Source organism: Prinia subflava, chromosome 9, assembly GCF_021018805.1.
Source record: "Prinia subflava isolate CZ2003 ecotype Zambia chromosome 9, Cam_Psub_1.2, whole genome shotgun sequence".
Lineage (NCBI taxonomy): Eukaryota > Metazoa > Chordata > Aves > Passeriformes > Cisticolidae > Prinia > Prinia subflava.
Genome location: NC_086255.1, coordinates 31825001 through 32070089, shown reverse-complemented (window position 1 = coordinate 32070089; position 245089 = coordinate 31825001). Strand labels below are relative to the sequence as shown.

General features: G+C 48.9%; 5 protein-coding genes and 1 long non-coding RNA gene across 17 annotated transcripts in view; 3 read left to right on the top strand and 3 right to left on the bottom strand.

Annotated features, from left to right (window-relative positions):
• Window positions 1–33425: 33425 nt before the first annotated feature.
• On the bottom strand, window positions 33426–82507 carry PTEN (phosphatase and tensin homolog). 2 transcript variants are annotated; one of them, XM_063406156.1, is made up of 9 exons: window positions 82015–82507; window positions 66031–66115; window positions 61700–61744; window positions 56958–57001; window positions 53567–53832; window positions 48114–48255; window positions 45435–45601; window positions 38300–38524; window positions 33426–37028 (listed from the first exon to the last, which is right to left on the bottom strand). In XM_063406156.1, exons 1-9 carry the CDS (start codon window positions 82091–82093, stop codon window positions 36843–36845), a joined length of 1239 nt encoding a protein of 412 aa, XP_063262226.1. In that variant the 5' UTR covers window positions 82094–82507; the 3' UTR covers window positions 33426–36842. The 2 variants fall into 2 exon arrangements, with proteins under 2 accessions (XP_063262226.1, XP_063262227.1); XM_063406157.1 differs by having other exon boundaries at window positions 53567–53805.
• Window positions 82508–82818: 311 nt separating this feature from the next.
• Window positions 82819–85066, top strand: LOC134554955 (uncharacterized). Its single transcript, XR_010081351.1, has 3 exons — window positions 82819–83238; window positions 84309–84537; window positions 84623–85066. It is a non-coding gene; the product is annotated as an uncharacterized LOC134554955 (long non-coding RNA).
• Window positions 85067–85445: 379 nt separating this feature from the next.
• Window positions 85446–99720, top strand: ATAD1 (ATPase family AAA domain containing 1). 3 transcript variants are annotated; one of them, XM_063406161.1, is made up of 10 exons: window positions 85446–85639; window positions 87334–87508; window positions 88704–88802; window positions 89036–89156; window positions 90995–91195; window positions 91790–91896; window positions 93618–93707; window positions 95204–95254; window positions 97288–97394; window positions 98286–99720. In XM_063406161.1, the coding sequence occupies exons 2-10, from the start codon at window positions 87347–87349 to the stop codon at window positions 98404–98406; spliced, it is 1059 nt and encodes a 352-aa protein (XP_063262231.1). In that variant the 5' UTR covers window positions 85446–85639; window positions 87334–87346; the 3' UTR covers window positions 98407–99720. The 3 variants fall into 3 exon arrangements, with proteins under 3 accessions (XP_063262231.1, XP_063262229.1, XP_063262230.1); XM_063406159.1 differs by having other exon boundaries at window positions 85451–85639; window positions 97288–97424; XM_063406160.1 differs by lacking the exon at window positions 85446–85639 and adding an exon at window positions 85765–86021 and having other exon boundaries at window positions 97288–97424.
• Window positions 99721–101618: 1898 nt separating this feature from the next.
• Window positions 101619–129819, bottom strand: PAPSS2 (3'-phosphoadenosine 5'-phosphosulfate synthase 2). Its single transcript, XM_063406155.1, has 12 exons — window positions 129697–129819; window positions 115621–115726; window positions 113986–114221; window positions 113139–113277; window positions 112756–112874; window positions 112523–112636; window positions 111731–111842; window positions 108300–108505; window positions 107487–107622; window positions 105303–105571; window positions 104046–104275; window positions 101619–103747 (listed from the first exon to the last, which is right to left on the bottom strand). Exons 1-12 carry the CDS (start codon window positions 129715–129717, stop codon window positions 103606–103608), a joined length of 1830 nt encoding a protein of 609 aa, XP_063262225.1. The 5' UTR covers window positions 129718–129819; the 3' UTR covers window positions 101619–103605.
• Window positions 129820–139700: 9881 nt separating this feature from the next.
• Window positions 139701–156096, bottom strand: MINPP1 (multiple inositol-polyphosphate phosphatase 1). The gene is made up of 5 exons (XM_063406154.1): window positions 155378–156096; window positions 154395–154583; window positions 153410–153507; window positions 152356–152489; window positions 139701–143361 (listed from the first exon to the last, which is right to left on the bottom strand). Exons 1-5 carry the CDS (start codon window positions 155916–155918, stop codon window positions 142962–142964), a joined length of 1362 nt encoding a protein of 453 aa, XP_063262224.1. The 5' UTR covers window positions 155919–156096; the 3' UTR covers window positions 139701–142961.
• Window positions 156097–177851: 21755 nt separating this feature from the next.
• The window catches only part of SGMS1 (sphingomyelin synthase 1), an 89200-nt gene continuing 21962 nt past the window's right edge, over window positions 177852–245089 (top strand). Inside the window, exons 1-3 of one of the 9 annotated variants that reach the window (XM_063406144.1) lie at window positions 177852–177998; window positions 202319–202434; window positions 232170–232422. The gene's annotated coding sequence lies outside the window, so the exon portion shown is untranslated. Of the gene's footprint in view, window positions 177999–202318; window positions 202435–215165; window positions 215400–223690; window positions 223844–232037; window positions 232423–233753; window positions 233845–245089 lie in introns of those variants that run through there. The other 8 variants (XM_063406149.1, XM_063406146.1, XM_063406147.1 and 5 more) reach the window with 8 other exon arrangements.

Here is a 245089-nt window from a genome sequence, read left to right as displayed (position 1 = left end):
TCCTTTCCTTTACTGGTAATTCCTCACGGCATTCTGGCTTTTTTTGGGTGCTCCCGAGCACTGGACTGGTTCTTTCCAGAGACCATCCGTCAGAATGCCGGGATGTCATTCTGGAGTGCTGACAGCAGTCAGAGCCAGTGCCTCACTGGTGGAATTTGGGTTATTTTCCCTTTGTGAATCACTTTGCACCCAGTTAACAAATGGAGCATCCATAGGTTTAAGAGGAGAAGTTGGAGAGCTCAGGCCAGCTCACTTCATGGATGTGAATTTTGCACTGGGAATTAAGCCCTGGGGATGAGGTGGGAGACCAGCCCCAGGAAGGAGGGAGGAAGGGATGCATGTGGAAAGGAGCAACACTCTTGTGCCATCCCTTACTCCACCCGTGTCTCCATGGACACAGGTTAAAGTCTCACTGCAATGCTCCTTTGGTGAGCAGCAGGAGGGCAGTTTATAGCCCAAATCTGAGTGTTCCTGTGTTTGTCCCTTGGAGAAAGTTTCTGAAAGAATTGCAAAGGGGAAATAATCATGGAATCTCAGAATGGTTTGGGTTGGAAGGGAACTTAAATCCCATCTCATTCCACCCCCTGCCATGGGCAGGGACACCTTCCACTGTCCCAGGCTGCTCCAAGCCCCAAAGTCCAGCCTGGCCTTGGGCACTGCCAGGGATCCAGGGACAGCCACAGCTGCTCTGGGCACCCTGTGCCAGGGCCTGCCCACCCTGCCAGGGAACAATTCCTGCCCAATATCCCATCCATCCCTCATCCCTGACAGTGGGAAGCCATTCATTCCCTGTGTCCTGGCACTCCAGGCCTTTGTTAAAAGTCCGTCTCCATCTTTCCCATCAGCTCCTTCAGGATGCAGTGAGGTCACTTGGGAGCTTCTCCTCTCCAGGCTGAACACCCCCAGCTCTCCCAGCCTTTCCTCCCAGCAGAGCTGCTCCATCCCTCTGCTCATCCTGGTGCCTCCCCCGGCCTCTCTGCAGCAGCTCCAGGTCCCTCCTGTGCTGGCCCCAGGGCTGGGGCAGCTCTGCAGGTGGGCTCTCACCTGAGCACAAGGGCAGAGGGGCAGAATCCCCCCTCCCCTGCTGCCCACGCTGGGGCTCAGCCCAGGGCACGGGGGGGTTCTGGGTCCCAGCTCTCACCCCCAGCACCCCCAGGTCCTTCTCCCAGGGCTGCTCCACCTGCTCAGCCCCAGCCTGGATCGATCCTGGGGGTTGCCCTGACCTAGGTGCAGCACCAGCACCTGAAAGCTCATGAAACATCCTCTGTTTTAATGCCAAACTTTCCTCTGGCAGGTCAGTGTTACTTCCACTGCAGCCCAAAGGCAAGGACTCACTCTGAAATTAGTGATTTTACTTCCATTGTGCCATTATTCTGCCATTTCACCAGCCTTGGGGTGCCCTGCAGGCTGTGGTTGGTGCTGTCCTGTGCTCAGGGAGCTGAGAGGAGCAGAACCTCCCCAGGGCTGCCTCTGCCCCCCTGTGAAAACTCCCTCCTGAGACTGATTATCAAAATCGAGCTCATGACGCAGGTGTGTTTGAGAAACCCTTTCAAGTGATCAGGGGTGGGGAAAAGCAACAATCAGGGCCTGCTAGATCAGCAAGCTCTGACCTTGCCTGCAAGGTGAGCGGGCCACAGAGAGGAATCAGGTCTGTGGCACAACTTTTAGCAGAAAACTGCTCCACTTTGGCACGAAAAATGACTCTGTAAAACTAAACTAATGAGCAATGGAAACTAAACTTCAGATTTTTGGGTTCTCACACTTCATGAAATGTACCTGGGGTGGGGAGTAATGGTTTGTGAGAATGAAGAAATTCATTTGAGAATGAAGAAATGCTTCCCAGCAGCCTCCATGCTTGTCACGGAGGATTTTCGATATCAGTTATTGAAACACAGCAAGGGCAGGTGCAGCTTCCCCAGGAGCCTGGGGGGTTGCAGGAGAAGCTGATACCATTTTCTAGCCTTCTCTGCAGAAGCTGATACAATTTTCTAGCCTGGCACCATCAGCCACGGGAGGTTTTTTCCATAATTGATAGATGGGTCTTACAGACTGGACCACCGGTTTGCTCTGCAGGCTGTACCTGTTTCCTTCACCTGGGTTTTCTTCTGCTGATGCTAAAGAGGACTCTGGCTCTAAATCAATGGATTTATGGCCATGGAGTCTTCCTGAGAGGATTTTTTAATCTTCTCTCTTTAGATGTGGTATCTGTGCTTTGAGCCATTCACATCATCAGGACAGGCACTGATGGTGGGACAGTGTCTACACTCATTCTCTATTAAGTAATTTTTAATTGAAAGCAATTCATTTTGGGTGTTTCCAGGGTAGAAACCAGACCTACCTTGACTTATAACAGAATAATACTCAACAATTCACCAACCCAGATAAGCGGTGTGAAAACAGAAAATAAATAAAGGGATATTTGGAGAGGTGGCAAGGGCAACCCTCAGATCACAGGATCAAGACCACCTCAGTTTGTGCCATAAATCTCCATCCCTGGGTGGAACTGGGCTTGATTTTGGAAAACAAAAGTGCCTTCCCCAGCAGCTGGTCTGGGTTTATTCTTCTATCAAACAGTCATTTTTAATTCAAAAAAACCCTGAGCCTTTTTTCTCTCTTACAGGATCCATGACTGCCTCATACGGTCGAGAAAATGGAGATTCCTCCTCACCATGAACACCACGTGTGATTTTTGCTTGTTGTACCTGTGAGCTGAGGCTGGCACTCTGTGAGCCCCTGGAAATCAGGCACTCCCCTCTTCCCAGCCTCTCCAAGAACCTCAGCCCTCTGACTCACAGTGAAGGGGAGGAAGGGAAAAAAGGGAATGGAAAGAACACAAAGCTCGTGGTGCTTTATTTCTCCTGGATCTAGCAAAAGGGAAAGAGAACTTTGAGGCTGAAGACAATAGACATCTAATAGTGATGCTAAAGTGCTATTTCTCCTTGGATTTTTCTGTTCCTTCTTTTCAGCAAGCAGGAGTCTGTGGTTTTGGTTCAAGCCACTGTTGGGAGGAGCTCCGAAAGCCAAACAACTGAAGGTAGAAATAAAAGCCAGAGGTGAAGCTTTCTTTGGAAACCAAAGAAATCTCTCTAGATTTCAGATCTCAAAAATTTGCCAGAGCCAAAAGCACAAGAGGCAGGTTGCTCTCTGCAAGGCTGTGTCCACAAATAGCCCAAACACACACCTCTCTGAAAGGAAAGAAGATCAGTAAAAGATCATCTCGTTCTAAACCCCTGCTGGGAACAGGAACCTCTTCCAATAAATTGTCCAACCTGGCCTTGGACACTTCCAGGGATCCAGGGGTAGCCACAGCTTCTCTGGGCAACCTGTGCCAGGGCCTCAGCATCCCCACAGGGAAGGATTTTTTTCTAATTTCAACTCTAAACCTCCTCTCTTTCCCTGTGAAGCAGCTTCCCCTTGTCCTATTACTACACATTCTTGTAAATAGTATTTCTCCTGCTGTGTAGTCTCTCCTCCAGAGACCCCAAACCATGAGCTGCTGATCCTTCAGGTGTAAATTGGCTTGGCACAAATCCCTGGTGCAGGCAGGCTACTCTTCCATCAGCTCCAAGAAAATGCCCAAGCATCACCACTCTGCTGCTAGGGAATTTAGGATCCAAGAGTCCAAATCTAGCAAGCAAATGAAGGCTGGAGCTCAGATCCTTCTCTGAGTTGGAGAATTCACACTCTCCATCCCATAACACCTGAACCGTCCTCCCCGTGGCTTCCCGAGGGTTCCAGGGGGACAAGCTGTCGTGCCAGCCCTTGGATCTCCAGCATCCAGGTGGCACAGCCCGATCCAGGGGAGCTGTGCCAGCTGCAGGCTGTGCACAGGGCTGGCAGCACCACCCCCAGACATGGAGGAAAGCTCCTGAGCATCAGCCAAGGAGAGATTCCAAGCTGCTCCTCCTCCACCGCCTGGAACCCTTCGACACTGGGGAAGGTGACTCGCCCTCCCTGAGCCAAAATTGGAAAGGATTAGTGCACTTTTCATCCCCCAGAAGGAACAGGAGGCTGTTTTACCTCTGGAAAATGAGCTGTAGTCACTGACTGCTTCCTAGGGGATGCCTTGCCCAGAAGTCTGTGCAAGTGGTTTTTGGTTGGGATCCCCATCCCCACCCTGAAGGATTTCCCAAATGCAGAGAGCCAGCACAGCAATCCTACCCCAAGCACTTTCAGGAGGGGACACTTTGTCAGGAAACACGGTGCTGAGGAAGCTGACAGCTTGTCCTGGGCTCTCCACAGCTCCCAAGAGAGGGGCTGCTGACAGCCCAGGCCCTGGAGAAGCAGCTGGCACAGGCGCCACAGCAGCAGCCCCTGCTCCCAAGGGCATCTCCGGAGCTCATTTCCTTGCTCCTTATTCAGCCACGCCTTTGTGCCACTCTGGGATCACAGGTGAGGGTGGGGTTGGAAGCCAGGTCAAAGTTCAGTGACAAAATGACCTTTGCAGGCAGAAGGGAGGTCGCAGTTCCAGCAGCACACCCAGGAATGGGGCTGGCAGTGAATATTTTCCCCTTTCCATAGCTTGTTCTCTGCCCACAGCTTTTATCGGTGGTTTTGGTGGTTTTTTTAGACATCAGCTGTTTCAAAGCCTGACACTGAAGAATTTCCCCCCAGTTTAAAAGCTACCTCTAAATGCAGAAAGCTGAAATTTGGCAGGGGAATTGAGAGAAGTTCCTTGAAACAGCTTCCTTTGAAACATTTGGGAGTTCAAAGTTCCACGTGAAGGTTTCACAGCACATTTTGCACCTTTTTTGTTTTAAGAAGCCCATGAACGACCTGCCCAGGAAGATTTCTCAGCACATTATCCGTGCTGAGGTTTGTGGGTGTTTCTCACCCTTTGGGCAGAGAAAGCCAGCCTTGCCAAATTTCCCTGGAAAGCTCTGTGACCACACACAAGAACCTGCACCAAGGAGGTTTCCAGTGACATTTTAAATCTCATTTAAATCTCATTGTCCACAGCAGCACCAACAGGAGAAGGTACAAGCTCCTAAATTCCCATGAATGGGGAAATCCTCAAAAAAGAAGCTCTAACCAACAGTCCTGAGAGATCACAGCAGCCCAGCTGCAAAGAAGAGAAGGTCTGGGGTCTTTTCTGCCTTGGGTTGGGGTTGGTTTAGTGCTGGGTTTTCGACTTGCCTGTAGACCTTGTGTAATCAAAAATAGAACTGTAAATTCATCATCTGCTTTGTTCTGTGCAAGTAATTCTCTATTCACAGCTCACCCTCATCCTGCAGAGCAACTCACATGCTCTGGTTTGTTACGCCAGCCTAGTCTAATTCCAGAGATCACAAAAATAATATTCCAAGTCTAATCCCAAAGAAAGGATTACCAGGGATCAAATCCATTATTTCAAAATAAATCCCTTTTATGTCTTTTTTTTTCTCATCAGCGATCAAAGCAAGTGGATTTCAGCTCTAAAATGCTGCTGCTGTACAGCAGAAGAGATCCTTGCTCAAGGCTTAACATTTACTTGCTTTTTTTTTTTCCCTCCTTTTTTTTGCACAGTATCAAAGGAGATTTATTTTTTCCCCCTTGCCAAAAATAAAGTCTGGTCTAGATTCTCAGCTGCAGCTGAGAGCACTGGGAAAGAAAGTAGCTACAGCCCAATTTTTGCAGCTTCCTCATCTTGAAGGACAGTTTCTAATCTTCTCAAATTGTCAGCAGCCCATCAGGGCTGTTTCTTCCTTTGAGAATCCAAGCTGAGGAGAGAAGCTCTGGCTGTAGTGAGGGGAGATTTAGAGGCCACCAAAGGGTTTTTTTCCCCCTCTAAACACAAGGGCAGGTTCAGCTCAGCAGCTGCAGTGTTTTTGTCATTGCTGTTGCCCCAGTTGCTGTGTGAAGCTCCGAGATGACACGGGAGCCTTCAGCATCCCACTGCCCAGGGCTGGGACGCTGCAGCTCTGATCCCTCACCTCCCTGTTTGCCATAAAACACAGCCAGAGCCACCAGCCACTGCATTCCAGACCTAGAGCAGCCACCTGCTCCCCCTGCATCACATCCCACCCTTTTGGAAGACAAAAGCAACCCTAAACCAGTGTCAGGCTGTGCCATGTATAAATAGCATAAACTGGGCAAGGCAGCTTGTGCCTCCCTATGGCTGGGAGGTCGTGGCTCCTCCAGTGGCTGGACCATATTTTCAGTCTTAATCCCAGTCTGTTGGAATTAGCTCTGCTAAAGCCAGCAGAATGATCCAGGTCAGATCAATTATGATGAAAAATTCAATTATGGCTGTGCCATATGCAGCACTATAAAAAGGACTGGGCTGTGCATATGGCTGGAGAAACAAACAGCACAAATGCCCCCACACTGTGATGCCCTTTAGTCTTTCAGCACTTTCTACATGGGCCACGATGAGAGGAGGAAAAGTGCAATCACTTGTCCTTTAAAAAAATTACCAGCCTTCAAATGTCCCTCTCCACCACCCTCCAAAAGACCAGGAGTCATCTCCTCGTGGAGGTTGCTCAGAACTCTGAGAGCCTTTGAGGAGGTGGAGTTGGTCGGGCTTGTGGCATGAAAATTTCCACCAAAAATTATAGAATCATTAAGATTGGAAAAGAGCTTTAAGATTTTGCAGGCCAACCATCAACCCTGAACCACCAGCATTATAAAAAAAGCCAGATTTTCCAAACATTTCCTATTTTAAAAATCTGCCCTGTTTCCCTAGGGATGCATCAAGTCCAGGTCTGGACACAGCCTAAGGACACTTGAGGACACAGCCTAAGAAGAAGAGTGCTGCCTGTGCTGGAGATAAATCCCTTTTCCCAGGAATGTGGGCAAATTTCTGCCCATCTCTGGGGTGGCAGAAATGAGGCAGTGCTGCAGCAAAGCCTGCTGATTAATGCATCAGTCCTGCAAAGTCCAGCAGAATGGAGAACCTCCCACTCCACGCTTCGGAGTCACAGGAGCCTCTCAAGATGAAAAAAAAAAATTAAAAAAAAAGGGAAGAGGAGGAAGATCTTGGTAAAGAGGAGGAAGTACTAGGATGGCAAGTAACACGTGCTTGTGATTTATAAACATACACACACAACTGAGGTGCATGCTCAAAAATGAGTTTTGCAGAGAGGGGAGCATAATAAAAAAAGAGCTTGGAGACCACTGACCAGGAGGAATTGCCACTCCCAGCTGGAATTTCAGCCCAAAAAGCTCAGGGAAATCGGCTGCCTCAGCAGAGCAGAGCCCCTCAGCACGCCTGCAAAGCTGAGGGGAGGCTTTGGTGCCAGCCATAGGCTGCTTCCAGGGAGAAACAGCGTGTCCCAGAATTCCCTTTCAGCCTCTAATGGAATAACCACCGGCGCTGCAGCACGCAGCAAAAGCCTCGGAGAAGTTGCCATCAACTCGTCACAAAAAACAACGGTAAAAAAAGCCCTGGGTGGATTGACCAGTGTTCAAAAATACATCCAAAGGATGCTCTTGCACGTCAGCCTGCTCTGGCACGCTCCTTCTGCACAGGCTTCCAGATGGTCCATCATTTTAGCCCTTCCTTTATTTTAAGAGGACAGCCTGAGGCACAGCAGGACCATATCACTGCTTTATTTCAGAGCAGGGAAAATGAAAGTTCTCCCAGCAAAAAAAAGAAATTATTTTTTCTAAAAATAATGACAAGACAAATAATTCTCAGATTTCCTTTTATTCTTATTATTCTTCTCTGCACTAGGCTACAGTTTTCAGAGAGCCCAGCTCAGCAGAGATTTAAAGGAGCCTCTTGGTGGTTGATAGTCCCTGTTTTGGAGTCACTGATTCACAGATTAATTTATTTTTCAAGTTTAAGTCATGCACTCCATGGTGGACAACTTCAAGTGCAACAGAAGGAAGCCTACAGTCTACAGATCTATTTACTAGACAGTTTTTAAGGTTTTCCAAGTTTTAACCTGTTAAAATTATTTCACACCCTCTTTCATTAAAAAAAAAATTAATTTCTGAGGGTCTGCTGTGGAACCAGTTGAGTTCAGGAGGCAAACCTTAAATCTTGATAATTATGTACTGTTTAAGTGTGATAATATAGCAGGTTGGGGAAAACCCAACCTTGCATCTCTGGGAGCTTCAGGGCTGTGAATTGAACAAGCTGTTTTCCTGCCACCATGTCCTAAAAAAAGGAGGGGAAAATCATCGAGAACAGCAAGCACATACAGTAGGAATCCAATGGCTTTTTACCAATTCCCTCTTTTCTCTTTCAGAAGCCTGCTTGATGGGAAATCAGCAGAGGGAAGGGAAGGATCCCCCAGTGATGCCACCAGGTCCTGGCTGTGGCTGTGGTGTGGCTCTTCCATGTGCTATGGCTCCCTCCAAAAATGAGTGCCTCCAGCACACACCCAACGAGTCCTACACTCCCCAAATTAAAGAATCTCTTGGTTTAGGAACCCAGGTTGAGGCCTGTTCTCATCTGATTCTCCTTTGTGCCTCCTGGCTCTCCACTGAGAGCTCATCCTCGGGAGATGCCAAGGGGAGCAATCCGTGTCAATGAGAAACACAAAGCCACTCAGCCTCCAAAAAGACCCCTGGATGGGAGTCAAACAATACAAGGTTTGAGAATTATTTTAGACTAAATTCTTCCTCAGGACATGATCTCCAAGGGTGAAAGCTCAGCCCCACCGAGGCCAAGAGCAAAACTCCTGCAGACCTCAGCAGGACCTGGCTCCCACCCAAAGCAAACTTTTCAAGTCTCAGTCAAGCTCTTCAGCTGCAGATGTTCATTTCTATTATTTCTGCAGCCTTTCTGTCTCACCAAAAGGATCCTTCCGCAGTGGCCATCCAAAAGCCGTTGACAAGACAGAAGAAATTTAATTTGCAGCTGAAAAAGAAGTCTATAAATTTCTTTCTTCTTGTTGTTGTTTTTCTTGCTTCCCCAATTAAGATCAGTGCGTCTGTGACATGGTCTCCAAGCTGGTGGTGTCAGCCTGGCTGGTGGAGGAGTCTGACATCCCTCAAACCCTTTGGGGACTGGGATTATGCCCTGTTCTATTCCTGCACAGCCCCTCACCCTACAGGACCCTGCGTCTGCCGCGGGAGCCTTCCAGGGACCATGGTAAAAGCAATTATAGGCACAAGCATTTTGATTTCAGCCTTGTTGCCTCTGCCTGTGCCAGCATTGTTTGTCATTCCCAGCAGACCCACGGCATTTTTCTCCTCCCAGGGAAGAGCTCTGTGACAATGATGTTGGAAGTGCCGCTGCCTTTGGAGCCACGGTAATGAGTAAAACACGAAGCCTCCACTTCACAACGAGTTCTGGGACTTCTGATGGTTTGTTTTAAAGCTCCTGGAAACCAGAAGCTGCACCAGTCCCCATTCTTGCTGTCAGAAGGAGACATCCACGTGGCCACAGGGGATGGCTCAAAACCACGGCTCTGAGCGTGCCAAAATGCTGGAAAACAAAGAGCAGCCCGTGCTGGACTAGTTTTGTTCTTGGAGATCACCCTGGTCACCCTGTGGCTGGCAGGGGTGAAGATCCATCTCACACCAGCCCATGATCTCATGAGCAGAGGTGACCATGGCCTCTGCCCACGGACAGACACCTCCTGCACCCAAGAAACCAACGCCAATCACCACAACCAACCTCTCATCCCTCTGCTCCCGGTGTTAAAATTCCAAGAGGTTTTGTCACAAGAGGAATTCCACACCCCAAATGCCACAGGTTCAGACCACAGCTCTTTACCAGAACCCCCAAATTTTCTCTGTATGCTGGCACTTATGGAATCATTCTCAGCAACCAGGAACACAATAGGCTTTGGGAGGAAAGAAAATAAAGCAGGCCTTGCTTCCACCTTCGTCTCCTCTCCACATTTTTTGTGCAATGGGAGAAGGACCGCGCCCTCCTCGTTCCTATAGATGCCAAGTTGGTGACTTGCCACGTTATTGGAGCCCACAAACCTCGGGCTTCGTCCAAGGAAGGAAGTCAGGCTCCGGCAGAGGCAGCTGCATTGAACTTGCTCAAACATGCAGATTTCCAGAGCTCTCTGCTCCCACAGCCCAAAGGACATTGCGACACCATCCCGAGAGCCTGGCATGCCAAAGCAGGAGATGATGGCCAGCTTAGATCCAAGCCACTACAAGGAGGTGGGAATCTCAGACCCTGGGACATGCAGGGCTGCAGGAACCTGTAGAAATTCCTAAGATTTCCCCGCAAGACACAGGGGAATCTTGAGCTTTCTTGTTGTTTTCTTCACTCGCATTTTTCAAGAAAAGGCTGGCAGAGGTGGGATTGTTCAGCTGGGAGAAGCTTTGGGGTGACTTCCAGGGCTTGAAGGAGCTACAGGAAGCATTGAGAAAGTCTCTTTACATGGGCCTGGAGTGCCAGGCAAAGGGGGAATGGCTTCCCACTGCCAGAGGGCAGGGTGAGATGGTGAGGAAGACCTGGCACAGGGTGCCCAGAGCAGCTGTGGCTGCCCCTGGATCCCTGGAAGGGTCCAAGGCCAGGCTGGACAGGGCTTGGAGCAGCCTGGGACAGTGGAAGGTGTCCCAGCTCATGGCAGGAAGAGGCACTGGATGGGCTTTAAGGTCCCTTCCCACTCAAACCATCTTGGGATTCTTTGATTCTAAAAACTACAGGAACCTCATCCAGCTGTTCCCAAACCCTTCTGGTCCTCCAAGAGAGATGTGAGCAGGAGACAACAGAGCAAGCCTGAAGACAGAGCTCTCACAGACATCAGTAAGTTCCTGTAAGATGGCCTGGATGCACAAGCTCAGTTCCTGTTTTGGAAGGGTTTTCACAGCAATTTGACACATTAAATAAAATCTTTGGTGGCACTCAAACACACATCAGGAAATGTTCTGTTTGCTGGATGTGTTGGTCATCTTGGCTTTCCCAGCTTTAGAATCACAGAATATCCCAAGTTGGCAGGGATCCACAGGCATCAGGATCCAGCTCCTGTCCTTGCCCAGACACCACAACAGCCCCACCTTGTGCATCCCTGGCAGCGCTGTCCAAGCACTCCTGGAGCTCTGGCAGCCTCGGGGCTGTGCCCATTCCCTGGGCAGTGCCAGCACCCTCTGGGGGAAGAGCCTTTCCTTGATCTCCAGCCTAAACCTCTCCTGACACAGCTCCAGCCATTCCCTGGGTCCTGTCCCTGGTTGCTGAGAGCTGAGGAACTTCTGGGAATAATCTGCTGCAAGCTGCTTTGCCTGAGAGAGAGTTTCACAGGCAGTGACTTCTCCAGCACCCTTGAAGAACCAGCCCTGAGAGACAGGCAAGATTTCTCCCTCCTCCCTCTCTCCTCACCTCAGATCAACCCCGTGCAAGGAGTCTCTAGCTCTGCAGTCATCTGTGAGTCACCCGTGGCACCTACACACATGCAGCCACCTGAAGCAGGCTCCAGCAGAGCCGGGCTTTGTGCTGCAGTGAGGACTCAGCGTTCCCTGGGCTGCGCCTCTCCCTCCCCTGGCAGCTGCTGCCAAGGCTGTTCCCTCTGCTGTGGACACCAGAGAACACCGAGAGAAGAGCAGACCCCAAACCTCCATCCAACAAAAAGGAAAGGAGGGAGGAGGGGAAGGTAAAAATTAACAAGTGTACGAAATAAATATAAATCACAGAATCCCTGAGGCTGGAAAATCCCTCCCAGCCCAGGCAGTCCCAGCTGTGCCCGATGCCCACCTTGTCCCCAGCCCAGAGCACTCAGTGCCACCTCCAGCCCTTCCTTGGACACCTCCAGCCATGGGCACTGCAACCCTCCCTGGGCAGCCCCTGCCAAGGCCTGAGCACCCTTTCCATGCACAAATTCCTGCTGCTGGCCAAGCTGAGCCTCCCCTGGCCCAGCCTGAGGCCGTTTGCCCTTGTCCTGTCCCTGTTCCCTGCGAGCACAGCCCGACCCCCCCTGGCTGTCCCCTCCTGTCAGGAGCTGTGCAGAGCCACAAGGTCCCCCTGAGCCTCGTTTTCTCCAGGCTCAGCCCTTTCCCAGCTCCCTCAGCCTCTCCTGGGGCTCCAGCCCCTTCCCCAGCTCCCTCAGATGCTCCTCATCACACCTATGCTCCAGACCCTCCAGCTTCAGCATGGTTGGATGGGATATTGGGCAGGAATTGTTCCCTGGCAGGGTGGGCAGGCCCTGGCACAGGGTGCCCAGAGCAGCTGTGGCTGTCCCTGGATCCCTGGCAGTGCCTAAGGCCAGGTTGGACTTTGGGGCTTGGAACATCCTGGGACAGTGGAAGGTGTCCCTGCCCATGTTAGGAGGTGGAATGGGATGATCTTTAAGGTCTCTTCCCACCCAAACCATCCTGGGATTCCATGGTTCCACCTCAGCTCAGCTCAGAAGCAGGGGATGTGTGTGCTGTACCAAACCCCAGATGCCCTGACAGACGCTTGCTCAAGACCACAAAATGAGCTTGAGAAATTACAACAAGGGGGATATGCAAGATAATATCAGCCAGAGTTGGGATTTCTCTGGAAGGAACATCCATTTTCTCTTCCTACAACCAAAAAAAAAAAAAAAAAGGAAATCCAAGAACTGCGGGAACAGAAGGGTTATTTATGAAACATTCCTGATGAGGAGGATAAGAGGAGTTCATAAATCTCCAGAGAAGGCAACAGACCAACCCATCTGCAAAACAAGTGCCCAGGAGACCTGTGAGGATTGAGAATGGCCTTAGGCTAACAAACTCTCACACCAAAACAACCCACTGAATTCTGGTAAGAAGATCCACCCTGTTGGAAATCATCTATGCTTTTTCTTAACAATTTTATCATTTCTGGTATTTTTGATGATTTTTTCACAATAAAATGTTGTTCCTGGAAAATTTTATGTTAGAACTGAAGCTTTTCACAGAAGCCTGTAGGAACAAGCAGCTTAGAAGCCTTCTGGGATGACACTTAAATTCTTCCTATTATTCAGCCTCTGGTTCTGGACCCAAATTTTCCACCTTCAGATTTGTACTTGATCTGGGAAATTTTCTCTCTGGGATCTCTTCTCTTCTTCTCAGACTGAGATCCCCCCTCTTGAAGCCTGTGGTTGCATTTAAATTATTGGGCTTGGCAAGGTAAAATGACCCGGTGGTAGAGACATTTCCCTTTTCAGGATTTCCAAATTGTGAGGCCTCTGATCACCAAAGGGAAAGTTCCCAAAACATTTTGGCTGTGATCCTGCTTCCAGTTTCACTTCCAAGCTTGTGGCCCCACTCTACAGTCCCTTAGGCTCCGCTATCCTCTGCAAAGCGCCGACAATCCCGCCAGGCTCTGAACATTCTCCTTGGGAAACCACTTACACCGAATTGTTTGGTCACTGGTCATCTGCATAGCTTGGAGCACGCTTTTCCCTGAGCCACTACCAGTCAGTGATTCCTTTTCACCCAGCCCAGGTTATAAATTGTGTTTCTGGTCCCAGCCCTGTACCTTTGTGGTTTTTCTCGTTGTGGCATTTGCCTGTTGTGCGTCAAAGGCAGCAGCGCTGCGCCCTGAACATCTTCAGCAAAGGTTTGACGAGCTCTTATTTCCACATTTTTTTGGCCAGGGTACAAATTCTGGTTTGTGGTTTCAGATTAGGTCTCCAGCATGTGACATGAGCAGGCAACACCCACACTGCTCTCCAAGCAAAGTATTGATGCTGAACCATGGAAATCCCGGGATGGTTTGGGTTGGGAGGGAACTTCAACTCACCCAGTGCCCCCCTGCCATGGCAGGGACACCTTCCACTGTCCCAGGCTGCTCCAAGCTCTGTCCAGCCTGGCCTTGGGCACTGCCAGGGATGCAGGGGCAGCCACAGCTGCTCTGGGCACCCTGTGTCAGGCCCTTCTCACACAGCACATCTGTGATAAATTATTGCAAATTTGGTACAACTGTTAAACACAGAAGGCAGTGAAGTCCATCAGTAGCTCTCATCAGTGCACACACTTCAACACTCTGTTAGATCACAACCTTAACCTGTATCTTTGTGGCCATCTATTCTTTTGAGATTGCAATCAAGCAAAACGGAAGAATTGCGTGCTCTAACTAACCCGTGTTTAATCTGGAAATCACTTTGCTTTTACAGTGTGCAAGAACTGTAACTGTCCCAAAAACGAGCTGGGTCCACAGTGGAGCATCTGCTCTGCTCTCTGGATTGGGGGGGTTCAGTAGAAGACCACACTGTCAGCCTTGGAGCAGCTGGTGACAGCATCAAGCAGCTCCTCTCTCTCTCTCTCTCTCTCTCTCCATGTGCTGCCCAAGACAAGGCAACATCAGCTCTGCATTAGAAGATTCTCCCCATGCTCAGCTGGAGCTGAAGTTGTCCTGCCTGGTGGCTCTCTGCAGCTTCCACAGCGTGCTCATCCTGGCCTAGACAACAGGCATTTCCCTAAATCCACAGGCAAACAACACCTTTCCCTACAAATCCTTAATCCAACCTGGCCAAGGAGCAGCAAATTTCAGCCTGGGATCCCCAAGAAGGACTTGGGCAACCTCCCCATCATCACAGTCTGCTCCTGGCAGAGCAGCAGAGCAGCTGTGGCATTTTCTACCCAAGCAGTGAGGGGGACAGAGACCCCCTTGGTCTCTGCATGGCCTGTGCCAGGACCCTGGGGTCTGTGCCCACCTTTTCTCCGTGGACAGCTCCAGGTCTGTGTCTGTTCTCCGTGTTCACCAAGAGGTGGAAGTGGATCCCCCTGACCCTGCAGGACTCCAATTAAAAGATACCTCCAAATTAGGGTCTCCCCAATTAGGGAGGTTTGCCTCAGTGTGCTCAGATGAGACTTCCCACATCCTGATGTCTGCACAGGCAAAGCTGGGGGGGTTCTTTCACAGGATGCCAAGCACAGCCTAGACTTGCACCCTCCAAGCCCTCACAGTGGAATGATGGGCAAGATTATTCCCTGAGAATTATCAAAAACATTGAGCTAATATTTTTTCTTCTTTTTTTTTTTTCTCTCCTCAGTAAGTGATCTTGAAAGAAGCACTTGCCTACCACAGGTATTTCCCCGTGGAGATTAGACAAATGAAACAAATGAGTTCAAGAAACAAACCTGCTTCAGAAACAAACCCTGTCACTGCTTCGTATTTTTTGATCAAAAGGTTTTGTTTGCCTTGCCCCCTCCAAAAACAAACCACCAGAAAATTCCTGTGTCACACAGAGCTGTTTTTCAGAGCCTGTTGGCTGTTTTACTCAGCCTAGGAATTAACAGCATGCTGTTACTATAGGTTTGCACATAGGGCTGAGGCAGCAAAACACACCTTTTTTGAAAAAAAAAATTATAACTAGAAGCTTAGGCTGCCACTGAACATTGAAGTTGCAAAAGTTTCAGTTATGCAAGCACACATTTCCTGGGTGTGAACATCTGACAGGCAGTAAATGAGGTGGAGAAGGAAGTTAATAAAAGAGCACAACCAGCACAGTTGGAAAGTAAGTGGATTTGAAACTTTCTAAATAAAATCAGTCATTCAAAGCTCCGTGCTTGCAGTCAGCCCACGAGGCTTCTCGACTCCACAGCTGTGAACAAATGCTTGCAAGCACCTCTGCAAGGCATGGCCAAGGGGGAGAAAAAAGACACTAACAGGTTCCTTGGATTTTGTGGAGGAGAAATGGGTGCTGCAGACAGGATTTCCTTCTGTCCCTTTCAAAACACTGTGCCTGTTACCTGAAAATTTAAACCCACAAACATTTACTCTTCCCTTGGAAGAAAACCCTGGGCTGCTCTCCCTCCTCCCAATTCTCCACAGTGCCAAAACCAAACCAGAGGGATGAGTCCTTTTAGATTTTAGTGAGCAGGGAAATAATTCTGCAGCCAGACCATGATTTATTATAAATTTTCTGAATATTTTGTGATTTTATTGTGTGCCTGTAGCTCTTCATGATTTTTCATCCCTTATCACTGCTGTGTGTGAAAGGCAAACCTTTGCTTTGCCCCAGATTCCACCCGAGAAAAAAGATTTCAGTTTGTTGGTTCAAGTATCAAACCACACTGGAGCTCTGAGTGCCTCCATTTGATCCCTGTTATCAAATTCAGCAAAAAAACCCTCACAAATCTCCATGGCCAAACTCGCTGAAGAAAAAGTGACAACAAACCAAGTAACAGGAACTCCCCATCCAAAAATAGCCACATGTCCATCATTAGTGGTTTGGTTGCTCGTAGGGAATCACAGTTCAACAAGGTCATGCTCTGTCACTCCACGAGCCAGATTTGATTTCTCAAAGGGAGACCAGATTTAGGCAGTAATTTTAAGCTCCTTGTGGAATCTAAACCACAAATTGAAGTGTTGACAGTGGTGCTTCTTGGTTTGTTATTACCTGGGAGCATTAAGCACTGACTGCAAAAGAGGGATGTTCCCTGTGTAGGGGGGAATCCCTTGGATGGGTTTCCAAGCAGAGAGGGATCTCCATCCTCAGGGATGCCAGGACTCACCTGGATGTGGCCCCCAGCTGTCGCTTTTACCTTCTGTTTCTGCCAGAGTCGAGATTAAATGCTGAGACGCATTTCTTGTTTGGACTCAGAGGTTTATTAATTCTTATTTAGATTACAAACTGTGAGTTCTACAGCACTTCTAGCTAATCAAGTAGAAATGGCCCCTATCTCTCTCTCTACAAGGCTTTTGAAGGATGAATTTTCCAGTTAAGAAATGACACCTAAATTACTTTTAATCCAATAACCAACCACCTGTGGCCCTCAATGCAGGCTCTTCTACCCAATTACAAAATACCACCCAAACCCATGAAGAATAAGGTGAAAAAGAAGGACTAACCTCTGCCCTAAAACCTCCACCTTGCTTTATATATATATTACTATATACTAAAGCCTTAAACTCTAAGTTTTCCACCATGTGATATCACACACTTCTATTCAAACTACACAACCGTAATCCCAGTGCTATCATTCAATTTTGGAACCCTTCTCCAAGACCTCAAGCTCTGTCCAGCCTGGCCTTGGACACTTCCAGGGATCCAGGGGCAGCTACAGCTTCTCTGGGCACCCTGTGCCAGGGCTTCCCCACACACAACACTTGTGATAAATTACTGCAAATTCAGTACAACTGTTAAACTGTCAAATGTGTTTTCTTGGGGGTCAGTGCCTGTCAACACAGAAAATCTGAAATTCTCAGTGCCCGGGGTTCCAACACCCAGCAACCTGCTGGAGATGCAAGGTCAGTGTTAGGGGCCTCCAAGGGGGCCTCCCCACCCAATCTTTCCCACCATCAAACTTTACCCAGGCTGATGCCTTGGCAGATCCTGTTGGGTTTTTTTTTTCCCTCAGAACACTCTACAAGGTCTTGGTCTACCCAAAAGAGCCAATTTAGTGTTCATTTAAAGATGATGTGAGGGTGGGATGTGGCCTAAACCAACCCCATGTGGAAGTTCAGCTGAGGGCACCCATCCCACCACAGGGGCTCTTCCCTTCTCCCTGCCCAGGGCTGATCCACAGCCCCAGTGGCACTGAGGAGGTGGCAGGAGGTGGCTGGACACCAAACCTGGAGAGGTTTCTCCAGGGGTTTTCCAGCCAAGGAGGGGTCTGTGGCAGCAGAAGCTGCGGCCTGTGCCTTACCCCAGGCCCTGATGGAGCCATGGTCTTCAGCAGATGTTTGGTCCTGCCTGGCATGCCTTGTTTTCCTTGCCTTCTTTGTTTTTTTTTTTTCTTTTCCATTTTCTTTTCCTTTTTATTTCAGGACTAGCATCTGGTTGGCTTGCTCCCAAGGCTGTTATTCAGCTCCACAGCTCAGTGGTAGCTGACAAACCCGGTGGCCCCAGCAGCACCTACCCCAAAATCCCAAGTTACTCACTCCCCTTTTCTGAGAACTGTCTTGATTTTATTCATGGACAACCACTTATTTATACGACCACTTGCATCAAGTTTTTCTTTTTCTTTTTCTTTTTTCCCTCTTGATTTCCAGAGGACTTTTTGCCAAAGTGAGGTAAAATGGAAGCAACAACAACCACCACGAGCTGTGCAACGGCATGGCCGAGTGTCTTGGGTTATGTAACAAAAACAAAAGTGTATTCTATTTCATCTGTAGAAAGCAGCTGGGGATGGTTTCTTTTTCCTTTATCTCTTGTAACTCCAGGGGGGAGGAGGGTGGACACCTTCTGACAACAGCCCAGCTGTTAAACCAGGTGGGGCAGTGTTTGTGATCTCTGTCACCACTGCCCACCCTCGGGGATATCTTCTGTTCATGGGCCATTGAGGCTCACAGTGACTGACACATTCCATCATCCATTGGGAGATGCTGCACCCAGTGGGGAGGAGCCAACCATTCCTACCCAGATAAACACTGAGATGTAGGAACACCAGGGAGCCTGTTTTCCTCTGGATTCCCTAAGGAAGACCAGACCCATCTCACCAGCACTGGACCCTTTTTCTATAGGATCATCTCTCCTCCAACAGAACCACATCTGTCACTCCAGGAGGATTTATTTGGACTGCTTCCAACACCCTGCCCAACAGGGTGTCAGGTCGTATCTCTGACTCTGTCAGGGTTTTCTAGGACTTTTGTTTGTTTGCTTGCTTGTTTGTTTTTTTTATTACTGCATTTGTGTTATTTAATATTCGTAGTAAAGAACTGTTACTCCTATTCCCATATTTTTGCCTGAAAGCTCCTAATTGCAAAATTGTAATGATTTGGAGGGAGGGGTTTTTTGCATTCTGCATTCCAAGGGAAACTCCAGTTTTCCCTGATAGATACCTGTTTTTCCAAACCAAGACACCAAGGACACAACCTCAGCACCGTGACCAAGCAGCATTTCTGCCATGGGATTGGGAGCATCACTGGGAAAAACTCAGCAGCACAAAGAAAGTCCATGATGACACGATAACCTTGCTGGCAAGGCTTTTCTCCCCTAGAGCAGCTCATACCACCAAAATTTTTAATACTTTTTCTCTGTTTTTTAAATAAGCACATGACCAAGACAACCCAGAGCAGACCCTGGCTGTGGGACTCACATCCTGAGACTATTTACAGTTCAAGGCATGGCCAGACCCAGCAGCCAATTTCCAGGCTATTAACGTGTGCCTCGCACACATTTAGGTGTGCCACATTCAGTCTGTCCTGAAGAATGGAAATAAGACCTTGAGAGGTGCCAAACATCTCATCCGCACGAGATTCAGTGGTTAAAACCTGCCAGCCCTGGGCAGAAAGGGCTGAACTAGGTGTTTTCCTGGGATTTCCCACCATGTGGGATTAATATTTCCCCTCATTGCTGCCAGGTCTTGGATCAGCCTGCATCTTGAGTTGTCTTCCTGCAGCCTCTCTGGGAGCTTCCACCATCCCTCTCCAAAAGCTCCTCAGCCTTCTTCAAAGCTGCCAGGAGCTCCTTATCCAGAAGCCAGAGGTGTTATTTTGGCTGTTTTCCGTTCAGGTGGTGACATGGGAGGGCATTCCAGTGTTTGCCCACCAGCCTCTCGCCCACAGCTCCCCAAAGGAGATTTATTTCTGACTTCAAGAACCTCCAACGCCTTCCTGGCCAGTTTATGCCACAGAATGGTTTGGGTTGGAAGGGACTTTAAAGCCCATCCAGTGCCACCCCTGCCATGGTCAGGGACACCTCCCACTGTCCCAGGCTGCTCCAAGCACTGCCCAGCCTGGCCTTGGGCACTGCCAGGGATCCAGGGGCAGCCACAGCTGCTCTGGGCAGCCTCTGCCAGGTCCCTCCACCCTCCCAGGGAAGGATTTCTTCCCAATATCCCAATGTAGTTTCTCTCCTAAGCTCTAACCCCTCTGACACCCAGTGCTCCCTGTTTTTATTTCCGTCTCCTGCAGACTGTTTCCAGCCTTGCTGTGGTTTCCACTTTGAAGGGAAGTCAAACCCTCTTGTCTTCTCCTCCACACCAACCCAGCTTTTTCTGCCAGCACAGTCTTCCTGACCAGGCCTTGGACCATCCACTGAAATGTCCTTGAGCAGTTCCCCATGAGCTGGGACCAAAGAGCAGCTAATTCCTCCAGCAATGCCCACATCCATTTGGTGCCGAGCCCTTGTTCAATGGATTTCATTTGCACCAGGAGACTTTCCGAGGTGGAGTTACTGTCTATAACATTTAGCAATTCCAAGAATATTTTATAATTCTGACAGCTTGCATCACCCTGGAGCCTGCCATGGTAAACATGCTCTCCCCTCTCCCTCTCCTGCAGATGGCAATTTAGGCAGTCGGGGAGGTTTCATGTTTGTTCTCGAGTGTGAGCCAAACTCCATTATTCCCTTTTTTTTTTAAATTTTCCTGGAAGGACATTGACCTCCCTCTCCACGTTTCAGTGGTTTGGTGACAGACACTATTTGCAAGGAGCAGAATCCTGGAGGCCAGGTGCCATTCTAGGCAGGGCTTTGAATTTGGCAGTCGGACATCCCAGGAAAGCCTTCCCACCTGATCGCAATAATGCCACTGGAAAGCACAGGCTTGCAGCACTGGCACCGTGTAGCTTCACAGCTGGCATGGCATTGGGTAAAGTCAGAATAGAGACCCCCAGCAGGCTCTTCTGACCTAAATTATTCTCTGATTCTAAGCCACATCCTCTCCTGCACTGGATACTTCACCAGATTACTCCTTCTTGTTCTCTCCCCTCAAGGGGGATGAGCCAAAATTCCTCCATAGTTTAAAAACCATCTGAACACAACTGGTTTTCTAGACATTTAAGGGGTCACATCTGTGGCACTGGGTGAAAAAATATTTTTGAAGGTGCCAGGGGTTGTTTACATAAAAAACAACCACAGTTAGACTTTAACAACTTCTTTCTCTTTCCAGGAAGACAAGAGTTTCATAAATGCTGACAGACATTGGTTTTCCATGGCAGGACAAACCAGTGAAGATTCCTTCTAAATACAAATAGCACAACAAAGAGAGTCCATAATTAATGGTAACAAAAAACAGGTAATGGTAACAAAATTAATGGCAATAAAAAATTGAAGACTGCAGAAGCAGCAGTGGTGACTTCTGCGAGGTGATCAGCTCCCAGGGGTTTCATCTTCCTGTTGTTTCTCCCCCTCACCCTGCAGTGCAGTGGCTGGAGCCCATCCAGAGCCATCCATAGCAGGTCCAGGGACACTTGGAAGAGCAGCATCGATTTTCACCCCCGAAAGAAGTGTCTGTTCCAAGAGCAACCCTTTACCTGGCAGCACAGAAAGACACCACATTCCTCCCCAAACCTTTGCCTGATCATGCCTTTGGCTACTGCACCCAACCCAAGAGCTGGCTCAGGATCACTTTGTTTCTCTAGTGTAATTAACATCAGCACCATGGCCCGGCTCTGGCCCACGACAAACGAGGTGTGAGGATTTATGGCTCCAGCTGGGCTCTGCATCCCCCAGCCAGACAGGGGGATCCTGGCTCCTCCAGGGGGGATTTGTGGGTCACTGAAGTGGCTCCAGGGAAGTTAAGTCACTGCTCAGCAACTTCAGGTGCTAACAGCTGCTGGAGCAAAATGGGAAGAAAGTGTGAAGAGAATGGGATTTGAAGAGCCAGATGTGCAGGGGCATTAAATGAGTTCCACTCAGAAGGTGATCCCAAATTCAGAGGGAGCAAAGAGTTCCCCAGGCTCCTGCCAGGGCTAGGATTCCATGCTGTGCTTTCACACACAAACCCTCCATGTTCTGCCACCACAGCCTCATCCAGGCTGTGCTTCCAGCTCGGGAAAGGAAATTGTCCTTAATCCATGGCAGCCACAGCGTGGGCTGGGGGCCAGGAGAGGAGAGGCACTGATGGGCAGAGCAGATGTTGCTCCAGTGGCTGCAGAAGGCAGGTCCAGGGCCAGGGGTGAGCAGGAGAGGTGCTGATCCAAGTGGGAAAGAGAGAGGCTCGGGAGGTGCCACAGGGTGGGATTTGTCCTCCAGCCTCGCCTCAGGATGCAGTTCCAGGAGAAAGGCACCGAGGCTGCTGGTGCTCCCCAGGGATGGGGACACACCTCAGTCCTGTGGACCCCTGGGAACCCAGGGCCTCCTGCCACTGGGAACTGGGAAAACTTCAGCAGAGACCCCAAAATCCACGGCCCCCGCTGGCCTGCCCCATGCTTCCAGCTCAGCTTGGGTGGGACATTTTCCTAAAAGCTCCCACAAAGCCCAGAGAGGAAGAGCAAGGAGCAATGGGAAAGCCCAGATATCTCCCACTCTTCCAAGATGGAGCAAGTCATGGCTTTCACTGTGTGACCTACAGATGTGTATTCCCTGATTTTAGGTACAAAGCACTGAGCTAAAGGAGGCGGGAAGCTGGAAACCCCCTTGGATTTCTTTGCTTTGTTTGTTTTGCTTTCTACAGCCACCAAAATAATTTCATCTTTCTTTTAAAATCCATACCCAGACATTGGCCTTGCTTAAGATAAACTCAGTGTGGGCTATGACTGAGGGGAGCAACCTGGGACAGTGGAAGGGGTCCCTGCCCACGGCAGGGGCTGGAATGGGAAGAGCTTTAAGGTCCCTTCCAACCCAAACCATTCCGTGACTGTATGATTTTATGATTTAATAAAAGAAAAGGTAACAAACTCCACAAAACTCAAGTCATAAGAATGAAGATCAAGCAAAAGACAAGAAAGGAGAATGAAGGTTACAGCTGCAGTGAAGGAAAACTTTGGAAGAGCTGTTTCTTTTCCATAGCAGAGCAGCACATTGACAATCAACCATTAATGACCACAGCAAAAGAGTTCAGCTGGTCACCTCTCCCCAGAGAGGGTGGACCAACAGGGTCAAAGCCTCTGCTTTTGGGCTTTATGGAGCTTCCTCACCAAGAAGAGACAGCCTGAGCCTCTGCACTGCAATGACTTCACTTTAAAATATCCTGGGAAGTCATTTAGATGTGAACAAGCCATGGAAAATGTTAGCCTGCTGGAGGACTTGGGAGAAAGACAACTAAAAACAGAAGTGAGAAACGGGGAAATTTCAGACTGTGGCTGCAACACCCCAGCATCAAGGGATTTTTTTTTTTTTTTAAATATTATTATTACTACTTAAAAAAGAATTTTACAAGCCACAGTCAATAAGGCCATTTCATTTCCCCAAGTCCCCGTGAAAGCGAGTTTGAGCTCCCAGGAGAGAAAAAAAGCAGCCATGCCATGACACACAGAGGAATTCTGGTAGGGGCAGCGTGGACTTTCAGGAGCACGAACTAAACCCTGCTCTTGCTGCTCGAGCTGCCTCCGAAGCAGCTGTTAAAACACGCTGGGAGATATCAAAGCAGCTCTAATTAACTTCCTGCTTCAGCCCTACTTCAAAGTATTTCTGAGAGTTCTCAAAGCAGAGCTTGTGCAGGGCAGTTTCTGAAGGAGGGCGGTTTGGGGCTCGTTCACCGCAGGCTCCTAACGCGCTTGAGATTCTCCAGTTGCTGGTTTTGTTTAAAAAGTGGCTCAGAAAAGGCTCCATCCATAAACCACTTTAACACACGGCATCATATATCACAGGGGGGGAACCAGCAAAACACCAAATCTGTCAAATCCTTCCTTAAGCCATCACCTACTGAAGGATGATCCAGTCTGGTCCTTCCCAGTAACGTTACCTCAGAATTCCAACTCTGTTTTACCTGCAAAGCTCAAAGCAATTTGGGGTTTGGACCAATTAGAGTCTCAGAATCCCAGGATGGCATGTGTTGGAAAGCACCCTAAGGACCCAAACTTCCACCCCCTTCCCACCCACACCATCCACCATCCCAGGCTGCTCCAAGCCCTGTCCAGCCTGGCCTTGGACACTGCCAGGGATCCAGGGGCAGCCACAGCTCCTTGCAGGCCTTTGCTCACCCAGGGCCACCTCAGGCTCTGGAAAGATGCTGAGTTTTGATCCAATCTCATTTCCCCCCGCCCAGTCTTGAGACATATGCTCCTGTGTTTATTTACCCGTTTGTTTTGATCTTTTTTTTTCTGCTCCAAGAGACATTTTCCCACATATCCACGTCTGCCTCCACTCTGACACGCCAGGATCCCCATCACCATCCACTTAAACTGCGTGGAGAGCAGTAATAGATTCCTCCTGTCCCTGCCTGAAGCTCTGCCTGGCTCCGGCCCCATCCCACACCACGCAGACCTATACAAACCCTTGCCATGCTTTGTTTGAATCATTTTATTCCCAGGAAAATAAAAAAAAAGTTGTCACAGCCAAAAATAGAACATTTTTCCGCTCTGAAGAACAAGCAGCAGCATTCCTGGGAATTCAGACAAATAGAATTGGTCGGGAGAAGTCTCACAGACACCAGCGACATCCCAGAGCTGCTCTGGAGTCCCGCCAAGCGGGAAAGTGTTTGGGATCCCTCTGCCTCCCCTTCTGTGGGATGAAATCAGAAGTGATGAGCCTGTTCCTACATCGTGCTCCATGACAAAGGGTGGCTGCTCTCCACAGGGACTTGTTAATTTATTTATTTATTTTTTTCATTTTAAAGAGAAAAAGCCTCCTGACTAACATGTGATGCTGTTTAGGGCACAAAACTTCACTAAGCACAACCAAAAACACTGATATTTTTACCAAAATAAAACCACCATTTTTGATTTCCTGTTAAAATATCTACAGTATTTCACCTGACTGTATGCAATACAAATTATCTACAATAGTGATTCTATATATAATAGTGAATAAAATTGTATATCATTATGAAACCATGTTCAATGGTTTGTGGAGAGGAGACTTTGAGGGAAATTTTCAGAGAGCTTAAAATACTCAATTTGATCATTGCAGGTCCCTTCCAACTGAAAATATTCCGTTCCAGTCACAAATCACCCAATTTGAATTTCCCTAGGAGTTGCTCTCAGTTTAATTGAATTTCTTTAGCAACATGAGCTTGGGTTACATCAAGGCAAATGGGGAGCTTTGTTTTCAGAGACATCTGCAGTGTTTTGGGAGCCTTTGGGCTCCTTTCTGAGAGTGAGAGGAAGGGCAAATCCCAAATTTCACCGGCCCTCAGCTACACTGAAATCCCTCCAGGCAGACTGGGTTCTCAGGACCTGCACTGGAGACTTCATGAACAGAATGTGGAAAACCTCTGACACGATTTACACTCGTTGGGCACAGCACCACAAGCACATGGCACAAATACCACACTTTTGAAACAGCAAAATCCCCCCCTGGCAGCTGGGGGGGTAAAGGGGCACAGCCTCTAACCCAGGCAAGGCGTGGGGGAGAGCTCCCACCTTTGAGCTCTGCCACATCCCCAGGGCAGGAGCAAGCTTGGAAACCACATCCGCTAACAGGAGGCCTCCGTGTGGGTCAAGCAGACGTGCCTGGATAAGCCCCTGTGATTTCCAGCAGCATCAGGTCCCCTCAGGCCACTCTGCAGGATTTAATTCCTGAATAATCTCCTGCCTCATCAGCTCCCAGCCCTTGGGCTGGAGACAGCGCTCTGCCTGCCTGCACACTCTGGTCCCTCCTCATCTCAGCTGAATTTGGAATGAAGAGTGTACTACCCGCCTTCTTTGGGAGGTCAAAATGCCTCCTGAAAAGATCTCCATTTACTGGGGGAGAAAAAAAAATCCTATTCTATTCAATAGATTTGTGGGCAGATCTTCCAGCACAGCCTGCAAGCTCACTGCTCTTATACTGAACAGGTGAGGAATCTTTACTGCTCAGGATTTATTTTTCTTTTAATGGGGGAAAATATCACTGATTTGGCATCAGTTTCTCATGGGAAAACATCCATTTGAACAGGGTTTTCTGTGCAAGCAGGGTCACTGACAGTGTGGCACAGGGACAGGAGGCCAGGAGGGAGAGGGAGAAAAAATCAGCTCAGGCCACTTCTTTAGGGTCTAACTCATTAAATTATTAACAACGATGTGCTACCAGGAATCCAGCTAAATCAGGAAAGCAGGGAAACCAGCAAAGGGGAAGATGGGAAGGTGGAGAGGACAGCAGCCCTCAGGAGCACACACCCGTGGTGGGAGAGCAGCAGGAGTGGGATGTGGCTTCGTTTTTGGGTCTTTGCTTCGCTTTTGGGCACATCCAGAAGGACAAAGCCTGTGCTCAGCAGGCATGTCCATGGAGGAGAGAGCCAGGCTGTTGGCATTTCCTGTGGATTTAGGATTTGCTATGGATCAGCGCAGGTTTGAGGTGCACAGCTACTGGATTCAACCTCAAGCTTTGGCTCCTGCCAGGAAAGCCCTGGGATGGAAGCCAGGTGTCTGCCAGGCTGAAATGGTCCAATATCAGCAGATTTTGCCTTGGGAAAAGAGAGAAAAAAAACCTTTCAAAAGATGCTGTAGCTCAACCTGAGGATGCGGCTCCAGCTGGGGGAGGCTGAGGGGGTCAGATCAGAGGAGTACAGCTGATTACAACCCCAGAGGGATAAACATCGACACAAGGAGAGTGAGAGCAGCACACGTGGCACCGAGTGGCTCTGCTTTTATCTGTTTGTGCTACAAAGGCTAAAGGAAAACAGGCTCTGAGAGACCACAGCTCGACCTGCGCCGAGCACGGCGGGGCCGAGGCACAAATCAGAGCAGGGACCACATCAGCTCGTGGTGAAAGACCACAGATCAGATAAAAAGTCAGCTTTTGGCAGCAATTGGAACAGAAAGCCAGAAAAGCTGCAGCCCTGGTGAGACCGAGTGTCCAGAGACTGTAGCCTGTGCACACCCTGTTTGCCAGAGCACTGGGCACCTCTAGGGACATGGAGAATAAAATCCTCACCGGGGCTTGGCTTGGCAGCTGAGAGCAGAGCACAAACATCACAAACCTGTATCAGACACCCCTGCCAGGGCTGGGGGAAAAAACCCTTCCCCAGCCACCTGCACTGTGCCACAGCCAAACCTCGGTCCTGAGCGAGTAAAGGGAATAAAAGCCTGGGTCACCTCACAAATGCAGCAGAGAGGGAGAAAACAGGTGAGGTAAAAGATCATTAAGAGGCATCAGGACGGATAAAGCAGCTCATGAATTCAAAATGCTCGTTCAAGAGCACCCGTCTCCCAATTAAATTACTTCAAAAAAAGGAAACACGTGCTGGAGATGCTGGAGATAGAAAGTGCTGACTTGGATCTCGTGATTTTAAATTCAACGCGCAGGGCAGAGAGGAGGAGCGCCTCAGCAGTGAGTGCTGGGACACGCACAGTGACACGGGCACCTGTGGCCAGGGCCCACACAGGGTAAAAAACCAGGTGGAAACCCCTGGGAGAGCCATCCCCGCCTGTGCCACCACCAAACCTCAAGTCACAAGGACGGTGACGCCAAACCCAGGGGCCTCTTGGGGAATGCAAAGCACCCACGGGTCCAGCGGCCACAGCTGCGCCACCAGGGACTGGGGGGAAACAGCCTGGCTCCTGACAGGAGCAGGATTCTGCCAGGGCAGAACATCTGGAGGTGCCCTCCCTCTGGAATTACTGCATTCAGGCTTGGAGACTTCAGCTGGAGGAGATGGAGGAGGAGGAGACAGAGATGGAGACAGGGAAGGGGAAGAGGAAGGGGAAGGGGAGGGGGAAGGGGAAAGGGGAAGGGGAAGGAGAAGGAGAAGGAGAAGGAGAAGGAGAAGGAGAAGGAGAAGGAGAAGGAGAAGGAGAAGGAGAAGGAGAAGGAGAAGGAGAAGGAGAAGGAGAAGGAGAAGGAGAAGGAGAAGGAGAAGGAGAAGGAGAAGGAGAAGGAGAAGGAGAAGGAGAAGGAGAAGGAGAAGGAGAAGGAGAAGGAGAAGGAGAAGGAGAAGGAGAAGGAGAAGGAGAAGGAGGAGAAGGATTGTCCTTCCACTGCCTGGTGAGGGGCTGGTCTCAGATGTGCATCCCCTGTTCTTACTCATCCCTGAACAGTCCCTTCCAGCCACAGGACACGCATTTTGGTGAGCCAGGGGCCCAGACTCTTGTGCAGTTGCACAGTTGTGCATTCAAACGGTTGCTCTTACACTTTAACGCTTTACAGCGAGACACTGAGCTAAACAAAACCACAAAACCAACCACCCAAAAGGAAGTAGTCAGCAGTGGGTCATTCAATTCTTTTCTTTCAGATTTTCCTTCAGACATTCAGCTCCTTTTACCTCCCTCACATCTCCTTGCCCAGACTCTTCACCTCTCCTCTTGCCTTCCCTTCTTCCCTGCAGTTAAGCCAAGCTTGCTTTTTCTTGGAAAAGTCAGAAGGCATTAATCAAACGCTCTATTGTGCAACTCTTTCCATCACTGAGCTGCATCTGGTCCCTGAGGTCTCTTAATTCTTCATTAAGGAAGTGCTCCATGTGGAAGGAGGCGAGAGAGGGCTTGGACAGCACTTCACAGGCTCTGCCGTGCTTGGTTCTGCATGGCTGGGAATGCATCCCTGCAGCCCTGCAAACAGATGTGCAAAGGAGCCCAGCACCCAGGGGTTTGTCAAAAGGAAGAGACACAAGCAGGGCCCCTCCTGGGTCACCTCACGGGCAGGGTGGTGGAGAGGAGCCACCCCGAGGTGCAGGTACAGAGCACCAAACCCAGAGCACAGAGGGCTCTGAGCGCTGCTCCGGGGCTGAAACCACGCAGGACCAACGCAGCTCCTGTGCAGCTGCTGCAGGAAGTGGGCTGCCCTGTGAACGGCTCAGATGCTGATGGACTGGGCACAGAGCTCCATCCCAAAAAGCTTTGTCAGAAAAATGCACCTTTCAAAGGGAAGGTGAGTATTGAAGGGAGCACATGGGGTCACGGCCACCAACCTGTGCCAAGAGCACGCCGTGAGCACCTTGGCAGGAACTCCTAATGGAGGACTTGGGCAGCACTTCTTGACCAGCTCATGCCACAGCATCTGGATGAGGGTGCAGGTACTGCCACAGGGCCCCCAGCTGCTCTCAGGGGGTTGTCTTGTACCCTCAAATGATTTCCTTTCCCAGCCATGCTGCATAACTCAGCCCCTCTTTGGTGGTGGCAGTGACTCCAGGGCACATCCACCTCCTCCTGCTGCATCTCCCCTCCTCTCTGCCAAGGCCACCTCAGGGGGTGCCTGGGACTGTGTCCACCCATCCACCTCCTGCTGTTGTGACCATGTTGCCAAATCCCTAAAAAACAACCCCTACCACCCCAGAGGGGCCTGAAATGCTGCCCTTGCCTTGCTCTGAACTGAAGTGATCAAAACTTCCTACTCCCAAGGTTTTTGGTTTTTTTTTTGCTGTGAGGACAGGGAAGAAGAGGGATGAGGATGGATGGAGGGGGAAAACCTCTGCAAAGCACAGAGACCCGAGCAAGCTCCTGATCACAGGCTGGGACCTTCACCAAGGACGCACAGGATGCAACATGAACAATGGGCTGGCTTAGGGTAATTCATACTTCCACCTTCAGCACCCAGCTGCCTTCCAGATATTGGTCAGGAGATGCTCTGCCAAAACTCATTTTTTTGTCCAACAGGTGTGAACTTTTGTCCTTCATCCTGTGTGAATGTCAGAGTTTGGCAGATCTGATCATACTCCTCTACCATAAACTCTCCAGGTCTTACTCTCAGGGAATGAAGTTTGTCAGAGGGAGCTGACAAAGAGATGAAGGTGGCAAATTATGCTCCTTCCAGGATCTTTCCTCTGTGCTTCAACCTTCAGGGGAAGCCAGAGCACTCCCTGGAGTGCTGCAGCACAGACCCCACCCCCAGAAAAGGACAGAGGCATTGGGTGCCATCCTTTCTCCTGCTTCAAGGCACAAACACGAGAGCTGGGAGTTCTTGTGCAAAGCTTTTCCTTCCTTTCAACACAAAAGAGACAAAAGCCAAGAGGATGGACAAGCTGGGGTAAAAACAATGCCAACCTTCCTATCTGGCTTTTTATCATTGCTCTGTGCTCCTCAGCTCAGTGGTTCCCAGCTGCTTCCAGCCCTTTCCCAGGGGCTGCACCTTCTCCAGGAAGCCCCCAGCCCTCCCCACACGCTCAGCTGCAGGTTGGTTTGAAGGGTGCCCACCTGTGAGTGAGGGCTGAGAACCACTGAACCTTCAGACACTCATAAAACATGGACCAGAGCTGCTTTTCTGCACATTCAGGTCTCAGGGAAAAGCCATGTCCTTCTCAAGTGCTGATATTCAGGGAAGGGGAGTCACTCCTTTTTGTGCTGGTGAGTGGATGGTATCAGTCTCCTCTCACTGCTGCGTGATCTTTACCATCCTCCAACGCAAATTCCAACGTTTTCCTGAGCTGGTTGCAGTCCCAACTCCAGTCTGGAGCTGTCAGCCCTCCTGTTTCCATAGTTTCAAACACTTTTTAAAGCAAAGGATCCCCAAGCCAACCTCTTGAACGCATCTCCCGCCCTCCAGATGCCTCTCAGACACCTCTCATCAGCTCTTTCATCCCGTCCTTGCAAAGCCCCAGCAAATCTCTATAAACATGTGCCATCACCCCTTTCCTCACAAGTTCCATGCCTCCACCCACGAGGTTTCACTCTCCCATTACCAAATCCTGCTTTACATTAAAGCCTTTGCCGCCTTCTCCTCCAAACTCATTAATTTCCATTTAAAGGCTCATTCCTGCACATTTCCATGACTGAACCCCTCCAGTTTCCTTCTGCCATTTTCCTCCTGCCACAGGAGGATGGGGCAGCCCTGATCTCTCTGTCCAGGCTGCTGGAATTCCTCAATCCAGCATTTCCCAGCTGCCTTCAGCCTCTTCCAGACCCCACACAACCTTATTTTGTGAAAGGCCAAATAACACCAGTAGGGCCTGAAGCAGCCTGAATTATACAAAGGGTAATTTAGAGCACAAAGCTCAGCCTCTGAAATATCACCTTTTATCAGCTTAAAACCCCTCTGTGAACAGGAAATCATGAAAGCAAAGTGCCACCTACTTCAGGGCTTAGGGATGGGAGACAAAGTAAATTACCAAGCACAGGAGCCCTCAAAAATTAAAATAAACCCCACTAAGCTCATTTTAAAAAATATTTCTTTAGCCAGTACAGCAACATATGCAGCTGGGAAGTGTAGCCCAGCAGTTCATTAGCAAGTTTTTTATTCAGGTTGCTCATCACCAGTCCAGTCCATGTGCTCATGGTTCCCATTAGGATAAACACACCCAGGTTTGTGCAGAGCACCAAGGCAAACACATCTGCTGAACCTGCACAACCCTGACGTTCCTCAGAGCTGTTCTTTCTCTTTTTTTTTTTTAAAAAAAAGCAACTTAAAAGCGTTTCTCCTTGCTATGCTTTCAGAATAAAGCTTGGTAGACAAAAAGAAAGAAAAAGAAAGAAAAAGAAAGAAAGCAAGAAAAAAAACCACCAAAAAAACCCCACAACAACAAAAAAACCCCAAAAAAACCACCAAAACAAACAAACAAAAAAAACCCCCAAAAAAAAAAAAAACCTCAAACAAACAAAAACAACTAAACAAAGAAACAAATAAAAAACACCCTTAAAAAACCCAGGCAGAAAATAATTACCTGTCCTATATTGCAACACAGAGCAGTGGCTGAAAAGCTTGAGAGCACAGAAGATAAGTGGAAAATGAGAAGAAACACATGGAAAAAGAATGAAATGCCATAAAAAGCCCAACCAGGAAAAGTCTCAAAGAACAGGGAGCAAAAGGCAAAGAAATAAGTAATGGTTTTTATTTTAGCAGGCCCATCAGTTCAAAATAAAGGGATTTTCTCATCTGCCTACTATGGGATTGTATTAAAAAAAAAAAAAAAGTCAGAATTCCCAGGGGCAGATGTGGAAAGTTGGGGTTTGAGAAGATACCAAAGAATGAGGGTGACAAGAAGCCAAAGAAGCAATTCACACCCTGGTTTTGAGAAGACACTGAGCAGACTCCTTATTTGAGCTCCCTCTCTTTGCATCAGTAGGAATTTTTTGATCCATAGGAATGGTTTGTTGGGCTTCTTTTTTTCAGTCCAGCTCCCACTGCACCCAGGGAATCTGGTCAGACTGACACAAACACCATCACTGGCAGGCACCATCACTCATTTCAGAACCAACCAACTGCAGAAAAAAATAGCTTCAGATTCTCCTACCTGTATCTTTCCTTTTGAAAAGAGTGCCATTTATAACTCTGCTGCAGCTTGAAAAGAAGACACAATTAATTATTAACCACCCCTCCGTGGCTGCCTGGAAAGGGACCTGAACAAACTGAGCTGCTGCTCCCTGCTGATGCCAGGGGCTGGGAAAGCTCTCCTGGAGTTGGAGAGGACATGGGAACCACAGGGATTGTCCTCTGTGCACCTCCTGGGCAAGCTCTGTCACCACATCGGTCACTAGGGAGGAAAAAATGAGCATTTTTGCCTAGAAAACACCTTTAGCTGCTGGAGGCTGAGCCATGGGACTTTCAGTCAACAGGACAAGAGTGTAAAAGTCAAATATAATCCTCTGTCCACAGCGCTTCTCACTGGCCTCCAGAGCAGGATCCCTTCACAGAGAGAGCTCTCTGCATTTATAGAATTTTCTCATCATGTTGAACCCTGTTCAGACTGCTCTCCTCTGAGCTCCCCAGCTTTCCTCTGCATCTTCCCACCCTGCTTTCATTTTTTTGGATGCCAGCCAAGCTCACCCAGCGAAAGGAAGATGCATTACCTGCATGGCCAGCTGGGGTGGCACCAGGTGTAAACCCTTACCTGTGCCCCTCACCTGGCGGGGTCAGACCTCCCCGACCATCTCTGCAACCCACAGAGCACCAAAACCTCCCCTGGCCAAACAGAACTGCAGTTTCTGGAGATGCTCAGCCAAGTGTGGGCCAGGCTGGCCTCACCAGTGGCGGGAAGGAAGGAGTAACAAGAGCTACCTGAAGTCACCAAATTTGGGGTGAGCACCCCGGCTCCTCCCACCCCTATCACATTCCTGCAGGCCCAGGGGTGACCCTGGGAACAGGGAACAGCACCTGGGATTGAAGTGCCACTTGAAAATCCGGCTTGAAAACAGCCAAGCAAGCAGAAGAACCCCAGAATCACCTACTTGAACTGTCCTGAGAGAGGACTTGGTGATCTCACAGGGCCTTTCCAACCTTAACAATCCTATCATTCTACAGGGAAAAATGCATCTCGTCAATGTAGAGCTACTCTAGCAAAAGAATTCTCAGGTGGGACTCACATCTCATTATGCACCAGATGCAACATTAACCTATTTATAAGGTGCATTTTGAATAAAGTTCTCTTGGAGACTAAACAGAGAATCCCAGAATGGTTTGGGTGGGAAGGGACTTCAAAGCCATCCAGTGCTATAGACAGGGACACCTTCCACTATCCCAGGTTACCTCAAGCTCTGTCCAGCCTGGCCTTGGACACTTCCAGGGATCCAGGGACAGCCACAGCTGCCCTGGGCACCCTGTGCCAGGGCCTGCCCACCCTGCCAGGGAAGGATTTCTTCCCAGTATCCCATCCATCCCTGATCCCTGGCAGTGGGAGCCACTTCCCTCTCCTGGCACTCCAAGCCCTCGGCATTAGTCTGTCCCCATCTTTCCTGCAGCTCCTCAGGCGCTGGGACAGACCTGCCCAGGTGGCCTGATGGCCCAGGAGGTGCCCCTGCCCCTCACCAGGACAACAAAGGGAGGGCTTGACATCCCTGCACACGTCTGGACTTCCACTGTTGCCCTGGTCAAACCTCTGGAACACACCAGCCTTTGGAGCTGCAGCTCCCTTCAAACCCTGGACGCACAAGGAGCACCCTTGGCTCCAAGCACCGCACTCCAGATTCCACAGCTTCCCAAGCACAACGTCTCAGCTGTTAGCCGAGCTCAGAGCACTGCAATAAAACACCCACACGGTGACAAGAATGAGACTTTAATCAGTTTTAAGTGGAGTTTTAACACTAAGAGATAAAGGGTTGTTAAACACAATAACAAACGGACATCTGATTTGTATGAGGCATTATCCTGTACATGTCATACTTGGTTTTTGTGTATTCTCAGTTACACACAGAGCCACTGTTGCACAGCACAATAGTATTTGAAGAGGCTGAATCAGAGTAAGGCTGCTTAACAGACTGATTTTTTTTTTTTCTTTTAGTATCTATATATATATATGCTATATGAAAACAGACTGGAAATTTGAACTGGCAGAGAAAGGCAGCTCTGCCAAAACGCTGCAGTTGGAGCCCCTTTTAGTGCACAGTCCCACCCCATCCATCTGCATGCACGACACTTTCCAACAGTATTGAGAAGGTAAACGAGGCACTTCGTGGCAACCACAGGCATCGTTAACATATTGCACACATTTGCTAGGACTAAACATGGAACTTGCACACCAGCATCCTCTTTTTGGATTATTTGAAGGGTTTGTTTTTTTTGTTTTAAATCTGGAAAGCTGATTTTGATGCTGCATGTAAACTCCAGTTTACAATGTGTGCCCCGGGGAGGAATCTGGAGGCTGATTTGCACAGCTGCCCTGGAGGAGCTGTGGCAAAGATTTTGACTGGGGCTGCCCAAGCCCAGGGGATGCTTCAGGGCCTTACAGTTAAGCTCTTACCAAAGTGATGCCTTCAAGTAGTTTCAGACATGTAAGCTCTTGCACATCCCAACAGGCTGAAGCGTACAGTCCGGAAACTCAAGGAAAGATTACCTACAGAATGCAGCTCAAGCTAATTATGAATACTGTCATAAATAAAGTTTTAATAAGGACTCAAAAACCTTTCAGTCATAGCAATTCTTGTCAACTTCTATGGGGGTGGTAACTGAAATAAAGTATAGGAGAGTATGTATAATATATATTTATATATATAATATATATATATAATGCCATTTTTCCATTTCCAATGACTACACCATAAAATGTAAGCAAGGCTTCTCAAAGACGTCGAAACGTTAAAAAAAAAAAAAAGAAAAAAAAATTAAAAAACAAAAATCGAAACCCTCATTCCAACCTTCACATTCCAAAGGAAAAATAACAGTGCAAAAGCCCATCCTTGCGTCCTGATTCCCGATGCGGCGTCACCGACTGGAACTGCACCATCCAATCCTGATTATCCAAAGTGGGACACGCAGCAGTGCCAAGATCCCAGTACTGTCCAAGCAGGGACAGTTTGGTTTATTAAGCCAACACAACTTTCAACTGTTATAAACCAGACAGGGTGAAACACGATTGGAAGGGTAAGAGTTAAAATTCCTGTTCCCAAGGGAAAACCACCTCCTGCTCGTCACAATGAGCACTGAACCTTGATCCATTAAAGTCTAATTAAACCTGTAAGTCAGAAGGTATTACCAGCTTTGTTAGGAGTTAGAATCATGAATCTGAGGAGCAGAATTGACCAACAGAAACCAGATAAGAAAAATGTTTTTAAAAGCCCTTTACACCTTGGTTTAGCAATTGTAATTAGTGGAAGTCCTGCCTTGTGTGGTTCAAATCCCAACCATTAATGCTGCTGTACAGGGCTCTGACAGATCCCATTCATAATTCTGGCTGAGAACACAGCTCATGAACTTCCATGTCAGCACCAAGAAGTTAATTAAGGGGGGGATGTGTGTACTGCATCCTAAAAAAAGCATCAATTTGGGGTCAGCTGTTCATGGCTCACTTAGAGGGGCCCGTTTTGGCAGAGACTTCACATCTGGATGGGCCAGCAGCTGGACTCCTGAGTCACCTCAGGCTGGGCATGACATTCGTCCACCAGAAGCCACCTTTGAGCCCTACCCTGTGGCCCTAGGAACAAATAATCCAACACTGCCACTTGGTCTAGAAAAACCATTTGTTGGGTGGTTTGAGGGGTTGTTTTTTATAGTAATGTATTTGGGACAAGTTCTGCTTTTTAATCTTCATTTACAGCGTTGAGAATTTACTGCAACACTGGTTTCCTGTCTCTGGTGTGTAATGTCCGTTTTTTAAACATTGCAGGTAATGAGTATTCAAGTAAAACTCCCTAACAGTTAATGACTTTGTTTTTTTAAAAAAAAAAGTGTGCAAAACTGCAAAACTCATTGTAATAGAATGTGTAAGGTCAAAGGGGTGGAACGGCTGACAGAGGTTTGATTGAATAAATGCATCAGAAGTCTTCCAAACAAACACTAGCCTGGAGAATCTCCAATGATATTTCCTGTGCACCATTACAAAATCTTTTTATATTCATGAGAGGGGAAAAAAAAAGCTTGCAAGGCAGCACATGAAGTATTCACAGCAGGAATATGATTGAAAAACTACTAATATAAATGTAGGATGTTGACTGATGTTTTTGCACTAAGAGCATCTGACTTTTAGCACTGGCCTTGATTACACAGGAGATGGAGCAGCCATTACAATTCAGAAAAAAATCCCAATAAATCATTGTCAATTTTTATAACCATTTGTTTCAAGCTCTTACTTTAGTTGATAGCCTCCACATTTGTATGGTTAAGTCATTGTTGCTGTGTTTCCTTTTGTTTTTTTGTTTTGTTTCTTGTGACCCCAATTCCTTGTCTCCCTTCATTGCGCGGGTCTCGTGGGTGTCGTGAAGGTTCATTCCTGTACCCCTAGACAGAATCACTCCCTCTAGCTGCCTTTTCTAGCACCATTACACTTAAAAAAAATGAAAAATGCACAAACAACAAGCAGTGACGGCGGCGACTCCTCACCCATTGTCCCGGATGAATTAGGGCAGCATGCTGAGGAAAGGTGCATGGAACAGCCGGATATGGTACACAGGCCACGCTCCTTTCCGAGCATCACCTTCCAGCCCCATCCAAAAAACATGCATTAGAATGTAGGAAAAACCTTCTAGAAACATCTCTTAGCCAACTGCAGACTTTTCTGTTGCCACACAAGTGCAAAAAAAGGGGCAGGATGTGAACCTGTAAATTTTTTTTTTTTTTTTTCAGTTTTTGAAACTTCGTTTGGTGACAGAACACAAAAGGAAAAATTCCTACGCATACACATTAGGTCTGTCTCCACTTTTATAAAACTGGAATAAAATGGGAAAGTGCCATGTTTATAGTTCCTAATTGAAGTTTTAATGTCCTTTGACACAAAAAGGTATATACATATAAGAGCTACGTAACCTTTCTTTTTCCCCCCCGACTGGACAAGTGTCAAACCCTGTAGATTTATAGGGCAAAACGAGATTGGTCAGGAAAGAATTGTTCCTATAATTGGTAATCTGACACCATGTCCTTTTGCCATTTAGAAAGGTCCTTTTTTTTTCAGTTTATTCAAGTTTGTCTCTCTTCATGGTTGGTTTTTTTTGTATGGTTTTTTTTTATCTCTGATAAAAAAAATATTCAGACTTTTGTAATCTGCGTATGCTGATCTTCATCAAAAGGTTCATTCTCTGGATCAGAGTCAGTGGTGTCAGAGTATCTATAATGATCAGGTTCATTGTCACTAACATCTGGTGTTACAGAAGTTGAACTGCTAGCCTCTGGGTTTGATGGCTCTTCTACTGTTTTTGTGAAAAATAGCTTCACCTGGGGAAGGAAAAAAGAACATTTAAAAAGGGAATCCGGACTTCAACTGAGCACAGGCAACAAAGCAAATTTTAACAGCAGAGGTCCTTTGCTACCCTGAATCCCACCCGTGCTCCTCTCCCCAGAGAAAGGTTTGCAGCCTCTCAGCACCACCCCTGGCCAAGCTACAGGAATTGTGTCTGGCTGAGTGCTCGGATGCTCCTGAGCTGCAGCAGCAGGACATCCCAGCACACCAGGCCATGCTACCACCCTACTGCCTTCCACAACTCCCAGAGCAGCAGGACATTACAGCAAGAGTGCACAGGGATGAATAAAACACCCTCCAATGGGTGACTCGGGTGTGGGAAGTCTGAGCCAAACAAAACTCCAAGCAGCTGTGACCATTACCTTCAAATGAGCACTGGCTGATCTTTTACAGTGAAGTTAGAAAATGCTGGAATTCTTACAAATGCCTTTTGCATGTTTAAAACACTGCTGGCAATGGCTCATATTCCCCAAAGCTGAACTGCCAGGGTAAGGTATTCCCAGAATCACAAGACAGCTGGGGTTGAAGAGACCTCTGGAGATGGTCCAGTGCAACCCCCTGCCCAGGCACAGGAGCACTTCCAGGTGGGCTTGGAATGTCTCCAGAGAGGGAGACTCCACATCCTCCCCAGGCAGCCCTTCCAGGGCTCTGCCACCCCCATGGAAAGAGGTTCCTCCTCGTGTTGAGGTGGAACTTGTGTTTTATTTTATGGCCTTTGCTTCTCATTCTGTCACTGACACCACTGAACAGAGCCTGGCACCCTCCTCTGCCACCCCCTGGAGATGTCTGTGTGCACTGATGGACCACCCTCCCCTTCTCCAGACTGACCAGGCCCAGCTCTTGCAGCCTCTCCTCATCAGGGAGATGCTCCAGACCCCAAACCCTCCTTGTGGCCCCCTCTGCTTTCCACAGAACAGGCACTGCTGCAGATCAGCTCACGAGTTCAGTGTGCCAGCCTGGGACTCAGGCAATGCAGCTGGAGCAGGGAAGATGCCACCTGGGCACCCTCACCTCTGACGGCTTTGATAAACACCTGGAACAACCTGAAGACTTCAGCCCCAGCCTCTCAACATCCATCAGCTCCCCAAAAAGCAGATAAAAGTACAAAGCTCCAAGCCTTGCTAGGTGATGGCAATACCAACACATGAACTCAGCTTCTATACAGCACTTTCACATGGTCCCTCCAAAGGCAAGACAAACAAACCATGCAGCTTTTCAGCTTTGTTCACACATAAAATATACTGACCTTGAAGTTTGGAGAGAAATATCTGTTGGCTTTGTCTTTATTTGCTTTGTCTAGATCGTTTTTTGTTAATGTAAGGATTAAATATTCCTTATCATTATCTGAGCGCTCTGTACTGAAAATACCATCGAGTTCCTGATCAGCAACTAGACTTCCATTTTCTACTTTGTCTGAATTTTCATCCAGTCCTATGAAGAATGTATTTACCCAAAAGTGAAACATTTTGTCCTGGGGGAGGAAGAACACAGAAAACAAGCTTGCTTTAGTATTCACTAATGGCACGTTAATTAGACTGCTATCAACATCTGGTCAAAACCAGATCTGCAATATCAGGCAAAACTTGGTTGGACAACAGTATGTCATTTGTTACATTGCATGCAAAGACATTTTCACCACATCTCCTGGACAACACACAAAAATCTGCATTCATTAAGCTCAATTTTAACCAATTAAGCTTTTAGAAGTCATTCATGGAGAGCTCTGCTTAAAACTATCATACCTGCAATAAAAGCAGATGATAATAAATTCAATAAATTAAAACTTGCAATCACAAGGCATAAATAGATTTTTTTTGCTCACACCTTGCCAAGCAATCCCTAAACCCAACAGACAACCTGTGTGAACCAGCTGAGGTGAGCAACACTGAATCTCCCCTGTAACAGAAAGCTTTTCTTACTTCTATACAGAAACAGCCACAACTGAGCAAAACCACAAGCCCACTCCCACAGTGAAGGATTCACGGGTGCTTTGCTGAGATGCTTGCACCCACTCAGAGCTTTGCTGAGCAGCACGAAGGCAGGCAGAGCCAGGGCCTGCTGTCCTGCCACACAGCAGGAAGTTTTTAGGAGAAGCCAAGGCACTGGCAGCTGAAGGATGTTCAGCTTAAGCAGAACCTGACAGATGAGCATCAGCAGTTTGATTCTCCACTCTGCCACAGCTCCAGCTGTGCCAAGAGGCAGCACATCCCTGTGCCAGAGATCCTGTGGGCTCTGGAGAAGCAGCTCTGTGCCAGCCCAGAGCTGTGTTTCCAAGGCCAGCTCAGTCCTGACTGCACACCAAACCCCTCTCCATCTGACACTGAGCTACATCCACTTGCTCTTTACACATGAAATCTTCTGTTTTGACTCTGATGTGGCTTTTCAGGCCCAAGATCCAAGATGCACATGGCCAATTCTTCCCACAATGGTCAGTATTCCTGCATTGCTGCTCAAGCTGCAAGGAAAGTAACCCACTCCAGAACCTAACATTCCTTGGGATTACACAGGACCAGAACACAAACTCACTCCTTTGGCGCTAAGTTACATATTTTGATTTACCAAGGAGATCTAATTCCAATTTCTTACTGGAAAATCTATGTCCTGCCCTATCTTCCTCTTCATCTCTGCTGGTAAGGAAGCTGGGGGGAAGTCAGAGATGGAACAGAAGTGGTTCCAGCATGTGTGACACGAGCAGGCCTCCTGCTGAAGGCAGTTTGACACCAGCAAAATACCACAGCGTTCTCCTGAGCCAATGAAAGATGGCAGGGAAGAGCTGGACTACTTCTTCACTCACACTCATCCTCCTCACAAATTTATTCAAACAAGATACTGCGAATTCACAAGTGTCCCTCTCTGCCAAAGGTCAGCAGACTGATTTTCAGTATTTTAGGTAAAGCCTACAAAACCACTTCCAGCTTGTCTCCAATTTTGTAAGCACCTGAGAGACACCAAGACAGAAGTTAAAAATCCAGCCAGGAACACTTCTGGCAGTTGAGTTCCCCACTTCACCAGGTGCCTCTCTCAGCACTTCAGAAAATCAAGTTCATCTAGCAAATGAGTGGTTTGAGGAGTCTAACAGACGATTCCCACTGCCACTGAGTCCCTTCAAGCCATCTCACCCCTGAAGAAGCCTTGTTGGAGGCCATGCATGGAAGGCAGCAGCTGGCAGGTTCCTGCCAGGCCCTGCTCATACATTTCACACCCTCCCCTTTCCACAAGAACCACCTTAGAAATGCCCTGCCTGGGGGTGGGAGTTGAGGATGAATATCCTGGGTTCAACTGCTGATGTCTCTCCCAGAGGAAGAGGCAGCAGACAAAATCCCTGTTTGCCAACCCCATGTACCCTGATCCAGGCTGCTCCTCACCCACACAGTGAGTCCCTCAGAAGGGACTCCAAGGAGGTGACATGTTCATTCCTGCTCAAACCAAAGGACCTGCTCAGGTGAAAACAGACACAAGCAGCAGCCTTCCTGCTGAAAAGCCCTCTGGTGCTGGTCCCCAGGGCCACCCGTGTCACCTCCAGGAGGGGAGGACACGCTGCAGGGGAGGGATGGATGGAGAATGGCTCCTGGCACCAGCAGGAAGGCAGTGCCAGAGGAAAAGAGGCCACTGGATGGAATCAATGCCAGCAGAAGCACAAGGCACAGTTTTGTCATGCCTCACCTTCAGCTCCCTGAGTGGAGAACCAGGAGGGTTCAGCTGGCACTTTTTGGGCTGGGAGGACTCAGCTTCACTGACAGGGGCTGACAGACAACAAACCTCTCACTAGACAGCTTTTCATCTGTGCTCCTTGGGATAAATTTGCAGAGGTCTTCAGGGACTCAAACTAAACAATACAACTCAGCTGAGCTGGTCATTTCTCCTTTTATCTCCCTCCAGCTTTTTAAAGCATCAAGTTATTTTCTTTTCCTTCCCACTACACAACTTCATCAGCCTAATAAACTGAGTTCATGGGTCTTGGAACATGGCATGGCCACTTAAACTGAGGGAAGACTTGGTCATATTTTTTCAAATTAGCTCTTAAGGCTGATGACTGTGTCCCTGTTTTCACTGAAGAGCAAATCCATTATTCAAAGTGAAGATTCAGCTAAAGTGTCAGGATCCAAGATATTTCATGAGAGACAAGGAAGAAAGATGATGTAATATGGGCCAAAGATAGGAATTTTAAAAATCAAGGCATGAACTGAACTCAGGCTTTATATAGCAAATCAAAATACCAGACCAAGTGCTCACATAACACAAGTTAATGAATAGATTTCTGAAAAAAAAAAAAGTATTAGAGACTGTTTTTCAATGTGTTTTGCTTCACTTCCAGTTACATCACAGACATCTGTCTTAAAAAAAAAATAAACCACAGATGTACTTCTTCCCATAACCAAATCTGTGCCATAAATCTCCAGTGCAGATTCAGATGAGCAGAGCCTGATTTAATCCCACAATTCTGACAAACAGTGCTTGTCCCTACCTCGTGCAGTTTCTCAGACTGACAGAAAAACATTCTCCACTCTAGAGCTGGTCTCTAGCTGCAGACTGAGATCCAAACCCAAGATTTAAGCCATCAATCAGGAGTTCCCATGTCCTCCTGAGAGCTCAACTTTTGCAGAGAGATCCACAGGCACTCGGAGGCACTGAGCAGCACTCGCTGAGGGTTTGGAGATGCTCTCCAAGAATGGAGATCGTGGTTCAGCCTGTTCCCTAGGCCTGCCTGATGGAACTTCCTGTACCATTTTCAGATCAACACTGACTCTTCTGACATTTTCAGAGTTCATTCCTCAGCGTTTGCTTAACAGCAACTGCCCAAAGTCTTGTTGAACTCTGCAGCAGAACTTATCTCTAGACTTGAGAGATGAAATGCAACTGCTCAAACAATGCTGTCAGCCCTCCTACGCTGGAGTCTGGGGATAAAACACCACTGACTCTCACAAATTAAACCCACATCAACATTTCCCTCTCATCTGTACTGGGAGGACTCCCAAAAAAAAGGTCTCCTTCACCCCCAGGCTCTGGAGGCAGGCAGATGAGGAGATTTCTGTATTATTTTTAAACAGACTCCCATTGAACCGAGTGATCTAAGGATACTCTGAAATACTTTCAGATTATCATGTCAACATCAATAACCGGAAGAAAAAGGCTTTGCAGAGATCCATGGAAGCAAAACTAGAGTGACTACAGCAGCAATCTGAGATGGAAGAACAGTCAAGCTACAACAAAAAGCCATGCTCAAAAAAAATTCCCCTAAATTACTAACTCCTACCCATCAGAAATTCATACACAGTCACGGCACTTGAGCCTCAAGCCATTTTGTTCTCATGTGGGCATGCATTTCATTCTTGAAAGGAAGTAGCTACAGCTCACTGAAGAAATAGTCTGAGAATAAAGTAAACAACTTGATTAGACTAGAAAAGACCAAGAGCTGGGGACTTCCTAACTGATGCCAGGTGGCAGAAACTATGGAAGGGATGAAACTTTTCCAAGGCTGTCAGCCCTGTACCAACACCCCAGTGGCACCAATGATCCTGTGGCTGAAGTGAGCTCCCAAAAGCCACTGAATTAGCTTAAATTAACTTTTGTCATTAAAAGAAAGGACATATGGCTGCTTTAAATCTCACACTGACTCTGAAACGTTAGGTGTTTGAAGTCATTTGGTCATTCAGGTTTGGTCTGGTTTATGGATAGTAATTTTATCCAAAATGAGCCTGAGCAAAATTGAGGAGGGCCATCCCTACAGAGAGCTCTGCAGATAATGCTGTTCTTCAAAGGACTGGGAAATTTGGAAGCAAGGACAGATGAGGGAATCTGGGGCACTTCAGCTAAGATCAGAGTTATCAAACACCAAACCAGAGCCAAGGGCAAAGAAGTTGTCTTCATCTCCAGAGATGAGACACAGCCATTCTCCAGCCTGAGGCTCAGAATGGATCAGGAATTACACTTTTAATTGATCTTATTAGGTTTTTTGTTATGCTAAAGTTAAAATGCAGACTGGTCAATATGTGATGTCTTTAAGACTTGTTTAGCTACCTATAATCTGCAAACAGAAAACCTGGGAAGAACAAGAACCAGTGACAGGCAACAGACTTATAATTCCACTTTTCATAAACCTGATTAATAAATCAGAATTTCTGAAAGATAAGATGCTGTTATTCCTAATTTTGCAGCTCCTCATGAATTAGGGGATCATTGCATAAAGGGATCTTTAAAACACAAGTGACCCCAGTGGAGGGCCTTTGCTTTTGGGGTTTCAGGTAAAAGCTGTGCAGAGAAGTTGATGCAGAAAAGGAACAGGCACAGATGTGAAACACCAGGACAGAGAAATGTGTTCACTTTGAGCCAAGGCAGGTTCTTCTGGCACCACTATTCCCCTTTGCTCTGTTGTCACCTTATTCACTTCAGCCTGTCCAAGGACCAAGTGGAAGGATCACCTCCTGCATTTGCAGCAGAGCTAAGAGAAGAGATCTTACCAGAACTGTGGAACAGCTCACACCTATCTTCCTCTGTCCTCCATTCATACTGAAAGCTGAAGCAGTAAGACACTTGATTCAACAGATATTTCAGAGAGATTATCAAAGTGGTTTTTTTACTGGGTGATGAAGGGGCAGTTTCCATCTCAGAAAAGTTGGCAGATGTGAAAAGAACCACCTTCACCATTTCTTTGGCTCTACCAGGCCAAAAACACTGAGAAACTGAGCACCTCTGTACTGTCTGTAATCCACAGAACCCAAATAGTTCAGGTATTTGATAAGAATAGACAAAAAGGCCAAAAAAATATCATCCAGCTACTCAGAAACTACAATGATTCTTGAGAAATGAAACCACAATCTGACACTGTGAAATGAAACTCCAGCTCAGTAATCCTCCTGCTGTGGCTCTGCACTTCTACACACTCCTGAAGACCCAATTCATCCTGCAGAAACTGTGTGCTCATGAGAGGCTCTCATTCTGCTGTCTCTGGATCTCAGTGCTCTCTCCAGGGGTAAAACAAATACAGGAGTTTATTCCTGGGGCTGCAGAGCCAAGATCCTGCAGCTGACCTGCACACTGGTGTTTCAGGGATGAGCAGGGCAGCACAGCACTTCCCATCAGGTCTGTCTGCAATCCCTGTGTCACTGGAGATGGCAAAGTAACAGCAAACTCACAGTCCAGACAGGAGAGAGCAGAAAAGCAGAAAGGACCTTGTCTCAGATGCTGGGGTTTTGCATCATCTCCTCCCTGCATCCCTCATGTTCAGCCCACAGTACTCATCTGGGTGCTCCTTTAAAAGACTCTTCTCTAAACCGGCTGCTGCATGTCAATAATCTCAGCTTGGAAGTAGAATTTCTACTTTTCAATTGCTTTTACAGTCTCTGTACTGCATGTAACTACATGAAAACATCCAGTCAAACAGGCAGAGAAGGAAAACAGGGCCACCAAGGAACTGTCCAGAAACCTTTGCAGACACCAGCACATGAATTAAACTCGTTCACACAAGCAAGTCCACACAACAGCGTGCATGTGTTCACACACAGCTGGCAGGTTGTGCACAGCTCTAAGTGGTGCTACCTCACCATTTCTCAGTCTCCTGAGCCACTTTGGCATTTCTTTTATGAAATCACTCACTGAATGCTCTTACATTTTCTAACCTCCATTCAACAGGGAGTAACTACTGATGAGGAGTTTTAAGTAGTAAATACCAAGGCAGCCTTTAATCAGCACAGTCTCATCCTCACCTTTCACTCTGGTAGATCCAAAGTGGCTCCACAAGCACCAAAACCAAAGAAACTCAAGGTTTCAGCTTTAAGAACTGCCTGACTTTGGTTTCAAACTAAATCCTAGATTAATTTTTTTTTTCCACAACTGAGACCCTAATAAAATCCTCAGCTCTGAGGGAATTCTCTAAACCTCTCCTGTCAAGGCACTGCAGCTGGGAGCAGAGAGGTGGTGGAAGAGATTGCAGAGATACTTTTACAAAGTGCGTGGGAACTCAATTATCTCAGAAATTCAGCTAAATTTGACAGATGGGTACAAATCAGCCAACAGCACAGACAGGATCTTCTGTGCCTGCTCAAACCTCAGGAAAATTTAGTGGAGAAAACAGCTGGAGTTAACTTGCTCAGTATGCAAGTCTATTTTTAGAAGCTGAATGTTTCTTCCTCAATTAGATTATTCACTACTACCCAAGCAACTGCAATACAGACCCAGGATCATTTTTATCCAACCTTTGTACTTAATCTCACCAACTCCCAAACATCCAGCTTTCATTTTGTGGTCGATTGGCTCCTTGGGAAAACCAGACATCAAAGAATTAAATGCCGTGATTACACATCCCTGAAAAATAACCAACATCCCAACCCCCAGCACCAGGGGCTGGCCCGACGATGTTTTCCAGAAAAAGCAAGGAAACCAACCTTTTTCAACATCTTGTTCTGTTTGTGGAAAAATTCCACTTTGATATCACCGCATACCGGCAAAGGCTGAGGGAATTCAAAGTACATGTACTTGTCTTCACGTCGTGAGGGTCCTGAAGGGGAGGTGAATATCTTTACCTTTAGCTGGTACACCACAAACTGAGGATCTGTGTGACAAAACAGAGTGTCACTTGGTGAGAAAAGCCTCCAAAGTGTCAAAAAGCACAACGCTGGTAGCAGAAACAAAACTGTGAGCTGTGATATTTTCCAAGTTAACTAAATTTCTATTGAGGGTTTAACACCACAGGGGATCAAACTTTGCCAGATGCTACTGGAAACAACCTTAGAGATTTCTGTCCTTCATGGCAACACTGTCAGGCCACCAGGGAATTATTTCTTTTTAATATAAAGACTGTAAAATGTGACCACTACTTGACTATTCCTTGCATTTTCGCCCTTCTCTGTAATATACAGACTGAAGCGAGAAGTTTTATTCTGTCTCACCTCTTCTTCCAGTTGTAGAGTGGCTGCTTATGTCAGCACAAACTAACTCTACTCTTCCAAACAAGTAAAGACAAGGAAAAAACTGAACTTTAATACTGAAAACCAACCAGCACCACCAGAGCCTAAGATGGCCCTGTAAATCACCAGCACCAGAGAAGTACCAGCCGTGGCATAACTTACCCAATTAAATCTGCAGGGGTAACACTGAAATGAAAATGGGGTTTTGGTCCAGTTTAGGAAGAGTGACTTTGGAAATGGTCAGGTCAGGCATCCCTGCAGAGCTGTGGAAGTGCCTACTGAACACACCCACACTGTCCTGCTGAAGGGCCCAGTGAGGAAACTCTTACTGGCTGGCTCAGAGAGTGCCCAGGATGGGTTGGGGTGGAAGGGAACTTAGAGACCATCCAGAGCCACCCCTGCCATGGGCAGGGACACCTTCCACTGTCCCAGTCTGCTCCAAGCCCTGTCCAGCCTGGCCTTGGGCACTGCCAGGGACCCAGGGGCAGCCACAGCTGTGCCAGGGCCTGCCCACCCTGCCAGGGAACAATTCCTTCTCTATCTCTCACCTAAATTTCCCCTCTGGCAGTGCCAAGCCATTCCCCCTGTCCTATCACCACAGCTCCTGTTGCAGGGTCCCTCTCCAGCTTCCCCGCAGCTCCTTCAGACCGTGGAAGGTGCTGTGAAGTCTCTGCACAGATTTCTCTTTCTGCCCTTATCTCCCTCGAATCCCCAGAGCTGTGAAACTCTGTCACCCCCTCATTCTGCCCTAGAGGCTGGACTCTGCTCTGTCAGTGACTTCAAAGCAGCAGAATGACAACAAGGAAGGCAGATTGAAAGTTATCACTTTGGTTAAATTACTGCCATCACAGCTGACAACACTACTAAAGACACAACACAGATCATCAATTTCACATTCTGAAAAATCACTGAGAACTCCACAGAAACTTAAAATACTGCAGCATACAACTGCTGAGCTTGATAGTTAATTTATCTTCTCAGGTGCTTGGCCAATCTGTTGTCTATCCCACTATCCTCCTGTGTAAACACCAGCCCAGCAGCCTCCCATGGACACGCAAGTCAGCACTCACTCGAGCACTTCAGACTCACAAGTACAGCACAGTTCATCCAAAACATTAAATAAGTGGTAATTGCAGAAATCTGTAACCTCCACACCTCTTCCCTAAGGCAGAAGGGTTTTGGCAGAGCCTCCTCCCTCCCTCCTCCTGTACAGCCTGACAAGCTGCTCCATTGTTCCTTGTGTGTGTTACACGTTCAGGTACTGTCTCACAACAATATTTAACAGGGCAATTTTAATCAAAGCCACAGGAGGCACTGGAATTAATTACACATTGCTGTAATCCCCATAGCAAAACCATTAGATTTTTTCCACCAACAAAAAGCGAGCACGCAACACAAGGCAGTCCCTGCCCTGTAACACAGCCCACAGGACAGAGCAGAATTTGTTCTTGTATTTCAAAGCTTCACGAAATCTGCTGTTCTTCACTGACACAGTGTCTCAGCAGATGAGATTAATCATTCACAGGTGTATTAATGCTTTAGAAACCTCCACATACAGAAAAGTTTATTCCAGAGTTAATTAGGTATTTACCCAGTTGAACTGATTCATTTATTTTTTTTGAACATCATGGGAAGGATGATGTTGCTGCATCGGAAGCCAACACGCCATTAGGCAAATGTTTTTCAGCAATTCATGTTTCCCAAGAGTTGCTGTGTTAAAAAAAAAAAGGAGGCTTTTCATAAAAGTAAGGAGCAAATATCCAAATATATACAGAATGGTGGAGTCCCCATCCCTGGAGGAGTCCAAGGAAGGAGTGGATGTGGCACTCAGTGCTCTGGGGTGGGTGACAAGGTGGGGACTGGTCACAGGCTGGACTCAGTCTGGAGGTCTTTTCCAGCCTCAGTGGTTCTACATACAGAATCACTTATCTTCAAACCATTACAAGACTTGCCAACTTAAAACTGGAGTAAAAAATCAGGAGTCCTTCACAGACTACACCTGGGAGGATCCCAGCAGACAGAACCCACTAAGGCAGCAGATTTTGGATTGTGATGTGTCTACATGAGACTTTCTCCAATCTGTGCAGCTCTTGGTGCCACCAACCCATCCAAAACGCCACCAGGTTCCCCTAGAGGTGAAGGGGTGCTGGTACTTACTGCAAGTTCCGCTGCTGAACATGGGAATTGTTTCAAACATCATCTTGTGGAACAGCAGTGCCACTGGTCTGTAATCCAGGTGGTTCTTTAACAGGTAGCTATAGTAGTACACATAGCGTCTCTGACTGGGAATCGTCACTCCCTAAACAGAGGGAAAACAAGGGTCAGAAAGCTTGGATCAGCACCACTGACAGCCCCAGAGGAACAGGTCACTCACTGCTGAGCAGCCCCAGCACACACAGCAGGGCACTGCTGTGCCAGGTGCTTCAGCACACCTCAGGGGATGGAGCACCTCTCCCATCAGGAAAGGCTGAGGAAATTGGGATTATCCAGCCTGGAGGAGGGAAGCTTTAGGGGGACCTAACTGTGGCCTTCCAGTGCCTGGAGGGGCTGACAATAAACACGGAGAAGGAACCTGGAGTGACAAGGACATGGGGAATGGCTTCCCACTGCCAGAGGGCAGGGCTGGATGGGATATTGGGCAGGAATTGTTCCCTGGCAGGGTGGGCAGGCCCTGGCACAGGGTGCCCAGAGCAGCTGTGGCTGTCCCTGGATCCCTGGCAGTGCCCAAGGCCAGGCTGGACAGGGCCTGAAGCAGCCTGGGACAGTGGAAGGTGTCCCTGCCCATGGCAGGAGGGCTGGAACTACCCCCTAAGGTCCCTTCTGACCCAAACCCTTCTGTGATTCTGTGCTCTCCAAACATCCATCTCCAGCAATGAAACAAAGAATGCAGATTTTTCCCATTTCTTAAAAATAAACACCGCAGACACCCTGAGGGTCATGTCAAAAACAGTCTCATGCTGCTGCTTTTTTGGGGATGGAGAGCATCAAATGTTTAACAAGAGGTGCCTTGAACGTACTCTAAGGCACCACTACATTTAGGATCCTAAAACCTACCACTACAAGAATTACATTTTGACAGCACTTTAAGTCAAAAGACTAATGTTTGCAAATACCACTGTACTCAAGACTGATGCTGCCTTCTCTTTACAAAACATCCTGGAATATTTTTCCCAAAACTGTGGAAAGTTTCATTTCCACATTTTTGTGCCCAACAGCCCAAAGTGTTCAAACTCTGAGGTAAACATTTGCTTTGAGAGCATAAAACCTAAGAATGTTTTTATTACTGATTTTACATCAGCTCAAAGCTTCAAATAAGGGAACAGTTTTGAGCCAACACTTTCAAGTAAAATTGATAAAGATGAAAAATAGTTTCGTTCCCAGAAAATGCATTACATGGTCTAGAACAACCTGTTACTGCAGACATGCAACAGTATCAGTAGGAATCTTTCTGATTAAAACTGAAGGTGGAATTGGAATCAACTGGAGATAAAAATTTTTCATACACGAGTCTGTGAGCATTTGGTGACAAAACCTAGATCTCATATTTCTAGAAATTTTTAGTTTCACCTCACAACAGCCAGGAGCTAAGAGCAGCCAGAGTGCTTTTAATTTAGTAAATCTCTATTCTGCACACATGAAAATAGTCACTTCCTGCCATTTAAAAAAAAGAAGTTGATGATTATGTCTCCTTATCACTCGAGCTGCTTCTAAATTACACAAAAGCCCTTTCCCTGCAGCACTTGCACAATGACCTTCCCAAGCAGCCTTGCACACTGGCCGTGGTTTTGGCTCAGATGTCCCCGGTGCTTATCACACCCACCCCTTAAGGGAGCTCTCCAGTTCTCTTTCCTGGGATCTGAGAGTCAGGACTGAGCCAAGCCCAGGCTCAGGGCAGGCCAGCAGTGCTTGCCAGGGCTGCCAGGCAGGAGGGAAGCACAGAGGTGAGGAGAACACTTCCTTCCCTGCCCAGGGCCTGCTCCTGCCATAGTGGATGTGTCCTATGGAAAAAGCCCAGGAGACCTGGCCAGGACAAGCAAGGGAACACTGACAGTCAATCCCACAGCAAAGCCAGTTCTTGTCCAACAGGGCAGTTTTAGCCCTGCAGCCACAGTCTGACTCCCTGGAGACAGCCCTTGGATCCTGAGACCCTAAAAGCAGTCCCACTGAAGCAGAACTCAGAGTTCTCCATTTCCAAAGGTCTGAATTCCAAGCAGAATGCTTTCATAACAAACTAACAATATTCCAAGGAGTGCAATCAACCACCAGTCACTTTTACTCCACAAGAACAAGGAGAGGGAAGTACTTCAAGCTTGTATTTCCCATCTATCACCATCACCATTTTTAAAGGGATGTGAGATAAGCTCCTCTGGTCCCTATGCCAGAACTTCCCAGGGATCCCAAACACTGTCAGGTGCTGCTCCTGGTTCTCCTCTCAACCTAGCACAGGCAGGACTATGAAGAACAAATATTTTGGAAACCATATTCCCACGTTCCCTTTGGGAACACACCCTACTGTGAGAGTGAGGCTGCAGCCTCAGAACAGGCCTAGGGCATCAGGTTTAGCACCTGAGCATGTCCAGCAAACAGGCAGCCCAGGTGAGGAGCTCTGACATCACACATGGGATCTCTGCCCTGCTCACAGGGTCATTCGGAGGCTTCCTACACAAAGCAAGTGGTTTTCACCTCCTGTTCAGTTATAGCAACACCACAGAAACACAGCATGGTCTGGGGGCTGGAAAGGACTTAAATCCCATCCAGTGCTACCCCTGCCATGAGCAGGGACACCTTCCACTGTCCCAGGCTGCTCCAAGCCCTGTCCAACCTGGCTTTGGACACTGCCAGGGATCCAGGGGCAGCTACAGCTGCTCTGGGCACTCCCAACCCTCACAGGGAAGAATTTCTTCCCAATATCCCATCTAATCCTACTCTGTCAGCAGGAAGCCAGTCCCCTTGTCCCGTCCCTCCAAGTATTTGTAAAGAGTCTTTTCTCCATCTTTCTTCTCAGCTCCTTCAGGTACTGGAAGGCCACAATTTGGTCACCCCAAGGCTTCTCTTCTCCAGGCTAAACAACTCCAGTTCTCTCAGCCTTTCCCCATGAGAACTCTTAGGAGCCATCCTTGACAATAAAACTGTATGATGCCAAAGAATGCTCCTGGAGTGGATCATCTCCAGCTTGCATAGCTGATCCCTCTCCACTGAGCTTCCTTCCAAGCCTAATCCTCACCACAAAACCCTTCAAGGCAGAAGCAGGAATAAATCAATGAGGACCTTCTCCAGCTGCAGGAAGGTAAGCTGCCAGTGTTTGTCACCACAGGAGTGTGTGGCATAAACGAATCACTTCAAACAGTGGAAGCAGCAGCTTCTTTAGAGGACTTCTTGGGGGGTCACTTCTTCCCCAGCTCTGACAACAGACAAGTACAATTCCTCATCCCATTTGAGAAAACAGTTTGTCTCCTTTGGTTCAAAAGGAAAATAAAAACGACTCCTGTTCTTCAGTGGTGGAGACCGACAGACACAACCATGCAGCCCACACTTCCTAATCTTCACCACTCCCTTCTTCTGAGTTCCCCCCACCACAATGAGTTTCAGAAGCCAAAAGAGGCAGCTTGTAGAGGAAACAGAACACCCCACGAGAGGGTTTGGTCACAGCCAGCCTGGGCTCTGCCATGTCTTGTTGCCCAGCACAAGAACAGCCTGTGCAGCAACTCTTGAGCCTCACCTACAACAACTCTCACTTGATGGTGCAAAGGCCTCCTGGAGCTGCTTCTCCCAGCAGGCACTTGGGAAAAGCTGGCTCCAGAAGTACTCAGGGCTGTGCTCTTGACCAATTAGTCATACTTCCTCTTGCAATTAGACTCACACTTCCTGCCAGCACAGCCAGAACCCTCGCAGCAGCCTCTGCCCTGAGCACTAAAGGCAGCAGTGATTGGAGCTGGGCTGCCCTCAGCAGCTACAGCTGCAAAGTGGGCACCTTGTCCTCGCTCCAAACCAAGAAAATCTGGTCCCTATTAAAGCCAGTTCTCCTTTATCAAATCCATGTTGGCCCAAAAAGAAAGAAAAAAGGCATTTGCTCGTCCCTTTGTGCAAACAACTCTTTTGATGCCTCATTGACTTTGAATTGAGGAAGTCAGTTATACAAAGGTGTGGTGAAATATCAAATCAGAGAGCAGCACTTCACATATAACGCTGAAATATGGGCCACAAGGGAAGAAAAGGCTCCAGAAACCTGCACTGGAATACCTGTTTATAAACACTACTGAAGGGTTATGTGAATCACATGCTGCCCACTGGCCACATCAAGATAACCATGCTAAAGTGGAGCTGGGAAGGGAAAAAAGTCAACTCTTGCAGTAGAGACACTGAAACCAAAACAAGTTGCTGGTTACAGACAATATTTACAGTTAAGTAAACAAGGCTCTCACTTCTCCTGTTTACTGAGCTCTCCCTCCCCTCCAAAGTGCCCAAGGTACCTCTGGGGTACTGATAAATACCCAACTTGCAGAAATACAACTTTATTTTCGCAAAAGGGAAACTGAGGCACAGCATTTCACTGCATGTTTGTTCAGTTCTGTCATTTTCGTGCTGCTTTATCCAGCTCTGGAGATAACCCTTACTCTGTTTATTCAGCACACTGCTCAGTCCTAGTCTCTCTCATGCACTTTTACCAAAAGCCACAGAGTTTTGACAGGAAACCTTGACCTTGTCTCCACTCCAGCATTACACCACAACCAGCTCAGCAGTACATGGAATATCAGCTCCCCCTCGGCAGCAGAACAAACTGAGGAATTTTTGCTCCTTCCAATGAATTAACAGCCAAAATTCTAAAATTCCTTATGTGACACTTCTGCTATCAAGAGCCCTCAGACAGGAAGCTCTTCTTATTAGAGAACAACACATTGTGAAATTACTACCTGGTGTAAATACTCCTGGAAAAGGGAGAGCTTTGTGCTTGAAGAGGTTGAAACTGGCTTGCAGGGATGATCCCCCTGGGATGCTCAACCAACTCACTCAGGGAAATAATGGAAGACGAGCAGGGAAACTTGCTAAAATGACCTTAAAAGTCACACCTTATCATTTTTTGGAGAAGATTTCAAATAAGGAGGTTGAATTCTCATTAATGAGGCCTAATCCTGCCAGAAAGGTTCTTAACTACTCTTTACTGACAAGATCCAACAATAAGGGCCTTCCAGTTGGGATATTCCCCTATGCATCTCCAAACTCCACCACAGCTGAGGGAACCTAAGGAGATGAACACCTCATCCATTCAGACAAAATCAGCTGGAACAATCCTCTCATTTGGGCTGAAAATGCTGAATGAGAGAGTTCACTGCCTCTCTGATGCACCACACAGCAGAACAGTGCTGAAAAAGCCATTTAACATCAACTGTCCAGGTCCTCTTGAACAGGACAAGTTAAAACCAGGCTGGTTCAGTGTTGTGACTAAAGGCTACTGCTGCTTAGGAAAGCTTTTCCATTTCCACCTCCACTGATCCAATCCTCTTGGAGCTAAATCAGACATCACAACTTAAAGGGTTTGAGCATCAAATGGATCTCAAGGAGGAAAAGCAGCAAGTTACAGGCAGAGGGACAGAAGAACAGCAACAGCTCACCTTCTTGTCTCTGGTCCTTACTTCCCCATAGAAATCTAGGGCTTCTTGGGCCCTTAAAAACTTGCCTCGATGCAACAAATATGCACAAATCATTACACCAGTTCGTCCCTTTCCAGCTTTACAGTGGATTGCTGCCACATGATTGTCATCTTCACTTAGCCACTGGTCAAGATCTTCACAGAAAGGTTTGATGAGCTCCAACTGTGGTGGGTTGTGGTCTTCAAAAGGGTACTGTGCAACTGCAGGGAGAAGGAGTTCATCAGAACCTCAAAAGGCAAAGCAAGCTCAGGTCACCTTTGGGACAAGCAAGTAAAAATTCACTTAGTCAATAACCCCCACCCCATCTTACATGTTGATATGTGTTTTTAATTCCAGTATTATTCAGTGTATCATAAGCACTGCAGACATTTTTCCATTGATCTGTAAGCAGGCATCCTGCTCCAGGGGGCAACTATTTCACTTCTCTGCTGAAGTGAGTGACACAGGCTCTGTAACATGAATTTTCCAGAATTTAAGAGTGTGCTGTCACACAGAATAACCTTGTGAAAAGCCATTACTCCAGCAATAATTAAACTACCTGCTGAGAGAGAACAAGGCCAGACCTCAGTCACTGAGCAGACAACAGGAACTTTGCTGAAAAATTACTCAGAATCGGAAAATTACTCTCAGAATCTGCTCCAAGGCCCTGTGAAACAAAAATCTGCCATTTCCATATTTCAAAAATGGTGATTGGGAGAGAAGTCTCAGGAAAGGCAGTGACAATACTTATGGGGTTTAGAGTCAAAGCACTGAACAAGGCTGTCCTTTCTGATACGGGTGTATCCACAGACACTTTTCCATCTAGGGATGAAAAGAATTTCAAGCGATGCAGGAAATGCAAGAAAACTCAAGAGACCAAAAAATCAGCACTAAGCAGAGAGAAGCACCCAAACTTCTCCTACCTCAGATCAGATGAGGGACAATATCACCCTGACCAGCAGAATGACACAGTGTTCTGATTTCAGCAGAACAGCACTTGATGGAGAGCACCCCAATTCCCCACCGACAGCCCTGGGATCTGATAAACACAACTCTGGTCCACTTCAAAATTCTCAGCTAGAAACACCATTTCCTTTTCTGGGCTAAAAATGAATACATTTCATTTTTTTGGCAAGTGCCTGTATTGGTTTCGTAAGCACCACTCAGTAGTCACACACGCAAGGCTCCTTTTGATGAATCCCTGAGGATTCCAAGAGCACAAGTGAGGGATGAAGTTATGGAACTGCTGAAGGACTGCAGGACAAGTCCACAGCCTTTTGGAGGGATCAACAAGTTTATTTACTCACACTACAGACCCTTCATATCCCAGAACAAATGGGGAAGCTGATCTTTGCTGAAGAGGCAACACATGTACACAAACATGAACACACAAACTCTTCCACATGGAAGATCCAAAGGCTCCCCAAATGATCCCTAAAGTTTTATATGAACCTAAAGATGGAATTTATTTAGAAATCTCTAAGAAAAGAAGCTGCAAAAATGCTGCAAGTTGGTCTGTATAGCTTGGAGTCTATCACAACTACAGCCAGCAAGGTTTCCATGAAAAGGAAGTAAAGAAGTCTTGAAAGAACAGCCTGAAAACTCTCAAGTAGTCACACGATGCTGAAGATGCTCTCCAAGATTTGGAATCCAAGGCAAACCTCAGGGCACTTTCTTCAAAGCTGGAGTGAGAAGATGAAATGGGTGCCTGGGATGGTGTGCAGTGATTAAGAGGAAGGAGACATTAAGCTGCACAGTCTTGAGCAGGGCCTTGAGAAGGTGCAGCTCCTCCGTGGATTTTGATTCCTTACAATGGAACACACAGCTTGGAGAATAATCCTGCTTGTTCTCTCCAAGCCCCTACACCTTGCAAGAAGAATCCCATAGCACACAGAAGAGTTAAAAAAAAAAAAAGCAACCAGAAAGTCTGTGGCAAAGCAGAAGACAATTCCAGCATGGAAGGATTTCAGAAACTGGAAAAACCATGGGCACAAAGCTACTTCCCAAAGAAGATGAAGAGCTTTCAGTTTGGGGTTTAATGCAATGCAAGATCATCCTGGATGAATAATGAACTATTCTGGTGTTTCATGCTCAGTACAAATCAGAAGTTCCCTTTGCAGTCAGTTCACTTTAGGAGATTTTCAAGTAGAACTTTTGTTCCTCTGCTAAGGGAAGTCCTGAGTCACCAATTTGGTTATCTGAGGTTAACTAATTCAGGGATGAAAATGAAAAAATGCAGCATGTCTTGTGCAGAGGAGCTGTGAAAGGTGCTGTCATAAACAGCATTTGAGGCTGGGATTGACAGCAAAGGGAGCCGAGCACCCCCGTACCAAAAAGCAGAAATTAAAGCAAACATATGTTCTGGCCATATTAGAACATGTCCTCTTCTCTTCTTCCCAGAGCACTGCTCAAGCAGATCCTAAAATACTTTTTTCTGGCTGGTGAGTATGGAGTGAGGTTTCAGGGCACTGTCATTCAACATTGTAAGAGCAAATCAGAAGCGCCGACGACTTCAGCAAGGCAATTTCAGTCCTTCTATATTCAGAACTTAGAGGAGCCAAGTACATTTTGATCACGTTCTAAACCATCCTCATAACTAGATGGATGGTTTAAAATAATAATAATGAAAAACAGAAGTTGAGCCATTGCTATGATGCAGAATAAGACCAAAATGTGTTCATCTCCTACGATTCCGTAGGCGCAAGGATTCCTCATCTACCCTCATCTGAAATGTAGAAACTTCTGAGCAAGAAATGCTCCTCTGCCCAAAGAAGAAAGGTAAATCTGCATATATTTATTTATTACCTGGGGAGGTAATACTGACCGGACAGCTACATCAGTATCCACTCACAAGGACCTGGTCAAAAGGCACCCCTGAAAGATTCCTCACTGCTTTTGGTAGCTCTGCAGAGTGTCTAAGACACAACTCATCTCTAAGAGACATCACATGGGAAATAATCTTTTTTTTTTTAGCATCTGAAGGTTCTGCCAGATCTTCCAAAAGTTGCTTTATACACATAGTGATAGTGGCTTAAGTGTTCTCCATTTTCACCCTTCATAAAAACCAGACTCCTCTGAGCCTCACACGTGAGTTGTACAAGGAATTTGTACTTCACTGAACTGAAACTTCTGTGTAACCCATTCTGCAGAATTTTTTTGCAGCTGTAGACTTTTTATTAGATCTTGATCTTTAACTGTCAGGAACGCACTTTTTTGAAAGCACCAAGAATATAGCAAGTTTTTCCAATGACTCAAAGCAATCTGACATCACTCCTTGTGCCCAAATCTCCTACATGACTATTCATCAGCTCCTCCTTTAGGCCTTCATTCACTGAGGTTTAAAGAGAACACACATTAGGCAGCAAAAACGTACCTCTGCAGTTAAATTTGGCGGTGTCATAATGTCTTTCAGCACATCTGAAAAAGAAAAATAGACAAGAGTTCAAGACAAGTCTCTGAGGCACTCCCAGCATCTGTCACACCCTGGAAAATCATGCATGCCCATCACCTTTATGATTTAAAATTAGAGGCTACACACAGAAAAAACTGTTGTGCAGCAGACTGCTCACTAAAATGTGAACTATGTTACTGAAAGGCAAATACCCTCTGGTAATTGTAGTCCGTGGCTGTGTTTTACACAGTGTGACTCAATTCAGGCAAGTATTACCTTCTGACCCTGTGCATGAGCAGCTCCAGCACTGGAGCAGCTTTCTGCTGCCAAAGACAAGGAGAGCAGACAGCTGTGACCTTCATCCAGGGGATCCTGAGCTCAGAGCACAGGCCAGGGTGCCTCAGCAGCAGCGTGGGTGCTCACAGGGATGGGGATCACAAGGACATGGCAGGAGCCCCACTGAATATTAGCACAGAGATCACTTGTATCAAGCAGAGTGTGACACTGCTCTGCCACCTGGCATTGATCCCCGAATTTAAGTGAACCCTGAAGGCCACTCTCCCCCTCAGAGTGGGAAATGGCACATCTCTGAAGGCTCTGGAGCTGCATCAGCCTCTCCCCACTCAAAGAGACCCTCTCCAGCTAGACAGGAGCACAGCAAACCACGCTGGATTTGCCTTGCTCAGGGATAAACACCAGTGATGAGACAGAAACCACCCCTCAGCTGGGCTCTAAATCAGCCACACCAGCAAACCAAGGAACAATCAAATCTTGGGGTAAGGGGAAAGAAGGCAAGAGTGGATACCCTCCAGAATTTTCCTTGGAGCTGCTCCCTGCAGGGAAGATGATGTGAGTGGAAGTGCAGTTCAGAAAGGAAAACAGAGAATAATCCTGCCTTGAATCCTGCCAAGACCAGCTTGGATGGGGACCTGAGCAACCTGATCTAGTGAATGGCATCCCTGCCCATGGCAGGGGGTTGGAACAAGATCATGTTTAAGGTCCTTCCAACCCAAACCATCCTGGGATTCTATGAAAGAGGACACCAGGCTGGAACACAACTGCTGGAGTCATTTCAGTAGACAAATCACACCTAGATCTTTGGTTCTCATTACAGCCTGTGTCTTCATAGGATTCCAACTCCCACACCAGTTTCAGGACTGCTATGAACTCATCTCTGCTTACCAGGTATGTTATGACTGCAGCCTCTGGAGCCCTATGGAGCTTAGCTGATGCTTTCAGACACGCAGACTTTTGGGCTGCTCCTCGTGTGACTGTAACTGGAGCCTCCCAGAGCTGCCCTGAGCTCTGCCCATGACACAGGCACAGGCAGGTCTGCTGGGGCTGCACATGCTCCCAGTGCTTCCCTTCCCCTGAATTCCAGAGCCTTCTCAGCCCTGCCCTCTGCTAGGGAAAAGCCTGGCAGCTTTCACAGCTCCAGTCACATTGCTGACACCTCCTGTGGGTCAGAAGTGACCGGGTTAAGCTGGCAGAGGGCACTCACAAAAAGATTATCTGCACTTGAGCCTTTGAGCAGAGAGGCTGGATGTACAGCCAAGGCGGATGGAGCAGCCAGCAGCACAGAACTCTGGAAGCTGCTGGGAAGCAAAGCAGTTAACACACAGCATCTCATCCAGGAAAGCTTCCTGCTTCCTTCGAAAGAAACACCCAGCTCAAATGGGGAGTAAGAGATTAAAGTCTTCAAACATTCAAAAAATCCACAAGCGGGCAGAAAACCTATCAAATTTGGAACTTTGAGAGAGTATCATTGAGTAGAATACCATGAGGGGTAAAAAAATTGTTTTGTTGATACCAAAGATACAAACTGAGTGCAGCACATGCTCATGTCCCTCTCTCAGCCCTCTTCTGGGAGCTGAACACAACCAGTGCAGAGCTCCTGGCTCAGCTGCACTACATTTGTGTGTATTTCTAGCAGAAATGCCACCAAAGCACACTTTGGGGATACTTGGAGGGCTTAATGTTTCAAGTGCATTTGGGGTGGGGTTTTTAAACACTACTGTAACTCAAATAGCATCAGATCTCCAGATGAAACCTGAATATTTTTTGGCATTTTGGGGGTTAAGGAAGGGGTTGGCTGTTCTTAGAATCCTCCTTAGGATTAAAGTGAGTTTAAAGTGATAAAAGCAAAGTGCTGCCAGCCAGGCACCCTCCTGAGCAGTCATGGTCGCACTGCTGCCAGGACTGGGGGCTTCCTCTGCCAGAGCCCAGTCCCAGGGACACAGCAAGCACAGAAAATCCTGATTTTCATCACAGCTCCTTCCTTGAACCACCTGCCTGCAGGACAGTTCAAGGAAACCCACTGCAGAAGATGGAGATGATTACAACAGGGCAGGTGACAATCCGTCAGCATGGGAAGTTAGGAGAGCCAAGTGGAAGAACAGATTTAAATTAAAGAGAATGATGAAGAAATAGCAAAGGGTTAAAGGCAAACAGGAGAGGAGCAACACAAGGAGGAAAATTAAACTGCTCAAACTGCTGGGAAGTTAAAAGCCAAGATGTGACGATGGGGCACAACTGACATAGTTTCAGAAAAATCTCTAAATCCTTTCAGGTGAAACTGCTCAATATACACATTATTATCAACTTCATGGAACAGCTACCTTAAGAGAACTCAAATCCCATGACAGATTTTGAAATAATTCTGACTATAATCATGTAACTCCTCTGAACTCCCACCTCCTCCTTTGAAACACAGACAATAGATCACTATTTACAAAGGATCAGCTTAATCTGAAGAAATGGAGTTCTCTGGAATACCTGATGGATGCAATTCCTTCCCATCTCCTGACCAAACATTGCCACAATGCACCTGATGGCATTTTATGTGTATAAATTTTGCCTACACAAGCATTAAGATCTCTCCAGACAGTTTTATCCTCCAAGATTTTTCATCTGAGGATGAATAAAGTAATTCTAGAAAGATTCATTTACGCTTGTTTTGCAGTTAACAACAAGAAAATCAATTTTTATATTGAGAACCCGAAGACAAAAACCTTTGGCACACCTGGACAAGTTTTTTCCACAGCTGAAAGCACAGAGAGCAGCAACAGATACATCAAATGCATTTGTCTCATCACTGCTCTTCTCACTTACAAATTTCAAAGCTGTTCCTGTGCAGGGTTGGCGGACTGAGTTGTGCTTTTTTACAGTAAAATGAGGCAGCTGGCAGACAGCAAAGTGGAAACCTAGCAAGGAGCTCCTCAGGGAGGTGGGACTTGAAAAGATGCTCATCAGTCTTCCCAAAATCCTCCTTTCTGACAGATTTATTCTGGTTGTTACCTCTGGAGCTACACTGAACAAGGGGCTGAGCAAAGCCAGAGCGTGTCAGGGACACCACAGGCACCTTCCCAGCAGGTGACAGCTGCAGGAGATGCAGTTCAGCTGCCCTGGCTCTGCTTTGCTCCTCACAACAAGTAGAGGCTGCCAGCAGGCTTGGGGGGGCTGATGAACCAGGGTGGTTTGATTTGAAATGATCCAGATCTCCAGAGCTGAGCTCCAGAAGACTCCAAATGAAAAGAGGCAGGAATCATCTCCTCTACCTGCACCTCCATGCCAAGGAGCCATCTGGGAGGCACTGGCCTTTCCACCCAGGAATTTTAGCCATCTATTAAAAGGATGACACTCTGGAAAGCTCCTAAGCTGGAAAATGTAATTTTGTTACTGAACTCTATGAAAGGTGACCAATGTCTCTTCTTTTTAAGTATCTTTTTCTGCCCCACAACTTCAATGACCACTGTAAGGCACCTCAGCTCCCACTCTCACTTCTCTGCAATATCAGGGAACAGCTGATTGATGCCCAATCCTTTAGCTAACCTAGAGTCAGATTTAAATCCTTGTTTTTAAATATTTGTTTAAATGACTGACAGATTACAATGTCATGCATTGCCTGGATTTTAGTACTACAGTAATTTTTCTATGAATTGTAGATATTTTAAAACATATTCATTTAAAAAACTAATTAAGCTGTAGCAGTTCAGAGAATCAACTTAGAATTTTAGGAAAAAAATGAGGGGTAGGAAAACCATGACTCTTGGACATCACCAAATCTTTTGTACAAATGAAAGTAGCCTAAGCTAACAAATAAATTAAATGAAGGAACAGCAACAACAAAGAAAACCTCACCAAACCAAACCAAACAACAACAACAACCAAAAAAAGCCACTGAAACCAGAAAATTCCTGTAACAGTTACAGCTTTCCACAGAACCAAGTTTTCAGAGGAAAACATTACACTCAGAGAAGTCAGAAACCACCACCAGTTGCTCCAACAGCTTTTTCAAAGTAATAAACAGGGACAGACAAGAAGAGGGAGGAAGCAAACAGAGCCTGGGTACCAGTGCAGTTTGATTAAAAAAAAATAGAGAAAAAAACAGGAAAATATTCATTTGGCAAATGGACATTAATACATGAACAGAAAGCCTGCTGTGAATTACTTTTCACTTTTTAATCACATGGCCCAAGCTCCAGATGGGCTGGATGCCAAGTCATTTAAAAGCGTTCAAGTAACATGAATACACACCAGCATTTCATTTAACCTCACTCAGCTCCACTAAATGAAGTACCAGTGCTCTCAATCAGGCTTAATTGTTTTAAGAAATGTGCAAAACATCTCCAGCTCTGCTTCAGGACAGCAACAAGCCACTTGCACTCCTCAGCTATTTTTAGAAGTCATTATTTTGGAGAATGCATCTTTAAGAGCATACTTACAGATTGTATATCTTGTAATGGTTTTTATGCTTTGAATCCAAAAACCTTCAAGAGAAAAAAAAGTCTGCATTAATATACATTGAATAATACTGATCTTAATTTGCAGCATCCTTAAAAAACCACCCAGCATGTGCAGTTCTGCATTCCCACTCCCAGCCCTGCAGTGCCCCAAAAATCAAGGAGACAGCATGTTGGAAACCTCACTCATCCAAATAATCCAACAGCATGGATAACACCACCAACGCAACTAAGGGAACCAAGATCTGACCTGAAACTGAAATATTTACTGCACATGGACTCATTTCCTGACTCCTAAAACACCTGCAGATCATTGTAAGAGGCTGAGGAAGGCTTGGTTATTTTCAAACAGAAAGCACTGATTACACCAGGTATCTCTAAACAATTCCTATTTAATCACTTATGCAAAGTGTTTTGCCACAAGGAAGAAAAGCAGTTAAAGTTACTCTTGTGTTCCAGTCAGAAGCACTCACTTTAATCCCAGGGGTTTTATTATTTGCCACTGAAGTCTGTCCCCAGTGATATCCTGGGCTTTGGAAGGAGGACCACTACACTTTTTCACACTCATTTCATTTCCATGCTCACTTTGGAACTCAAACTTCCCATACAAGCCTCAGCAAGCCAAACTGCGAGCATGATTCATCACAATTGCTGTGATTATATATGATGTGTCACCTGGCAATGTGCAAGAAGAAATAACATGCAAATGTTTACACTTAACATCATCAACAGTGTGTATCTGCACATCAGCCAGAAGGAATTTAATTAGCCATGACAGAACATGCTGTTCGAATTGAAAAGAAACACTAGCTGCTAAAATCCTGGAAAGCTCAAGCAAAAACAAGCTCTGGTTATCAGTCATAATATTCCAGAAGAACCTAGAACAGCTCTGTGGTTAAAGGCCTGCACTAAAATGGGAGCAGATGTGAGCGCTCCTTGTGCAGCGCCGAGTGGGAAACTCTGAGCGCATCGGCGAAAAAAATTCCATGATTCCCACTGGTGCCCCCTCTGGCAGCCCTGGAGAGCCTTGGGAAGATGCTGGACACGGATTTGTTTCAGGAGATGTTCCTGTTTGTTAACACACACCAGAGAGCGAGGAGAGCTGGCTCTGCTTTTCCAGGAATAGCCACACAGCGGAGTGTAAGCTTCCAGGCAAGGATTGTTTTAAGGACAAAATTCCATCCAAAACCTCTCCAAATGTCAGTCACAGGAGACAGGCAGCAGTGCAGGTTGTACTTCTCATCCTGCACTAGCCTGGAATTTGTCAGGGTAGCAGCTATTCAGAAAAAGCCCACTGCTGGATCCTGGCTCAATACCAACTGCTCGGGAGCTTGAGCACCTTGGATTTCTGCATAAAAAGCACTTGGAAACAAACTCCCCAATAAAAAGATGACTGAAGCAGCATGCAACATGCAGAATCCTGCATGATCACATTTTATTCTTGTTTAAAAAGAGAAGGCAACAAATATAATAATGGTTGAGCATCCAGTTCCCTGAAGCCACTTAATTTACATCTCTGCTTATCTTAATTTGGTTGATGATGCTTTTAGGTGATCACTGCTCCTTTTGATCAGTGTTTATGGATAGTTTAATAATTATATAGGCATTCCAGTACTAAAATCCAATTTACACATATCTACCTACTCAACCACTAAAATGTATTTTCCTTCATCCAGAAGTTACTGAAATCAAAGCTGTAAATGGAAGAGGGCCTTCAAAGACTCCTGCCTATCAATATTTATTTATATTATTCCCATGTTAGATTAGATATAGGGAAGAAATTCTTGGGAAGGAGTTGTTCCCTGGCAGGGTGGGCAGGCCCTGGCACAGGGTGCCCAGAGCAGCTGTGGCTGCCCCTGGATCCCTGGCAGTGCCCAAGGCCAGGCTGGACAGGACTTGGAACAGCCTGGGACAGTGGAAGGTGTCCCTGCCCATGGCAGGGGTGGAAGGAGATAATCTTCAGATATCTTCCAACCTAAACCATTCTGTGATTTATCCAAAGTCCAGCCTTTGACCCTATCCCACAGTTTTTAAAGGTGGAGTTTATCAGGGACTGGATATTCCCTCCATTTCATGAAAAGGTGCCTCTGACTGCTGGGAAAGAAAGCTGGCTGGAGTCTGTGGGTTGGAAGGGACCTTAAAGCCCATCCAGTTCCATCCCTGCCATGTCAGGGACACCTTCCACTGTCCCAGGCTGCTCCAAGCCCCATCCAACCTGGCCTTGGGCACTGCCAGGGATCCAGGGGCAGCCCCAACCTCTCCAAGCAATGTTTCCTTTCCTGTGTGAATTAGAGAACACAACTTCTCCCTCTGTTACCAATGCCCCCCCACACTCTCTCTCTCCAGGAGTGTTTCCTGCCTGCTGCACTGACCCTCACTGATGTGCCCAGCTCTGGAGAGGCGAGGACTCCTCACCAAGGCAGCAGAGAATGCAGGCACTGCACTTCCCCCAGCCAGCTCAGCTCCAGCTCTGACACTCTCGGTGCTATTTGTGGATGGTGATTTTCATCATGACGGTGGAACATGCAAAACCAAGCCCCTGGAGCCCAGCTGAGTGCAGCTGTGCAGGGAGCCCCTGCCTCCAGAGCCTGACTGTCAGGTGAGGGTGGGAGATGAGTCCTCCCAGGCTGGGAACCCAGGAGAGCTCAGCTCACTTCCGTACCAAGCTGGATGCCATCCCCACAGGAGCTCCTGCAGCCCTAGCTCTGCCTGCCAACAGCTGCAGAATCATGGAATCCCAGAAGACTTTGGGAGGGGAAAGATCTTAAAACCCATCCAGTGCCACCCTGCCATGTCTCCAGCCCCATCAGCAACTCAGTGGCCTCCTCTGGACTTGCTCCAAGAGTTCTATACCTTTCCTATGTTGGAGACAGCAGAATTCCAGGTGGGCTCTCACCTGAGCACAGGGGCAGAATCCCCCCTGCCCTGCTGCCCACGCTGGGGCTCAGCCCAGGGCACGGGGGGGTTCTGGGTCCCAGCTCTCACCCCCAGCACCCCCAGGTCCTTCTCCCAGGGCTGCTCCAGCTGCTCAGCCCCAGCCTGGATCTATCCTGGGGTTTTCCTGACCCAGGTGTAGCACCAGCACTTCCCTCTGCTGGGCTCCACGGGGTTGGTGCAGGCTCAGCCCTCACTGTCCAGGTGCCTCTGGAGCCATTCCCTCCCTGCAGCGCGTGACTGCGCACACAGCTCCGTGTCACCACGTGCCAGGGTGCCTCGGTGCCACTGTCAGTGCCACCCCCAGAGCTGCTGAGCAGCACCAGCCCCTCAGAGACCCTGCCTGTCACTGGTGTGTCCACAGCAACCACGAGCTGCTGCCCACTGCAGCCATCCAGCCAGAGCTGCACCCCCTGAGTGCTCCATGCATGACATCCGTGTCTCCCCAGCTCAGACACACGGGTGCCATGTGGGAACGCTCTGCACATTTATCAGACACTCCCTGTGGCACCTCACAGCTGGGAGAAGCATCTCCCTGCCCAGACACACCCTCTGCCTTCCCTGAAAACCTTCCTGCATGACCCCCACCCCAAAGGATGAGTCTCACGGAGCTACTGAGCTCATGACTTCAAATTATCTCTAAAAAAAAAATCACAACTTTTAATCCTAAAATCACAAACTTTCGGCAGCTTCTACCAAGTGTTTAGTTTTTAATGCCACACTCCCCAGGTAGGGTTTTAACTAAATGAATTACACCAGTGTTCCTACACTGCCCACCTCTTCTTCAATTGTAGCCAGCAGTTCAGAATAAGGACTTTATTTGAAATTAAAAATGACAACCTATAGGGAATTTTTACCAGCAATAGCAGATTTTAGGTTATCTTTCTCCTTGTCCGTAATTATTCAACATAACCAAATGTAAAAGCCTTTACTTAAAGTCACCTATATTTACTACTTGAAATCAAAATTTACTTATCACACATTTCATTTATTGACTGAAGGAAGGGTAAGGGCAAACTTATCCAAAAAATACCATCAGTTACCTGAGGAAACTCTTGACACTGAAGGGAGGCATGGATTGATGTCTTTCTATAAGCAAATAACCTTTTTTTACTCCAACACAACTTATTGAAGTCAATTTTTCACACTAAAAAAGCAGTTTATATGCATTTGAAATGAAATCAGAACAACAGCCTGGCCATTTTTTGTTGTTTCCAACATTTTTCAGGAAAGCTATTAAGGTAACATCTCCAAGATGCAAAAAATCTCAGCATTTCTACAAGTCAGAACACACAGCCTTTGCTCAGCAGGACATAAATAAGTGTAGAAAAGATTATTCAAAGTTTTGTAAGTTAAGGAAAAGAAAAATAAAGCCTTACCTTACTACATCATCAATGTTGTTCCGGTACACTCCTTCAAGCCTCTCCGCAGGAAAGCCCATAGCAATTATGTTTGGATAAATATCTGAATATGCAAGTCATGGAAATCTTTATAAAGCATGTGATTGACTACAAAAGCATTCAATGGATATTAATCAAATGTGTAGCTGAACCCAAATCAGAGTATACCTCAACAGATTACATGCAATAGGTGGGAATGTGCAGATCTGAAAAGGATTATATACCTTGCTTATCAAAAAACTCCCAACAATTTCCTAATTCTGAACAAATATTCTCATTTCTTATTCTGAACTACCTGCAATTCACTTGCCAAATGCAACCCAGGATAAAACAATTCAAGAAAAGTACCTCTTAGCCAAACAAATCAATGCTACGGAAAAAGGGCAAATAAGAAAATTTTAAGTTTACATTTAGAGTTGATGTAGTAAAGAACTCACAACTGCTAGAAAATTACTGGTATTTATTTTCCCTGTGGTGAAATGATATATGGATTTCTTTTTCAACACAGTTCCAGAAAAGAAAGTCCTCCCAAGTTTAAAACATTATTAGAAATGATAATGCAGTGAAAAAGCTCAGCTGAAAAGCGAACCAGAAATGAAAGCAGCAGCTCGAAACAGCCCATACCCTGCCACATTAACATACTCCTCCTCAAACTAATTTTAGAAGGAGCAAGAACAAAGCATGATATGTTTGAAGTTGGCCCTGCTTTAAAAAGGGGGGCTGGAGGAGGTGATTTCCAGAGGGCCCTCTCAACCTAAATTATACCACCCTTTTAAGACTCACTTTTATTTTCGTGGTCAAAATATACCAAAGCTCCAAAGAATAATCACATCAGAATGGGAGACACTGCATTGGTTTCCAAGATATTAAAATTCCAGTTACTTGTGCACGAAGAAAAGCCTCAAGTAGGACACAAACTACTTTACTCCACCCTTGCAAAATTTCCACAAGTCCTCAGAGCAGAGCAGCACGGACCAAGTTCTGCATTGACACCATTAACTGCAAGGCTTCAGAAAAACATTAGGAACTGAATACACGGAAATAATGTTTTGTACTCTTGAAGAAAAAAAAATTAACATTTACTGTGTTGTAATCCAAGTATTAATAGACATTGGTCTGCCTGGGCCATTCAACACATCATTTGCACAGACAAAGAGAAAAATATGAAAAAGCCTTGGAGTAAGCCAAATAAATATTTGTGGCTGCTTTAAATACAGACACTGAAACAGGTTTGTATCTGGTCTCCAGTTTATTCGGTACTTGCCCAACCACTAAAAAACACATATTGGGGAAAAAAAACCCCTCCAACACTAAAAAGTGTTTAACTTACAGAGCTTGGGATAACCTCAAATCACAAACTTTGAACTTCCCTCTGATCTACTTTACTCAGCAAGCAGTTCACACCTCTTGAATTAACAAAAGGTGCTATATAATTAGCAACGTCTTCACCATTTTATCAGTTATTCCTTGCCATAAGCAGAAGAAACTGGTTCTATATGATATTAACAGTGAAATACCTGGCTAATACACCCCAACATCCTCCTTCCCAATTTCAGCCTGATTCCTCCCTAGCCCCAGTTCCAGCATTTACCCTCCAAAGCCCATCCTCATGCATCCTGCCCTGAGCAGCAGGGCTACACAAAATTATCATATAAATTACCATAGCAAAATAATCCAGTACATCAGTCTGCCTTCCACAGCATTTCTCGTAGAAGACAAGCCCTCATGCTGGCAACAGGGGAAAACAATTTCATTTTGACACATCAAAACAAATCTCAGTTTCAGCTACAGTATCACCCATGGGACAGATGCCCAAACTTCACCGAACTGTGAGCGCCTTGCTCACATTTCTATTTGTAATCATGAGCTTTCCTATATTTTTTCAGGCACTGCAGCCTGTGGTTGATGTTCAGACGCTTCTCCTCTCTGAGGGGCTGAGACAGGAGATACTTTCCAGGATTCCCAGCTGGTGCAAGATGGGAGCGAGGCAGACACACCCCCCCAGCCAAGGGAACAGAACATCTTAGCAGCGTTCCCAGCCTGCTCACACACTGCTCCAAACACCAAAGCTTCCAAACACGCAGGCACAGGGAGATAAAAAGTTCCAAACGAAGCGAGGCACTCCCAGGCTGCTGGAAGCGCGATTCCCGCCTGGCTCCCGGCTCTCCCTGCTCCCTCCCTCGCTCAAGGGCACCACGAGGGTGCAGGCACAGCTCACAGCCACGGCTGCCCCCAGACCCTAATGGCTCACAGCCACGGCTGCCCCCAGACCCTAATGGCTCACAGCCACGGCTGCCCCCAGACCCTAATGGCTCACAGCCACGGCTGCCCCCAGACCCTAATGGCTCACAGCCACGGCTGCCCCCAGACCCTAATGGCTCACAGCCACGGCTGCCCCCAGACCCTAATGGCTCACAGCCACGGCTGCCCCCAAACCCTAATGGCTCACAGCCACGGCTGCCCCCAGACCCTAATGGCTCACAGCATCCAGCAGGCTCGGGAAAGCTCTCTAGGACGAGGAGTGCAGCCTCTGACTGATCACCACCTTGTCAGCCAGGAATCACTGGGAATGCTTAAGCTGATCCATGCATTGCCCCTGGCAGTGCCCCAGGCCAGGCTGGACAGGGCTTGGAGCAGCCTGGGATGGGGGAAGGTGTCCCTGCCCATGGCACAGGGTGCCACTGGATAGGTTTTAAGGTCTCTTAAACCATTCTGTGATTCTGTGACCATTACAATTATTTTTACTTTTTAAATCAAAAATGGGAATTGCAAAAGGTGTTCCCTAATATGCCAGTAAGGAAAGACAATGAAAACATACTTCAAATGGGATGTGTGTGGGGGGAGGGAAGAATATGAATCTATTTACTGAGGCCACCTTGATGTGAGGAAGACCAACTTCCCTGGAGGGTACCAGAGCCCTGGAACACTGCCTGGGGTGGGTGTGGAGTCTCTCTCTCTCTCTGGATTCATTCCAAGCTCACCTGGAAGTGCTCCTGTGTCACCTGCTCCAGGTGACCCTGCCTGGAGAGGGAGCTGGACTGGATCATCTCCAGAGATCCCATCCAACCCCAACTATTCTGTGAACCTAAAAGTGTTTTGTGTGCTCTGGGGCTTTGCAACATGACAACATAAAAACCCAAGTGTTGCTCAAAATTAAATATCCAACAGTGAGCCTAACGGGGAGGAAAGGTTGTTTTTAGGAAAACATGATTATTTTTTTTAAACAGGCAAGCCAATGTGTCCCCCACCTAAATATAACAGTCCCGAAGCACCTCAGTGATTATCTCAAAGCATTAGACTGGAATGCAGCTCACAGCCACTGCTGACTCACCCTGGTGTCTGCACAGGGCTGGTGCCAAAGGACACGGCCCCAGCGCCGCCCTTCCAGGCACCAGGCTCCATCTGCTCCCAGGGCAGGCACACAGCGCTGATGACAAACCCATTCTTACTCCTGAGAAACACAACCTGGGGTCTTCTCAATCCGTGCTCCTGACAGCACAGTGAAGAGAGCAGAACCATCAGATATCCCGAGCTGGCAGGAACCCACAGGGATCATCCAGTCCAACCCTGGCCCTGCACAGACACCCCAACAATCCCACCCTGTGCACCCCTGAGAGCACTGTCCAAATGCTCCTGGAGCTCCGGCAGCCTCGAAGCTCTTATGGTGGTTCAAATAACTACAGAATGCCTTTGCCTTAGGGAGCACTAAGATGGAAGAACAGAATTGAAGTGGTGCTGCTATTTGCACAGATGAATTAAATCTCTGAGCAGAAATAGAAGTTTCATCACTTAAATGGAAAAGTTGTCATAAAGCCAACTTCTTCCACCAATTCTGTGAAAAGATACCCCAAGATCTGCAGCAAGTGAAGTTCCTGCATCCCTCCCAGCCTGTTTTTATCCCCATGCTGGGGAATGAAACTCCTGTTCAAAGACAGGGACAGCCCCTGATCACTGCAAGGACCAGTTCAGGAGTAACCATCCACTGAGCATCACCTTCAGCAGGCTCTGCTCTCACCAGCCACGCTCACCAGTTCACAGACACCCCTTTTCACACCTCACTTCATTTAACATCGATTTCCAAAGCTGAAATTAAGATATTCACTACCAAGATGAGATTTCTTACACAGGAGCTTGGGAAGCTGGGCTTCCATTCAAAGGAAGAACTCTGAGTCACCATGAAATTGGTAATCATACCACTAATTTTAGAAATCTGGGAGAACTGATCATTTAAAATGTGCAACAAACTCATTATCGATTCTACGCTTTTTTTTTTAAGACAGGAAAACAAAAATGGAAAAAGCCTCATTCACTTACTGAGGTTGTTCAATACATGCAAAAACAAAGTCAACCAAAGTTGTGTAAGTACCAAAATTTCATAGGATATGCTGAGTTGGAAGGAACCCACAAGGATCCACAAGGATTTGAAATGGGCTTTCCAAACAGCATAAAATAAATCCCACCACATTTTGCCAAGTAGCTCTTTCCTAAGATACTCATTCCCAAAATGGTTCCAGCAGTTTTTAAAGCACTCATTCCTTTCTCAGTCTTGTAAACATGGAAGCTGGGATTTTAGTTAGTGCTGATAATAATAAAAAAAAAAAAATCACCATGGACAGACTCATGATCAAAGAACCACAAATATGCTAAGCTGGAAGAGATCCCTGAGGATCATCAAGTCCAGTCCCTGGCTCTGCCCAAGAACCCCACCCTGTGCATCCCCAGCAGCGCTGTCCAAGGGCTCCTGGAGCTCTGGCAGCCTCGGGGCTGTGCCCATTCCCTGAGAGCCTGGGCAGTGCCAGCACCTCTGGGGAAAGAACCTTTCCCTGATCTCCAACCCAAACCCTCCTGGCACAGCTCCAGCCCTTCCCTGGGTGCTGTCCCTGTCACAGGGAGCAGAGTTTGGAGCTGCAGCCCTTGGGGAGGTCTGACCTCAGCCTCCCCCAGATGAACAAACCCAGTGCCCCCAGCTGCTCCTCATGCAGCCCCTCCAGACCCTTCCCCATCCCCGTGTCCCTCCTTTGGTCACTCTCTGGCAGCTTTACATCTTTTCTGTACCCTGGGGCCCCATGGCACACAAGGCAGAACACCATCCTCCACTCCAGTTCTTATCACCATCTACAGAACTTCCAAAGGAGCCAAGACAACACTGTGCTGTGCCTAAGGAACCTTAAAATCAAACACCCAATTATCTGCTAAATCACCCAAAGCCACAATGATGCTTCATCAGTACTGAAACCAGCCCAATGCAAATAATCCATGTGCCACTTCAGAAATGCCTCTGCTCTAATGCTGCTCACAGATTGAACAAAACACTCTCCTTAAAGCCTGAAATCATTCCCACATTGCTGAAGATGACAGTCTTTCCAGTTGCTATGAGAAAAATCCTGGATCATTATGCAAATCAGCTGCTATAATCACTTTCAAAAATAGCTGTCTATATATTCACATTATGCCAAGACCAAATTAAAGAATATGCAGTATACACTTGCAATTTTTTACATACATGGAGATATAAAAGTAAATTACTCATGTTGGTCCTGTAACTGATTTTGCTCACAAAATCAGACTTTTTCCTAATAATGGAAGGTGGCCAAAAAAGCATAACAAAATATTTACCGATTCTTAATTCTTAAACAGTCACAAGAAAGCTGCAAAAACCAACAGCTGCAGCTTTTCCTGCAATGATCAACATTGTGAATTAGTAACTGTAACATCATTAGAATGTCCGAGTGATTTTATGAAGTTCTGTATTTCCAAGTATTTAACCCCTGATCCTCACTCCACTCATTAAGGTGGCTGTAACAGGAAAACAAAGCAAATTATCTCATCTCCTATTTTATAGGCAGGCCAGAACATGCAGTGCTTCAGAATTTATACACAGCTTTACTTTTTAAACCCAACACTGAGACAGGTTTTACATCAAAACACAAATGAAAAACAACTTTAAAACTCACTGCCCTTTGCAATTTTACAAATATTACTTACAAGGGTCTGGAACTAAAGGAGAAGGGGGAATGGTTTCCCACTGACAGACAGTGGGTTGATATTGGGAAGAAATCCTTTCCCGGGAAGGGGGAGAGGCCTCGGTAGAGGCTGCCCAGAGAAGCTGTGGCTGCCCCTGGACCCCTGGAATGTCCAAGGTCAGGATGGAATGGGCTTGGAGAGACCTGGTATCACAGGAAGTGTCCCTGCCCATAGCAGGGAGTGGAGCTGGATGAGCTTTTGGGTTCCTTCCAACCCAAACCATTTTGGGATTCTGTGAACCAAAGGCTTTAGGAAGACCTACCAAGTGTTAGATTTAATCTTTCTTTAGAAAGGAAATTTCAAAGAAGCTGAGTTTTCCCAAAACTGTGAATGATGGGGCTGTCCAAGTTGTGCTCTGGAGCTAAAAACCTCACTGAACACCCTGAACCTGACACCTGCAAATAAAACAACAACAGTCCATTTCTCCCAACACTCAGCTTCCAGCTCCCAAACAGGAGTTCCATTTAACAAAGAACACACTTAAATCGGGGAATCTACAGCCTGAAAAAAGCTTCACAACTGCCAGGAATGCTAATTCTCACTTCCAGTTCAGGCAGGGGAGGTTTGGCCGTGCTTTAATCTGCTCCCCACCAGCCCACTCCTCATGTGCTGCCAGCTCTGCTCCGTGTCACCCCTCACCCTCCCGCCTGCCAGGGGACGCAGCCGCCAGCACGGGGTGGCCGGGCTGTCACTGCCAGGTCCCGTTGGACAGCGAAGCCTGGCAGCAGAGGCACAGCGTGCCTTTGAAGTCTCCCAAAGTGGCTTTGTTGTCTGAATTTGCCTGCAGTTTTCAGGCACTCTGGCTGCAGGAGCCGTGTGAGGCGGTCTGGCGGCGCAGCTGGGCCTGCCAGCGCCGAAACATTCGCCTGGTGACCTCCGGCCTTTAACTCCAGCTTAAACAAGTCCACAGAGCAACAGCAAGGGAGAAAAAAACCCAGCACTGTTCTAACTGTTCAACAGCTTGACAGCCTGGAGCTACAGGGGGAGTGTTACAAGAAGTGTCCACACTCCATCCTCAAACAGATTTAAGAGCCCTGACAAATGGCCAAGCTCTTATTAGTGCCATTTGTTTGACAGCATCCCAACAACAAAAAAGAAAACGGCATAGGAAAATACACCCAGACAAATCTAGAAGACTTTCCTGACATACATGCTGTTTAAGCAGTACCCATGAGTGCCTTCTCTATTGAACAGGCAGATTTCCATTAGCCAGCATGAAATGCAAAATAAGTTTAGTATTTTTCTATGAGGCTGTATCATCAGGAAGTATAGAGGAAATGAACAGGAAGAAAGTTCTTCAGAGCAAAGGAGGATTCCTTGTAGCCAGCCAGCTGCACTTGTCAACTCTACCATCTGTGCCTTAAAGAACAAGCAAAGGGACCAACTCAGATGTGGCTGAAACATTTTATCATTCAGAAGAAATGCATTTAACCCCTTCATCCTCCATATCCCAACAGGGACTCTTTTCCCCCCATTTTTTAGTTTTTTAAGCTTTCAGCCTGCAATTTAAATGCAACAACCTCGATAAGGAATAAATGCAACTGCTTCACATCCAGCAGGCAAACCTGTCCACATGAGGTCATGGGGCTGACAGGTCTTGGAACTCAAATTCCCAGAGCATAAAGGAATAAACCAGAAGATGGCTCAAGAGGATATGGCAGGTTGTCTACACCCACAACTCACTTCTGGGCCTGCATATTACACTGCATTTGCAAAGTCATCCCACAGCAAGAGTCCCTCCCTTCATCTGAGGTGTAGGAAATGCGTCCAGGAACTCTCAGCCATTCAGCTTTGCTGGAGAGCTAATGGGGTCACATTAAGATTGGGGAAAAAGCCCCACAGACCTCAGAGCATTAATAGAAAAAATGGTAACAAAGGCATGAAAGATGATGGCTGCTCTAGAGAACAGCTTGTACTGACAAAGGCTGAGAAAAAAGCACCTGAAACTTCCATTTCAAAATGGTCTGGAATCATAAATAAAGACACAAAAGCATGCAGAGAGTAAAGGAAACATGAGCTCTTGTGTAGAGCTGCAAGAAGTGTTTGGACAATGCTCTCAGGCACAGGGTGGGATTTTTGGGGTATCCTGTGCAAGGCCAGGAGCTGGACTTTGATGATCCTTGTGAATCCCTTCCAACTCATGAAATCCCTCTAAAATAGCTGATTATATTAAAGGACACAGAAAAGCTGCCCTTCCCATTCAGAAGGAGCTAAGAGCAAACAGGAACATAAATGCTGCATCAGACTCTGTACTATTGATACCAAGTTTGACAGAGCTCTTCAGCTCCTAACTCAACCCCAAGTCCAGACCTACCATCCCAACAGATTCCCACAGGGAAAGATGCAGAGGTGGAGCAAAGAAAGTTCTTTTGTTTCTACTGCCATTTTGGAAGAGGCCACATCCCATCTTTCCATAGCCAGCCCGGCATCTCAACAAGCTGCAACAACACATGATGGCCCAAGGACAGTGGTGCAGAATCCCAGGATCACTGAGGCTGGAAAATGCTCTGGGATCATCAAATCCAGCCTGTGACTGATCCCCGCCCTGTCACCCAAACCACAGCATCAGGTGCCACATCCAGGTGTGCACATGAGGCAAGACAGGCCCTGAGCAGGTCCTCTCCAGAGGAACCAATGCTGCGAGAATGCTGTCCAGTGCTGACCTCCCATGGCTCAGTTTGAGTTTTTAAGTGCCAAACTGACCTGTTTTAGCCACCAACCCGACTCACCATGAGCTCTTTCAAGCACAGCTATGAGATGTCACCGTGTGTCCCCAGCACACCACCCCACTTTGCAGCATCTCCCTGAACCACCGCTGTGGACTGAAGCATGTCCTAACCTCAAACACCCCCAGAAAAACACAGGAATTTTATTCAGTAAAGAGAAGCCAGCACAGAAGAGTCACTACTTTGATATTTACTGACAGGAAGTGAAAAATGGCTCAGACTCAACTTTTTGCAAGCCTGAAGGAACATCCAAAACTTCCAGAGACAAGGGAATTTAAAATAGCTTATTAGGCTGGAGGACAAATGCAGCACACTAAAAACCTTCATAGAACAGAAACGGCAAGAAGTAGGGTTTATGTGGATTTCTCAAACCTTAATGTGTGTGGGGTGGATCAAAAGGAGATAAAGGTGAGTGGCAAAACAAGACAAGCCCATTCTAATAAACTATTCCTCAAACAATAAGCCCCAAGTAGATAATTTTATCCAAATGAGATCTAGTGTTTCCCTCCTCTAAATGTTAGCATAAAAAAGGACATTACTTCTCTAACTCACCCACACAAGAAATGAAAGAACAGAAAATACACAACTCTTCAGTTGTAGCCCAATAAATACCCAGGCAATGCAATGAATTAAGCAGAGGCCTCTAAGAAAATTAATCATGCAATTAAAAGCTATTATACTACAGCTCCACAAAGGCAGAATTAAGTTTATAAAGACGTTTCTTAAGCACTTCACTACAAAAAACTGGATATTAAGCAGTTTTTCTGCACTGCTGCACGCTGGGGCTGTGGAGCTGGGAGTTCATCTTTAAAGGGAACAATGCCAGCTTTTGCAATAGTCATCATCCCAAACACAGAGCAGTTGAGTTTAATTTTTTTAGCTGCACAGTCAATTACCATTTGAATCACAGAGCCACCACTTGAGCTACACTGCCTAAGAAGCGTTATTAAGATAACCTAGATTTATGCAGCATGATACAGGGCCTAATTGCACAATTATTTACTTCCATTCTACAAAAATGCTTTTTTTTTTTCCAGGGCCTCACAGGCAAGACAGCAAAGGAGGCAGATGACGACAGGAGCAAAGAGGATGCTGGCTTGAATTAGAAACTGTAACAAGGATTTGTTTACATCTGAAATATCAACCTGGGCCCAAGACACATCCAACAACTAACAGAACCCAAAGCAGAGTCAACCACCCACAAATAATTCATGTTTCAGAAGACATCCTGCTCTACAGGGCAACACATTTCTAAACAAATTCCCTTCTTACAGGCCAGAAATCACCATTCCAGTAACTCACAGGAAAACACAAACTTGCACAGCTTAATCTAAGAGCCAAATCAAAGGAGCACACACCTCCCCTAAGATTTAATATGAGGCACAGGGCATATCCAGGAATTACTGTACACAACTCCAGGCTATATCTTCTATTTCCCCCTGAAAATGCCATGCAATAAACTAACCTTCAACATCCACCTTGTATTAGGCACAGTAAATTAATAAAAATCACACAGAGCTCTGAGTTGCTCCAAAGTAGAAAGGAGCTGGGCTTTGGAAGGGAGTTAGTTATGAGTAATGACAGTATCTTTGGTCTCTAATGTAATTAAGGGATTTGACAGCTCAGCTGCCTATTCCCTCCCTTCTCTTCCAGTTTGTCAGAACACAACAATTGTCCTTTAAATCATTATATAACAACCATTTTCATGTTTAAACCTGTTGTAGGGGATGACTCTGGCTAAGGTACCAGGGTATAATTTGTCAACTTATGCAGCATTAATATGGCAACAACATTAATCCATATAATTTCATTTAAGGAACCATTCAGCAATTCACAACCAGCAAAAAAATGGGTAGACAGAAGCTTTACTTATAAAATTTCAACTTTGTATTTGTACTCCCTGAAGTTTAGTTTTGGCTTTATGCTTTTTAGGGAGGGTTTTAATACAGCATCCTTTCAGCCATATTATTACTGAATAAATCATATCAATTGCTTCCACAACAAAGAGGACTTAGGTGTCCAAACCAATCTAGAAAGAAGAGAATGGAAAATACAGCCCCCTCTCTTCTGGGAGAAAATGAAGACAATTCTGTACTCCTCTACACAGTGTTTTAAGACATCAATACTCACTGTCTCTACAGCAGTCACCGCACTCCAGAACACTTTGGTAAGACAAGCAAGTTCTTCTTGGTGTCTTAAAGAGCAGCACTGGGTAGCAACAGGAATTCTGTCCCAAAGAAATCTGCCAGCCCCAGCCTAGCAGTCATCAAGAGCCAGCTAATCTCTGTGCATGTATTATACTGCAGCAGCAACAGCAGTTGCAGTGTTGCATAAGCTCCACCCTCAAGGCTACATCCTCTCCCAGGTCAGTGCAAGGCAGATGGAATGATCCTGTACAGAAAGGCCTTCCTGCCTAGCACAGATTCCTAGAAAGATGCATTTCCAAAATTCACCACCCTCCAAGCCTGCAGCTGGACCCAGGGTTGGTGCTGGCCAGCCAACCACACAGAGCAAATGTGGAGTGGGATTTTCACAAGTCCTCAGCGGTGACAGAACTATCCTCACAGAGCAAACCCCACAAAGGAACTCCTCAAGTGCCAACACCTCATCGGTCTTAGTGTAAGCAAGAGGAAAAGTAGATTTTTTTTCCTTTAAAAAGGAACACTCAGACCAGTGCTGGTCCTAGCAAAGCTGGCACTTGATTCAGCATTACCCTCTTCACGTTTAACAGCAAAGCTCTGGATGTTCTGAAGACTTCACACACTTAACTGAGCTTAAAACCAGGCTCTAGTCATTAACCACTCTGGCTGGGCTTTTTCTAAGAGGTCACCATGTAAGAAATACTATGCAGGGTCCACTCATCTCTCTGCCCACCCTGAGAAGAGCACACAGCCACCACTTCAGCAGCTTCTGTCCAATTAAAAGTGTGCACAGGCAGGTATTTTTTACTTTGGAGTTTAGCTCGTGCAAACACTCTCCACGTGCACTAAAATTTCTGATGATCCCAGTTGAAGCACTTCCCTAAGAATCCTGCACTCCATTTAAACAAGTGCAAAGAGACAAGCTGTAGTTTGTGGGCTTCCTTTAAGTCCCTTTCTGAACAAGTGCAGTGAAAAAGCAGGGCAGGAAGGGGCTGGGTGACTCTGCACAGATTGCACCACACAGCACCTGCGGAGTGTGGCTTTGGAAGGCTTCAGCTGCCCACCAGCTATCCACACAAGCATGGCAGTATGGTACAGGGTTTGGGGTTTGTTGCGTTGTGAGGAACAGTGAATGTCCAGCCCATGTCTAACCCCAGGAGAGACAATGCAGGAACGCATTTGCAGCAGTTCCCACCTTGCTTTCTCCATCTGGACAGGTCAAACCCCTCGATCCTTGCTAAGTGCAGAAAGAGCAATCTTCCTGAGATCACACACGTCCTGGAACAACCAGGGAACTGAAACTCTGGTGAGTCCCCAGCCAGCAGGGCTGCTGGAGTGCTGTCTATGCAAACAGACTTCTGAGATGAATTCAGAGCAAAACTGGCACAAATCTTGTCCAAAACCCAACATCATCCCAGGCTCCAGAAGCAAAATGAGTCTGTCGGGCTCTAAACACTGCTAAGTAACATGGTTTACTTCAGAACAAAGAAATATTTTCCCACCAATAAAATGCATTGCCAGTTGGGCTCTTCTAGTTTCTTCTAAACCCTCCCTGTGCTTGTCTGCAAGACAAACTTGTTACAAAACCTCTAACAAACTTCAATTTTAAAATGAGACCAAGTCTTTTAAACAAATGGCATTTCCAGCTCGGGTTCTATTTTTAAACATGGTATGGACCTCATGCCACCAATTCACTTCTTTTTTTCCTGGAAGCTGAGCCATTTTGAGTCAAGTCCCATAATTTAAAATTTCATTAGAAATGCAAAGAGCTTTAAGGACTGCAAATAGCATAAAGCAGTAAGAGATTCTAAGCAGCTTCCTCCTGCAATTTCAGCATTCCCTGCCTTTCATTCCACGAGACAAACGACGTGTGAGACGTGTAAACTGCACCCAACATCTCATCTCGCCTGAACGTTGCTGCAGTTTGTACCACTATGTAGGTCACGAGCTCCACATGCTTCAGTCAAGCCCTGGGCTCAGCCTAGCTGCCCGTTTTCACCCCTACCACAAGGCCTGGGGACACGAAACAAAGTTTAACCCGAGCTAGGATGGGCACAAGGAGCAGTTACACGATTTTTCCCCCCAGTTACATGCAGAGCTCTTGAGACACAGGCAATCCATGCATTGCTGCATGGGAGTGTTTTCTCTCTGCTGTTCCCTGCAGTAAAGGGGACATCACCAAGCTGCACAATTTCCGAAATAATGCACAGAGTGCCTCAGAAAACATTCTGGTGCTTGCAGCATCAAGAAATGCAGCCATCAGAGAAGAAAGTCATGAATCCAAACTACCCTTGTCACCCATGTGCACCAAAAAGTATCCAGTACTGCAGAAATGAATTAGAAAACCCAAACAAAGCAGAAAGAAATATCTGAAGTATTAAACAGCTGATTCAGTGCCTCCACCTTTATAAGTTCAAAATATTTTTTCCAAGATGTGCATAAAGACTGCTCAGAGAGAACAACTGATTAGATGAAAAGCAGCAGCAGTGTGGTTTTTAAAGGCACACAGGCCCATTTCCATACCCTGCACTGATTTTGGAAAGATGCTATCTCCCTTTGCTGAAATCCCACATTACACACACAAGGATTCTTAACCATCTCAGGAACTCAGAGTTCCAAGCACAATGTCCTGTCCTGCACACACATCAGGATGACTTTAAGAAGGATCTGACACAGCCAAAGCAAGGATTTTGGCACTGCAGCACCTCACCCAGCCTGCCTTTGGCACCCAGGAACTCCTGCAAGGCCTTCAGATAACAGCCATGCCCAAAAGTCTCTGGCCACACGGACACCAAGACAGGAAGCCTCCCTCAGAGAAGGGCAGGAGAAAGGGCAGAGCACAGAACACAGGCACCTCACCTGGATTCACTGCAATTCTTTCTCACTCTCCAGCTCCCACAGCCCAGGTGAGCAGTGCTGAGTATTGTGGAGCTGCAGGAGGAAGCCAGACCTCCATTTCCCACAGCCCAGCCAAATGCCCAAGTCACTGGGCTGCCCAAGTGCCTTTCCCTCTCAGCTGGACAGAGGCAGCTTCCCCGAACTAGCCCAGGCAGCTCAAACACCTGGTCCTCCTGCCGTGCCTTGTTGAACAGCTCCCTTGGGCTTCACGTTTTCTCTTTTTTCCCCTTAATATCCCATGGTTGGAGAGCTAAATCCATGGCCATGTGTGTAAGGAATAAATAGGTTATTTCCCAGCTGCCAGGAATGGGGAGCAACAATTCCATCGGAGCCCTGCGAAAAGAAGCCCGCACGAAGTGATTAAAAAAATTCAACTTTCACTTCTGCAGCAACATCAGCCTTCAAGCAAAGCCATGGCACTGCACAGGCAGAATCTTCATTCGTTAATTATTGGTTCAAAATGTGCAGCTTCACAAAACCCACTTCTTCCCATGATTTTTTTTTAATCATTAAAGAAACCATACCATCTTTTCCATAAATTTCATGGCAGAACTGCAGCCAGCTGCTCCTTTTACAAATACCAGCCTAAGCCCAGTGTAATGGCCTGGTTTTTAAACACAAAATTCTCAGAATAAAAATTAAAAATAAGCAATCAGTGCCACTTGACACATCATTAGGCAACCTTGAGAAAGAAAGATTCAGCATTCACCAATTTTCTTGCTGGGAGCATATGACCAGTTAAAAAGATGTGTTTGGGTCAAAATATCTCTCCCTACCAAGGGCACATCTGGGCAAAGATACCTGAAACACCAAACTCTTCAACTGAGAAGGCAAAAGCTTTTGGTTTTGCCACCACTTAACTCCTTCCATAACTCCAACAGCCAACAAAATCACCAAGTGCAAGCACCTAAAAATCCAGGCCTAAAAGTATTTTGATCACAAACATAATGCAGGAATAATGAACCAGAGCTGCTCGGTTTTTAACTAAAAGCTAAGCAGCCACTGGCTAAAGTCCAGAATCTTTCAGACTGTTTTAAAGCCACCAAAATTTTAGGCCAAGGCTCAGTGCAAAAGCAAGAGCTCTGTACTAGCTACAGCTTTTATCAGCTTTGATCCTGATCAAAACCTGGATTTATTTGGAGCACTTGCTCAGACCTGAATGTAATTGCTCCAAGATTCCAAAAATTTCCACCTAATCCTGTAGCAGAACAGAAACATCTCCACAGGGGAAGTCTAGCTCTGAGCACTACTGTCAATATTCATTTTGCCAACTTCTAAGCGAAGTTCTTGCCCCAAAATCTTTCCCAAAGCACCAACCTTTTCCCACCACGGAGCAAGACCCTGCCCACAGCAGCGCCCCCAGCCATCATGAACCCTGCAGGGCATTCCAAGCTAAACATCTGTTCCAAAGGCCACCAAAACTACACCCCGGGTTTTGCCTCACCAGCCATAACTGCACGCTAATTACTTATTCCAGAATAAGTATTCTATACAATCCTCCTCGAGGAGACCCGATGCGCTCTCGTTTGTGACACATCCTCGTGCAGTTCACCGGGAAAAAAAAATGGTGGGGTTTGGTTGTTTGCTTTTTTTAATTTGGAAGGAGCGATTACCACCTCTTGTCATGGAGAGACTTGCTGCATCCTAAGGTACAGCTCTGCCTCAGCGGAGGGCTGGAAATCAGGGCAGAGGACACAGGCTTCGACTGAAGCAACCGGAGGAAAGCCACAGGCCTGCCATGATTATAATCGCAATTCTAGACGACTTACTAAATTAATAAAAAATAAAATAAAATAAAATAAAAACAGCGCTGCGGACGCAAATCACGGCGGGTCGGGCGCATTTGCTGCGTGAGCCCAAAAGCCAACAGAGCCAGAGATAAGCGGCTGCTCCGGAGCGGGCAGGGGCTCCGGGGCCGGGGGGAGGGGGGCACGGCCCCTCGGCGGCTCGGGGGGGCCGCGGGCCGGCCGGCAAGGAGCGCTGGCGTTAATCCTGGAGCTCCCGTTAATCTGCCGGGCCCGGACAAAAGGCGGCCGAGGCGGCGGCGGCGGGGGAGGGCGCGGCGGCCCGGGCGAGCCCCGGCGGCGGAGCGGCCCGGGGCAGCGCGTTAGGTAACGCCGCGCGGGTCTGATGCAATCGCGGGACGTGCGGGAGCAGGAGCGGGAGGAGGATACAGGTCAGGTCCAGGTCGAAGCCATCCTCCTGGTATCGCCTTTTGTTCCTGCTGACGATCTCTTTGATGATGGCGGTCATGTCTGGCAGCCGGGGGCCGCTCCGGGGCAGCGCGCAGGGCCCGGGCGGCGGCCGCGAGGCACCACCGGGCGGCCCCGGGCGCTGATGCTCCGGCGGCTCAGCCCCGGGCGGGCCCGGCTCCCGGCGGCGGCACCGGCTGCTGCTCCCTCCTCCTCCTCCTTCTCCTCCTCCTCCTCCGAGCGCGTCGGGAGCCGCGCCGAGCCCCTGCGGGCGGTGCCGCCGCCGCCGCCGTGTTTGGGGCGAGCGCGGCGGCGGCGGGGGGAGCAGCTCTGCGGCGCTCCGGGCCCCGGCAATGGTGACAGCGGCGCGGGGCGCGCCCCCGGCCCGGCCCCGCTCCGCTCCCCGCCCCGGGGGCCGGGCGGTCGCTCCCTCGACTCTTCCCGGCGGCGGCTCCTCAGGGCAGCACGGCCGCGCTCATCCCCCGGCCCGCAGCGCTCGCCGGCGCGGGGCGCCCATCATGGCCGCGGCTTCCGAGAGGGACGGCGGGCGGCGCCGCCACGCCCACGCGACGCATCCGCCAACACACAAAGTAGTCCCTCCCACCCCGCCACCGGAGAGGCGGAGAAGCGGCGGACCGGGGGAGACCGGGGGATAGGATCGCACTGCGCGCGCCGTCCGCACCCCTCCGCCCGCCGGTCCGCCCTCGTCCCCCGGAGGGGGCGGCGGAAGGGGGGAGGGGGGGGGCGAGCGGAGGGATACGGACGGCAAAGTGAGGCGGCGGCGGTGCTGCGCCGGGTCACGTGGGCGCTGGCGGCGGCACCTCCCCCGCGGGCGGAAGTGGCCGTCAGGGGCCGCCAGGGGCCCGGGCCGTGCTGGGGCCCCCGAGCCCCGCAGAGCCCCCAGAGCCCCCCGAGCCCCTCAGGGACCCGGCACCGCCGCCCGCTCGCCTCTCCTCCTTCCTCAGCCCAGCTGGGCGGGAAGAAGGCAAGGGGAAGAACGGGCTCGCTGCGGCCCCGCGGGGAAAGGGAACGGGGGGAACCAGCCCGGCGTCTGGAGGGGGCTCGTCCTCCCCTCCCGCCCCCGGGGTTGGCGTGCAGCGGAGAAGCCGCGCTGAGCGAGCGCCTGTCGCCCCCTGCAGCCGCCGGGGCACGGAGGGAAGGGGGGTTTGGGCCACCTGCTGCCCTCGGAATCGCAGAATCATGAAGGTTAGAAAAACTCCAGGATCATCCAGTCCACCCAGTGCCCACCTCGTCCTCAGCCCCGAGCACTGAGTGCCACCTCCAGGCCTTCCTTGGACACCTCCAGGGGTGGGCACTCCCTGGGCAGCCCCTGCCAAGGCCTGAGCACCCTGTCCGCGAAGAAATTCCTTCTGATGTCCTCGGGGTAGCCAAGCTCGGGACAGGGACATGACAGTCCCCCCAGGACAGGCCGTCTGGCCCTGCAGCCCGTGGTATTTCCGTGGAGTTTTCTGTCCCACTCCATTCTCCTTCCCACACTGATCACAATTATCCTGGCAGCGAGAAAGCCCTGTCTATAAATCTCTAAATCAGTCTTTATAACTGTTTAAAACGTTAGGGGATAAACGCTATTGTACAAGGCTCTTTGCACTCTAAGCTGAGACCTGTAACTTTTTGGGAATTAGCAGCGTTAGTGTTTTGCAGGAAAATGACCTTTATGGGCTCAAAATAAGGTGGAATATAAAGTGGAGGGATTTCCCAGGTTGCTGCAGCCTCCAGCCTTTGCAAATGCTCTGCTACATTATTCCTCTCAGAAACGTATCAAGTTGCATCTTGAGATGTTTTGCTACCACTATTCCCACTGCGAAGCTGTTTCCAGAACCTTCTTCTGGTTTTCAGGCTAAATATATTGGGGACTGCTCTGCATCCATCTCTCCTTGTAACACTGGCCTCAAAGAGCACTTTGTGCCCTCCCAGGCACGATGTTCCTCTTGGCCCCCTCGATTTCCACACTCCAGCTGCAAACCCCAAACTGATAAAACTCTGGCTGCCCCTGGATCCCTGCAATGTCCAAGGCCAGACTGGAGCAACCTGGGTTAATAGTGGGAGGTGTCCCTGCCCATGGCACGGGGTGGAATGAGCTGGATTGAGGCTCCCAGCCATCCCAACTCATTCTGAGTTTTGTGTTCCCACCCTGGATCTCTGGGTGGGAAGCGTTCCCCATGATCCAAGACAAGCCAAGGGCTTGGGGACAGAGCTGCCACAAACACCTTTCCCCCCAGTATAACCCTATGATTCCCAGTACATTTCTTTTCCAGGCACTCCATTTCACTGGAGCTGTGAATGGAAAGCCCACGTGAACTCTGGGAAGGAAGATCCTGATCACAATCCCTCGATATTTGGATCAGTTGGAGCCCAGTCCAATCCACACCTTCTGCATCGCCACGACCCGGGTTTGGCTTCTGAAAAATTGCACTTCCCCACATCTTTTAGAAGCATTTTTCAATGGGATTGTTTCAGATGTTACCACCACAGCAGTGACAAAATGTAGGGTTTGAGCTGCTTCTCCTCGTGTGTGTGTGTGTTTGCATTTCTCCTTAATTGCAGCTAAACAGATGTCACTTTTTTTTAGGAGTGAGAAGAGAGCCAGAAGGGTCCTAAATGTTTTCCTCCAGGAATGAACAGACACAGTGGTCCACATGAACTGAAAACCAAAACCCTGTAGAAGATTATAATCCTTTTTACCATCAAAGCCTGCAGGAGCAGCGTGAAAGGGAGGAACTGCCAGATCAAACCGAAATTGTTTCTTCCCTGAAGAAATTCCTGCTGATGTCCCACCTGAACCTCCCCTGGCACAGCCTGAGGCCATTTCCTCTTGCCCTGTCGCTGGAAAACCTTGGCTCCAGAGCAGAAGGGCTGCAGAGAAATTGCCAAAATGTTGGGTTAATTAAGTTAGGGAGATCTTGTGATTGTCACCTTTTTCCTGGACGCTTTTCTTTCACTAGCCATATATTGTAAATATGTTTGATACGTTTTATATCGGTTATGTATACATTTGTATATATAAATCACACATCTGCCTTTATAAAATATGTGTGTATATGTGAATGTTTAATATATTATATGTATTATTTTATATTTACGCTTATAGGTATAATTTTCTATTTCTCTTAACATGCTGAATATGTTATGTGCTATGGATTTGATGCGTTAGTGGGGATAGAGCGGAGTTCCCGTTGCCACGGCACGCAGTGACCGGGAGCCGTGGCCCCGGGGGTGCCGGTGGGGCGGCGCTGCGCGCTCCGTTCCGCTTCTCCCGGCCCATCCCGGGTCATCCTGGCCCATTCCGCCTCCTCCCGGCCCCTCCCGGCTCATCCCGGCCCGTCCCGGCCCCTCCCGGCCCGGAGCTGCCCCGCATCCGGCGGGCGGAACCTTCGCGCGGGGCGCCGCTGGCCGGAACCTTTGGGCGGGGCAGCGAGCGCCGCACGGACGGAGGAAGCGCCGGACGCGCCGCCGCCGCTGCCGGGCCCTGGGTGCTGCCGCCGGCTCCTGCTCCGCTTCTTCCTTCTGCTCCTTCTCCTCCTCTCCTTCCTCCTCCTCCTGCCGCTCGTCCCGCCCCTGTCCCGGAGTTCCGGAGAGCCGCCGCACGGTGAGTGAGCCGGCGGGACGGCGGCGGAGCGGCCGCGCCGCACCTGCCGGGCGGCGGGAAGGTCACGGGCGGCGCGGCCCGGCCCTGCCCGGGGCAGCCGTGACGGGGCTGCCCGGCACCGGGGGGGATCCCCGCGCTGCGGCGGGCCCTGCGGGGCTCCCCGGGCTCGGGGCAGGCCAGGGTTTCCCGGCAATGCCTCCCTCTGCCCTGGGCGCGGAACAGAAACCAGCGCCGCTGCTGCTTTTGGTTTCCCTTTTGCGCGTGTACGGGGAGAGCGGAGCCGCAGCGGGCCGGGAGCGAAGAGTCCTCGCCTCGGGGGAAACAAACGCTGAGTTCCTACGGCTTTTAGCGTTTGTGTGCTATTAGGACTTGGCTCAGCGAGGTTATGCTTCTATTTCTCTCGTGTTCAGGCTTTTCCTTTCGGTTGTCGCTCAGGGTTGCATAAGAAGGATGTTTCTGCACGGGCTTTGGGGAAGGTTTATTCCTTGGTCAGTGACTATAGAACCCTTGTATTTTAATAAGTCAGGCTGACGAGGACAGGCAAAATGCTCCAGCTCCGGAGTGCTTCCCCAGATCCTTTAGCAGGCATCCAGGGGTAATTTGGCTGTGGGTGCTCCAGGGTTGCCCTGGGGAGGGGGATCCAGGGATAATTCGGCTGTGGGTGCTGCAGGGTTGCCCTGGGGAGGGGGATCCAGGGATAATTTGGCTGTGGGTGCTTCAGGGTTGCCCTGGGGAGGGGGATCCAGGGATAATTTGGCTGTGGGTGCTCCAGGGTTGCCCTGCTGCCAGCTTGGTCTGGAGAGTGGCCAGGGAGTGTCAGGAGCTGCCAAAGGAATTGCTGCTGGTTTTGCCCTTGCAGAAGGAAAATGGGGCATTGCCCAGGGAGTGATCTGGGGATGCCCAAGCAGATCCCCCCACCAGCTGAGGAGGAAGTGCACCCTGATTTTACAAGTCATTTTCCCAATGTTTTAGCAAAGTTCTTTCCTCTGTGCCTTTTGTTCCCAGGACTGAGGGGGCTGTGCTCTCTGGGCTTGGCTCCTGCAGCAGCCAGGCTTTTCCCTGGATAGCTGTGTGCCACATCCAGCATTTTCAGGTTTCCAGGGATATTAATAACTCCCCACACATCCTGCCAGGTGCAGGCTCCAGCTCTTAACCTCGTTTTAATCAAATGCGAGTCGCTGATTGCTCCTTAATGTGGCAGCCGGGTGCCTTTCCTGTAAACTTCCTCTGAGGGAAAAGCCCTCTCTGGTTAAATAATGGAGTTCCCTGGCTCCAGGATTCAGCACTCAGGGTCAGTAGCAGTCCCCAAATGTCAGTCTCAGTGGGAATGTCAACCCTGTGCCCACTGTGAGCACACAGTCCCAGCGTGGTTTGGGTTGGAAGGCACCTTCGATTTCCCCTCGCTGCCAGGGCAGGGACACCTTCCACTATCCCAGGCTGCTCCAGCCTGGCCTTGGGCACTGCCAGGGATGCAGGGGCAGCCACAGCTGCTCTGGGCACCCTGTGCCAGGGCCTGCCCACCCTCCCAGAGAGCAATATCCCATCCAAACCTCCCCTCTGTCAGCACGAAGCCATTTCCCGTCACTCACGCACTTGTCCAAAGTCCCTGCTGAACAGCTTTTATCTAACAACGCTTAAACACGAGGCAGGTGTTGTTTCAGCTCTGCTTTTCCTTTCTGTCCCTGTCCCCTCAGGGCCGGGAGGAGGATGGTGCACGCCGAGGCGTTCTCGCGGCCCCTCAGCCGCAATGAGGTGGTGGGGCTGATCTTCCGCCTCACCATCTTCGGCGCCGTCACCTATTTCACCATCAAATGGATGGTGGATGCCATCGACCCCACCAGGAAGCAGAAAGTGGAGGCCCAGAAGCAGGTAGGATTCCACCCTGCAGTGTTTCCCTGGGATGTTGAGGAATGTGCTGGTGGGAAGCTGACGTTTTTTGGTCCATCTTGGGGTTTAGGCCTTTGCAGGGCTTGTGTTTTATAAGAAATTACCGTTTGTAACAAATGACAATTTTAGAACAAATTACCGTTTCTAGCTTGAAGTGGTGGCAAAACTGTTGGTCTGGAGGCTGCTGCTGGCTCTGATTTCCAGCAAGTCTGTGGGCCTGGTGCCTTCTCTGCTTCTGACAACTCTGCTGAGCAGCAGCAGCCTTAAATCATCAGTCTCTAGGTTGCCTTTGAAAACCTGGAGCAGAGATAACTTAATGCTTGAAAGCTCTGCATTTCTGGCAACTTGGTGGCAAAGACCTCCACCAGCAGTCAAAATGCCTTGGAAAGGGGAGGGAAAAAATGAAAAGCCTCATTCCTTATCTTGAACTGGAAAGATTGGTGCTCTGGAAAAGCTTTAGGGGCCTTTCAGAACCAAAAGTTAAAGGTTTGCTTTGGAAATGTGGCAGCTTTTCTTTTTTTGTTTCGTTTCTGACTGACAAAAATTTCACAGGTTTTGAGCAACCTAAATCTGTGTTGGGTGGTTTTCTTTCTGTAATGACCTTTGTAGTTGAAAACCAGCTCTCCCAATGGGTTCAGTGCCAGCTGTTATCTAAGAAGCTGCACTGTCCTAAAACCTTGTTGGACTTTATTGCAAGTTGGAGTAGAAAGAGAAACTGAATCGTGCAAGTGTGTTGGCACAGTGAGTTTTCCTTGTAAATTAGGGAAAACCCACTGAACACATACTAGAAATTGGCTGGGAATTTCAAAAATACATTAATCTCTCCTCGATTTGTGTGAAAATACACGAATCTCTCCGAGTGCTGTGGGGGCTTGAGGGGCCTTGTGCTTTAAGGTTTGTTTTGGTTGTTTCTTAGGTCATAGCAGAGGAGTTGTGGGTTTGGCCATGTGAGGCCCCCAGCATTTGTTTGATGGGAACTGAGACATCTGACTTGGTTTGTGTCACTCAAGTGACAGCAAAGTCATTAGGAAACAGCAGAACCTTCTGCTTAAAACAAGATTTCACCTCTTAGGGAGAAGCTTTTCAAATCACAAACAGCAGTTCTTTAAAAAGCTGGTGTTTGAGTGAAGCATTCCGTTCCTTTCCCTTGATTTTCCTGGTGTTTGGTTTGCCCCAGGCTGAAAAGCTGATGAAGCAAATAGGAGTGAAGAACGTCAAGCTGACTGAGTATGAGATGAGCATTGCTGCCCACCTGGTGGACCCACTCAGCATGCATGTAAGCAACTTCCCTGCTCCTCAGACCTGCCAAACTCCCCTTTGCCTCTGGATTACATTATTTGCACCTCTGTGGAAATACTCCTGTGATCTAAACCTCAAACTGCATCATTGAGAGCAGAGGGTTTTAATCCCTTCTCTCTTTTCTTTTCAAGGCCCTCCTTTGAAGCTGGTGGGTGTTTTTCCTTGTCAGGATGGATGCTGACCATTCCCAACTCTGTTTTTCCCTTGCAGGTCACCTGGAGTGATATTGCAGGCTTAGATGATGTCATCACAGATTTGAAAGACACTGTCATTCTGCCCATCAAGAAGAAATATTTGTTTGAGAATTCCAGGCTCTTACAGCCCCCAAAAGGTAGGAAGGGAATGGGATGGATTTATACCTTGGTATTTAAAATTTAAAAGGTGCAGTTTCTCAGAAAGGGAAGGGGAAGTGGGTTGTTTGGTCAAAGTGCAAACATTAGGACCCATACCAGGGAAAACCCTCAGATTTTCCCTCTTCTCCTGCTTTGGTGAAGAAGTTTTGTCTTAACAATGAAGCAATAGCTGGATTTTGGTTATTAGGGTCCATTTTCGTGCACTGATCTCAGAATCATGAAATGATCTGGCTTGGGAGGGACCTTCAAGCCCATCCAATGCCATGGGCAGAGACACCTTCCACTGTCCCAGGCTGCTCCCAGCCCTGTCCAACCTGGCCTTGGGCACTGCCAGGGATCCAGGGGCAGCCACAGCTGCTCTGGGCACCCTGTGCCAGGGCCTGCCTACCCTGCCAGGGAACAATTCCTGCCCAATATCCCATCCAAACCTCCTCTCTGTCAGCACAAAGCCATTTCCCCTCTTCCCATCACCCCAGGCCATTATAATCCATGCATCCTGCATTTTTAACTGCCTGAAGTGTCATTTTTATTTTCTTTACACCCCATGTTGTCCTTTGGCAGAGTTGAGCTCTAACTCTGCTCTACAGCTCTGACACTCCTAGAAATTCCCATCATTCAGCAAGACAGAGATCCTATTTTTCCTCTGGAGATCCCTTGATTCTCTCTGCAGTTGGGTTACACAGTGTTAAGGAGGTTTTTCCTCAGTAAAACAGAAGTTGGACTCTGCTGGAATCCCTACAGCCATATTTTTTGTATGTTACTGAAAAAAAAAATTAAAAAAGGAAGAAAAGCATAATTTAAACCTAAAATGTTACACAAAACACCCAAGTTCACTGCTTTGTTCCCTGGAATTTTGATTTCTGGAGCTCTTAATTACTGCCTGGATCTGTGACCACCTCGGCCCTGTGTCCCAAGGGATGGAAAATGCAGCACTTTGGTGGCTGGTTTAGTTTTTCCAGGAGATGTTCTGTGTAAGTCACAAACTGAAGCTGTCTGGAAAATTACATGAATGCCATGATTTAATAAACTGAAGGAAAAAATGATTTTTTTATTTATCTTTTTAAAGCAGACTTTCCAGCTCGGGCTGCTCCCCAGTTTTACAAGTGGCTTGTGCTGGGTGTTAATAGGAAGTCACTGCTCCAGAGTGATGATGTTTGTGGGCATCACTCACATAAACAGAGAAAAAACCTTCATAATTCCCTGTGTTTTGGGCTCTTTTGACTGAATGTTGCTCTTGAAATCGTTTTCTTTAGAACTGTGTTGGACAAACACCCCTGTGAATTCTTGCACCGTGACAAGTTTAAAAATAATACAAGATGTCATGTTTAATTGTGGGTAATTTGTTTAAAATGTCTGTGGGTCTGTTGTGTGATGGATTTTTTCCTTTCCTCACTCCTCTGTGCTAAGTTTTATTAGCAGGACTGACAGAAGCTATAAACAAGGCCTGTCAGGTGCTGACAGGACATAAATAGGGGTTAATTTTATGTAACCTTTTTAGTCCTGGGAATGGAGTAAAATGGAATCATGGAGTGGTTTGGGTTGGAAGGGACCTTAAAGATGATGTTCCACCCCCTGCCACGGGCAGGGACAATAATCCAGTCATCTTTCAAATGTCTCCTCTCAGCTTCATCGTTCCTGTCTTTCGCTATTCTGAGCTGTAATTTAACAGGGATTATTATCTTAAAACCCCTGATTTGATGGAATAGTGTTTCCTTGGTTTGGTTTCTTACCTTTTAGGACCTAGATCAAACTCGAGGTTGGCCATGATCAAACCCCAGGGTGTCCTAGCAGAGCATTAACACTGTGAATTTTCCAGGAGTCCTTCTCTACGGCCCCCCTGGATGTGGGAAAACCCTGATTGCCAAAGCTACGGCCAAGGAAGCCGGGTGTAGGTTCATCAACCTGCAGCCCTCCACGCTGACAGATAAATGGTATGGAGAATCCCAAAAGCTGGCTGCTGCTGTCTTCTCCCTGGCCGTAAAGCTCCAGCCATCCATCATTTTTATTGATGAAATAGGTAAAAATCTCCTTTTTTTTATCAGTAGCTATAGCAGAGTGGCATTGAACTGTAGGCTCAGTGATGTATGGATCTGCTGTCATCCTTTCCTTAAAAAGAGTGAAGGCTCAGTGAGAGACATAGAATTGTAAAGAAATGGTGGCACATTATGAAAAACTTTTCTGGTGGTTTTTTCTGGTGGTAGTGGAGGAATTCACAAGTAAAACAAGTTTCTACTTATTTCTGCTTCACGAGGAAACCCAGCAACAAATACACTTCAGGGCTTCTGCTGTCAGGGCACATACTGGGAAGTAAAATATGGTTTTAGGAGAGCTCTGGAATAGTGGTTTCATAAGGCTGAAGAACAGGAGGGGAGGCTGCTTTCCATGAACTCAGGAGGGTGAAAATTTGGAGCACGAGATGTGGGGCACTCTCCTTTGAGAGTGCCCTTTGAAAAGGGGGCTTAGGAATGGGGGAGAGGCCACTTTGCTGCTTTCACCCTTAGCAGCACTTGTTGTTTGCTGCCACTGGTGATTAAAAACGCATTTCTGAGCTAAGAGAACAGCCCAGATGTGAGGGATTGGATTGGCAGTGACTGCTTCCCTCGTTTGGCAGATTCCTTCCTGCGGAACCGATCGAGCACCGACCACGAGGCCACAGCCATGATGAAAGCCCAGTTCATGAGCCTGTGGGATGGGCTGGACACCGACTACAACTGCCAGGTGAGGCCTCAGGGTGCTGGGAGAAGGGGTGCCATTCCCTCAGCCGGGGTATTGAGCGTGGAGCTGCCTGGAACAGGGACTGAGTGCGTGGAGCAGGGGTTGCCAAAGCGGTCTTTACCTGTCAGTGATTGCCAGCACTTCATGGGAATGAGGGGAGTTATATCCACACATCATTCTTCCTGAGAAGATTGCTTTGTGCTTATTTTGGCTTTCACCAAGAAGTGGCGTTTTCAGAGGAGGTGGGGTGGGCTTTAGGGTCCCTCCCATCCCAAACCATTCTGGGATTCTAAAGGACTGGAACGTAGCAGAAAGCCTGCATGCCGTGCTTCTGAACTGTCACTTGGGATGTTTATTCTCTAAGCTGAAACTTTTCAGCCTTTTTAAAGTGTATTTTTCCATAAATGGCTTTTCCTTCTCTCCCAAGCTTGTGCTAAAGATGTTTTTCAGCTGATTTTTCCCAAAATGAGTAAAAACCAATGGTATATGTGTACTGAGGAGAGTGAAAGCTCCCCATTAGTAAAAAGCCAGTGGTATGAACCCTTCACTGGAAACTGATATCTTCCAAGCACAGTGGATTACCTTTATTTCCCAGTACACTGACAATTCCTTGGAGCAAAGGAAATTAATCATTCCCTGCAGTGAGACAGCTTAGGGTCTCTCGAGTTCAGCAGTGTTTGCCTTTTGTAAAAAAAAGCAAAGATCCCAAATGCTTGGAAGAAATTCTAAGGAGGTGTTGAGGTGGATGTGTTGATTCCACCTGGAAGCCAGGCTCGGCTGTGGGCTGAACCTGCTGGGGGTGGATCTGGAACTCGGGGCAGAAGGAGAATGTGCCTTTCGGCCAAAAACAACGCCCAGAGAACGACCCGAGCCAGCAGTCCCAGTGCCTCTAGGTGGCAGGGTGACTCTGCCGGGCCACCAGCCCCGCTGGCCCGCCTTCCTGGAGCTGCTGGGCCTGGCCCAGAGGCAGGAGCAGGGCAGGAAACCCCCTGGAGCCCAGATTAATCACCCGGCTGTTTTTTCACTCTCCTGGAGCCCAGATTAATCACCCGGCCGTTTTTCACTCCCCTGGCTGGGTGTTTACCATGTACACAGCTTAGAGTAAGAAATGGGGAAACAAAGCTGCTGTGAATGGGGAGTAAATTTGTTCTGGAATTAAGAGCTGGAGCGCTCCAGGGAGGTAAACACTGTCCTGATGTTGGGCTTGGCTTGAACACCTTTAACCCACTGCTGACCTCTAGGACATGGAATGCTTTTTTGAATGTTTTAAAAAAATAAAAGACACCCTTTGGGTGCATGTGGAAGCTGCCAGGTGAACCCATTGCTGTGGTGGTCTCCTGGAAGGTGTCCCTGCCCCTGGAGGGCCTGCAACAAGATGACCTTTAAGGTCTTTTCTGTGATTCTTTTCTCAGCACAGCACATTTTTAAATACCTTCCCAAAACATCTCCTTTCGATTTCCACCAGGAGCTAAAAGTGACATCACAAGCAGAAGTTTGAAGTTCCCTCTTAGGGTTTGAATTTTCCAGCTGCACTCGTGTAGAAATCTCCCTGCAGGTGGCATTTGTGGCACCAGGGCTCTCTGCAGCTGCCCTTGCTGAGATCACTGCCAGGAAAGTTTTATGTAACTTCTTGAAATGTCGATGCAGTTGATAAAGGTGGGGAGATGCCAGGCTGGGGATGTTTCCCAGCACTGGTTTCAGTGCTCTCTGCTGGTGTCACGCAGGTGATTGTGATGGGAGCCACCAACCGGCCCCAGGACCTGGACTCTGCCATCATGAGGAGGATGCCCACCCGCTTCCACATCAACCAGCCCGTAAGTGCTGCCTGCCCTGCCCCTCCAGCCAGGAACTGCACAGCCCTGGGGGTTCCTCCAGGCAGTGCTGCATTCTGAGCTGGCTTTGGGCTGTTTGGAAGCGCGTCCGTAACTCGGCTCTTCAAGGTGAAGTTTTGATCTCTTGGGTCTTTTATCTGAAACAACACCATGAGCTTCCCACTCCTGCTGCTCTCTGGGAGCGGAGATGTTTGGATGCTGGCAAGGGCTGGTTTGTAACTGTGTTCTGCTCAGGCCTTTGCACAGCAGGCAGTGTGGAGAACCTGGTTTGTTCTGCCTGTGATGGGCTTGGAATGAGATGGTCTTTAAGGATCCAAACCATTCCATGATTCTGTGATTTATGCCCCAGTTATGAAGTTCTTTATCAATTAGGCAGCTGTCACAAGGTTGTCCTTACTCCCAAGGTTGCTCTTGCCATCTTTTCCAGGTGTTTCAGTCACCTTTCAATGCCTGGTGATGTCACCAGACACTTTTGTGTTGGTGTTTTCAGGAGTTCAGTCGTGGCTGTAGGAATTCCCTTCTGGCTACAGAAATCATTACCCATTTTTGCTGAAACTCAGAGACCAAACTGGAGGAGTAAAATTCTTATTGATTGTGCAAGGGAGGAGTTGTGTTCCCAGGCCTGTGTTGTTGGAACCGACTTTGACTCCATGGGAGTGGATCCCTTTGGAAACACCATTCATAACCTGGGAACTGCTGTGCTTCCATACCTGTTCCACACACCTTCCAACTGTTCCTTGAGCTAGCAGGGGACAAGGATGTGGATTTGAGTACTTTGTTGTGTCATTCTATCAAGGCCCACCATTAGAAGGATGAGTTAATGCCCTGGGATATTACAGGGACTGGCTGCCTCTCCCAGGATCAGAGTTACCACAGGAGGTGTCATTGAGGGAACACATTTTCCTTGCCCCACTACAGCCCTGCCATGAGCTTCTCTCTTGCTTTGTGATCAACCCAGGCTGGCCCTGACTCTTCCTGAAGGTGGGATAATTGATGTGCTGTGGATTGGGAACAGGCACGGGCAGGAGTGAAAGGCTTGCAGATTTTATAACTGAGTTGGAGATGAAAAGGCCCCAAATTACTCATCAGAAATTACCTGCAAAGCAGAGGGAAGTGGCAGAAGTGGCTTTTGGGACAGAGTAGCAACTGTTCAGCTGCCAGATTATCTATGGGGGAATTTTCCCCCTTTTTAATGATGTGAGGTTTGGCAGGCACAAAACCCAGTCTTTGTTGCCTGCCTTCCCAGGAAGGCTCTGCTGAGGACTCAGCTGATTCTTCAGTAACCTCCCCACACACAGTGTGTGATTTACCTGCTTTAGAATTCCCCAGGCATCACCTGTGGAACTGGATTTGCCATCAGAGGGGTTTCCTCAGCATGTGTCACCTGTCCTGGCAAGGAAACTGAAGGAACTGAAAGCCCTGGGATGTCACAAATGTTCATTTTTGTCCTCTGGTAACTTCAGGCTCTTCTGTTTCAGGCTCTGAAGCAAAGAGAGGCGATCTTGAAGCTGATTTTGAAGAATGAAAACGTGAGTAGCCTCCTGTTGGTGGCTCATGGCTGCACTACTGGCAGCAATGCAGCCCTGGCCTTGCAGAACGTGTGGTTTATAATTGCCTGCCTTGCAGTGAGGCTGAAATGATCTGCCAGGGCATTTCTGGTGAGAGCTTGGGAATCTTTTGTGGGTTTAGGTGTGGCCTTACATTAAAGCCCTGCAGTTGGCTGCTTTGGGAGCAGAGCCTTGGCTTGTGTGGTGAATCACCCCCTCTGAGCAGAATGACTCCATTTCTCTGGCTCCATTTGCTTGTTCTGTTACAAAAGAAGAGATTTCTGTCTCTAAAAAAGGTGAAGGTGAATCATGTTTAGATCAGGGAAGCAAATTTCAAGCTCTCAATGAAGCAGGGAGAAGATTCTGACTCTTTAGCTCTTTCTTAGCTCAAGTCAAGTGAGGAGGAGTGATTTTGACAGTGCTGCTTTTGATCCATAATTCAAATTTCCTTCAGAGAAGAGGGCAAGGATAAGGTGTGAGCACACCTGGAAGTGCCTGTGGCAAGATCCCTGTCATCAGAGCTTCCTCCCAAATATAGTCAGCAGCACTAATTGCCTTCAAGTTAATGTTCCAAAGTATCTCCAGGCTGAGCTCCAGCCTAATAAATATCTTTTATTAGTAAAACCAACTTAAATTTTTTAAAGAGGCTTCAAAATGGCAGCTGACCAGCATCTGTCAGGGAACTACACAAATAAGATTTTCAGAGAGATAAGAAACCAAGCCTTTATTGGTTATCCCACAGGAGGAGGAACTGGATCTCTCAAGGCCAGACTTCCCCTGGCAAGGGGAGTCCTGCCCTCCTTTTCCCTGGCCTGACTTAAACCATGGAATAGTTTCCCTCTGGAAAGAAGTCACCCCAGAATCTCAGCCTTTTATTAGACTGCCTTGGCTTTAACTTTTTGAAAAGGAAATACTGATGCACATGGTGGGAAAGGAATCAGAAATCCCATAAAAAGATGGAATAAACCTGACTCTTGACTGGAAAGGCTTCAGCCTGACCCAGTGCACCGAGCTGGGCACATTATTGTGCCTCTAAATGCCCCGGTTTGGGGCTGTGTAAAGCAGGAACAGGAGTCCAGACAACAGAGTTCTGAGAAACTTAATGTGGGCACTGGGAAAAGGAGCCACTGTCCCTGGGATCCAGTTTTTGCCAGGCCAATCCGTGCAGGAGTCTGGTTACTACAGGATACACCACTGGGATGGTGGGGGTTGTGTGGGGTTTTGAAGCAATGGCAGAGTTTGATGAGCTGAAACATCAGTTTGCTGTGGCAGTGTGAACGAGTTGGAGGTTCAAACAGCAAGGGAATAATTTAGCTCCCCAAAAAATGTCAGAGGAAGATGATCTCATGTCACTTTTATCTTCTTTTTGCCAGGGTTGGGATTAAATGCACAAGACAGTATTTCTTATTCAGACTCAGATGTTTAGTAATTCTAATCTATATTACAGTCTCACACACTGAGTTCTACAGCACTTCTAGCTAACAAACTAAAACTGGAGCTGTGTCTCTCTCTACAAGGCCTTCTAAGGATAAACTGTCTAATTAAGAAGTGACACCTAAATTATTTTTACTTTTAACCCAATAACCAACCACCCGTGGCCCAAAAAGTGGACTTTTCTATCAGTTTACAAACTATCACCCAGACACATGAAGAAGGTGAAAAAGAATGACTGGCCTCTGCCCTAAAACCTCCACCTTGCTTTATATATATATTACTATATTCTAAAAGCTGAAACTCTTAAGTTTTGCACCCTGTGATATTGCACACTTCTATTCAAACTCCACACCCACAATCCCAGTGCTGTCACTATATTTTGGAAGCCTCACAGCCTCAGGTCAATGCAGTGTTTGCCTGGGGGTCAGTGCCTGTGAACACAGAAAGCCTGGAATTCCCAGTGCCCAGGGCTCCAACAATCCCAGAGCAGGTAAAATCTCCTGGAGGTGACTCTTGCCTGTTGTGGTCAGCAAAGGCAGTGGCCTTGGAGTGCCCATGGCCTGACCTGGAGCTCCCCACAGGTGGACAGCCACGTGGACCTGCTGCAGGTGGCCAAGGAGACGGACGGCTTCTCAGGCAGCGACCTGAAGGAGATGTGCCGGGACGCGGCGCTGCTCTGCGTGCGGGAGTACGTCAACAACGCCTGCGAGGAGGACGTGTACGTGGGGCCCTGCACACCACAGCTTTGCCTTGTGTTCCCTCACTGCAGCTGGCCTTGGGGACAGGGGCACACCGAGCAGGAGCGTCCTGCTTTCCTGCCCAGCTGCCACTATACACAAAACTCCCCCACAGCTCAGTTACTGTTAATCCTTTTGGCTCTGAGAATAAGCGCAGCACCTTGGCTGTTCCAAGGTGCCCAAGCTGGAGGTGGCCTGAGCCACCAAGTCCTGCTGCTGCACTGGTCAGTGCCAGACTTCAGTGCTGCTGACACCGTGCTGGGACATCCCTCTGGTACTTCCCACACCTGCAGCAATCCTGGGTGCATTGAGGGGCTGGAGCGTGTCCAGGGCAGGGAAGGGGCTGGGGAAGGGGCTGGAGCCCCAGGAGAGGCTGAGGGAGCTGGGAAAGGGCTGAGCCTGGAGAAAAGGAGGCCCAGGGGGGACCTTGTGGCTCTGCACAGCTCCTGACAGGAGGTGACAGCCAGGGGGGGTCGGGCTGTGCTCCCAGGGAACAGGGACAGGACAAGGGCAAACGGCCTCAGGCTGGGCCAGGGGAGGCTCAGCTTGGGCAGCAGCAGGAATTTGTGCATGGAAAGGGTGCTCAGGCCTTGGCAGGGGCTGCCCAGGGAGGGTTGGAGTGCCCATGCCTGGAGGTGTCCCTGAGTGCTCTGGGCTGGGGACAAGGTGGGCATTGGGCACAGCTGGGACTGCCTGGGCTGGGAGGGATTTTCCAGCCTCGGTGGTTCTGGGATTCCAGGTGGTTCCACGTTAGAGCTGCTGTTTGCAGGGATGGCTGCTGACTGCTGTCACAGCTGTCACACAGCCCCTGAGCCTCAGCTGGCTGTTCCTCTCTTCCCCAGGCACGATGAAGATGAGATCAGGCCCGTGCAGCAGCAGGATCTCCACAGAGCCATCGAGAAGATGAGGAAATCCAAGGACGTCTCCATGCAGAACCTGGCCATGGAGATCGTGTTTGATTAAGAGAAAAGAGTGTGTTTGCAGTTCCTGATGTGATTTAGTTTGACTTCTATAATCAGTTAGGAAAACCAATGTCAGGGGGGTGGGAGCAGGGGTGGCAAAGGGAGTTCTGTTCCTGGAATCATTTTTATACAATAACAACCTCTAAGTTATTGCAATTCCAATTGGAAGTGGAAGCACAGATCATGAGTGGAAAAATTCAGCCCAGAGCAAAGCGAGTGCCTGCCTGTTGTCCCTTGGATCCCTTGGAGCCTTCCAGCAGAGTGGGTGGTCCTGGGGCCAGGGGCAGGACCTGGCTCGGGCTGTGTGTGTACAGATGGGTGTGTGAGTGCAAGACCTGTACATAGCCACACTTTTTTTTATATATAGACATAATCTGTAGATAACTTGAGTATGGAAAATCTTTTCTACTTCCTGAAGCAAACCAAATCAGAAGCTGCATAAGGGAAAGATTCCTCAATACTCAGTTCACTTCTACCTTTTAGCAGCAAATGCCAGGATAGAAACTGCTCCTAGAACAAAGCAACATTTGAAATGCTACTGATTTTTCTTCCACGTGACCACTTGAAATCTGGTGCCATTTAGTCAAGATAGTAAACTACTCTGTAAGAATGTTTGAATACTTTTAATTTTTTATGAATTCTGCTTTTGAAGGCTTTTTAAATGAAGGCTGATTTTATTTTTGGTTTTCCTTTGCTGTGAGCAGTTAGAGTAGAATCCCACTTGCTCTTTCCTTAAGCCCCAGGTCCTCTGAGCTCTCTGGAGCCTGAGCTTTCTGTGCTCCTGTGCACTGCCCCAAGGACTTGCTTCTCCCTCCGTCTCTGCAAGCCCCACTGTGGCACCCTCCCCTGAAGTGTCGCTGCCCTGAGGCACAGGGGGGACACTGTGTGATGTTTGACTACCCCGTGCTCAGATCTGTGAATTTAAAGAGGAGGAAATGGGGTTTGGGCTTATTGATGTGGTTTAGCAACGTGCTGTCCTTGCTGGTCCCAGTTCTGGTGAATTCTTGTAACGTTCTGTTGCGATAAAGGCCAAGGGTTACAAATGTGAATGGCAAAAATGGTTTTTCTTTGGTGAAGTTATTGTCAGAGATACTCAAGAACTTCAAGTTTTTTCATATAATGCTATGAATTGTGTAGTGATTGACCCCCAAATCTGTAACGGGAATTAATTGTTCAAAGCCCAGGGGTGGGATGCTGTGTCACAGCTCTGCTGCCTGTGAGGGGAGGGAAACGTTGGAGGCACAGAATGATGTAAAACCAAATGCACTGCAAAGGAAAATAAAGTGAAATAAGGAGGGCTGGAGCCCTGCCATGACACAGTGTCAGGGGCTGGTGACAGTGTCCCTCAAGCTCAGCCTGCTCCCTGCTGTGCTGCCCTCTGGAACGCTGGCTGGGTGATGCAGCAGGGCTGAGTTTGTCCCAATTTAATCTTAAAACCAAATGGGAGGGGGAGGATAAAAATAATTGAGTAATTGCTTAGACTTCTTCCCTGTATCAGAAAGCAATGGGGAATGCACAGTGGTCTAACACAAGGGTGCAGGAATTCAGGCACAGCAGAACTGCTGGGCTATGGAAATGGAAGAAGTCCGGGATGTTAATCCCACCAGTCACTTCAGTGCTGGGGCTGAGTGCCCAGTGCTGGCTCTGGGTGAGCCTGGGATCACCAGGGGCCAGGGGAGGCAGAGGGATGGAGCAGCTCTGCTGAGAGGAAAGGCTGGGAGAGCTGGGATTGTTCACCTGGAGAGGAGAAGCTTTGGGGTGACCCAGCTGTGCCCTTCCAGTGCCTGAAGGAGCTACAGGAAACATGGAGAGAGACGTGGGACAAGAGATGGAAGGCCAAGGGCACAGGGAATGGCTTCTCATTGCCAGAGGGCAGGGCTGGATGGGATATTGGGCAGGAATTGTTCCCTGGCAGGGTGGGCACAGGGTGCCCAGAGCAGCTGTGGCTGGAAGTGCCCAAGGCCAGGCTGGACATTGGGGCTTGGAGCATCCTGGGACAGTGGGAGGTGTCCCTGCCATGGCAGGGGATGACACTGGATGGGCTTTGAGGTCCTTCCAGCCCAGACCGTTCTGGGGTTCCAGGATAACCCTAGAGCTGCCCTCGGTGCGCTCCCCGGGGTGCTGGCGAGGCGGGGCTGCCCTGTGGCAGGGCTGCCCTGTGGCAGGGCCGCTCTGTTCTCTGTTCTCTGCTCTCTGTTCTCTGCTCTCTGCTCTCTGTTCTCTGCTCTCTGTTCTCTGCTCTCTGCTCTCTGCTCTCTGTTCTCTGCTCTCTGCTCTGCTCTCTGCTCTCTGCTCTCTGCTCTCTGCTCTCTGCTCTGCTCTCTGCTCTCTGCTCTCTGCTCTATGTTCTCTGTTCTCTGCTCTCTGCTCTCTGTTCTCTGCTCTCTGCTCTCTGTTCTCTGCTCTCTGCTCTCTGCTCTCTGCTCTCTGCTCTCTGCTCTCTGCTCTCTGCTCTCTGCTCTCTGCTCTCTGCTCTCTGCTCTCTGCTCTCTGCTCTCTGCTCTCTGCTCTCTGCTCTCTGCTCTCTGTTCTCTGCTCTCTGTGCCCGGGCCTGCTCTCCCCGCTGCGCTCCCGCCCCCCCGGGGCTGCTCCCCTCAGAAACGCCAGCCTGGGGAGCTCCTCCCGCACCTCCTGCCTCGGTAAAACCCCAGCGCAGGCAGGTCTTAATTAGCTCTAATTGAGTGTGAATGTGTCCTCAGGGGGGTTTAATGTCATGGGGGCAGGAATAAACCCAGGGACAGCCCCTGGTGCTGCCTGAGCTCCGATCTCCTGCCTGTGTCCCCAGAACCCCGCCCTGGGCACTGCAGCCTTTCCCTGCTGCCGTAACTCACCAGGGGCTGGCGGGAGAGGCACCAGGAGTTATTTCTGATTGCTCCGGGAGCAATCCCCAGCTGCAGTGCAATTCCCACTGCTCCAGGAACTCTCCCGTGCTTGTCTGCTCTTGCTGCTGCTGTGGGAGTCCTTGTCAAAGCACAAAGCCTCTGGCAGCTTCCTCGAAAGGCTGAGGAAGGCAGCGTGCTTTGGAATGTGGCTGCTTTCATTCCACGGCTCCCGAGGCTCGGCCCAGCCCTCAGCACCCGTTCCTGCCTCTCCGAAGGGGGAAGAGCCGATCCCTCTCCCGGGGCTCCAGGGACAGCTGCCCAAGCACGGCATTGCCGGAGCCGAGACAGCGTCCAGCAAAGTTCCACCCAAAAATCACCAAGTGAGAGCTACTTACACATATAAATATTTATTTGTACTAAAAGCGAGTGTTTCATAGAGTATCGAGTTTGGAATATATTAAATCATGAGATGCATCAGTTGAGGTACAAATTCCAGTCTCATGTCTTTAATAAATAGACTAAAATCCCCCGCTCCATGTGTTTTAATCAGAGGTAATCAGGACACTACGCTGGTTTAAAATGATAATACAACATCTGTGTTCTGCTGTGACCACCTGGACTTACTGGAGGGGCGGGTTTCAACACTGGATTATTTTATGATCAGCAGCAACAGTGCTGTTTCACTCCTCAAAAATCCTAAATGGGAATATTGCTTCCTGCCACAGGGCCTGGCTGCACGAGGCTGCTGCACTGTCAGCTCCCAAGGAGGTGGCAGAATCTGCCTTGGGGTAAAACACAGCTTTGCTCCAAACACTTAAAAAAAAAAAGGCTTAAGAAAGCACCAAAAAGCCCTTTAGCCAGGATATTTTCCAGCCCTGGCTACTGCAGAGCAGGTCATAGCTCACAGCACCCCATGCCACAAGCAGGAGTGGGTTGGTTTTGCTGAGCGTGGATCCATCTGGAATTAAAACTGGAGCACGAGAGGGGAGGAAGGCTGGTTCCCCTGCACTGGGAACACATCCCCACGGCTCCTGGGGCAGCTGCCAAGGAAGGCCGGGTGCAAAAATCATGGGGTGAGGCCACTGCTGTCGTTCCAAGTGCTCGGTTGTTCTCTGGCCCTGGGGAGGCAGGGCGGGACCAGCCCCGGCCCTGGAACCCCGCTGGCCACGGGCACAGCCCCAGGGTGGCCCCGGGCTCCCGGAGTGCCCAGGGAAGCTCCGCTGTTGTGTCACCACTGCTCTGTCCCCTCGGAGGCCACCACAGGAGCTGCGAGTCAGCGGAAAAGCCTCAGGCAGGGCTCAGGCAAAGTCCATGGCAGGATGAGGGTGGGGAGGGAGATAAAGTCCGGGGTAACTTTCCACGGCCAGAGCTGGGATCAGCAGCGGGCGCTGGCGCTGGGCTCAGCACCCCACAGGGCTGGGGGGGCCAAGGGCTGTCCTGCCATCCTCTGGCTGTCCCCAGCGGCCCCATCTCACAGACACAGAATAAATCAGGTCACCTGTCCCACACAAGTGTGGGATGAGGGCAGGAGCTTCAGCCTCCTCTCAGCTGGTTCTCCAGACCCCTCTCATGCTGTGTCTTTGCTGTTCTGCCTTGGATTTGCCTTTGGGGTGGGAGGAGTATGGGCAGAGGGGAGGGGGATCCCATCCTGCCATGTGAGAGGACACCTGAAAGCACAGTGACAGCGTCCCTGACTGTCCCTTGCTGTCCAGAGCTCTCTCAGGGCTCTCAGGGCTTTGTGGTGCCTCCCAGGACAGGTTCCCTCACCGGGCTGTGAGTGCAGGGATCACCATGGCACAGTCTCACAGACAGCCGAACTTGGAGCAACAGAAGTGCTCAGGCCAGGATTTGTTTGACCAAAGAGGTCAAGCAGGAGGAAGGAAGCAAGGAGGCAGTGAGGAATTGGCTCAGCCACAAGGAACTGGCAGGGGTCACAGCTGATCTTTAAAAATCCTTTTTAAAAAAAGGGCATTAAAAAGATTCTGCTGTTAATTAGCAAAAACTGTCTAAGGCACGATGTGGAAAGGCACTTCTTCATTTCTGCTCCAGGCAGGGCACAGGCAGGATTTATCCTGGTCTGAGGCCCCCGCTGTGCACTGGGAGCTGCTGTGTGGCCCTGGCAGCGCCACAATGATCCCAGTGGCACGTCCTGGTGCCAGTCAGGAACAAAGGGGCTGCTCCCCACCCCTTCCAGCTCCGTGGGGACACTCCCAGCAGCTCTAGGAGGAGAAAGATCAGGCTCAAAGTATTTCTGATTGGTAAAAAACACTCTGACCCAGGCAGGAAAATCCCAGGGTCATGCCAAGTGATCTGTGTCACAGGGAATCAAACGATCATTGCTCACTCTTAATACAGGCATTTCTAGGGAGGAGGAGGAGTTAATTCTTTTTTTCCAGTGACTGGTAGTACGTGGTGAGGACTTTCCAGGCTTTGGGGGCCATGAAGCCATCCGGGGGGTTTTCCCCTTCCCGAGCAAGCTTCCTCATGCGCGTTCCTGAGATGAAGTCAAAATCGTCGTGCCTGTGCCAAACAGAGAGAGGTGACATCAGCAAGGCTGGCCCCAGGGTTCCTCATGCCAGAGGAGCTGGAGTGTCCCTAACACCCCTCCCAGCTGCGGGAGGCTGCGTTTCTACTGCCTCTCAGCCTGCCCTGCTTTTCCTCCCTGGTGCCGTCTTTAGTTCCACGTGGCACCTGGGAACAGCTCTTGGTGGAAAACACGGGAGCCTTTCCCAGGGATGTTTCCCAGGCTTTTCCCCATCCCCTGGAGAGCTGCACCCACAAACCCCGCGTTCCTGAAGGAACCACGCTGTGGCATTACCTTTTGGGGTCATAGAAGTCCATGGCTCTCTTGAGCTTGTTGTAGGCAGCCACGCGGAAGGGGATGATCTCCACGGAGGTGAGGCCGGGGGCCATGGCCAGCACCTTCCCGCCGTGCGTGGGCTCGTACAGGTCCTGCTTGGTGTCGGGGTGTGGCATTCCCGCCGGGTCGCGCCCCACGATGTAGAAGTTGGCCCCCGCCACCATCCGGGCTCGGCAGTGCCACTGCACCTGCGGGGAGGGACACGGGGAGTTGGGAGGGGTTGGAGCCCTGGGCACGGAGAATTCCAGGCTTGCTGTGCTCACAGGCACTGACCCCCAAGGAAACACTGCACTGACCTGAGGCCGTGGAGAAGGGTGCCAAAATTGAGTGACAGCACTGGGATTGTGGGTGTGGAGTTTGAATAGAAGTGTGCAATATCACAGGATGGAAAACTTAGGATTTAAGGCTTTAGTATATAGTAATATATACAAAGCAAGATGGAGGTTTTAGGGCAGAGGCCAGTCCTTCTTCACCTTCTTCTTCACGGGTCTGGGTGGTGTTTTGTAATTGGATAGAAAAATCTGCATTGCGGGTCACAGGTGTTTGGTTATTGGGTTAAAAGTAAAAATAATCTAGGTGTCACTTCATAATTGGACAGTTTGTGCTTAAAAGACCTTGGAAGGAGTTAGAGACAGAACCATTTCACCATTTTTCACTTTGTTAGCTAGAACTCACAGCTTGTGAGACTGTACTACAGATAACAATTAACAAACATCTGAGTTCAAACACGAACTGCATCTCTCAAGCATTTAATCCCAGCTCTAACAGAAGAAAAGGAGATAACAAACCCACAGGGCTGGGTCTCATCTGGTGGCAAACAGAGGTGGTGGTTTGAATTTTCAGTGTGCCACATTGGTGCCCCCCCAGCATACGGAAGGGGAGGTTCAGCATCTGCCCCTTTCATCCCGCTGATTTAGGGACAGAAAGGAAACCCATGGAGGCAAACAAATGAATGTCCTTGCCTGCCAGAAAAAGGTGAAGCCTCTTTCTGGCCCTTCTCCCCAGCCCAGGAGAGGATGGGAGCTGATGGAGCCCAGCTCTGTGGGGAGATGCTGCAGCAGCGAGCGCAGCCAAAGCACACATGGAGCCAAGAATGAGGACACGGCTCCAGCCCCCTTCCCGGGGTTTTCCACAGCTGCACAGGCAGGCTGGGATCTCAACCCCCATGGCCAGGCCCCCTGCCTTGCCCTGCTGAGCAGCCAAGGGCTGTGTTACCTCCGTGGGGCCGGCGTAGAGCATGGGAGAGGGGAAGATGGCCACGATGGTGGACTTGGGGTCCAGGACTTGCTCCTCCAGCACGGCCGCGTGCTGCTTCATGCGCCACTCCAGAGGGACGTCATCGTCCTTGGTCCAGCCGCCCAGGGGGTGCAGCAGCAGCACGGGGTTCTTGTAGCCCCTCTCCAGCAGCTGGCGCCGCGTGTCCTGCATGAGCAGGGCGTGCCCGTTGTGCACTGGGTTGCGCAGCTGGAACGCGAAGACGGCATCTGCGAGGGAAAGGTCAGGGGGTCAGGGCCTCATTGCTGCACTCTGAGCTTCTCACAGCTGTGACAGAGCTGTGTGTGCCCGGCCTGAGCTGTGACAGAGCTGTGTGTGCCTGTCTGAGCTGTGACAGAGCTGTGTGTGCCCTGTCCCAGCTGTGACAGAGCTGTGTGTGTCCTGTCTGAGCTGTGACAGAGCTGTGTGTGTCCTGTCTGAGCTGTGAGTGCCCTGTCCCAGCTGTGACAGAGCTGTGTGTGTCCTGTCTGAGCTGTGAGTGCCCTGTCCCAGCTGTGACAGAGCTGTGTGTGCCCGGCTTGAGCTGAGTCAGAGCTGTGTGTGTCCTGTCTGAGCTGTGACAGAGCTGTGTGTGCCCTGTCCCAGCTGTGACAGAGCTGTGTGTGCCCTGTCTGAGCTGTGACAGAGCTGTGTGTGCCCGGCCTGAGCTGTGACAGAGCTGTGTGTGCCTGTCTGAGCCTTGTCAGACCTGTGTGTGTGCCCTGTCTGAGCTGTGACAGAGCTGTGTGTGCCCTGTCTGAGCCCTGACAGAGCTGTGTGTGCCCTGTCTGAGCTGTGACAGAGCTGTGTGTGCCCTGTCTGAGCTGTTACAGAGCTGTGTGTGCCTGTCTGAGCCTTGTCAGACCTGTGTGTGTGTCCTGTCTGAGCTGTGACAGAGCTCTGTGTGTGCCCTGTCTGAGCTGTGACAGAGCTGTGTGTGTCCTGTCTGAGCTGTGAGTGCTCTGTCCCAGCTGTGACAGAGCTGTGTGTGCCCTGTCCCAGCTGTGACAGAGCTGTGTGTGTGTCCTGTCTGAGCTGTGACAGAGCTGTGTGTGCCCTGTCTGAGCTGTGACAGAGCTGTGTGTGCCCTGTCTGAGCTGTGACAGAGCTGTGTGTGTCCTCTCTGAGCTGTGTCAGAGCTGTGTGTGCCCTGTCTGAGCCATGTCAGACCTGTGTGCCCTGTCCCAGCTGTGTCAGAGCTGTGTGTGCCCTGTCTGAGCCGTGACAGACCTGTGTGTGCCCTGTCCCAGCTGTGACAGAGCTGTGTGTGTCCTGTCTGAGCTGTGACAGAGCTGTGTGTGTCCTGTCTGAGCTGTGACAGAGCTGTGTGTGTGCCCTGTCTGAGCTGTGACAGAGCTGTGTGTGCCCTGTCCCAGCTGTGACAGAGCTGTGTGTGCCCTGTCCCAGCTGTGTCAGACCTGCGTGTGCCCTGTCTCCACATGAGCAAGGCCCTGAACTCCCAGCTGAGTGTTTCACACACACACATTGCCCTGCCAAGGTAATTTTCACTGCACTCCTACCCTTGGGGCTGATTTCAGCCCCTTCAGCTCTCCTGCAGTGTTTGTGCACAGCACCTTCACTGATGGCTTAAGTGATCTGTCACCTCCCCAGTCCCTGGCACCTTCAGGAGGGCCAATGCTCTTTCCCCAGAGTGAGGGTGGGTGTCTGACCCTTGCCAGCCTGCTGGGACCACACTGGACGGGCCTTGGAGCACCCTGGGAGTGTGGAAGGTGTCCCTGCCCATGGCAGGGGGTAGAATGGGATGAGCTTTAGGGTCCTTCCAACCCAAACCATTCTGGGATTCCATGGCACAAAGAGCTGGGAGGAGACACCTGAGCTGTGCCCCAGGTGTGAAGGCCAAGAGTGTCAGGGAGGATCTGACCTGCCAGGGGGGTGTGAGCAGGATGCTCAGCACTGGCCAGCCCTCAGAGCAGCTCACTGAGGACACAGCCCGTCACAAGCACTGCCCTAACCAAGGACACCCTGTGCCACTTCGTGCCCTGAGTCCCCTTTACTGCCCACTCCCCAAACAGCCCCGTCCAGAGGCCCCCTGGAAGTGCTGTGAGCTCGAGAGCAGCTGACAGATCACACAAGGCCTGCTGGGGCAGGAGGAGCCCTGCCACAGCTGTAACCCAGGGCACTCACCAGCATTCATTTCCCTGAACTTCTGCTTGAGGGCCAGCGGGGTCAGGCGGTACTGGTCCAGCCCATCGTTCCATTTGATCTTCTCCAGGACCTGCAGGTCTCCACCAACCAGCCAGTCTCCACTCTCCATCACCATCTGGGGATTCACACACCTTCAGTGCAAAGGGGACAGCACACTCCTCCTCCCTCTCCCAGTCTCCTCTGAAAAGTGTGAGGCTCAGCCCCACTGCAGGAAGACCTTCCCTTCTCAAAGATGGAAAACTTCACTGCAGTGCCCACGTGAGGTGAGTGTCAGGGGCAGCAAAACCTCAGCAGCAGCCACCCAGTCCCCCCAGCTGGGTGCTGGGCTCCTCTAGCAGTCTACACAAGACCTCCCTGCACCTCTCTCTCTGCTCCTTGCTCCTGGGAACATGCGAGGGACGAGCCTGCTGCAAGGTGCACTCCTGCTGCTGCTGAACTAAACGAGGCATTTTAAAGGAGGGGAAAGAACAACCACAGCTGCAGCCTTTGGAAGCTCCAGGCACTGTGTGGAACCTGAGCTCTCCCTTTCCGAGGGATGATGTTCCTTGTGCTGCCACAGACTAAACGGGAAGAGAGGAGCTGTAAAACCCAAACAACCCTGTTGGCTGCCCGCAGGGAAGAGCCAAAAACACCCAGTCCTGCCTGCTCGGGATGCACCGCTTCCCAGCAAGGAGCAGGGCTGTAACAGGAAACCCATCGCCCTCCAAACCTTGGAAAAGTTCGCTCCTCCAGCCCCTGCCCACGTTTCAGCCCCCAGGCGGGGCTCCCCCGGGCAGGGAGGGCCGGGCTCACCTGGATGTGCGGGTGGCGGGGGCAGGCGGTGCCCCAGACGCGGGCGCAGCGCTCCTCCTTCCTGTGCGCGAAGAACTCGGGGCTGCGCAGCACCGCGACGCGGCGGCCCTGGAAGCTGAGCGCCAGCGCCGCGCTGCCCTGCAGCCGCTGCTTGTCCTCCGCAGACACCGGCAGCACGATCGGGATGCTCAGGTTCACCACGCCGTCTGCAGGGAGAGAGAGACAGCCACAGGGGCTCAGCACCCCGTCCTGCGGGGCAGCGGCGGCACCGCGGGGATGCTCAGGCGCGCAGCCCTGCGAGGGAAGGGGTTTAACACCCTCCCGCAGGGACAAGGATTTAACCAGCCCCGGGAGAGCAGTAGACAGAGGTTTTGGTGGAAAATCAGTCATTGCAGTGGTTTTCTCTGTGCTGCTAATGAATAGAGATGTTAGCGGGATATAAAAGCTCCCTGTCCAAGGGCCAGGGAGGTCTCCAAGACACCTGAGCTTCTCATGAGCTCCTGCACGCTCCCTTTCCCTGGTTCTCCTTATCCAAGGGCCAGAGATGCCTCCAAGACACCTGGAGCTTCTCATGAGCTCCTGCACGCTCCCTTTCCCTGGTTCTCCTTATCCAAGGGCCAGAGATGCCTCCAAGACACCTGGAGCTTCTCATGAGCTCCTGCACGCTCCCTTTCCCTGGTTCTTCTTCGTGGGATGCTTGTGGAGGTGAAAAATTCAAATGTGCTTGCAAAATGCAACCCTGGATAATTGAAAAATGTCAGTGTGCTTGGGAAATGCCTTCTCCTGCAGGAGAACCATCTCTGTGGAGAAGGCTCCAGTGTAGTGTTCCCTGGAGAACCCTGCACACCTCCTGGGCTGCCTCTTCCACCACACTCAGTTTTAATTTGGGTGTTATTTCTTTTTTTTTTGGTCTTTTTCCTGGCTATCTCTATTACTGCTACTCCTCCTCATTCACATCTCTGCACTGCCCATGTTTATTCTGTTTTCTGTGTGAGTCTGTAAGTGCACACATAGTTTCTAATTTCAGTGTTGTCCCTAAATAGCTTGAAATCATGTTGGTTTTAACCCAGCTCTCCCAATTTCCCGTGTTCCACTGAGGTCCTCCCATTTCTCCTTGGATGTTCCAATGTTTATACAGGAGAATTGGTCTCTTTGATGGGTTTCCAGTCACAAACAAATCACTGATTCAATTTGTTCTGATCTGACTGAAATCAGGTTGGACCCTTGAGAGTCGTAATTTGAGGATTTTGACTATGATATAGATTTTTACTTTAATTTTTATGAAAATATTTGTGTTTACTTTAAATTCACGACCGGGTATAATTCATCTGCCAGGCAGCAGTTTTCATAAATAATCACAATTATATTCACATGGGATCCAATCAATATCAAGTTCATACATTTAAATCATATCAATAATGATCAGTCAAGGGAAGCCAGCACAGGGAAAAAAAGCTGCATTATGAAACCAACAAATGCTGCTGAAAGCGAGGATCTTCGGGCCCCATTTCCACACACAGGATGGAGAGGTAACAAAGGATCACTCCAGTGCAGGTAATTACAAAATTACACAACTGGGATCTTTGTGCAGACTGGTCCCTAGGACACGGGGTGTGTCGGGCCACGTCAGAACTGCCTGGATCATAAACGGGCCACGGCTGTAATAATTTCATAACCATTTCAACTTTTTTTTTTCTTTTTTTTTTTAAATCTCAAGAAATTATATCCAGAAAGAATCTCAATTGAAGTGATTTGTGCAGAGCCTGAGTACGGTTCCATACATACCAACTCCCAAGCGCCTCTTTCCTGGGAGAACACAAACATAATGGAGACAATTAACACTCAGGAGCACGTCACAGAAACCATTCCGAGACTCAAAGCGTTTAAAAGCTCCTGCTGGCGTGGCCATGGTCCTCCAGGGTGCTTCCACAGCCTCACGCTGAGTGTGGTCCAACACCTCCACTGCCTCTGTCACCCCTCCCGACACCCACGGGTGGCTGCTGCGTTGCTGCAGACCCGCCCCCCTTCCTGGTGGCCCTACACAAAGCACATCACCCACTGCTGGGCATCCAGCAGGGATGTACTGCAGGGCACTGGCTTGAACAAGTGCCCCCAAAAAGTCCAGGAGCTGCCCAAACCCTCAGCCAGCCCAGGGCACAAGGATGGCTCTGGGAACAGCAGGCTCAAGGCTCTCCTTGGCAGTGCCCAGCCTCAGCACCATCAGATGAACCCTCCACCATTTCCCAGAGCTTGTCCTGGAGCACCTGATCTTCTCTTTCCCCCTCAGATGCCACCCTGAGGGCCTGACACACCCATGCTGGCTTTGGAGACCCCCGTGGAGACAGGGGGACCAGGGGCTGATGCTGCTGCTGCCCTCTGCTACGCAGAGCTCATCTCCCTGCAAAGCTGCTCTCCTGGCCCTTGCCCCCGCTCCCCACAGAGCTCTACAAACCCTGCCCATCTGCCCACAGAGCTCAGAGGAGATGTGCTCAGGGATATCAGCAGGTTGAGGGGGGCACCCCAAAACCAGACACGCTCTGGGATGAGCCTCTGGCGCAAAGTGCGGGGCTCTGGAGCAACGTGGCCATCCCAGGGCACTCTGCGACCTCCCCAGGCACAACAGGCAGCTCAAAGACCACGGAGGAGGCTCTGATAACAGGGCCATGTGCTTCTGAGTGCTGTTTGCACACTGGGCAGAGGTGAAAGGCTGTGGCGTGTCTGGGAGCAGAGCCCCCACACAGACACCCCTGCAGTGCAAAGTGAGCAGCGCTGAGCTTTGCCTCTGCTGCAGGGTGCCCAAATCTGAGCAACAGCAGCGGGCCACTGCCCTGTGGGACCACAGGGTCACCCAGAAGGCAGGCAAGGCTCAAAGGGACTTGCTCACCCAGGTCCCTGAAGGCAGAGATCACTGCCACGTCTACAAACCCCAGTGTGAGGAGGTGAAGTCACAGCAACAGCATCCACAGCTGAGAAACGGGCTGGAAGCAGCTGTGCCCCAGTCTCAGCTGCGGATGGGCATCACCTGAGCCCTCTTTGGCTCTGCCAGGGATGAAGCACCCCTAACGGGCTGCTAATGCGTAGATAAATCAGATTTACTTCAAGCTACCGTGTTGGAGAAGCAGGGAAATGGGGTGGGGGGCAAAGAGCCGGGCTCTGCTCCCGTTTCCAAGAAGCAGCTGCCTTCTCCTCCCACCTCCAGCTCAGCCTGGCAGCCTCCCTGCTTCCCTGGCTTTGCGTTTGCATCTCTGTGTACCCTGGAACAGCCAAGCATGACCAGAGGCACACAGCAACTCCTGGGAGGTCTGAGCAGCACCGTGTGGGATGTCAGAGCTGTGAGCCAGGGCTGTGGCCCCAGCAGGGAGACCTTGGCCACCTTGAGGAGCCCTGGGGTGTGGCACAAGGTGGGACAGCAGGACACAGGGGATCCATACCGTTGAGCAGGGTGCCAAAGTGCAGCACTTGCAGGTACTCTGCCTCCCGCATGAATCCTGTCAGGGGAGTGGCCCAGCCTTCGCCCAGCACCTGCACCCACTGCAGATCCAGCTGCAAAACAAACCCAGAGGGTCACACTCCTGTCACATTACTGTCACCCTGTCACGCTCAGAGGCTGCTTTTCCTTTCCTTCTGCTGAAACAGCATTTCCATTTTGTTTTGCTTCAAATACAGGACATTCATAAGGGGGAGAAGGACACAGGGAATGTAGCTTGGGGGTTTTCAAGCCAGACTTACACACTTGCACAGCACAACTTAGAATCCCAGAATGGTTTGGTCTGGAGGGGACCTTAAAGCCCATCTTGTTCCACCCTTGCCATGGCAGGGACACCTCCCACTGTCCCAGGCTGCTCCAAGCCCCAAAGTCCAGCCTGGCCTTGGGCACTGCCAGGGATCCAGGGGCAGCCACAGCTGCTCTGGGCACCCTGTGCCACGGCCTGCCCACCCTGCCAGGGAACAATTCCTGCCCAATATCCCATCTAGCCCTGCCCTCTGGCAATTGGAACTTGTGGGGCTGTATGAACACAGCCAAGGAGACCCACACCCTGCAGCACAGGGTGGAGGCATGGCAGAAAATGGCTGAGGACCAGGATCCCACCTCAGCTCACCATAAACCACAGCCACAAAAGGTCAGGGGCATCAGAGGAACACAGGCCCCTCTGGCCACATCCTCCTGGAAGCTTCCACCCTTGGAGCAGCTAAATGGTGTCAGAACCTGTGTGTGACCATACCTTAGTGATCTCCACTGCTGGCAGCTTCTCTGCCTCAGCCCGGACACTGCTGAGTTTATCCTCAGGCACAAACAGCTCCAGAACATCCTTGACTGAGCCCTGGGGCACGATGTTCTGAAAGACACAGACAGGCAGCACTTGTAACACGCTGCTTCTCACAGGCACACCAAGAAGGCAACGTGCCAAAGCAGGGTTCCAAAGCTGCCAGGGGTGGTGACAGGGAAGTGACCCACCTGTGCTTGGAGCAGCTCCACGACCTGCTGGATGCACTCAGACACCGAAGCAACGTTTGTTTTCAGCACCAGCTCAGGAGCTTCGGGCTTCTCATACTCTGAGTCAATCCCCGTGAATCCTACGGACCATTAACCCCCAAATTAAATTTATTGAATAGAATAATCAGAGCCTTAGAGCCAAGAACGCTATACAAACAACCAGGGGGCATTCAACCATGCTGGGTACAACGAGTGACACTTGTGACAGCAGGACTAGAGGAACAGGATCCTCTTGTGCACTACAAAGGGCCTTTAGACACCCACCCCTATGTGTGGCTCTGCCAGGACACGGCAGCCAAAGCTTTGGAAAGCAAAAGGCAAAATAAGATCTCACTCCTCCATACCTTTGATCTCTCCAGCTCTTGCCTTTTTGTACAGGCCCTTCACATCTCTGCTTTCACAAATATTTAGAGGAGCATCCACAAAGATTTCAAAGAAAGGAAGTCCAGCTGCCTCATGAATCTTCCGTGCGTTTCGACGATCCTGTTAGAAGGCAGATGGGAAAAATCTGAATTGCAGCAAAAAAAACCTCCCTGGATTTTGACACAAGTAAATGAATCTCTCTTACAGACTTATTAAATGTACACTAAGTACATTTAGGTAATAAGGGTTTTTTACCTCACTTCCCTCCTTTTCTTCAAAGATACTTAAAATTGTAAAAATCTACAACTTCAATCTGTTTCCATCTTTTCCCATGCAAAACCTCAAGATCTTTTTGTTAGGCAGGACAGCAGTACTTTAGATTGTGAATAATTATCTGCCCTATGTTGAAACGGTCAGACATGATAATCTTAGAGGTCTTTTCCAACCTCAGTGATTCCTTGATTCTACGAAGAAAGGAACTGCTTGCATGGGCCTGATAACAGCAGCTACAGCAGTGAAAATCGCAGTCAAATCTTCTTCCAAAACAGCAGTGACAGCTCTAGGACAGGCTGCTGCCTCTGTGGCTCTTTTCTCCCTCTGAGGAGTTAATAGCAGGGAGATCTTAAACTCCTCTTAGCTTTCCATCAGTTTGCAGCTCTGCATTTACCCAGCGAGGTCACTGCCCTCCACACCCTGAGCGTGCGCGGCTGTGCGCCAGCGGCGTTCCACGAAGCGCCCGACGGCGGATTTGGGAAACCCTCTCCTTAAATCATCTTCCTCAGCTGAGGCAAAGCTGAGAAGAGAGCAGGGCCTTCAGAAGCAGCTCACCTTGGTGAAGGGGGAGATGAAGCTGGTGATGCAGACGAGCCCCGCGTCGGCGAAGAGCCGCGCCACCTCGGCGATGCGGCGGATGTTCTCCTCGCGGTCCTGCGCAGAGAAGCCCAGGTTCTTGTTCAAGCCGTGCCGGACGTTGTCGCCGTCCAGGGAGTAGCACGGGATGCCATGAGCCACCAGGTACTCTTCCAGAGCAAAGCCAATGGTGGTCTTGCCAGCTCCAGAAAGGCCTGGGTGAGGCAGCAAAGCGAGGGGTCAGGTTTGAGGTCAGGAGAGTGAAAATGACAGCACAACTGTGACACCGGCGGCCAAACTCCTTCTGTCTGAAGTTCCCTACCTCATTCCTTCCTAAAGGCTGTTGGATTCATCCTTCACAGAGCCCTTTTTGATTACTGAAGGGGTAGCATTAACGCCGTGAGAAAAGTGTCTACAGCCCAACCTCTGGAGGGGTCCAACCCAACAGAGCCTCTGGCTGGGCTGTGCTGGGACACATGGGTTCCAGGAAACAGGGTAAGTTTGAAAGGATGCTGCTTCCTCCAGGTCTCTCCACATCTTCCTCTTCTTCCCCCTGCTCCCAGTGTCAAGAGCCAACTGCTCTCCCATTCTGAACCCAAGGAGAGGCTCTTGGTGCAACCATGTGGAGTGGGACAGGCTCCAGCAGCAAAGGTCCCTTATCACCTCCTTCTCTAGGTGTGTATTTCAAAGAATAATCATCACCTAGGCCAGCTCAAACCTTTCAGACACAAGATTTTTGAGTAATACTCAAAAAAAGGAAGGAAATTGCCTTGGGTAGGGCTTTTTGGCTCCAGAAACTATATAAAAGCAGATTGTGCACTTCAAAATTGAGGGAACAGAACAGAAATGTGCTTTAATGCAGTATCTACAAACTATGGTGACAGGAAGGCAAATCAGAATGGCTTTACAAATCCTTCCAAGCACATCCTTCAGCATCCTCCAGCAGCCAAAGAAAATGCCAATATTTAAGAAGCAAAGGAACAACTGGACAACTGGCAAAAGACAGACTTGTCTAAATATTAGAAATGAGAAATGCAACTGTCATTTCTGGCACCCCTAAATCCCCAGACAATGAGTTTATACTTCAAGGCAGAAGAGAAGGGCAACAAAAAAATGCAAGGGATTGCTTCCAGCATGACCCTGTGGCTGGGAGTGTTTATTCTCCAGACAAGGTGACTGCCTCGTGCTGCCTCAAACACAGCAGACCTACAGGTCCCAATAAACTTCCCACCGCTCCTGAATGAAAACATCCGCGTTTTGGACAACCCTGGGTGCGTTCCACTGCCAAAGACTGCCTGGATTTGAGCCAAGGCTTCCTCAGCTACACTCCTGGGAACAACAAGTGCTACCCCCCGAGGGCCTCTGACGTGTTCAAAGGAGCCTGAAAGCAGCTGGGAAATCCATAAAAACATTAGTTATGGGCAGCAGCAGCTGCCAGGGAGAACATCTTGCTGCGCCAGCACCGCGTGTCTGCGTTTCCCACGTGGGGATGTTTTGCAATTCCCGGCTCGCAGGGAACGCTGACGTTTCCTGCAGATCCCAAATCCCCAGCTGCCAGCCACGCTCCTGCAGTTTCACAGGTGAGGCCACGCTTTCACACCCAGACAGAAATACCTGTGAGCCAAACCGTGCAGCCTCGGAATCCTCCCCTGGTGCCGACGACCTGTCCTCTCTTAGTCCTGCTGACATGATGGGCTTGGTAAACCACGTTGGTGGATCCCTGAGAAAACAGAGCAGAACAAAGCACTCCTGTTATCTTCTGCTGCTCTCAGGGCAAAAGGAAATCTCTGCTGGCACAAACAGATGAGAGGGAAATGCAAATTCATTAATGAGCCAGCACGGTGAACTCTGGTGCTCTGGTGTGAGTTGGATTTCTGCCTCAGCAGCACAGACTCATTTTTTGGAGGCTCTCTGCCTCTGCCCAGGGTGTTTCTGGTGGCGATGCCTTCACGCCAGCAGGGAGAAGGGAGAGGGTGACTGGCTTTGCTGCAGGAGCACTGCCAGGTGACTGATCCCCCTGCGGGCAGGCAGGACACAGAGTCTGGGCAGAGACACCCTCCCTGCCAGTTTCAAACACAGACAGACTCAGCTATTATTTTAATCGGGCTTGCAAAACGAGAGCGACTTCAGGTGCTAATTTACTGCCTGTGTAACACGAGAACTGCAGCTGGGGCAGGAGCAGCCGAGCTGGGCTCGTGATGGGATGGGAGGCAGAGGAAACAATCCATGAGCATTCCCCAGCAAACAAGGCACCAGCACAACGCTGAGCCACAAGCCTCAGCTCTGGGGCTTCCTAATTCTGGTGCTTCCTAATGTTGCTGACCCCAGAGTCTCTGCAGGGCTGCAGGTGAAACAGCCTGGCTGTGCCCTGCAGCTCCAGCCACAGCACCTCCACAAGGAATGCTCCACATGAAACATCCACAAGACCTTGTTAATTGTGAGGATGGTGTTCCCAACTGAGGCACGCAAGGGAAAGAACAAGGAGGGAATGAAGATATAAATATATCCTGGATACATATGCAGAGAGAGAGAGAAGAGAAGGCTGAGACCTCACAGAACCTTCCAGTATCTGAGGGAGCCTACGGGGAAGCTGGAAAGGGACTGTTCACCAGAGTGACAGGACAAGGGGAATGAGATCAGACTGAAAGAGGGGAAATTTAGGTTAGTTATACAGAAGAAATCCTTCCCTGTGAGGCTGGGGAGTGGTGCTCAGAGCAGCTGTGGCTGCCCCTGGATCCCTGGCAGTGTCCAAGGCCAGGCTGGATGGGGCTTGGAGCAGCCTGGGACAGTGGAAGGTGTCCCTGCCCACGGCAGGGGTGGCACTGGGTGGCTTTAAGGTCCTTTCCAACACAAACCAGTCTGTGCTTCTATAAAAAACCCAAAACATCTCTAGACCTGCCCCTGAAAAGGTGAGTGAATGCTACACAACCTGTGACTCAGAGAAGAAAAGATAAATAGCATAAGACTTGGTTCCTGTGGTTTGTCCTGTTTTGTTGCTTTTTGTGTTTTGGTTTTTTTTGCAAGGGGCTGTCAAAAGTTTGGGCGTTTTAAGCTCACAAAGGCAAGACAGCACCACCATGGATGAATTTTATCCCATCCCCAGGAGTTCAGGCTGTGTCCTGCAGGAGATGAGCCATGATAACGTCCATGCCTCGGGAAGATGCAGGATCTGGCACATTCCTACATGGCTGATGTAAGGAGATTGTTCTAAGTACAGGTTGCTGTGCCATAAATCTGCGCTGTGTGAGCATCTCAGAGCTGTTATTTTGCACGCTGGCACCTTTGGGAGCTTGGGAAAGCACCACTGAGGGCATTTTTGCAATTCAGCAGCACTGTCACACCTCTCCCACCTGCTAGGAGCTCCAGATGGTACCAAATCCCTCAGATTTTTTGTGCTCTGTTCATAAACTTCCCAGGAAACTCTTCCCAACCCTGAGCAACTGGATGGCTGGGCTGGGAGCTTGCTTAGCTGGGAATGGGCTCTTCAGTGGGAAAGACCAACTTCCCAGCTCATCATGCACCAGTCTAGGAATGGTTTGGGAAGGCAGAGCTGAAGTGTGGTGGAAGGGACTGGAGGCACCAGGAAAACTGATCATTAATGGCCTGAGAGCAAATCCTGGAGAGATTTTGCCTAGGAAGAGCATATCCTGCAAGGTGGGTGGTGGGCAGAGAGCAGCAGTGGATGGATCAGATGCAGGGCTGCCCTACTGATTTGATTCTCGGGGTTTTAACCCTGTCATTGCAATCATACCTATTTAAGTAGATAATCCAATCATCAGCACAACGTTGACATCTGGATGTTGGGCCCTAAAGCAGGGACAATTTAGGACACTGCTAAACATGTCCTGGAATAGGCTGGGGCAAGGAAATGAGGTTTGGGAGAGGAACTTGTGACTTGCAATTCAGCCCCAAACAAGGCAATAAACGTCCCAGCAGCATCTCCAAAGCAGGGCCGTGCATCCCCTGCCAGACAGATGGTCAAAGATGACACTGCCATGCTCTCCCCATTGCTTGGAAATCTGCTGCTTGGCCCTGTCTGGATGAGCTCAGTGCTCAGCCCACCCTGCCTTACCTCATCCAGGAAATGAGAAAAAAACAAACACGTCGCTCCAAACCGCGGACTGAGGCCGCAGCGGACCAAGAAACCAAATCACAGCTCTGCTTTTGGTCTCACCTCCTGCTGAGCCCTTCCATGAGGCTGCCAAACAGCAAGACACCAAGATCTTGGCTGTCTTTAGCATCAGGCTTGGCTGAGCTGCCTGTCAAGGGTCTCTTGGCTTGGTTTCCAAAGGGAAGAAGCTTTCCATCAACCACCCTGGTGGGACAAGAGGCTGCCCTGCTGTGTGAAAGCAGGTTGCAGCCAGAGGCAGGAGGTTTTTCCTGAGTGATCCTCCTGAATAAAGAGATGTGGCCACTGAGATAAGAGAGTCTTGTTGGAAATCAGGAGCCATCAGAGTCCTCTGCTCTGAGAGTCACCATTGCTCAATTGATAGCATCCAAAAAAGTGACCTCAGCTCCTCCTGAGTAATTGGCCCTGGAAGGGAGTAGCTGTGCTTGCCCACATAAATTATGTGTGACTACTCAAGGAGATCTTATCAGGGAGCATCTTCTCTTCTCATCTGACAGTTAAAAGCATGAGGTCTGTGGGCCCCTCCCACACGTCACTGATGTTTGTTGGGAGCAGAACCACTGCACGTTTAATAGAAAAAGTGCCAGACAATAAACATTTATAATCATAGACTTATAGAGGTGTTAAGGCTGGAAAAGACCTTTAAGACCAAGTCCAACCATCAACTCAGCACCACCACCATGTTCACCACTAACCATGTCCTCAAGGGCCATAGCCACATGCTGTTTAATATGAGTTTTTTGATTTTCCAGGGATGGTGATTTCACCACTTCCCTGAGCAGCCCAATCCAATGTTCTACAACCCTTTCCACGAAAAACGGTTCCTAATATCCAATCTAAGCCTCCCCTGGTGCAACTTGGGGCTGTTTTCTCTCATCCTGTTCCTGTTCCCTGGGAGCACAGCCTGACCCCCCCTGGCTGTCCCCTCCTGTCAGGAGTTGTGCAGAGCCACAAGGTCCCCCTGAGCCTCCTTTTCTCCAGGCTCAGCCCCTTTCCCAACTGCCTGAGCTGCTCCTCATCAGAGCCCCTCCCCAGCTCTTCTGCTGACCTTTTGGATTTAGGGTTGTCCCAGCAAATTGCACGGATGTTGTGTCATCTTCCACTAGGAATTCAAGTATAAACTCTGGTCCTTAGGGCAGCACCTCCTCCTGCCTCCACATCCCCAGTTCTTCACCAGCACTTCCATGGCTGCATCACGAGTGCGAGCATGGCAAGGACCAACTGCAAGTGCCACTTTCCACAGCTGAGGGGTGGAAGTGAAGGACAGAGGGAGGCTGAGCAGACATTCCAGAGATCCCCTGAGTGCACACAGCACCTTCAGGCCACCTGTTGGAACCCTGGGCACTGAGAATTTCAGACTTTCTGTGCTCACAGGCACTGACCTTCAGGCAAACACTGCATTGACCTGAGGCCGTGGAAGGGGCTTCCAAAACTGAGTGACAGCACTGGGATTGTGGGTGTGGAGTTTAAATAGAAGTGTGTGATATCACAGGGTGCAAAACTTAGGATTTAAATTTTTAGTATATAGTAATATATATATAAAGCAAGATGGAGGATTTAGGGCACAGGCTAAGTTCTTTCACCTTCTTCTTCATGGGTCTGGGTGGTGTTTTGTAATTGGGTGAAAAAGTCTGCATTGCGGGCCATGAGTGTTTAGTTATTGGACTAAATGTAAAAATAATCTAGGTGTCCTCTCGTTATTGGACAGTTTATGCTTAAAAGACCTTGGAGAGAGCTAGAGACAGAGCCATTTTTCACTTTGCTAGCTAGAACTCACAACTTGCGGGACTGTACTATAGATAATTAATAAACACTGAGTCTGAACACAAAACCGCGTCTCCTGAGTATTAATCCCAGCTCCAACAGAAGAAAAGAAGATAAGAAACCCACAGCCACCCAGAGAAGGCAGAGCTTGTGACGCTGCAGAGGGAGATGAGGCACAGACAGCCATGCTGGCCATGGCGGTGGCCCATCAGCTCCAAGCCCGTGTCCTTATGGTGCCCTCAATTGACCCCTGCCTGCTGCAGCTGGCACAGGAGCTGGGGGCTGTCCAGGAGCTGCAGCTCACTGCAGGCTGCAGCAGCATCCTGCTCTGGAGAGGGCCTGGCTCCCAAGGCCACGGCTCACGCCGAGGCTGCGGAGAAGGGCACGTTACTCACACGTCCGGCTCACTCAGCACCAGGACCAGCATCCAGCTGGCAGCGCCCCGGGGAAACCCTGACCCGACAGCCAGGGCAGGGTCAGGGCTCCCCCAGCTGCCTTTTTATTTATAGGGCAAGCTCACAGCACCAGGAATATGATTCATTTTTTTCCAGCCGAGCGTTTCACACACACCCTATTTCAGTACCACAGCCTGGACATGTCTCCAGGAAGGAAAAATTAGAGCAAAATAAAAATAGAGGCTTTCAAAATGTTTTCAGCTGATCCTATTTGCAAATGGTAGAACGGGCTTTTAAAATGATAGAATGATCAAGCAAGCCCTCACTTGCACAGACAAGCAGTGGGATGGAGCACATGGAGGGATTATTGGGGTGTCCCGTGCAGGGTCAAGAATTGGACTTGATGATCCTTGTGGGTCCCTTCCAGCCCAGGAGATTCTGTGATTCTCAGTCAAGCACTTCCCTAAGCCTCAGGAGAGTGAGCTACCCTATCATTAAAAAAACCCTCCCAACTCCTGCCAGCTACTGGAAAAAAAAAAAAAAAGTTCCTACCAGTTGCATTTGATGTATAAAAATTACATTTATCAGAACTTTTCCTTAAAAAATTTTTGTCTTCTAGGAGGGCTGCTCTGGCAAAAGAGTGATACTGTATCCACGAGCAACCAGGGTGGAAAAACTCCTGTGAAAGAGTCATTTGCTGAAGAAGAGCAAAATTGATACTCCAAAGAAAAGGAGGAAGAGAGAAAAAGGAGGGGGGTTGTCTGTGGAAGATTTGATTACCATCATATTGAAAAACAATGGAGAGACCTTGGCATCTCTTACATCCCAGCTTAGCTCTTGTAACCCAAAACCTATGGACTTTCCCCAGATATTCATTTACTGCACTAAGGCAGAAAATGCTTCAAACCCAGCCCCAACTCTTCCCCATGGAAAATCCCCAGCAAGGCGGAGTTACCCTGGAAATTTTGCCTATTTAACCCTTCAGGATGCAGGCCCAGATGGGGAAGTGGCACCTCGCGAGCATCTTTTGTACTGCCCACCTCCCTGCTCCCCTGCTGCTGTCCCCCTGTTCCCTGCCCATGGGATGAGCCCCCTTTCCCAGCACTGGAGGTGAGCAGGGACCCCGCTGTGTTTTCTCTCCAGCAGTGACAGCGCCGTGTCCCCAAAGCCCTGCCGAGGCTGAGGGGCTGCCAGCACTCCCTGTCCCGGGCAGGATGCTGGGCTGGGATCCCTTTCTCCACCCCGTGCTCCGAATAAAGCCCAGCAGACTCAGTCTCTCCTTGGCACTCGCTGCCTGTTCCTTTTGGCATCGCCCCCGGGGCCCTGCCAGGAACGTAACACAGAAAACCTTAAGGAGAGCAGCAGAGCCATCCCAGTGCCCCGAAACAAGCAGCCTTTCAGCCTGGAGACAGACAGCTGGGGATGCCAAACCCCTCTAACACACACCATTTTCAAGCTGCTGTTAAGCTGAAGCCGTGTTTTCTTAAGCCACAAGAATTTCTGAGCTCTTAGCAAGACCTTATTTGCTGATGGCAGCTCAAATATTTTCCTCTTGGCATAAATTTGCACAGCTTGGGTTGTCACAATCAAGTTTCAGACAACACTGGCACACAAAAAAAAAAAAAAAAAAGAGAAGAAAATCAACAGAATCAGGCTCATGTTCCAGTAACTTCACAAATCAGATGTTGATTTCCATGCTGTGAGTCCAACTCAGCAGTTGGGTACTGAAATCTGCCTCTCTGAAGGCTCCCAGCTCAGGCGTTTCCTTATCTTGGAATGAGATGATGTCACTACTCTCATTTCCTCGATGCAGAAAAGCTAGTGACTCATTCTGTGCTCCTACATTTTTGGGATAAACTTGTAAGGCCAGTGCAGATGTTATAAAAACAATCCCCCCCTGCCCCCCTCCGTCTTCATTCCTGAAATCTCGAGGGACAGCTGCAGGGGCAACAAATATTTAACAAACAAGGCATTTTGTCAGGCACTGACAAAAATAACAATTTAAACACGAAAGCCCTCCATGATTGCCCAATGCTTGATATTGAGAGCAGTTCTGCTAAATGATCTCCCCCAGATGAACCCGCCTGAGCCGCTGGGCCCCTGCTCCTTTTGCAGACAATGGGTTTGACATTGCAGGAGGACTGCCTTGGTTTGATGCATGCCAGGAAAACCACCCAGAAGACACGGCCCTGCTTCTCTACCTTCTCCTGGAGAAAAAGATCTGGTTACAGAAATGGGAAGCTGAGTATCAGTCCCTCAGGTTACAGGGACAAGAGGAAAAGAGAGCAAAGGTACAGATTCTACTACACATTAACTTCAGTATCAAAAAGATTTCCAGGTAGGAGTTGTATCCACGTGTAAATAACTTTTTTTTTCCCCCGTTGAATATGAGATTCAGGAATTTAATTAGTGGGTTGTGGTTCTCTATGGTAAATATGGCACTGTACATGCCCCACCTCCTGCCATGGCAGGACAGGCACCCTAAACCTGAGAACAGGTCTCAGTGATATGGGGGTAGATACCTCCTTTTACCATGCCAAACATATCCCTGGTCAGGAAAGAAATCCTCTGTCTTTACAGAAAAGTCCAGTGGTTTCACAAGCAGCAGGCACTACAGGGGATCTGTGTTTCAAGCAGCTTGATCAGGTTTTGAAATACATCTAATTCTGAGCCCAGGGGCAGGGAAGGGAGCTGGGGAAGGGGCTGGAGCCCCAGGAGAGGCTGAGGGAGCTGGGAAAAGGCTGAGCCTGGAGAAAAGGAGGCTCAGGGGGGACCTTGTGGCTCTGCACAACTCCTGACAGGAGGGGACAGCCAGGGGGTTCGGGCTGTGCTCCCAGGGAACAGGGACAGGACAAGGGCAAACGGCCTCAGGCTGGGCCAGGGGAGGCTCAGCTTGGCCAGCAGCAGGAATTTGTGCATGGAAAGGGAGCTCAGGCCTTGGCAGGGGCTGCCCAGGGAGGGTTGGAGTGCCCATGGCTGGAGGTGTCCAAGGAAGGGCTGGAGGTGGCACTGAGTGCTCTGGGCTGGGGACAAGGTGGGCATCAGGCACAGCTGGGACTGCCTGGGCTGGGAGGGATTTTCCAGCCTAAATGATCCTGAGAGTCTGTGAAAGAACTCATTCTTCTGTGAGGCTTCTCCTCTGCAGGACCTGGTGGCAGCCTGATGAAAGGAAAAGCTGAACTCCAGCCCTGGGCCTGGCCACTCGGTGCCTCTCCCTGCCTCAGGCTGGATGCCTGGCCTTGCACCCCATGAGCCTGACTCTGCAGTGGTCAGTGGTCACCAGGGACACCTCTCTTCACCCCAGCACCTTTTTTTAGGGTTTTCAAAGCGCAAAAGCAGCAGCAGGAAGGAGCACAGGGGAACTCAGCCAGATGCACCACACAGGACACGGTTAAATGGGGGAACATTGCCTGGCGGGCCAAAAGTTCACTAGGCTGGAAAAACTCATTATGATGAATTCATGGAAGGAAAGTTCATCAAGGACTATCAGAAGGAAAGGCACAGCCTCTGGTATCTCAGCCCATAAATCAGTGGAAAGGGGGGACAATGCACTGGTGTCCCAGCCATAAACCCTTTCCTGGCTCCCACTCTCGGCTGCTGCTGGGAACGACAGACAGGGCCAGATCTTCCCCTCACTCAGCACCTCCTCAGTCTCCTCAGAATTCCTGCTGCATGAAGACAGGGCTGCTTTCACTGCTGTACCACTGAAAGGGCCCCTCTGCAAAACCAGCTGCAGGAGACAAGTCCAAGCTGAGGAGTTCAGGAAGACGAAGTTTTCCCGCCCCATCTCCCTGTGCATCTGAGCCCTACAAGCTGCAAGATGGGCTTTTCAAGTGTGAGTGCACACAGGGCTACCTAGACCCTGGCTTAAGCCAGCACCAAGGATGTTGAACTCTTCCAGAATGAGTGGCTGCTCAGCATTTCCTCCACCCCTCCCTAAAGCAGGCATGGGCACAGCCCTTGGTCATTCCATGCTGCTCAAAGGCTGGCCCAAGGACAGTTACACATTTTCCTTGAGGATTGTGGTTAATTGGTCCCTCAAAAGCTCATGCAAACTCCCAGCATCTCTCAGAGGGTGGCATCACCCCCAGTTTTACAGCCACAGAAGGGTAGTGGTGAATGAGACCAACAGCAGATGAAGACTTCAGCTCCCACAATATTGAAGACACAAAAATGAGATACGTTTGAGGAGCAGCTCCCCTGGACTTCAGGCTGCACCTCTGAGAGTTTGAGACCTCTCACATCCATCCCCAGGGTCTCAGACCAGCCTTCCAGAGATGCCATGAGCTGCCCCAGCCATGGCTGGGGGAACTCATCATGCCCAGAGGCAGGTGGCCAGCTCAGACCTCCCCATAGCAGCCCTCTAAAAAACTCCACCTCTAAAATGAATTTTCCCCCCTCTTCCCACGCTCACTGGCAACACAACTTAATGATCTTCCCATCAGAAGGGCTGGGCAGGCCTGAAGAATGACCTCCTGCCCAACCACACTTTTTGCACCACAGTGGGAAGCTAGAACACAGTTTGATATTGAAGAAAACATTTTGTTCTGCCAGAGAGGCCGCGAAGACCTCCAGGTCAGAAAGTCTTGGAAATGTAGGTGCAGGCGGTTGTTTTCCAGCAATGCACAGAAAAAGCTCATCTCAACAACCCACAAAGTGCTGCAGCTAACAGAAAATCAAATTAAATCTGTGTAAACCAGCTCTGCTCTCCAAACACTTTTTGGCACCCACTCAGCAGACAAAGCTTTTGACACATGGAGCTGTAACTGAGCCAAGCTGTGAGCAAAGGAGCAAAGACCACTCTGGGAGGGACAGGAGGCAGTGCTAGCAAGGAACTACCAGCCCCACAGGCAGATCCCAACCTCCCAGCATCCCGTGGCATGACGCACAGCCAGGGCTTTTCTGCATCCCTCCTTTTGTTAATGATACACCCCGTGTAAATTTTCGCTTGGAAATGATTAAGCTGTGAAACCATTAAGGAGCTATTTCTCACTCCCTTCAGCTGTGACACCCTGCTCACGATAACAGCAAATTCATAGATGGCAACCTGAATTACAGAACCTTTTTCTTAATGGATTTTTGAGAAGCAAAGTGCATGAGCAGCATGACCAAAGTACAGGTTCAAGCATTCACACAGGCCCCGCACGCCATTTATCTTTTGGGGGCACGTACAGCTGTAGGTTTATCTCAAACACCTGGTTCCAGATAGGCAAGGGCTTTTCATTTCTAAAGGCACCCTCCAGGACCAACATCAGCCCAGTTAAAATTAAATAAAATAAAAAGCAAATATGCCAGTGTTTGTCTTGAAAACCCTCCAGAAAAACAAAATCTCCGTGGCCTAAATCTAAGCTGCAGCTGCAGTGCACGTGTCTGGGTAGTGTGGGGTGTTCAGCATCATTTGCTGATTGACTAAATGCTCTTGCAGGGGCACGGATGGAAACCTCCACCTGTCTTTGGGGGTTTTGGCACGCACTTGTGCCTGGCTGTGACTTGACCTGTGCAGCCTGAAAACCAGAGGAGGCTGGAGTCAGTATTTATGCTGAAGCCCATGCTGACTCGAAGTGTTCCCCCTCAGAAATGCAGGAGTTACAGCCGGGTTTCTGTGCCTCGGCCACCCCCCTGGATGGCAGCATCACTCCAACCACCACCACCAGCAGAAGTGCTCAGACCACACCAAGATGGTTATTTAATTCCCCAGCCCATGGAGGGCTCAAGCATGGAAAGGAGAAGGCATTCATGTTTAGGAAACTGCAATTTTTCCCAGCTTTTCTTCCTTGAAATCCCCCAAGGTGAACCTGCCTGCTCTTACAGAGCAAAGTGTGGTTATTAAACACTGCTCTGGCACGCTGGCAGCCCAAGTGAATGAAACAGCAAGGTGGGGGAAAGAGACTGGAAAGGGAACTTTCTAATAGCGAAGGGCTTCCAAAGACATTGAGAGAAAAGGGGAGAAAATTCCAATTAACAAAGCAACAAAAGTTAATCACCTCTCCTTGCCATGGTCTTCGAAGAAAGGAGATATAAAGAAAACGAAGTAATAGAAAATAAATCAAGAAATCCTGAGCGTGTGATGAGCAACTGGAAAACAATCACCTTTGGATGTGCCGGTGCAATGAGTTGGGCACCGTGTTCCGCAGAGTAAATCGCGCTGCAAGAGCAAGCAGCCTGTGACTCCCTGGATAAAACATGAGTTTTACAAAACTCACTTTCTTGAGTGACTCAACACAGAGCAAGCCATGCTAATTCCCTGAAATCAGGGCTTTGCTGCCCTGTCCCCTAGGCAGTGTCACTGCAATGAGCTACTCAGAACTGCTTTGGAAATAAACATCTTTCAAGCTGTTTTGCTCTTTACATTCAAGGCAACAATTAAGAGTGAGTGGAGATGAATGCATGGTTTGGGTGTTTTAATAAGCTTTTTCTTTCATGTTGCTGGCAATTAAATGAATGGAGATGTAGATATGTTCCTGCTCTGCCTGGGGTATCACTCAGTCCATCTGAACTCTGCCCTGCAGCCCCATTTTTTTTCAACACGAGAGCAGTTTTTAGGCAAAGAAACTAAGTCTCTTTCCTCAGGGTTGACATCTGATCTTGTGGGTTTGTTTCTCCTCTTTAAATAAATTTAAATAAGCCCACATCATTTGCACATAAGCCCTGCACAAACACAGGTGAGCCAGCAGAAGTTACAGCTCTGTGACTCGCTGGGCTGAGGGAGCACATCCCGCTGCAAGCCAGGGATGCCACACCAGTCATTCCTGGAGATTCCTGGCTTCCTGGAGATGCTGCTGCAAGACCAGGCGGTGACAAAGCTGAAACACTTCCCTGAAAAGGACAGTTTCAGTACTGGGCTCTCATTCTCCCTAAGCACCTGCAAGAGCACCCGAAGAGAAACTTCACTGGCCGGGGGCAGGACTCCCAACGCCTCCATCCCGTGAGCTGCGCTTTCCACACAGCCCTGGGGACACAAAGCCACGCAGGCAGTGACACTGCCAGGGCAGGGCCATGCCCGAGGCTCTGGGCTCTGTGGCAGCCTTCCCTGGAGCACAGGGCATCCTCTGTGTCCTCCTGCCCAGCAGGAAAACGCCGCTCGGCGGGCACGGGCAGCGAGCGGCGGAAATGCCGGCGGCGCCGCAGAACGAGCTGCTCTTTCCACAGAGCTCAAAGATCCCCTCAGCCCTGAGCACCACGCTGTGCAAGAGCCCACACAATAAACAAGGGCAGGCCCACAGCTCCACCTCCTGCACCGCGCTCCCTGCACCGTGTGCCTGCTCCTGGCAGCAGGGTTTGCCGCCGAGGCACACAGGAGGCCTGTGTGAGGGACATTAAGGCTGTAAGGTCATCATCGCACACCGTTCTTCTGCCCAAAAAGTCAGTCCTGAAACTGGCCACAAATCAATGCTTTCTGTCAGTGAGGGCTGGGAACAGGAGGGCACTGCGTGGCACGTAGAGGACTTCATGCCTCTTGCAGCGTCGTGAGCAGAAATGAAGAGAGCACAAAGTGTTTCCATATTAACCAGCTAAAGAGAGATTCCTGCACACCAAGGCTCTGGTCCTCACACAAGGCAGAATTAAGGTGCCTTGTTCCTTTTTAAGGACAGCATATGCAGTGGCCAAAAAAAAAAAAAAGGTTTTCTTCTTTACACCTTACCATATTATCAATTAATAGATAGGTGTGCAATTGAAGCATCCTCAAACCAGATTCAAACTCCAGAGAGCATTCAGGCTGAATTTAGGATTTAAATCCTGGGCTTCTAGTTATTCAATCTGCAAAATGAGGAGCACTGTCAAATAACACAGTGGTCTATCTCACAACGGCTGGCACTGCTATGCCTTTCTAAAATTGACAGCTGACCAACATCACCTGCAAAACCCAGCTCTGACATCCCCTCAGCTGGTGAGTTAAGCTGGAAATGTCCAGCCTCACAAAACCTGGTCTGTGGGACAAAGATTAACACACTGCCCACATCATGAAACGGTGATAAAACTGAGGGTTTAGAAGAAACAAGGATTTTTAGGAGTAATAAGGATTTGTGTTATTGGGAGAACAAAGAAGGGGCAACAGAGGGATGATCCTACTGCTGTATCAACAGGGATGTCAACAGGATAAATTACTGTGCCTTCATTTTAAAATGGAACACCTTTGGCTGTTGCAGCTACAAGAGGCGGCACGACAAATCGTCTGTGGGCACAAAAAAAGGTCAAAGGACCCTGAACAAAGCGAAATTCCTTACCCGTGCCCTTGATATAAACTGGAGATGGTTAGAACCAAGAAGCTGCTGAGGTTGCAGTTGGGACAGAACTTCCTTTACACTCTGTGCAACCACATCTTCCTGGCAAGGGACAGGAAGATCACTCACGGGACATCACCGTTTCACCATCACTCCCCAAACCTCTTGTAATTAGCCAAATCACGCCTTTTCTCACCCCATCAGATACCTGGCAGATAAGCACACAAAAATCCGCCTACAGCTGTCAAGCTGATAGCATCTGTTTTGACAGCCACGGCACAAAGGTCAGCCTCAAATTCGCTTATAAAGGTCATTTTTCCAGCTCAGGGTGGAGGCAAAGGAGAGGGATTATTCTGGAAGTTCAGTAATGCCTCTCTCCTGTCACAGCAATAAACAGAACTCCCATACACAGCTCACGGCTCGCACCTCCCCTGCCTGAAATAATCCCTAAACCACAGGTTTTTGCGTTTCCAAGAAGACCTCGCCGCACAGGAGCGCCTTGTTCCCTGTGGTTTTGGGTGCATTCCTCCCCGGACAAATTACCACTGTGTCCAAAATGCATCAAATCCAGCGGAAAAGTTTATAGCCAACTTAAAAAAAAAAAAAAAAAAAAAGAAAGAAAGAAAGAAAGAAAAAGAAATCAACCAGCAAAAGCAGCCCGAAAGACTTACGTCAAGATTTCTTCTGGTTCTGATTTAAAACCTGGAAAACGTACGCACAGCCAGAGGGACCCAGAGCTCCCATCCCAGATCCAAGGAGTAGGGGAGGGCAGCTGGCAAGCGGAACGCGATGTCTGGCTGCGGCTGCGATTTGCAAGTTTAATTTCTAACCGAGCTGCGCCCTGGCTGTGATTGCTCTGCTCTGTGTGCTCTGAAGCGCCGGCTGTGCAGCGATGCCGAGAGCCCGGCGGTGCCCGGCTCACCAGCTCCTTCCCCCGGCCGGGCCCGGGACAGAGGACACCCGGGAAGCCACCAGGGGCTGGCGGGGCCCGCAGCGGGCACGGCGGGACAGGTGCGGGGCGCGGCCCATCCATCCCGGCGGGGGATGCCCGCCCGTCCCCGCCGCCCCGAGCGATGGATGCGCTGCCCGCTCCCGAGCGGAGCGCCCCGGCCGCCGCCGCCCGGGCATCCCCGGCGGGAGAGGGACAGGGACCCGCAGGGACCGCCCGCCGCGTCCCTACCGTGTGCTCCCGGCTCGACATGGTGCTGCGGCGGCGGGCCCGGCGGGCCGGGGCTATAAGGGCTGCGGGACACGTAGCGCGGCCCTGGGCCGGCCCCTCTCGCCCTGCGCCCGCCCCCGCCACCGCCTCCTCCGGTCCGGCCCCCGGGGGAACCGGGCAGGGCGCTCCGGGCCGGGGGCGCGGCCCCGGGCCCCGGAGGAGCGGGCGGCGCGCCCCGCCACAGCCCCGCGGAGAAAAGAGCCTGAAGTGAAATGCCGGGGGCTCTCCTGCCACGGCCGGGCTCGAGGAGAGGGAAGACGGCAGCCCGCACAACACTACAGCGAGGAAAAGCACCTCCCGAGCACTGTGATGATAGTAAAAATATAAAACCAAGCAGTGCTGGAGGCTGGTCCCGGAGGGTTTGCCCAAAATACCAAAAAAGTTGAAAAGAAACACAGAGGAGCCTCCCAGCAAACAAAGCACAGCAGGTGACGGGAGGAGAAACCCCGAGACTGACAGCTTTGCTGCAAATCCTCAGTTTTCCACTGCTGGAAAAGCTCAGGTCCCAGAACTCTGCTGAAGCAGAGGAAAGGACAGGCAATGTCCTAGTGGAGGGAAACCACAGTGCAACCCTGGGATGGCCCCGTGAGCCAGGGACAGAGAAAGGAAGATTCTGGGGGGTAATTCTACACCTGGGGTCCCACCCAGCACGGCACTTGTGCTCCTGGACCACTGCCTCCTGCTCCACACCCATCCAGGGATCCGGCTGTGCCAACTGTGCCGCCTCTCCTCTAGGAGGAGATGCCTCACTGCTCATCGTGCCCAGTACTGCAAGCGCTCCCTCCAGGCCCATGCTGAGCTTACTCTGGGAGCTCCTGGGACCTGTTCAGCACATGATCACCAGCAGTCCATAAGATATTCCTGTTTCTTCTCTGTCCTTCATTCCAGCAGAGTTTACAATCATTGATGGCCTGACTGAGCCCTGAGTGAAGCCACTCAAAGGAAAAAGGTGTTGGGATTTTACAATGCTCCCCAAGGCTCATTCTCCTGATGAACTCTTAAAACAGAAAATGGGAAACGCCAAGGGAGCAGTGAAAGGATAAATGGGGTTCCTCAGATGAGGAACCTGCAGGAAGAGCAGGGCCCACTGTGGGAAAACACGGAGGTGAAGGAATGGGGCTGGAAGGCAGCAACAGCACCTGCTCAAGCAACTCCCAAAGGCAGGCAGCTATTAGAGTATGATCAGCTATCAGCTGAACTAATCCCCAGTGTAATTCCAGTTAAACCCACAGCATTACATTCGGGATTAACTCAGCTAAATAATCCCAGGGTCGCTTTTTAGCATCCCTCGTTCCCTGCTTTTCCTTATATTGTTTTTCTCAATTAAGGGCAGATTAAATTTCTGCCATAGAAACAACACAGCAAGGTTGAAAGAACAGTGAAAGAAGGCTGAATACAATACACACTGGAAAAGTCCACCCTGGTACATTTAAATTCATATCTTTACTCCCTCCCCTTGTGACTTGGCCTTTCTGTACCTTCAGTAAAGCAGAAGGGTGGAAAAGGTGCCCAGCAGACCAAGGCCAGCAGGAGAAGAACAAGGAACAGCACAAAGGGGATGGTGAAGAACAAAAGGCACAAAGAGGGGCTTCTGTAACAACAGACCACTCTAAACCATCCTGGCCTGACACACCACTGGTTCTAGAGAGGGCATTTCTGAAGGAAAACATTGGGGTTTTTTATTAAAAGCAATCTGTAGAAAGGAAAGGGGAAAGACAGAAAACCAGGGTTACGATGTAACAGAAAAATTAGCATCCAGAGCATGTAACACCTCCATGTTTCCCCTAGATACCTATCAGTGAGACAGAAAATGAGTCAACATTATCTCCATTTGTTGCATCATTCTTCACTTCTAACTTCATCAGTTATTTCCCTTCTAGGAATTAAACTGACTGCTCATAACCTGTCTGGGAATTCGAGCAAATAATATTTTATGTATAAGAGATCCAAGGGTTTTCCACCTATTTTTCACTTATTTTTCCCAAGCACAGTGGCAAAGAATGGTGTAGATTTTCCTTACATTAAGCTATAATAATGAAATATCTCTTGTCACAAATTTTAATTTGTGTGGGGCTTTTCAAGGAAGCAGCTGATGAAACAATCACAAACGAAGCAAGCAAGAAAAAAATAATCTAGTTTCTTACCTCAAGAGACATGCAAATTAATGACACTCAGTTTTCATCAAAGAATTTCTTGGGCTATTGAACAACAGCTTCAGCCTCATGCAGCCAGGGAAAGCAGCAGCATCCCAGCAAAGCAGGCAGGGCTGCCCCTGGATCCCTGGAAGTGTCCAAGGCAAGGTTGGACAGGGCTTGGAGAAACCTGGGACAGTGGAAGGTGTCCCTGCCCATGGCAGGGGTGGAATTGGATGAGCTTTAAGATCCCCTTCAACTCAAACCATTCTGTGATTTCATGATTACAGGGAATATTTTTATTTCTGGGGATCCTCACTCTGATTGCAGGAGACTGCTGTTCCTCTCCTTACTGGGAAAGACTAAAGAAAGTCATCCCCCCTGGGATCTGCCTTTGTGCACTGGGATTTAGCATTTTCCTGCAGTCTGTACCACCCTGACACCTCGATCTCCAAGAGACAATAAATCCCTGGAGAAAAAGCTCTTTTAGGAGTCCGCTGTGCAACCTGTTCCACTAGCAGAGAGCAGAATCTATATATAACTCTCCCAAGCAGGCCCAGCAAGCAGCTGCTTGCGAGGCATTTGCTCCATCTTCCCCATTCCAAATCACCTTCTCAGTCAAAATTCCTATCCCAGCATTACCCAAGAAATTGCCCCGAAGCACCAACACTCACGTCAGTGTTCACAAGCTGGCCATGACCAGTGGGATAGGTTCACCAACATCTCTGCAAGGTAGCAGAGGTGGAAATTAAAAGGCCACATCCTTTCTGCTCTGAGGTGTCAGCCCCAGAAGTGCTGCAGCCTCTGGACAAGTGCCATGGAAGGAGAGGGCAGTGCCTTGCAGAGTTCTCCCACATGGAAGATACAGGGGGGAGGTCACTGTCCCTGACTTTGCACAACTGCACTCTTAAATCCTTGCAGAAATTCCCTTATTTGATGACTGCTCGGTGCAAATGCACTCCACTACTCCCTGCACTCAAAACTACTCCACTGCTGCTGCCTCTGCTCTTGCTAATTTGCTTTCCTAGTGCCAGGGAACTTGCAGATGAAGGTTCAGTGCCTTGCTTAATTTTTCAAGTGATGGAGGCACAGTTGTTGCCTTTAGCACCATTTCTTCTCAGATCCTCTGGCTTTGTTTTTCCAGAGTTCCAGGGGAAGCTGTCACCCAGTTAATGGAGCATCCTCCAGTCACTGGGAGTGTGACAAATTCTGCTCATCCTGTCCCCAACGCGTTAGGATCAGTACCTTTGGAATCTGAATATTCCCCAGCTGAACACACGTACCATCTCTGACATCAGCCCGCAGAGATAGCAGAGATACAGAACTGCCCCAGCAAGCACTTCCAGCTTATCCACCTCACCTTTCACCTCTGCACAAAGGGGCTTGAGCTCTGTGTCTAAGTCAAGGGTGGATCTGCAGCCCTAAGGCCTCACTTGTGAGATATCAAATCAGAAATACACTATGAAGGCAAAGCAGATTGCTGGAAGCACCAGAGATGCAGGTTAGGGCATTGCCTCCTGCAGTCAGCAATCAGGACTTCAATGAGAACAGGAAATGTTTCTCCTTTCCTTGTTCTATAATTCAAACACATGGGATCATCCCCAACTTTCAGAAAGCTGTTTGAGAGAACGAGCTCCAGAACTGACAAGAAATCGGCCACTGAAGCCTCCAGCACTGGCAACACCCACTGCTGTTGGGGACTGCTCCAGCCAGAAACCAAGTTCAAAACCAGTTTGCCAGGATTTCACAACGGGAGAGAGGAGCCCAAGCCAGGAGCACGCTCTGAACCTACTTGGGTCTTCTCATAGTGCTGCAGACAGCTCACTTTAAACAACCCAGAGGTGGGACTGCCAGGTTTTTCACTGCCCCAGTGACACAACCACTCCTGCTCCCCAGCAGGATTTGCTTTCCCACACACCCTCCAGGCTGCACTGACAGTTCTGAAGGCTCCCAGTGCAACTGGTCCAGCCTTGGGGACGGCATCCCACACATACCAAATCCCCATAATCATTAAGGAAATGGTAAAAATGCAAAATATACAGTCCTACAGCTGCTTCTGTCACTTTCTTTTTTAGGGTGGGTACAAACGTGTCCTGCCCTCCAAGCACAGCACAGGATCCCAGGCTGGGTGAGGCTGAGGGGAGCTCAGCAGGCACCTGGTGCCCCCTCCCTGCTCCAGCAGGGCCATCCCAGAGCACAGGGCACAGCACTGTGTGCACAGAGCTGTGCAGCAGCCCCAGGGAGGAGCCCCCAGGCTGTGTGGACAATGTGCTCAGGGGTCCTTGATTTTCTCACTCTTTTTTTTTTTTTTTTTTTTTTTTTTTTTTTTTTTAATTCATATTTCTCTTTTTCCCTTTGCAAGTCTAAAACTTGCAGTACTTTCAGTACTTTTGAGGTTTCCCTGCCAGTCCCACAGAGCCCAGAGCAATCCCAGCTCCCAGTTGCAGACAGACCCCATGCTCTCCTTCTGATTGCACACCACAGCTCCAAGATATAAAATATATAACATATATCCCTATGAGGGCTTGGACAACTTGGACAACAACAGGGGTTTTCTCTACAAGGAAGAGAATATTGACTTTACAAATATCCTTTATTGGAAGCAAAACAAGGAATTCTTATCCTTTTGTGGCGTGTCATATTGCCGTAAAGATATTTATTTATTGAGTGTAATTATCTACTACGGGTCTGTTGCCTTTGCCCTATGCAATTTCTTATCCCTATCACAGACTTTGACCCATATCCCTACCTTGTTCCTTTGACAATACCAGAATAAAGATCTCAGCTCCTGAAATTTTTTCAGACTCACTTTCCCTACAGTAATCTGGGAACTCAGGAAGTCATATTAGAAACCATGTATGTCTTTTTCCAAGAGCAGGCTGGCAGAAGAAAAGGCCAAAGATATCTACAAAGATACCAGGGTGGTTAAAACTGCTACCAGGACAGTTGTGATTGAAGCAGAGTCAGTTAGGGAAGGGCAAATTTAAAATCCAGCCTTTCCAGGGCCGGGCAGTGCTAAAGCTGGACAAGCACAGACAGGTAGGGAAGTCAGCTCCTATCACATTTTGAAGTCTAATTTCATCCTAATCCTTTTACAATGCAGCCAGCTGTGACAGCAGCTCCTACCTGTCACTCCCCCATCTCCAGACACTTGTGAGCAGGAGCACCAAGCACTTCTCCAGCCAGCACAGGGAAAACCCCACAGTCCCCACCTGTTTTCACCTGTCCTCACTCCTGTGCAGAAGCAGATTTAGGATCTGCAATACAGTATTGGATCGTAGCACTTTCCCCCCTGTGCCATTTCCTAGTGGGATTTGTCACACAGATTTCCAGACAAGCTGTCAACCATGACAGATGTGTGCTGCCACCAACTAAGGAAAGCAACTGTTCTCACAGGAAACTATGTGAAAGGAAACTTCTTCTGGTTTGGTAAACTCAACCTCAATTTTGCTATTTTTACAATAATCCAGAGAAGCCTTTTTACCACTCTCATAGAACAGCCATTCCTAGGTAGAGGCGATAAGCTTTAAAAAATCAGGGTGACATTTACTGTTTGTGACAGGTGTTGGGTGCTTTATTAAAACACTGATTTTCGTAGAATGGCCTCGGTTGGAAGGGACATTAAAGCCCATCCAGTGCCACCCCTGCCATGGGCAGGGACACCTTCCACTGTCCCAGGCTGCTCCAAGCCCTGTCCAGCCTGGCCTTGGACACTGCCAGGGATCCAGGGGTAGCCACAGCTGCTCTGGGCACAGTGGCCCAATAACCAAAACTCCTGAAATTTCTGCACAGGATGGGAACAACTCCTCATGTACCAGCAGAGCTGTCTCCTCCAGCTCAGGTCTCTGCTCTGCAGGCTGTGTGGGAGAGCTGAAGTAGGTCACATGAGCCTCTGCTGCTCCTTGTCTTGCCTCATCCAGCTGGAAGCTCCAAGCACACCCCTGGATTTGGCTTTGACACCCAACTCCAGCCCTGTGCCCAAAGGTGGGTTGATCAACACACGCAGCACCTCCTAGGGGAGAAGAAAGAGAAAAGAAAGAAAACCTGAACCTATCAAGAACCCCTTTGAGTCATCACCTCTTTCCTGCCTGAGCAGGGACACGGAGCACAGGGGCACAGGACAGGCCACAGCATGGTGTGAAGGGCATTTGCTCCCATCTCTGCCTGGAAAAGATGCAGATGGAGACAGAAGAGATCTGCCCCATGGGAACACTGAGGGATCCAGCTCACCTGACCTCAAACCTAGGAGATGAAAGGCAAAGGGGGAACCTGATTATCCCCAGGGATAATCAACCCCTGCAAACCCAAACATCCTCGCTGGTGGGTTCAGGGCAGAGCCTGCATTCCCTACAGAGGAAAGATGGCCAAGGCCCATGAGGGCTGAAGAATAGCCTGATAATTCTGGGTTATGAGATGAAATCTAAACCCCAAAGACTTTCCTGAAAGCCAAGACCAAGCAGGACTTTGCATATGTTTCATGCTTGAGAGGGCTGGGAGCACGAGGCCCTGGGGAAGCTGGTCCTGCATAATAGAAGGAGTAGGCATGCAGGCAAATAGAGAAATGCAGGATACAGTTAGTAACACTTTATATTGCAAAAAATGAAATTTGTTCTATGCAAATCTATGTGTAGGAAATGACCTGTGGCATCTGGTGAGGAAGTTCTGTAGCAGCAGATGGGAACCAGAGCACAAAACCTCCACAGGGCTACAGAAAACAGCCCTCAACCAACCAAATAAATATAAAAACCTCACTGGCCTAATGATTAACTGTTCCAAGAAAAAAGGTGGGGAGATCTCCCTGCCAGCAGCGAGCTGTTTGTTAGACGGCATCTGGAAAACCAAGTACAATGGTGGTCATTAAAGTTCAGAAGAACTGAAGTGAAACAAGTCACCACACACTTGAAAAAGCCAAGTGAGGAGGAGAGATGAAGAGGGACCAACTTATCAGATCTGGCAAACAAAGGCTGGAATGAGATGCAAGCGGCATCTCCAGGGGGATCAGGCAGGTCAATGATGTCAGGACACAGATAGGGAGACAAAGGGTGAGTATAACATTACAGGCTGGAAATCAAACCCCTAAGGACTTCAAATCTCTCTTCTGGCACATAAACCAGGAACTCGAGCCTAGGGGGTTGGGTCTTTTCAATTGATAGGTGAAGGAGAAGCTGGACATGACCCGGCAGCCCAGAAAGCCAACTCTGTCGTGGCTGATCCAGCACAAAGATGGGATCACAGAGGATTAAGAGCCACCTCCCTGTGCTTTGGGCAGAACTACGTGATTGTTTGAAAAGATTCCCTCTACCCCATCCCTCATACATTTATTATAACAAACATTTCAAGCTACCATAATTAAAAAATACAGGATATTGCACATTCATAAATATTAGAAAGTTGTTCCAGTTTTCAGAAGTGATTATAGGCAACCAAAACCCTCAGAGAGAAAATAGCATTAATAGCAAGAAGGAGCAATACGTCATACACAGAGGACATCTTTGGGATGCTATTTTATGTGGGGGAAGTGTGAAATAAAAACCTAGAAAGGTTCACAAGAATTATCATTTCACTCCTTTTCAAGTCAACAGCACAGCCTCACCTTGAGCAGTGCATGCAAGTGTGGCCCAGGAAATGTATTTATAGGCATAGGGTAAAACCAAGCCAAAAATCAAAGTACAGAATGAGAAGAACAGAATAACTTCAGCACAAGGAATAAAGAAGCAAGATGAGCCCCTCCCATGTGGGGAAAAGAAAATCAAGGTCACAAGTAGCACAAGTGGAATGCAAAGAGGTCAAGTGTTTAACTCCTCTCCCATTAAAAGTGTTCCAAGGATGAATTGCTGGTGTTGAGGAAAACAACACTGAAACAAGATCTGTATCACAAGAACTGCTCCAGAACACATGCCAAGGCTCAGCATTTGCATATGGTAACTAACTCTGCAAACTGAGAATGTTGGAAGCTCTCACTGTTTTCAAATCACAGCTCCTGGAAACGTGGCTGAAATTCCAGTCTAGCAGGAGACTCAAGTGAGAGGAGCTGAACCTTCCCAAAGCTCCAGCGTCCACCACATCCCACTGCAAGGTGGTCATGGAATCACAGAAAGGTTTGGGTGGAAGGGACCTCAAAGCCCACCCAGTGCCAGCCCTGCCATGGCAGGGACACCTCCCACTGTCCCAGGCTGCTCCAAGCCCCAAAGTCCAGCCTGGCCTTGGGCACTGCCAGGGATCCAGGGGCAGCCACAGCTGCTCTGGGCACCCTGTGCCAGGGCCTGCCCACCCTGCCAGGGAACAATTCCTGCCCAATGTCCCATCCAGCCCTGACCCCTGGCAGTGGGAAGCCATTCCCTGTGTCCTGGCACTCCATCCCTTGTCTCAAATCTCTCCCTACCTTTCTTGTAGCTCCTGCAGGCCCTGGAAGGTCACAGCTGGTTCACCCCAAAGCTTCTCCTCTCCAGGTGAACACCCCCAGCTCTCCCAGCCTTTCCTCCCAGCAGAGCTGCTCCATCCCTCTGCTCATCCTGGTGCCTCCCCTGGCCTCTCTCCAGCAACTCCAGGCCCCTCCTGTGCTGGCCCCAGGGCTGGGGCAGCTCTGCAGGTGGGCTCTCACCTGAGCACAGGGACAGAACCCTGCCTTTGGGCTAGGAAAGCACCAGGAGAGCCATAAAGAAGAGAATTTCCTTAAGAGAAATATATAAAACTAAAAACAAATCCACTGCCATTAGTTCAAAAACCCCTGCAACCACAATCAGGAGTGCATGGGGAATGCTTGCTGTATCCCTATGCTCAAGGCACCACATCCCACCAAAGTCCAAGGGCACTGGGCTGAAGGACTTGGAGCCTGATCCCACCAGGATCCTCCTTCTGGAGTGATCCCCAGGATCACCTGGGCACCCTCTACTTCTGTAAGAGGTTCAGGATCTGTTATCACAGCCAAGGAAGAATTTGAGAGCTACAGGTCACTGATGTGGACAAGCCTGCAGAGCTTTTCTGACCCCTAAATAAAGAACAAAAAATTCACCTCACTCGCTCCATATGAATTCCTTCCACAATAATCCCTTCCCTGAAGACAAGCAATTGGTTTCTGTTAACTGAAGACAGTAAGAGGCGTGCTCAAACCTTTCAGCAAAATGTCAGAAAAACAATGGTACCTTTAAACTCCAAGGAATTGTTAAATCAAATAAATAAATGAGTTCACCACCATAAATGCCACATGCTGTTAGCCTGAACCTCCTCAGTCCTGACCTTCACTCCAGGCCAGTCAGCTCAGGAGAAAATCTATAATGTAAAGCTCAGGAAAGCAAGAATTTAACACTTTAAAGATAAGCCATTATTCCTGCCTCAACAGCACCTGATAATACTACCTTACCTTTGAAAAGTTAGACCACAAACAAGTCTTTAATGTATTATAGACACAAAAACAGGGAGAGGGGGAAAAGGAGGGTGGTGTTCCTTCCCCAGAGCTTCTATGCAGTGTCTTAATTTGAGAAGCATTTCACTCCTTTGTCTGTGTCTGCAGAGTTTGGGGAGCTTTTCCCAGTTTTAAACAAAACATCCTCTATTTACTTCCACTCTCAGCTGTCTTACAGAGTAATACATCTTCACAGAAAATGTAGAAACAGCCCTTAATTGAAAACGGTGCCATCCCAGCTACTGCACCCTTCTCGTATCTACAAAAACCTTGTCAGGAAGTTGTTGCTGCTTTTTACACCAGGGTTGCAGGATACAAGAGTAAATTCTGTGTATGTGCACCCTCAAAATGTGAGCACAGAAACCCAGTTGAGGCATTTTCTATTAACCACCGAGAAATCTGATGACATCAAATAATCAGAGACACCAACATATGTGACAGCAACCTCCCAACTGTATTTTGAAGGAAAACACAACCACGATTCCAAAGATCATGTCATTATTGCTGCTCAGAAAACAGATGAAGAAAGTGTGCAGTTTTATTTCACAGCACTAAAAATCCACAAGTTCTCCAAATTCATCCAGTTAGTATTCATCCAGTTAGTACCAGATCATTACAAATCTGAATTTGACAGCTCCATGCTAACCAGAACCGCAGCAGTTCTTACTAGACAGAAAAAAATCACTTGCCAGAATGATTAAACAAATTAAAAGGTACTTCACACACATTGAAGGCCAGCATACAAGAACACTGTTGGTATTTCCCATCAGTGAGAGCTTCCAGTTTCAGAGAGTCCTTGAGAGATGTCTGAGATGAGGCCTCCAGAGCCACAGGAAGGAGGAGAAAGCATTATTTGTCTTGCAGGACTTTTGCAGGATGTGGGAATGTGCACTGCCAGCAGACGTGGTCGCCTGATCCAACACTACATACTGAGCTAGTGCCCAACTTTGGAGAAGTATTTTGATCCATTTTAGTTGTCTTTTTTTAAAAGTATCTAAACAAATGTCTTTATTAGACAAAAGGATCAGAGTGAAGTCACCTCCCCAGTGGTAAGTACCAGAATAAGTGCCCAGAGTACTTACATCCCAACACTTCTATAGTGCCACAATGGTGCAAAGTTTTCATATTGAGCCTCTAATTCTGCCAAAGAAGTGAGTCAGAGCATCCTCTAAACACAGATCAGAGCCCCAACAGCACATTTTCCTCTCCAGTTAATTGCTGACAGCCACTCAAGAGAGATCTGTTACACTGGGGGTACGAGGGACCCGGGCTCCAAGGTGAAACAGGGAACAGCTTCTGAGGGCACTCCACAACACAAGGAGTTTCTGGTTCCTGCACCTCATCTAGCACACAATCAAAAAAGCAGTCAAGTGCAATGTATTCCTCCCTCCATAAGGAAGAAGGATGTATCTTTTAACAAATGTGATGTCTTAAAATCAGTCTTGCTGAACTGACAACAGAATCCTCCATTCATCTCCCATAGTCAGGCTTTCATCCCTTCTGTTCATGAATCATCACTGACTCACAGAAAAAAATATTTGTTCAAAGGTGGATTTTCTCACTCTCGTATCTGCTCTTTCCAAACTTAACTGCCTTTAAACAAAGGCTCATTTCTTTGTAGCCTGACTCAAATGTTGCAATAAAGTTCCTAACTGGGATCTGTCACAACCATTTCCATCAGTTGACTTAGTCCCAAGGTAGGATCATGTGAAAAAGGAGACATGCAAAGGTGATTGAGCAGTAGTCATATGCAGGGGCTGACAATTATCCTGACCTATATTCCTCTGGTTGTTGCAGCACTGAACTCCTCCCTAACCATTTCTTCAGCTTCAGAAGGAGCTGTGGATTTAACGCAGGCAAGTGTTGAAATATTTGAATCAGTATCTTCAGTGATCTCTTGGTCTCTGCAGCAAGTGGTGCACTGATCAAACAGGGCCCTACAACCACAGGTAGGGAAATGCCCTTAACTCAGAGAGCAACAGCAAAAACCAGGTGTTCAATTGCTCCTTAACTTACAGGTATGTAAACACGAAGTGCTTTTATACAAGGCATATTAAGAAAAAAGTGACAAAAGGCTGAGTCCTTAGGAAAAAAAATTAGGAAGAATATACACTAAGTGTATGTACTTATCAGCTTGGAGTTTGGCTTTCTTTTTTCTGTGTCTGTTTTTGCAGTTGTTAAGTTCCCAGCTCTGGGAGTGAGCCTACAACAAGGACTTATCAGGTGCACAATAGACATTTATACCCTCCACTGCTGCAGGCTACACTGTGGCAATCACTCCCAGTCTTCACCTCCTGCCCAGGAAACACAGCAAAATAAACCCCCTTCACAGGGTGAGCTCTGAATGTTCATTAGATGGTGAAAGTGCACACTTCAAGAGCTACCAGCACCATAAATCCATACCCTTATTTGCTTAGGGCCAACTTGGTCAAACAGCCTTCCCTTGCTGGTGATGAAGGAATCTTTATCTGACTTAATTCAGACACTTCTCATCAGTTATCTTCAGTTTTCCTTTTACTGTCACACTGCAGAGATCTAAACACTTCCCAACTTTCAGGCAGAAGGTAACCTACCTAAAGTGCAGCTGCTTTAAAATATCACAAGTCCTTCTATGCCATTCACCTCTTTAAAACCAGCTGCATTTCAAAAGCAAGGTGACACATCAAATATGTAAGGCCTACATGAGTGGCAGCTTGTTTGGTGCCTTAAATTCTGCAGAAGTCAAGTCTCAGCCCAATCTTTATACAGTTTAAAACCCTTGATTTAGAGTTAGCAACAATTCCATTTCAAGCAGGAGGCTGGAGACATCAGAGGTGCTTTCCAGCCAGAGCTGGTAGCAAAACTGTGACCACCTGGCCAGGACCAAGAGATTTGGAACTATGGCACAGCCTAACCTGAATGCCCCAGCCCAAATAACACCAGAAATGGATGGTGTTAGTGAGAGGACACTCGAGTATTTTGAGAGTAACTGCTGCAAGTCCCAGAGCACCTTAAAGGAAGAGTGGCTACTTTCCACTCCCTCACTATTATTTTTTTTTCCCTACTTCTTTTTAAAGATAGTTTACTTACCCTGGAGACTAACTTGCTATGCAGGATGGGTCGATGATGACCTTAACACTTTGAATTCCTTGCCCCTTTTCAAGCAGGTGATGCATGCAGGAACTGCTTTAAAATGCCCAAAATAGAAATGGCGCTGTCCAGGCAGAAGTCGTGCAGCTGTGGAGAAGAACCCTCTCCCTTCTAGAAGCTTGGAAAAAGGATCAAAAAAAGGCTTGAAATATTTCATGCGTGGCACAGGAAAACAGCAGCGAGAAACACAGGCAGCACAAACCAACACTGAATCACTCCAACCACCTTCAGATCCAATAAACCAGAAGCTGCCCCAGCTCTTAAATCCATCTGTGGCCCATTCATAACAGAAGTGACCAATGAAATCAGCTTATTTGCACATATAAACACACAGGTATTCGTGCCTTGCATCACGCATTTCTTACAACTTCCCTGTGACAGCAGCTGTTTATGCAGTTCTGCTTATGCAACAGAGAACCAGTGCACTGAGCTGAGACAGCCCCCCAAATCCGCAAGGTTAGAAAATCAACACAGCAGCAGCAAATCATCCAAAGTGCTTGATCCCAGTGCCCACGGAACTGAACCCAGACCAATCTGAAGAGCGCCCATTCCGTGTCATTCCCTCACAGCTCATCGACAGCAGTGACGTTGACTTTGGGCAATTCGCACTCCTCCCTGAAGTGGCAGTTCTCCAGGATGTCCTTGTAGTAGTTCTTGAGGTCCGTGTAGGTGGAGGTGGTCTCGTTGGAGTGGTGGAAGGACAGCAGTTTCTCATTGAGCAGCAGCTGCACCTGGTACTGCTCGCGGGAGGCGTTCACGTGGTCGCAGTGGTAGAGCACGAACACCAGGTTGGCAGCGTAAGGCACGATGCGGCCGCTGCGGAACTTGCGCTGCGCGTGCCGGGCGAAGTTGCTGGCCAGCAGAGGCTCGTCGTCTTTGAAGTAACCCATCAGGGCCAGCAGGGGCTGCAGGGTCTCTGCGTGCCCAACTTGGACAATCAAAGGTGAAGAGATGAGTTTGGCGCTACAAAAGAGAAGAAGCGGAAGGGATGAGTGAGAGCCTGTGCTGTAAACAAAACACCAACACATCGCACGGCTGCTGCCAGTGACCATGGCTGAAGGGCACCTTGAACCTGTGTTAATCCAGAGAAAAACCTGTTTGGGGAATTCAGTTTGCTGCAGACATTCTAAATGCAGCTTCCCAAACTTTGTCCAAGCATTCATCCGAGGCCAACGCAGCGAGGTTCAGTAAGGCCAAGTGCCAGCTCCTGCCCTGGGCTCAGCCCGGGCCCTGCAGCTCCAGGCTGGGGCACAGGGGCTGCAAAGGGCCCCTGGGGAAAGGCCCTGGGGTGCTGTGCCAGGGCTGGACAGCAGCCCAGGGGGGCACGAGGCCAATGGCCCCTGGGCTGTGCCAGCCATGGGGTGGCCACAGGCCCAGGGCAGTGATTGTCCCCTGGGCTGGCCCTGCTGAGGGACCTCGAGGGCTGTGTCCAGTTCTGTCCCTCCAGCCAGAGAGCCCTGGAGGGGCTGGAGCATGTCCAGGGCAGGGAAGGGAGCTCACATACACAGTCAAGGCCTTCACCGGTGTGAAGAGTCTCCTTCAAATCATCATCAGCACTTAGCAAATTTAGTCTGAAGACAGTGATCCAGTGATGCAGGACAACAGCTGTCCCTCCCCAGTTCAGCAGGAATACTGCTGTTACCAACTCCTGAGGACACCATGCAGTCCCAAAGGAGATGATGCTCCCTCAGGACAGGTCAACAAACCAAGCCACAGACTTGTACCATGACCGAGGACAGCTTATGTAACAAAAGGCTACACACTGCTCAGCCAAAGGGGAGATAAGAGCTGGCTTGCTGTGCCAGGAAGCACCAGCCAAGAGGAAAAGCTGACCCTTGCTCCAGAGAAGGATCATGGCTTTTGGGGACCATTTCCAAGTGGCCCAGGTCACTTGATCTAGCACAGGTAAATACAGGTTTAGCTTCCAGGAGACACATCTTGATTGGTCTGAAAAGGAGGCGTTTCCTCCACTCCAACCCCAAAGCAAGGGAAAAACGCTTAACTGGGAGACTTGTCTGTGGATTGGAACTTTGGAACTTCCAGCTCAGCAGGAATTCAGTGCTGGGCCAGAATGGGCCCTACCAGCTCAGTGCAGCCATGGTGTTTGTGCAGTCTGACACACATCTTGTACCATGCTCCTGCTGAGCCTAAGCCCTTCTGACTGCACTCCTCCGACAAAACACCTTAAAAATGTTAAAAAATGTAAATAAATATATCCAAACCCTAAAAAATATATAAAATAAAAAATATATCCAAACCCTGCCTCTGTTTTCCATTCAAAAGAAGCAGCCTTCAAACCACATAAAGGTTCTCTGTGGAGGACATCGTATTTTTTCCCACCCATGCCTTTGCACCAAGATCTTTACATTCACTACACTCTTCCAGCTCCTCCAAAATCAGTGTTCCTGCCCATGCCCTCCCCTTGCTATTTATGACCCCTTCACTCATTTTAAAATTATAAAGCTTTTGGATCCTCAAATCCTTTTCTCTTCCCTCTCTTGTTCACTTGACCAGTTCACATGTATCCTCTTCCCATCCACATACACCTGCAGGGAAGTATTTTTAGATTTTAGGACACAATCACATCCCTCCTGTCACAGCAGCAAGACAGGAAGGAAACAGAAGGCCATTCCTTGGATCTCCCGCAATTTCCAGCTCAGGAGTCTCCAGGGCCAGAGGTGGCTTCTAGGTAATGAATCACTCCTTTGCCAAATCTCTCCTTCAATCCACGTGCATTTCTAGCACACACAACATCCTGTGGCAAGGAGCTGCACAGCTTCACACACTGCTCTTAATTTTTTTTTATTTCTAGATGCCATGTCCCATTTAGTCCATTCTACTCACAGCTTTGCAATTGTGTTTTTTCGAAATTGAGAAACCCTACCTTAGTCCTCCCACAATTTTCTACATGAGCCACATCCCTTTAGATCAGAATATCAGAATGAACAGTACTCAAGGATCATAAACCACACAGAAATCCCATGAGCTCTCTGCTTAATTCCTGATACCCCATATGGAGTCACTGAATGTTTGGATTGGAAGGGACACTAAAGATCCTCTCATTCCAAACTCCCTGTCCCTGTCAGGGACCCCTTCCATAGAGTAGGCTGCTCCAAACCCCATTTGTCTGAAGTTTGAGATATCTCAGACAGCTACAACCACCTCATAACTCAGCCCCTGAGCACTAAGTTCTCTCAGATTCTATCCAACAGGTGATAAGAAAATCGTTTTTCCCACATGGATTACTTTGACAGTGCTGCAGTTTTCCAGCCTAGTCAGTCTCCCCAGTCCTTTCACAATCTTTCCAGTAGCAACACTTCACCTTATTTATCTTGAATAAAACTGCCACATTTGCAATGCCACTGAACTTGTCACCTCTTTTTCCTACGTCATTTACAACATTCTGAGCAGGTCAAATCTTTCCAGCTCTATCTCTGCTAGGAAAAAAAAAAAAAAAAAAAAAAAAAAAAAAAAAAAAAAAAAAAAAAAATCACCTGTCCTACCCTCCCTTTCTTGTAATTTAATCATTTTTTTTCCCTGTGTAAGGACCTTTCTTCCTTAACCCCATCTGCCTGATTTCTTAAGGAAACCTGTTCAGAAAGATGTTTGGAAATCATGATTGTGGCTACCAGATCACCCTATTTTATATTTGCTGATCCCTCCCAAGAGCTCCAAGAGGAATGTTTTCCTTTTAAAGAGCCATCCTAACACTTCTCAGGTGTATCAGATTCATCAAGGTGCTCAGCAGTACTAGTCTGGAGCATTATTTCTACAAAACTGGCCTGGAATTCTGATTCTCTCCTGGAGCTGCTGTGTTAATTTTTCCCTTATTTAATGATTTGTATTTTCATGTCCCAGCTGCATGGTGGTCTTTGTTTTGTTAACTCAGAGGAAGCTGGGAATGCAAATATGCTGCTAGAATCTCCAAAACAACCTTACATAGGCATTACTGACTCCACAGGATTCTCCACAGGATTTCACATCCACTATTCAAAAAAAGCTTCAGAAATGCCAAGACAAAAAAACCCCAAAAAACTCTTCTGGCTATCAATGCTGGCTTTCAGCAAAGTTTGGCTTTACTTTCCAACTGATGCTAAGCAGGAATGTTGAAATGCAAGTAAATCACAAAAAAATAGAGCAAAAAGTAAATCATCAGCAAACCAGCAAGGCACCTGTTTGCAAACCAGGAAACAAATTATAGCACAGACAAATTTTTAGGAACAAGGGAAGAAGTGGAAAAGAAGGACGAAACAAGATGTCCATCCTCAGTGGAGCTTGAGTTTTTCCTTCACCTGCTTTAGTCTCATGAAATCCTCCTGCCAAGAGGCCAAACAGCCTTTGGAGGCAAAACAAACCTCTCCCACTCAGAGCTATCCCACTAGATTAGTTTAATGAGGATTAAAACTGCTTCCTGATACGATACAAGCCTGGAGTTGGTCTTTCACCAGTACTGGTGATACCCACACTGCTCCAGCACTCCCTGTTCAGTCTCCATGGTCAGGACTCCAGCTCAGATGTGGTTTCCTATCATCCAGCAATGACAGTCAAAATTACCATCAAGGTTAAGCAGCAATATTTTTAATTGTGGGGAAAATGATGACAGATTACCTCTTCAGAGAATATGCACAGGCAAAGGTTACAGCTGCCCCTGCATTTCTGATAAAGGCAGAACAAGCAACAAAACATTGATAAACAGTAGCAGAAGCTGATAAAATATTAAATGGCAGGCCTGATGTTTCCACGCTCAATTAGCCTCACAATCTATCAATGACTCAGCGTCTTGTTGGAAGCATCAAAGTTCTCAACATGGTACTCTGGTAATTACTAACCCACTTTTCCCTTCCTTTTCACCTACCAGCCCATGGCTTGGGAAAGCCCACTGAGGAAATCTCACTCCCACCTTTGATGGGGGATGAAGGGACTGTGCATACGACTCTGCCCTAAAATATTAGGAGCTTGTTTGGAAGTGAGTGCTTCCATACTCATTTCATGGGGCACTTCCCAATGAGCAGAAGGGGCTCTCAGTAGGCAGAGCACAAGCAGGTTTCACTGGAGAGATGTGCCAGCTCTGACCTGCTCACTTTGGGGATTTATTTTTTTTTTTTACCTTTTAAGTAAATCTGACCACAGATGAAAATGAAGAAAGTGCTGAACAATTCAGCAGCACTACCCCAAAAGCCAAGTCTCATAATGGGGGAGAAAAAAGGCATCATGGAGAAGCACAGATGTGGGATTTACAGCCAGGCAAATTCTAGATCTCCTGGATCTCAGAAGATTCGGTTTTAACTCTGAATCTTCTGCATCAGCTCACCTGTCCTCAAGAGCAGATCATCCCTACTCTTCCTAGGACTACTGACAATTCATTTTCCATATGGAAAAAGTGAACTTTCTTTTAACAAAAGTTTGTTTCCTAAGCACTGATTGGACTTTCAGCTAGAAGTAACTCAAACCCCAGGAAATAGAGGGATAAGATGAAACATTTCTGCAGCAAAGCTCAACCGGCCAAACTTCAAACCTCACGTAAAAAATCCCTCCAACAACTGCACAGAAGATAAGTTTTAACACCTGTTTAACAAGCAAGCTTAGGCTACATTCTGTCCCTTTTCTCCCTAATAAAAAAGCCAGGTCAAAGGACTCCAAAACCTGCTTTCAACTATGGGATGAATGCTTCATTCTTCTCACTTTTCCCTGTGATTTATTTCAGGAAAAAAACCAGCTGGACAAACCCTAAACATAGAAAGAAGCAGCAGAGATCAGGGAAGGCAGTGGTGGCACTCAGAGGGCAGCAGAAATATTTAAATAGTGTTAAAGCTCAGAGGGTTTTCACCAGTGGGAAGAAGAGTAAAAAAAAAAAATCTGTCAAATAGTGATCAGCCCTCATAGGTCAAAACTTCCACCTTAAATAGAAGACAGCAAATCATTCCCAGAATCAGCACCAACACAACAAAATACCACCACTAACACTGACAGGAGAAATTTTTTCTTCTGCAGAAGGAGCAAGCTCACTAATGACAAAAGCAAACTTGAAAAGCTGACTGGACTACACAAAACTCATTAAAAACCCTGATTAAAAGGCTCTTATCTGGCCCTGCAACACTTAATCACTTGGAGCTAATTAGGCTAGACCTCCTCTGTCTCACTGCAGAGCTGCTGCACTTTCAAAGGCTCTTTCCTGGCTGACAGCACCTCTGCCATTGTTTCAAACCTCAGAGACCTGCAGCAGCAGCACAATGCTCAGTGTTGACCCATCATGAGCCAAAACCAAACCAAGAGGCTGATGGCATTTGTTAAACCCTTTCTGCCCAAGGTGGACACTGCTCAGACCAGTTCATTTGTCTGTTACTTGCCTAGGTTTGGGTTTTTCATTCTTACACAAAAGGGTATAACTCAATCAAAGTTGCTCAGATGCTTTTTCAGATCAATCCTGAGCAAGCATATATTAATTAATCAGTGTGAGATTGAGGTTTGCTGGAGAGTCTGAAAGGCCCAAGAAACTTTAAATCTCTAGTGCTGGGCAGACAGATGGACAGCCACATTCCCAGGGGAGACCCTGGGCTGCTCAGCTCTCTGAGAGAAGTCAGCAAACACACACACACTTCAGACATGCAGAGACAGGGATGCTGCTGAATGTGCCACAAGGATCTGTGGCAAATTTCCCAGCTCTGGCTTCCCCAAAAGCTCCCTTGAGTCATGTCAGAAACGCACCTCTGAAAGATGGAGCACTCAAAACCAGCCACACACTAGGATACAGAGGTGCTGACAGACATCTACTGTTTATCAATGTCATCCCAGCAGCAGGGAAGGGGTTTCAATAAAAAACCTGACTGAACGTTTTGAACTTGAGCAAAAGGGGATTTTCAATCTAATTGTTTCATTGCTACTGCATACACAGAAGCTTTTTGTTCAGTTCCCTTTGTAGAGTTTTGATCTGTGAAGTGGTTTTAGATCATCCACTCTGGTCCTTTGTACTGAGTCACAGGTCTGGAAGGAGCAATTAGGGCACAGCAGTGAATGACTCCTGAAAGGTTACCAATTGTGTTGGGAAGTGACCTGCAAAGAGGAAGGCAAATTACATGCAACAATAAAAGCTACCAATAAATGGCCAAATTGGTCTGTTTACCGTACAGCTTTGTGGTATAACTCACAACGATTACCTGCAATTGATCTTGAACCATATTCAAATTCAAATAAGTATTTTTTTTAAATACCTTGGACCCATTTACTCTCTGTGCAGCTAGGCTGGTATTATCAACAGACATCATAAATACTGAGATAGCTGCACAAAGCATCCTCCCAGTTCCCAGAGCCTTATGGTAACCCATTTGGACAGTACAAGCAATAACAGGTGTATCATGCTCTTTCACCAGCAGGAAATGTTAATATTAAATATTTGAAGCTAGAAGGAAAAAAATGGAAAGTCTAAACCAGCTTTAGTGAATAGCTGATATGCTTTAAAGCATATCACGACTGATTTACAAATCTACCTCTGCCCAGGTGTGCAGCTGCAAAGATTTTAAAAATCAGATGAGCAGTTTCATACTGCATTAAGTACCAAAATACTTGAATTTGTCATAAACACACAGAGCTCCTGTGTGGCAAAACACTGTTCATTAAACTGCTGGGAAAACCAGCAGTGAAAAGTAACTTCAGCAGCTTCTCTGGCTATTTTCAATCCCTAGCAGGCAGACTTGGGAAAACCACAACTCTTTGTAATTGTGAAAACAGAAGACAACTGCCCAACTACATGATTCCAGTACAGCAAATCACATGGGTTTGAAAAGGAACAAGTGAAACTTTTAACCAAAGTCTATTTTCTAAGCAAAAATGGTTTCATTTTATATACATCTCTTGTAGATACATTTTTGCAACTAAGACAATTAGTATGGAAGAGAGCCCTGGCCCCTAACCTGTCCCTTTCCCAGCTTTTAACACCATCTTGCTGTACAGCAAGGCCCGCACAGAACAGACTATTGCTAGTTTAAACCCCAGAGTTATACTGGAATTCACATGATGGGAGAGCCTAAAAACATCTGAAACTTTTGCACTGTAAACTGAAAGTGGGATTAATAGCAACAGGTATTTGTTACCACCTTCATCATATTCCTAAGGATAGACGAATCAGCAGGAAGGGTTTTCCACCAAGGAAATAAAACAAGCTTTGGTAAGGCAACTATGTTTGGTGAGCAGACTGCAATCACTTCACGGAAGAAACAGGTTTTCTCTTTTTAATATCACTGTAACTGGGAATGAAAACAGAACAAAGCTATTGAATATAAATGCATAAAGTATGCTACAAAAGTATACAGCTTTGCCAACACTGCTCTCCACTGCCAAACAGATATCTGGAGCAAACAGATAATCCAGATCCCTCCACTTCTTCCCAGAACAGAAATGCTTCCCTTTTTACTTCTGGATAGCCCAGTCTAAGCTTTCCAAAAAGCAGAGATTTTGAGGCGAAGATAATGCCCTAGAAGTAAATTTCTTAATTTTTTTGAATAATTTGTTGCTTTAAAATTTTTAGGGCAAGCAGCCAGTTAATGTTAAACACCATTAAATTGAAACAACATTCCACTGAAAGACATATCATCACAAAAGTTCATTTTATGAAAATACTGCAAAAATATTTAACCTCTTGCCTTGAAGTTGACCATCACCATATAAAGAAAGAAGAGAGTGGCATATTTTTTATTGGTATGTTGTCTCATTTGTCACTGTACTCTCACACTGCCACAGGGTGTCTCTCTGCACAGATGAAAAAGAGATAAATCTCTCTCTGCAGATGAAATGGGATTAGCTGCGTGTCTGCTCCCTAGCTTGCAAGGCAGACAGGCTCTGGTAGGTTCGCACAGCCTGTGCAGGGTTACCCAACCCAGCTCATTCCCGGCTCTCCGCTGCTCTACGACTGCCACCTCCTGTTGTGGAAGGGAGTGACACATTCCCGCGGCGCTCCGCTACCGCGGCTTTCCGCTTCCTGTTGGGATGAGGCTCATCCTGAGGACTGCTCACCCAGCTGGGAATTTTACAAGATTTAGGGTCCTGATCCTTTACACTCACTGCCTGCTTCCCTCTGTGATGGCAAAGCAACACGAGAGCCCCAAGTGTTGCAACTGAACTTGCACAGCCAAGGCTGAAAGACACAAAGTTACTACAGAGCTCCTGCGCTCTGCCTCAGACACCTGCTCTTGCCACCTCCCGATGTAGCAATGCTGATCCAGCTCCAAATAAACCAGAAATCTCCATCCGTACCTCTTTCCTCCAACTACACCTTTTGGATTTGTAAAAATTGTTATTATTAAACTTACAGAGATGTTATATATATAGTGTGAACACAGCTGCAACCAGTGAATGTAATATAAGGATTGAAAGGCTCTCACTGCTCAAAGAGGAAACGACACTCAAGGGGAACAAAACTGATCACTTTCCTTCCTATATAACCTTAAGGCCCTATCCTTGATATCCTGTACTTTATAAAATTTCCATACTAATCTGCTGAGGTATTAATTCATGTGATTGATGAACCACAAATTTGTAATTGTTCAGTTTACAAAACAACATGCATACGGGTTGTAAATTAACATTTAAGCAACAAATTATTATTAGTAAGGACACTTTTAACAAAAAAGCCCATTATTTTAACTCAATGTTTCCTCTCAAACTGCCAGAAGAGAACACCACTATCTGACAGCATTTGGCTGTCCCCTGAAGGCCTGTGTGGATCAGCAAGTTAAAAATGGAAACTCTTTGCTGAGCACAAAAGCATCAATGAAAGCAAAAAAAAAATATACTCTTCAAAGTAATACTGCTCCAGTAAAAATTGTCTTTTCTCTGTTAGGAGAGCTCGAGACAGGAGAATTTTAATGTTTGGAAGTAAAGTACTGAGCTTCCTTTCACATGAGATGCAGCTCAGGACTGACCACAGAAAGCTCACACTCCAAGCCCTGAAGCCTCTTGATTTACCTTTTGCTCTCCTCCACAGCTTTGTCCAAGTGCTGGAAGATATCTTGGAATAAAACGCAGCTGGAGCGACTGTTGATGTCATAGCCATATCCTCTCTTCCAGTACTGCTTCAGGTCGTTCAGGTATTCCAGCACCTAAAGGCAGAGCCCACAGGTTTTTATGACTGCACCAAGGGAAAGCAAAAAGCTCACAGCCTGGAGCAATGACACAAAAACAATCCCAGACACCAAGGCTCCAGGTGAAACCACTTCAGCATAAAACCAGACAACACATCAGACCAAAGAGTGACCAAATTCCACATCTGGCAACAATCACAGCCAAGTGAGGCGCTGCACTTCACAAGACAACTGCTATCCACTGCTGTTTTAGCACTTCTGATTTTGCCTTTGTCTTATTCTTCCCACAGAATCCATCCCACACCTTTAGCCCAGTCTTTCTGTTTCCACATTCCAGAGATGTGCACACATCTCAAGCAGACAGAACTGTGCCTTGGAATTATGTAAGAGCACACGGTGCTCTCCTCCTCCTCTGTTCCTTTCCTGACAATTCCTGACATCAAAGTCACTTCCCACCTCCCTGATGAATTATTTATAACTAGACTCGACAGGGCAGGTCTCAGCAGAAGCCCACAGGAGACTGCTTATTCCTAACTGCCCACCCTTTACCCAAACACCTACCTATGCAAAGATCTCCTCTTTTCCCAGGGGTGCAAACTTCCCTAAGAGCCTTGGAGGAGGCCTTACTGAACATCAAAAGTTACATCAAGCAACTTTGAAAGAAGAGGAACAAACATTTGTCTCATTTATCTGTGTTCTAGTGGGTTTTGTCAACAGGCATTTATTTGGTTTAGAGAGCTCATAGTCCCCAAACCCAAACAGAGTGTTAAAGGTCCTGAAGACCTCATTTGATGTACCCTGGAGTAAATTTTATCCTGTAAAAAACATACATTACAGAATGGTTTGGGGTGGAAGGCCATTCAAGATGATCTCATTCCAAACTCCCTGCCAGGGCAGGGACACTTTCACTAGAGCAGGTTTCTCCAAGCCCCACGTACCTTGGCATCTTCTTCACTGAAGAGTGAACACCATGGGGAGGTCACATTTTTTATGGCCAGCTCGTAGGAGCAGGTGAGAAAAGCCACTTGAACAAGATCTGCAATAAACCCAACAAACAAGCAAGAGATAAACCACTGCTACACAAGTAGCAACTTCCTCTCCTCAGCTTACCTCTAAAATGAATTGCAATTACTGTTTGGCAATGCAAACAATGATTTGCAATAAATAATTGGCAGGACAAAGACCAAGCACCAAAAATACACAGTTGAACAGAATTATTGTGCAACATCCAAAATTTAGACTTCACTTTACATCATTACAAGGGGAAAACAAGAACATTTCACCTTAAATGCTGCCCATTTGCTGATGTGTAATAGGTGCCAGCTGCTGGTGCAGCCACACAGGTCAGAAGAGCCAACACAGGGAAAGTGTGAGGTCTTGGACAACTCCCCCTCCACATCAGCAGCTGAGTAAGAGCAGCATCAGGCTGAACTTTATTTCCAGCATGTCTCTAATGCTGCAATCCTGATTATTTTGCAACATTATTTTGGGGAGCTTTTCCCACCATTTGACCACACAGGGAAAGCCAGCAGTTCTGTTCTGGACAGGTGAGTTACCACTCAGACACACAGGGCTGCTTTTCCTCAGGTCATTTATGTGCTTGAGTTGTAAAGGTTTCACAAAAGCTACATCTGCTCCAGAAAGCAAAATTAAAAGAAAAACACTCAAATCCCTCCAAAACCAGGTAAAGCTGATTTCATCTACAGTAAAGATGTTTTCAAAACATGTTTTTCTTCTGACCACTATCCAACAATCATTCATTACTGCAACACCAACACAGACTTACAGTCTCATGCACTTAATTAGAGACTGCATCTCCAAGTCACAGCCACTTTAATTTAGCTACTCTGCATAACTACATGTCTTGGAAGTCATTCTTGGCCAGCCTTGGAGCCAAAGCCACCTGTAACAGGAACTCCTTACCTGCATTTAGCTCCTCCACCGGCAAACACAAGGCACTGGCCACCTTCTCCAGGACCTTCTTCATCTCAGGCCCCTCTTTGAAGGCGTTCACCTGGCACATGGCCGCATCATTCTCCTCCACCAGGGCTACAAACTTGGCACAGTGATCAAAGAACCGCATCAGGGAGTCATTAACTTCAACCTCCACCTCTGAAAGCAAATATGGGCATCAGGGGGAGCATCACCATCCCTAAGGGTACCAGCATATGGCCATCGTGACACCTTCCAAGGGACAGTCCGCCCACCACAGCCATGTCCCCATGGAAGGGATGTAGGGTCCTCTTCAACCTGGGCATAGGGGAGGTGGGACTGCTCTTGTGCCTTCCCTCAACCACAGGGAGGGCAGGGGCCATTCCCAACCCCTCTGGGAGCACCGGGGGCTCCCTCAGGGAGGGATTCTTCCAGCCACCCAGGAAAGCATCGGGAGTCCCCTGTCCTCGCCAGGGAGGTCGTGGTGCTCCCTCAGGGTTGGATCAAAGCTCCCCCAGCTCTCAGGGAGAGCACTGTACTTCAGTGCTTCAGTCTTTACAGGACTCTGTAAGGAGAGGGATGGAGTTCCCACAGGGAGGGTGTGAAGCACGCCATCCCCTTGGGGAGAGGCGGGAATCCCTCAGGGGAGGCCAGGGGCTGCCCCAGTCCCTCAGGGAGCACAGGGGAGCCATTCAGTCAGGACATGGATCTCCCTCACCCCCTCAGGAAGGACACGGGAGTCATTCAGTCAGGACATGGATCTCCCTCACCCCCTCAGGAAGGACACGGGAGTCATTCAGTCAGGGCAGGGGTCTCCCTCACCCCCTCAGGGAGCAGGTCCCCAGAGAGCTCCTGGCACACCCGCAGGGAGGGCACAGGACTCTCCCATCCCCTTGGGAGAGCTGGGAACCCCTCAGCCCTTCAGGAAAAGCCAAGGGCTCCCCCAGGGAAGGGCGTGGGTGTCTCGCACTCACCGTTGCCGCCGAAGTCGAGGGTGGGCCCGAGCCCGCGGCGGAAGGCCGCCCCGCTCTGCAGGCAGCGGTGCTTGGAGCTGCTGGCCAGCGCCAGGCGGCGGCGGGCGGCGAAGAGCGCGGGGAAGCGGGCGGCCATGCGCCGGGCCAGCTGCTCCATGTCGCGCCGGCCCTGCGGCGCCAGCCGCCCGTCCAGGCTCTCCTCGTACCACATGGGCCACTCGGCCAGGGCGGCGGCGGCGGGGCAGGCGGCGGCTCCCGCGGCCCGGCGCAGCAGCCGGGCGTGCAGCTCGCCCAGCCGGCGGATCTGCCCGGCCGTGGGGTAGCGGGTGCCGTGCCGGAGCACGGCGCGCAGCTGCAGCGGAGTGCAGGAGGCGGGCAGCGAGCCGCCCGCCCCGGGACCCAGCGACAGCGGGTCGCTCACCAGGTGCGGGTTCACCTCCTCGTAGCGGGACTTGGTGCCGAAGTAGCCGCTCAGCCCCGCGCCGGCCGGCGGCAGGACGAGGAGCAGCAGCAGCAGACCGGCTTCCCGGCGAGGCGCCATGGCTACAACTGCGCGGCTGCCGCAGGAAGAGGCGGAGCGGGGCCGCCTCTTCACGGCTTCAGCCTCCCCAGGGACCGCCCCAGCTCCGCTCCGCCCGTCCCCTCACAACTCCGTCCGCCCCTTCACACAGCTGCTCCTGGCTGCCCGTGGCCTCACCCGCTCCATCACAGCCCCACCCGGCCCCTCTCGGCTTTACGCGGTCCCTCACGGCTTCGTGCGCCCCAGCCCGGCACACTCGTACCCCGGCGGGGCGGAGGCGGGAGCCCTGAGCGGAGCCGTGAGCTGTCTGACCTATTTTTGCATTTGCTTTGCCTTTATGGAGCCTCTGCATAGCTCAGTAAATACAAAAAAAAAAAAAAAAAGAAAAAAAAAAAAAAAAAGTCAATACACAGCCAGACGTGAGGGGAATGGTTTATTCCTCTGTACAGGCAGAACAACTGGATCGATTGCAGTAGGGAAACAGGCAGAGACAAGGTACGTCGTCTTTCTCCGTATAAAAGTCAGAGCAAACCCCGTGAAGCAGATGGGCTCGGGACAACCTAACCTTCTTCTTGGTGATCACTGTCCAAGATGTGCTAGTTCTGAAAAATTTTAAATTGCTCCTCTTTCTTTGCAGTTGTGCAATGTATTATCAACTCTAAGGTTTACTATTATCAAAAATTCACCTTGTTCAACTGGTAAAAGAATGTGCTGCTGTTCCTTGGAGTCCTGTTTAAGAGAATCTGTCTGTTGATGTAAAGCAAAAGCAGAAACTTGCTAACAAATCCCTACCAAGTTTTATTAATCAAATTAGTCTAATTAGCATTTAAATTAGCTAAGTATTAAGACCACTTCAGTCAAAACCCTGGATCTAGGCTGTGCTGGGAATGGGGCAAATGGGGATGTGGATGTAAACTTTAAAGATATCTTAATTTCTCAGAGCTCTGTGACAACTTCAGCTATGATGTGCATATCTCCATTATTAGAGAAGCTCTGGCGTAGAAAGATTTTTGAAAAGTTAGTACAATCTCTTCTTTGTTGCTTCTTCATGGCAGAAATTCATCCCAAAGCAGGTATGCTGGTGGGGACTGAAGCTCCCCTCAGAATTTGCTTTGTCCTCTAACATGGGCGACCAAAGCCAAGAGGGGTCTTTCACAGGTGTTTTTGGCTCCTTTTTTTGCTAAAAAACCAGCTGGATTGCACTCAAAGTAAGGTAGTGATGCTGTGAGGGAATTGTAGGTGCCTGCTGCAGTGGTCGGCAGCGTGGGGCATGTGAATTTTTCCACAGAATCACAGAATCTCTTGAGTTGGAAGGAACACACATAGATCACCAAACCACAGAATCCCAGGGTCATTGAGGTGAGAAAAGTGTTCTCAGCCCTCCAAGTCCAAGATGTGTCCAATGCCCACCCTGTCCCCAGCCCAGAGCACTCAGTGCCACCTCCAGCCCTTCCTTGGACACCTCCAGCCATGGGCACTCCAACCCTCCCTGGGCAGCCCCTGCCAAGGCCTGAGCTCCCTTTCCATGCACAAATTCCTGCTGCTGGTCAAGCTGAGCCTCCCCTGGCCCAGCCTGAGGCCGTTTGCCCTTGTCCTGTCCCTGTTCCCTGGGAGCACAGCCCGACCCCCCCTGGCTGTCCCCTCCTGTCAGGGAGTTATGGCATGATAAAGAAACCCAAGTCTCCTCAGAGGAGTTCAACTCCTTTTAATTCGCTTTTTTTTTGTTCCCAGCAAGAGCAGGTAGAAATAAGCAGCTGTATAAAAACAAGTGTGAGCATGAAGTTTGCAGCCAGGGATGTTTCCAGCTGGGAGCTCTGTCCAGAGAACCACCAGTACTGGTTATAAACACAGGATCCCAGGCTGGGATCTGTGTGCACAGAGCTGTGCAGCAGCCCCAGGGAGGAGCCCCCAGGCTGTGTGGACAATGTGCTCAGGGCTGGGCACTGCCCAGGGAAGAAGTTGTGCCTCGTGTGCAGGGGGAATTGCTGGGCTCAGGCCCTGCCCGTGGCTCTGGGGCCATTGCTGGGAGCCCTTACTGCAGACACTCAGTCACATCCCGCTGGCACTGCTGGCAGCATGGAATGATGGCATTGTAATGACCTATCCAGAAAAGCTTAGAGAGGCTTAGAAAAGAAAAGAATAAAAAGAAGCATCCTGTGGAAAAGCCTGAGCAGCACAGTGGTGACATATCAGGTTATAAAACAGTTTGGGCAAAAGCATAAGCAAAACATCCTCGTGCTGATTATACCCATTTTCAGCTAAACCCTCACTACTGAACAGATACCAGCTTCTAGCTAAGGAAACAGAGTTATCTGAGCTTTTGGCCCACAGCAGATCCTGGGGAGACCTGTGTTATATATAGATTCAGACTTTACTCCTTGCCTGCATATTCAGGCTATTTCTTCTGCAGCTGAGAATTTTCAGTGAATAAATAAAATTTCATGATTTAGTCCATTAATGAAATTCTGTTGGAAAGTGTGTACCTCACCTGTCTCCCACCTCCTCAATATCAAAAAAAAAAAAAAAGTGTTAATGCAAGAGTATGCTAAGACTCAAACAGGGTAGGTAAAGCCTGTAATGGTGAAAGAGAAAAGGAAAAAATATGGGAATGAGTGGTTTAAAGCTTCTGGGCAAAGTTATGGGCTCTCTGTTAGTGCAGGGCAGTGTGACTTAGCTGTCTCCCAGTGACTCTGTGCAGAGCTACTTGGCCCTTTTCCTGTGGCTCATTTAGTTTATATTAGACATATCTACCAGAAATCACTTCTAGCAGATCATCTTTTATAACAAAACCAGCATGAGACTACATACAGTGTTGCTTTGAAACCTATTGAAGGTGTTTTTATAAATACCAGGAAAAAATGCCCATTCCGTCTTCTGCATAATTATTCACTGTAAGGAATCCGTAGTTGGGTTTAGTAGGAAAAGGATTTTGCACATTACATATAATATTTTGTGCATTATAGTGTGCACGTGAGCTGCTGTGTGTGAGGGAGGAAAAGAAAACTCTAGGAGTTTTTTGTTAAGAGATTGTAAACATGAAGTTAAAAGGTAATTAAATAAAAACTGGTTTGTGATCCCAGTTTCTGTTGCAGAAAGGGATTTCTGTGTTCTGAGTTGTCAAGGGCAGACAGTTACCCCACATGGGATCCCTTCCTTGCTCCTCTCATATCACATTAAATCATCACATCCTGTTGTATCCCATGAAATTGTTCAGATGTGTATTTTGAATTGTTTCACAGGATATTTTCTATTAGGACAGGGAAAATCTTATCAATAAGATAGCATTTTCTGAGGAGTCCCAACACCTCTAGTTCATATCCCAAAACTCTGGACAAAGCATTTACACAACAGCCACATTGACATTTTCATCCTCCACAAGTATTGTGATGTTCTTTTTTTAGTCTTTGTGTTTTCTTTATATCTAAGAGGCCAAAACCATTTACAAACATGCCTGTTCCAAATGACCCCTTATCAGATTGTTCTCTCTTCTGTTCTCCTTTATTGTTTTTTTCTTTCCATCTTCAGTTTTGGTGATGCTGAGGGTGGTTAGTTCATGACTCACATTTCCACAGCAGCATTTTTTTTGTTCTCTTGCCATGCAATCAAATAGTCCTGTCCTGAATAATTTCCTTGTTTCTGCTTCATCTATGGATTTTCTGTAGAGGTGCATCCATTTCCAAACCAAGCTCTATTCAAAGTGCAGCTGGAAAAGGCACCAACCTCTTTTGAAAACACCTTTTTTTCTTATCAACAAACCCTCCTGCTCCTCACTGCTTTGGTGGCCTGAAACTGCCATTAATGGAAGTGTATTTGTTTAGCAGTGAAAGGGCAGAGAACCCAAACTTTCCTGTGTCCCCAGCTGGGTGTATGCCATTAGCTGGTCTTTCCAGGAGTGGAGAAAATGTTCCCATTGCCAGTCTGAGCATTGGGGTAATTCCAGTGGTACAGAGCTCACTGCATGCACCTGTACAAGGGAGGCATGGTTTCAGCTCTCTGTGGAATGCTTTTGAACCCAAAGATATTAATGACATGGTCCAGGGAGGAAAGCTGTTAGCCACTAAATCCATGTTCTGCTTTCCTTCTCATGCAAACTCATTCCTTCACTGTCAAGGAACAGATCTCTAAGCAAGAATCTCTTCCTGCTGGCTGGCAGACGTTCCTTATTATCTGATGAGTGGCCATGATTTTAGGAGAGGAAATAATCACAGAGTCACAGAATGATTTGGGTTAGAAGGGACCTTAAAGATCATCCAGTACCAAACTCCTGCCATGGCAGGGACACCTTCCACTGTCCCAGGCTGCTCCAAGCCCCAAAGTCTAACCTGGCCTTGGGCACTGCCAGAGATCCAGGGGCAGCCACAGCTGCTCTGGGCACCCTGTGCCAGGGCCTGCCCACCCTGCCAGGGAACAATTCCTGCCCATCCATCCCTGATCCCTGGCAGTGGAAAACCATTCCCCCTCGTCCTGGCACTCCAGACCCTTGTCTAAAATCTCTCCCCACCTTTCTTGTAGCTCCTTCAGGCACTTGAAGCCCACAACTGGGTCACCCCAAAGCTTCTTCTCTTCAGCTGAACATCCCCAGCTCTCCCAGCAGAGCTGCTCCATCCCTCTGCTCATCCTGGTGCCTCCCCCGGCCTCTCTCCAGCAGCTCCAGGTCCCTCCTGTGCTGGCCCCAGGGCTGGGGCAGCTCTGCAGGTGGGCTCTCACCTGAGCACAGGGGCAGAGGGGCAGAATCCCCCCTGCCCTGCTGCCCACGCTGGGGCTCAGCCCAGGGCACGGGGGGGTTCTGGGTCCCAGCTCTCACCCCCAGCACCCCCAGGTCCTTCTCCCAGGGCTGCTCCAGCTGCTCAGCCCCTGCACTGATCCCAGGAGTTCCCCTGATCCAGGTGCAGCACCTTGCACTTGTTCCTGTTGGTTGTTGTCAGCCTTTGAGCCTCACAGAGCCGAGGCAGCAGGGACGTCAGACACATGGGAGTGCTGCTGTGGGGACATCCTGGGTGTCACCTCCTGACCAAGGTCTGCATTAACTCAGGTGGCCCAGAGCTGAATGTCCTTAACTCATGGGGTTTTAGTTATTCTCCCTAAACAAGTGAATTCCAGCATGAGGGCAGAAAGATTCCCAATTCACTGCATCCTCCTGACAGCCCAACTTGATCGTTCTGAAGCAGTTGGGCCCTGCAGACACGGAACAGGCTCGCAGTAGCTCGGCTCTCCCAGGGCACACACGGCAGCCCAGGTGAGCAGATCTCCATGAGCGTGTCCCTGTCCTGGCCCTGGGCATGAGGAGTGGGGCCAGGCAGAGATGAGCTGATGGGAGTCTGATCTGGCACAGAGAGAGGCAGGAAGGTGATGGGGTGTGGTGGAGACTCAGAGGAGGTGGAGGTGTGGGTTTGAAGTAACTCAGTGTGCTTTTGGGTCACACCTTCACACTGGGAAGTGATGTGGCAGCACCTTACCTTTGGGAGTTCCTTGTGCACCTCGCCTCCCATGAGGAGGGCGTCCCTCTTCCCCCTGGACTTCCCTGGCTCACATGCAGCAGCTGGTGCTTGTGCTGAGCAGGCAGTGCTGTGTTGTTGCTGCTGCTGGGTGAGATGGAGGCATCCAGAATCCCAAGCTCTGGATTCTCTCTCAGCTGGCATCACATCTCAGCTTACCAGTGCAAAGCCCTTTCAGCAGAGTGATTCTTCATTCATTTGGGGACACGCTTTTGTACCCTCGGTGCCAAACCTCTTTAACCTGGGGGCACTGCCAGGTCTCTGCTGCTCCTTTTGAAGTGTGGGCTTTCCAGAGGCGCTTTCTGCTCTTCTGGGCAGTTCTTTGCCCTCTGGGCATGTGAATAGGGAGCAGTTTATTCTCACAAGGAAAGCGGTGGGGTTTTCCATAGCTGATGCCACATTTTGGTTAGCAATGGGAAAACTGAGGCAGTAATTACATGTAATTACTGCTTTCTGCAGAAAGGGCTGAATTCAGGTCTCATCCGTGCTGTCCTAACAGAGAGAGAGTGCTCCATATGCTCTCCCCTCTGGCGTGGCACTGTTTAAACTTGTGTGACACAGCCTGTTCTCCTAGAAAACACAGGAATCTCTGGGGATCCTAAGTGGTCTGACCTCTTTGCAAGCAGAGTTTCTGGTCTTGCAGTGTGGCTTCACCCTGTGTGGGCAACACTGTCAGTGTGGCCACCCCATAATTATGTGGTTGCCTTTCTGGAACGTGGCAGGCCCTTCCAGTTCTGGAGCAGCATGACCCCATGCAGCAAAACAGTCAGGCTGTGGAACGGCTTGGAGATTCAAAAACACAGACATAAATTCAGAAAACCTCAAAACCCAGCCAAACTGGGTTTTCCGAGGGTAAAAGTAAATTTAAATAAGAGTTTCTTTTTCCACACAAGTAAGAGGAGGATAGAAACTACAGAAACTGTGTGGACCTGTGCTCTACATATGGAAAGAGTAATTTCTTGGTTGTATATGCACCAAAAATACAGGCATAAAGAAAGCTCAAAGATTCAAGCATGCTAAAGGCAAGGGACTATTCAGAATAGTGAATCCTGGAAGAACTGGACAGGACAAGGGAAAACTGCCTCAATCTGTGCCAGAGGAGGCTCAGCTTGGCCAGCAGCAGGAATTTGTGCATGGAAAGGGTGCTCAGGCCTTGGCAGGGGCTGCCCAGGGAGGGTTGGAGTGCCCATGCCTGGAGGTGTCCAAGGAAGGGCTGGAGGTGGCACTGAGTGCTCTGGGCTGGGGACAAGGTGGGCATCGGGCACAGCTAGGACTGCATGGGCTGGGAGGGATTTTCCAGCCTCAATGATTCTGGAATTCTATGAACCAGCCGGAGCAATTAATTAATTATTCAATCAATCAATCAATCCAGTGCCATTCTTTTTAGTATGGTTATGTCAGACAGGGTTTGGGCTTGGACGGCCGAAGAAGACCGTGGTAAGAAAGTGCTTGACAGCACTTTGACAGCACAAAGCTTGACAGTGCCCCAGTACAGAGAACAAGTCAGAGATAGGATGAAATTTAACAGTGAGAAATTCTTGCAGCAAGCAGGGATTTGTGCTGCAAGCTCATCAGCTCAGTAGGGAAAGGAGGAGAAAGGCTTGAACAGACCAGCAGATCTCCAGGCAGCTGGGAGCCGTCGGTGTGGCACGGCCACATAACGGCAAACAGGAGTTTGAGGCGGGTCAGAGGTGACATTATCAGGACACAGGGAGAGATGAACACTTCCACTGTGGGTGGCCACAGCCACAGCCACCCACGGGCAGGAACTGCAGGGAAGCACTTTGGGGTGGTCACAGCTTCTGAGTGGGCACTCGGCTGCAAACCAGACACGAGTGAACATGGACCGGACAGCAGGAGGATTCTGGGCTGGAAAGGGATGCTTTGGGAGCAGCCTTCCAGCGGTAAATCCTGACCCAGCTGACCTCAGGATGAATTCAGTCTTGGTGAGAGGAAGGAGGTGCTTTGCCTGCCTCTGATGGCAGACACTGGGCTTGGTGAGATGGGATGTTTCCAGCCTGTCCCCATTTGTTCTGCTCTGCTTCCAACCAGATGTTCCAGGCTGCAGTGCTCTTTTACAACCCAACTCTTGCCCAAGACAAAAGGGATGTTATACTAACAACAATAGTGTGACTTCCCCTGACCAGTGCCATCCATCCCCGCAGGAAAATGGGGGGAGGGGGGGGGGGAAGCTCTGAAAGAGCTTTGGAAAAATTCAGGAGTTGGCATGAAATGAGTCCAACTGGATCACGCTGCCTTCAAAGCCACATCTTATTAAATCATTCAGGATGAAGGACTGGAAACAGGGGCAGTTTGCCAAGTTATTCAGCAGATGTACAGTCACGGCTGGTCAGCAGCTTTCTAAAATTACCACAGTCATCTAACACAGATTTTCTTCATGACCAAGGCAGCTTTTTAATAGATTCAGGAAACAAAATGTTGTCTGGTAACATTTCTCCTAATTCTAAGGCAGTAAATTATCCTTGTGATACTACTTTTCAATTCCGTCTACATTTTTTATTCCTGTTCAGAAATTTTATTTTCTTTTAAGAAATGCTGATTACCCTCATTTACCCTTAGAAGAGTGAAGGCCGTGCCAACTTCTGCCTAGTTGTAAAAGGCTGGTTTATAGGAAATTATCTCAAGAAGTTTGGAGGCCATTTAAATATGGTTCAAAATTTATTTCTTATCTGGTCCAGTTAACTTTTGTCACTTTATTTTTTCCACAGTAACAGCTCACTGCTGCTCACTTTGCTTCTCTGCCCGCTCCTCACAGCTCTGTTTTATAAAACTTAGCTTTCATCTCCTCTAGACTTGAGAGATGGTGAGGCTTTAGGAAGCCAAGGAAATTATTGTACTTGCCAGTATACTCTCACAAGAGGAGAAGCAAATATTGAGAGTGACCTGCCAGTCCCTTCAGTGTTAGAATGAAGATAGGTGCTTGTTCTGTCCTCCCCAACGTCTGCAGCCACCCAAAGGTACTTCATGGTGATGGATGCAAGGGCAGTCCATACCAGTTGTCATACAATCATGGAATCACAGAATCCTGGGATAACTGAGGCTGGAAAATCCCTCCCAGCCCAGGCAGTCCCAGCTGTGCCCAATGCCCACCTTGTCCCCAGCCCAGAGCACTCAGTGCCACCTCCAGCCCTTCCTTGGACACCTCCAGGCATGGGCACTCCAACCCTCCCTGGGCAGCCCCTGCCAAGGCCTGAGCTCCCTTTCCATGCACAAATTCCTGCTGCTGCCCAAGCTGAGCCTCCCCTGGCCCAGCCTGAGGCCGTTTGCCCTTGTCCTGTCCCTGTTCCCTGCGAGCACAGCCCGACCCCCCCTGGCTGTCCCCTCCTGTCAGGAGCTGTGCAGAGCCACAAGGTCCCCCCTGAGCCTCCTTTTCTCCAGGCTCAGCCCTTTCCCAGCTCCCTCAGCCTCTCCTGGGGCTCCAGCCCCTTCCCCAGCTCCCTTCCCTGCCCTGGACACGCTCCAGCCCCTCCAGGGCTCTCTGGCTGGAGGGACAGAACTGGACACAGCCCTCGAGGTCCCTCAGCAGGGCCAGCCCAGGGGACAATCACTGCCCTGGGCCTGTGGCCACCCCATGGCTGGCACAGCCCAGGGGCCATTGGCCTCGTGCGCCCCTGGGCTCCTGTCCAGCCCTGGCACAGCACCCCAGGGCCTTTCCCCAGGGGCCCTTTGCAGCCCCTGTGCCCCAGCCTGGAGCTGCAGGGCCTGGGCTGAGCCCAGGGCAGGAGCTGGCACTTGGCTTTGCTGAATTATCCTTGTGATAATACTGCTTTCCAATTCCTTCTACAATCCAGCCCATGGATCCAGCCTGTCCTGATCCCTCTGCAGAGCTCCCTGCCCTCCTGCACATCCACACTCCCATCCAGTCTGGTGCTGTCTGTGAAGTTGCTGAGGGTGCCCTTGGTAACTCTCACACTGAAATCTGTTCTCTGCACTCATAGGCTGCTTGGTTTCGGCTCTTACCTATTGCACAGTTTTTATGTTGCCCAGACAGTGTGGGTTGCAAACAAAACATATCATCCATTTATGCTTTTGGAAAGGTTTTGCCCCATCCAAAGCCAGGCTGATGGCAAACAGAGCTTTGCAGAGGAAAGATATTGTTTTGCTCCCAGCTCTGCCAGGGCTCAGCTGATCCAGTGTTTCAGAGCAGAGATTCCAATAACGGGAATGAAGCAGCATGTCAGTCATAGGGCTCTTTCTTTTAGCACTGTTGGCAGTCACACCACAAAAGGCAAATGAACAGAAAGAGGCATTCAGCTGGGGCTAGCTGAGTCTTAGTCTTTTGTCTGGAAAATCCTTAACATCCCCATTGAGGACTGGGGTAACAAATTAAAAACTTTTGTCTGCTTGCCCCTCCGAATCAGCACGTGTCAATAACACTGTGAGCACTGATAAAGAAAAAGGGAGTTGTGGGCCGGGTTTACCATTCATTAAGGTAAAGTCATTTACTCTTCTTTACACAGGGTTGAAAAGGCTGCCCAGTGCAACAGTGCTTGGGGCATGGATCTGGCCATAGGGTGGGTGGAGAAATGGTGCTGCCATGCCCTGCTTTGGGAGTGACTTCGAGTCCCATGCTGAAAGCAGAAAGCTGTGAAAATCGTCTTATTTTCTTTATATGTGTATGGAGAATCCACTCCACCCCAAAATTAAACGAGTGGGATGTTTCAGCCCTCTTCAGGATCCTTTGTGTTTGCAGGTCTTTGGTTACAGAGCAGTCAAAGCCAAACCTTTCCTGGTAGCGACAGGGATGGACCGATGGCCCCTGACGCCCAGACTGCAGCTGGGGGTTCAGGATGGATGTGGGGCAGCACACCCTCCATGGAATCACACACCCACAGAATCATTATGGTTGGAAAAGGCCTCCAAGCTCTCCAACCTTTGATGGAACACCAGCATTCCCACTAAGCCAGCAGCTCTGGGACAGACACTGGGAGGCTTTAGGAACCTCCCTGAGATAGCCCATGAATGAGGGACCAGTGCAACACTGAATGGAAGAGATGGGAAAGCTTCCTTTGAAGCAAAACAGTGTTCCTCAAATTCCTGTTTGACAGGAAAAATAGCGGCCCAGGCAAGTTCTCTGTGTTGTCGTGGCTGAGGAAACAAACCTCTGTGCCCAGAACAAGATCCACATGGGAGCTGCTGCCTGATAACATGGTCAAACCCCAGCAGTTTTCTTCTTGCTTTCTGTGGGAGGTTACAGGGGCTCTGGTAGTTTTGTTGAAGGCACTGGGCTGGTGCATTCAGGAGCCATGAACTCAAGCTTTAGAGTTTCACAAGTAGCAGTGTCTGTTTTTGAATCACTGTTTTTATGTCTGAGGAAACAGTGCTGTGTAGAATGGAGCTCTTATTTCTCTTGGCTTTCCTGACATCTACTCTGATTGAATGTCTGTTTGTTTCACTCCTGAAGGATAAAATCTCTTCTTTTTGGCAGATCTCCCGTGCTGGAATTCACTTTTGCAGTTGATACATTAATGGCGCATGGCTGCGAATCGATTTTGTAAAACCTTTTACTTAAAATGCCAGGATAATAATTTACTGTGCTTGTCATTGGATCTCTTTTTGCTTAGGCACTCCCAGCACTCCTTGAGCTGTGGATGTGAAATTAGGCTCAGTGAAATCTGGCAGCATGGGAGCTGCAGCATTAGTTGTACAAGGTGTTACTACCCAAACCCATCATTTGGGGTGTTTCAGTGCCTCTCCTACATAAGGTGCTGTTGCACATGTTCACTACATTAACACAGGCACCTTTGTGGAAAATGTTCTTCACTAGACCCACAAGCCATGACTGTCAAATAAATTCACTTGTGAACCGATTCTGTGTAAAAAGGGAGTATTATACCCATTTATCATAATGAAAGGAATTCCTTAAGCACTATGGAAAATGGCCACCTACAATTATCACTCAGTAATTTAAAATGCCAGTTGCTTTCCTTTCTGACACAGAAAATATATGTCTATGTGTGCAGTAAAGGTATTTAATGATCACATGCTGCATTAACAGGATAGGAAAATTAATCCCATCCAATATAAAAGTATAAATATCATTAGCTGAACCAAGATGAATGTGACGTTCTTGGTGAGTGAGTCTATTTTTGGGAAATCACGGGGTTGGAATAAGATTAAAATAAAAAAGAGGTGACACTTGGTTTGTCTAACTAACTGTAAAATATCCCTTTTTCCACTAAGAGGTTGCAGTTTGTTCCTTTCATAAAGCCTCTGGTTTAGCCTCTCTATAATTTCAGCCTGAGCAAAACTACAGGGTTGAAGCAGCCCCTCTGACTACAAACCGTGCACTGACAGGACAAGGGGGAGTAGGTGTAGATCAGCTACTAGGAAGAAATCCTTCCCTGGCAGGGTGGGCAGGCCCTGGCACAGGGTGCCCAGAGCAGCTGTGGCTGCCCCTGGATCCCTGGCAGTGCCCAAGGCCAGGCTGGACAGGGTTTGGAGCAGCCTGGGACAGTGGAAGGTGTCCCTGCCATGGCAGGGGTGGCACTGAATGGGCTTTGAGGTCCCTTCCAACCCCAACCATTCTGTGATTCTATGTACCCAATGTTGCTTATTTTTGTGGAAAAAGTTTACAAAGCAGCTCGGCTTGTGGCACCCTTAACATTTCCCCTGACCTCCAAGACTACTTAAACTTCTCATAAAGTAAAATTCATTTGGTTGGACCTGGACAAAGCTGTTGTTTATCTCGTGGAATATTTTAAAAGCCAATCTGTTCCCTCTGTTGGTGTATTTTTACTCTGATTTAAATAGACACAGAACAAAACACTTGTGGTCTGTGTGTTTAATGGGCTGTGTGTTTAAAGATCCTGCCCTGCCTTTTCTGGTGCTACTGAAGCTGCTGATGGCAGCCTGAATATCCTTTTACAGCTTCTGTAGTCATTAAAATCTTCCTGCTGATGAACAGGGGTGTTCCTCGGAGTTTATTTAACCAGGGAAAACGCTGGTGTCATTTGAAACTATCTCACCATTATGATTTTTAAAGCCCCAGATATTTTTGCACAAGAGAAACACACTTTACAAGAGTTTGATCCCAGCAGCCATGGTCGGAGATCTCCTCCTGGAGGCTTTCTGACTCCTGGTGCACGTTGGCATTTGGCTGCTGAGGCAGCAGCAGAGTCAGGGAGCTCATTCCAGTGCATGTGGTCGGAACAAGGGCTCATTCATTCCCAGGAATAACTTTGAACTGACACAGAAAGTTAGTGCTTCTCCCTGCTCAGGGATGCCAGCTGATTCTTCCAAGGCCTTAGAGCAAGTTATTTTTAGCTGGAGATAGCCGTGGGCTGTTAAACACCCCGAGAAGCTGCGAGAAGCCCTGTGGCACCGGGAGAGTCCTGCAGCAGCAGCTCTGTGTTCCATGTGGGCCTCCACACCTCACTCCTCATGCCCGTTCCTGTGGGAACTACACTTGCACAACAGCCCCAGGGCATGGAGATAACAAAGCTGTTGTCACCTCAGCATCAGTGGGGTTTGAAAGAAGCCAGAGAAGAACCTTTCTAAGGTAAAACCCCACCATTTTAATATGTATGTGTATATATATGTATATGTATGTATGTATGTATGTGTGTATGTATGTATGTATGTGACTTTGTTTGCTGCTGCCAAGCAGATCAGAGCAGGAGGCAAACCCACCCATGCTCCCCTTGGATTGGAGAGAAGGGTTCAGCAAATCAAAGGCAGGAGCTGGCCCACTGATGTGTTTGGATACAGTAGATAGCAGATCTTTGGTGGAGAAAAATCTTCTTTAATCAGTATCTTTTACTTCATCACCATTAACTCTGTTATGCTAATACAGTGTTACTGATTAAAGACCCTGAGTTTCCCTGTAATAGTCCCGAATTACTGTCAGGATAATGAGATTTCCATTTCTAAACGTCCTCTTTGTGCCATCCAAATCACATCTGCATTCATGTACATACCCAACAGGAACTATTCTCCCTTCCTGCATCAAAAATACCAGCCACACTCAGCTGGAACCAGCTTTCCCCTGGTTTAGTGCTCTGTTTAGGACTATTATTATCAGTCCTGGGTTGTTGCTGCTGGGTATTTAAACAGGCATTGAAGGACATTTGCAACTCTTGGTGCACAAGGCTGAGCTCTGAGGGACCTGAGATACTGGGTGACGCCAGATAAACTGTTTGTGCTTATTAATCATGTCTAATAAATCCTCCTTGCACCAAGGGTGCTCCTACAGTGGCGATAATCACACCCAGTGATGGCTGAGTATGGAAATCAAATTGCTCCTGCAGAAAGAATTGTTTCCAGACAGGGCAGAGGCAGCAGACAACAGCAATGCCACCAGAAAAATGAGAGCAACAGAGGGAATGATGGCGAGGAGGTCTTGACAGTGAAGCCACCACACTGGCAGGGGCATTTGATACAGCCCTGTGACAATCCCCAGCTCCAAATCTGGACTGCAGCACAGCCCATCTAACAAGAAGCATTTCACTCACTTACAGCTTGTTTTAGGGTGAGGCTGCTGTGTTAACCTGAGCTTTGGGTGACCCCTCACGATGCCATCTCCACAATCTGCATTTTTATCCAAAAATCTCAGGGCTGGCTTTGCTGGCTCTCCCTTTGCTGGTCACCTGGGTGTCACAGCACCCTCCACGACAAAGCCCAAGCCTTGGCTGACTCGAGGGGCTTCAGATTTTCATTTTGTTTCAGCTGCCTCATTCCAAATCAAAAGCAAAACTTTTTCTGCTCTGATTTCTGATGTTAAACATGAAAACGATGGTGGTTGTTATTGATGACATGGAAGCCTTTCGTAGCTGTAAGTTACCCTAAAATTGGATCCGAGCTAATACAATTTCAAGGAAACATTCTCTGCTGTGATCTCCAAACAGAGGCCAAACACACGTTACACATCCTCTTTTATGCTCCTCACAATATTAGCCCACTTTGCAGAACAAACACATTCAACCCTCAGCCCTCGGGCCGTGACCCGTGAATAACACCGCTAATGGGATTGTGCTCCACACAAAACTCGCGCTGGATTTGATGGGAGCCGCTCCACTTCCCGCCTTCTTCCCACCTCCCGTCCTCTCCTCTCAAAGGCACCCGCGGCCCGGGAGAGGGAGGTCTGAGTCCCAGCAATGCCTGAGCCACAAAGTTGCTTTGAGCTGCCTTTTCTTTCTTTAGCAGAGGTGGAAATGACATTTTTTTAACACTTACAAATTGTGTGGCCACGCTGAAGGGGCCCAGGCTCAGCAGGAGTGAGGAGGTTGTATCATTCTGAGTTTTCCATGGCTGATACTATTTTACAATGCCACTCAAGTAATCTACTATAGCTCCACTTGGACTTTGGTGTTAAATCTTCCAGGTACCAACATTTGCCATCAAAATGAGAACCTTATCATCAGCTTCTCCCCTTGTTTCCTTTCCTCCTAAAAGCAGCACCAGATTTTTGTATCCAGAGGCTGTTGCAGGGAAAACTGTAGAAGCCCCGAAGCCGGGAAAATGTTTAATGCTTGTCCTCACATGGAGAACCTAATGCCTCAAGGTTTATTTGATTCTATATATTTATCAAGCTGGTAAGAGGATATCCACCTGTTTTATCTGATGTTTCCTCGAAAGGATAAGAGGGTCCTGACAGAGATGTATTCTGTTTTAAGGACAGAATCATAGAATACCCAGAGTTGGAAGGGACCCACAGGGATCATGAAGCCCAGCCTGTGACCCTGCACAGACACTCCAACAATCCCACCCTGTGCCTGGGAGTGCTGTCCAAGCGCTCCTGGAGCTCTGGCAGCCTTGGTGCTGTGAGCATTCCCTGGGGAGCCTGGGCAGTGCCCCAGCAGCCTCTGGGGGAAGAACCTTTCCCTGATACCATATCCTTATTTTCCCTCACCTAATGCACGACAGCAGCAGTGGGGGGAAGGGAGCTCTGGAGATCTCCACTCCAGGGCAAGACTATTGCCTCCACTCGATCAGGACAATCATAATATCTTTTATTATTATTGTTGTTGTTGTTATTATCATCATCATCAAAAGAGGCTTGATTTATATGTGTTATGCTAATTTGAGGAATGGAGCTGGCTTGGGGACACAGGGCACAAATCACTAGGCAGCTTTAGGCATTGAGTTGAACATGGTAAGTGCTAAACCCACTTAGCAGAGGCTCATTCTGATGTTAGTCCTGTTATCAGAGCTGCATTCATTGGGAACAGGAGCTCGTTTTTAAAATACAGATATTTTTTTTCCTTTAGGCTGGCTTGAAAGGCAACTGCTGCCCCTACAGGAAAAACCGAGAAAATCCAGCTTGGGAATGAAACCCGTGCCCTCCTCGGGTGGCCAGCACAACAGGAGCACAGAATCCCCAAACTGCTTTTTGGCAATGGCAGCTCCCAAAATCACATGAGGTGAAGGACAAATTAAGGGTGTGATATGAAAAAGTCTCCAGGATGGGATCCTGGGACTGAGGAGAAAGGAGAGCTGCCACTGGTGAGTGCAACATCTCTGGGCTCAGCAGAAAACCACACAGAGCTTCACTGGGAGCCTCCAGGTATCTTTGTGCTCCTGCCCCTTGGGCACCATGGAGGTGACGTGGCCTGGAGCTCAGTGGTTTTCCTGGGTCTCCAAAGGAGGTGACTTGAAGATGATGTGGAGGAATCATCCTGTTTGTCATCTTAACATCAGATGAAGGGGGAGGGGGGCATTTCCTCCTGTTCTGCACTGGGGAGGCCATGGCTGGGCACTAGGACCAGCCTGGGCCTCCAAGGCATCTCCAAAGCAAAGCCAGCCTGGGGATACCCTGGCAGGGGTGGGGGGCAGCCAGGGAAAGCAAGGAGCCAGGCTTCCACAGCCAGAGAGGAGGAGGCAAAGGGGAATCCCGTGGCCTCTCCTTCTGCTGAGAGACATCTTGGGGACATTTGGGATGGGCTCTGCTCGGAGGGGCACAGCTGCATCATGGGAAGCCCCAGCCAGCCCCAAGAAAACAATTTTTATTCTTACAAATTCACTGTTAACCCCTTGCCTCAGGAAATCTGCCTCTTCCCAGCCTCTGCCATGCTGTAAGCTCAGCCCTGAGCACTGGCAAAGGACAGTTTCCCTTCTGTTTTCCCAGGATTTCAGCATGTTGCTTGCAGAATAAACCTGATGGCAAAGTGAATATAGGGAGCATCCACAAGGTAATCTCTCTTAAAAGCCTGGAGCTAATCAGGCTTCCCTGAGTCACTGCAGAGCCACAGCACTGCTAAAATCCTACCTTGGTGCTGCTGATTTCCCAGAGCAAGGCTTTCTGCTCCTGACTCCTGCCTGGAGAGGTAACTGAGTTTTAATGACTCCGTAATTAATGCCTTTTGGGCTGCTGGACCTGCCCGAGCACGCAGGCTCCGTCTGCAGGGAGGAGGATGCAGCAGTGCCGGCTCCGGTCCAGGCTCAGCTGAGCCCTGCTGGTGTGTCTGCAAACCCTTTTGGGGATCAGCACAGGTTTTCCAAGGAAACAGGCACGCTGAGACATGCAGCACAGCAACGATCCATATCCACTTCAACGTTTATTTATTCACAGTTCATGTAAGGGGGGCAAAAAAACCCCTTTTGGAACGAGCAGCACTGGCATCGTGGGAAAAACCAAAGGGCTGCAGCACGTGAGGTATTGTTTCAGTAGGAATTTCCAAACAAATCAGATCCAAACTCCTGCTCCTCACAGCAGGAGCACAGAGCTAATGGCCCCGTGGAGCTGCTGCTGCAGCGCTGCTGTCCCTGTCACCTCGAGCCACCTGTGGCCCTCCTCAGCCAGGCTCCTTCCTCCTCGCTGACTCAGCCAGAGGGCTGCAGAGCACATGCTGGTGTTAAAGGGGTTGTTGGAAACACGCTGCTCCATGAAGGGGTGCTGAGAGCAGCGCCAGCCTGCGAACGCCTGGCGGGTTTTGACAAGCCTGGTCGGGAGCAGGAGGAGAGAGGAGGCAGCACCGGAGCCAGAGAGGGGGAGGAAAGGGGAGAGGGATTTGATGAGCCTGGGAGCCACCATTCTCAAGAAATACAGCACTTTCTGGAAACAGCTTTTTTCCCTAAGAGGAGAAGCAAACCCCGTTAGCAGCATGGGAAAGAGGGAGGAGAATAACTTCCCGGGATGCTGGAGGAGCGTCCCTCGCTGAAGGCGCTGGGAGCAGGGGTATCTGCAGCAGGGCACCTGCAATCATCAGCTCCATCCCGCTCCCAGCCCACGGCTACTCATCATCTCCAGCCCAGTGGGAGCTGCAGCTTTTATCCCACAGCCGGGTTTCAGGATCCTCTGTCACCCTTTCATTGTGCCATGGGAAATGCCTGGCGTGGTGCTAAATGAAATGCTGTATGGATCCACTGAAGGCACGGAATTGTGCTGCTCTGGGCTGTCCTGTTCCTAGTCCTGAAGCCCAGGGACACGTCCAGTCCCCAGGACCCTGGGGAGAGCAGTGCCCAGCCCAGCCAGGACACTCCACTTCCAGAGGGATGTTCCGGCAAGGCAATGACAGCCTGTGCCTCTGGAAAATCCACCAGCCCCATCTGAAGAACTGCTGGCTTGATTTCCCCTTGGAAGTGTTTTGCCTTCCTTTTACCATCTTCCACACTTCTTTTTCATTTTTGTCTCTTCTTCTGTTTAAGTGGGGAAATGGTTTTTGCCTTCCCTCCATTAAGAGTTTCTCCTTTTACTTCCAATTTTGACGCATTTCCCCCAGACACGTGCTATTTTAATCAGAAGCAATCAGCCATTAAAGCCAGATTAATTAAAGAAATGAGTTTACGTATTTTCCTAATGATCTGAAACAATCTTGCATTTATAATGCTGTTTGTCTGCAACCCATCACTGCTTAATATCCTTGATCAGAGAGGATGACTCCACCTCACCATTAATCACTGCTTGAATAACAAAGTAGCTGAATCGGAATCTCCTGCATCCTTTGGAAACAGGGATTTTGGCCTCTTTTCCCATTTGTACTGCAGCTAAGAGCCCTGCCCTGCAGATCCTTAAAGCCACAGCATGTGGATTCACTGCGCTCTTTGCTTGACTCCATTCACCATGTATTTCATTCTGATTTTTTGCTCTGCTGCCTTGTTCTGAAGAGCCCTTGCTACCATCAGGGGACAGGGAAAAAGCCCTGTGGGACTCTATAATTTGGAGCAAGGACCTCTCTGGCTGTTTCTGTTTCTAAAGCTTTTAAAACCATCATCATCAGTACAACCCCATCAAATGTCAGGGTTTGGTGTAAAGATGCTGAATTAATGATGTCCTATGGGGTCAAAATGATATTGAAATGACATGCAAAGACACTGAGTTGATGACGCTGTTTGGTGTAAATGGTGTCGTGGATAAAGGCACTAAATAAATGATGCAACCCACAGAAATGATGTCATAAATACCAGCAGTGAGGAAATGACATCATCAAGCAATGGCATAAAGGATGGGTGCAGGGTTGTTGCTGCCCTTAAAGAAAGACCTACAGTGAGTGAGGTAAGATGAAGGTAATTGAAATTTTACTGAAGTTAGTTTAATATTAGTTCATTAATAAAGTGTCAGTGTGCTAATAGTCAACACATCTTTCCAAATAAAAATATCTCTTCCAGTGGAACATCATTAATTTATGGATTATTGATCAATGCATAATGATGGTGACCTATTAGCATTTCACTGTTGATCCATTCACATTGACTCTGATTAATCAATTTATTCAAATCTCCAGCATGAGAAACCCGCAGCTGAGCTCATCCATGGGCAGGGACACCTTCCACTATCCCAGGTTCCTCCAAGCCCTCTCCAACCTGGCCTTGGTGCCGGCACACTCTTGGAATCTCCGCCACAGTTTGGGATTGGTTGTAGCCAGGCAGGAAAAGCTGTTTTCAGGAACAGAAGTGGCTCAGCAGGATTAAGGCCAGGCAGCAGCCCGGGACAGCTATTCTTAAGCCTCTTGGATGGCCCTTTGTCATTCCCATCAGGGAGGTCAGGCTCCCAGGGAACCAATTTGCACAGGCTTCAGGTTCATATTATCTGCGGAAAATGCCCATCCTGGGGGAACAACCCCGGAAAGGGGGGATTTATTGTACCACTATCCCGAGGGAAGTGTCAACAACATTAATCCTATTAGAGCATTACAGAGATGGGATGGAGAGAAACAGATAGTCTGGAAGGAAACAGAGCCCTGCTGAAAAGCAGGAACCCCCTTAAGGAATATCCCTGTCTCCACGGCATTGCACAAGGGGAGCAAATGGAAAGATAAATTGGAACTGGGATTGCCAAGCCCTCCAAAGGCTCCACTGCCCCAAGGGAGATGTACCAGCACCCCCATAAGCCTTCCCAATTCCTAAACTCTTCCTGGTGCAACCAGGCTCATGCAAGCCAGCCTGATCAACCTGGGAAAAAACAGAACAGAGTATTAGATGCACTCACAGTTAAAATCACTCCTCAGGGATGAGAGAATCAAAGCTGTTGGCATCTGGTGTCCCCAGCACCACTTTCCTGGATTTCTCCAGATCTCTTTTCCAAAGCCATTCTCTTCCATCTGCATTTCCCCTCCTAACTACCAAACAGTTTGCACAGGATGAAAGGTGATGTCTGAATCCAGAGGTCAAACAAAAATTGTCCACTCTTCACCAGTGCTGATAAAAATATGTGAGGAGCTGGAGGTCACAGCAGACCTTTAAATAACTTCCAAGCTGGCTCTAAAGTCGAGTTTTATTTCACAGAAAATTTTCTCTCAGAATGGCTCAACTCAATTTTTAGAAAGTGCAGGATCTGATAGCTCTTTACAAAGGCCCAGAACACCATTGTGTTCCACATGCCCCAGTGCATAAATTACTATTTATTCAAGCGTAATTCTTAATTTTGCTTGAGTAATGTCTGCAATCACTTGTTGATTGGGTTTTTTTTCAGATTTTGTTTTGTTTATGTGCCAACATCAGCAAAACTATTTCTTGCTCAGCGTGACTGAGACACACCGGTACATCCAGTCCCTCCCGTGTGTGTTGTCATCGTCCCATGCCGGGGAGAGGGGGAGCTGGATGTGTGCCTCTGCTATCTCCACAATCTCCTGGCTCCTGGAAAAATGCCTGAAATACGGGAAAACTTTTAATCAGACCTTGCAGATCTTCCCACGCTGGGGAACAGCCCTGCAGGGAACCATGCTCAGCATATGCAGGAACCCCTCTGTGGGGACCAGGAAATGATTTTGACCTTTTGGCATGGAAAAACCCCAGTTTTGTACTAGATGTCACAATTTGTGAAGTGCAAGGTTTGAAATGGTGTTAGTGCTCATGGAACAAAATCTGAGTCTCTTTCTACTTGGAGATGGTCATAGCCAGGGTTTGCTCCTAAGCTAAATTCTCTTGTGACTTTATTTTAAGTGAGATTTTATTAGTAACAACTGACTTCTCACATCTCCAGAGCTGACAGAGAACTGAAGCCCAATGGCCAGTAGAGCTTCTGCAGAATGAAATAAAGGCAGATAGCAGAGTTTGCTCCAACATCCTACACTCTGGTTTTGGGGATCTTGGGACAAGACGTGTTCATCCCAATCCAGGATCATGAGGGAATTCTTCCCCAAAATCCCATCCAACCCTGCCCTGTGGCACTACCTGCCCTCTGGCACTAACAGTCCTGGCACCACCTGCTCTTCTAAGGTGTCCCTCTCCATCTTTCTTGGAAGTTTCCTTTAGGTACTGGAAAGCTGCCAGATGGATTTAGAAGCAGAACTCACACTCTGCTACACCTCAGCTGCTCCAAGCAAGCTACACTGATGCTGGAATTTAATATTTTGGGGGCACTACATCTGCTTGGAAGGGTTCAGGGCGGCTTCTTTGAGGCCACACCTCGAGGGCTGTGTCCAGTTCTGGGCCCCCAGGCCAGGAAGGACTTGGAGGGGCTGGAGCATGTCCAGGGCAGGGAAGGGAGCTGGGGAAGGGGCTGGAGCCCCAGGAGAGGCTGAGGGAGCTGGGAAAGGGCTGAGCCTGGAGAAAAGGAGGCTCAGGGGGACCTTGTGGCTCTGCACAACTCCTGACAGGAGGGGACAGCCGGGGGGGTCGGGCTGTGCTCGCAGGGAACAGGGACAGGACAAGGGCAAACGGCCTCAGGCTGGGCCAGGGGAGGCTCAGCTTGGGCAGCAGCAGGAATTTGTGCATGGAAAGGGAGCTCAGGCCTTGGCAGGGGCTGCCCAGGGAGGGTTGGAGTGCCCATGGCTGGAGGTGTCCAAGGAAGGGCTGGAGGTGGCACTGAGTGCTCTGGGCTGGGGACAGGGTGGGCATCGGGCACAGCTGGGACGCCATGGGAGGGCTTTTCCAGCCTCAGCGATCCTGGGATTCTGTAAAACACAGCAAGCCCCAGGCTGTGCTGGGCAGCGCGGGGGCTGCGGATCCCTCCGGGAATGGGAACGGGACCGGGAATCTTCAGCGCTCCCGGCAGGGCGGGACGGGCACAAGATGGCGGCCGGGATGACACGGCGGTCACGTGGCGCGCGGTGCCCCCGCCCCGCCCGCGGCCGCCGCACGGGACACGGGCACGGGCACGGGCACGGCGGCTGGAAACGGGACACGGCAGCGGGCTGGAGCCGCCGCACCGCCCGGGACCGCCCGCCCGCCGCACCCACCGCCCCGCACCGCGCCGCCGCTCCGCACGGTGAGTGAGCCGCGACCCAGCGGCCTCCGTCTCAGCGCAGGCCCGGGGGTGGCGGCGGGACGGGACACCGGCGGTGACAGCGGGGACTCGGCCGCCGCCGCCCCAGCAGGGACGTTCCCCCGGGGGTTCCGGCTCCTCGTGCCGGCGGCGGCCCCCGCAGCCCCGGGGGATGCGAGGAGAGCTCCGGCCCCCGCAGCACCGGAGGCTCCAGGGGGGCTTGGCGCTGCTCAGCTCGGGGGTCTGACAGAGCTTCGGTCCCGCTGCACGGGCGGATCCGGGCCCCTCGGCCCCCGGGCGCACCGGGAGGGCGCGGTCTGCTCAGCCCCGGGCAGCTCTGGGACCCCAGCTCGGGGGCTGCGGCCGTGGGAGCCCGCGGGAGCTCGGTGCCCTGCCCGGGGGAGCTCCGCTTCCCCAGCTCGGGGGCTGCGGCCGTGGGAGCCCGCGGGAGCTCGGTGCCCTGCCCGGGGGAGCTCCGCTTCCCCAGCTCGGGGGCTGCAGCCCGGGGTACCAGGCGAGCTCTGGGAGCCCAGGCTCGGCGGCTGCAGGTGGTACTGGGGAGCTCCGGACCCCCAGCTCGAGGGCTGCAGCCCCTCAGCCCCCGGACCCAGGAGAGCACCGTTCCCCTCACCTGCTCAGGTCTGTCCCCTCCTGCTCAGGGTGGGGGAGTGGCGGGTCTGGTCCTCCCTGCCCCAGGGGCTCTGTGGGGACAGCTGGGCCCCTTAGCTCGTGTGGGAGTGTGGGGTGAGCCCGGTCCCCTCAGCCTGGGGGCTCCGGTGCCCCCCGGCCTGCAAAGGCAGCGTGCTCCCTGCTCCAAAGGAAGCTGGAGGCATCTTCTGTGAGTGGGAGCAGATCCATCCCATCCCATCCCATCCCATCCCATCCCATCCCATCCCATCCCATCCCATCCCATCCCATCCCATCCCACCCCACCCCACCCCACCCCACACTGTGGTTGTGCTGCCTTGCTGGCACTGAGGTTTGTGGGGTGGCAGGGAGTGATGGCTTTGTCCCCCTCTTGGGGATGAACGGGCTGGGGAGCAGAACGGGGGTGAAAAGGAGGGTCCTTGCCATCATGGGCACCCTGGCAGGAGGGTGTGCTCCCTGTTTGCTCGTGGAATGGCTTGCTGATTGCCCGGCTACAGTATTTGGATTTTTCAGGGTGTATAAGGCATGGGGCTGTCTTTGTACTGTGTTCCTCCTGGAGGCCCTGTTTTGATCAAGGTTTCTAATTTATTCTGTCTTGTGTGAAAACCTCATTAAAGAGCGCCTCGGTGCCTTCAAGGCACCATAAATGCATGGAGAGAGGATGGGAAGAGAGAGGAAAAAGATTATTATTTGTAAGAAATGGGAGCTCTGCCATATTGACATGGTGCTGCTGAAGCTTGCTGATGCAGGCAGCCTCTCCTAGCAGAGCAGCACAGGGATGTCGATGAACGTCCTCGTGTCACTTTGGCTGATGGTGCATCCTGGTGTGACAGCAGGATTTGCAGTGGTGCCTTCAGACTCCCTTCTCCCAGGTCCATGTGGCTGAAAATGCTTTCTTGTTGGCTTCCCTGCCCAGCTGTGAAACAGTGCAAAACACAGAACCAGTACAAAACACCTGGCTGAAGTCAGTGCAAGTGGTGATGTGGATCCTGGTGGGTTTGGGCTTGCCCGTGTTTTTCGGGGGGAGCGGATGTTATATTGGAGTTGTATTCTGGTTGTTTTTTGTAGTATTTTTTGGGTATTAAAATTGCTCCAGCTTTGTGAAGTTGTTCAGAGTTTGGAAAGAGAGGGCAGTCCCCCTGGTTGATGGCAGACAAAAGGGAAAGGCTGCTTTTACAATATGAGTAATAAACCCCCTCTAAATCCACAGAGGTTGCTGTGAATTTTCTGAGTTTTTGAGTATGTGCAGCAGAACTAAATTCAGCTCAGATGCCTTTAAACTGTGTTTGTGATCTGTGCAACAAATGGCAATTCCCAAATTATTAGCTTCTTCCCCCTTCCACATTATCAACCTGGGAACAGTGTTTCTCATGTTAATTAGCTTTTAATGTGACACAAATTTAATAAATCCAAGTAGGTGGATAATTTTCAGGACTTGAAAGTATTATGGATGCTATTTGACTTCTCAGAGTTAATGGTTAAAAGGCAGTGATTTGTTGTTTTCCATGGATCTCATTGCTTCTCTCAACACTCCTCAAGCTTGAATAGGTGCAACTTTAATTAGGAAATTCTTGAGTTCCCTTGAACTGAACCCATGCACTGTGGGTGATTGTGACTTAGAAATTCTTCCTTCTTCTGGTTGCTCTCATCTGATGCAGAGAGAGCATCACTTCTCTGCATCACTCAACGTTGGTTAATTGGTGCACTAAATATGGGTGGCCTGGGACTTACTCAGGTTTAAAAGCAATTTCAGCCTGGCCGTAAGGAATGGTTGCGGTATTAAAGGCTTTTTAATTGGGGCAGCAGGACATCCTGTGAGGAAAAAAAGTTGCTCAAAAATAATCCAGACCTTTGCTAGGGAAAGGGCCTGTTTGAGTAATAGATTAAATCCATATAGCATCATGAAAAAGCCAAGGAGTGTTGCACACGTTTTGTTGGACATGGCAAGAGGTGCCTGTTTCCTGGGGTGGTTTGCAGGGACCTGTGCAGGGCAGGAAGGGTTTCTAAGGCTGCCCAGCCAGGTAGGGCCAGGCTGTTCTTTGCTGAAGTGGAGCAGAGCACCCGAATGCTATTTCAGTCGTGATTCAAGTGCAGCACATCAAACCCAGCTGTACGGTGAGAAAGCTCTCTGAAGTAGAGGTGAGCTTAAAATGAGCTCAAACACCTGAGTTTTTTAGAGGTTTCTTGGAACTGATGGTCACGAACTGAGCTCCCACATACTTTCCAAAGGATTTTGGTGTCCTTGGAAGCTTTTTGGGCCCAGGGTACCAGCATACAGAGAGGGGCAGGAGCCCTCTGGAGGGCTGGTGTTCTGCATGGAATCTCCAGCTTTTAATACAGCTTGAATTCCCAAAGTGTGTGGTGTGATACCATTAAGTTAATTTTTAAGTCATGTCCCCCTCCTTCCCCAAAATGCTGGGGGAAATGCAGAAGACTGAGGAATGTGTGAAACCTACAGGCTTTTGGGGGTGATTTCATCCCAGTCATATTTTATTATTTTGAAAATCTGCTTAGCAGAGACAGTGTTTGGTGCAGGTTACTTTGGCTTTTCATGGATCGAAGGAACATCCATCCTAATAAGCTGCCAGGTGTAAGCTGTGTGGTGGGGCTTGGTGGAAGGTGTCTCTGCCCATGGCAGTGGGGTGGAAAGAGATGGCCTTTGAGGTGCCTTCCAGCCCAAACCATTCTGGGATTCTGTGGTTTAAATCTCTCTAAATATTTGTCTGTGTTGTTTCTGGTCTTATCAAACGCGGTGGTGTAGTTGAGAGGAGAAAAAACCTCCAAATTCTTGAAAGTAACCCATGAGCTTTGTTCTGGTAGTACTTGATCAACAGCTGGAAAGAGAAAAGAAAACTTAATTTTGGAGACTGTAACATGTTCCTAAAAAAATGCTATTACTGAGCTTTACAGTTGACTCATCCAAATCAAGGGAGCAAATCTAGAGTAGGACAGATGTCCTGTTGATGTTTCCTTCGTGTGCTGCTGCAGTCCTGCTCTGCTGTCCAATTACACATCCATAATCAAAGAAAACCACTAATAAATCCTTATTGGGAAAGGTTTTGCCTGTGCTAATTTGCTTAGGTTTAAATGCACAACAAAATAAATCTCCCTCTGCTTAGAGCCATGACTTTAACACATTTTTTCTCCCTGACTTGCCAGCCTGGTCTGCCTTCTGTCTCTCTGATTTTGAAACTGCTTGAAGGTAGCTTTTTCTGTTTAAATGGAATTAAGGCAAAGCATATTGCCAGCTGGGGAAAAATAAAAAAAAAAGGGCATCAAGGAATCTCTGAAGTCCAGTAGCTTTGGTTTTTCTAGTGCAGAAAACTGGCAGCTTCCTTAGCAAGCTGGGTGAGGCACAGGTGTGGTAGCAGAATTCCTCAGGTGGCTTTGCTGGGCTGGCTTTTTGGGGTGCTGTGGGCACTGACACATCCTTATTATCTGTGTGGGACAAGGCTTGGGAATTTTATTCCTGCTGGGGATATTTTATCCCTGTATGGGAACAACACACAGTGGGGCTGCATGGTGTAAGCCTTCATCAGAAAGAAGCAGGAAGAAACAGAAGCAAAACCAGGATAAATCCTGTCTTAAGGACTGAAAGAGCCTTAAAATTGCCCCTTTCTGAACAGGTGGATCTGGAGAGGAGAGCTTTTGCAACCTTGGCTTAAGAAGGATTTTTAATAGCTGTCATCTCCTCCTGTCCACTGCAGCCTACTCCTTGAATTTCCTTTACTGAAAAAGAGCATTGCAATTGGGAATGTTTTACAATTTCCCTTGCCGGTCCATTAGTGTATTAGCTTAGCTCCATGTGTGTTGAATGCCACTAAATGTCACTTGCAAATTTAATGTTGGGAGCACTGAGATTTGTGCTAATTGAATTTAAAGTCTCATACTTGATTTTGTTAAAATGGCAGAGTCAGACAATTGAAATGCTTTAATGGGAGAGTGGAGGAGCACTTGCAAATCTGCTCTGGTGAGTGAATCCAACAGTGCATTTGTGTAGATGGAAGGGGAGACCCTGAGCAGACAGATCAGGGTTTGATGGGGTTTTACTGTCCCAACGTGGTGACAGCTGGAAAAATCCACTGTGTTGAATGTCTTCATGCTTGATATCTGCTCAGGGTCATTGTTGACACCAACTTAACCTTAAATACTTCTGTAAAGATGGTAAAGATTATAGAGCCTTGCAGTTCAATTTAAATTTCTGTTTCTCCAGCCTAGTTTCAGGCACTGCTGAAGAAAGGTTAATTGTTTGGGCTGTTGGTCTTTAAACTCAGTTGTCTGTGTCTGTCTTGTGGGGTTTTTATTCAGGACATTAGCAACTTCTGCATCTGAGGGTTTGTTGTTCTGGGAGGGAGGGGCTGGGGAGTGTTTTTTGTTTGGTTGATGTTGTCTGTGGGGGTTTTTTGGGGGCTCGTTTTCATTTGGTTTCTTCTAAAACAAAAACCGTGGCATTAAACACTTTATTCTTAACTTCAGCCAAATACCCAAGGATTGGATAGACACAGAAAAGACCCTACTGCTGTGATTTTTGTGAGGTAAAGTGTTAAAGAAATTACCCTCGACTGGAAAAGAGTCATAAAGATTGGTCCATGGCTTTCCAAGAGGTGTAAATTTGTGCCTCCCTAGATAGCACAGCGCTTGTAAGAGGTTTGCCTGGAAACACTTCCAGTAAATCTCCTGATACCAGGCTTTGACCTTCTGCCGCTGAGCTGGCATTTCATACAGGCTCCTGGCATGAGCTCTCTGGCCACTTTCAAATAGAATCTTATCAGGCATTGAAAAGTTTGACTCTGCAGTCGAGCACTGTGCCAAAGCTGTAAAAGCCCTATTTGTACACAAAATGGATTTTTGCTTGCTAGGAGGGCTGGGGTAGTGCTTCAGTAACTGCAGGAATAGCTTTGAATCTACATAGTAATGAAGCAGCTCCATCTAAATCGAGCGTCTCCTCCGCCCGCTCTCAGGTCTGCTCTTTGTCTTCTGTGTGTCCCTGGATGGAGTTTTACATAGTCAGGTTATATCGCTCTGGAAAACTTTGTCAGGGAAGTTAATTTAGAGCTATTTGAAAGGCTTAAAAATGGCTCTGCTGTTAGGATGATGACAAAGACCTTGAAAGTGCCCTGAGAGCGATTGCTGCTGGAGTACCTGCCTGGCCATGCCGGTGGTGAGCTGCTCCCAGAGCCTCCTCTGAGGGAGCGCTCCAGGGTGTCCTCATGCAGTGCTGCCAGCCACAAAACTGTGCCTGTCCATCCCTGGCAGTGCCCCAGGCCAGGCTGGACAGAGCCTGGAGCAGCCCGGGATAGTGGAAGGTGTCCCTGCCCATGGCAGGGTTGGGTTTTAAGGTCTCTTCCAACCCAATCCATTCTGGGATTCTGTGATGCATCAAGGCTCAAACCCCACTTGCTCTAACTGAGAAGGAAAATCCAGCACTTGTGGGTGATTGGGGAGCTCAGGGTGAGCTTTTGCCCCTTGCGGGGGGTGCCAGTGGCCTGTGGATGTTGAGTGTCTGGGGAATACATTTTTAGTGGAACAAGAAAGTAAAGCAGCCATACAGGAAGGGAGAGGCACACCCGTGTTCCAAAGTGCTGAAGTTTGGGGTGCTCAGTGGAGGCAGTGGGGGCAGGTGATGTCCAAAGCAGAGCTGTGAACAAGGCAAGAGTGGACAAAAAAAGGATGAGGGCGAAAATGTGAAGGTCCCTGCTAAATGACTCGACAGAACATGTTGTTCCCTTTCCCCGGGTACTTTTGGGATGTCAGGATCCGTATTTAATGGAATCGTGGTTTTATGGATTCTTTCCACCCTGGGAGAAGCTCGCCTTTGCCAAGAGCAATACTCAGTAATGGGCTGGGGGTTCTTATCTACTCTCCATAAAATGCTGCAAAAACCTCATTTTGCAGTAATGAGCAATTACCCACAAATTAACAAAATTCTTTGTCAGATATTGCCCCTGTTTTTGTGCCTGTGCAATTTCCTAATTCATTTTTTCTCCCTTTCAAAACATAAATAGATAGGTTATCAAAGGCCATTTTAAAAACAAAAACAGGGTCCTAAGCACATTTATCAGAAAGGGATTATTTGAGTTCTGATGGTTTGTTCAGAATTCCTTTGCTTGCAAGAAGATGAGTATCTGTGCTGAGAAGACACAGAGCCATCCAGCCACGTGTCTTGTATCCAAGAATTATAATGTTTTTGAGAGGGAATGCCAGAGTTCAGCCCTGGGTTCAGGAAGCATAAGTGGCTAGGAGAGTACTTGTGGAGATGACAATCACAGGCAAATCTGTATTACCTCCTCCTCTGAGCAGGACTAACCCCAAAGAAATGTCAGGTTTTTCAGGGTTTGAAAATGTCCAAGGAAGAAGATGGGCTGCTTTGGGGAGAGGGGATCCTACCTCCTGTGGGGAGATAGCCTGCAAGCTTGATCCAGTGTCAGGGGAGGAGAGGGAGGAACCTGAGAGCCGGATGATACTGGATACAGGCGCACCAGATTGAGGCATTAAAGGCCAAAGCTGCTGCTTCTCTGTGCCTGGCCAGCTGAGATGATGTTCTTAATGAACTACTCCTTCACTGTTTTAACTTTTGACTGCTGCTCCTTAAGTCATGGTCCATCAGGGCACAAGTGAATTGAGCAGTATCATTTATAATTGTCTACAGGGAACTTTGCTTGGCCACTTTATTGAGTGGCTGCCAGTCTAAAATCCTTTTATGATTCTTCCTGTTAGATTTCTCTTTTGCTAATATTGTACTTAATGCAAACAATCTCCTTTAACCTCTTAACTTTGTAACCCTCCTCACACTGTAATTGTGCTTTAATGCTGTGCACATATTTAAAATAATTGTCTACACTACAAAATGTTACTTGACTTCATAGATTGTTTTGTCTTTTGTTTGTTAACTTCCTGGGGATCTTGTTTCCACATCCAGGACATCCATTTAGGTTGTTCTAAAAGGTTGGAAAACAGACTAGAAATCCTGGGGAATGCTGTATTTCTTCACGTGGTTCCAGTGTCATGGCTGTTGAAATTCAGCCTGCAGGATGTGATGTCATGCTAATAAATTAATGACTTGTGTTTGTTTGAAGATTGGATAATAACCCAGGCACGAGATAATAACCCAGGGAGCACTTGGCCCTTCTCCTCTAAGCTTCCCAGAGATTGTGATGTGGGTAAAGCTTTGCCTCTGTCTTACTGCACTTTCCAGCACGAGTGTAATGGGGTGGGAGCTTTGTATTGCTGCAGAGACACCCTGACACCCTGCAGAGAGGGCTTGGACACGCGTTCCTGGCACAGGCAGCTGTGGGGACACAGAGCCCCCAACCTTTGCAAGGTGCAGGATCCAAGCTCTGGGCTCCCTGCATGTGCAAAACTCAGCAGAGATGAGCCTGAAGGTCCCTTCTGACCCAGGATGGAACCATTCCACCATGAGTCTGTGTTCACTGGAGAAGAGCTTGTTGAATTCCCCAGCCTGGTTGTCACTGGTGTGTTCTCTGCCAGGGCGTGGTTGTGGTGGCAGGGTGGCTTGTGGCAGGCAGAGGCTTCTCACCCTGGCACCCAGGGAGGAGTGAACACCTCAGAGCTGTAACCTCTGTTCCCTATCACTGAATCTGCTTTCACGTTTGGATTTCATCCCCAGAGAAACCCAAGGTTGGGGTACATCTGTTCAAAGTGAGCTTTCTGCCCTGATTTAATTCACGGCTGTCAAAGAGCTCTTTTTTCTTCCCTCACCTTGTCTTCATATTCCCAGTTTCCAGCATTAAGGGGTGTTCCATGAGGGTTTGGAGACATGCTCTGTGCTTTGCCTGGCAGGCTGGGGCCTTATCAGGAGGGAAATAAAAACACTGAGGGAAATAGCAGCACAGGGAATACCAGTCACAGGCTTCTTGCAGGTCTGGGTCATGCAAAGCATTCATGACATTTTCTGCACCCCTGAAGAGGAGTAGCTTCTGCAGTGACTCTGTCAGCTGTGTCAACAAATTTTTGTGTTTGGGACTGAAGCATTGTTGAGTTTTATTTTTATTTAAAAACAAGAGGCAGCTGAGGGCCTGCAGTATATTGAACAGAAGTGGGTATTGCACTTGGAAATAACTTGGAGGAGACTTGCTGGTGGTGAATAGCCAGTGCAGTGACAGGATGTGTGCAGGCAGCTGGAAATGCTCAGACTTGCTTGCTTCCCAGTGCTGTCCAGAATTAGGAGAATTGGGATAGAGCCCAGTGCAGCTTGTGGGGTGCATTCCAGTGTGACATTTGCACACCAGACTGTTCCCTGGTCAGTTAGTGCTACTCACTGTGGGAAAGGAGTACTCGGGCATCGTGGAGTCTCTTTGCCTGGGGGATTGCTGGATTTGGGGGTGCTGGAGCAGTGCTTGAGTGCAGAATGGTGGTGTAGAGTTCTTGCACCCTTTTGTCTTTGTGTCGTTGTTGGTCATGGAAGACGCCCCCAAAAACTTCAGCTGGAAGGGGGGAAAAGTCCATTTATTTCCACAGGCACTGCAAACTGAAATGTGAAGAATTCAGAGAGCTGAACATGCTGATCCTGCTGTCTTTATAGCCTTAAAAGTGGGCAAAGAATTAAAATAAATAAGAAGAGGAATGGTTTCTGTAGTGGCTTCTCTGGAGGCTGTATTATCTTCTGGTTCTGAGGATTTGTTTCCTTTCCCAGTCTGCTTTAAAAACATTTCCTTTTTCATAAAAGCAGTGAATTACTCCATGAACATTTATGTGAAGGGACTGCTGGGTGCTTAGTAACCTACTTATTTTATTTGGGCTGTACTTTTTAAAAATGAAGTGTTCAAGTCAGACCCTTAGAAGACAGATTGTCCTGCCTGATTGTCTTGAGCAAAGTACCTTTCTGGTTTTAATTGGGGTTTTTATTGCTATGATTTACAATGGCAGGGTGAGGGCAGCACCGTTCCTGCAGTGCCTCCGACAATTGGGAAGAGAAGGAGAAGGAGCAGAACTATTCCTTATCTGGACACTTTCTTAGGTGCTTACAGAGCTGTGTACTTAAATAATTCCTCCATGTAAGTATTGATGTGCAGCAAAGCGACACGGTTTTAAGCACAACGTTTAATAGAAGTATTCTCAGCGTGACTTTGCAAATATTCCCAGGTTCAATTTGCCACCTCTGGTGCTGCCTCTTGGCATCAGAGTGAGGGAAGCTTGTGCAGGGCTCAGAAATGCAGCTAAAATCAGACCCTTTGAAATCACCTCTGGGCACAGTCCTTGTGGCTTTCCTGCAGTGGTCTGCTCGCTGTTCCTCTGTGTCCCCTGCCACCTCCTCGTGTCCCCTGCCACCTCCTCGTGTCCCCTGCCACCTCCTCGTGTCCCCTGCCACCTCCTCGTGTCCCCTGCCACCTCCTGGTGTCCATTCCCACCTCCCCTGTCCATTCCCATCTCCACACGCCCTGTCCTGTGGGCCCCAAGTCCTGCCTTGCTTTGGGAACCCTGCGCTGCATTTGGGGTTTTTGGTAAGGTGAGGCGGGGGGAATTTGGCATTTCAGCACCAGTTGCCTTTGCCAGGTCAGGCACTCTGTTTGTGTGTGCTGTTCCCGGTGCTCAAAATGCAGGAATATTGTTCTGGCAAGCGCTGTCAAACTTGGATTTTCCTGTCATGTGCAGATGCAATGAATTTCCTAGAAACTTCAGGGAGGGGATGAAAGTGATGTAGATAGTTTGTAACAACTGGTGATTCAGTCATTGAAGCATAAACTGGATTTTTAATATGCTGAAGAATTAACAAAGCCTGGCTTGGTAAGGTCAGCATCAGAAATTTAGTGAAATCCTGTGTAGGAAGATCTGTGGCTGTGTCTGATGGGGGCAGAACCTCCTCCTGCTTTTGGGACTTCAACTCCCCTCTTTGCAGCTGGGTTGTGTTATCCAGGTTGTTTTTCATCCTTTCCCCTGCCAGGCTGTTGTGTTGAGCAAACTTCCAAGTGCAGGGTTGTGGAGGACAGGGACATCCCTCCATGTGCAGGGTTTGGGGCATTGGGACACCCCTCAAAAATGCAGGATTGTGGGGACTGGGACATCCTTCCAAGGGCAGGATTTGGGGCATTGGGACACTCTTCTGAGGGAAACTGGGTCACCCCTCCAGGTGTGGCTTGTGGGACAGGGACACCCCTCAAAGTTTAGGATTGTGAGGATTGGGACACCCCTCCAAGTGTGGGTTGTGGGAGACAGGGACAACCCCTCAAAGTTTAGGATTGTGGGGACAGGGACACCCCTCCAAGTGTAGGGTTTTGGGGATTGTGACACCCCTCCAAATATGGGGTTGTGGGGATTGGGACACCCCTCAAAATTGAGGATTGTGGAGACTGGGACACCCCTCCTAGTGTGGACTATGGGGATTGGGACACCCCTCAAGGTTTAGGATTGTGAGGATTGTGTGGAAGGATTGGACACCCCTCCAAATGTGGGGTTTTGGGATTGTGACACCCCTCCAAGTGTGGGTTGTGGGGATTGGGAGGACGCTTTGCCACACTTCCTTCCCCTTTGTTTAAGAACAAAACACTGAGCAGGTCTGCAAGGGAGGGGAGGGAGGATCCTCATCCTGCTGCTTGCCAGGGGATGTGTCTGGCTTCTCCCCAAGCTGCCTGTGATGAGCCAGGATCCAACTGGAGGCATCCCAGTGCTGCTCCCGCCCAGGTCACAGGTGTCACTGTGCTGGGTCCATGTGACCTGCGTGCCCCACAGGACATCCCTCTGCATGTTTACATCCAGAAGTGCAGCCAGAATCCCATTTCCAAGGTCTGCTTTTCCCGGCAGTCGTGCCTGAAGCTGGAGTCAGAGATCAGCATCCCCCCAAGGGCAGGGCAGGGAGGGAGAGCTGGCTGCAATTCCAGCTGAGGGTGGTCCCGTTCCAGCAATTAGGAGGAATTAATTGCTTGGCCAGAGCCCCAAGACATTCCAGATGGCTCTTAGAGAGGGATGGAACAGATTCCTAATCCTGAGGTGTGTCCAGTTTTGGGGAGGTGGATCTAGAAACCACGTTTTTGCCAGATCTGAGGCCAACTGGCTCAAATCTGCAATAGAAAAGTTTCTTTTCCTGAGAAATGGAATATCTTGTACTGCTGATATTCCTAAGGACGAGGAAGCTTAAATTTCTTGCTTGTATTGGGAACTGAAAGCAGACAATCCCTGGTGTGGGCTGTTCCACAGAAATGGGGACAAACAACCATTTTCCAATGGGTTTGTTTATTTTCATGACTTTGGTGTTTTTATGCAGTGCTCCTCTTGGTGTTCTGTTCCTGTTATCCCTTTTGAACAAAGCATCTATGCATTCCAGGGAAGGTCTTTCCTACTGATAGTGACTCCTTGCTTCTGAGCACAGCATTTGTCTGCAGCCCCAGCGGCACTTTCCCATTTTATACAAGATTTAGCTCCATTTTCTGCCCTATTTTCTGTTAATTTTTAGCGAAAATGCGTTGCTTTGTTCAGGTCAAATTTGCAAACACATTTGTGGAGCTCAGTTTTTCTCCTTCCTGCCAATGTAGTGTTTTTGCACCTTTCATAAATCATCTGATGAACTGTTGAAGCTGGAAGAGGCTGTTTGGCCTTTACGAAGCTAGTGGAAAACTTGAGTGACGGATGCTTTGCAGGAAGTGGCCTCTCAAAAAGGGAAGTAGTGCAAAAGCCAGTTATGTTTTCCTTGTTCACTGACTTGTTTGTAAGAGATTATTAATCCCTCACATCTGTGCAGGTGCAGCCTTCAGACTCCCAGCTCGGTATTTCAAAAAGGGAGCAGACCACAGCAGGCAATTCCCTCCCCCAGTTCCAATCCAGTATTTTGGTTTCTTCAGGGACCTTGTGTGTCTTTCAAAAGCCACAGTTTGGTAACTGGGTGTCAGAGTTTACCACAGAAACGTTCACGAGGAAAAGGGGAGGGCAACTCCTGCTGAAATACCAAAACCGCTGCAAAGCCAAGTGTGAAAGCCTTCGGTGGGGTGGTGGGGATGGAGGGACGCTGAGGGGTCAGAGGTAAATCACTCTGATTCTGTCCAAAGTGAAGGTGTGTGTTCCCTGATAGCAATTCTCGGGACTGAGCTGCTGCTTCTGGGGTGGGGGGAAAGCCATGGAATTCCAGGAAGGCCGTGGAATTCCAGGAAAGCTGTGGAATTCTGGCCAAGTGCCCACTGCAGAACAGCCAGTAGGACTTTGCCAGATCTCATGCTGAGAGTGCATGGTCAGGTCTGCCTGTCCCAAAGGGCTGTTTCTGTGAAGAAGGCAGAGCCTTAGCTGACAGAGCACTCTCCAAAGCTAACTCTGAAAGGATATATTTTTTTATGTGGAATTTCTACCTGTATACCCATCAAAGCTTGGGAAATGACCATCCCTTACCATTTGTTTACCTGCACAGGAGGATTGTTGTAGCAATGCCTGGAAGAAGCTACGTTAAAAGGCAATTACTGTAGCCTAAGAGGGATGTGTTGTCCAGAAAATACCTTTTCCAAGTTAAATTCCTCCTCCAAGCTGATGGCTTTGAGGCCAAGACAGAGGGTAAAAAACTTGCAGCACGTGGAACAAATTTCTACTGCGAACTCTGGGAACCTCTGAAAGTTGACATAACTTCTGTAGCTGGAAGTTTCAATTTATTTAATTTATTTTGCTTCCTTAGGGCTCAGCTGTACTTGTTTTGTTGAGTTAGTTTATTTGTGGACACGTTGTGCTGTTCTCCCACAGGATTGACCTCTCAGCTCTAGCAAGTCATCTGCCACTTGTTAATGTTGGTGTTAAGCCTGTTTGAAATGTCTTCCTCAGATTTAGAGGTCTTTTGCACCATTCTGGGGACGTATGGATGGTTAACAGAGCAATTGCTACTCTTATAGCAACTTTCTTGACCAATTAAACACACAGCTGTGATGACACACAGGTGTCATCTTGTAACTTTAGGTGCAGCAAATGAGTCGACTGCAAACCCAGCTTGAATTCCTTGCCCTCGGTGCTTTTGTGTGTAGGTGTCTCATTTATTCTTCCTTTGCAGTGGCCAGAAGAATCTCTTTTCCCAGGAGATACAAGTCAGTGTCAGGAGAAAATGTTCCTCCTGAGTTTGATGTGTGGGGCAGCTGAGGGCAAAGCCTCACTGAGAGTTTGAGGTCTGTGCTCCCTCCCTGAGGGTGATGTCCTGGCAGGAGCTTTGCTGCTCACCTGCTGTGTTTTGCAGCCACGAAGGAATCAAACACTCCCAGCACATGGAGAACAGATCCCCTGCCTCTGGACACTCAGGGAACAGGCTCTGTCTGTGGAATTTGGGAGCAGGCTGCCTCTGCAGACCCACCCTGGAATTCAGTGCTCCTAGAGAGCGAGTGTGGATTGGTGTCCTGTTGGGACAAATAGAACAAGAAAACCTTATGAATACGATTGCTTGGCAAAAGATTTTGAGAATATCAAACCTATCAGCTAAATAGAAATGAAGGTGAGCTTTGAGATGGAAGATGTTGAGCTGTTAGTTACTGAACAACCAGGAAACAATGGTTTAGCCAGCTAAAGGAGAATCCCTCTTGATTGAACAATACCCTTGGCAAATAAAGGGATGCCAAGTGTCCAAAGGTCGGGGAGACCCTGCCAATGTGGCAGGGAAGAGAAAAGGGGTCTAGAAACTAGCTTTTAGGGTTTAAAATGTAACACAGTATGGTAATGTAGTACTTCTAATAGGCTGTATGTCGATTCTATAAGATTTGTGTCTTTTACTGATTGGGTGTTGTAAATTAGCATATTCAGTATGGAAAAAGATACAATGTATTGTAACCAGAACTTAAGTGTCTCTCAGGCATGCCTATGAGCTGTAGCTGGCAGCTTTTAGGCTGGGTTCTGTCACCCTGGACTGCTGTAACACCATCTCTGCAATAAACAGCATTTTGGAACGGAGCCTCCTGGAGCCCCTCATCTCTCTCTGACTACTCACACCGGGACATCTTTTACAGTGTCCTGTGCCAAAGCCTGCACATGCTGCCCTGCAGCTCCCTCCTGCTTCCCTCTGATGGCTGTGGCACCAACAGGATGGGAAAAAAGCAACACGTAAGACAATTCTAGTGTGGCAGGAGAAATGCTGCCTCACTTCAGCTGCACTTAACCCCTGGCTTTAAGTGGCTATGAGAGGTTTGTGAGACGTGCTTGATATGTTTAAGAAATAAAAAGCCTCGCTGTGAGAGAGGGGAGGAAAGAGCTGCAGCAGAGCTTCAGGCTGATGAAGGCACTTCTAGGTGTGCATCCCTTGCTTGCTTGCTGTCTGAGGTGAAAATGGGCTCTCCAGCAAGAGGAGCTGCTTCAGGGGGAGGTGTGCTTGGTAAAGGCCAGTTTCTGATTTTCCTTAGCTTTGCTTTCCTGCCTTGTGCAGGACTTGCTGCCCAGGCCTCGCTGTGGAACTCTCTTGCTCTGGTGCACACCTGGGGTGTGCTGGGTTTGGTTACTGCCTTTGCTTCAAGTCACTTGGAGTTTCACTGACTTCTGGGTTCCCATACCAGAGATTTCCTTGCTCAGCCACCACTCAGGAGTCACCTGCTCAATATTCCTCCCCGTACCTGACCCAGCTTGTTCAATCCTGTTCTTTCCCTGTGAAGCAAGAGACAAGAAAGTAGCATTTGCTGTAGTTCACAAGGCTCACAGATGCATTTAGGTTGGAAAACACTTCCCAGACCATGGATTCCAAGCTGTGCTCCATCCCCACTTTGTCACCAGCTCAGAGCACTGAGTGACCTCCCTGGGCCAGGAAGAAATTCCTGCTGATGTCCAACCTGACCCTCCCCTGGCACAGGTTTTAGGATAGTGACAGGCTCTGTAAGCAGCTTGTGCCTGCTGGCAAGCCACACGAGAAGGTGACATCCATGTGCCAGTACAAATCTTGGCTCCAGAAATACTCAGTGTGAGGTGAAGGTGTAGCTGTTTTAACAAAACATCAAGTGGAAATGTCTCATTCTTGGTGTTCCCAAGTTAGCTTGCAGCTGTTGTGCCTGTGCCCATCCTTTCTTTCCATCCTGCATCAGGAGTTATGACCTAAAAATAAACTGTATTGTGCAGAGGAGTGGGAAATAAGACAGCACCACAGATTTCAGGTTTTATTTCAGTGTGTGTTGTGTGCCCTGTGCTGAGAGACTTTCTGCTGGTCAGGGAACTCCAGCTGGGGCTGAGCACTGCAGGCTGTCATCACCCAACTGGGACTGAGCTAATGGACTCTGCTCTCTGGGCTGCTGTTAATCCAGACCCCAAATTAAAAAAAAAACAGGATTTGGAGAAGGCAAAAAGGTTGTTACAATTTCCCTGAGGTGAGGATAACCCTTGTAAATCTCTGAAAGGGAAAGAAACAGATTTATTTGCTGTGCTGCCATGCTCTGCAGCGGCTTGGAAAGGTCTCAGGTGAGGTGGCCATAAACTGCTTTGCCACCAATTGAAACCACTTAAAGGGCACTGCAGTGGGCTTTGCTCTGCCTGTGGTGGACTGATGACTTCCTTGGACTGACTGGGACAGTTGTGTCATTTCACTGGTGTTTGGAGAAGAAATGGAGTGGACAGTGAGGCCTGAAGGTCACTTCTGTATTCCAGCCTCTTTGTCTGCTTTAATGTTGACACTAAATTCATTGGTACAGAGCAGCTTTGCCTGTTGCTCTTTGTGCTTTGGCAGAAAGGACTGAAATCTCTGTTTCAGCTGGCAGCAGGCCCCAGCTCTGGTGCCTCTTGCATGATGAGCTTGTTTCAGAATTAGGCATCCTCTCCCCACAGGTTTGGAAAGTGTGTCTTTGGACAAAGAGGGAGAGGGATCTCGTTTTTAAAGGTGATGGGGCCTTGTGAAACTTGGTAATGCTGTACGAACCTTTTGGTGTATGACAAGCCTGCCTTTCTGCCCCTCCAGTGCTCCCAGGTGTAGGACAGTTCTTTCTTAAATTTCCCTTAAACTAAGCCTTGAGGATCTTGTGTGACCTGCTGACTGTGTAGTCTGTACCTCAGGAAGTGCTGCTGTTGGGTTGATGTGTTGCATTTAGGCAAACCAGCCAATTTTGGCACTTAGCATGCTGGGTGTAACTACTTTTCTCCCAAGTGTAAGAAAACAATGAGGAATAAAGTCTGGTTTAAAATCACACCAGGCAAATTCCAGCTTGGAAGACAGTAGGAGTAAGTGAAGGTTCCGTGTGGGTTTTTTTCTGTTTAAACTTGGTTAATTCTACTTTTGCAGTAGAAAGAGATGAAGTGCATTGATTAATTAAGCAGTTTATGGATGTTAGGAACTGGTGCAGAACCAGCTGGAGGTTGGGAGTTCCCTGGCAGGGGGAAAACAACAAAATCATGTCCCAAGAGAAACATGGACCTGGAGCTCTGGGCTAGTGAGCCTGTAGAGATAGATAAGGAGGCAGCACAGGACAATGCACTAATTGATAACTGCTCCAGAAGCAGTAGAGTGGGAGATAACTGTCCCCTGCCCTCTCCAGAGGAATTCCCCAGGCTCAGAGGCCTGGCCTTGGCCACAGGGTCCAGCACATTTTATTTCCTCTGCTGAAACAGGGATCATGTCTACAGCAACCTTTAAATGGGAAGAGCTTTGAGTTGGAAAATGAGTGGCTGCTTTGTTGCTTTTAGGCAATAACATTCTTAATATTCCTGTCTTCCAGTGCTGTTCCCCTGGGATAGCTGGGATGAGCTGAATTGTGATTGTTGTTTGAGCGTCGTGTTTTTGCCTCTGGTGACCACTGTGGTTGATTCCTCTTGTCTTAAACAACAGCCTTGCTGAGTGCTTGGGGCAAAGTTGTATTTTAAGGTGGGTATGACTATTTTAAGACTGGAGGACAGCAGGTGATCTGCAGGCTGGCTGGATTTCACTCCTGCGAGGGAAATTGTGGGCTAGGCTGCAGGGAAATTCCCTTTATTTTGATAGTGGTTTTCTGGAGCTGCTTACTGGGGAAGACCCTGTAAGTTTTGGGTTTCCCTGCTGCACCCTCGAGTTTTTTCTACAGCTTGACCAATTATCTGCTCTGAAAAAGGTGAGCAAGACAGAAATGACAGCCTTGCTTCATCCTTAGCCTTGCTGTAACAACCCTTTGCAGCCCATTACTGAGAGACTACACTTTTTGTTTGTAGCTTTGCTGTAGCAAAATAGTCTTTCCTAGCTGGAAAGCCTTAAGGAGAAAAGTTTGTGGCAGTATCTGTAGGAGTTGCAGTTCTTTGCTGTGCAAATGCTGAAATCTACATCTTGCTTTAACGTTTCTCAGCGCTAAAATATTTTTGAATAAACAAAGCGTTTCACATAGCGTTTGCAGTGCTTACAGGCAACCTTTACCCCCAGAGTGGAATGCAGCCATCGGGAAAAGTGCAGTGGGAACAAGGACTTCTAACAGAGTTGATTGCCAGGAGTGGGATGGAGTGGGGCAACGTGTCGTATCTAAATGTTAATTTTGATTGGCATATCACATTCCAAGCCATTTATTGTATGAAAAATTACTGGCACCCATAACCAGATCATTTTGCATTTATGGAACAGTCTGCAGTCAGTTTTTCCTCCCCCAAATTTCCACTGGATATTGCTGGGTAAGTAAGTAGAAGCAGCTAGGAATGTGCTGGAAAACTGTAGTGTGGCATCTTAGGAATCATGGAGGCACCTACTGAGATGAAGTCTGCTTTGCTTCCACCACATTGCTGGTATTTGTTACCTTACAGTAAAGAAGTTCCAAAATCTCTTCTACGTGTTATTGCAGAGGGGAAGAGTTTTTCCCAACCTGGTGTCTGTGAGAGAGCAAACCCTCACAGGCATGGCCTGGGAGCCAGAAACAAGGATTTCTTTGCACCCCCTCTGATTGGGAAAGGTGGGATGTGGCAGGAGCTGGAATCCCAAGGAGTGGGCAGTGCACGTAGACTCCTCTCTGCAGGGATGTGTCCGACTCCTTGCCAGAGAGTGTTGTGGATACGAAGAGTTTCAGTGGCATCAGGTTGCAGGGAGCAGGGGGGGGAAGCTGAGCAGCTTTTGGGATGGGAGATTCCCAAAGGGTTACTAAATCCATGCTCAGGAAGAAGCTCCTGGATATGAAAGCTGCCAAAGCCTCAGGCAGAGCCTTGTCTGGTAAGGGGCAGTTTAGCTGCTTTTAAACGTTGTTTTAGCTGCTACAGCTGAGCAGATGTGAGGGTTAGGATTTGGCTAGTGTTTTTTTTCTTCTTCTCTGTGTTTCTGCTTGTTTGGGCTTTTTCTGTTGTAGGAGGCTATAAAGGAAATAAAACCCCTAAAGCTTGGGGTGACTGACTTTGAGGGTTGCAATTGTGGAAAGCAAAACCCTGACCTTTCATTGAGTGCTGGCAGCACCAAATGGAATCTGCAAAAAGTTGTCCCTGGTCTTGGGTGTGCCGACTACTTCCCAGAGGTGCCATACTTTCCCTTTTCCCATTTTTCAGCCTTTCTTTGATGGAGTTTTCCTGGGCAGGAACATGAATTGAGAAGGTTAAAATGGGATAGCTGTGCATGTACTGCATGCCTGGAAATTTGCTGGTCTGATGTCAGTACCATTATTGTGCAAATCTTCATTTTAGATGAGACCCACATATGGATGGAATGATATATTAAGAGCTCAAAGAAGCCTCCTTTATAAATGTAAGTGCCAGCAGCACATTTTTTATACTCAGAAGACCTTTTAACTGCTGCAGTGACTTGGGGAAAACTGCTTGGGCACACTGAGGTATTTGCCACTTGAGCAGAATGTGTTTAGGGATGTGTTTTCCCTCTTCATGGAGCTCTCAGGGTGCTTCATGGAGCAGGTTGTTTTTAGCTGTGCTGAGAAGTATCCCGTGGCCTCCCTGCCCAGGAGAAGCAGAGCATCCTTGTGGAGTTGTGGATTTGGCCGGGCTCCACGTGTCCTTGGAGCGAGAGCTCCGTGCCTGTGGTGACGCAGGGCGGCTGACAAAGGAGACATTCAGTCACCAGCTCAGGATCGTGTTCCCCTGAGTCTGGATTAATGCTCTTAACCCTGCTGGGGCTGGAAGAACAGCCAGCAGATCTGGGCTGGTGCCCTGCTCCTTTCCTGTGGTCTCTGCAGGCTGTAAATGACTCTGTGTCTGCTCTGCTCGTCTTCCCTTTGGGATCTGCAGGGAAGCACCAGCAGCCATCCTGGTCTCTCCTCCTTCCCAGGCCATCACACCACTGCTCTGCAGGAGTCATGTTCCACTTAGTGAAGTCTCATCCTCATAGGAATTGTTCTGATGTTAAAAACTCAGAAATCTTATGGTTTCTCAACTCTCTGATCCACAAAGATCTTTTTTTCTGAAGCAATTATTGCGATTTCTGTCTTTGCAATGGCTGAGTCTCAGCTATTACCTGTTAAAAGGTGGGATATGTCTGAGGTCCTGTTGTTTCAAGGCACTTGCAAAATGGGAAGAGCTAAGTTTCAACCCCTGTGGCTCGTTTCTGAATCAGTGGATAACTTGACAGGGAGGCTTTTGGCTGTGAAGTCATGGATTTAACTACAGTGGGAATTCAGGAGCATGGAGACTAAGCCTGTCATGGAGTCCTCAGCTTTCATCCCATCCTCCTGCAAACCCAGAATAGGTACCAGTTGCTGGAAAATGGTTCATGAGATGCCAAACACCAGTTTGATTGGTAAAATTAAGCAGTATAATAGGCAATAGGAAGTGGTTCCTGTTGGTGATGGACAGTGGGAAACTTCTCTGATGTCACTGCAGTCCATAACTCTGGTCATTCCCTGAATTCCTTATCCCTAACCTGACTCTGGATTTTTATCTTGATGGGTCTGGCTGTGAACACCCTGACAAGGCCTCAGCTGTGAGTAGTTGCAGTGTGTTTCACGTTGTTAATGTTTTCTGACCTAGTCATAACTTGCTTTCTCAGAATTAACCAATCTTACCTTTTTCTCTTTGAAGTATTTTTGGGTGAATCTGGGGAATTCAGCGTCTCACCCTTTGGGGACAGTTGAAAATATCAGTGTGTACCAAGACCCTTCTCAGTGTCCAGGCATCCCTGTAGGGCCAAGATTTCCATGTGTCACTGGGGCCAGGTTTGTGGAATGTGCCCTGGAAGGTGTTTTTTGAAAGAATGAGCAACAATAAGGTGGGGGAGGAGGTCTGGAAACAGAATTTTTTTTGTTTTGGAAGCAGGGGAAGAGTCTCCTGCTGCAGAGGCCGGGTGTATTCAGGTCACCATGATACTGCAAGAACTAAAAAAAAAAATAATCCCATTAACAAATCCTACTAATTCACATAATTATGTTGCTGTTGATTGTAGTAACATTTTTTTCACTTTTTGGGACACTGGGAACGAGACTGCATTGTGCTGGCAGGTCTCCTACCAGCTTCCCTGCCCAAAAGATGGAAGGGATGTTTCTGGGCTGCCTCCCTGAGTTCATCACTGCACTATTTAGTGGTTCCCTAGTGCAGATCTGTCTACTTAAACCAAATGAGGATCATTCCTTCTCTTTCACATTGCTATTAACTGGATGATTTTATTGTCTCTGCAGGAAGAGAGCAGAGACAAGCAACTGTAGATTAGGAACAATTTGCAAAATAGTTCCATGATTAGCACGCCTGTGGAGATGTTTTTCTGTGTTAAGGGCTGCACCACAAATTTTACTGGCTTCCTACACTCGAAGAATTAACTGTGAGGAGGATTAAAATGACATCTTAGACATCAGCTAAATGTCCTCTCAAAATCCCTTATGTTGTCTCTAAATCAATTAATTTGATTTCTTCAATCCACAAGCAAACTGGGTTGCTGAACTTGTGTGAGTGATCTATTTAGGCTGAATTTCTCCAGAGTATTTTAAAGAGTACTTCAGTACTGGAGAAGTGGTGCAAAAAAAAAAAAAGTAGTGAAATATGGAAATACCCTGTGCCAGGGTGGGAAACGAAGATGCTGCTCTAGTCTTGGGGATGCCTTCTCCAAGCAGCAGTCTTCAGCTGGTTAATCCAGCCCTCAAAGACATCCCTGATCCTTGCTGGTTAGATGGAATAAGAAAGTAAGACAAGAGCCTGCTCTTGCTCCTTTTGCCACGGTGCTGCTTGTGTGGATGTGGGAGGTGGGAAGGAAAAGACACGGGAGAATCCTCAACTCCAAAAGCTTCACTGATGAACAGCACAAGGAGTTCTGTAAAGTCCCCAAAAGTGGCCCTTAGCACTCAGATGTGGCCACTTCACTCTCCTAAATCCTGGTTTGCTTGTAATTCCACAAGGATAATAAAGATGGTAGCATTCACCTGGAAAACACCTGAATATTAATAATTCCCCTCTCTCTGGGAATCCTGCAGGTCTCCACTGGCTCTAGCATCTCCAGATGCACCCGTCAGAGACGGAGCTCCCACTCTGAGCCTGCTGCAGGCTGTGCTGGGGACAGAGTGAGATCAGGAGCTGGAAAATGGGGAATATTCTGGGAATAAGCCAGCAGAGCTCTGGAGGTGTTTGGGTCCCGTTGCGTGGTGGTTCTGAGCCGTGTGTGCCATGGAGAACAAGGCTGGCAGTAACTTCACTCATTAATCTTCACAGCATCAAAACCTCCTGAATTTCCTCTCAGCTGGTGCTCCTGCTGAGAAGGAAACGCTGTGGCAGTCAGAGCAAGGGGTGGCACAGCCAGAGCTGAGCACTGTCACTTTAGATGCTGAAACAGCAGCAGGCTGCTCTCGTGCCGCCCCTCGGCATCACTTAGCAACTCCAGGAGCTGAACCCTTCCCACAGGGATACTGAGCTCAGGGAAACAGGGCCCTGACCCCACAGCTCACCCCCAGCACAGCAGAAGGGTCCCCCTCAGGGGAGGGAGCACTTTGGCTCACTGATTTGGAGAAGACAGACCTTCTGTTTTCCCAGAAGTGTATTGACAGTGTTAGAGCCCAGCACGTAACTCAAGGAAGGACAGGCAGGAAAGAGCTCTAATCAAACCTTGCCACGCAGTCCTGCTGTCAGCATAGCTGCCAGTACCCACAGTGTCGCTGTGAATTGCTCGTCCTGTCTTCTCACCAGCCCAAAATAATCCTGGATGTGGCAGGAAGCGTGTCCTTGCAGGCTCTGTGTGCCCTGTGCTGGAGGCAGCTGGGAGGGAAGGGAGCAGCTCGGGATTCTCGTGGAATGCTGCTGATTCACAACTCGCTCATCAAAAACGTGTGTTTATGTCTGAGCACCAGCTTGTGCTCTGGCATCCAGGGGAACTTATCATGCCTGGAAGAGGGGGCACGCAGGGCGTGGAGCTTTCCCTGGCCTGGCTTGCTCCCGGCTCAGGCTCTCAGCGCTGGGGTGGCTTTTGGGGCTCAGGAAACTGCAGATAAGCGAGTGTGATAAGTTTGGGAGGGCTGCTCTTGTGAGATAATGGCCAGTTATTCATGGAAACAGCCTTCTTGGGGTGGTGACTCCTCTCATGATTCTACAGCACGCAGGGCAGGAGGCTGGCAAGGCCTGCCCTGGCTTTTCCATGGCTCTCTCCACACAAACAAAAGCTGTTTGACTTCCAGCCTGTGAAGAATCTTCTGGCCTGCAGGTGGAGATGCCTGGTGTACCCCTCCCTGCAGCTCTCAGGTGCATTACTCCTGAAGGTGAGGCAGTGTAAAAACTCCAAAGCAAATTTCCAAGCAATCCTAAATGTAGCTAAAAGGAGTCCCAAGAAAGCAGAATTATCAGGCTTCCAGCTGCTTGTTTTCTGGCAGAGAGCTCCTTGGGTTTGGTGCTGCTTCAACAAGCAAAATTGGATTTATTTATCCCCTTTCCTCCCCCACTTGTATTTGAGTGGAAATGTATGAATTACAGTTTTCTAACTAATGTGAATGGAGCAGGGAGAGCCCTGGTTTTCCTTTATCTGAGAGTGAAAGCTAAACTGGAAGAGCCCTATGGAGCACAGGGCTGGTTCTACTCCAAATCTCCACGCAGGTTTTGTCTCCCTTGGGGACTGGAGGGATGGGATGAAGAGTGGGTTTGCTTCCCGTGGCAGGAGGAGTGGTTTGTGTGCTGCTGCTGGCTCTCTGGCTGTGCAAGAGGTGGGCACAGAGATGGGGAGGAATCTGCTCCCTGGGTGCTGCCAGCTGAGGATTTTGGCCACGAGCATTTTGGGTTTGCTTCTCTTTGGTTCTTCTCTCTCTCCTAAGTGATCCTGGTTATCAGAAAAGGCTTCTAGCCTTCCTCCTTTGCTCCCTCTGTGTGATGCCAAGTTCAGAGGGTTACTTCAGCAGCTCCCTTCCAAGAAAACATGGAGGTTTATTTCTTTAGGTGGGGCTCCACGTGGCAGTGTGTATCCCATGACTTTTCTGGATTGCTCTTGTAGTTAAGAAAAGGTCCTCTGGGTGTAGGAGGGTGGTCAGCAGCCTGTTTCTGGAAGCAGGAAAACCACGTTGTTCTTGGGTGTGGTGGTCTCCCCCAAACCTCATCTAGGCCTGTTTGGACACAAAGATATTCTCTCTTTCTGAGTCCTGTGGGAAATACTGTTTTAAAAATGCAGCTTCTCCATCCCTGGCAGTGCCCAAGGCCAGGTTGGATGGAGCTTGGAGCAGCCTGGGACAGTGAAAGGTGTCCCTGTCCATGGCAGGGGTGGGATGAGCTGAGCCTTGAGGTCCCTTCCAGCCCAAACCATTCTGGGATTCTGTGTTAGCCTGGCCTTTCCTGTATATTCCAGCTCTTGTTGGACCTTGAGGTCATCTTCACACTGTAACAACTCCTGATGCTTTAATGAGGGCTTGCTGTTAGCTCTGCCTCTGAAATGTCCATATTTTTATTTGTTATTTTGTTAACAGTGACTCTCATGACTACGTGAGAAGCTGCTAGCAGCAGGTCTGAACTTCGACTCTCCTGTTGAAAATGCGCTTTTAACCTGATGCATCGAGTGCTCTGGCTAGAAAAGCAATTTCAGGTAGGTCAGTGCATCTTGCAATTTGTATTTTGAAGCACTTGTGTTTAGGAGTGGTGTATTCATTCAGTGCCTTGTTTACTGTGACCTGAATTGGGGCAAGTTCATGTTTTGGACATTTCAGGTATTTCATAAACTGTCTAACTCCAGTATTAAATTGTGAAATCTTAGGGAAAGACAGCTGAAAGGTCCCTTAGATCAGTTCCTTCTGCCTGCTTCCAGGGAAGGATGACTAGGAGCAGAATTTGAAGATGTAGATTGTGGGTAAATGCTCCCCAAACCCTATTTTTAAGGAAATCTTTGCGCTTCTGGCTGTGGGGACTGGAGTGATACATTGTGTAGACAGCCAGAATGGGGCTGGAATACCTGTGTTCTGTTCTAGCTCTGGCTTTGACATATAAATCACTTGCAAAGAGGCAATAAATGGGGTGTATGCCCTTTATTGCTGCCTGTAGTTGTGTTTTTGTCTTCCAGTAATCCTTTGAAGCTGTGTGAGGATTTGCTGAAAGTCATCTCATAAGATTTGTTGTGGTTTTGTTGGATTTGATCCGTGCTGCAAAGCTCCGTGACTGATTGAAGAGCTAGAGGGGAGGTGTAGTGAGAATCAGAAAAGAAAAGTGGAGTTTTGGGTGTAAAGATTCTGAGAAAGAGTGTTCTAAAAGCTGTTATTTGTTTGTGTGCAGCCCCAGTGTCCAGCACCTTGAGTGAACCAAGTCTCTCATGCCTCCCATTCCTAGTTGGGAAACCTTTTGCCTTTTTCCCAAAAACGTTCTGGAATATTAGTGATCCTTAACTGGCTGATTGTGAGAGGCTGTGGTGGGAGACAGAGCAGAAAAGCAGGTTTCAGTTGTGATTCTTCCTAATCCAGCTGAGTTCTCCCTGCAGGTGCCCCGAGCACATTCGTCTTTGGAGAAATTGGGTTTAGCCTCTCTCGTGTGGCTGTCCCGATACTGCATCTCTGTGGATCTCAAAGGCTGTATAATTAAGATGTTGGGTGGCTTTTCCACAGCATCTGTAAGAAATACCACCAGCAATCCTGAGAAAAATGCTTTGAACTAAAAACCCAGGCTGCTGAAATCGAAGGAAATTGGTTTTTTGCGTGTCACAGGTCAGGTGAATTATGAGCAGGTTTTGGCAGTTGTTGCTCTCTGAAAGCTGCGTCTGTGTCACAGCTGTTCTGGACAAACTGCAATATCAAGGCTCGTTCACAGCAGTTGGGAAAAATTCTTGCTTTCCCCACCCTTCTTCAAGTACATCAATACTGGGAGCAGGAGACACTTTGAGCAGACACCCGAAGTTCCTGTCACTGTATTGATTCAGCTTCTGTTTGCCCTGCATCCAATACACAGCCGTGATGAATAATGCAGGAACCTATTACTTAAAGTTTAATGCAGCTTTAATCGGGGTTGAACATCAACAGGTGCAGTGCAGGAGGCTGCTCTGCTCTGTGCTGAAGGGAAAAGATTCACACCAGGAGTGGTTGGGTCTGTGTTTGTTGGGTTGTTCCCTTTGCCCTGGGCTGGCCCTGCTGAGGGACCTCGAGGGCTGTGTCCAGTTCTGTCCCTCCAGCCAGAGAGCCCTGGGGGGGCTGGAGCATGTCCAGGGCAGGGAAGGGAGCTGGGGAAGGGGCTGGAGCCCCAGGAGAGGCTGAGGGAGCTGGGAAAGGGCTGAGCCTGGAGAAAAGGAGGCTCAGGGGGGACCTTGTGGCTCTGCACAGCTTCTGACAGGAGGGGACAGCCAGGGGGGGTCGGGCTGTGCTCGCAGGGAACAGGGACAGGACAAGGGCAAACGGCCTCAGGCTGGGCCAGGGGAGGCTCAGCTTGGCCAGCAGCAGGAATTTGTGCATGGAAAGGGTGCTCAGGCCTTGGCAGGGGCTGCCCAGGGAGGGTTGGAGTGCCCATGGCTGGAGGTGTCCAAGGAAGGGCTGGAGGTGGCACTGAGTGCTCTGGGCTGGGGACAGGGTGGGCATCGGGCACAGCTGGGACTGCCTGGGCTGGGAGGGATTTTCCAACCTAAAATAATTCTGTGATTCTGTGGCACAGTTTGTCATTTATGTGCAGATATTCACTTGCAGGTGCCTTAGTGTCTGTGACCTCTGTTTTTTCCTGTATTTAGCTCAATCTGTGATAACACAGGTTCTGTACTCATGGGGTCAGAGAGCACGTGGATGACTGTGCTGTGATCCAGGATCTCACAGTGGAATATCAAGGCACTGCCGTCTCAATGGCTTTTCTTTTTCCTTCTTGGTACGAGTATTATTTTTTTAAACAAAGGAAAAACATCCCTTTCGTCAATTGTTCCCTTTGCAGAACTTGAGCCTTAAAATAATCCAGGAAGGCTTTTGTTATATAAATATACTCATCCTCCAGCTTGGCACGGAATGTGTTTGACAGAGCTGCTTGCTGAATTCTGTTTTAAACTTGAATTTCAATGCCTATGAAGGAGAAACCCTGGGTTTCAGAGAGCAAAGCAAACACTGATTGCTGTGTAATCACAGTGTAACAGGGACTATTTAAAGCAGTGGAAAGCAGGGGCTTATGCCTGGAACTCAGTTTCTGTGTCTCAGTGATTTTTGTTCGAGCTTGTTACAGCCAGGTAGGCTCATACCTACCAAATTCAGCTCCATGGGAAGAGAGCATATGTGCAGTCTTTTGAAAATATTCCTGCATAAGTTCTTTGCTGAGGAATAGAATTGTGTGTGAGTACAGCAAGGGCTTGGAATGGTTAACAATAAATTCCAGTGCAGAATACTCAGTAGTGAGATCTCCCAGTTAAATGGGCAACAGTTGGCTAGAGCAGATGTTTAAATAGAAAACGAGCAAAACATCACCACCGAAAAAAATCCCACAAACTCAAAAATCCATCAACCACGAAAACTCACCACCCTGTGAATTTCAAATAATCTTTGTTAGAAGTGGTTACTGGTTTCTGGATGTTGTCTTGAGCACGTAAAAGCACCTTGGGGGGAATTTATGAATCGTGTGGAGTTTTTCTGTGTCCGCTGTAGGCCACACTTTCCTTGTGACACTGGCTCTGTCTGTGACACCTTTGGTTTGTTTTACTGCTAGCCTGAGCTTGAGGCTGCTGCTGCTGGAGGAGGTTGGACTCAGTGGTGTTGGAGGTCTTTTCCAACCTAAATGGTTTGATGATTCCTCCCAGCTTTTCCTGGATGCATTCATCAGAACTATCCCAGAGAGGTGGGGATATTAAGAGGATGCTGCAGGACGTGCCTGGGTGGCTTTGGTACAAACCCTGACCCCACAGGTTGTGTTCTAAGAGCAAGAAGAGTGAAGGGTGAGTCCATTCAATGCCCCAGGAGTGCCTGGATCCAGTCTGATGTGCTGCTGCCTCCTCCCATGGTAATGGAGTGATGGTGCCCTAAGAAAAGAGGGAAGACTCCAAGGAAAGTAACGTAGAATCATGGTATGTTTTGGGTTGGAAGGGACCACAAAGGCCACCTCATCCCACCCCCTGCCATGGGCAGGGACACCTTCCACCATCCCAGGTTGCTCCAGGCCCTGTCCAACCTGGCCTTGGACATTTCCAGGCATGGGGCATCCACAGCTTCTCTGAGCAATGACATCTTTGGCACTCATGCAAAACTAAAGGTTAAATGGAATTTTGGAGCAGAGATTTTATATACCCAGTGTTCAATTTGTTACATCAGTCAAATTGGGTTTTGGTAGATTTTCTAGCTGCTTATTCAATGGATTGGATTTGTTCTGAGTGCTGTGGATATTTTCCTTCTTGTCTCCTAATTTATTTGCCTTCAGACATGTAGCTGCTCCTGTTTCCTGGAAAATGGAAAGGATGTGCTAGCAGGAAATGGCTGCAGTTCATGAAAATAGGCTGTACCTGCTGATGATTAATCCTTAATCCAAAGAGGGAACGTTCTCTCTGCAGCTTTGTGGCCTGAATTAGCATCTGACTATTCCTTTGTCCTGAGCCTGGCTCTGAATGACTCCAGGACTGATTCACGGTTTAGGGCCCCCAGTAATAGGATTTCCTGTGAGGGTGTGTCACCTGTCCTTGCACAGTTCAAAGGGAGAACGGGATTTCCCTCCTGTATGGCCTCCTCTGGACCTGTGCCCCTTGGCTTGGCTCCTTTTTCTCCCTGCCTCTCGAACCCTCGAGGTTTCAGCTGGCATTTGATGGCTGCTGCCATCCCAGCTCCTTTCAGGTGTCTCATCATCCACCCAGGGCATGTGGGGATGGGGCAGGCCCTGTTCTCCTTGGGTTGTGGAGTGAACATAAATACATTTAGTGCTTCTCTGAAAGGCTTTCAAGTGCAGCACTGCTCTTGTGCAGCTCTTTTTGCTTCCTTTGAAGGCTGAGCAGCCGCCGCTGAACTCAGGGCTGCAGTGCGTGACTGCTCCCTTAGCAAGCAGTTAAACCATCAGCTATTACACTGACGTGCAAATGTTATTTTGTGCTGAAGTCATGCTGGAAATAGTTCAAAATGTCTTGTTTATTTGGATTCACGAGGGGCACGCTGTCTCGCTGAGCTCTAATCTTGTTTTGCTCTCTGCTTTCTTTGCAATCAGCAGAGCTGTATTCAAACCACGCTGAGAGGTTTAAGGTGCCTCTTGGTCTGCACCCCAGGAGCCACAGCCTGAGGACAGCACCCTGGGTTTGTGCCTTTTGGGAAGCTGGGTTATTAATCCCTTGTTTTGCCCCAGCCTCGGTCCTCAGATGGATGGAACAGGCTCTGTTCCTGTGTTAAACCCTCGGTTCCTGAATTAAACCCTCTGTCCCTGTGCTCAGGTGAGAGCCCACCTGCAGAGCTGCCCCAGCCCTGGGGCCAGCACAGGAGGGACCTGGGGCTGCTGGAGAGAGGCCGGGGGAGGCACCAGGATGAGCAGAGGGATGGAGCAGCTCTGCTGGGAGGAAAGGCTGGGAGAGCTGGCGGTGTTCAGCCTGGAGAGGAGAAGCTTTGGGGTGATTTAACTGTGAGCTTCCAGGGCCTGAAGCAGCTGACAAGAAAGATGGAGGGAGACTCTTTTCAAGGTATGGAGTGACAAGGGGAATGGCTTCCCACTGCCAGGGATCAGGGTTAGATGGGCTATTGGGCAGGAATTGTTCCCTGGCAGGGTGGGCAGGCCCTGGCCCAGGGTGCCCAGAGCAGCTGTGGCTGCCCCTGGATCCCTGGCAGTGCCCAAGGCCAGGCTGGACTTTGGGGCTTGGAGCAGCCTGGGACAGTGGGAGGTGTCCCTGCCCATGGCGGGGGTGGGATGAGATGGACTTTAAGGCCCTTCCAACCCAAACCTTTCTGTGACTCTTTTAAATATCTCTTACTGGATAAGCACTAACTCATTCATTCATTATTTTAATGACAAATGCACTTGTTTAAAATGACTCCCCGTTTTTGCAGTTTTATTGTTTAGCAGATAATACAGTTATTTGGATTCTTGGACAAGATGCCTTGTTTCCGTTCACTCCTTAAATGTTTTTCTCTGTGTTTGCAAGATGCATGAAAACAAAAAGGTTTTTTCCCTGGCATGTGCTGCCCTGCCTCTGCTGTCCCCATTCCCAGTGAGGAGTTGAAAGGCTGTCAGCAACTGTTTTGACAGATTTTCGTGTACTGCTTAAGAAGACAAAAAGTTACATCTCACATATTTTGCTGTGCAGGGATAAATACACAGCAAATGGTGGGTGAAATATTTGGTATGGATATGCTGAGGGATTCTGTAGTCCCAGCACAGGATGTCTGTTCTATCACCAGAGTCCTGTGTGACTGTCCCAGCTGCTTAAATCATGTGTGCATCCCAGCTACATCCAGGCAGGTTTAAATATCCTCCTGTTCAGAGCATGCTCCCACCTCCAGGTTCCTCCCTGCCCTTCCCTGCGTTGTGGAGCATCCTCGCAGCCATCTCCAGACACTGACACATCACTGAATTCCCCAAGCTTTGCTAAGAGTTTCTTGGAAAGCTGATGCAGCCTGGGGAGCCCCGTGAGCTGTGCGTGGCACATCCAGAAAGGCAGAAAGGTGAGGGATGGCTTTGCACAAAGGCTGTGTCATTATTAGGATATGTTAACAGGGTGGCTTCAAGGGTTTTGTGAACCAGATGAGCTGAGGCAGCTCCTTGTGTCTGCCCCTGCCCCAGGTCCTGGTGGTCTGTGCCAGGCCTGCCCCAGTGCTGCTTCCCAAATTCATAGGCAGCACTCACCTCGCTCTCGATGTTTTGTTACGATTTCCGTGCCTGTGGTTTGGTCTCTGTGAAGCTTCTCAGGGACGGCAGCTGAATACCAAGGCACTGTCTCCAGCTCGGCAGTTTTGCTGATCTGTTTGAAGTCCCCAGACAGTTGATCAGGCAAACTTGCTGCTAAATGGATGATCTAATTCGCAGTGAATGCTGTGATCACAAGCATTACCCTACATCACAGAAACGATTTGAAAACCAGTGCGTACTCCTCAAGCTGTCAGTTGTCTTTCAGCACCCTCGTTGTGCTCTTTCATCTTTAAATGCTTGTGCTGAAGCTCAAATAAACTTACCTGTCAGCAGCTACAGGGATGGCTCTTCTGTCTCCAGCTCCTTCCTAGCGTTAGCCGGGAGTTTAAAAGCTGTGTACAGAAGAGATAAAGCAAGGAGCACTCTGGTAGCTGCTGTTCCTCTAAATGATTTTTCTTCTACTCCAGTAACACTCAGCACAAGGTTGCGTTGGTGCTTTGTGAGGGTTGCTCAAAGCCATGAGTTCTGTGCTCAGAACCCCTGAGGACATGGGCAGGGCAGGAAGGTGTCCCTGAACAGCAGGGAAATGGGGTGGAGAGATGGTCTGGAGAGAGGTGATTTCCTGGGAAAAGAATGGAACACCCAACAACCTGACTGCCTGAAGAGTGGCTCCCAGCAGAGGAATGCTGTTTGGCAGCCCACAGATATGTGGTTTGAATTTTACAAGGGAGAACTCTTGAAACCTGAATTTCACAGACTCATAAAATCATTAGGGTTGGAAAGACCTCTGGGATCAACCAGTCCCAGCCGTGCCTGATGCCCACCCTGTCCCCCAAGCACTGAGTGCCACCTCCAGCCCTTCCTTGGACACCTCCAGCCATGGGCACTCCAACCCTCCCTGGGCAGCCCCTGCCAAGGCCTGAGCATCCTTTCAGTGAAGCAATTCCTGCTGAAATTCCAAGTGGAATATCCAAGAAAGTCTGCATTTTGTGGATCTGTTTATTCTTTCTTCTCAAGCTGGGGTTCTAGATGGTCATTTCAGTGAAAGCCCAGTTCTCACAAGTCCTTCCTTTCTGTTCCAACATCCAAAACCGTGCCGTAGGAGTACCTGACAAATTGCCCCAAGGAACAGCTTTATTTTTACACCACAGCCTTGCAAAAAGCAAGTCTAAAAACTTAGATAAGTGAGCTTAATAAAACAGCAAGTTTTGTGTGCATCCTTCTGCTTCTTCCTGGTGCAAGAGGCACCATCCTTGTAAAAGGCATGCTAAATCTGAAGCTCGTTCTCTGTTTGTGTGTAAAACAACAAAACCCCACCCATTTTTCCATGTTGATGCACTGGTTGTTTAGTTTTATCTAGAGAGTTCTGATACTCAGCCAGGGTCTGCTTCTCTGTGGTAATTTGAGGTGGAGTGCAAATGGACACTTCAGAGCAATCCTGTGTTGTCATCCTGTGAATCTGAGGTGCTGAAAACAGGCAAAAAACAACCCCAAAAACCAAACCAAAATTCTGTGTCCCAGCAGGATTTTGAGGCTACAGCTCTGCCCCTGGGTGTAGTGTGAATATTAATGACACAGAACTGTGGGGACTGTTCTCACATGAAAAGAGGAAACCCAAGTGTGTTGAGCAGGAATCAGGTGTGTGCTGCAAGGTCAGTGAGGCTGGAGAGCAGCAATTGGTTACTAATAAAAAACCAGGTCATTTTCTGTGCACCTCCTTAGGGGTCACTTTGCTAGTGCTGCATGCGGGAATAATAAATACAGGTGACACAGGTATGTGTAGATATATTTATTTGATTTTTTTTTTACCAAAAACCGTCTTCAGATGAGTGGAGGAAGGCACATGCACACCCAAGGATGTGGTTAATTCCTTGCTCTGGTTTAAGAAAAATTTTGGAAGCATCTGTTTGAAGATATTGAGCGGTTACTACATTTTGCAGGTTCTTTCCTGTCTCTGAAGCCTAATGCTTGTTTCCTGCAACACTGGTAGAGTGCAAAAACATTATTAGTTTTGCGTTTTGTTCTGCTCTTGGGAGGCTTTTTTCTGAATTTGGAGGTTCTTTCACTGCAAATAGCTGCAAAGTTAAAGTAGTAAATGAATAAATATTATTAGTGAAGGAGTAGATAGCAGAACAAGCTATGGTAAATGTAATGATAAAAATCCGCCTTTTTTCCATGATTCTCCATGTCCTGACTCCTCCCTCTCCAAAAAGAAACAGGTTCAGCAAAGGGTGATGAAGGTGATCAAAGGCATAGGACAGCTGTCATAAGGACATAAATAAACTTTGTCTCTTTAGCATGGAGCAGAAATGATTGTGAAGGGAAGATGCGAGGAGAGGAAGGTTATGCAGATTGGGAGTTTTGCATCTTCCAAAGAAGATGACTGTACCTAGGCCTCCACTAAAAACAAAACCAAGGAAGCAACAAGCTTATAAAAGGGAAAGCTTTTCTTTGGGTGCTGCACAGTTATGCTGAAGTATTCCTGGTGGACAGGATACTGCTGGAAGTGAGAGGTTCAGAGGAGGCTGAATAAAATCCATCCTACTAAAAGGTGTTAAAGACAGTGTCTCCTGGCTCAGGGAGCAGTTATTAAAGCAATGTTTGGAGGAATTCCAGGCTGGGTGAGGCTGCAGGGAGCTCAGCGGGCACCTGGTGCCCCCTCCCTGCTCCAGCAGGGCCATCCCAGAGCACAGGGCACAGCACTGTGTGCACAGAGCTGTGCAGCAGCCCCAGGGAGGAGCCCCCAGGCTGTGTGGACAATGTGCTCAGGGCTGGGCACTGCCCAGGGAAGAAGTTGTGCCTCGTGTGCAGGGGGAATTGCTGGGCTCAGGCCCTGCCCGTGGCTCTGGGGCCATTGCTGGGCCCCCGCAGCAGAGCCTGGGCCCTGCTGGGAGCCCTCCCTGCACACAGGGACACCCAGGGCTGAGGGCCCCTCTCAGCTGGGGCTCCTCTCCAGGCTGAGCAGCCCCAGCTCCCTCAGCCTTTCCTGGGCACCCCCATGCTCCAGGCCCTTCCTCAGCTGCGCAGCCTCCGCTGGCCCCGCTCCAGGAGCTCCCTGGCCCTGCCGTGCTGAGGATCCAGAGCTGGGCACAGCACTCCAGAGGTGCCTCCAGGGCTGCCACAGGGGCAGCGTCCCTCCCTGCCCTGCTGCCCCTGCTCCTCCTGCTGCCCCGGATCCCATTGGCCTCCTTGGCCCCAGGACACTCTGCTGGCCCAGGGACAGCTCCGTGTCCCCCAGGACACTCTGCTGGCCCGGGGACAGCTCCGTGTGCCCCAGGACACTCTGCTGGCCCGGGGACAGCTCCGTGTCCCCCAGGACACTCTGCTGGCCCGGGGACAGCTCCGTGTCCCCCAGGACACTCTGCTGGCCCGGGGACAGCTCCGTGTCCCCCAGGACACTCTGCTGGCCCGGGGACAGCTCCGTGTCCCCAGGACACTCTGCTGGCCCGGGGACAGCTCCGTGTCCCCCAGGACACTCTGCTGGCCCGGGGACGGCTCCGTGTCCCCCAGGACACTCTGCTGGCCCGGGGACGGCTCCGTGTCCCCCAGGACACTCTGCTGGCCCGGGGACGGCTCCGTGTCCCCCAGGACACTCTGCTGGCCCGGGGACAGCTCCGTGTCCCCCAGGACACTCTGCTGGCCCAGGGACAGCTCCGTGTCACCCAGGTCCTTCCCCACAGAGCTGCTCCAGCAGGTCCTCCCCAGCCTCTGCTGGTTCCTGGGGCTGTTTCTGCCCAGGTGCAGGACCTGCATTCCCCTTGTTGAAAAAGGTATCACTGTCTGTGTTAAACTTTTTGTGGAAAAGTGAAACTCCCTTTTGTTAGCAGGTCAGAAATAACACCCAGCTGTTGTGTAGCTGTGTAACACAGGGGCTACAGCCTGGAGTAGCAGATGAAATGTGGGATTTCTTGGCTTCCATGCTAGTTCCCACTTTTGGTAGGTAATGGGAAACAGGCAAGGAATAGCAAGTGGTTCAGGTGATAAGAAGCTGGTGTTTAGGAGCAGATGACAGCAGCAGTTGTCTTGGCTGATTGGGCTGTGTTCCTTTCCCAAAACTGTGCAGTCTGGAGCGTGCCGGGAGCCGGGTGGGTTGGGGTGGCAGTGTGCCAGCTGGAGCTGGGGTGACACTCAGGTTACCCTGGTGCACTGGGGACAGCTGGGCCCCAGCCCTTCCCTGCACGCCCAGTTCCCAGCCTGGCGCAGTGTTTGGGTGCAGCTGGAGGGCTGGGATTGCCCCTTCACCCAGGCAGGGCCAAGGCTCCTCACAGGCACGGCGCTTCTTACTACACACACGGGGTTGCTTGGCTGCCATATGGCAGGGCCGAATTTCCCTGGAGATTTTGACGTTCGGCAGCGTGTGGGTGTTAGGAGGCTTGGGGAGGTGGAGGAGGATGGAGTTGGAATAATGTCCTTTGAATCAGAGCTGTTTTGATCTGCTAGAAAGAAAGTGGCTGCTGCAAAAGAAGGGGAGATATCCTCAAACATTGGGCTACTCTAGGATTTTGAGCAGAGAAGAAGGACTTGGAGCAGGAGCTCTGCTCTGAACAGGGTAGAAATCTGTGTGTGGGGTCTCTGACTTGCTGCACACGCATGCTCAACAGCCATACCTTGGAAATGGACTCTTGGTTCAGTGGGCTCCCAAGGCATGAGCTTGGTGACCTGTGTGATTACTTGGAGAGTGAATTCCAAGTGATTTATCCCTCTTCTGATCTCTCTTGAACTCTGACTGCTCGTGTCTGTTGCTGTCAAGTGGCTGCTTCTGTATTTATGGACGAGGTGGAAACTACTGACCTGCTTTGCCTCCTCTGAAAGGCAAGTGATAGTCCTCTCTGAGGTGGCAAGGGCTGTATTTCTGCATGTGCTTGGACTAAATTTACTGTAGGGAGCTGAAAAGCGTAGACGGTGACGACTGCTGGAAGGGAAAGCGTGTATTTACTGCTCAGTGGCAATAGATTTATAGACAGATAGTTTGGTTTATAGATAAATATTGTTGCCTCTATTTCTGTAGCCGTAAGCAGTAGATTTCAAAGCCTAAACTTTGCTATAATCTGGGGACCTTTTTACATTTTTTTTCCCCTATCCCATCTGCCGAGTTCTTCACTGGCGGCAGAGGTGTCACGTGGCGGCAGGAGAGCCAAGAGAAGTGACGCATCCCGGTATCCCATGGTAACTCTCTTTCCCTTCGTTTTTAGCTCGTTTGCTTTGCTCCCAGAGAGAATAACCTGCCTGTGGGATTAGGCTGGCTCTGCTCACTCACAGGTGAAGGTGAGGTTGCAGGGTTTCACTCCTGAAAACCCTCTGCACTCAGTAACCCAGATTGCCCTCTGAGAGGGAAACAAAGAGCACAGCAAAACACAAGGCAGCAACCCTGCTCCAAAACCAACACCAGCCCCCAGCAAGCCCAGAAATCTCCAAGTTCCCCACCCTAACTTCTCAACATGCAGGAAGCATCGATGGGAGTTTAGTCTTTGTGTGCCATTCAGGATATTGAAGCTCGTCTGAGAAGTTTCTGCAAGCACAGGTAGATACCCTGTGAGGGAGGCACAGTTCTCACCAAAGCTGTGTTTGCAATTCAGGTCTTGCAGTTCACACAGGGTTTGCTGCTGGAAACTTGTTAGGTGAGGCTTGCCTTTTTTTTTTCTTCCCCTTTCTTCACCACCCCCATCAGGTTTTTAACCTCTGATTGCTGTATGCAGTTACTGCTTGCATTTTTGTTAGAAATATCCTACTTATCCCCCAAGAAAAGCCCAGGGTTTTGCATTCAGATATACTGGGGTTTTTTTTAGAATTCTGATTGTTTCTTTTGAAAAATGGATCATTTAATTACAGAATCATAAAATGGCTTGGGTTGGAAGGGAACCCAAGGGAACTCAAAGCCCATCCAATGCCACCCCTGCCATGGGCAGGGACACCTTCCACTGTCCCAGGCTGCTCCAAGCCCCAAAGTCCAGCCTGGCCTTGGGCACTGCCAGGGATCCAGGGACAGCCACAGCTGCTCTGGGCACCCTGTGCCAGGGCCTGCCCACCCTCCCAGGAACAATTAATTGAAAGCCATTTTCTCCTCTGTGTATATCCACTGTAACTTTATTGTATTAAACCAGACATGGTCTGACTCGCTCAGCCTCAAACTGGAGGCTGCAAATGGAGTAGCTCCTCACCAGGTGTAAATAGTGAGTAGGGCTCTTGCAGTGAGAGACCTCCAACCTGTTCTTGCATCCTGTTTCCAAACTCTTCTGTGCCTGTTTTCTGTGTGCACTGAAGCACAGCTAAAGCAATGTGTGTCTGGTTTAACTCTGCCCTGCCAATTGGATTTTTGCTTTAGGGCACAGCTTTCACAAACCCAATTTATCCTCAGGGAGGAAGAAGAAAAAACTGGTTTTGTTCACACATAGTCCCCGTGTACTGGAGGAGTCGGTGGTGAAGTTTTTCAGCGTGGCACGATTTGCATTTGCTGTTGCCACAGCTACAAGTGAGCTCACAGCATTTCAGTCCCTGAGCCAGAGAGGAGCAGTTTTCAGAGTGAAGGCACCAGGGCACCCGGATGACTCATTCTGGTGTGTCCAGGGCCCGGGAATCACTGCTTGAATGGAGAGGATGCCGTGGCGTGCGGGGGAGGAGGCACGAGATGTAGTCTGAGCAGTTTGGGGCTGCCTGGATTTGGGGCACGACCTGGGTGATGTGTTCTGGGAACAGGCTGCCGAGCTGTCACCTGATGCACAACATCCCTGCAGGCACCTGGATGTTGGGAAGTATCCCAGGACTTCTCTGATGGTCTTCCTCTGGCTTTGCTCCAAGCAGGTATTTCGTAAAATAAATCTCTCTTCTCGTCCTAACGGGACTCAATTCCCTTCTGTTCCGTTTCAGTTCCAGGCAGTCCATCGTGCTGCCCAGGGTTTGCATGGGGACTGCTGCTGCCTGGGTAAATCCAAACAACAGCCTGCTTGTGGCAGCTGAAAGTGGTGCTGGAAAAAAAAATCCCTCTTCTGTAATTGCAGGAAAAAAACAAGCCTGTCTGCAGCAGGAAGCAGCAAGACTCTATTAAGTCATACTTTTAATTTATTTTCCCTGCATCTTCTGCACAGTCTGTGATGATTTAAGCATAAATTGCTTAGGAAAAGTCCTTGACCTGTTATTTAGTTTGTGATTGCTTGCATGGCAGGGGATTGGGAGGTTAGGGTCTCTTCCAACCCAAACCATTCCATAATCCTGCAGTTTGAGTGATGTCAGAGGATGGTTACCCTGCATCCAGAGATTTGCCATTGTAAGTAAGTGTGAAATGTTTAATAAGGAGATAATTGGATGTTTACCTTCATCTAGGTAAGATTTAAAAACTTTGAGCTGTCTTGCTGTCAGGTTTCTTCTTTTTCCCAACAAAGTCTGGCTGGTGCCTTTGGCCTCCAGGATTGCCTGCTGCTCTTATAACCAGTGTTTCATAAGCTGCCTGCCACGGCCTTTTCCTGCTGATTCTTACCCTTGGAATGGTTAACAAGAAGCTATTTCCTCTATGTTATCTTATGCAAAGTACTACTGTGACACTGCTAAAAAGTCTTAACCTGTTGTGTGAGATGGAGGTTGCAGGGACAGAAAAGCTGGGGACAGGAGAGAAGTGTGATATATGGCCAGCTCAGTTAATCCAGGGATCTGAAACCAAAGGGAGGAACTGAATCAGAAGTGTTGTGAACAGTTGTGTCACACCTTTTTCTCCAACAAACAGCTGTAACTTGTCACACAGGTCACTTCACTGGCATCCTGTCTATCGACCTGGGCTCATTTAAAGATTTCATTACTGCACTTGGTTGGTGCTGTTGAGGTTTTGAATTTCTATGTTTGAAAGTGCTTTTGTATTGATGATGTGCTTAAGGGTTTTTTTGCTGTGTTGGAGGCCTTTTTCTGCTGTGATTTCTTATTTTGGAGCTATGGATGTGTAGGCTTATGGATTAAAAAAAAACAAGGGAGGGGGAGAACTCTCCAAACAAAGCCCAACTGTGACCTCAGCAATCAAACTGCAGCTCTGACACAGAGGGATGACAAAGGTTTAGGGCAGCACAGATACAAAGTGAGGTCTCCAGAGGATGTCTTTGGACAGGCAGGAGGGATGATATCCCCAGAGAACAGTGCATTTTCTGATCTGTAGGTCAGGGGCAGGGCCATCTCCAGGCTCCACTTTGCCTTTGTGTGTGCCCTGGAATAGATTTGGAATAGGGGAGTTCAGCTTGTGTTTGACAAGGAAATGCCAGGTGCTGTAGCACGTGGAACAAAACAAGCAGCACATCAAACTGAGGGGCCACTGGCCATCCAAGGTACAGGAAGGTGCATTTTTCAGCTTATGGCAGTCCCTTCAGCGTGTGCTGAGCTTGTAGGGTGGACAGGGAAGCTAAACAGCTAAATTATGGATTTGTTACTTGGGTTGATGATAATCTGGAAGCAAACTGTGGGCTATAATGCAGCCAGGAGTGCCAGAATGGTGAGACACAGGAGTACTGCTTCTCACTGCTTTTTTTGGACGAGGCTGGCCAAGGAATAAAGGTCAGAATTACTGGGGAAAGCCTTTTGGCACAGCACGGTGCTGTCTGTAAGTGAAGTTTATCCCTGCAGGCAGCTGCTCGCCCCAGGGACTGGCCAATTTTGGCTTTTGTTGTTCAGTTGTTTGTTTCTTCTTCCCTTAGTAGCTCTCCAAAACACACTGCAGGGTGTCTGGTTGCACCTAAGGGGTTACCTTTGTGGGCAGGAGAAGAAACAGGAACAGAGCTGCTGTCCTGGAGGTCTCCATTTGTGCTTCTGCCTGCAGATTTTGGGGTAGGTGTGGTCCCTGTGCCATTGTGATGAGCCTCTGCAGGTGACACCAGCTGCACAGTCTGCCCTGAGCTGCTGCTCTCTTGTCCACATGGATTTTGTGGTCTGTTCCCTTGGTAGAAGCCAAAGGAGTGGGTCTGGGCACAAAATTATTGTGGAGCCATGACACTGTGTCTGGTTCGGATGCATAAAGATGCAGTTAAGGCTTGAGAGAAGTGTTTTGAACACTTCTGGAGAGTTTGGATGGATGAAGGAACTCTGCAGGATCCAACAGAGCCTGGGGAAGTACTTACCCAGAGTGTATTGGCACAAGGTGTTCCTGTGCTCCTTGAGCTCCTTTCACCATGAAAAGGCAAATTAAAAAGGGGTTTCTGCTGCCCAGTGGGTTCTGGGGAGGTATTTATACTGGACAGGGTTGTTTCCCATGGGAATCCATGTCCCTTCCTTTCTAAGAGGCTTGTTTTGATGTGACATTGTGGTGAGATTTAATGCTTCCAGTACAAGAAATTAAAATAAAAATATTCCCCTTACCACCAAATCTCAGAATGACTTTTGAACCAGCACAGGCAGGAGAGAATCCCTGTGTGGATTATTTGCTCTCTTGGGTTTTGATCTTGTTTTTTTATTGGCCCTAAAAATGTCCAGAGGTTAAAATTAGAATAATAAACATTTACAAGGGAATTTTCTACAGTCAGCTTTCATTTAGCACTGAAAGCCCTGGAAAGCCTGGTCCATTTTGGGATGCTGAAGACAAAGTGAGTGTTTTCCTGTTTTATTTTAGAGCTGCATGATGGATGTGGAAGCTTGAATTTTCCTTTATTTTGTAGTGTACCAAAACCAGTCTTTTGCTGTTTAAACAAAGGGTCGCATTCATAACAGCAAGAGCAACTAAGCAAGGGCAGTGACTTAGAGGGGGAATATCTTGGTATTGCAAGTGTTTAATGAATAACGGAGGTTTTTTGTGCCAAAATCTTCCTGAATTTGTACCATATTGACCACACCAAGTCCTGCAGCTTTCCTTGGGCAGGAGGGAGAGCTGCTGTGTCCACCACACTGTCCTGTTACACGGTGGATTTGGGGAAGGGACTCTGTTCCTTTTGTCACCAGATGAACTCTGTTGGGGTTCCTGTTGGGTGAGTCTGTAATGAAAACCCTGGCTGTGCTGTGTTGGTTTTATGGTTGGTCATCATTCATGCCCTCAGTGTGGGTGTAAGGATATTCCCTGGGCTTCACTTCCTGCTTTTTTCATTCAGGACCACTCCAAAAATACACCTTGGGTATGTAGCTGCCTGAGGTGATACCCAGGCTCCAGATCTGCTTTTTGGGGGCAGCATGGAGTCCTGGCTGCCTCTGGATTGATGTGCAATTTCCATATATAATTATTTCTCTTTAATGTATGTGCCTGTGTTTTTATCTCTCTGGTTCCCCGAAACTTTGGCTGATTGTTCCTTACTCTGCCAGCGGCATCCCAGGATCTTTGTGGTGATCTCACAGCAGTGTGCTGGACATGCAGCAGCCCTGATTCCCCGTTGGTTTGTTCTGGGTTTCAATGCCAGGTACAACCTGCTTGTAGAGGATTGTAGAGGAGCCACTCTGCTGCAGCAGGGTAGCACCGAGACAGGGCTGGTGATGTTTTGCTGGCAAAGAGGAGCTGAGTTGGGCTGTAATTAGCAGCCTCTCTTTCCCCTTGCAAGTCTAGAGTAGTTCTTTCTGTGTTTATTTGGTTCTGCTTTATGGGGTTTAATTCAGAATGAAACAGTGGCTCACACTGCCCAAGAGAAAAGTTCTGTATAAACGGGGTTTGCTGTGTGCCCTGAGTGCCACAAGTGTAAGGCAAGTCCTCAGCCTCCCCAGGAGGAGAGCTGCTTTGATGTTGGAGATGCTGCTCTAGTCTTCATGTTCACAGCTGCAGGAATTTTAAAGACAAAACTGTGAGCTGAGAATCTGAGGCCCTGTGCAGGTCTTTGCAGGGAGTGTCTGTTGTTTTGCGGCTGCCTCTTTGTGCACCTACTCATGGAATCCCGGGAGAGTTAGAAGGGACCTTAAAGCCCATCCAGTGCCACCCCCTGCCATGGGCAGGGACACCTCCCATTATCCCAGGGTGCTTCAAACCCCAAAGTCCAGCCTGGCCTTGGGCACTGTCAGGGATCCAGGGGCAGCCACAGCTGCTCTGGGCACCCTGTGCCACGGCCTGCCCACCCTGCCAGGGAACAATTCCTGCCCAATATCCCATCCATCCCTGCCCTCTGGCAGTGGGAATCCCTTCTCCCTTGTCCTGGCACTCCAGTTCCTGATGCAGGGTCCCTCTCCAGCTTCCCTGGATCCCTTCAGGCCCTGGAAGGAGCTGTGAGGTCTCCACACACCCTTCTCCTCTCCAGGCTGAGCAGCCCCAGCTCTCCCAGCCTGGCTCCACAGGGGAGATGCTCCAGATCCCTCAGCAACTCCATGGCCTCCCCCGGCCTCTCTGCAGCAGCTCCAGGTCCCTCCTGTGCTGGCCCCAGGGCTGGGGCAGCTCTGCAGGTGGGCTCTCACCTGAGCACAGGGGCAGAGGGGCAGAATCCCCCCTGCCCTGCTGCCCACGCTGGGGCTCAGCCCAGGGCACGGGGGGGTTCTGGTCCCAGCTCTCACCCCCAGCACCCCCAGGTCCTTCTCCCAGGGCTGCTCTCAGACACTTCACTGCCCAACCTTTCACGTTACACTAGAATCCAGCTTGGTAGCTGCGAGTGGAGCACTTCATAAAGCCTTCCCAGGCTCCTGGATGAAACCACGGTATGGCTTAGAGCCACAGCCTGCCAGAAAACACCTGCCTGGGGCAGGGGCTGGGCCAGCTGACCCCAGAAGTCCCTTGTCACATGGGCATCTGGACTTGGTGACACCAGAGTAACGCTGGGAAAACACCCATGGCAAAAAGCCAGAACTGTGGATGGCCTTAAATCCCTGTGAACCAATGCTTGCAGGGAGTCAGTTTAAAACTGCAGTGGTGCCTTTTTTTTGTTGTTGTGTGAAGAGACCTCGAGTACCCTGGCCCCAGCTGTGCCAGCTGCCACCACAGCAGAGCCCAGCTGGGCTCTGCCTGTCCCTGCTCAGCCCCCAGTGTATGTGCAAAGAGAGGAGAAGGAGGAGGAGGTGTGCTAAACTGAGAACCAGGCAAGGCAAATGCTCTTACAGTTACAGAGAAACATGTTTTATTGGGAGCTTTTGGACAAAAACCTGGATATTGCGTGGAGTCTTCCCTGTCCCTCCTTTTTAGGGTGAAATATTGATAGGTAAGATTAATTTTGTACTTGCCTCCGTTGCTGATGGCTCACATTTAGCCTCTTTTTGCCAGATCACCTCCAGCTGTGGGAACAGGGAATGTTGGAGATTTAAAGAAATTACAACTTTAATTTATCACTTGGCTTTAAAATAAAAAACTTTAGTTATTTCTGTTGTTTTACACCAGCAAGAAGTAGTTATCTGCTAAGTTAATGAAGACTTTGGTCAACCTAAATGATATCCATGTCTGACTCTTCTTGCTTTGTTATGATAGAGGATAATCATCCTCTGGTTTTCAGAGGTGTAACAGAGCATTTGTGGGGCTGAGGGCTTTTTTAAAGCGTTCATCCCAATGGTGATATTTGAGAAGAAAAAAAAAAAAAGGCAAAAGGGAAGCAAAACTCAAGGGAGATGGAGACTGTAAGGGATCTTTATGGAATGTGAGTGATGAAACAGCTCCTGACTGGGCTGTTCACGTTGCCAGTCTCTGACCCCTGTGTCACATTGAGAAAGCAGAAGTGCAGTCAAACCACAGCCAAGGCGAGTTAGCCAGGGCTGGGAACTGAATCCCCACCTCAGGAGTGAGATGAGTGAGATAGGGCTCGTGTCAGGTGTTCCTGCTGAGCTGGGGTGGGACCTGTCAGCGCTGTGACATTGTGGGACTGTGCCTTAGACAGGCCTGAGGTGCTGCTCCTGAATCCCTGTGGCTGTCTGTCACGAATGATATCCAGGGTGTGAGAGGGAACTGGCTGAAGGCTCCAGGACCACAGCCTGGCTGAGCTTGGCATGGACCTCTGGAGGGTCACCTTGTCAAGGAGGGTCACGCAGAGCTGCTCGTCCAGGGCCATTTGCCAGACTCTCTCCAGTGTATCCACGCCTCTCTCCCTCTGAGGAGTGCAGAGCTGGGCCCAGCACTTTAGGAATGGTGTCACCTGTGCTGAGTAGTAAAGGGTCACTCTTGTGATGCAGCCCAGGATGCTGGTGGCTTTTTAAGCTGGGAGAGTGCATTGCTGGCTCCTGGGAGCTTGTTGTCATCCAGAGCCACCGGTCCTGCTTGGCAGAGCTGTGCCCAGCCCGTGCTGGCTCCTCCCCCAGGTGAAGGAAGGGCTCTGCCTTTCCTTTGTTTGAACACCGTGAGGCTCCTGCCTGCCCTTTGCTCCAGCCTTTTAGAGTTCATGCAAGTGGCAGTGTGCCCCTCTGGCGTACTGGCCACTCACCCCAGTTGTTGTGTCACCAGCAAAGGGCTGAGGGCACACTCTGTGCATCCTCCAGGTCATCAAAAGAGGTTAAACGATTTTGGCTCTCATTATCAACCCACGGGACGTGTCTCTCCTCCAAATGGACTTTGTGCCACTGACCACTCCCTGCTGGGCCTGGCCACTTTTCCACCCACCTCCCTGCCCTCCTGGCTGCTCCATACTTTGCCAGCTCATCTGAGGGTGTGAGAAGAGCCAGTGTTGAAGGTCTTGCCAAAGCCAAGACAGACAACATCCTCTGCACTCCCTTCACCCACTGAGATTTTTTCATCTCAGGAGGAGGTCAGGCTGGTGAAGCAGGATTTTTTCCCTTCACACATCCACGCTGACTATTCTTGATCACCCTCTTGTCCTTCAGGTAACTGGAAATGGTTTCTAAAGTTCATCAAGTGTGGCCCCACAGTGACAGCAGCCAGCTCCTTTAGCACTTGTGGATCCATCCCATCAGGTCCCATGGGATGAAGTATGTCCAGCCTACTGTCCCCTAACCTGATCCTCTTCCACTTATCCAAGGATAAGTCTTCCTTGTCTAGATTTCCCCTTTGGCCTCAGGGGCCTTCAGTTCCCAAAGGCTGGCCTCACTGGCACCCTTCACATCCCTTGCCAGATTCAATTCCAGATGTGTTTTGGCTCTCTCAGCTCCATCCCTGCCCCATCAGTGTTCCCAGATTCCTCCTGCATCACCTGGCCCTGCAGGATCAGTGTTCCCAGATTCCTCCTGGATCACCTGGCCCTGCAGAATCAGTGTTCCCAGATTCCTCCTGGATCACCTGGCCCTGCAAGATCAGTGTTCCCAGATTCCTCCTGGATCACTTGGCTCTGCAGGATCAGTGTGCCCAGATTCCTCCTGGATCACTTGGCTCTGCAGGATCAGTGTTCCCAGATTCCTCCTGGATCACCTGGCCCTGCAGGATCAGTGTTCCCAGATTCCTCCTGGATGACCTGGCCCTGCCCTGCTCTTTGCACTTGGCTGTGCTCAGGAGCTCCGTGCTCCTCCATGGGAGCCTCCTGCCCCCTCAGCTCAGTCAGCTCCTTGTTGGGATGGTCTGTCCTTCAGCCTGGAGGAGGTGATCCTTTATCAGCCAGCTCTTTTTGGGCCCTTTTCTCTCCAAGCCCATGGGATTTTTATGAAGATGATGCCAAAGTCTGTTCTCCTCAAGTCCAGGGCTGCAATGCAGCTTTTTCCCTCTCTTTCCTTTGGGGGTTCTGAACTCCCTGGTCAGTGCAGCCAAAGGTGCCCAGACCTTTGCATCCCTGACCAGTTCTTGCCTGTGTGTAAGGATGAGATCCACTCCCACGGGCAGTGTCACCTTCCACTGTCCCAGGCTGCTCCAAGCCCTGTCCAACCTGGCCTTGGACACTTCCAGGGATCCAGGGGCAGCCACAGCTTCTGTGGGCCGTGGCCCGTGGAGCCCTGCAGGCCCTTCCGTGCCTGCGTGCCCACTCAGTGTGTGGGTGCAGGTGGCTTTCCTGGCATTTATTTGGACGTGCAGCCGTGTGTGTGAGCTCCAGGGTGGCAGCAGAAATAGCACAGCTCCTGGCACAAGCCCAGGATATGTGAGAACCTCCCTCTCTTACTGGATGGATGCAATATTTCTCTTGGATCGCTCAGCCCGGCTGTGGTGTCCGAGTCGAGGCTGTGTGTGTAGCTTTAGGAAAATAAAGGCTTTATTTCTGTCTGATACTCTCCCCTACTTGCGTGTTTCCTAATGCATCCAGTCTCTCCAGAAGGGCTGTGCTTCTCCCTCCTTCTCCTCTGCCTATTTATATCCGCGGTGACGTTGCAGGAGTGTTTGCTTTGGAAGAAATCTCTCCGTCTGAGCCAAACCGAAAGCAAAGCTGCCGGAGAAAGCGTTCCTTTCTTCTCCTGCTGGGGAGCAGGGAGGCCTGGAGAGTCACAGGAAATCCTCACCTGGGAAGGACAGGAAGCCTGGGAAGGTAACTGCCTTTTTCTGTTTGACTAATGCACTGACATACACCCCCAAACCCGTGAACTTCTCATTCCGGGGGGCGGAGGCGTGAAACTCTGCGGTGGTTTTTAGGCAGGAGCTGTGAAATGAGTTGCTGAAAGCCTCCAGGCTCAGGACAATGCTTCTTTAATAACCCAGCAGGAATTGTCTCATCAGCTGCTTGCACGCACAGTGTCACTGCTCAGGGATTGCTGTCCCCCCTCATCAGGTGACGCACAGGGGCTTTTCCTTCTCCCCTTGCTCCCCAAATATTGTGATTGCACTGTGGAAATGATTTCCTTACAGTAAATCTGAATTTCACCTCGTCTGTAGCTTCCTAAGCCTTTCAGAGCCCCGGCTCTGAAACTTCCCAAGCCTTTCTATTATTATTTATGCTTGCTCTGAATCTAAAATAAGGGATTTGGATGATAGTTTTATAAAGGTGTAAACTGAATAGTCTGTATTGTGATTGTAGGGTAGTTTGCAAAAGAAAGCAGTTTACTTTTGGTTAAGGCCAGGTTTTCTGACATCTGAAGCTGCATTTGCTACTTTTTGTTGCTTGTGAGTTGTAGAAGACACAGAAAGTAACACTTGAAGGTTTTGAAGTGCTCTGTATGTTTGAACCCTGGTTTTTTGCAGAAGTGCCAGTCCCTGAGCAAATATGACAGCCCAGCATAAATAAACAGCCAAGAAAGCAAGTCTACCTCTCTAGAAAGTTAAAGTATTTACCTTCACCGTTTGACTCCCTATTAGATATTTTTAACTCCTAACCAAACTGCATTTTTGTGACCTGTAATTGCAGGGGTAAAACCTCTGACAGTGATTTTTAGGAAACACAACAGACAGTGGAAGTTCTGTAGAAATGTTCTGGTTTGAAGCTCTTTGGTATTAATGAGGGAGAAACTGAGCTATTCTTGCTCTAGGAAATTTTGAGTGCAGCACAGTAGTACCCAGCTGAGGTCAGCTTTTGGGAGTAGTTACAGGTCCTTAAAAAATAACAGTTTTGGGGTTTTTTTTTGATTGAGAGCATGAAGAGGGATGGTGGTGTCCCCAGTTTGAGATGCACACCTACCCCACTTAAATCCTGTGGTGTCAGATCTGTGATAAGGATGAGGTAAGCCACTGGGAATAACCAGGGGGCAGCAGGGTATCACAGGATCATGAATGGTTTGGGTGGGAAGGGACCTCAAAGCCACCCCCTGCCATGGCAGGGACACCTTCCACTGTCCCAGGCTGCTCCAAGCCCCAGAGTCCAGCCTGGCCTTGGACACTGCCAGGGATCCAGGGGCAGCCACAGCTGCTCTGGGCACCCTGTGCCAGGGCCTGCCCACCCTGCCAGGAACAATTCCTGCCCAATATCCCATCCAGCCCTGCCCTCTGGCAGTGGAAGCCATTCCCTGTGTCCTGTCCCTCCATCCCTTGTCCCCAGCCCCTCTCCAGCTCTCCTGGAGCTCCTTTAGGCCCTGGCAGGGGCTCTGAGCTCTCCTGGAGCCTTCTCCTCTCCAGGTGAGACCTCCCAGCTCTCCCAGCCTGGCTCCAGCCCTTGGGGCAGCTCCAAGGCCTCCTCTGGGCTCACTCCAGCAATTCCAGGTCCTTCTGATGTTGGCATCAAGCAGTGTGAGGCCCCTTGTCTGTGCTCCTGGAGAGGGGTGATGATGTTTTGGGGTTTGAAAACACGAACATAATTCTGTGTGTTCTGACTGGTGGCAAGAAAAGAAATGCAAGTGCCAGCACAGCAAATGCCAGCGAAAATATACGTGATGAATGCCAGGGGAAAGGTATTTGGCCATGGCTTGATTTAGCTGCTCTGTGTCTGCTACAATATAATATGCTTGTGTTGTAAATATCAGTTTAGTTTAATTAGTACGTGATGAAGCCCAGATAGAGCAGGGTGCCCAGAGCAGCTGTGGCTGCCCCTGGATCCCTGGCAGTGTCCAAAGGTCAGGCTGGACTTTGGGGCTTGGAGCAGCCTGGGACAGTGGAAGGTGTCCCTGCCCATGGCAGGGGTGGAATGAAATGATCTTTAAAGTCACTTTGAATCCAAACCATTCCACAATTTTATGCCTTTTGCTGTCAAAGGTGCTGAGACTTGGCTTTGGTGGGAGCAGGGTGATGTTCCTTCAGGTCCCTGTTCAAATTCCTGGTTGGAATTGTAGTGAGAGACGCACAATTCAGGTGCTTGTAGAAAGGTGTCCCTGTAATATGAGTTGAGATTTCATTGAAGGCTGATTTTTTTAGGGGACATATATGCCAGAATACCAGAATGGTCCTTGTAGAAGGATCAGGCTGTTATTTTTCATGCTTACACAGAGCTTATGCTCGAACATCCTTTAAGAATAAATTGGACTGGAGGTCAAGGTTATAAAAATAAAGTCTAGCAGGCCAAGTTTTTATTGCATTTTGATCATTGGTGGAGATAAAAGTACAGTTAGATTTTATCTGAGTGACACCAAAAGCAGCCTTTGCTTGTGGTCGCTGCCTGTAGCCTGTTTTGTAGGATGAGATAAGGGGACATATAAACACACATCCCCTGTAAACCCTTTAAGCCTTTGGGATTAATGGCTCTGGCTTCCTGAGCATTTGTTCTTTCCAGCTCTTAATTAAGGTCATCCTTAAAACCCAGGTGAACTTGTGGCCAGGGAAGTCACAAGAAGTAGGATGAGAGTTGGACCGATGGAACTGCACAGCTCACCCGTGTGTAAGGCCCTGACACAGGATACTGGGAATACAACACCCTGCAGCCTGCACAAACAGCTCCTTATCGCTCCTGTCCTGTTGTTCCCTGTGCCCTTGGGGCAGAGGAAGTGCATATTTGAGTATTAATCCACATCATGCTTATTAATGAGAAAGGTATTGGATAGGTGGGGATGTCAGGGCCGTTTAACCTGTGGATATTGACTACCAGCTCCCTAGGGAGAAGAGGGGAACTGGAGGCTAGGATGAATGGATAATGGGTGTTTTATCTTCAGACTCTCTGAGTGCAGGGTCTGCTGGCCTGGGTCTGCTGCCGGGCTGTGAGGGAGATGCCCCTGGCAGGAGCAGCAGGTGTAGGTCGGGTGTTTGGGAGAACAAACATCTTGCTGAAGAGCCCCAAGGAGTGGATTTCTCACTGCTTTGTGCTCGATGTGACTGTGGTGTGCAAACAAACGGATGTGGAGATGTGGAGACAAGGTTGATTTATCTTTAACAGGAAAAGCCCCCTCCACACCCACCAGCCCTGCTGTTGACCTTTAGCACCAAACATCATCCTGTATTAACTCCTGTGTTGGTTTTGAGGTTGTGGCTGGGTTTATTTTTGGTTGGTTGGGGTTTGTTGTTTTAAAAAGTTCATTTTGCGTGATGTATCTAAGGCCTTAAAGAAGCCAGAGCAGCTGAGAGTGCCAAACTGCTGGTGTACAAAGCAGCAGCCTTGTCCCAAGGTGTGGGGCAAACAGCAAACTCTTCTGATGGAAAAATCAGTGGGACACCAATCGATGTCCCATTACAGTCTTTGGTGAGGAAACAACCTGTAACAGAGGCCTTTGGGTTGAAATTTTGGGTTTGGAAGAGATAGAAGCAAACTGGAATTTTGAGGCAGTGACTTTTTTAGCCGGAGGTTTTTAACACACCTCTGGGTGATGAGACTTCTGGGAGGCAGAGTGGATCAGGGAATAGGAGTGGCACTTCCCAAGCTGGAAGTGCTGTAGCTGGATGTGGGTTGCAGTCATGTGGGAAAGATATCCTGCCCTGTGAAAAATGTCCTTATTGTTGAGTGGGGGGTTTGAAAAGGGCATCTCGTTCCTATTTTTCTCTTCTCTGGAAAGCTTCACTCGTTCAGGCTCAAAAGGCAGCTCAGTGGTATTGAACTCTTGCTTTGACCTGGGTATGTGATTGCACATGCCCTGGATGGAATTGCCATTCCAGAGTGTTTTCCCTGGAGAAGTGTTGGGTGTCCAGCTCTGCAGAGCCACCCCTGGGAAGGTCCATGTGTTTCTCCAAGGATCTAAAGGTCAACCAGGGCCTTGAACCAAAAGAACAGAAGCCTGGGCACACCCTGCAGCCCTGGGAAGCACACATGATGAGCAGAGAGAGGATTTTATCCATTTAGATTAGATGAGAAGTCCAGGAGCTGCTTGGACCACGAGTGGCACAGAGTGAAGACACTTCACCATATCCTGGTGGACCTGCAGGGGTTTGGCATCCCACTGCTGCTCCTTTTAGAGCTACAGAGTGTGCACCAGGAATGTGTGTGACCCCCAGAGCTGTCCCAGCGTGTCCGGGGGTTTGTAGGGAACGGGAGTGGGTTGGGAGTGCCCGGGATCAGCTCAGCCAGGCACAGCATCGCCGTTTGCAAAACTGCTGCGAGGGCAAAGGACAACCACGTGTCCAAACACAGCAGCACGAGGTGTTTCTGAACTCGCTGCTGAAGGAGGAGCAGGAGGCGTTGCCAGCCGATTTTCCAGACGATTCTGGTTTGCTGCCAGGGTTTAAAATACACCTTCGCTCTTGCAGACGTGCTCGAGCACATGATGCTGAAATTGGAGGACTTCTGCTCAGGGAACTCGGTTCAACTTGCGAGCAAGGCTGAGCTTTTTATAGGGAGAGCAGGAGAAGAGTGCTTTCCTGCGGACGCTGCTCTGTGAGTCACACGTTACATGACACAGCATTCCTCCCGGGAAACTTAATTGCTGGAACCGATGAACACATCAGCGCTCAGGAATCTCCCTCTGTGTTAGCAAACACACCTAAGCACTTCACCTAGTGCTTCTGGAAGTTATTCTGATAATACTTCAGAGATTTTAAACTCAGCTGTTTCATGGTTTTTGGTTTCTCTCAGAACCCCATTAACGTAAATATTTTTAGTTTCAAAAGCAACTGTCCATTAACAGCTTTCCACATCAGAGGTTTAATGGCTGTTAATGCTGTAACACAGATGAAATAATAATAATTATTTTATTATACATGTAATAATAAAGTTTCACATTACTTCTCTAAGTGTTTTAATGCAAACAAAGGTCAGAGTAGCTTTATAATGCTCCTGTAGCACATTTTTTTCTGATGTGTAAGTGACCAGGACAAGTTACTTGAACGGGCAGACCAAAACAAAAGGTTTTGAAAGTTTTTTGGGATATGTGTGGTGGATGTGTAGATTTGCATTGCTTGTGTGAAGCTGTATGGGCACATCACAGTCTCAGTGCTGAGCTGGCCCTGCTGAGGGACCTCGAGGGCTGTGTCCAGTTCTGGCCCCCAGGCCAGGAAGGACTTGGAGGGGCTGGAGCGTGTCCAGGGCAGGGAAGGGAGCTGGGGAAGGGGCTGGAGCCTCAGGAGAGGCTGAGGGAGCTGGGAAAGGGCTGAGCCTGGAGAAAAGGAGGCTCAGGGGGGACCTTGTGGCTCTGCACAGCTCCTGACAGGAGGGGACAGCCAGGGGGGGTCGGGCTGTGCTCGCAGGGAACAGGGACAGGACAAGGGCAAACGGCCTCAGGCTGGGCCAGGGGAGGCTCAGCTTGGGCAGCAGCAGGAATTTGTGCATGGAAAGGGTGCTCAGGCCTTGGCAGGGGCTGCCCAGGGAGGGTTGGAGTGCCCATGGCTGGAGGTGTCCAAGGAAGGGCTGGAGGTGGCACTGAGTGCTCTGGGCTGGGGACAAGGTGGGCATCGGACACAGCTGGGACTGCCTGGGCTGGGAGGGATTTTCCAGCCTCAGTTATCCCGGGATTCTGAGCAGTTTTTTCTTATGTGCTCGAGACTTTGGTTCCCACCCTCAGTGCTGGATTTCATCTGCTAGTACACAATTCTTTTCTGATGGGTAGGGAAAAGGGGGGCTCAACATAGTCTGACTGGTTTTGATGTTTAGGCAGATTTAAGCTGTCAAGGCAAGGAAAGCCCTTCCCCAGGCCTTTGGAAGGACATTCCAAATGCACGTAGTGCTTGAATGGTCAAGACACATCAGCACCAGAGCTTGGTGGCAGCCCTTTCTCCTCAGTGCCAGCAGTCAACCTCAAATCTGTTTTTTCTGTCATGTTCCTCATGTTCTGGTGGGAAGAAAGCAACAGCTCTGTGGCCATCTCTGTTCTTCAGGCGTTTTTCGGGCGGTTGTCACTCTCCTGTTGGAGCAGGATGGGGGAAGGTGGAGGTGAAACAGCAGCAGCCACTGAACGGAGAGCAGTACTCCCAGATATTCAGTCCTATAGAAGGAAAATGATGTCATCAGCTCAGGCTGTCCCCTCTTTCAGCCCTTAGGCTAAATATGTCCTGGCTGGACTGTGTAGGAGAAAAAAACAACCCTCCTTTGCACATCCTGTGGAAGAGTTCATTGTGTTTCTTGCTATTTGTTTAGGGGTTTACAGGGTGTTGTGTTGTATCTGTCTGGACACATGCAGCATTTAAATGCACCATGGTTGAAAAGGTGTTCCCAAAGCTCACTATTAATTACCTGTAATACTCGTCCAACTGTCTTCTCCTCTCCCCTCTGGCCCCACCTGACTCGTGGGAAAACAGGGCTGGCTTTGTTACGTGCCTCGAGGTCACCGAACTCACACAGGCCTGGATCACGGGGGAAAAATATCACCAAGATAAGATCTGCTGGAGTAACACAAGATCATTTCTGTCAAATATGAACGCATTTATTGTCAGCAGGGAGTTACTGAGTTGGCCTCTGGCCTCACCAGGCGACTTCTGCTGTCCTGAGAGGTGTGTGAGGGCCCAAAGGAGACATGAGTGTCGTCAGCATAACAAGGAGTCCTTGCCCTGTGGCATCTTCTAATTAAGCTGTAGATTCCTTATATGTATCTTCTCAGTGGGAGGGATTTACAGGATTGGTACTCATTGAATTACGTCTAAGAAATCTTTAGGTGATGACCAATTACTGTTTTCACTGCAGAATCCCTCCTGGAAATCGGGGCTAGGTGGGGCAGATGGCATCTCTGTTGAGTGTTACAGAGCCCAGTTACTTAAGACTGACGGAAAAAAAGGGAGCTCACTGGTGCCTCATTCTGTGTCTCCTCAGATTTTAAATAAAATGGGCTGAGTTGGACTTGACCATGGGCCATTTTTAGGTGTCTGAACTTTGTGGAAGAGCTGATGGTGAGCACATTGTTCCGCTGGATACTTGGCTGTCTCCCTGTGTTGGGAACAAGCACTCCTGGGCCATGGTCAGGGGCGTGGATCCATGAAAAAATCCCAAAGCAGTTACTCCTTTAAAATGCTTGTTTTCTGCATGATGAGTGTGGAAGGATTTCTGTGTGCAGCTTCTGAAAATACTTTTTCCACCCTGTGCTTTCTGTGGCTCTGCAGATTCCTCGGTGTTCCTGGCAACAGGCTCCCTCTCTCGGGATGCAGCTCAGAAAACTTGATGCTGCTATTTGTTACTGCTGGCGCCTGTTTTTCAATTTCTATATTATTTCATCTGTGGAGTGGAAGCAGGCTGCTTCCTACGCCTCTGACTTCACTGCTGGACAGTGTCTCTGTTGGATCCAGCAGCCATCGGGCTCGGGAGAGTCCGTGCTCTGCTGGAAAACACTGCCAGCGCTGCTCATCCCATCAGTCTTCCCAACATGTGACTCAGCCTTTGTGTTGTGGTTTTGTACTGAATTACAGCAATTCCCCGCTGTCCCAAGGCAGCGGCCAGCAGACATCCTCTGCTCCCTCTCACCTGGGGTGCTTTTCCCAGCCTTTCCCGCTGGATCCACGGGCAGGAGGTCCTGTGTGCTTCCAGTCCTTGCTGTGTGCTTTGGATAGAGGCTGCATGCCAGCCCTCGGGGCCGCTGATGCTGCCTGGCCAGGGATTCTGCTGCTGGTGGCAGCAGTGGGATGGAGCCAAAAGATTCATGGAAAGCTCGGGGAAATGGTTGTTTTGCTTTGTGTTAGTGGGTAGAACACGACTTTCCTTTGTGGTGGAGGGTTTTTTTCTTTGTAGGGTAGGACTTAACATCTGGTACTCATATATATTGGAAAAAGGAATCCTTCCTCCCTGCAGTGACTCTTTCAGCTTTCAAAAGTGACACTTTAATGAAAGCGTTCCATGCGTACAGTAGGAATCACCAGACTGAGCTTACGTGATAAACCCATTCCGCCGTCTTTTAGGTGCTGTTCGCCGGCAGAGCAGCACTGCCGGGAGCTGTTGCACCACCCGCGGCCGGGCTGGCACTCCCGGCCTCCTCCTCCTCCTCCTCCCTCCTCCTCCTCCTCCTGCTGCTGCTGCTGCTGTTCCTCCTGTCGCGGGCGCTCCGTCCCTCCTCTGCCGGCGCTGACGCACTGGCGCTCCCGGGGAAGGAGCGGCGGCAGCGCTGTGGCTCCATCCCCTCTGGATCCCTCTCACCTCTCCGCATTTCCCTCCGCAGGCGCTTCCCGCGGGGCTGGCGAGCAGCTGCGAGAGGAGAGCAGCGCTGACCAAGGCCAGCCCGGGGGAAGTTGAAAGGCAACTTTGAAGGCGGAGGAAGTCGGGGCTGGCGGAGGAGGCGCGGGCGCGCTCCGCGGTCCGGGAGGGGCCGCGCCGCCGCCGTGTCCCCGTCCTGCTGCCGGCAGCGGCGCGGCTGGCTGCTGCTGAGGGGGAAAGCCGCCTTATCTGCTGCTGCCTACCGCCTGATTTCCAGGGTGAGTCGCTCTCCCCTCCGGATGGTCCCGTTTAAGTGTAAAAGCGTATTTGGCTGCTGCTGGAGGGCCGGGGGCTGCGTTTGGGAAGCGACCCAGGGACTCGGATACAGTCAGATCGATAGTACGGCTGTGGGGAGTTGGCTTTTTGCTTGGGTGACTTTTTGAAAGTGGCACTTAAGCTTGTGGTTACTTTGTTGCTGCTGCTTGCTTTTAATATTAGTTGTTAGTTTAGCGTGGGGTCTTTTTTACTAGAAACCAGCCAGGCTGCCAGCACTTGGGACAGCAGTGAGCTGGCCATGAGTCCCGCTGGCTTGTCCCCCAGATTGTGTCAGGGGTGTGTTTCCATCAGGCAGCTTCATCTCCTACTGGGGCATGGAATCTCCCTGTGGTTTCTGGCTTTGGAGGTTTATTTGCAGCACACCTGTGGGAGATAACCAGAGTTACACAGCGTGGCAGCGGTGCTGCCTGCACGAACTAAGAGCCAGGGACAATCTGCTGTCCCCTTTGCCACAGAGCAGGCAGCTCTCCCCACACCTGACCACCCCCCTGACTGCTGCCAGATGTCGCCAGAGCAGTTGTTTGCAGTGTTTGCATGAAGGAGCAGGAGCAGGAAGGTGTTTTGGACTTTCTGTGAGGTGGCAGAGTGGCTGTGCCTGGGCAGTGCCCTGTGCCTGCTCCGTGTGTGTCACGGTGTCACCGCTGCCCCACAGCGTGTACAGCAGGGTGGCCCTGGGTGTGGAGAGCAGCCCGTGAGTCACGGGGAGAGCACAGAAATCCTCTCGGAGGGCTGGGGGTGCTGCAGCAGGGGAGCAGAACTTGATCCGTGATCCGCTGCGGAGTCTTTCCAGGGGCTGTGATCCTATTTGTGCGTTTTGGGCACAGCCGCCTTTTCTTCTCATCCTAAACCTCTTTGGAACTCAATGCTTTAATCTGGAAGCTTTCTAATAGATTTAGAGCGATGCGTCAAGGGTTGTTTTTTTTTTTTTTAACATGACTTCTGGGGAGGAAACTAAACCAAACTGCCTGCAGTAGCTCATCTGTGTGTATTTTTGATACGTATATTTGTGTATATGCACACACAAGTGTACACACACAGAAGAGCTACTCCAGGCGTTGGTTTCTAGGCTGTGTGCGTATAGATGGGCATGTGTGTCCGTATAAAAAATGTGTTTTTATAGCAGGATGGTATGAGCAGGCTGAGAGGAGCATGAATTTCTTCCTGCTCTGTCAAGTAATACCATGCCTACTTCATTTGCCAGTTGATTTGGTTATGCAGACAAAGGCAGGAAAACAGACCATAACAAAACCACTCTTATCTAATCTGCTTACAGCACTGTCAGGTAAATCATTAACCCATGGGCCCCGTGCCTGTAAAAGCTGCTAAAGAGGTTTCCTGCCCCTGAAACTCCCATTTTCCAGAAGGTAAGGAGTGAAATTACTTGCGGATCTTGGTTTCACACGTGGGTGTTTGCTGCTGCCGTGGTTTCTGTGCCTGTTAACAAAGTGCTGTGTCCGATTAATGATGGGAGAGGACCTGCTCTCCCTGCGGTCTTTTTCCTAAGAGAACAACTCCAGCTAAGGCAGAGGGGAAACACAGCATTCACTTACCTGTAAACACTGTCACTCATTAATGAAATGTAATTTCACATGGGTTTATGGCTGGTGGAGTGTTTTGCTCAGCAGCTTCGTTTCCTGGCATCCTATGATTCAAATCCGTTTGAGCTGGAAGATTTGCTGTGGGTCTTGCTGTGCTTAATTCCACACCAGACTTCTGTTTTGGTTGACTTTTGTTTCTGTAGGCATTTAAGAGATGGGTTTCTCTGAAGCATTTAATACTTAGAATCTGCACAGTCCTGTCTGCATTTGCTTTACGTTTTGATCCATCGTGTTGGCAACGAGTTTGTTTTGGGAGAATAACTTAAAGCATGGAAAATCTGCTGCACATGGACAACAGCAGCAGTAGCTTCATTTGTGACGTTTGCAGCCGTTGCCTGAACAAAAGAAAAAGGACTCAAGAAGAGCTTAAGCTGTTCTAGTTGCCCATGTCCAAGAGCATGACTCAAAACTTCCAGCTAAACTCCTCTAAGCTCCCTGGTGCTGGAGTTGTGCCTTTCCCCCCTAAGCTGGGTCTGTTTTACATGCCAAACTCTCAGCCTGGCTGTCTTCTGCCAAAGGTTTGCCTGGTCCTACCAAGGGATTTTCAAGCACCTCCAGGGAGAAAATGAGTCCAAATAAGGCCTTGGAGAAACCTGGACCTCACTTTCGGTGATATCCCATGCCCCAAGTGCTGTTTGGCACGGCTCAGTGCCCTGCACAGCCTGGGAAAGCTCCAAACTGCTCCTGCTGCTCAGGAAAGTGTCCTTTTTGCTTGGGTAACTTTACAGCCTGGCTGCACATTAGCTTTTTAAAGCTGAGCTTTTTAAAGCTGCTCTCCCATGTGAGGAGAGAATTCAGGGGTTGCTGCATGTCAGGGTTACACCTGAGACCAAGTGCCTGAGGGAGGAGATATCCAAACCTGGAGGAGAAGGTGACTCCAGACCTTTCCCCAGGAGGTGTGAGCTTGTGGAAGGAGGTCTCTGTGCTGGGGACACCCCAGCAAGGCCTCCCAAGTGCTGTGCCAGGTGGGGATCGGCCTTGGAGAGGGCAGGGTGGTCCCTCCTCCCTATCCTGGGAGAGCCTGCTACAGGAGCAGATCCATGCTCTGGATCCTTGCTTGAGCCCCTCTCCTTTGAGTTTTTAGGGACAAAAGGTGCTGATTGGGACCTCAGCCAGTTCAGGTGAGCCACAATCCTTTGGGTAACCAGGTTGCCACACTGTGCAGTCAGAGCTGTTGTGGCCACAAGGGACAAGGAGAAGGAGCACACCTTGGGAGTGTCTGTGCTGCCCCTTGTGCACTCGCCTCTGGCCTGAGGATGGTTTTTTGCAAGGAAAATTGCCCTGATGGAGCACTCTGTTGTCTCCAGCTGCTTTCTGCAGCTGTCTGCATGGCAAAGGAGGTGGGGGAAATGACTCCGGTTAAAAATAGAAAGGCGGATTAGGGGATGTGAGGTACGGTTTCAGCATCCAGCCAGGCTGCTCTCACAACTCGCTGCTGCCACCGAAAGGGGAAGGACTTGCCCGTGCACCGTGCCTGCAGAAAACCAGGAGAAGTGCAGGTTTTCCGCCGTGGAATCACCCAGGCACAGGAGAAGAGAGAGGAGATGCCTCTGTGGAAAGCTTGTTGAGCTCTGTTGGCACAGGTGACACGAGTCCAGGTGTGCAGGGATGGGAATTCAGGTGGAGGCTTCCATTGGAAAGGTTGGGTTTAAGCTTCTAGCTGCAGCCGAGCTCATCTGGGTTAGTCTGCCCAAGTTAAAGACAAAGATCTAACGAGATTTACTCTGCTCTTTGAATTGTTCTTATTCTGCTGTTTTATGAGGAGAGTTCTACTTGGAAAAAAAAAAAAAAGAAGGCAAAACCAAAGAGTACTGGGGGTGTCATTTCACAGAATGTGAATGTGTAATATGACACTCTCAGAAGAGACTTTATTTTGCAATGAGTGTGTGAAAAGTCAGGAGAAAGAGTCAACAGACAAGCCAAGGGTAAATAACTTGTGCTTTGGAAACCATGGGCTTTTGAAATGTTGATTTTAGGAAGTGGTCACTGTATGGTGTTTTGGCACCAACCTTCAGTGTTTTTCACTGCTCCTTGTGGTTATCACTGGTGCTTTTGATGTATTTTCTGTTGCCTTTCCTAAAACAACTAAATTCCTAAAATCCAGTTAGGAAAACCATTATTTTCTTTGCTGAAAAGTTTGTTTCCTGCTGCTTTTTTTTTTTTTACTTTGGTTTTGGGGATTTAAGTTTATTTTTATTTGCATTCTTTAATTTTTTTAACTCTTTATTGGCCTTTAGAACAGTTTGAGTTCTCCTGCTGCTCCTTGGTTCAGCTTCTGTTGTTGTAGCACTCCCAGCCACACACTGATTAACAGTGACCCATCCTGTCAGTGTTGAGAAGGAAATATCCAGGGACATTTCAGATATCCTGGATATCCATCCTAGATAGATCCTGAAACCCAGGATGCACCCTGTACCAAGCATTTCCTGCAAAGGATGCAGTGAAGGGACTACAGCAGTTATTCATCATAGCTAAAGAATGCTTATCTAACACTTAGTTCAGAAAACCTGTCCCGTTTCCTGGGCAAACACTTTGAAGACAAAACAGCATTTATTCTTCTTGAGAAGCTGTGAATACAAGGTGGAATGCAATATCAAGTCAGAGGTTACCTTTACCTGGAGTTGTTCTACCTTCTACAAGCGAATTTAAGAATTGAAGTTACACTTCCACCTCTGAAAAAGAATCCTGAAGACAAGCAGGTATTTTTACTCAGTTAAGTTTCATAACACTTCAGCCTGATTTCTCACGAATTACTGGGCTGCTTTTCATAACTAGGAGTAAAAGTTCATTGGTCTCAGTGACAGATATAACACTGTTGTCTTGTAAATTAAAAGATCACTTCAGCAGTCAAGCAGGTTTTTCACTACTAAGAATATGGATGCTGTCATACTTGATTTATTTTTTAAAACAATGAAGCTGAACACATTTGACTTCAATTTATTTGCATTGGAGAAGCTGCTGCTTTGGGATTTTTGGGTATTAAGCATCAAGGATGAGAATGATTTAGCTGAAAGACCACCACCAAGTGAGTTTCGATGTAACTTTGTTTTCCGTTTCTTCATCTTTCAAGATTTCTGGAGTTTTTCCATATTATTTCTAACTCCTTTAGTGTTTAGAAATTTTCTCTTTAATCTCAGCCACCTGCTTCGCTCTGGGGACATTGGTTTGTCTGTTCTAAACCAGTCACACCCCACCTAAATCCTGGCATTGTTCAGCTCTCTCAGTGTGCTTGGATGTTGTACCGAGGTTAAAGCAACAAAAAACAACCCCAGGCACCAGCACAGGCTGGGGGGGACCTGCTGGAGCAGCTCTGTGGGGAAGGACCTGGGGGACACGGAGCTGTCCCTGGGCCAGCAGAGTGTCCTGGGGGACACGGAGCTGTCCCTGGGCCAGCAGAGTGTCCTGGGGGACACGGAGCTGTCCCTGGCCCAGCAGAGTGTCCTGGGGGACACGGAGCTGTCCCTGGGCCAGCAGAGTGTCCTGGGGGACACGGAGCTGTCCCTGGCCCAGCAGAGTGTCCTGGGGGACACGGAGCTGTCCCCGGGCCAGCAGAGTGTCCTGGGGCACACGGAGCTGTCCCTGGGCCAGCAGAGTGTCCTGGGGGACACGGAGCTGTCCCCGGGCCAGCAGAGTGTCCTGGGGGACACGGAGCTGTCCCTGGGCCAGCAGAGTGTCCTGGGGCCAAGGAGGCCAATGGGATCCGGGGCAGCAGGAGGAGCAGTGGCAGCAGGGCAGGGAGGGACGCTGCCCCTGTGGCAGCCCTGGAGGCACCTCTGGAGTGCTGTGCCCAGCTCTGGATCCTCAGCACGGCAGGGCCAGGGAGCTCCTGGAGCGGGGCCAGCGGAGGCTGCGCAGCTGAGGAAGGGCCTGGAGCATGGGGGTGCCCAGGAAAGGCTGAGGGAGCTGGGGCTGCTCAGCCTGGAGAGGAGCCCCAGCTGAGAGGGGCCCTCAGCCCTGGGTGTCCCTGTGTGCAGGGAGGGCTCCCAGCAGGGCCCAGGCTCTGCTGCGGGGGCCCAGCAATGGCCCCAGAGCCACGGGCAGGGCCTGAGCCCAGCAATTCCCCCTGCACACGAGGCACAACTTCTTCCCTGGGCAGTGCCCAGCCCTGAGCACATTGTCCACACAGCCTGGGGGCTCCTCCCTGGGGCTGCTGCACAGCTCTGTGCACACAGTGCTGTGCCCTGTGCTCTGGGATGGCCCTGCTGGAGCAGGGAGGGGGCACCAGGTGCCCGCTGAGCTCCCTGCAGCCTCACCCAGCCTGGGATCCTGTGGTCTGACCTGGGCAAACCTTGAGAACCTTTAGGTTGTGTTAATACAGTTGCAGAGAGACAGGTGACAGATTGTTGGCAGATGTTTCAGGTGGTGAGGGGATCTCTAGTTCTGGTGAAGTTATGAAAAGTGGAATTGCTAAAGCCAAACGAGAAATGAAAGCAACTTTCTGTTGTGTTTGCCTTCACAGATCTCCTGGCAGCTTCTGGAAACAGAAGTGGTGCAACTTTTTGTTGGGAACAGGATTTTAGAGGAGTGAAGAAATCCTTCTGGGGAGCTGAGAGTGTACCCTTTGCCCAGAACAGTTTGCCTCTGGTTTCACTTCTGAGCTGCTAAATTGACATCAGCACCTCTTTCCCAGACCATATGTATTTTAAATTATAATAATATAACTGTTCAGCAGAGGGGCTATTTGTAAACATTTTTCCCTCTGTGTGGTGGCCTGGCCTTTATCAGATATGAAGGGAAAGGTGGGAAAATAATGGGTCTGGTGATTCTGGGTTACTTAAGCTAAGAGCACTGGGTTACTGATTTGGATTTATCTGGGAGAAAAGTGACCCAGGCTCAGACTTTTGTTAATGTTTAATGTTGTGTAACGTTCTGCCCAGGCATAATTGAGCCATCAGTGCAGGAGTGATCCTCTTGGAGGGGTTTATTTGTCAGTGATTACAGATCCTTCAGTGGCTTCCATTTCATTGCAGCCTGAGCTCATTGATGAACAGGATCATCATTTACTTACAGTTCTTGGGATCCTTTCACACTGATTCTCCTTTTGGGTGGGGAGGAGGATGAGGAGACACCACAAAGTTATCTAAAATACTCTGCCCTCTCTTTCTGATGCTCGTTTGGCATTTCCTTGGTTTTAGCAGCCTCTTCACTTTCTCCTAATCCTGGTGATTTTTCATCTGGATTGTGTATGGATTGGGCTGGAAAGGGTCTGACACATGGTGCTGGGAGGATCCTCAAAGGATGGAGGAGAGGGGAGAAGGAAGAACAGACTCTACCATGATGGAAAGGAAAATAAGGAAGAAAAAAGCCAAGGAGCACAAACACTCCAGCTGATTCTTGTCTAGGTCTCAGTTTGAGATGAATACTCCTGATTTTTCTTTGTAATTTCCCTGATTTTGTCAGATTCATGCATAGTACAGTTTGCCCTCATGCTCTGCCATGCAGAGCTTTGGAGCAAGGAGGGAGTCCTATCTAAAAAGTACCTTTGAAAACAGGTGAGCAGAAGCTGCAGAGAGAAGCTGCCCCTGGATGCCTGGAAGTGTCCCAGGCCAGGCTGGAGCAGCCTGGGATAGTGGGAGGTGTTCCTGCCCATGGCAGGGGTGGAACTTCATGGGCTTTAAGGTCCCTCCCAACCCAAACTGTTCTGGGATTCTGTGAAGTGATTTTATACTCAGAAATAACTTTGGGCATGAAGATGACTTTCAGTTCTGTCAAACCTCTGAATAATCAGAGGAGGAGGCATCCGCAAGCTGAGTGTTAGGGCAGATTTGGCAATTTCTGGATCTTCAGCAGGGACCTGTTGAGCTTTGCAGTCCTGTAAGGTAGGAAAGAGCAGTGTGAGGTCCCTCAAAGACCTCAGCACCACTGGCTTGGAGCTTTGCATGTCCTGTCCTGGAGAATTCACGTTTACACCTGAGCACAGTCTTCACCCTGAGCTCATCCATCTGGCTGCAAGGTCACCTCAAATCTACCTTGTAAATACAGAGTATTTACTAAAAGGTAGTCCAAAAATACTTTGGGCCACATTGTCACAGTGGAAAGTGGTTTTCAGCTACTTCTACAGAGTTGTCATGACTAAACTTGGAGGTTGTTGTCTGCCACCAGCTGTCTGAAAGCTGCTGTGCCTTTTAAATCAAATTGTACAAACACAAAAAAGGCAAGATGTTATGCATTGTAAACAGCAGTGTTATTTGTCAGTCAGCTGCCTGAAATAAAAAAAAATCTCAAGAAAAAGGAGATGGCAGTGATTTGTGGCAAGTTTTCTGTAAGTAGCTATTACTCTTCCCTGGAGAAATTTGCCAAAGCAACACTTGTAACTGGTAACACTTGAAATTGTAAAGACATTGTGTTTGTGTGGCAAAGCTCTGGAAAAGAGATACAGCAGTAAATTTCAAAGTGCAGTTCATAACTACTGTCGTGGCCCCAGGCAGGGAAATCAGACAGAAAGGATCATTCTGGTCATTCTGGCTGAATTCCCAGTGAGAGTCCCTAGGGGTGGGCAGGCCCTGGCACAGGGTGCCCAGAGCAGCTGTGGCTGCCCCTGCATCCCTGGCAGTGCCCAAGGCCAGGCTGGACAGGGCTTGGAGCAGCCTGGGACAGTGGAAGGTGTCCCTGCCCATGGCAGGATGGGTTTTATCAACTCCAGACCATTCTGGGGTTCTGTGCTGTGGCATCCCATTCCAAGGGCTGTGTTTGGTGGAGGCTCACACCAAAATCATCTGATGTTTGTCTCGAGGCTTGATTCTGCCTTTCACCAATCTGGCCTGACTAAATAATCCATGAACTAAAGTGGTTTCTGCTATTTTTAGGCAGATCTTGCAGATCACAAAGGCAAATATAGATGCAACATTTCTTAATGTCAAACTCCCTTGCCTGCTGACTGACCCCAAATTCTGTACTCTCCGTTAGGGGACACACGTCCCCATGTCCTCAATGATTTATGCAGCAGCTACAATAACAGGGCCTGTTGCTTTCGGATGTGTGTGCATTCATATTTTATGTCTCTGCCTGCCCTTCATGTTTTATTTAATGGAGAGTGTAAGGAAATTGGTTACTTGGCAAAAAGTGGCTTTTAGTGGGCTAAGGAGCTCCAGGTTTCCTGAATTTTGGGCTGGTGCTGTGTCTGCTCTGCTCCCCAGGGGCTGTTCCACTGCTTTTCAAGAGCTTTCTGAATATTGATCCTTCCCCCTTGCTCCTCCAGAAAGGAAGGAGAGCCTGCAGCCTTGCTGCTGGCAGCCTGTTTCCTGCAGATCGTGTTTGGGGAGGGGAAGAAATCCCAAACCCAGATAGGAACGTGGTCTCCTTGTGCTGTCCAAGAGCTGCAGGCTTTTCTGGGCTGAGCTCAACTGTGTCCCCATTAAATCTGAATTTACGTGGTGCCATGTGTGGCATGTCTTACATTTCAGACTGATCCAGACCAGCACAAGTTTGTCTCAGGATCAGATAAATTCCAGTCCCCGCATTGTTTCACTGCTGGTGTGAAATCAAACCTAGAATCAGACCCTCGTTGTCAGTGGTGTCACACAGGGTGAGCTGCATATTTCATCAGGAGATCTGCCACTGTACTTCTGTCCCCTCACCCACATGAAATATTTGTGAATGTAGGTTATTTTCAGACCCAGTGAAAAGCTTTTGCAATGCCTGAGGACAGATAATAATATACTTTTAAAAGAGAATCTGTGTGTATTTATATCCTGTGCTATATCTAGTAGCCTCACCCTTACCTCGAAAAACCACCCAAACAAAACAAAAAGACCTGAACAATCCCCAAAGTCCAACTTCTGTGACTGTTTAATATCTTCTGGTGTGAACACTCGTAGCAGTTGATCTTGTTTCCAGAATACCACTTGTATTTTTCCCACCAGTAGTCATTTCAGCAGCTCTTGTGTTGCTTGCAGGAGGAGCTGTGGCATTCCTGGAGGACTCAAAATGAATTTTCATGACTTTCTACATAGAAGATGGATTTTTTTTTTAATAACCTCTTATCAAAATGCCATATTTTAGAAGGTCTTGGAGATTTATCTAAAAGTTGCGTGTCAGAGCACAGCTTGAGGACAGTCCTGTAGAGCAAGTCTGATTGTGGGCTGCGTGGGTGGGTAAAGCAGCAGCTATGGCCCTTATTTCTTTTGTTCTCCTAAAATATTCCGATTGCTGATGTGTTCAAGTGGCCCATAATTATTTCCCAGGCTTGGAGGGAGTGCTGGGGAGTCCCAGAGCCTGTCACGAGGTGCCTGCATGGACTTTTCCCAGTGTCCTGCTCTCCTTGTCAGATCACACAATCCCAGCATGGTTCCTGTTGGAAGGGACCTTACAGATCCTCTCATCCCAAGCCCTGCCATGGGCAGGGACACCTTCCACTATCTCAGCTTGCTGCACCCAGTGCCAGGGCCTCCCCACCCTCACAGGGAACAATCCCTTCCCATTATCCAGTCTAAACCCCCAGAGGGATTTCTGCAGTACCAGAACATCTCACCCCTCCTGCTTGGAGGAGCCCTTGCACATCAGAAGCAGCAGAATTGCCATTCTCCTTTTTTGTTTGCTTACTCACATGCAGCAGGGATATTGGATCTGCTGGACATGCCATGGGAATGTGTCTCCTGAGTATTTACCTATGGGAAGGGCTTATTCCCAGCAAGCTCTTGCATGGCTGTGCTGCAGGGAGATGGAAAGGAGCACCACACTCTCCTGCAGAGCTGCTGCTTCATCTTCTACTTGGCCATTCCCCTTTTATCTTCAGCCTCAGCAGCTTTTTTCCAATACTCTTGCAATGTCCCATCCTTCCCCAGCAGTCACAGAGCCATGGCTAGGTGGCCATGGATCTCCTGATCCATCTGGGAGAGGAGATAGGTCACAGTGGGGCTGTTTTCAGGCAGCACCTCATTGGCATCCCTGCCTTGCTCTCCTTTAAACCTTGCTAATCTGAGCTTCCCCCACCTGCTTGCAGAGAGCTACGGCCTGCATGTGACCGCAGATTGAGATCTTCCCTCCTCTCCCTCCCTCTCATCTGTTCACACTTAACAACAACAAATCATTAAAGATCCTGGAGCCAGATTCCTCTGGAGCTGGTTGGTCGTGCAATACTTGGCCGCAGAAGGGACAGAGGTTGATTTCTTTGGGTTCCTCTGTGTGGAAGAAGAACAGAGGCACTGGGTTCCTGCAGTTCTGGCTGCTCTAAGATGCAGGGCTGCTCCTTGTTGCATGTTAACTGTTTGTGTAACAGCAGCTGTGAAACCCAGGCTTGTTTTTGCAATGATCCTTCCAAAGCAACGGGCGTCCCTTCATTGATTAAACAGTTAATTCCTGTGCCCACTTCCCAGGATGGAAAATCTGACTTTTATTAATTGTTTCTGCAAGGGTGGACATGGCTTTTGAGTGCCTAAACCAGCTGAGGTTATCTAGGCAGTCGGCTGTGTTTGCTGGGAGCAGTGTGTGGAGGGTGCCCTGCAGGGAGCTGCACTTGTGACATGCTGGATTGCTGGGGTGGAGGGAGGGAATGGCACCAGCTGTTAACCCCTGTGCCTAATGCACAGCCCTGTGAGAGGAAACACATCTGCAGCAGGGCATCTTTCCAGTCTCTAGTGTAAATTTTGGCTTGCCTTCTTTTACTTAAAAGAAAATGTTTAGACTGGTAAGGAAAGTTTGTTCAAGGCTGTGCCTCGTGTTAGCAGCTGGACATCCCTCCCTCCTGTGGCAGGAGGACAGGGATCACATGCCCATCCATTCAGAAGGCATCTGATTGAAGTGTTTTTAGTTATTTCTGGCTGTGAAGAGTGGCAAAGCACTGGCTGAGCTTTGCACTCTGCTTTGGGTTGCTTTGCAATGGTTTTAGGGGAGTTTGGAAGGTGAAATACTGTTCTGATTTCAAACTGACAGAGAGTAGCATTAGAGTTTGGATATCAGGGAAAAAAATCTTCCCTCAGAGGCTGGGGAAGCCCTGGCAGAGGCTTCCCAGAGAAGCTGTGGCATCTCCATTGCTGGAAGTGTCCAAGGCCAGGCTGGATGGGGCTTGGAGCCACCTAGGATAGTGGAAGGTGTCCCTGCCCATGGCAGGGGGTGGCACTGGATGGACTTTAAGGTCTCTTTCAACCCAAACCATTCTGGGATTCTATTTTTAAACACAGCCCAATTTCCATGGCAGGAGCACAAGCTGCTTGCACTTACCCGGTACCTCTGGCTGAGATTCCCTTGTTTGGCTGGAATTACAGGTTACTTCTGGAACTGATTTAATTGATGTGTTCAAATCCTGCCAGTTCAGCCTGTGGATCTGTTACCCAGCCATCCAGTCTTTCCTGTTCAGCGTGCCAGATCCTGGAGTGACTGCCTGCACAAGAAAGGATGGCTGAGAGCTGTTCCAGCGATATTCCCTGGGATCATCTGTAACCAGGTGGTGGTGGACAACTCACAAAGGTGTTGGGACAGCATGACACAGGCACATCCCTGTGCCTCAAGTGTGCCACTAGAAAAGGAATTCAGAAGCAATTGGATGTGTCTGCAGGAGGAACTTCTGAGGCTTTCAGGTGGTTATTGAAATACTCGTAATTTCCAGAACAGTTAGATGGCGAGATCTGAGTTTATCTTCCCTTATTTCTCCTCTGTGAATCTAATTGATCGTAACTTTTGAGCTGAGGGGAATATGTAAAACATATTTGACACCCTTTGAACACACTGTAGTGACTTCAAGGGACTCTGCTTGTGATCTGGGCAGTTGTTTGACATGTCACCACTGCTGTCAGTGTGGAAGGAGGCGTGTTTTCAGTGTTGTTTTGTGATCTTCAATTATCTATCAGTTCAAATTGTAAGGAATATTTCATTATTCCTTAATGTTAAGTTTCAGGGAGGATGTTTGTGTATTCCTGTCCTCTGGGTTCAGTGCCCACGTCTCAACAGCAAGACTTAAGCAGGATTTGCTGGTGTCACAGATGGGAGCAGTGTCACATCTGACATAGGTTGGGAGCAGCTGAGGAGGAACAGTTGGTGGAATGAGTAGGAATAGTCTGACACACAGATAAAGCTA

Coding starts and splice junctions, on each gene's coding strand:
- PTEN (XM_063406156.1), bottom strand. CDS start 82,093: ATGACCGCCATCATCAAAGAGATCGTCAGCAGGAACAAAAGGCGATAC. Junction 45,602..48,113: donor GTTCAGCAGCGGAACTTGCA/GTAAGTACCAGC, acceptor TTTGTCACACAG/ATCCTCAGTTTGTGGTGTAC. Junction 37,029..38,299: donor ATTTCTCTCCAAACTTCAAG/GTCAGTATATTT, acceptor TTCCTTCCCCAG/GTGAAGCTATTTTTCACAAA.
- ATAD1 (XM_063406159.1), top strand. CDS start 87,347: ATGGTGCACGCCGAGGCGTTCTCGCGGCCCCTCAGCCGCAATGAGGTG. Junction 89,157..90,994: donor GCTCTTACAGCCCCCAAAAG/GTAGGAAGGGAA, acceptor TGAATTTTCCAG/GAGTCCTTCTCTACGGCCCC. Junction 91,897..93,617: donor ACACCGACTACAACTGCCAG/GTGAGGCCTCAG, acceptor GGTGTCACGCAG/GTGATTGTGATGGGAGCCAC.
- PAPSS2 (XM_063406155.1), bottom strand. CDS start 129,717: ATGTCGAGCCGGGAGCACACG. Junction 107,623..108,299: donor CCCGCCACCCGCACATCCAG/GTGAGCCCGGCC, acceptor GTGAATCCCCAG/ATGGTGATGGAGAGTGGAGA. Junction 105,572..107,486: donor GTTCAGGGAAATGAATGCTG/GTGAGTGCCCTG, acceptor TTTCCCTCGCAG/ATGCCGTCTTCGCGTTCCAG.
- MINPP1 (XM_063406154.1), bottom strand. CDS start 155,918: ATGGCGCCTCGCCGGGAAGCCGGTCTGCTGCTGCTGCTCCTCGTCCTG. Junction 154,584..155,377: donor CCTCGACTTCGGCGGCAACG/GTGAGTGCGAGA, acceptor ATTTGCTTTCAG/AGGTGGAGGTTGAAGTTAAT. Junction 153,508..154,394: donor GGTGGAGGAGCTAAATGCAG/GTAAGGAGTTCC, acceptor GGTTTATTGCAG/ATCTTGTTCAAGTGGCTTTT.